The 226144-nt window shown below is 34.9% G+C and overlaps 17 protein-coding genes, 3 long non-coding RNA genes and 9 pseudogenes across 26 annotated transcripts; 19 read left to right on the forward strand and 10 right to left on the reverse strand.

The window, feature by feature from the left end:
* The first annotated feature begins 5247 nt into the window (after positions 1-5247).
* Positions 5248-7492, forward strand: LOC120181633 (annotated as a pseudogene).
* Positions 7493-8430: 938 nt separating this feature from the next.
* Positions 8431-9091, forward strand: LOC120181679 (annotated as a pseudogene).
* Positions 9092-9268: 177 nt separating this feature from the next.
* On the reverse strand, positions 9269-11574 carry LOC120181652. 2 transcript variants are annotated; one of them, XM_039186739.1, is made up of 5 exons: positions 11363-11496; positions 11000-11105; positions 10511-10778; positions 10044-10188; positions 9269-9387 (listed from the first exon to the last, which is right to left on the reverse strand). In XM_039186739.1, coding segments are annotated over exons 2-5 (498 nt in total). In that variant the 5' UTR covers positions 11084-11105; positions 11363-11496; the 3' UTR covers positions 9269-9386. The 2 variants fall into 2 exon arrangements, with proteins under 2 accessions (XP_039042670.1, XP_039042669.1); XM_039186738.1 differs by having other exon boundaries at positions 9270-9387; positions 11000-11111; positions 11363-11574.
* Positions 11575-12893: 1319 nt separating this feature from the next.
* On the forward strand, positions 12894-46475 carry LOC120181722 (annotated as a pseudogene).
* Positions 46476-48052: 1577 nt separating this feature from the next.
* Positions 48053-49668, reverse strand: LOC120181723 (cell number regulator 6-like). The gene is made up of 4 exons (XM_039186809.1): positions 49447-49668; positions 49221-49335; positions 48367-48632; positions 48053-48271 (listed from the first exon to the last, which is right to left on the reverse strand). Exons 1-4 carry the CDS (start codon positions 49555-49557, stop codon positions 48053-48055), a joined length of 711 nt encoding a protein of 236 aa, XP_039042740.1. The 5' UTR covers positions 49558-49668.
* A 963-nt stretch (positions 49669-50631) lies between these two features.
* LOC120181695 lies at positions 50632-55103 on the forward strand. 2 transcript variants are annotated; one of them, XM_039186779.1, is made up of 9 exons: positions 50632-50718; positions 51052-51114; positions 51524-51671; positions 51922-52189; positions 52620-52748; positions 52836-52885; positions 53639-53736; positions 53811-54098; positions 54290-55103. In XM_039186779.1, exons 1-9 carry the CDS (start codon positions 50692-50694, stop codon positions 54776-54778), a joined length of 1560 nt encoding a protein of 519 aa, XP_039042710.1. In that variant the 5' UTR covers positions 50632-50691; the 3' UTR covers positions 54779-55103. The 2 variants fall into 2 exon arrangements, with proteins under 2 accessions (XP_039042710.1, XP_039042711.1); XM_039186780.1 differs by having other exon boundaries at positions 51539-51671.
* Positions 55104-57412: 2309 nt separating this feature from the next.
* On the reverse strand, positions 57413-58227 carry LOC120181651 (ethylene-responsive transcription factor ERF034-like). The gene has a single exon (XM_039186737.1). The coding sequence runs from the start codon at positions 58127-58129 to the stop codon at positions 57413-57415; it is 717 nt and encodes a 238-aa protein (XP_039042668.1). The 5' UTR covers positions 58130-58227.
* Positions 58228-65240: 7013 nt separating this feature from the next.
* LOC120181683 lies at positions 65241-66303 on the forward strand. Its single transcript, XR_005521775.1, has 4 exons — positions 65241-65371; positions 65704-65751; positions 65874-66002; positions 66220-66303. It is a non-coding gene; the product is annotated as an uncharacterized LOC120181683 (long non-coding RNA).
* A 2159-nt stretch (positions 66304-68462) lies between these two features.
* Positions 68463-69629, forward strand: LOC120181661. The gene is made up of 4 exons (XM_039186748.1): positions 68463-68795; positions 68867-69025; positions 69098-69206; positions 69308-69629. Exons 1-4 carry the CDS (start codon positions 68472-68474, stop codon positions 69496-69498), a joined length of 783 nt encoding a protein of 260 aa, XP_039042679.1. The 5' UTR covers positions 68463-68471; the 3' UTR covers positions 69499-69629.
* An 18455-nt stretch (positions 69630-88084) lies between these two features.
* LOC120181613 lies at positions 88085-89345 on the forward strand (annotated as a pseudogene).
* A 1605-nt stretch (positions 89346-90950) lies between these two features.
* On the forward strand, positions 90951-92709 carry LOC120181611. Its single transcript, XM_039186702.1, has one exon. It carries the CDS (start codon positions 91077-91079, stop codon positions 92682-92684), a length of 1608 nt encoding a protein of 535 aa, XP_039042633.1. The 5' UTR covers positions 90951-91076; the 3' UTR covers positions 92685-92709.
* Positions 92710-94315: 1606 nt separating this feature from the next.
* Positions 94316-95984, forward strand: LOC120181612 (phosphatidylglycerophosphate phosphatase PTPMT1-like). Of its 2 annotated transcripts, none has more exons than XM_039186703.1 (3): positions 94316-94981; positions 95237-95392; positions 95493-95984. In XM_039186703.1, the coding sequence occupies exons 1-3, from the start codon at positions 94781-94783 to the stop codon at positions 95844-95846; spliced, it is 711 nt and encodes a 236-aa protein (XP_039042634.1). In that variant the 5' UTR covers positions 94316-94780; the 3' UTR covers positions 95847-95984. The 2 variants fall into 2 exon arrangements, with proteins under 2 accessions (XP_039042634.1, XP_039042635.1); XM_039186704.1 differs by having other exon boundaries at positions 95237-95335.
* A 1285-nt stretch (positions 95985-97269) lies between these two features.
* On the reverse strand, positions 97270-98465 carry LOC120181724. Its single transcript, XM_039186810.1, has 3 exons — positions 98037-98465; positions 97649-97936; positions 97270-97561 (listed from the first exon to the last, which is right to left on the reverse strand). Exons 1-3 carry the CDS (start codon positions 98378-98380, stop codon positions 97270-97272), a joined length of 924 nt encoding a protein of 307 aa, XP_039042741.1. The 5' UTR covers positions 98381-98465.
* A 1505-nt stretch (positions 98466-99970) lies between these two features.
* Positions 99971-101258, forward strand: LOC120181725 (annotated as a pseudogene).
* LOC120181627 (COP9 signalosome complex subunit 7-like) lies at positions 101163-105562 on the reverse strand. Of its 3 annotated transcripts, none has more exons than XM_039186716.1 (9): positions 105267-105562; positions 104960-105035; positions 103657-103745; positions 103278-103367; positions 102786-102830; positions 102626-102696; positions 102271-102409; positions 101750-101841; positions 101163-101424 (listed from the first exon to the last, which is right to left on the reverse strand). In XM_039186716.1, the coding sequence occupies exons 1-9, from the start codon at positions 105423-105425 to the stop codon at positions 101403-101405; spliced, it is 783 nt and encodes a 260-aa protein (XP_039042647.1). In that variant the 5' UTR covers positions 105426-105562; the 3' UTR covers positions 101163-101402. The 3 variants fall into 3 exon arrangements, with proteins under 3 accessions (XP_039042647.1, XP_039042649.1, XP_039042648.1); XM_039186718.1 differs by having other exon boundaries at positions 101164-101424; positions 101750-101858; positions 105267-105561; XM_039186717.1 differs by having other exon boundaries at positions 101166-101424; positions 101750-101838; positions 105267-105560.
* Positions 105563-119591: 14029 nt separating this feature from the next.
* LOC120181727 (nitrate regulatory gene2 protein-like) lies at positions 119592-120206 on the forward strand. The gene has a single exon (XM_039186811.1). It carries the CDS (start codon positions 119592-119594, stop codon positions 120204-120206), a length of 615 nt encoding a protein of 204 aa, XP_039042742.1.
* A 94-nt stretch (positions 120207-120300) lies between these two features.
* LOC120181708 lies at positions 120301-134238 on the forward strand. The gene is made up of 3 exons (XR_005521777.1): positions 120301-120463; positions 123193-123200; positions 134228-134238. It is a non-coding gene; the product is annotated as an uncharacterized LOC120181708 (long non-coding RNA).
* LOC120181707 (serine/threonine-protein kinase D6PKL1-like) lies at positions 123196-126468 on the reverse strand. Its single transcript, XM_039186792.1, has 2 exons — positions 124876-126468; positions 123196-124168 (listed from the first exon to the last, which is right to left on the reverse strand). The coding sequence occupies exons 1-2, from the start codon at positions 126168-126170 to the stop codon at positions 123262-123264; spliced, it is 2202 nt and encodes a 733-aa protein (XP_039042723.1). The 5' UTR covers positions 126171-126468; the 3' UTR covers positions 123196-123261.
* A 1845-nt stretch (positions 134239-136083) lies between the features above and the next one.
* On the forward strand, positions 136084-138616 carry LOC120181585 (annotated as a pseudogene).
* Positions 138617-140622: 2006 nt separating this feature from the next.
* LOC120181728 lies at positions 140623-162259 on the forward strand (annotated as a pseudogene).
* Positions 162260-163362: 1103 nt separating this feature from the next.
* On the forward strand, positions 163363-164377 carry LOC120181694 (uclacyanin-3-like). Its single transcript, XM_039186778.1, has 2 exons — positions 163363-163538; positions 163848-164377. Exons 1-2 carry the CDS (start codon positions 163363-163365, stop codon positions 164203-164205), a joined length of 534 nt encoding a protein of 177 aa, XP_039042709.1. The 3' UTR covers positions 164206-164377.
* Positions 164378-165980: 1603 nt separating this feature from the next.
* Positions 165981-167300, forward strand: LOC120181702 (cyclin-U4-1-like). Of its 2 annotated transcripts, XM_039186789.1 has the most exons (3): positions 165981-166463; positions 166555-166829; positions 167190-167300. In XM_039186789.1, the coding sequence occupies exons 1-2, from the start codon at positions 166129-166131 to the stop codon at positions 166826-166828; spliced, it is 609 nt and encodes a 202-aa protein (XP_039042720.1). In that variant the 5' UTR covers positions 165981-166128; the 3' UTR covers position 166829; positions 167190-167300. The 2 variants fall into 2 exon arrangements, with proteins under 2 accessions (XP_039042720.1, XP_039042719.1); XM_039186788.1 differs by lacking the exon at positions 167190-167300 and having other exon boundaries at positions 166555-167121.
* Positions 167301-169671: 2371 nt separating this feature from the next.
* Positions 169672-173209, reverse strand: LOC120181729 (annotated as a pseudogene).
* Positions 172937-176806, forward strand: LOC120181670 (putative casein kinase II subunit beta-4). The gene is made up of 5 exons (XM_039186757.1): positions 172937-173527; positions 174877-175095; positions 175442-175551; positions 175640-175805; positions 176486-176806. Exons 1-5 carry the CDS (start codon positions 173284-173286, stop codon positions 176614-176616), a joined length of 870 nt encoding a protein of 289 aa, XP_039042688.1. The 5' UTR covers positions 172937-173283; the 3' UTR covers positions 176617-176806.
* A 4274-nt stretch (positions 176807-181080) lies between these two features.
* Positions 181081-199814, forward strand: LOC120181710 (annotated as a pseudogene).
* Positions 199815-201190: 1376 nt separating this feature from the next.
* Positions 201191-201602, reverse strand: LOC120181711. The gene is made up of 3 exons (XR_005521778.1): positions 201536-201602; positions 201363-201445; positions 201191-201272 (listed from the first exon to the last, which is right to left on the reverse strand). It is a non-coding gene; the product is annotated as an uncharacterized LOC120181711 (long non-coding RNA).
* Positions 201603-201832: 230 nt separating this feature from the next.
* Positions 201833-208180, forward strand: LOC120181730 (probable serine/threonine-protein kinase PBL19). Its single transcript, XM_039186813.1, has 5 exons — positions 201833-202046; positions 206640-206992; positions 207079-207339; positions 207419-207541; positions 207618-208180. The coding sequence occupies exons 1-5, from the start codon at positions 201833-201835 to the stop codon at positions 208176-208178; spliced, it is 1512 nt and encodes a 503-aa protein (XP_039042744.1). The 3' UTR covers positions 208179-208180.
* A 276-nt stretch (positions 208181-208456) lies between these two features.
* Positions 208457-208957, reverse strand: LOC120181648 (FCS-Like Zinc finger 3-like). The gene is made up of 2 exons (XM_039186734.1): positions 208767-208957; positions 208457-208634 (listed from the first exon to the last, which is right to left on the reverse strand). Exons 1-2 carry the CDS (start codon positions 208880-208882, stop codon positions 208472-208474), a joined length of 279 nt encoding a protein of 92 aa, XP_039042665.1. The 5' UTR covers positions 208883-208957; the 3' UTR covers positions 208457-208471.
* A 5573-nt stretch (positions 208958-214530) lies between these two features.
* On the reverse strand, positions 214531-216509 carry LOC120181632. Its single transcript, XM_039186723.1, has 2 exons — positions 216312-216509; positions 214531-215211 (listed from the first exon to the last, which is right to left on the reverse strand). The coding sequence occupies exons 1-2, from the start codon at positions 216403-216405 to the stop codon at positions 214625-214627; spliced, it is 681 nt and encodes a 226-aa protein (XP_039042654.1). The 5' UTR covers positions 216406-216509; the 3' UTR covers positions 214531-214624.
* Positions 216510-226144: the final 9635 nt, after the last annotated feature.

Raw genomic sequence — 226144 nt, forward strand, 5'->3', positions numbered from 1 at the left:
TTAAAAAAACTGGCCTTTTGGAGTCTCATCAGTCATTTCTCTGTCACAGTCCCTCCCCTCTTTATGAAACCGGCGTTATTAAATGATAAAATCCTCATTTATTATTTTATTAAAAAACAATCTTAAACAATCTTAATCAAAAAAAATACCTCCTAAACTTTTTATGTATGAGTATCTCGTGTTCTATAAAATATCTTTAATTGACCTTATGTTTTATTAAGTTCGAGATTTTTTAACATTTTAGATAAACTCATTTATTTTTTGGATAAGTGATCAAAAAAATGCATAAAACTCACTTTTTGTTAGGGGAGCAATATTGGGTATCCGCTTATATTTTGGGAATCAGAATCGAAACCTGTTGTATCGGTTCTTGAAAAATGGGAACCGGAGCCGGAACCTGTAGATACCGGTACTGGTTCCCTGTACTCTGTTATTTTGACAGCTTTCTTATTTAATCTGTTAATTGTTACACCTTAAGTGGGATGATATGCCTCTTCCACGTTAAAATTGACGATTTTATAACTTGTTAATTTATTAAACTAAAATGCTACTACTTATCACAAGTTTAACTCTTTTCTATACAAAATTTATCCACCATTTTATACTTTAATAGTAATAAAAACCCTAATCCAAAGTACATATTACGAAAACGTAAAGTTAGAAATCAATTCAACAAGTTTAATCCAAATTCAAAAAAGTATAAGTCACAAAACGCAAAAAGTCTAAACCAAGTACGTTTCAGGGTACTCGGTATTGGAACCGCTTTTAGTCGGGTACCCAATTGGTTCTGGTTTCAAAATTTTTGAAAACCGAAACCGAAGTCAACAAGGTCCTTATTTTGTTACCCGAAATTGCTGGGATCAGTTTCGGTTTCAAAACAGGGTTCTCCGTTCTTTTACTCACCCCTACTTTTTGTGGAACGTGAGGTATGACTTCGTTTTTCATAGAACGTGAGGTCATCTTATGTATGTAGCTTAGGAGTATTTTTTCCAAGTAATATTATTTGATATTATTTTTTCAGTAAAATAATAAAGGGTAAACTACACGAGTGACCACTCAACTATGGTCAATAATCATTTTGACCATCAATATTTCAATTTGATCAATCATACAACCAAACTTTCTAAATGCTTCAATCAAACCACCCTCTGTAAACATTTAACTGAGAAGGTGACGTGGCAGTTAGAATATTTTAGTATAATTATACAACTGGTCCCTGATATTCATATATTCTTTTAATTTAATCATAATTTTAAAAAATTAAAATAAATTTAACCATCGAAATCAGTAGGTGTCCTTGGTGACACCTATCATTGTTAAATTGGTGGACTAAATTTACACTAATTTATTTTTAATTTAATAGATTTATTTTTCTCCAATTAGAGGATAACATGTGCCACTCTCTTAAAAGAAAAATAAACATGCACAATAATTGTGGGGATGGGGAATAAATACCTGGTGTCTTGATTGGACTCAGTGTTTTGAAAACTGGACCGGACCGACCGATTCAACCGGTTCAACCGGGAACCGTTGTCTAGTCTGGTTCAAACTACACTAGTTGAACCACTAGTAGTGAACCGGCCGGAACCGCTGAACCGTTCGAACCGGACCGACTGAAAACCTAGAAAACCCGCCAATTTTATTTTTTTTAAAAAAAAAATTAAACCAAACGAAGTCGTTTGTTAAACGAGCCAAGTCGAACTCGAGTATTGCTGAGCTCGACTCAAATTTTAAAAGTAAGCTCAACTCGACTCAAACTCACGAACTAAAAATTATCAAGTTCAACTCGAACTCAAAATATATATTGAAACTTGAACTCGAAAAGGCTTGAACTAAAAAAAATATTAAAACCTCGATTGAAGCCTAAAATTCAAGCTTGATTGAAGTGAAAGAATAGTTCACTCTATGCTCACCAAAAGGCTCTATGATTTTGAATGTCAAATTACCTCTATTATTTATAAAGTTAGTTGGGATGCTCTTCTATGTTTCTTAGCCATGTGAGATTGTTTTTTTCTCATATTTTTACTCTTTAGACTTTTGAGATGCTGTTCTATGTTTATTAGCCATGTGTGATTGTTTAAAAAAAAATTAAACCAAACAATACATTCTGTTATGATTTTTTAGCTTTAAATTTATTTTTTAATTATAGTTATATAATTATATTTATTATTTAATATGTTTTACCTTAAATATTATGTTGTAGTTAATTTGAAATCATTTTGTTTCACTTGATTTTATGATTTTTAACTTATATATGTTATGACTTGCTTTAAATATGACTTGTGATATACAAAATTATTTTTTATTAAATATTTTTGGTATTTTTATTTAATTTTTTAAATAATTATAACGTCGTCCGGTTCTTCTGACCGGTCAGATCGGTTCGATCGGTTGAACCAGTGAACCGGTAGCATGACCGATTCGTTAACCGGTCGATTCTGAAAACCATGATTGGACTAGCAAGAGCAAAAACCATTAAGCCAAAGTACCTAATTGGTATACTTTATACAACAAATGGTATATATATTATGTTAATATAAATACTTTACTCAAAATTAATTTTCAAAGTTTACCATTAAGGAAAAATGTTTTGTTCCTTTTCAAAGGAGTAGCCCTTTTTAAGTCAACATTGTTTCGTGGAATAAGGGTAAAATCTTCCGACTGTTGTTCCTGCCTTACAATGTGTTCCATCGATATAAAATTACCACGTGAACTATATTTTTTTTCATGTTAAGCAGAGTTTACCATTAAGGGAAAAACTCTAACTATAATTACATACTCTGATACTCTTTCAAAATTTGCCAAGATACAAATTTAAAGTTTTGCTTAATTAAAGTAAGAGTTTCAATCAAAAAAATATTCTTTTATTTAGTTAGATCTATCCTAATATTGGTTTTCTTTTTTCTAATTTTATTTTAGCTCAATCATTTGACTCTAGCTAATCCATTCAAGAGACCAAAGATCGATTATTGTGTCATGAAGTGATACGTGTTATCCTTTAATTGAAAGAAAATAAACCTATTAAATTAAAAATAAATTAATGTAAATTGAGTGAATTAATTGAATGATGACATGTGTTATGACAAATGTCATCAATGACATATGTTACCTCATGATATAAGAATTAAATTTATTTTAATTTTTTAAAATTAAAACTAAATTGAATGAATATATAAATATCATATACCAATTGTATAATTCTACCAAAATATTTTAATTACCAAGTCACTTCATCCGTTAAATGTTAACTACGGGTGATTTGATTAAAGAATTTATATAATTAGATGTTCTGATTGATCAAATTAAAATATATATGATCAAAATAATTTTTGATAATATTTGAATGATCACCTGTATAATTTACCAATTAATAAATGGAGTTTTTCTAATTAACGCCCGTAAAAACTATTGTTTTCAGAACCGGACCGGTTAGTGAACCGGTCATGCTACCGGTTCACTGGTTCAACCGGTTGAACATGTCCGACCGATCGAAAAAACCGAAAGACGTCATAAATATTTAAAAAATTAAATAAAATTAATAAAAATATTTAATAAAAAATAATTTTTTATACCACAAGTCATATTTAAAGCAAGTCATAACATATATAAGTTAAAAATCATGAAATCAAGTGAAACAAAATGATTCAAATTAACTATAACATAATATTTAAGGTATAATAAATTAAATAATAAATATAATTATATAACTATAATAAAAAAATAAATTCAAAGCTAAAAAAATCATAACATAATGTATTGTTTGGTTTAATTTTTTTTAAAAACAATCTCACATGGCTAAGAAACATAGAAGAGCATCCCAGAAGTCTAAAGAGTAAAAATATGATAACAAAACAATCACACATGGCTAAAAAACATAGAAGAACATCCCAACTTCTATAAATAATAGAGGTAATCTGACATTCAAAATCATGGAGCCTTTCGGTGAGCATAGAGTGAACTATTTTTTCACTTCAATCAACTCGAATTTTAGACTTCAATCGAGCTTCTAATTTTTTTTTGAGTTCGAGCCTTTTCGAATTCAAGTTTCAATATTATATTTCGAGTTCGAGTTGAACTTGATAATTTTTAACTCGTGTTTGAGTCGAGTTGAGCTTACTTTTAAACTTTTCAAGTTCGAGTCGAGCTTAGCAATACTCGAGTTTGACTCGGCTCTTTTAACAAACGACGTCGTTTGGTTTATTTTTTTTTAAAAAAAATTGACGGTTCAATCGGTTCATGGTTCGGTCCGATTCTAACGATTCAACGGTTTCGTCCGATTCACTAGTAACGATTTAACTGGATTACAATGAATCTGACCAGATAGCAGTTCCTGGTTGAACCAACCGGTTCGATTTTCAAAACACTAGTAAAAATCATGGTTTTTAGAACCGGACCGGTTAGCGAACCGGCCGTGCTACCAGTTTACTGGTTCAACCGGTCGAACCGGTCCGACCGATCGGAAGAACCGGACGACGTCATAATTATTTAAAAATTAAATAAAAATACCAAAAATATTTAATAAAAAATAATTTTTTATATCACAATTCATATTCAAAGAAAGTCATAACATATATAAGTTAAAAACCATAAAATCAAATGAAATAAAATGATTCAAATTAACTACAATATAATTTAAGTTAAAACATATTAAATAATAAATATAATTATATAACTATAATTAAAAAATAAATTTGGACTAAAAATCATAACAAAATGATATTGTTTGGTTTAATTTTTTTTTAAAATAATCCCACATGGCTAAGAAACATAGAAGATCATCCCAACTAACTTTTATAAATAATAGAGGTAATTTAGGATTCAAAATCATAGAGCCTTTTGATAGCATTGAGTGAACTATTCTTTCACTTCAATCAAGTTCGAATTTTAGGCTTCAATCGAGTTTTTAATTTTTTTTTGAGTTCAAGGCTTTTCGAGTTCAAGCTTATTTTTAAATTTTTCAAGTTCGAGTCTAGCTCAACAATACTCGAGTTCGTCTTGGCTCGTTTAACAAACGATGTCGTTTGATTTAATTTAAAAAAAAAACAAAATTGGTGGTTTTTTTTGGGTTTTCCCGATTTTCAACCTGTCGATTTGAACGGTTTAACGATTTTGACCGGTTTACTTGTAACAGTTTAACCAGTCTAGATTAAACCAAATTAGACAACGATTCCCGATTAAACTGACAGTTCAATATGATTTTCAAAACAATGATAAAAACATGCCAAGTTGCAGCTTTTCTCTTTCTAAAGCTCCATCATTCATCTCCCCCACCATTCTACTTTAGACTACAATTCAATAACCAATAAACCTAACCCTCTTCCATTTATAACTCTCCATTCCTTTTAACCTCAACAGAATAAAATAAAATTTCTTCTTTGTGTGAAACAGCCAGACGATGCATCAGTCCTCTCTTCGTACGCAATCCCAGCAAAAGTAAACAAAAAAAAAAAAAAAGTACCCCAAAGCTATTGACAGTTGCATCTTAATCATAAAATATTCTTACACAGAGGACAGTGCTAGCTGCAAACGCAAGTTAAGGACAGGGATTATGGAAAATGGAGGGAACATGTTCCCGGGGAACCATGGCCAAGCTGGTTACAGCAACATTAATCTGACCTGGGACATACGGGAGCTTAATCGTACTGCGAGCAAGAGATTCGAATGGGGAGGCAACAATAATATCAACGCCTTTAATTTGTACGCCACCAGTAGCAGCAGCGGCAGCACCGCCGCCACCTGGCGGAGATTGTCTCATCACCCTCCTCGACACTTCCTGAGTTAAATACTGCCCCATCGTTTATGTTCCTTCCTCACCATGTCGATACGTCGCTCGCTCAACACTTGAACCAGGAACACTCGATTTATACTGGAAACGGGTCTCGTATGCACCCCGACCCTCACCTCGTTTGCTTGAATCTAGGAAAGAGGCACTACTTCGAGGATTCCGCATCTCTGACTGAGCGACACCTGATCGGTGGTGGTGGGTTATCCGTAAAAAAGAAAGGTAAAGCGTATTACCATATTGATGGTGGTGGCAGCGGCGGTGCAAATGATGGTGTTGAGCCTGATTCGTCGTCTATAGCCGTCATGGGGACTCCGGCGACGGTACCACGATGTCTTGTCGAAGGTTGCGATGTTGAGCTGTTGAATGCGAAAGAGTATCACCGGAGGCATAAAGTTTGTGAGATGCACTCGAAGGCACCCAAGGTGATTGTGTTAGGGTTAGAGCAGCGTTTCTGTCAACAGTGTAGCAGGTGATCCTTTTTAATTCTCCCGTTCATTTCTCTCTTTTCCATTATACGGCTAAAAGTATGAATAAAAAAGTACATTACTCTTCACATTTCCCATTTTATCTAAGAAACAATTTTTTTTGCCTTGCTGCATTTGTATTCGTTCCTTTGCTTTATTGTACTAGGGTTTTACATATTTGCATACTGGCATGAAAGTAGTAAGAAATGTGGTAATTTATAAAGAGGTGATGGATGTATGTGGAAATGGGTGGGTTTCATGTGGTGTCAGAATTTGACGACTCGAAGAGGAGTTGCAGACGGAGATTGGCTGGCCACAATGAGCGTAGGAGGAAAACAGCTCATGATTCTTCTTCTAGGAACTGCTCAAGGTACTCTCTTTTTGCTTTTTCTAGTCGATTCTTTAATGTATATGATAATGTTGTTTACGGTTAGTTTTCCTTTTTTTTGCAGTATTTTCATGTTGAATCTGAACTTACTAGTTGGAAAGTGCATTTTGTTATGATTTATGAATCTTCTCCATTAGGGCTTTGTTTTTTTCTTTCATTTATTTGCTTTTGATCTGGTCAAGATTTCCATCTGCTGAGGTGGTCACAGTTGAATCCTTGTAGTTTGAACAGGCAGGTCTGAGCACGTGCTGTGCTGATATTCAATTTAGTACAGTTGACTAAACACATGAACGGACTATTGTCAAAACATCGGAACTGTACTTGGTGATGAAAGTAGTGTAGAAGTTAATTATGTGATTTATGAACTCAGGCTGAAAGTATGTTCTTCAGCAGAAATAAATTGATGACCGGGAGATTTCCATACCACCTATCGTCTTCAAAAGGACGTGCTCTCTCTCTTCTGTCATCTACAGCTGATTCTTGGATCTCCCGTCTGATCTCTCAGCAAGATCTAGTGCTGCCTTACGCGAGCTGATCGCTGAAAATCGTGCTGCTGTGCTGTCCCGGCAGCTTGTGCTCGATCGAGACTGGCACTTGAACCATGGGATAGAACATCTTGGAGATGCCCATCCTCGTTCTGACGTTCAGCAGCATCCTTTGTTTCCTCAGGGATGGGACGAGTTCCAGGAAACCGGTGCTGAGTTGACATTGAATCTTATGCAAGCTTCAAGCTCGGCGTCCGGAATGTTGTCTGTGAGGGCCAAATCCCAGGACGAGGAAGAGTGTTCGGAGTTGTGGAATTCCTTGGAGGGAACACATGTAGTTTGAATTGCATCTCCCATTTTTTATTTGGCTTCTAATATTTATCAGTATACCTACTTGATTTTATCACTTTCTTTGTAGCAGCAACTTCTTACGTTTGTTTAGTTGTTTTCATCTAACATTGTGCATCTCATAGCCGTCTCCCTCTCCCTCTCCCTCTCCCTCTCCCTCCCTCTCTCGTTTTCAATCTTAATTTCTCTCATTATTTTTGTACCATCTTTTTTCTTTGTTTTGTTTAGTCGATGGCGATACCAATAATCTAAATTTTAGTTGCCAACCTCCGGGATTATTAATTCTCTTATTTTTATAGTCTTATTTTTTGTAGTCTTTTTAATTTTGAATAAAATTATGTACTTGTGACACGTGTTTTCCTGTTCTTGTAATATAATTCTTATGATTTTGTGTGTTTTTGCATGCCTTTTTTTATAGTTTGATTCTTGAACAAAAATCATAACTATATTTATTTTTGATTGGTTTGTCGGTAGTCACTTATAGTCAGATTCTCTTTATTTGTCGATGTGATCAGAATTGTGTAACGAAGCAACCTGTTAGATTGTTTGGTTCTCTTTCACTCCTTTAATATTTCGTAAAACATCTCATTTGACAAACACAAGTTTCTATGAATGTTATTGGGTTTTTATTCTCAAAAAAAGTTTTATTTTTCTGCATATTTTTAGATTTAATATTTTACTTTTGTATGAGTTTTTATGATACGATATAATTTTGATTCCTTTTAATGTTAATTAAATCCAGTTGTCATTATTAAAAAAACATTATATATCTCATCTGTTTGGTTTCATTATAAAGTGATCATTTATGTTAAATTAATGGGTAATATCTTATTTCATCTTTAAACTAAAATTTATTTTAATATCTTTTCAATCTTTCTAAACAATAATTCCAAAATAAATTCAAAAAAATTCCGAATATGTTAAAACTCCACCTTGCAGGAGAGATTCGATATACTAAGAATGATCATACTGTTTCGATCCATAGTAGAAGACCTACTGTTTCGATCCATAGGCAAAGATTGTCGGTTTCTCTCAAACTTCGGCAATGAATTAAATCGATGTCCTAAAATTGTGGAGGTTGATACAGGCAGGCCGAAATCTAGATCTTGGAGAACCAATGCTCTATCAGATTTTGATGATGACTAGTCATATTCTGCTTCCGTGTCGAGTTCCAGCTGGTTTATCGATACCAGATAGTTGCCACTTTTGAGACACTGATAGGAGATTAACCGGAGAGGAATGCAAGTGCTCGGCACAAAGTATGCCTCAATTTTTCAATTTTTACGTCGGTAATGCAGCAGGATCAGGAGTGCATGTGCTGCCGAAAACTATTTTGGACGGTACATGGATTTCCCCAATTATATGGCAAATACAATCTTTCAAGGCCAAATTGAGGTCACAAAGTGCTCCCAAGCAAAAGCCAGAGGCGTAGCCGGAAAAATGACTTCCGCTCAAAGAAATGCCAGAGCCTAGATGTAGTTTAAGTGGAGTTGAGATGCAGAGATCATGTTCACAAGTTTAGGAAGCCATTAATTTCAAGAATGCAATGATGCGTAAGCTCGAAAGATTCTCAAAGTACAACAGAAATCCAGAAAGAAACTATTTGCAGAGGAAGTGGTGAATGTGGCGTGCAAATAATTAAAGATGCAGCATATGAACTTTGCCTCTATGGCTCTCTTGTACGTTAGTGAATAAACAAAGATAGGTAAGACCAAAAACACATAACGTGCAGATTCAAAGACACAGTTCTTTGACAAAACCAATGTTAACAAAGCTGTCAACAAAGCAAAGATTGATTGATAAATTTTGTCCATGTTCCCCTATCTATCAGATAATTCTGTTCAAATATGATTCCCACTAATTTCATTGCCACCTCCCTGTAAAGAGCAATGTTCGTATCAGACAGATCTCACAAATCTGCAAATAAGAACAATGGTAGTTTCAAATTAGGCGATTTTAAACATAAATCATCCATAGAAAATAATAGTGTGCAAGATGATGTTTGAGCTAAAAACATGAGAAGCAGCCTTTGTTTATGTCAGTGGTGGCTTGCGAGTGGGAGGAGGGGGGCAGGGAACCAAGTGAAAACAAGATTAGTGCATTAAGCATAAATCTGAATGGTCTCGGAATATGATATTCACCTTCCTGACATTCAGCTAAAGTAGGAAGGGAGAAACTACCAAAGAGAAGGAACTAAATGTTATTTGCAGTAACACATTTGCAAAATGGAAATGGCAGCCTCACATAACTCTCAAGGGATAAAAAAAGCACATGCAGAATTCAGCCTTTGTGATGCTGAATGCACTAGTGAAGAACTAGCATGTTTGCATTCAATAAATCACTACAATGCGAGAAATGGACCATGCTAAGAAACGCATCATGTAGCCTGCTTCCTAAGTTACTGAAAAAAAAAGAAAAAAGTGATTGAATAAAATTTCCATTTAGTAGCTTCTTCATCTTACAAATCCATCCTATATGATTATCATGACAATCTGTCCATAAGCAGTTGGCATAAATATCATTTGTTACCACGAAGGATAGAGATAGACTGATATCTAATCAATTTTACTTACCATGGTTTATCTTTTAACGCCACCAAGGATCTAAGCACGGCAGGACTAATCTTGTCAGCGAGGACACCTTTTTCTGATATCAAAAAGGATTTCTCCTTCACATAGCTTTGAAGTTTCTGAGCTTCAAGATCCAGTTTTGTTTTATCTGAATAACAGCAAGGACAAGAATTAAACTTCAAAGTTCAAGCACATGAATCATGAACAAGCTAGGAAAAAAATTCTAGCGACTATTAATGAGAATTCTGAATCATGCTCTATGCCCCAAATTACCACAAAAATGTTACTGTCTTAGCGAAAACAATAACACCAACAACATTTGATTGAGGTGACCAACAAAATCCAATCAGTTCTTCAACTACACAACAAAGCTCTATACAGAATTTTTAGTGAAGAATAAGTCCATTTAATTTTCTAAATATATTAAACATCGGAGTCTTAAAAATAAATTAACTTGTTGCAAATCAAACCTGTCTCCAAAATAGTGTGAGCAGCATGAAATGGTATCTTCGCAAAAACATCAGTTCCTGGGAACATCATCCATGTCCGCTCATTTGAGTCATGGTTGCCACAAGTAGCACAAACCTCCTTTACCAAAGGTCTTGATTCAGGGTTTCCAATATCCTTCATCACTGACTCAAAAGGGGATGGAACGCTAGTTTTTGTCGTCCGAGCCCTCTTCCTCAGTGCAGTAAGCGCTTCCCTGTTCCCATTCCTCTCTTTATCATTTTCAACCAGCTGCATTTACAAATTAATATGACTTTAAAACATTCAATTATTTGAAAATGGGAGAAAAAAAAACTTTAACATGCACCAAGGGGTAGTTATATTAACTACTTTAATAAAGAATGGAAGAAGCTTTAATTTGTTGTCTTGGATGAATAATTTTATTGGCCTACTCAACCTGGTGCAGTTGTCTGTTCTAGGAACTGAGAGTCTGAATATAAACTAAGGCTTACCTGATGTTTGGCTAATAGCAAGTGTTCAGCTTCAGTTTCAAGCTCAATCAAACTTTGCTGCAATAGCTTCATATTCTCATCCATTCCAAATCCCTTAAAATGAACCCTTTACCTGAAATTGAACAACGTTCATGCAAAACTGAAAATGGAAAAAAATCTATAACTTCAAAATTTAAGGCAAAACAAAGCTAGTACTTTTAATCAAGCCTTAAGAGTAAGATGGAAAATGAGAGGAATAAAAGGAACTTGCTTAGATTGAATAGTCTCCGATTTGCTAATTCTATAAAACAGCCGTAGATCATTTTGAAAAAACAGCGATAAATCAGGAATAAATCGAAAGCAAGAAAAATCAAAATAACTTACTCTAATCCAGTAAAAGGGTTTATACGGGAAAGATACCAGCGATAGAAACTGTAGCAAACTCCGCACTGCTCTCCGCTTTGTCGCAAAGCCTTCCGCAATTTCTCCAGGTAATATAAGAGTTGTTTTACAAGAAATAGATTCCCAGATGATTATCCGAGTATACGAATTTTTTTATACCATTCAGGGGAAAAGAGAAAAAGAACAATAAAAACCTTGATGAAATAAAGCATTACCAATCAATTTGAGGAGAAACCCTGTTACCCATAAACGAAAATAGGATGAAGTTATCACCAGTAGAAAATAGGATAAAGTTAATAATAGTCACTAAACTATCTTGAAATAATGTTTTTGATCACTGAACTTTTACAAATTATACAATAGAGATTAATCTTTTGATTTTATTACAAAATAGGCACCATCGTGGCACATTAAAATTGCATTAATCCAAGGGAAAAAAACCCATATCAATGGGCCTAAAACGCTATTAGACTGTTACACAAAGGCTTAATGTCTAAATAAGTGCCTAAACTATATATTTTGTGTTAAATAAGTACCTATATTTTTTTAATTCATTGGGTGTCTAATATTACAAATATTAGGACTTTAGCCTTTAGATGCTCAGACCGTCAACGGTATTAATTTTTCATGTTAAGTGACACGTGTCACAACTTGTTAATTTTAAAATTTTTATATAAAATTTAAATTTAAAATTATATTTTTTAAAAAGAAAACACATAAATTTTGAAATAACCCCTGAACTTTGAAAACCTTCATTTCAACCAGTCATCGAAGAAGCTCCACCCGACCTCCCTTCTTCCTGGTTACCAGAACCCCTATGGAATTGTGATCGGTTGACAATTGATCAACGACAAATTGACGTTTTAAATCCACGAACCTTAGGATGAAAACCGCGATCTCACGCAATTCTAATGGTGAATCGCAACAACTACGACAACATATAACTAGGATGATGGCAAGGACTACGTAAGAAGTAGTGGTCGTGGCTGAAGAGGGCAACCTCGAAGAATTAAAATTAGGATTTGAGATTATTTTATAATAAAAAAAATTAGAGATTTTTTAATAAATATAATAATACTTTTAATAGTTAAAAAAATTTAAATTTACCAGATTATTACGTTTATCATTTAACGGAAAAACCAAATAGGGGGAAAAATGTAGACATTTAGAACAGAAGACATAGTTTTTGCACTTATTTAGGCATTAAGCCTTACGCGAAATCCAAAGTCCAAAACCCAGTTCGGCTATTTCCGCTAGGGAATATGGTAGCTTACACGACATTTTGGCTCCTCGTCTCAACGGTTACTGAACACTTGAGCTGAGGCTTCGAGTTAAAATCCGAAATGCAGATTTATTGTGTAATGTATATGTTTAATCATGGATTTATTGTGTTAATAAAACTTATCTTCCTTCCAATTTGTTATTTTTCTAAGTTTAATGTTGTTAGAATATTCCTCTAGCATGAATATCATGCCTGATTTTATTTATATATGCACTAATATCTTAGACAAACATGTTTGCAGGAGTGTACTTGGGTCTGACAGGAGAAAAACTCAGTGGAGCTGAAATGATTTCTTGTGGTGTTGCAACACACTTCTCACACACTGAGGTTGGTACTGATGAAGAGCATGGCTGTTTCTTCCTCATAATTTATTGATCTTTCCCGGTTATGTAAGATTGGTGTATTTTGTTCCTATAACAGAAACTTCCGCTGGTTTAAGAAGACCTTGAAAATTTGGTAACCGATGATCCTTCTATCATTGACTCTACTTTGGAGAAATATAGTAATGTCGCCTATCCTGAAAAGATCAGTGCGTTGCTCAGGTTTGTTTTCTCATATAGGAGACCATATTTCGGTAACTGGTTGTAACAGCTAGCATTTCAGTGCTCTCTGGTGTCTAGCCCTTCCTTTTTTTCTGTCATAATCTACGATCGTTATTTTTAGTATATTCTAGTTATGAGTATTACATTACATATATAGGATTGAAGTGCTTGATAAATGTTTTGGACATGACACAGTTGATGAAATTATCGATGCTATGGTAAGCATTTTCTTTCTGTTTAAACTTTTTTCAGACTGTTGTACCCATAATGGCAGATTTCAAATCCTTGACCAATGCTTGATTCGAGAGTATCGGATGTCCTGTCAAGGGATATCTAAACAAATCTCTAACGACTTCTGTGAGGTACAAAATTTTTTAAGGTGTGTTTGGTTCGCAGAATGTAAGATTAACGGTGAGAATAAAAGATTACCAGGGAATAAGATTACTGGAATGTTACATTACTGTGTTTGGTTGGTTTGGTAGGAATGTAAGATTACAGTGTTTGGTTGAATGAATAAAATATTACTAGAATGTATATTTTAACAAATTGTCCTTGTTCTATATTTTTTAACAAATGAAATTCTAAATGTTTAAATAAAAATTATTTATATGAAAATTTTATTTGTTGATAATATATTACTTGAGTATTTAAATATATCATGTATTATTTTAATTTTAATTAATATCAAATTATACATAATTTATGTAAAAATATATTAAAATCTTACATCATGTAACTAAATGTTTACATTGTGAAAATTCTTCATAGATATTCATAATAATAAAAAGATATAAATTATTATTTTTATATAAGATATAATATTTATTATATCTTCTATATACAATAATTTATTTATTTATCTTTTATATTTATACTTAATTCTGCATACTTTATTATTTATCTCATGAATTTATATTACAAAAACATAATTCAAATAAGTAAGAAACTATAACACTAAAAATCATATTGTCTATAATTTTATATTTTACCATCATTCATCATTATCTTTGCTAATATTTTATCAAAGGAATGATAAAACCAATGGCCTTAAAAAATACAGCCAATACTTTATCTCGGTGAGACCTGATACCCTTCCACAATGGTTTTAAAACTGAGTCAAAGCTTTCAATACCATAGGGAGCAGCAGCCTCAGCAAGAGCAGCCAGAGACAAAGCAGTAATTGTCATCACCTTTTGATTCTCATCATTCAAACCATGTTCTATGATTTCTACTAGGGACTTTAAGTGAGGAAGAACCGCACAACCAATCAAAATAGCAATCTGCTGAACAATCTTGATCCCAGTGTAAAATCTCAGGGGATTCTTCGTTTCTATCTTTCAACTTTTGTTTTTGTTGCATGTTGTGGGTGGTTTTAAGTTGCTAGCTTAATAAAAAAAATCACATTTTTGTCTTTGGCTACTGGATTTTGGCAAGTTTTGGTTTCTTAATTGTAGGTTGTGTTAGGTTTTAGCTTTAGTAGCATGTAACATCCCAAACTACGAGTTAGTGACTAAATTATAAAATTTAAGAATTTGATGATTAAAGTGGAAAAGATGAATAGTTCAATGACTTATTTTAAAATAATTCCTTAAGGGTTATTAGTAATTATTAAAAGAATGAGAGGGCAGAATTATCATTTGATAGGAAAGATATTTTTTTCCTATATATGAATGAATCACGTGGGGAAAGGAGGAAGTTATCTTCTTCTTCTCCATCGTGAGCAAGAGAGCAAAGGTAAGATTTCTTAGTTTTTGATTATTAGTTGAATTTTAAGTTGGGTTTTGATCATTAGATGATAACTAAGCTTAAGGAGAGCTTAAGTTGTCTTATAATCAAAAGATGAGGAAGTTATAAGAGATTAAAGAAAATGAGTTTTTAATTGAATTTATGGAAAAGAGTCGACAAGTTAAATTTGAAGTTAAATTTGACTTGTCATCATGCTAATTAAGGAATATGAAGTGTTAGAATTGTATTTATAACATATTGAAATTTGAGTATGATTCTTGAATTACATATGAGGGATAGGATTTTGAGGTTAAAGATGGTTTTCATGAATATAAGTTGGTTTAAATAATGGTGGTTGGGTTTAATGACATGACAGGGGTTTAAAAAAGAAGAATTGAGTGAAGAATTGATGATTTTCGGGCTTAAAATACAATTTCTGGGCATAAGGAATCGGTACCCTATGAAGGGGTATCGATACCCCCTCTTGAACGAAAATTTTCAGTATGTGCAGGGGGAACAGATTCCCCCCTGAGGAGTATCGATTCCCCGGGAACAGATTCCCCCCTGGGGGGGTATCGATTCTCCCCTAAATGAAAAAAATGAAATTTGGTTCATAAAACCAGTTTAAGTTATTAACATCAAGTTTGAAGTTTATGCTTCTGATAAGTGTTTTGAAATGTTATAATTATGTAGATATTGAGCCTAAACAAGTTCCGGAATAATCAAAGGATTATGATCGAATCAAAGCAAGGCTAAGGTGAGTGCAATTTAATTGTACTGATGCTATCGAAAAATATTGGCTTGCGATGAGCCAGTGACGGAGTTACTATGGTAAGAAGTGACTCCTAAAATGTTATATGATTGATATTATTTTTATGAGTGCATTTTAGTTTATAATATTATAAGAAATTGGACTTGTGATAAGTCTATTTCCAATAGTTATAGTGTATGGAGTATTGATTATAAGGATGTGAATGACATGAAATGTATACTTGATTATATAATCTGATATGTGCTTATATGTGCTATATGATATATGTGATTCATGTGAAGCATATGAGAACAATTGATGACATGATTTGTATGATATATGAATTTATGAGTAAAGGCATATGTGAATATAATTTGTATGCATTATATGTCATGTGAACATAAGAGAATAAAAACATGTTATATGATATGAGGTTAGGTGATGAAACATAGATAAAATATATATGATGATATAAGAATAAGACATGAATCAAATGATATATATGTTTATGTGAATCCATGCAAAGTGATACGAGCTATGTGACATATGAATATGAATTTGTTGAAAACATTTTGATATTTCGATATAACAAATTAAGTTAAATGAATTTTAAGATTTTCCAAAATGATTTTCCAAGTATATTCGATATAATTATTCGAATATCAAAACATTACTCAAAATATTTCAAAAATCATTTTTAATCCTTACTTAAGTGTAAAATTAAGTTTTAATCTTAAAATAATTTCAAAATAATCTTTCAAAGTATTTCGAACCATTTCAAAGCCAAAAATTCCAGATTGCTCAGAGGGAACCGATTCCCCCCCAAGGGGTACCGATTCCCCCTGAATGGTTTGGCTCCGAGATTTCCAGAATGCTCGGAGGGAACCGATTCCCCCATAGGGGGTACCGATTCCCCCCTGTTCAACGGTCGAAATATTTGAATTTTACACTTAGGGAACCGATTCCCTATGAGGAGGAACCGATTCCCCCCACGCTCCAAGTTGTTTTATTAATTGTTTTCACACTAAAACGGCTATATTATCTTCATTAATTATCCCCAACGTTCAGAAGTGATTCAAGGTATATTTAAACAAGTTCTGAAGCCCTTGATCAATAAGAAATCATAGAGAAACAAGAGAGAAAGCATCAAACACCAAGTTTGTGCAAATCAAGCCAATTTTCCTTTCAATATTCATTTTGCTTTCAAGAACACCATTTGTGCTCATTTGTAATTATCTTTGAGTGTTCTTTTCTTGTTCTAGAATTGTGCAAACATCTTACCTTGTGAGGTTTTCTTGTAAGTTTGCAAATTTGTAATCTTCTCTTTGGGAAAAAGAGTGTTCTCAAGAGTTGGGGTATACTATTGAGGGATTTTGTAAGGTTATCTCTTTGGCCTCAAAAGAAAGAACAAATTAGTGAATTTGTTGGAAAATCCTTAGTGTGGATAGCTAAGGTAGTGGACGTAGACTTTGTTTGAGAAAGTCGAACCACTGTAAATCGGTGTGTAATTACTTTCAATTTTTCTGCAAAAGCTTCCACGAAATTTTTAATTGCCAATTCACCCCCTCTTGGCCGATTCCATCGATCGATTAACTCAACAATTGGCATCAGAGCCTAACTCATTTGAAGGTTTAATCGCCTCTTGAGTCGATTCGGGAAGAGTTATATCGATTATTAAAGTCATCAATGGCCTCCGCTTCAAACTTCGACTCCGGTCTCGATTCGATGCCCGTCAACAAGCCTCATTTCTTCAATGGAGCTAACTATGCCTATTGGAAGAATAGAATGATGTACTTCATTCAAGCAAGTGACATGGGAGCATGGAATGCTGTAGAAGAAGGATACATCAAACCTCTCACTCATCCAAGGTTGTGGAGTGAAGGAGAGACAAGAATGTTCCAGCTCAACTCCAAAGCCATCCATATTATTTTTTGTGCTCTTAGACCAGATGAATACGGAAGAGTTTCATCGTGTACAACCGCCAAAGAAATATGGGACAAGCTTCAAGTCACACATGAAGGTACAAATGAGGTAAAGAAATCAAAAATTAGTATTCTAACGCATAGCTATGAAAATTTCAAGATGAAACCAAATGAAGACATCAAAGCTATGACGGATAGATTTTCAACGATTGTCAATGGTCTCAAATCATATGGAGAGATCATCTCAAATGAAAAGCTTGTGAGGAAGTTAGTCTACTCCCTCCCAAAATCATGGCAATCAAAGAAGATGGCAATCATCGAGTCTAAGGACCTATCGTCCTTAACTCTTGAAGAACTTATCGGTTCACTCCTCACTCATGAGATGATGCTTGAAGATGAGGTGGACCTTGATAAAGTTGAAGAGACATCAAAGGAAAAGGAGAAGAAGAAAAATTTTGGAGTTGCTCTCAAATCCACAAAAGATGAGAGTGATTCTAATAATGATGATGATGACGAGGAAATGGCATTGTTTGCCAAACGGTTCAGAAAAATGATGAGACCTTACCAAGGAAGAAAATTCAAACGAAACGAAGGTCTCAAAAATGAACCAAAAGAGAAGGACCCAATTATTTGCTATGAATGCAAAAAGCCGGGGCATGTCAAATATGATTGCCCACAATTGAAGAAAAAGGGCCAATCAAAGAATAAGCACAAGGCTCATGTGGCTACATGGAGCGATGAAAGTTCCGATGAAGAGGAACAAGAAGTAGCAAACTTGTGCTTGATGGCATTCGGGGAAGATTCGAAGGTAACCTCTAACTCATCCGATTTTGATGATTTATCTTATGATGAGTTATTTGAGGAGTACAATGGGTTGGCTTCGGATTATGAGAAATTGTTTTTAAAATATAAAAATGATGTTTCAAAATTGAAAAATGAAAACAAACTCATATCCAAAACCAACAACGATCTTGAAAGTAAAATCAAAGATTTGCAAATCAAACTAGAAGAGTTTGAAAAGAAAAATTTAGATTTGCAAAATTTACTTTCAAAGATCAATGATGATCATCAAAAGAAAATTGATGATCTTAAAACTTCTTTTGATAAAGTTGGAACAAAATATTTTGAAAAAGGTGGAAATTCAAAATCCAACTTTGTTAGAAAAAGTTTTAGAAACTACAATCATAGAGGTCCCCAAAGAACCTCTAATGGAAAAATCATTAGAAGTATATGGGTTCCTAAAGAACTCATTACTACTAAAGATAAAAATATCCTACACAAATGGATACCTAAGGGGACTAGGATTTTGGAAACTAATGAATATGGACCCAAAAGAATTTGGGTACCAAAAATCAAAAATTAATCTATGTTTGTAGGGAAAGGAGCATTGCTACAAGGCACGGGAAACAAATTCAAATTCATGGTACCTTGATAGTGGATGCTCAAGACATATGACCGGAGACAAAAGCCGGTTCATTGAGCTTAACGCCAAAAATGGAGGAGAAGTGACTTTTGGAGACAATTCAAAAGGTCACATTGAAGGTATTGGTACAATAGGTAATACCTCTTCCATACAAATTAAGAATGTTTTATATGTGAATGGATTAAAGCATAATCTATTGAGTATTAGTCAATTATGCGATAAAGGATTCAATGTCTTATTTGAAATTAATGGTTGTAAAGTCATTGACATTGCATCTAATCGGATTATGCTTGTTGGTCATAGAATAGGAAACATTTACATGGTGCATTTAGATTCTATTGATATGACTAATTTATGCCTAGTTGCTAAGGATGAGCATGATAGTTGGTTATGGCATAGGAGACTAAGTCATGCCAGTATGAGTGTTTTGCAACGGTTAATTCAAGGAGACTTAGTAAGAGGGTTGCCTAAGCTTAAATTTGATAATGATAAAATCTGTGATGCTTGTGCTAAAGGAAAACAAAAACGAGTTTCTTTTAAATCTATTAATGATGTATCAACTAGTAGAGTATTACAATTGATCCATTTAGATCTTTTTGGGCCAACTAGAACTACTAGCTTGGGAGGAAAACAATATGCATTTGTCTTGGTAGATGACTATTCTAGATACACTTGGGTTCTATTCTTAAGTACTAAAGATGAAGCATTAGAAAATTTCATCACATTTTCAAAAATAATCCAAAATGAAAAAGGTTACTCTATCACTAGTGTTAGAAGTGATCATGGAACTGAGTTTGAAAATCTTGGATTTATTGAGTTTTGTAATTCTAATGGTATTAGCCATAATTTTTCAGCACCTCCCCTCAACAAAATGGAGTTGTTGAGAGGAAAAATCGAACTTTAGAAGAAATGGCTAGAACCATGCTTTGTGAAAATAATTTGCCAAAATATTTTTGGGCGGAAGCCACAAATACCGCTTGTTATGTTGTAAATCGAGTAATGATTAGGCCAATTTTAAAGAAAACTCCATATGAAATTCTCAAAAATAAAAAGCCTAACATTAGCTATTTTCATCCTTTTGGATGTAAATGTTTTGTTTTAAACAACGGTAAAGAAAACCTTGGCAAATTTGATGCTAAAAGTGATGAAGGAATTTTTCTAGGTTATTCCTTAAATTCTAAAGCTTATCGTGTATTTAATAAAAGAACTTTAGTTGTAGAAGAGTCTATACATGTTGTTTTCGATGATAATCCCCTTCCGAGAAAGGATTCTTCTGTTAATGATGATGTAGGTATTGTACAAGCAAATGACGTTAGACATGACGTTGGAGAATCATCATCAAAGGAAGAAACAAAAGATGAGGAAACTCATGATCCCCTCGAGAATCCAACCAGTGAAGAAAGGGAAGTATCTTTTCCAAGAGAGTACAACTATGTCAAGGATGGTGAAATTATAGGTGATCCATCAAAAGGGGTAACTACTCGATATTCTCTTAGAAATATCTGTAATTATGTTGCATTTATTTCATGCATAGAGCCTAAGAACATCAAAGAAGCATTAAAAGATGAACATTGGATTATGGCTATGCAAGAAGAATTAAATCAATTTGAGAGAAGTAAAGTATGGACATTAGTTGAAAGGCCTAGTAATAAATCTACTGTAGGTACTAGATGGGTTTTTAGAAATAAACTTGATGAAAGTGGTAATATAGTGAGGAACAAGGCTAGACTTGTTGCTCAAGGCTATACTCAAGAAAAGGGCATAGACTATGATGAAACATACGCTCCCGTAGCTAGGATGGAAGCAATTAGAATGTTATTAGCATTTGCATGTTTCAATGAATTTAAATTATATCAAATGGATGTTAAAAGTGCATTTTTAAATGGTTTTATAAAAGAAGAAGTGTACGTGGAACAACCTCCAGGTTTTGAAGATTCAAATTTACCGGATCATGTTTTAAAATTGACAAAAGCTCTTTATGGTTTAAAACAAGCTCCTAGAGCTTGGTATGAAAGATTGTCAAATTTTTTAATTGAAAAAGGTTTTTTAAAAGGAAAGGTTGACATTACATTGTTTTTAAAGAGAAAAGGTAAAGATTTATTAGTAGTTCAAATTTACGTTGATGATATAATATTTGGTTCTACTAATGATGTTCTTTGCCAAGAATTTTCTAAGCTAATGAAAAGTGAGTTTGAGATGAGCATGATGGGGGAGCTCTCATTTTTCTTGGGACTCCAAATCAAGCAAAGAAAAGATGGCATCTTCATTAATCAAGCTAAGTACGTCAAAGATATGCTCAAGAAGTTTGGACTGGAAAATGGGAAACCTCATAACACTCCAATGAGCTCTTCAACAAAGCTTGACTTAGATGAAGGAGGTAAATGTGTAGATGTTAAATTATATAGGTCAATGATTGGCTCTTTGCTTTATCTAACCGCAAGTAGACCGGATATTATGTTTAGTGTTTGCTTGTGTGCTAGGTTTCAATCATGTCCTAAAGAATCACATTTACTAGCTGTTAAGAGAATCTTTAGATACCTTAAGGACACTCCTAGTTTAGGACTTTGGTATCCTAGAGACACTAGCTTTAGCTTGCATGCCTTTTCTGATGCGGATTATGGAGGATGCAAATTAGATAGGAAAAGCACCTCCAGTACTTGCCAATTCCTTGGAAATATGTTGTTTTCAAAGAAACAAAATTGTGTGGCATTATCTACCACTGAAGCGGAATACATTTCAGCCGGTAGTTGTTGTGCACAAGTTTTATGGATGAAACAACAACTTTTTGATTATGGAATTGAAGTAGGTACCATTCCTATCAAGTGTGACAATACTAGTGCTATTTGTCTCACTAAAAATCCCATCCAACACTCTAGAACTAAGCACATTGAAATAAGACATCACTTCATTAGAGACCATGTCACTAAGGAAGATGTAGTTCTAGAATATGTTGATACTTTGCATCAATTAGCGGATATCTTTACAAAACCCTTAGACAAGGAAAGGTTTTGGACACTTAGAAGAGAATTAGGTTTAACTAACCTATCTTCACTTAGTGTTTAAAATAATTTAGCACTTTTAATAAATACTGAAAAATGCTTATAATAATAATTTTTGATTGCATTCTTGCTATTAGTTAGGGAGAGTTTATGATTCTTAGTGAAAATTAATTTTATGTTCAAATAATGTTTAAAGATTAATTTAATTGTTTGAACATGATTATTTTTCAATATATGAGTTGCCTATACCACTAGAAAAGATTAATTTAGCATTTTATGTGCTTAAAAGTCGGATTTTAGGATTTTGGTGCAGAGAAAATCGATCCCCCCATGAGGGAACCGATTCCCCCTTTGAAGGGGAACCGATTCCCCCCACAGGGGAATCGATACCCCCTGGGGTTCTGTTAAATCGGGCAGAACAACCCTAAAAACCCCAAAACCCTCATTTTCTTCTTCTTCCGCCGTTCTTCACCTCTAAATCTCTCAAATCTCCACTTTTGCCTCAAATCAACGATATCAATCAGAATTTGCTTCAAATATCATCTTCTAAACCTGTTGGAATCATTAAAATCGTGCAAACAACATCAAAATCCCCTCAATCTTCATCTTTCAAGGTAAATTTTTCTAAACTCTCTATTACATTGATTTTGAACATAGGATTAGTTTTAATTAGTTCTAGGTTAAAATAGTGATCGGGCATTGATTGTTTAGTGATTAAAAACTAGATGTTACAACTAATTTCATCAAAAACACAAGAATTTTCCAATTTTTTTTTAAATTTTCGAAATAAAAAAAATTTGTTAATTTTCAAATTATTGTGTTTTGATTAAATTATGTTGTTGTTATGAAAACTATACATATATTGTTTCTCAAAACCATATTTTTCAAAAGTTTTTCAAAAACTTTGCCCATTAGGATTGATTTAGAGAACCTTGAAATATTGAGGACTCAATTGAGTTTTGGGATTAATTGAATTGCATACATTTGTTTTTAAAATTGCAGGTTATCAATTCTATTCCGATTTCCTAAACCATGTCCAATCCTAAACGTGCTAGGTCTTCATCTAGTCGTTCTAGTCGTCAACCAAATCCTCCTCCTATTCCTCAAAATCCTATTCCAAATCTTGATCCTAACTTGACTATCCAAAATTCTTGTTTCAATCAACTGGGTCCTAAAGATTATCGTTATTGGTTTTACCAATATTTTGACTCATATAAGATTAGGGAAGAACGTATCCCATTTATTCAAACTATGGTTGATATTAACTTTAAATATCTCCCTATCTTGCACGAATGGAAATTTGATAAACTTTTCGAACTTGAACACATTGTCTATCACCAACTTGTTCGTATCTTCTACTGTAATGCCGTTTGTATCAAAAATCGTGACAAAACCAAAACCATAGGAGTACGTTCCTACCTCCTAGGTCAATATTTCCATCTTGATCCGGATTACATAGCCAATGCCTTAGGCTTGGATAATGAAGGTTTATCAAACGAAAAACAAGTTTTAGGCTCACGATATAAACGAAATGATAGTGCAAGTGTTCTAGATCTTCATGAGCGTTTTCTTCATCTCATGATCACTTGGTGGTTTCGACCATCCGGGGGTCGTTATTCTACTCTTAGAGCTTTAGACCTTTGGTGGTTGCATTGTTTTGAACACAACATAAAAATAAACCTTTCCGAGATTATCTTTGCTGAGATCGTTGAAACCGTTAACCTAGTGCCAAATAAGAAACTCTGTTCTTCACTAGTTTACGGTTGTATTCTTAGTAATCTCTTTTCTAAAGCCGAGCTTCGAGTTGGTCTAGATGCCGCTTTTCCTCTTAAGAAACAAATTAACCTTCTTTCCTTAACGAGAGCGGGATGGATTAAGGATAAGGAAACCGGGGAATGGGTTCGATCTTCTGCAACTACTCCGGGAGCTAGTTCTTCACGAGCTCCACCCGAAGCTGACGAAGATCTCGAGCTTGAGCAACTAATGCGAGACATTGATGAAGCTGAAGCTGAACCTGAGCAGGCCGAGGAGCAGCCCGAAGAGCAAGCACAACAATCGACTCAAATGCCTCCATATTTTCAATCTTTTATGGAGACATTTGATTACCGATATGCGACCATGGATTCACGCTTTATTTCTATAGAGTCCCATTTATCCACCATGGGAGCTCAACAATTAGAAATTCTTCGGGAAATGCGTGCAAATAATGAAGCAACCAACGCTCGTATTAATGAACTCACTCACGAAATGGCTGCTATACGAGCCCGTTTTCCTCCTACAGATCCGGATGCTTGATTTTGTGTTTAGCTTAAAAACTTTGAACAAAATGAATATTGTTTCAACATTTTGAATTGTTTGATTTTGTGGATTGTTGGATTTTGGATTTATAGATGGTGTGAACTTATATGTTTGGTGTGTTTTATTCGTTATTGCATCATTTACATCATTATTAACAATATGACCAATTTTGCCATATCACATTATTTATGAATATTGATTACGGAACTAATGGCTAACGTTTCTCTTAATTGTGATCTTAGCAGCTTATGCATACATATACCTAATCAATTGGCTTAATATTCTTCACGTTTATTTGAATCTTTTTGATTTAACAAAAAGGGGGAGAAGTGTGTTTTAAGTTTTAAGTGCGTTTTTAAAATGATAAATGGGAGAAGTGTTAAAGTAAGGGGGAGTAATTTCAAAACTTGATTTCAAAATCTTAAAATTACTAAAATGTTTTGTTATATCAAAAAGGGGGAGATTGTTGAAAACATTTTGATATTTCGATATAACAAATTAAGTTAAATGAATTTTAAGATTTTCCAAAATGATTTTCCAAGTATATTCGATATAATTATTCGAATATCAAAACATTACTCAAAATATTTCAGAAATCATTTTTAATCCTTACTTAAGTGTAAAATTAAGTTTTAATCTTAAAACAATTTCAAAATAATCTTTCAAAGTATTTCGAACCATTTCAAAGCCAAAAATTCCAGATTGCTCAGATGGAACCGATTCCCCCCCAAGGGGGTACCGATTCCCCCCTGAATGGTTTGGCTCTGAGATTTCCAGAATGCTCGGAGGGAACCGATTCCCCCATAGGGGGTACCGATTCCTCCCTGTTCAACGGTCGAAATATTTGAATTTTACACTTAGGGAACCGATTCCCTATGAGGAGGAACCGATTCCCCCCACGCTCCAAGCTGTTTTATTAATTGTTTTCACACTAAAACGGCTATATTATCTTCATTAATTATCCCCAACGTTCAGAAGTGATTCAAGGTATATTTAAACAAGTTCTGAAGCCCTTGATCAATAAGAAATCATAGAGAAACAAGAGAGAAAGCATCAAACACCAAGTTTGTGCAAATCAAAAATTTTCCTTTCAATATTCATTTTGCTTTCAAGAACACCATTTGTGCTCATTTGTAATTATCTTTGAGTGTTCTTTTCTTGTTCTAGAATTGTGCAAACATCTTACCTTGTGAGGTTTTCTTGTAAGTTTGCAAATTTGTAATCTTCTCTTTGGGAAAAAGAGTGTTCTCAAGAGTTGGGGTATACTCTTGAGGGATTTTGTAAGGTTATCTCTTTGGCCTCAAAAGAAAGAACAAATTAGTGAATTTGTTGGAAAATCCTTAGTGTGGATAGCTAAGGTAGTGGACGTAGACTTTGTTTGAGAAAGTCGAACCACTGTAAATCGCTGTGCAATTACTTTCAATTTTTCTGCAAAAGCTTCCACGAAATTTTTAATTGCCAATTCACCCCCTCTTGGCCGATTCCATCGATCGATTAACTCAACAGAATTCATATGAAAAGTGACATGAAAGTAAACTACGTGATTATATGCACATGTGATATGTGATCATAATAGCAATAATATGAGTACATGAATATATGAAGCATAAGAATAATGCCCATGTTATATGATACGAGAGCTATAGGTATAGTTGGCATGCCAAGAGTAGAGGGTCTATGCGGTCCTTCGTGACAAATTCTACGTGGTCTTTCGGGACGTATATGTATTCTTTGGAGCATGTATGAGGTCTTTTGAGACACTTACTTGATCCTTGGTATATGTATATAATTCTTGAGGAATTTATATGTGGTCCTTATGGACAATCTTATATGGCACTACGGTGCAATTCTACGTGGCACTTCGGTGCATTTCTACATGGTCCTTCGGGACAAATTCTACGTGGCACATCAGTGCAATTTATATGAGCTGTGGTGACAGCATTTGTGCACAACCTCAGTGTACTCACATACCTTCAGTTCTCACCAGTGTACCATGGGCTAATAAAGAGACAATAACAAATATAATATATAAGATGCATATGCTTGTGGTGATATGAACGATATTGCATGGATTATAGGATGTTATGTGTTCTAAGATATGTATAGAAATGTTCAACACATGCTTATATGATCACAAGGAATTAGTTACAATAATATGAGTATTGAAAAGCATGTTAATGATATATGTTTTTATATGATATGATAGTATTTGCATATGTATACCTTTTGTTTATATGAAATGATATATGGGTATAGTTTATGTTTAATATGCCTCACTAAGTCAAAGACTTAGCGTGTGATTGTTTCACACGTAGGTTCCGAGAAGAGGAAGATTGGTAAAAGTTATGCAAGACATGTCACTTTCTCATTTCCAAAGATCAGATCAGAAAATAAATGTATAGTATATATTTTGTAAAAATGATAGTGGTTGGCATGTAAATAAAGGTTTAAATCTGATATGTTTTAATCGGTTTTGTAAAATCATATGATTAAGTTTTGTAATGTTTATATGTAAATAGAGATTTTATACGAATTTATAAGTATTTTGCTGAAAGTACTGTAGCAGGTATTGTTCACACGGTACTGTTTATACGTATTTTACTGTTCATAAATATGTTTTTAATTGGAAATTTTATATGAAACACAATTTAATAGAATATTGTGGTATTTTCCTAAAATGAGTTCAAATGTTTTAATATTTTGTAAGAAAAAGGTTTTGAAAAGTCAATGTGACATCTCAGACTCGTATTCGGGTCGGATACGGGTTGGGGTGTTACATAGCCTGTGTGAAAGTTAATCTCCTTGTAGCAAGTTTTGCAAAATCATGCTTATTCCAGCTTAGTTAAGCCTTTTAACTTCAAATTTTCATGTACCAGGGCTTGAAAACTTGGTGATGTTGGGTTCTAATTTGGTTGTCAAGCTTTCTGTTCATGGAATTGTTTTGATTTCTACTTATTATTATTTTTGGATAACTTGATATGCAAAAAGTTGCTTTCTTTGCTTTGCCAGATTCATTTTCTTGGTGCTATCACGGATTCCTATAGTCAATTGTCTCACCATTCAAGAACTCTGTTGTTGCTGAGCCTGATAATCAGAAACCCAAATTTTTCGGTACCAAAACTGGTGGTTTATCGTCGAATGGGTCCGGCGTTAACCGAAAGGAAGAGAATACCGACGTTAACTCGAATTTATCTGTGATGTCCTTTCCGGTTGAGCACCTCATGTCCCTAAAAAAAGTCCATAACCCATTATTGAGCTGATCTTAGGTCTTGTTGAATGTCCCCAGTCTTGTTTCGGTTACGGTTTACTCGTCTCATTGCTGCAGTTCCAGCGGCTCCAGTAGCGACTGCTCCTGCTACTCCATACATGAGTGAATAGTCGGCGAGATGGGCAACTTCCCTGCTCAAATCTTGTTTAAGGTTTCCCATACCGGTTGCTAAATGCGCTCCGATTTTGAGAGCAAATGTTACCAGTTTCATGGACTTGGTCATGTATGGAGCTAAGCATTTTACTGCAGTGTTATCGACGTGCATTACTTCACAACCAATCTGATCTTCAACAACTTGCATTTCTCTCCTGTATTCACATAACATGTGAAACCGAAGAGCAGTCATTCCGGATATAACAGTGGTTACCAATCTCCTCGAATAGTTTTCAGTTTACACAAAATAGAACATGTTGGGTACTTTCTACCCTTCGACTTGAACATTGAAGTTCACAATGTGCTCGTAATATCTCATTCCATGAATCTCATGTTTCAAATCTCTTATTTCTTGTTCAATTATCTTTAATCTATGCAATACTGTTTCCACTCCCTTGGTTATTCCACTAAAACATGGATAAACTTTATCGCCGTCAACAACATTGGATAAAGAGTTCTCTTCTTTATCTGGATTATTTTATGGTGGAACTTGCAGTTCCACGACAAGGTTGTACATGTCATGATATCTTCGGTGTAATATTTCCCAGAAATCATCATCCGATAAGAGGTCTCTAGCTAAATCAAACCCAGCTCTAAGAACTACTTTACCCGAATTGGACACTGAATCCCATGTTCTATGATTTCTACTAGGGACTTTAAGTGAGGAAGAACCGCACAACCAATCAAAATAACAATATGCTGAACAATCTTGATCCCAGTGTGCCTAGCTTGCCATGACTTCTTACTCTGACACACAACTTTAAAAAATGGCAGAAGTGCAAGAATCCCAAGTACAGAAGCAACAACACTAAAAGCTCTAGTAGTTGTATTCCTAACATATTAGCAGAAGTACATGAATCCCAAGTACTGAATTCATGTAATGCAAAAGTTCATGAGCAACCAAAATATTATCAAAAATTTCCAACCTGACAAGAAAGTCGCCTGAGTGTCGCTAATACAAGTGGCCATGATCAGTTTTAAACGATTCACTGGAACCTTAGAAATAACTTTGTACACCACTGAACACAGACTAATAGGTCTAAGCTACCTTATGTATTGCGGATCATTAACTAATCACACCAAGGAATGAACCACCAATTTCAAGGAACATTAATGCATCAGATGTTAAACATCTCATCAAATTTAAATTCATGCAAAATCCATGTTCCAATTTTCATATCAAATCTCTATATACCTCTAATACAGAACCCTATTAATCATGGACGCTAAGTTCAGCCCCACAATTAGAAGGTATGTCAATGATACAGACAAGCAATATAATCAACAAAAGTTCATCCCCACAATTAGAAATAGGTGGCATGTTAAACCATATATTAACAATGCTTACACTGAAATACCCATTTTAGCTAATATGTCTATGCATCACTGCCATTAGCCAGTGTTCAGAAGCATAAAAAATATATAACAATAGGGATTCCCTTCATAAATTACAATGTCAACACATATTAAAAACTTTAATCACACTTAACAATTTTCCATATAACAAAATATAAACATTAATGTCAGGATACCAAAGCCAATACCCAGGCATCCCATTGTAAACTTACAAAAGTTTGTACAATGTTCAAACTTACAAAAGATAATAGCCATGACATTCTAAACTTAATCATGTATGTTGGCTATATTATATACAAAAAAAATTATTCAAGTCAAAAGATTGGCATATACTTGGCTAAGTTACACAAAAAAGTTGGGACCATATTCTAAAGCCATAATAAAAAAGAGATCGACATAATTGTAGAAGGACAACAGTCAAAATGATGGTCTAAGTTGACGACATTAAACTAATTCCTTAATCACATAATCTTGCTTGAATTCTTTTGGCAAAGAAAAGAAAAAATCTACCTTGTGCGCATCTTTGCTAATATACTCTCCTGCAGTAAACATTTCATCAGTGGACAGACCTTCAATTTTCATGATTTCAGTGAAAATCGACATTCTTCGATCATTTCCTTCTGCCTCTTTTTTCAATAAAGCAGTAATATCCTTAATTTCTTTGGCAATTTCTCGGTATGCAACACCGAACTTACTTATCTCCTGTACAAGCTCGGTTAACCCATCATCACTTTGGGACCTTTTCTTGCTAGCTACGTTTTTCATTGTATGGGTAGATGCAATAGCATCAGATGTTTGACAAGTTTAAACACCAACATCCTCTCTTGATTTAGAATCTCTTACTCCCTCTTCTTCAAGTAATGCATCTATAAATGCATTGTCCTCAACATCAATATGTTCCACTGCATCAACTGCTGTCTCAGTTTCTGTTCCTATAGCTCTTTCTTTTCCAAATATATGAACAAAGTTATCAAAGAATGGAAATTACTTGTTTCTCAATCCAGCAGCAATTGGATGACTCTACAATATAATAAAATCGCATATTTAATAAATCTTACAAACCTAAGTAGATAACAAAGAGTACAGAAAGAAGATAAATTCAATTAAAATACTTACTCTAACCCAATCATCAAACACATCCTTTGGCGCAATTAAACATTTTTCTTCTTCATTCCAACCGAATCCACTTCCAATATTCAACATTTCAGATAAACCATTGTATTGTCTTTTGAGTAGCTTCACTCTATATTCAATATGTGGAAGGGCCCTAATTTGTGATGTCGGAAGCTTGATTTCTAACATCTTTTCAAGATTAGATAGATAACCTGATCTAAATGTTCCATTATCAGCTTTCCAATGTGGGTCTTCAGCCAAAATATGTAAACATTAAACAAGTGCAACATCCTCCTCTTTAGTCCATGTCCTTTTAGTTACTAAAGACTTAACCTTTTTAGATGTTTGTTTTTCCCCTTTGAGATTCCATATTTGATGTTGACATATTGCTCTTCGAAACAATATGAGAAAATGTATATAAAAAATGTATAACATAACATAAACATGTCATCATTGTCAATACTAATAATAAATGTAATTTAAAATAGTAACATAATAGAAATCAAATGTAGTGAATGACATAAGTAATGAATGTCCATAACAAATAAAATTCGAATTTAATAGAAGAGAAATACATAAAATTTAATAAAGTTTATGCCATAAAATATAAAGATGTCAAATACATGAAAGTAATGACCACTAACATTAGATAAAATAGAAGGTGAAAGTCCATACATAACATAAAATAACATCTATCCTAAAGTACGTGACACCAACTAACTAGTAAACATATCTTTTGCTAATTTGTCTCTCCACTCAGTCCAAGCACTGCTTGGCTCACAATGTCTGATCATTTCTACCTCATTAATCTCTTCAACATGCCTACGATCTTCAGTATAGTTAGATTCAATTGGATCGATTGACATCTCAGATCTTATGAAATTATAGAGAAGACAACAAGAGGAAATGAGTCTACATTTTGTTTTCACTGGATAAAATGATTTTCCCTTAAAATTGCCCATCTCGCTTTCAATATGCCAAAGCATCTCTCAATGCAATTCCTATCTTGAGAATGTTTCATATTAAAATATTCTTGAGGGGTGGTAGGTTGGTGTCATTCTCTCCAATCATTCAAGTGGTATCTTTGACCTCTATATGGTGCAAGAAATCCCTCTCCATTCGTGTATCCAGCATCACATAAGTAGTAACACCCTATATTATTTTAATTTAAAAAGTTAATTAATATACAAAACTTTTAAGAATTTTACATTCATATATATATATATATATATATTAATGACCTAATAATTTACCTTGTGGAACATTTAAACTATTTCTTCTACTAATGGCATCTCTGAGTATTCTAGCATCAGCTGCAGAACCTTCCCACCCAGGTAAAACATAAATGAATTGCATGTTTGGTGTGCAAACACCAAGTACATTTGTCGCAATTTCATTTTTTCTTGTTCCGTATCTAGGTTTATCGCTTGAAGCTACATTGACCTTAATATACGTTCCATCTAGAGCACCCAAACATCCCTATATTCATCGAATAAAGTTAAATTACATTATTACTATCCATTCATGTATTAAGTATTACTAATTAACTTAAAAGAAAGTTTAGAATTATGATACAATGCCTTAAACCATTTCCATCTATCGTCTGTTGAATTATCTTGTATCAGTTCTGGTTTTCTAAAAAGATTCGGAAGCAGTTTCAAGACTGAAGCTAACACTGTATGGAGAACTCTACTAATTGTTTCACCAGATCTTACTGTTTGACGTTTTAGAACTCTATTCTTAATATGGTGGGATATAATATTAAGGAAAGTAATAACCATTTCTTCTATAAACATAGATCGACTCTCTTTTAACCCACATTGACTTTGTAAGAGGTGACACAATTTGAGAAATGCTCTCCTATCCATTCGACAATTATCAACACTTTGTCTATCACTTTCAAATATAATTTTATGTAAATTAAGTGATCTAATATTATGTCTATGAATTCTTTCATGTACATAACTTATTTTAGGTCTATTTTTATATTTTCACAGAATAATTGAAATAACCATAATCATATAACACACAATCTCCATCATTTGCAGTTGTAAAATAAGAATTGTGGCGACATGAATCTTCTTTCACATTGGTAAACGAGTCATAACTGTTATTATGAACAAACATTTTAATATTAGAACATAATAATATTGAACAAGAACATGTTAAAATAAATAAACTCTAATTTAACAGTTCTAGAGTAATTAAAAATAGAAATCAAGAGTTTAACATAAGCTTTGAAAATTATAGAAAATCTAAGAGCAAATCTTGGAAGCAATGCAGAAGTCTAAACATATGTCATGTCCCCGAAAAAAAAAAGCAAGCTACAAGTTTAAAATCTCACACTATAACATTCTCGGACAGAGCTTAGTAGTGGAGGATTGTGTTTCGCCTGGAGAAGTTCAGTTCAAGTAATACTAAGATATTTCTCAAGATCTCACATAGATGTAATCATAAATAAAGATACTGAAGGAAAGAGATGGCGTTGTACTGGGTTGTTGAAAACATTTTGATATTTTGATATAACAAATTAAGATAAATGAATTTTAAGATTTTCCAAAAAGATTTTCTAAGTATATTCGATATTATTATTCGAATATCAAAATATTACTCCAAATCTTTCAAAAGTCATTTTTAATCCTTACTCAAGTGTAAAATTAAGTTTTAATCTTAAAATTATTTCAAAATAATTTTACAAAGTATTTCGAACCGTTTCAAAGCCAAAAAATCTAGAATGTCCAGAGGGAACTGATTCCCCCAAAGGGGGTATCGATTCCCCCCTAAATGGTTTTGCTCCAAGAAATTCCAGTATGCTCGGAGGGAACCGATTTCCCCCACTGTTGAACGATCGAATATTTTGAATTTTACACTTAGGGAACCGATTCCCCAGGAGGGGTACCGATTCCCCCCATGCTCTAAGTTGTTTTATTAAGGTTTTCACACTTAAACGGCTCCATTGACTCCACTAATCATCCTCAACGTTCAGAATCAATTGAGGGAGTATTTAAACAAGTTCTGAAGCCTTTGATCAATAAGAAATCATAGAGAAACAAGAAAGAAAGCATCAAACACCAAGTTCGTGCAAATCAAGTCAATTTTCCTTTCAATATTCATTTTGGTTTCAAGAACACCATTTGTGCTCATTTGTAATTATTTTTTAGTGTTCTTTTCTTATTCTAGAATTGTGCAAACATCTTACCTTGTGAGGTTTTCCTTGTAAGTTTGCAAATTTGTGTATTTCTCTTTGAAAAATAGTGTGCTCAAGAATTTGGGGTATAATTCTTGAGGGAGTTGTAAGGTTACTCTTTGTCCTCAAAAGAAAGAAAAAATTAGTGAATTTGTTGGAAAATCCTTAGTGTGGATAGCTAAGGTAGTGGACGTAGACTTTGGTTGAGAAAGTCGAACCACTCTAAATCGTTGTGCAAATATTTTCAATTTTCTGCAAAAGCTTCCACTAAAATTTTAATTACCAATTCACCCCCTCTTGGCCATTTTCATCAATCGATTAACTCAACAATTGGTATCAGAGCCTAACTCATTTGAAGTTTTAATCGCCTCTTGAGTCGATTTGAGAAGAGTTACATCGATAATCAAAGTCATCAATGGTCTCTACTTCAAACTTCGACTTCGGTCTCAATTCGATGCCCGTCAATCCTTTCTTTAATGGGGCTAACTATGCCTATTGGAAAAATAGGATGATGTACTTCATTCAAGCAAGTGACATGGGAGCATGGAATGTCGTAGAACAAGGATACATCAAGCTTCTCACTCATCCAAGATTGTGGAGTGAAGGAGAGACAAAAATGTTCCAGCTCAACTCCAAAGCCATCCATATCATATTTTGTGCTCTTGGACCAGATGAATACGAAAGAGTTTCATCTTGTACAACCGCCAAAGAAATATGGGACAAACTTCAAGTCACTCATGAAGGTACCAATGAGGTAAAGAAATCTAAAATTAGTATTCTAACGCATATCTATGAAAATTTCAAGGTGAAACCAAATGAAGATATCAAAGCTATGACGGATAGATTCTCAACGATTGTCAATGGTCTCAAATCATATTGAGAGTTCATTTTAAATGAAAAGCTTGTGAGGAAGTTAGTTTACTCTCTTCCAAAATCATGGCAATCAAATATGACAGCAATCATCGAGTCTAAGGACCTAACGTCCTTAACTCTTGAAGAACTAATCGGTTCCCTCCTCACTCATGAAATGATGCTTGAAGATGAGGTGAACCTCGATAAGATTGACGAGACGCCAAAGAAGAAGGAGGAGAAGAAAAACATTGGAGTTGCTCTCAAATCCACAAAAGATGAGAGTGATTCGAATGAAGATGACGATGATGAGGAAATGACATTGTTTGCCAAACGGTTCAGAAAAATGGTGAGACCTTACCAAGGAAGAAAATTCAAAAGAAATGAAGGCCTAAAAATGAAACAAAAGAGAAGGACCCGATCATTTGCTATGAATGCAAAAAGTCGGGGCATGTAAAATATGATTGCCCACAATTGAAGAGAAAGGGTCAATCAAAGAATAAGCACAAGGCTTATGTGGCTACATGGAGCGATGAAGAAGGTTCTGATGAAGAGGAACAAGAAGTATCAAACTTGTGCTTGATGGCATTCGGGGAAGATTCTAAGGTAACCTCTAACTCATCTGATTTTGATGATTTATCTTATGATGAGCTATTAGAGGAATATAATGGGTTGGCTTCGGATTATGAGAAATTATTTTTAAAACATAAAAATGATATTTCAAAATTGAAAAATGAAAATAAACTCATATCCAAAACCAACAACGATCTTGAAAGTAAAATCAAAGATTTGCAAATCAAACTAGAAGAGTTTGAAAAGAAAAATTCGGATTTGCAAAATTTACTTTTAAAGGTCAATGATGATCATCAAAAGAAAATTGATGATCTTAAAGCTTCTTTTGATAAAGTTGGAACAAAACGTTTTGAAAAAGGAGAAAATTCAAAATCCAACTTTGTTAGAAAAAGTCTTAAAAACTTCAATCATAGAGGTCCCTGAAGAACCTCTAATAGAAAAATCGTTAGAAGTATGTGGGTTCCTAAAGAACTCATTACTACTAAAGATAAGGATGTCCTTCATAAATGGATACCAAAGGGGACAAGGAGTTTAGAAACTAATGAATATGGACTCAAAAGAATTTGGGTACCAAAAATTAGAAATTAATCTATGTTTGTAGGAAAAGGAACATTGCTACAAGGCATATGAAACAAATCCAAATTCATGGTACCTTGATAGTGGATGCTCGAGACACATGACCGGAGACAAAAACCAGTTCATAGAACTTAACGCCAAAATTGGAGGAGAATTGACTTTTGGTGATAATTCAAAAGGTCACATTGAAGGTATAGGTACAATAGGAAATACCTCTTCCATACAAATTAAAAATGTGTTATATGTGAATGGATTAAAGCATAATCTCTTGAGTATTAGTCAATTATGTGATAAGGGATTCAATGTCATATTTGAAACTAATGGTTGTAAAGTCATTGACATTGCATCTAATAGTATTATGCTTGTTGGTCATAGAATAGGAAACATATACATGGTGCATTTAGACTCTATAGAAATGACTAATTTATGCCTAGTTGCTAAGGATGAGCATGATAGTTGGTTATGGCATAGGAGACTAGGACATGCTAGCATGAGTGTTTTGTAACGGTTAGTTCAAGGAGAATTGGTTCGAGGGCTGCCTAAACTAAAATTTGATAATGATAAAATTTGTGATGCTTGTGCTAAAGGAAAACAAAAGCGAGTTTCTTTTAAATCCATTAATGATGTGTCAACTAGTAGAGTATTACAATTGATCCATATAGATCTTTTTGGGCCAACTGGGACTACTAGCTTGGGTGGAAAACATTATGCATTTGTCTTGGTAGATGACTATTCTAGATATACTTGGGTTCTATTCTTAAGTACTAAAGATGAAGCATTAGAAAATTTCATCACATTTTCAAAATTAATCCAAAACGAAAAAGGTCACTCTATCACTAGTGTTAGAAGTGATCGTGGCACTGAATTTAAAAATCTTGGATTTAATGAGTTTTGTAATTCTAATGGTATTAGCCATAATTTTTCAGCACCTAGAACCCCTCAACAAAATGGAGTTGTTGAGAGGAAAAATCGAACTTTAGAAGAAATGGCTAGAACCATGCTTTGTGAAAACAATTTGCCAAAATATTTTTGGGCGGAAGCCACAAATACCGCTTGTTATGTTGTAAATCGAGTAATGATTAGGCAAATTTTAAAGAAAATTCCATATGAAATTTTCAAAAATAAAAAGCCTAACATTATCTATTTTCATCCTTTTGGATGTAAATGTTTTGTTTTAAACAACGGTAAAGAAAACCTTGGCAAATTTGATGCTAAAAGTGATGAAGAAATTTTTCTGGGTTATTCCTTAAATTCTAAAGCTTATCGAATATTTAATAAAATAACTTTAGTTGTAGAAGAGTCTATACATGTTGTTTTCGATGATAATCTCCTTTCGAGGAAGGATTCTTGTGTTAATGATGATGTAGGTATTATAAATACAAATGACGTTAGAAATGACGTTGGAGAATCATCATCAAAAGAAGAAACAAAAGATGAGGAAACTCATGATCCTCTCAAGAATCCAACCATTGAAGAAAGGGAAGTATCTTATCCAAGAGAGTACAACTATGTCAAGGATGGTGAAATTATAGGTGATCCATCCAAAGGGGTAACAACTCGATTTTCTCTTAGATATATTTGTAATTATGTTGCATTTATTTCATGCATAGAGCCTAAGAACATTAAAGAAGCATTAAATGATGAACATTGGATTATGGCTATGCAAGAAGAATTAAATCAATTTGAGAGAAGTAAAGTATGGACATTAGTTGAAAGGCCTAGTAATAAATCTACTGTCGGAACTAGATGGGTATTTAGGAATAATCTTGATGAGAGTGGTAATATATATAGTGAGAAACAAGGCTAGACTTGTTGCTCAAGGGTATACTTAAGAAGAGGGCATAGACTATGATGAAACATACGCTCCCGTAGCTAGGATGGAAGCAATTAGAATGTTATTAGCATTTGCCTGTTTTCATGAATTTAAACTATATCAAATGGATGTTAAAGTGTATTTTTAAATGGTTTTATAAAAGAAGAAGTGTATGTGGAACAACCTCCAGGTTTTGAAGATTCAAAATTTCCGGATCATGTTCTTAAATTGACAAAAGAACTTTATGGTTTAAAACAAGCTCCTAGAGCTTGGTATGAAAGATTGTCAAATTTTTTAATTGAAAAAGGTTTTTCAAAAGGGAAGGTTGACACTACATTGTTTTTAAAGCATAAAGGTAAAGATTTATTAGTAGTTCAAATTTATATTGATGATATAATATTTGGTTCTACTAATGATGTTCTTTGCCAAGAATTTTCTAAGCTAATGCAAAGCGAATTCGAAATGAGCATGATATGGGAGCTCTCATTTTTCTTGGGACTCCAAATCAAGCAAAAAAAAGATGGCATCTTCATCAATCAAGCTAAGTACGTCAAATATATGCTCAAGAAGTTTAGAATGGAAAATGGGAAACCTCATGACACTCCAATGAGCTCTTCTACAAAGCTTGACTTGGATGAAGGAGGTAAATGTGTAGATGTTAAATTATATAGATCAATGATTGGTTCTTTTCTCTATTTAACTGCAAGTAGACCAGACATTATGTTTAGTGTTTGTTTATGTGCTAGATTTCAATCATGCCCTAAGGAATCACATTTTCTAGCTGTTAAGAGAATCTTTAGATACCTTAAGGACACTCCTAGTTTAGGACTTTGGTATCCTAGAGACTCTAGCTTTAACTTGCATACCTTTTCTGATGTGGATTATGGAGGATGCAAATTAGATAGGAAAAGCACCTCCGGTACTTGCCAATTCCTTGGAAATATGCTGATTTCTTGGTTTTCAAAGAAACAAAATTGTGTTGCATTATCTACCACTGAAGCCGAATATATTTCAGCCGGTAGTTGTTGTGAACAAGTTTTATGGATGAAACAACAACTTTTTTGATTATGGAATTGAAGTAGGTACCATTCCTATCAAGTGTGACAATACTAGTGCTATTTGTCTCACTAAAAATCCCATCCAACACTCTAGAACTAAGCACATTGAAATTAGACATCACTTTATTAGAGATCATGTCGCTAAGGCAGATGTAGTTCTAGAATTTTTTGATACTTTGTACCAATTAGCGGATATTTTTACAAAACCCTTAGATAAGGAAAAATTTTGGACACTTAGGAGGGAATTAGGTTTAACTGACCTATCTTCACTTAGTGTTTAAAAATAATTTTTAGCACTTTTAAGAATAAATGAAAAATGCTTAAAATAATATTTTTGATTGCATTATTGTTATTAGTTAGGGGGAGTTTATGATTATTAGTGAAAATTAATTGTTTGTTTAAATGATGTTTAATGACAAATTTGATTGTTTGAACATAGTTAATTTTCGAAATATGAGTTGCCAATACCACCAGGATTAATTAATTTAGCACTATTGGATGTTTAAAATGCAGATTTTTTAAATATTTGGCAGAGGGAATCGATACCCCCATAAGGGAACCGATTCCCCCTTTGAATGGGAAACGATTCCCTCATTGAGGGAATCAATACCCCCATGGGTTCTGGATATATCACGACCAGAAAACCCATTCTCTCAAAACCTCTCTTATTTCTTAAACGTCGTTCATCCTCTCTTTCTTTCTAAATCTCCGTTTTTGCCAAAATCATCAAATACAAGTCGAAATTAGATCGTTCTTCAACTTCTAATCCTTGCAAACAACATCACATTCTCATAAAATCCAAATTTTCAAGGTAATATTTCAAAATCCACTATTTCATTAATTTTTGAACTTAGGAATAATTTTGATTAGTTCTAAGATTAACATTACATCGGGCATTGGTTATATGATGATTTTACAACCAATTTCGTCAAAAACACTCAATTTTTCAAAACTTTTTTTCGAAATAAAAAAATCGAAAATTGTTGTTTTAATTGATGTTTTTGATTCAATTATGTTTTCATAAAAACTATAAGTATTATGATTTTCAAACATTATTTTCCAAATAGTTTTTCAAAACATTGCCCTTTAGGATTCGGTTTAGAGAACCTTGAAATATTGAGAACTCATTTGAGTTTTGGGTTTGATTATATTGCATACATGTGTTTAAATTTGTTGGTTACATATTCTATTCTGATTCTTAAACCATGTCAAATCCTAAATGACCTAAGACATTGTCTAGTAGCTCAAGTCAAAATCGACCTCTTATTCCTCCACCCAATCCAAATAACCCAAATATGACCATTATGAACTCTTGTTTCAACGTACCTGGTTGTGGACAAGATCTATACCATATGCACCATACTTGTTTTGAGTCATACAAAATCTAGGAAGAGCGTATCCCTTCGATCCAAGCTATAGAAGATATGAACTTCCAATATCTTCCTACTCTTAAATACTAGAAGTTTGATAAACTCTTTAAACTCAAACCTTTGGTTTATCATCAATTAGTCCGCATTTTTCTATTCCAATGTGGTATGTGTCCAAAATGAGCGCCGATCTAAAACTATAGGAATTCGATCCTATCTTTTAGGACAATTCATTTTTATTGACTCCGGCACAATCGCTACCCATTTTGGACTAGATAACTCAGGTTTAATGAAAAAGAGACTGTGGATTCACCCTATAAGTCTAAGGATAGTGAGAGTACCCTAAGAACTCATCGTGATAGATTCCTTCATTATTTGATTTCTTGGTGGTTTAGACCATTCGGAGATAGGTACTCCTCCCTTAGGAACATAGATATATGGTGGATATATTGTATCCAACATTAAAAGAAGATTAATCTGTCACATATCATCTTTAGTGAGTTTCCATAAACATTGTTCCTTCCAAGAATATAAAAACCTTGGTTTATGGTTGTCTCCTTAGTAATTTGTTTATCAAACTCGGTCTTTGGGTCAATGGTCCCGAACTCAGAACTTTTAATTGTGAAACATTTTGATGTTCATGGATTGTTTTATTTTGGTTGTTTGAATTTGTTGGATAATTGGATATTTGAACTTACATGCTTATATATTTGATTTGATTTTCACTTTCATTTTGAGCTTAATGTTTATTTTTGCATCATTTACATATTAGTTGCATTATGACCAATTTTTTGCCATTTCACATTGTTTATGAATATTGAATTATGGAACTAATGGCTAATCTTTCTCTTGATTATGATCTTAGCAGCTTACGCTATATTTAGATATCAATTGGCTAATTGTTTTTCAAAAACTTGTTTAAAATCTTTTAAAGGTCTTTTTGATTTAACAAAAAGGGGGGAGAAATATTGAAGTGTTTTTAAAGGGGAGAAGTGTTAGAGTAAGGGGGAGTAATTTCAAAACATGATTTCAAAATCTTAAAATTACTAAAATGTTTTGTTATATCAAAAAGGGGGAGATTGTTGAAAACATTTTGATATTTCGATATAACAAATTAAGATAAATGAATTTTAAGATTTTCCAAAAAGATTTTCTAAGTATATTCGATATAATTATTCGAATATCAAAATATTACTCCAAATCTTTCAAAAGTCATTTTTAATCCTTACTCAAGTGTAAAATTAAGTTTTAATCTTAAAATTATTTCAAAATAATTTTACAAAGTATTTCGAACCGTTTCAAAGCCAAAAAATTCAGAATGTCCAGAGGGAACCGATTCCCCCCAAGGGGTACCGATTCCCCCTGAATGGTTTTGCACCGAGAAATTTCAGTATGCTCGGAGGGAACCGAATCCCCCCAGGGGGTATCGATTCCCCCCACTGTTCAACGGTCGAATATTTGAATTTTACACTTAGGGAACCGATTCCCCAGGAGGGGTATCGATTCTCCCCACGCTCCAAGCTGTTTTATTAAGGTTTTCACACTTAAACGGCTCCATTGACTCCACTAATCATCCCCAACGTTAAAAATCAATTGAGGGAGTATTTAAACAAGTTCTGAAGCCTTTGATCAATAAGAAATCATAGAGAAACAAGAAAGAAAGTATCAAACACCAAGTTTGTGCAAATCAAGCCAATTTTCCTTTCAATATTCATTTTGCTTTCAAGAACACCATTTGTGCTCATTTGTAATTATTTTTTAGTGTTCTTTTCTTGTTCTAGAATTGTGCAAACATCTTACCTTGTGAGGTTTTCCTTGTAAGTTTGCAAATTTGTGTATTTCTCTTTGAAAAAGAGTGTGCTCAAGAATTTGGGGTATAATTCTTGAGGGAGTTGTAAGATTACTCTTTGTCCTCAAAAGAAAGAATAAATTAGTGAATTTGTTGGAAAATCCCTAGTGTGGATAACTAAGGTAGTGGACGTAGACTTTGGTTGAGAAAGTCGAACCACTCTAAATCGTTGTGCAAATATTTTCAATTTTCTGCAAAAGCTTTCACCAAAATTTTAATTGTTAATTCACCCCCTCTTGACAATTTTCATCAATCGATTAACTCAACATGGGTTTTACGAGGCTTCAGAGGAAAATAAAAGGAATGAAATATTACTTTCAACCGAAAAACAAGGAGGGTTACTTAGAAGTGAGAGACAGATGCAAGAATTTCGACAAGTTTTACAAGATTACGACCTCGACGACGTGGGATAAATGGGACCCTGGTTCACGTGGGAAAGAGGTCGAAGAGTGGAAAACAATATCAGAGAACGGCCAGACAGAGGAATAGCAAACGAAGTGTGAAAAGAACTTTTTCCGGTTTATGTGTTAACACATCTTCCTTACTCTTTCTCAGACCACTGTCCTCTGGTGGTGGACACAAAAGGAGACTTGAATGAAAATCGTCAGTGACAGTTTAGATTTGAAGCGACATGGCTACTGGACTTCTCAATCAGGTATGACTACAGTAAAACTGAATCGTATGATAGCATACTTGGAGACGTGGATCAAAAAAGTTTAAAAGGAGAAGGATATACAGAGAATTGCGTGTGAATATTTTACATATTTATTCAAGACGAAATTGGAAGGAATTGATGAGGAAATAACGACAGTAATGACACCTTGTATAACAAAAGAAATAAATGAAAATCTGTTGAAACCATTCACACAGGAAGAGGTTACAAGGGCAGTGAAAGCAATGAGTCCAATACGAGCAGCAGGTGAAGACGGACTAGGGGCCATTTTCTATAAACGCTTCTGGCATATTGTGGGAGCCAAAGTAAATGACTAGTACATAGGATTGCTCAATGACGAGCATAATATGGAGGACATAAACCGAATTCATATTGTGCTAATTCTGAAAGTTAAGACACCAAGTAGACTAACCCAGTTCAGACCGATTAGCTTATGCAACGTGGTGTACAAGATCATTTCAAATATGCTGGTTCATCTAATGCAAGACTATTTATATATATGCATAGACGAGGGTCAAAGTGCGTTTGTGCCAGGGAGACTGATATCAGATAACATCATCACAACCTATGAACTGTTACACTCATTCACACGAAAGAGGGAAGAGGGAAGAGGGAAGGAAAGAAAAGGCTACTTCACTCTAAAATTGGACATAAGCAAAGCGTATGACAGGGTAGAATGGGATTTTCTTTGGCACATGATGGACAGATTTGGGTTTGATGAAGAGTGGATCAGGAAAATCAAAAAATGCGTAACTACAGTCTTATATTCGGTGGCGATGAATGGTGAGGCATAAGATCCTTCCTACCCCCAAAGAGGATTGCGACAAGGCAATCCATTAAGTCCATATCTCTTTCTCATTTGCAGCGAAGGCCTCTTAATCTTATTCTGAAAAATAGTGAGCACTAACATGTTCCAGGGTGTAAAATTGAACGGGTATGCCCCTCAAAGCACTCACCTAATGTTTGCAGATGATTGTTTAATATTTGGGGAAGCCACAGCAAGTACAACAGGGAAGATAAAGAATTTGCTTCTCATATATGGGAAAAGCTCAGGCTAGGCCATAAACTTGGATAAATCTGGATTAGTTTTTAGCACAAACGTGATTGATACGAACAAAGGAGATGTGAGGAGAATACTGAAAGTATCAAGTATTTCCAATCTCGAACAGTATCTTGGCTCCCTAGTTTGGTAGGAAGAAGGAAGAAACAAGCTTTCCTAGTGTTGAAGGAGAGGAAATCGCAGATTCAAAAAAGATGCTCTACAAAAGACTGTGGGCAAGTGAATGTCACAGAAAACTAAAAATTTAAATATGAAAATTCTGTCAAGATTTCACCCCCACAAATCATATGCTCCATTACAGACGAATCATGAATAGTCTCAGATGTCAGTCATGTCCAAACCAAAGTGAGACAAGAATTCACATTATCAGGGATTGCACACCAGGAAGCAGCATTTGGGAAAAGCTACAGTATCGTTGGCCAGAACAAAGCACACAGTGGAATTTTAAAGAATGGTTGAGCTAGGTATTAGAGAATTATCCAAGCAATAAGCATGCATAAATTCTAGTATGCATCTGGGTGTTGTGGTATGTCCGAAACAAAAGGGTACATGAAGAAAAAATATTAACCAAAGACGAATTAATCATAACCATTTAAAGCCAGTGCAGAGATTTCAAAATGGCGAATACAAGACTTAACAACCAGAAGAAATCAAACCAAACACAGAGAAGTTCCAATTCAATAAACAATGCATCAGTTTCATAAACGAAGAAGAAAAGGTTCACATCTATGAAAACATACCTGATTTTTCAATGAAAGATGAATAATTCTTTAGATTTTGAATGGGTTTAACTGCTGCAACTCAAGTGAGCTCAAATCTGGGTGCATTGAAAAATAGTTGCATCTCAATTAGTCCCACGAACCCATAAAAATTAGAAAAATAATGGGCATATCAATATAGTAGTAGAGAAAATACAGAAACATGAGTGAAAACACAAACCCATAAAAATTGAACAATGAAACAAATTGAAATATCAACGCCAATAATTAAATAAAAATGGTGAAAATATCAACGTCAGAAGCAAATACCTAAAAGGGAGATGGGATATTAATACGCCAGAAGTAAATTGAACGCCAAATCGAAGAAGCAGAAGATTTTCTTTCAGCCAAAACCAAGCAGGGATATTTTAGACAACGGAACAGGGAATAAGCAAATACCTAAGAAAGACGGAGGATTGATATTCCCAAGAAAAGAGGAAAAAATACCACTGTTGGTATTCATTCTTTACCTGCACTTGGGAATGAAGCTCATCCAAACATGGGTATCGTTACCTGGGGAAAAAATTCCTCCCAGGAATGTTTTATGACGTGAACCAAACGGGCCTTAGTTTTTGTACTTCCCAAGTAGTGAATAAAATTTAGGGTAAAGTATACAAATAGTCACTAAACTTTTCAAATACTTGTATTTAGGTCCCCCAATTTTTAAAACTTGCAATACAGTCACCAAACATTTAGTTTGTTTGCAATATGGTCCTCGACGTAACGGTCATTTCACTACCATTAGTGTAAATTATATAAATGGTCATTGAACTTTTCAGGCGCTTGCATTTAGGCCCCCCAACTTTTAAAACTTGCAACACAATCATCAATTACACTCTAAACCACAAATTCCAAAATGCTTTAATTATATTCTAAACCTCAAATTCCAAAATAATTCAATTACATACCCAACCCCAAATTTATAATCCATTCTCAAAATCTGTCATAACAAATTGAACTTGAAGTAGCAACTCTAAACCCTTAAAACATATCCCTAAATGCTAAATTTCCCCACCAATTAACCCAACATAATCAACAACATTTAGTTCATTTTGGGTCCATAACAATAAGTGATAATGTTGGGTTTAGGATTTAAAAGTTAGATTTAATCAACTATTAGTGAACAATACTCTGTATGATATGTATACCACCAGTGATGGATCTAGAAATTAAAAAATGGGGATCCAAAATTTTAATACCCTATTCTAAAAAAATTTGGGTATACAAATTTTCTTATTTTTTTCTATTCCTATTAACAAATTAAACTAAATTTAACATTTTTCTCAAAATAATGGGTGTATAATGGCTCCCCTAGGGAGCCATGTACATCCGCCCCTGTATACCACATATGGAAAAAATCTCAAGAAATATATATACTGAATATGGTTAAAAAACTATTTAAATTAGAATAAAATAATATTATAGTATTATAAATATTTATAATTAAATTTAAACAGAAACACGAAAATTCAATTAATTTGACTTGATTTAAATTTCATAAACTCAAATCGAAAAAATTTCGAGTAAACTATTTTATAAACTAAACTGAATTATAATAAAATAATATTATAACATGATAAATATTTATAATTAAATTTAAACAGAAACTCGAAATTTCAATTCAATTCGACTTGATTTAAATTTTATAAACTCAAATCGAAAAAATTTTGAGTCAACTATTTTATAAAATGAATTGAGTATTTAGGTCCAACATAACCCTAAACCCAACATAATCACTTATTGTTCACTTATAGTTGGTTAATTTTTTCGAAACGGTTATGCCTTGAGGGTTTAGGGTTGCTGCTTCAAGTTCAGTTTGTTATTGCATATTTTGAGAATAGATTATGAATTTGGGGTTGGGCATGTAATTGAAGTATTTTGGAATACGAGGTTTAGAATGTAATTGAAGATTTTTGGAATTTGAGGTTTAGAATGTAATTGATTATTGTGTTGCAAGTTTTAAAAGTTGGGGGACTTAAATGCAAGTGTCTGAAAAGTTCAATGCCCATTTATATAATTTACCCTAACGGCAGTGAAACGACTGATACGTCGGGGACCATATTGCAAACCAATTAAAAGTTGGGGATCTAAATGCAAGCATTTGAAAAGTCCAGTGACCATTTGTATACTTTACCCTAAAATTTAATTGTGAAGACTTCGTCGAATCTGTTATTTTCTTATTTAGGGTGTTAGAGCACGAGTTGTGGACAAAGACTTTGCTCCAAAGGTACCATTCTTTTTACATTTCGGTCGCTTAATGATTTTTTGTGTAGTGTTACCAAACCTGAGTGTTATTTTAAATCTTGGGGGGATGTAGTGGGAACCTCCAAGCTTGGAACAGGTGTCCAATGATATGGTGGATCAGTACTTTGCACCCCTCAGTGAATCTGAGCCAAATCTGGAGCTCCCAACAAAAGAAAGAGAAGCATTTAACTAGTTTCAATGGCTGGTTATGCCAAAAGGTTAGAAATATACATAAAATCTGAATGCACGGGTTTTCACCCTGGAAATGTCGTCTTATGTACATTATCGAAAGCAAAGTAGCTATAATTCAGCTGGAAATTAGATGGTATAGCTTGTCCAACATTCATGTTCTCAAATTCAAACTTAATTGGAGATCCTGGTGAAAGTGGTTCAACGTACCTATCAATACAGGAGGTCCTTTACCATAGAGATTATATCAATTTTACTTCTTATATTATTGAATAAATTAATTTAATCTTTCCATTATGAAAATTGGTTTAATTTAGTCCCTCTAATATGTAGCATTATATAGAATGGTTCAAATTAGTCCCTCTGCTCTTAAACAAAACAAGGTGTGGTTGGTAATGCTGTCTAAAAGCAGTTTTAGTTAAAGGATTTGTTTTGACTGTAAAATCAACGTGAAACGGGTAAAAATTGAAAATAAAAATGTGGTAGAAATGGTGGTTTCAAACCAACCACAAAAGTTTTTATTTTTACAAATGCACGGACTCCATTCATTTGCGCTGGAAAAGATATTTGAAATTCAATTACTTTTATTAATTATATGTTCACATTTTATTTCAATAATTTAATCTTAACATCCTTAAAAAATAATTTATTGTTTAATAATTTATTTTAATTAGTTAAAAATAAATAAAATTTATGATTTATATATGAAAATGTTAATAATGAGTTATTATAAATATATTTTTAATTAGTACAAAAAATAAAATATATTTTTAATATAATTATATTTTCTATTTATATTTTTATTATAGTTTAAATTGATATATTTTATATATGATAATAATTTCTTTTAAATTTATTTATAATATATATCTTTTTATTTTTGAATGGTTAAAATGATAAATATATCATTTGATTATTTTATTTTAAATTTTAAATGATTGATTGTGATTAAATTGAAATAAGTAAAATACTATTGTAAATTTAAAATGTTAAAAAGTGTTGATAATGTATTTTTTCCTTAAAAAAATATTTCATATATAAAAATATTATTAATAAATTATTTTAAAATATTTTTTTATATTTTTATTATAGTTTAAGTTGATATATTTTATATCATAGTATTAAAAAATATAAATATAATTTAGATGTTATATTTTCAATTTACGACGTAATGTTTAAAAGTGACATTTTATCTTTTTAAAATCATGGAACAAATCTAAATAATTAAATTTTAAACTATTTTTTGAAAAGTTATTTTTAAAATAAATTTTCTATAATACTTTTAAAAATAATTTTTCAAATATAATGTCAAATTGACCCTTAATGTATTGATGAAAAAAGTTCAAATAAGGCTAATTCTTTTTACAAGGTTAATGTTTTCTACTTAGAAAATGACAATTATTGTTCAACAAAGACGATATTTTTATAATCTTTTAGCAAATGAAATTTTTATTTAAATTTGAAATGCGAATGAAAAAACTATAATATTGTTTTTAAACAAATAATGTTAAATTTGTTAAAAACAACAACTAGTAATTGATTTTTGCAATTATAACAAAGACGTAAATGTGTTCTCACTAGCTTTTTAAAAAAAATGTAAAAGAGAAAGAGAAAGGGAAAAATAAATTATTGATGAGAAAAATCCTATACAGGTGTTATCTCCAACTGTGGTGGTAAAGACGATGCCGCCTCCTCCTGTTTTTTATCCTCATCGGAGTTCATCTCTTGAACCGGCGGAGGCTTAGCAAGTGTCATTTGCAAATCAGCGTTATCCGACAGATGGTTCTTCATTTCCCTATGTTCTTGACACAACGCACACCAATGCATGCAGCAATGAACCATGCAAGGATCGCAGGGCGAGTTCTGTAAATCAAAACCAACACCACAGGTTATCCCATGGCTGGCTATAATAATCACAAGCTCGTATATATATAAACTGAAGCAATGTGCGTATGCACCTTGAGGTGATATTTCTTCTGCAGTGATTGTCGGAACAAACCGTTGTAGATGCCGCACAACCACCAGGCGAAAACCAGGGTCTCGCCGATGAGAAACGATGTTTTGGGGTCGATGCCGTGGAAGAATAAAGTTGTTGCCGCGACCAACATCCCCCCCTCCACGCATAAAGCGTGACAGAGGCATGCATCGTTCTTTGGGATGTCGTCTCTCAAGGTTTCCACATTTTGCCCGAACAAGAAACATGGGCAAAAGAGGCCCGTCAGGCCTGAAACATCAAGCAATTAGGGATGAAAATCAACCGGACTCAATCGAATAAGCTTGTGTGTTTGTTCTTTTGCTTATTTGTGAAGTTGTTCATTTTTTTTATGTATTCATTTAACTTTTTAGTATGTGGTTCGTGTTCACTTTATTTGACGTTTGTGAATATATTTATTTAATGCTCGTGAATATATTCATTTAATGTTGGTTCAATGTTTGATTTTTTTATCCACGAGCCAAAGAAAAATGATAAAATTATGCTACTAGTCCTTAAGGTCCTCATGTTTCATAGTTTAAACTCTAAAGTTCATCATGTGTTCAATTTAGTCTCTACCTTCACCAATATTGAAAATATAAAAAGGAAAAGGAGAACTAGATAAATGAGTTTGTTCATGAATATAAACGAATGGAACACGCTTTTATTTATGTCCGTTCGTCTATTAAATGAACTTAGAAATTGTGTTCATATTCGTTTATTTAATTTAATAAACGAGAGTTACATGAATGGTTCATCGAACATTTTGTTCGAGCAACATATCAATAGTTACGGTACTGTTAAAAAGTGATGGCAATAGGAGGATGATAGTAGTCTTACAGCTATCAAAATCTTCGAAACAGCCGCAGATTCCAGTAGTCCAGTCTTCATCAGCAGGTGGCTCATAGCTTTCGGGTAGGGGTTGCCCACATTCAAGGCATCTATGAACTATTAACTTCAAAAGGGTACAAACAATCCCCAGAACCGGATTATATACAGCAACAGAAATTCAAAAAGGTAAAGGGGGAAATGATCATTAAACAAATGGAAAATTAAAATACCAAACCTGAGGAACTTGAATAGGTTGATTGAGTTCTCCAGGTGTGATCTCTTCGAGAGGCTCCTTTTCCTTTGTAAGCCTCACGTAATGTGAAGGCCCGTTGCTTTCCTCCATCATCTCCGATTCAAAACATTAAAAATAAAAAACCAAAACACCGAGTCATCAGAGATACTTGAGTTTCTTGTAACAATGCAAGAGAAACACAAAGGTTGTGTGTTGGATGATCAAGGAAAAATAAAATAAAAATAAATGAATTCAAGAAATAAGGAGCTCCGAATGCGGGGATGCTTTATTCTTGACCTTGCATACGAATCAGTCCGTTTTGTTTTTACTGTTGCCTTATCCTACGGACAGGGACAACGCTAGCTTTTATTTTATGGTAAACAAGTGTTGGCATATTAATAACAATCAATTTGTTTCATAAAATTCATTGACCAACAAGGGTTATTATATATATCATTCAATTTATAAATAAGGACATATTTAAATAATATAAACATTATAATAAAAAAACTATTACAATTATAATCTTAACCTTACATATCCATCAAATTATGTGTTTCCACTTGAACCTTCATCATCATTTTCTTTCTCATGTCAACATGAAATTCGTAAAGAGATAGAGGCTATAGATGAAAATGAAAAGAAAACAAAAATTGAATATAAAAGTTTTAACATAGTGATCAGATGATGGCTGGTGAATGAGAAGAAAATAATAACCAAGGATTCTGTTATTTAAACCGATATGTTATATTAAACTCACGAGTTAAAATAAAATTATATAATTTTTAATGAGTCACATTAATTGAGGTAATAAAAATGAATAATATAGCGATCGAATTATAATAAAAATTGATAATATAATGATTGAGAATTAATTTTAAATTTTTATAATTAAATTTGAATGAAATTAAAATAAAATGATTAAACGTGTAATTTACCTTAAAATTTTATTATTTTTGTGCCAAAGAATTATTTGATTTTATGCAACGTGGCCAATGTTTTTTCAAGCGGTGAGACCAGATATGGGGGCCGACAGACAAAAAAAAATCCTTGAGATTCGATCCCCTTAACGGCCCAATACCTATAAGGCGAGTCCAAACGACATCGTCTAACTTCTTTCCTCATTCGCATTCGGTATTTTCGGTTTGCATTTGCTGTCTTCTATTCTTAAGAATTTGTTTGAATCTGCAATACTCATCGTCAATGCAATAATATTTCTATATTCCGATTTCTGCAAAAAATTCGTGGATGATTGATATCTCAAGAAGAATTTCCGTTAGTTTTTCAGGAATTAACTTATAATATATATATATATATATATATAATTATCGTTAATTATCTGATGGTTATTGCTTTCCCTCCTCCTTCAATCTTTCTTCTGCAATTTCTTTTTCTCATTTAATTTGAACACGTTACCCACGGAATAGTTCAATGTGAACGATCTATGATTTGAGATTCAATAGGATTAACATTTTGGAAGCAAATTTTTCTATAATGGGAATGCTCTGTCCCAAACGTAGATTAATAAGCTTGGATTGCTATTCGTATAGGCATTTGTTTTAAAGAAGCTAACTTGTTAATTTCATTTTTCCTTGAATTTGTTGTTAGAGGTTCATTCTAATGAGGGAAGCTGAAAGGTGCAGAAATGGAGACTCGATGGCAGGGTCGGTGGTAAGTATTTTAGCCTACGAGTGTTTGATATATATTTGGAGGATCGGAAATATGTGAGGAAAATGAAAAGTCCGAACGAGATTGATTTCAGCTTCTAAAGTAGATTTATTATTGTTTTCGAAATGTTCTTTATGGATCTGTATGATGCTTAGGTTTTAAATAGATAAATTTACCAACCTGTTCAGTCTGATTTGGACATCACTTTAAATTAGTAACATACACTTATTCTCTCTTATTCTTCATGTATGGCTTTCTGTGTTCTTTTCTTGATATCTTTTGCAACGATATTCAGTTTCTATAACTTAATATGTTGGTGTTATAGTTCTGTTTTTTCATTGGTACATTAATTTTATGCCTCTTTGTTAATCATATTAAGACCTCAACTTACTTGTGTTAAATGAAAAAACAGCAACCTTCTTTTCAGGCTGAAAATGATGGTCTGGGAAATGATGGGGTTATATCTCAATTATTTACCTCTTTACCAGCTTTAAATGAAGCTGCTGGTTATCTTGCACAAACCACTAATTACTTAGCTGGTTGTTTTTATAGTTATTCCGGTGAGTTTTCTCTTTTATCCTTGATTTTCCCCTTTTTTTTCTTTAATATTTATCTACAAAAGTTCCATTTTTAGTTCTTTTTTTTTGCTGGAAGCCTTTGAACAGTTTCTTATCTCATTTTCAGGCTGCTGGTTGATCAAACTAATTGTGTTTTTGTTTCTTTTTTCCTATTCTTCTTCATCATAGTGTGTTAATTGCTAATCTATGAATTACGGATCATTTAATTTCAATTCTTTTGGCCATGTTGCAGAGGAACCTGCTTTTAGAGATTCGAGGGATTCCATTGTACGTTTGCAATTAGCAACATCATCTTCTGGGCAAACTGAGAATCCTGTGATTAGTGATCATCAATTTTCAAGTGGGAGTAGCTCAGCATTGTCTACATCCTCTTGTCATGCAACTACCATGTCTGCCAATCATCATGCTACAGAGACCTCTGCTGGAGATTCATCTGAAATTAATGGTGCAATTGTACAATCAAATGATACCAGACAAAGTGGGATTTCCATTTTTCAAGGGTATTTATTCCTATATGCCTAAATGTGGATTTCTTTTATAGGGAAATTTATTGATTTTAAGATATTATCCTATACTTGAGATTTTAGACTATGGCAGTCATAACACGGGGATGCTAAATGGTCAAAATTTTTGCAACTTACAAGCGGTGAAGTTCCTCAGTTTGTCAGTTTTAATTATCCTTATGTGCACAACTGTGCAAAAGTGGGGAAAAGAGGGTTTGGAATAATTCATTTATGAAACATACGGGGTGGTAATCGTTGAGCATATTTGTAACTTAAAATTCATGGAATATTTTGAATAATTATTTTCCCCTTTATTTTCTTGTGTTGTCTATGTGAATTTCTTCTTAGTTAGTGCAGAAGTAATTTCAGTTTGGGTATTATAAGGAGTAATGGATTGTTCCAATCTTTCAAAAAAAAAAAAGCTCAGGCTTATTGAAAGAGTAAGTTGTACTGTTCGTGGGTCTGCAAATGATATAGGATGGCTGAAACGTGATCCAGAGATGCCATCAGTTGAAGATGGAACTGGGAGGTTTACAGAAATTCTTGAAGATATTAGGTAAATGGGGTGCCTACCATATTTTACGCTGGCAATATTTCCTGGCATGGTTATGCAGTTCTTGATTAGTTGGCCCTCTTTTGTCAGGCATGGTCTGCACAAACTGCCAAACTCGATGGTTTATTTATTGGTTCCAGGTATCTATGCAAATTTCACCCCTTAAAACAACAATATTTGTATTCTGGGCATTGGGAGAGATGAAAAAAATGGAGAAATGGGAAGAGAGGGGGGGGATTGATTCTGATGTACTCAAGTAAAGATAACAGTGTACTTATTATTCCTAACTGAACTCATTCTTTTGGGCAATACCGGTTCTTGATTAAAGGTTTGTATAAACAGGTTAAAACACCAAAAAATTGTTTCTTGAAAATTTCAGGGAACATGAAACCTTCTTGGAAACAGCATTACAAAATCCTTAGTTGAGTTTGACTTCCATACCTAGGATATGCACGGTCTATCTTCATATCAGCTCTGAAAGACATGATGTCTTTTAGAGGTGAAATAAAGAATGTAGGTTCGTTTATTATTGCCTTTATATAGCTATAGGCTATAGCAAGTGATTAAGATTCTACCTTGGATTTGAACTGGCTAAAAATCAGTTATGCAAGCTTGGGGCTACGAATATACTAAAATGTAACAAAGGCTGAAGTTGACTTGAAATTCACAATTTAACCTTGAACTTAATCTTTTGGATGGTGAAGTTGATGCATTATTGGTTATGACAAGGATAGTAGATGCGTTGTGGGATTGTTTCTATTATGTTATTTTAATTCTTTTTTATAAATTAAGATTCGTTTCTATTATGTTATTTTAATTCTTTTTTATAAGTTAAGATTCGGTATTTCTGTGTTGCTCAATTGCTTACCTCTGGTAATTGTCATATTTGGCAGGTCTTTTCAGCAACCATGGGCCTCTTTATTTTGTCAGTACAAAAACAAGTTTCTCAAAGATGGGTCTTACTTGTCATATTGCCAAGATTCACAGTGAGGTATATTCAATCACTATTCTCTTCTGCTGTTCTGTTCTTTAGCATACACTGAACATTGAACAATCACTAATCAGGCTTCAGTTGAGAAAAATGCTGGAGAGATAAAAGATTACATTGAGGAAATTTATTGGGGTTCTGGGAAACGTGTTTTGCTTCTTGGACATAGCAAGGGGGGAGTTGATGCAGCGGCTGCTCTATCTATGTATTGGCCTGATTTGAAAGATAAGGTTGCTGGGTTGGCATTAGCACAGAGTCCGTATGGTGGGAGTCCTATAGCTTCAGATATCCTAAGAGAAGGACAGCTTGGTGATTATGTTAATCTACGGAAGCTTATGGAGATTCTAATTTGTAAAGTGCTTAAGGTATGCAAGTTGTCTTTTATATGGTTTCTTTGCTCTCGAGTGTATAAATTATTGACAGCATAATCATAAAGGATGCGTCCAAAATGAGTCTACTTTCCAGTGAAGTCTAGTCGCATAATCTTTTAATAATTTGTAGCCCTTCCCAATTTATTTTTCTGACAATCTTCACATGAAACATTCCGACTGTAAAGGGTGACATACAATCTATGGAAGACTTGACTTACAAGAAGAGGAAAGAATTTTTAAAGAAACACCATTTACCAACGGAGCTTCCAGTTGTGTCTTTCCATACTGAAGCTAGCATCAGTCCTGCAGTACTGGCAACATTATCTCACGTTGCTCATGCTGAGCTACCTATGGTGGCTCCTCTGTCCACTGGCCAGCCTAAGAGACTGCCCGTGGTCATGCCCCTTGGAGCTGCAATGGCTGCATGTGCCCAGTTGTTGCAGGTCAGGTATAAGGAACAAAGTGACGGGCTTGTGGCACGTTGTGATGCAGAAGTCCCAGGATCTGTCGTGGTGCGCCCAACACGGAAGTTAGACCATGCCTGGATGGTTTATTCATCCTTGAAGGATGACCCTTCTGACGCAGATGCAGCCCAAGTGTGTGAAGCTCTTTTGACATTGCTTGTGGAAGTTGGGAAGGGAAAAGGAGATGAACACTCGATGAAAGATGAATGACTTAAAGCAGTTCATCTCGTTGCCACGCCCGGTTGTAACAGGTTAACTAACTCATCAATATAGGTTTTCAGTATTGTTTTTCCGTGCGATGTCAGTATTTCAATCGAAGTCTAACATTTTTAGACTTCGATGGTGTATATAGCTGAAAGTTAGCCAGATCCAAATGCATGATAATGATCAAAGAGTACGAGAGGAGTTGATTTTATATATAGCTCAGCTTCCCCAATTCTCGAGAAGTCGGTTTTTTAAGTAACCACAATTGCACTTCCGTTTGGTGTATAGATGAAACGGAACTCACCATGCATGTAAGACCAAATAAATATAAATCAACAGCAACAAGTTGATATTACATGGTTAAATTTTTGGTTTATACCTTCAAATCTTTTCAGTAATGGAACATTATTTTTTGAAATATATATTTTTTATGTAAATTTTGAAATTTTAGTATATACATGTTATGTATTTTGAGATATTGTGTATTTTGAATGCTTCTTTTTAATTTTATCATATTACAAATTTGCAATGTTGTAAGAACATGTGTATACTGTAATTGAAGAATCTATCTCCTTTCAAGTTGTTATGTATTAAATTTGCACATATTCATATAAATAGGGACGAACGCGAGATTTTATGTTAGAGGGGACGAATTTGAACTTATAAAATTTTAAGGTGCCGAATAAAATTTTATGAGGTGAAAACAGATTTTCAATTCAAAATACATAAAAAAAAACTAAAATATATAGTATTTTTAGATTTTTAGTGGGCGACCGCCCCTACCTACCCCGCTTAGGTCTATCCCTGCATATAAACTAGTTTCATACTAAATTTTCATATAGTATAGGTCAGAGTGTAATTTTTTTTCCGACAAAAGTAATTTTGTTAATATAGAATAAGATGAATTTAAATTATATGTTTCATTAAAAACCTTACAAATTTAGTTTTTTTTTCATTGGTGTGTCGTTCATTTCTTTTCTTTTTCATCTTTGTTGATCGGTGACGACACCAACTTTAATGTTGGTTGCCGACTGCCGGTATTCTTCATTTTCTTTTCTTTTTCTATATCACATCTTTAGTTTCTTTTGTTTTTTGACTTTTTATAAGGCTGCTTGTGTTGCACGTTTTTATATGCCTTTATAACACGTTTTCTTATGCTTTTTGGTATATTTTTCAGTTCTTTGGTCGTTTTTTATTTATCTTTTTTCTAAGGGTCGATTTGACATCGCCATGCTGCTCAAGATGTCGCTTATTTGATATCTTGTGATCTTCCCTGCTTTGGATCCTCAGATAAGATTTAGATACTCGATTTTTGTTCGTTGATAGCTTTTCATGTCGCTCGAGTCTGATTTGCAGTTTGCCATTGGTCTTTCAATAGCTTGATCCCCTTTTATGGTTTGTTTTCTGATGCGATTAGATCTGTTTGTATTTATCTTTGTTCGAGTATGATTTGTTCTAGTTTTGTTTCAATGATTATAGGAAATTTTCCTAATTATGTGCTTAATTTACTATTGTGAATGTAAATCTTTATTGTAATTTGAGATATTTCCTATTTTGAATAAAATTAGTTGCTTCTATTAAAAAACATATAATATTAGTTAATGTTTAAAGGATAAAATTTGATATTTATATAGTTAAAAGATATCGAAATATTAATAAATGTATATGATTGAAATGTCAACTTCGACATTTTTCAACTGAATTTTATTTTTATAATTTTTTTTTATAAAAAAAATCAAAGTTTCTCCTTGGATCAAACTCCATCTCAAAATAATTTTGACAAAAATATTATTAAAATTATATAAAAAATTATCGAAAATTTTACATTAAAAAATCCCTAAAATAACAAGAAAATATTATTAGCTTGTTATTCTTACATTTTCCATGCAGTCTTCGTTGCATGTGAGACACAAAGTGTGAGATAAGGAGGGTGATGTCATTTGCCACTAGGAAGGGTTAAACCAATAGAAAGATAGTGCTTGCATGACTTTTGGGATATGGGGAAATGAGTTTCTTTAGTAAGATAATGGTGTCGCCTTGTCTGGGCTCTCCTACTTGTGAATACACACATCTTGGGAATCTCTAATGTTTTCCTTTTGAAACCTGATTCCTCCAAAAATCACAAAAGTTGGTGTTGGCCAAAAGTAAAACTATTCATTCCCTCCCATCGCCTTCATTTCTATGCCTCCAATTCCCTTCAAGACAAACAACTTTGCCATGGAATCATTGTTTTCGTTCTTTGGGAGTCTTTTTTCCAACCCTAGACTGACATATAACTAGCAAGAGTTTACCTTTTATTTTGCATGGTAATTGCTTTAGCTATAGCTATGTAGTTTCTTTAGAGATCACTTTAAATTAACTCTTCATTGCTGTCTAATAGAGGTTATTAGGTTAATATTTTTTGTTTTCGGTGTTCAATATTCACAAAAGTCTCGATTAAATTTAGAGTTGAGTTAGATCAGATCTTATTTTAGACTACTAGTTTTTTTTTTCATCCAAAAACTAAATTTAAGAAACTGATAAAGAATTTTAAAAGTTAGAGTCAATTATTGTGTGAACTTGGGAAGAATTATGAAAAAATTATTCCATATATATATATATATATAGATGATGAATACACTCTTTAATTTCCTAGTAGTACTAGTAGTCCAAGGAGAATGGCTCCTCAATCCGGAAACCAGCATCGATTGCACATATTTGCCATGTTGAAGAATAAAACCCGAATCCATTGCTTCGATCCGTGACATCGATCGTGAGATCAGGCAGATCAAACAAGGTGTCGTCATCATCGATCGAGGGTGAACTTGAAAGAGGAACTTGATCATCTTGGCTTGCTCCAACTTCGGCTTCTGCTTCATGTCCGGCTTTGATATTGCACCACCCTGTCTCGAGAAATGTCGAGGCAGCTGCGAGCGAAGCAGCTGCTTGGATCTCCTTGGGGGACGTACTGGCGGGTCGTGGAAGTTGTTTTGCTAGTTGAGGGAAATTAAGGTAAGCTGAGCGGCCCTTGATGGCCAGTGCGGCTACATCATGAGCTCGAGCAGCCATTTCGGCCGTGTGGTATGTTCCGAGCCATATTCTCGATTTCTTCCTCGGTTCTCGGATTTCAGACACCCATTTTCCCCAGCTCCGCATTCGCACTCCGCGATATGTCGGGTGCTTCTTGCCATCACCAATATCACTTGTCCTTAGTCTTTTCTTCTTCTCATTATCATTTTCCTTTGACCTCTTAGGATCTATACTATATTTTGAAGTGGAGGAGGATATGGCGGCAGCGGCGGAGGCAGCGGAGATAACGGGAGAAGAGGTAAGCATGTTATGATGAGCATCATTCTCAATGTTGATATCTCTTTCCATGACTGATAAGAGGCGTAGTTGTTGAAGGAACTTTGTGTGGTTGGCATATAACACAGTGGTATATAGAGCTTATACGATTCTTCCATGAGTTTTAAAAGGAAAAAGAAATGCATAAGAAATCAATAAAGAACAAAGAATTAAAGAAGGTTGGGTCCATGGCATAAAGCAAGTACAGTTCGGCCCTTTCAGCTAATTTTGCTACACGCTTAGAGGCAGAGCTAGTGAGAGATATTTTTTTAATATAATTATCGGCGATTAATTCAAACCAGATATTACAGATGTTTATTTTCTTATAATTTCTATACGCATTAGGAGATGGTAGGCCAGTGTACATATGAACGTTACCCTAGGGCCCTCCAAGTAGTCCTTCGAATTTCACATTTATGCTTTCTTTTTAACTTTTATTTTAACATTTTCTTCACGTTCTTCGATTGAACTGGTTCAAGTACTTTATCCAAAGTTAGCTCGTTGATATATCGCCTTCAGCTTGGGCCAACTATGTCTCGTACGTGACCTCCCTGCCCTCTCTGCCATAACTTTTCAAACTAGTTAGCCAATTCAATCAAAATGCCACTTCTGTTCTTCATTCAACATCAGTCATAAAAAAAAAACCCTCATGTACCACAAATGTTTTGATTAAACAAGTGCTGCCAGAAACGTACGAGTAGAACCCTCTGCAAGTCCTCCATTAAACCCTATTAGACCTTCCATTTTTCTCCTAACTCCCCAAAATTATCACCGACGAAACTTTCCACACTACATACTATATTAATATATAAATAGATATACATTATAGCCGTAATTAGGGGCACATGGACCACCTAGGTCTTGGAGATGTTTCTAATATTTGTCTTTGGGCACAGCCTTGCCCCATCAAACAAACTTCACATCTGTCCCTCCCTCGTGCAATAGTGCTGCATACTTTAACGTTTGCATTCCCAAGTTTATAATGTAATTTTTTAGCTTCGTCTCCTTCCACCACCATTAATAATATAACCAGAGGTTCTTGGAACTTCCATGGGTACAGTAGTACAGACTAATTTTTAAACAAAATAAATTTAAACTGAAACTTTGATATAATGATAATTAGAATCTAAGACCTCATCCGTAACTATGTCAACAAATTCATCATTGGCTTAGAAATAATTATATTCCCCTTAACATATATATCTTTGAATAAAAGGACAATTTATGGCACAATTATTGTGATTTGTGAGAGATTGGCCACCATTGTCTAATCCAAACCACCCCTAATTGCTTTACATCATTTCAATTAACAAGCTAGTTAAGTCTAATCAAGCTTGGGGCTGCTAAGCCATATGCCAGATGAGATAGATAGTAAGTTACTCGAGATTGACTCTGTCAAAACTTGATAAATACTCGACTCGAGTTTTTAACGAGCCGAAACGAGTTACTTAGTACTCGACTCGAAAAGTTCGTGAGCAACTCAAAAATATAATATGATTTTAATTTTTTCTAAAAAATAAATTATTAATAATATTAACATTTATGTGTTGATTTTTTTAAATGTAATATATGGTTTTCTTGTGTTTAAAGTTTATGTTTGAGTTTGAGTTTGAGGCATCAATTGAATTAAGTTTAAGATTTTTTTTTAATTTCAAGCTTTTAGGAGCTTCAGTTCATGATTTCGAGTTCTATTCGAACTTGAAAATTTTAAACTCGTGAATTTTCGAGTCGAGTGAAGCTCTATTTCAAAATTTTCGAGTTGAACTCAACAATACCCAAACTAAACTCGACTCAACTAGTTTACAGCAAGAGATTTCTTTGTCAATTAGTAATGGCGCAATTAGGTTGACGTTGATATATGGATGGACCATCCGTAGGTAATGATTATAAGAATCCAGGACTTGAAACAACATTCCAAATTTGTTAGGAACTGTGAACGAAAAAATAACTAAAATGATGTTAGTGTAAAATAACACACATTAAGAGATTATAAGTTAAGTATTCAATCTTTTTTAAATTCTATATATGAAAAGAATAATAATATATTATAAATTAGAGATCATAAAAAATATACATATTTAATCATTAAGAAGCCTAATTTTATAAAGCTTTATCTAAAATTAATATTTATTTATTAAATAAATTTAATTGTTAAATATATTTTTAACCACTAAAATGATAATAAAATATAATTTAATTATCAATTAAAATTTGAATCAATATCTAATAATTATAAAATATTTAATAGAAAATAGAGTAGACATGGAAATTAAGCCATTGAAGCTGGCTAGGAATTGTGGATTGAGATGGAGTGGATGCAACGACGGAGCCACAGTTTGCATAAAAATTTGATTTTTAAATAGTTATTTATTTTACTGATAATACTTATTTTAAAATTTTTTGTGTCCATCCTAAAATTTAAATTTTCTTCGATTAATTAATTGTTTTACAGACAATGTCCACCTTAAAATTTTATTTATATTTATCATATTTAAAAAATTTATATTATTAAAATATAACTGTTGTTTATTATAAATAATTTCCCCTCAATCTTCAAACGAAGCTTCTCTTTCCTTCTTTTTGTTTCATCTTCGTCTATTTTTTTTTTCTTTTCTTTTGGAGCTTAACATAGGCCATTATGCAATTTATGTTTTTAAGTGGTAACCAAACCTCACATGTTGTCTAGAGCTACAAATGAACTCAACTTTAATGCACAAATATATAATTCTATTTTTTGTTTACTTTTAAATTACTTGTATTTATAAATATTTTAAAAATATATTGTATTCATTTGTTTACACTTAAATATTTATATTTTTTCGTTTAATATTTAAATATATGTTTATTTAGGGTTCATGAACGTAATAAATGAACATATTTAATAACATTAACCGGATAGATTTGTGAACATATAATTAAAAATATATGTTCTTTTTTATTTTTGTGTTTGTGTATAGAGTAAATTGAGTTAAGAGGGTTGACCCCAGAATGGTAGGGGTGAGCGTTCGATCGAGTCGAGTAGAGTCAAAAAATTGAATTATTCAAGTTGACGAGTCCTATTTTACAACTCGGAGTTGACTTGAAATTTTTTCGAGTCGAGTTTATAAAATTAGAGTAGAGTCGAGTTGAGTCGATTTTTCGAGTTTCTGTTTAATTTTAATTGTAAATATTTTTAATATTATAATATTATTTGGTTCTAATTTAAGTGACTTTCTATAACCAATACGATACAAATATATTTCTTTTTATTTTTTTCATATGTAATATACATATCTCATACAAAGTCGAAGGACTCGGCTCAAACTTAAAAATAAATCCACCAAGTACTAAAAATTTTGAGTTATTTGAGTTGTATTTTACAACTTGATTTGAACTTGAAATTTTTTCGAGTCGAGTTTATGAAATTGCAACTCGATGTCAATTCGAGTCGAGTCAAGTTTTGCTCACCCCTACATAATGGGCATTTGTAAAATCCGACCTGGATTAGTCGATTAATAGATCGGATACCATCGATTAATTAAAAAAACGTATTTGTAGACTTCTTTTATAAAAAAAAATATTTTAAATTTCTTTTATAAAAAAATTAATAAATTTGTTTGTATATATAAATAAATCAAATATATTTATATTTAAACTCGTTTATTTAATAAATAAATATATTTTTTTTGTTGATATCGGTTAACATAAACAAGCGGTTACGAGTCTATTGTCAGAATGAAGAAGTTGAATTCAGATATTGAGAAATTTGATTAGTTTTGGATTGTTTATGATATAAATTTGACTATTCATAAATTAAGCTTAATATTGTTAATTATCATACACGTTGAAGGGCTATTTTAGAGATTAAATTTGATCAAGCTAATTTAATTTAAAAGGAAATTGAATTAACAAAGGTTGAAGATTCCTTTGAAGGTGGACAGAAACTGATATATTTATAAAATCAAAAATAGCATCTAAACAAAATAAATATATCCATGAAAAGTCACTGAGATAAAAATAGCACAAAATACTGGAAAAGAATGCATGTAAAAAATAACGACCCAAGATACTAAAGCGGTCAGTACCACACATAAGTTCCGGGCAATGTGGCATCTTACTGCTGATGTTGGTCCGAGTTCCGCCTCTTTACCTCCTCGGCACCGACATCAAGCTCGATGCTTATCTTCCGGCATTGCTCCGGTGAAAGTACTCCAGATTACGGGGAAATAACATTGAAACGGATTATTAGATTGCCCTTCACGGAAGGTCTCTTGTGATGGGGCATACCCTCATCATCAATAACCTTGTCTTGACCTAAGCAAGGGTAGAGAAGATGAGTGGATATGGTCTCGAATTCGAATGTTGTCGTAATCGATTTTCGGCGATACATTGTGTCTTGACTTGTTTCTGAAAATTTCAATTTTTTAAAAAGAAATATTTTGGAGTCGCCATCGACCTTTTGGATTAGGTATGTCGAATACCTATAAACCGTATTTTAAAATAGTTTTTAAGAAAACATCAGTTTAAAAGATGCACCAATCTACATATAACCAGAAATTCATTTACTTTTTGTAATAAAAAGGGTTTAGGGTCGATTTCGTGTGGGGAATGATAAACACCCCACAACGCCCAAAATTGGTATCCTATCGATTATAAATTGTCTTTAATAGTACAAATCTAAGAATTCAAATATAAATTTAAGTTACGATCATATTATTCCAAATTCCACCATACAATTTTATTACGATCATATTATTCCAAATTCAATCATACAATTTTTATTTAACAAAAAATTCTAAGGAGAAATAGAAAATATTCCAACATTTCCAATCGAAGAGAAAATAATCCCCAAAACACTTTAAGACGGATATTTCTCTTGCCAACTGAAATAAAAAATATATAATAATTTATCCAAGAATTCGAGATTAAATAATGTGATTCGATCAAAATAAGAAATTAAGCCAATTAACCCAAATTATAAATTTAATTAGAAAAGATAAAAGATGTTCAATTATTTAAAAGGATAAAAATTAGACGAATTGTCTCGACAAGTTTAAATAAAGGAACATTTCATTTTCCTTTTATTCTTGATTTAATTTATGCATACTCGATTTTTAATATTATTCTAATAGAGCATTTATTTATTTTAAAATATCAAAATAGGACATATGGTTACTTTAAGACAGTAATTTCTTAATATTTTAAAATAAATACTACCTTTAGTCCAATTATGAAATCAGTTGAGTTATGCTTATGAGGCTTTCATATATATTCAAAATGTCTAGATCTATATGCACAAACAAAGTTATATAAATAAAACAACGGCCAAACACCTGAGAAAAAAATGAAAATCATGTCAGAAAGACAGAGATAAACGTGACATAAACTATAAAGATAGAGATAAACATGTCACAAATATATAATTATTCTTATTAAAAAATAAAAAAATAAAAGAAAAAAAGAACCGATGGTCGGCAACCAACATCAAAACTAGTATAATCGTCGGCTAAATAAAATCGAAGAAGAAAAATTTGATTTACTTTATAAAAACGATACAAACTAAAAAAAAAGGGGAGGGGGAGAGCCGCTAGAGGAAGAGGAGAGCGACTAGGAATACATGTATTATTGTCGTTTGACATTTATGTAAGGATGAATATTTGATGCATAAAAATATATAATTTTAAATACATATATGCACCAAAGCCCTTTGATTCCTTATTGAACCCTAAAGCTTGAAGCTACAAAAATGGATCCCTCGAGGACAAAAATTTATCAGAACGTGTTGGTTATGAGGTAAGGTGAGCATTTCGATCCAACGTGGGAAAAAACAGCCGACAAGCCATGGGACTTGCCACTCGTTGAGAGCGGTTGAGCTAGGGCTTTTCGGATCGGTCGTGCGTTTCAAACCCTCCCGTTCCCAATTCATCGCGTCAAGATGGAAACATATGTGCTTTGATCGACAACGAATTATATCGAACACAAGATGAATTAATATTAAATATATTCATAGATTAAATACACCTATAAGGTTTAAAATATATTCACCTTCATCTTAACGAGTACGAGCATGAATGAAATTAAGTTTTGTAATTAGGGGTCGGAATGAATTTATAACTTTTCAAGAGATTGAAGTGCAATTTTTCGGTTGGACTAATTTATAATTACATAACTTCTTGAGAAACTAAGGGTCCATTTGTTTCACTGAAAAATAAATTACATTTCCTGAAAAACAGTTTACGAAAATCATTTTTTGGTGTTTGGATGATGTGTAAGATATTTTACACTGTTTGGTAAATTTTCCTGAAAACATTTTCCGAAATCTGTTTTTAGTTGAACAAGCACATTATAATTTATTTTTTTATTGAATTAATTTTATTACTATAAAATTATATTATGTAAAATTTTAAATGTATATTAATTTTTTGTAATGATAGAATATTTTAAAAAATTACAAATAGAATACTCAACAAGTTAATGAAGATAACTATAAATTTATTTTTCTCCATTATATGCAAACATGGTTTGAATTTATCTTTATAAAAAAAATATAATTAAATAATGAGAAATACAATGAATTTAAAATATACTATTTTTCTTTCTTTATTTCTTTTTTGGGATGAAATGTGAATTTCATTAACCAAAATGCAGTAATTCACTATAAAAATACAAGACAATAGCCTACCACAACACCACCAAACAATCAAGCAACACAACAAACGACAAACTGCAACAAAATAACTTGCAGTAATAAATCAACTACACAAAGCATCCCAATCCAACTATGCTTTACAATCAACAATACAAAATCAATCAATACTCTAATTTATACAAAGTATGATTTTTTTCAATAGTGAAATGTTTTGTGAAACAAAAAATGAACTACCATATTAATGTTTCAAACCATATATCAAGTTTTCCAATTTAACCGGGTCTTCTCTAAATGTTTATGATGAATATTGATATAATTTCTTTGAGAAGTAGTTTCATTTGACTTATCTGCTATATTATTTTGGATGGTTATTTTCACCCTTTGTTCTAAATGTTTACGATGAATATTGATATAATTTCTTTGAGAAGTAGTTTCATTTGACTTATCTGCTATATTATTTTGGATGGTTATTTTCACCCTTTGCGGCATAACCTTATCCTAGTTTCTGTTATACTGCTGGTCTTCATGTTTTATCTTCAGAATCTGCTAAAGTTCCTTGGTTTGATAGTGTTTTTGCCGATATTGGCGATGAGCATTCCTTGTCTCAATCATTATCTACATTCTCTGGACACTTGAAACAAATTAGTGTAAGAATGATATACTTTGTATAACTTTTCCTGCTTGTTTGAGATGAGCCAATAAAATAGCCAGGTAGAGCACAAACAAGTTTCTTGGACACTTCAAAATGTATGACTGGCTGTAGTGTAAATGTTCAACATTTTACAACAACAAAGTCATCTTCATAGACTTCAAAGCAGTTGGACATCATTCCTAAGATTAATAGCTTGGAGACTTTGATTCATTCCTTGAAGTTCAGGATTTTAGTTGCAAACTACGAATACTCAAGTTTTGGGGATTAAATACTACACAGACACAGTGCTCTGGTTAATAATTTCTTGACACATTTTTCATGTTGCAGGAAATCCAATCAAAGTCGACAAGCCAATCACTCGTGCTATTAGATGAAGTATGTTTCAATTAAGCATCTTGTAATTACTTACCTCAATTAAAAGTGAGGTTGAAAAGAAGAAAAATACTTAAGTTACAAACAAATCTAAAACGGATTTTCCCCCATTCCGTATCTGTCAGGTCGGTGCTGGAACTAATCCCCTTGAAGGAGCAGCACTAGGGATGTCTGCTAGAATCTTTTGCTAAAAGTGGCGCATTGTTGACAATAGCTACAACGCATCATGGCGAACTTAAAACTTTGAAATACAGGTATATAGTTGCTTGCTAAAGATGTACTGCTTACTGCAGTCTATTCACAATTCTACTTTTTGAAGGATATGCAATCTTTATCAGGTCATGTTTTATGATTATTGAAGTTTCAACTCACTCATATAAGAAAGATCAGCTGGTACCTATCTTTTGGCTCTTGCATCTATAATAAGGATTGTGCTACTGAACCAAATTCTTGATATATTATGTTTGGCAGTAATGATACTTTTGAAAATGCTTGCATGGAGTTTGATGAAGAGAATTTGAAGTCAACTTACAAAATTCTCTGGGGAGTACCAAGTATTCAGTCTTAATTATGTGACTACTGACTAAATTTGAGAGTTGTTCCTCATAGAGTCATGATATCAGACAATAACCCAAAAATCGTCTTCATTCATGGATTCTTTGACAGTACATCACTAGCTACTAAAAAACAATTTGAAAACTTCAATTTTTTGTGAAAATAAAAGTAAACCCATGAACAATTATTACGTAATTTAAACAGGAAATAAAAATCGACGTTGATCAAACATCGACAAGTGAAAAAGTCATAAGAATCCAAAGACATTTCAGAAAAATAAGATGAAGAACTAAAGGATTGGGAGAAACAGAAAGAACCTGTAAAAAGCTTTAGAGTGACGACAGTGAACCCGTGAAAAATTGATGAGAGGAAGAGAACCAGAGAGGGGAAGAAAGCCGATGAGAAGAGCAGATGATGATTGACGATGGTGAACTGTGTAGGCTAGAGTCTGAGATGGAGAATTTGGAGAAGCAGAAAGAACCTGGAAGAGGCTTTGGAAAATGACTTACCGAGAAATTTTCAGTAGGTTGTTTTCCGCGTTTCATTCCCTTTTTCCCCTTTGACTGTAATTTCTTTTCCTTTGACCACAATTCATTTTCCCAACCAAACATCAGAAAATGGGGAAAGTCTATAAAATACCTCAAACAAACAGACCCTAAAAGGCAATTTCATTGTTTTAGGAGTAAAAGCCATCATTGTATGTCCCTCTAGCTTCGTTCCATAGTACGAGGAGCATATATGAAGAAACTATCAATGCTCTAGCGATAAATATCCATAAAAAAATAATAATAATAACTTGGAGCATACATTGAAACCTCTCATTTCTTTCTCTACATTGACCTCAGTTGTTTATCTTGCTAAGGCCAAAGTCCCTTTTTATTATTATATTAAAACTCATGTGTATGGCGGTTTCATACTTACGTAACCACTTTTTGTTCTCCTTTTATTTGGTAAATTTAACAAAGATCTTCAATGTTTTGTCATAATTCCACTCCAGTCCATCAATTTTTGAAGAAGTAAAAACACATTTCTTCCCAAAAATATAATTGACGAACACAGTCCCCGTTATAATTTTTTATACATTTTTGGTGATATATTTATATATCAAATAAAACATTACAAATATTATGGATTTATTTTTATTAAAACTACTGGGAAATACTTCAAATATTTAAGTATCAAAAAACAATGCAAAAATTACTTCACAGTGAAGAAGCGAGAGATTAGAAGTTTAGAATTCTAGGCTAACTTCATAAAATCATACGACTCAGCTGAAAAGAAGGTTTTCGTTTATGGATGAGATATACATATTATAAAAACTAATGCACTAGAGTTTCGATTATTGCAAAGTCTTGGTATCCATGGCGAAATTTTCCCTTTCTCTTTTATTATTTATTCCAAAGTCTTTTTCTTCTCTTTTTTAGTTATTTAAAAACTACCCATAAGATGCAAAGCTAAACGTTCGTCTTTTTTTAATACATTTGTTTTTGTCATTTGATATTTAGGTAAGGATGAATGTTGATGCGTTAATAATATATAATTTTAAACATACATTAATAAATTAATTAGTAAAATATTATTAAAAATAAATTTAATTTTAAAATAGTATAATAATATTATCATTGAAGACGCATAAAATTATAAACTTGAATACACGAATATTACCTTCATTTTCGATATATAAACTACACTTAAAGATTGAACTTTCCCGGAACATGTTCTAATGAAGCACGAAAAGGTAATGTTTTTTGTTTTTAATTGCAATACAATAAAATACGAAAAGCATTCCTTTTTTCCCAAACAAGTTTTTTTTTGAATTAATCACTGATATCTGATCTATTAACCGCCTAATCCAGATCGGGTACTGCAGAGTCGAGGGCGACCCTCCCAACCCAGTTTACTATATTCACAAACGTCAGGATTCAAACCCATAACATTACTCAAAAAACCTAATATATCATCTCACTAGATCGATTGGTTGTTGGTACACACAAGATTCTCTTAATTCATCACCTAATACAATAAAATATAGAGCAGGGATTAAAATATGGAACATTATGCAACTGCTTGGTAGTTTCTTGGCAAACCCCGGTTTCCACTCGTATAAAACTTGACACCACCAAAGCCCTTTGAACCCTTGTAGAAACCTAAAGCTTGAAGCTGCAGCAATGGATCCCTCGCAGGTAAAAACTTATCAGAACGTGTTGGTTTTGAGGCACGGTGACCGTATGGACCTCTTCGATCCCACGTGGGCGAAAACGGCGGACAGGCCATGGGACTCACCGCTCGTAGAGAGCGGTTTCGCCAGGGCTTTTCGGACCGGCCGTGCGTTTCAAACCCTCCCGTTCCCAATCCACCGCGTCTTGGTCTCTCCCCTCCTCCGCTGCGTCCAGACCGCCTCGGAAGTTGTCACTGCCCTTTGCGCCGTTGATGACGATCCTAATACCAAGTCATCACGCGACGTAGTGTCCATCGATCCATCCAAAGTCAAGGTCAGAATCAGAACCTTCTTTTTCTTCCCTTTAAATGGTTGAGGAGCTCACTTCATAATTGTATTTTACAGGTTTCAGTTGAGTACGGGTTGTGTAACAAGTTAAATACAGCCGCAACTAAGCTTGGTATTGTGCCTAAATATGGAATCTTTCATTTCGATGTTTCAAAGCTTGAGACTTTGTTTCCAAGTGGAACATTAGATCGTACAGTGGAACCAGTTTATACAGAGGTAGTGTTTGACTGAGAGTAGCCGGGCGTTGTTTTATCAGCTTGATTCAGCTTCTTTGTCTGAAAATTACAGATGCCGCCGTGGGATGAGACATGGAAGGATACGAATAGTAGAAATGAACAAATGATTCGGGTACTGGCTGATAAATACCCATCAGAAAACCTGCTATTAGTAGCACATTGTAAGCTACATTCTTCGATTATTAGACAAGGTTATGTTGAACAATTTACCTTTTTGTTTCATTGATTTTGAATTATTGTCTATATACATTTCATGTGCAAGGGACTGGAGTTGAAGTTTCAGTTCATGCGTTCAAGGAGGACACTCGTGTTACTAAAGTAGCTTATTGCGGGTATTCAGAACTGAGACGGCCAGTTTGTTGGGAAAACCTGACATTTACTGCTGGAAACTTTGAGGTTCTCACAGAAAGTGGCCGGACTGGCGTTACTTACAAGGCAAAGTTGCAACTTTAGCGATTAAACCACGATGAAGATGACTCGGATTTCATTCGAAGCATAGCTCGGCCTTCCTCTTGATGTGTCTATTTTTCGGTTATCTTTCCTTGTGTTTTTAAGTTTAAACTTCGTGTCAGTTGTTGATGTTCATCAAATATCAGTTTTACGCATATGTTCAACTCGTTGTTGCTTTACAATATTCATCATTTAAGATGAAAAGGAAACAAAAATAAATGACCAGCAGTCAACTTGAAACTTTCTTTTATTTATTTTATTTTTGACATAAATCTGCCGTTTGGGTACTTTATTAAAACAAATAGAAAACAACTAACATTACCAAAAAAAAAAAAAGTAGGAAAGCTAGCAGCCACTTATCCACACAACAGAAAGCAAAAAAACAACAACATCGAAGCAAAGAGAAAAAACAGGAACAAAAACGGAATAACAATCTGGAAAAACAAAACCCCAAGAGGAGACGACGAAACTCTTTTGCTCTCACAAGCAAGTGAAACCACTAAAGAATCGAGCAAGAAGAAAAAGAGATGGGTTCCAAAAGAAATTAGCAATAGGGACCCCTCAGAAAACAAGCATAACCAACATCAAGTTGGGTCAAGGTGACGTTGTTCAACTTCGACGAGAGCAAGGACGGAATGAAGAGCATCTTCCACCAAAAATAGGTCAATCATTTTATTCAAACCTTCTGATGCGAGAGCGTGGGCCACTTTGTTTGCAGATCTCGTGGTGAAACAGAAGTGGCACTCACTAATCTGAGCTCTTTTCGCTTCTATATCATCTATATAGGATTTGATTTCAGAAAGGCCCATTTCAGCTGATCTGCATCTCTCCACAATAGTCTGAGCATCACCTTCGACCACCAGACGATGGAAACCCAATTCCTGTGAAAGCGATTGCCTCAGCAGAAAAGGTCAATTCAACATTGTAAGAGATTCTATAACAAGAACCCAAAATTTGTCCATCATGATCTCTTATAACACACCCAGATCTGGCTATCTGTGAATTTTCAGGTAAGCTGCATCCACGTTAACTTTCACTAAAGGATCCAAAGGGGGATCCACAAAGACGATGAGTTCGGATCCGGGTGGCTAAGAGAGCTTATCAAGGACTTAAGCTCATTCAGGTAATCCTTCACAAAAGTAAACACTTCTTCATGACTTGGATATTTACCCTCATAAACGAGTATGTTCCTTGAGAACCCAAGAGCCCATCTTGTGATTGCCTGTTTTAATTTTTGTTTTTTTTTCAAATTAATTGTTACCCATTCGAACCACTTTATATAGTTTAAGGCTAACACATTACTAGGCCAAGTGAAACCAAGATAATGCCACACGTTTTGAGCGAAAGGGCAACCGCGAGCCACATGAATAACAAATTCAGTATGATAATGAAACCTCGGGCAAAAAGGGTTTTGGGCTATTCTCTTAGTAAAAAGATTCTGGAAAGTAGGCACAAAATTATTGAAAATTTTCCATAGAATAATACGCACCTTACCCGGACAGTCAATAATCTTCTACAACTTGTTTAAAGTGGCTTTGACGTTTGAATACACCAAATGATCCTCAAAGAGCATCTTATATCCGCTGCGAACGATATAGCCTCGTTCGTTCCCCACTCCAGGAGTGTGAATCCCTGATGATCGAGGAAGGTATACGAATCATGTTAATCCTGTCGACCTCCTCCCTCGAGAAATTAGATTCTAGAAGACACGAATTCCAAGATCTTTCACTTTAATTTATCATATCAGCTACAACATTTAATCTATCAATTGGTTCCGTAGAAATATTCATCTTGTCATTTCCTGTAGGCCAGTAGTCGTTCCAAATAGACACCAAATCTCCTGTGTCTATTCTCCAACAAATGCCAGCATCAAGAAGCCCCTAGAGCTCTACACACTTCGCCAAATCAGAGAGGGATTGGAGCCCAAACGAGCTTTAGAGAAGGTAGAAGATGGGTAATATTTGGCTCAAAAAACACGCGCCACAAGGGAATCCGAATTATGAAGAAGCCTCCAGTCTTGCTTAGCTAACAAAGCAATGTTAAATTTTCCTATATCTCTAAAGCCCATCCCACATTCATCCTTCAAAGCGCTTAAACTAGACCATGTACACCAATGAACCCCTCTTTTAGTATTAGTATGGGACTACCAGAAGTGAACCATGATAGATTCAAACTTATTGCAGAGAGTCTTAGGGAGCAGAAATAGGACATGGCAAAGAGGGGAAAAGCTTGGAGGGCAGACTTAATAAAGACCCTTTTACTACCCATGGTGAGATACCGAGAGCTCTAACTATTTATCTTACCTTCGAATTTATCCACCAAAACTGCGAAAGCACGACGCTTATTTTGCCCAACAACAACAGGAAGACCCAAATATTTTTTCGGGCAATCAGAAATATTCACCTCTAAAATTTGTCTTACATCTTCCTTGATAGAGGTGTCCACGTTCGATCCAAAAAACACCCCTGATTTGTCAAAGTTTACAAGTTGCCCAGAACTCTGCATGTAGATCTGCAAGAGATTTTTAATGTTCAAAGCTTTTACAATAGGAGCCTCCCCAAAAATTAAATAGTCGTCTGTAAGCAAAAGATGGGTGAGAAGGGGCGCACTCCGAGAGACACGGATGCCAATTAGACTGCCCTGAGAAACAACATTATTAAGGAGAGTTGTTAAACCTTTCGTGCAAATAAGGAATAAATAAGGGTTTATGGGGTCGCCTTGTCTCAACCCATGTGATGGATGGAATGTATCTCCCATAATACCATTGATCGACACTAAAATGACTGAATTAATGTGAACCAAGCACTGGAAACGGCTGCATTCAAGGAGGAATGTGGGTTGTCCTCGCCCAATATCACCGTTTCTAGCAATAGTGGGAAGAGAAATGAGAGACATGTTGAGGGTGATGAAATCGAAGCTGAACGACGGTCGAGCTCTCCTTCCAGTGATGATGAAGATGGAGGTGGCGGCGGCGGCCGCGGTGACGAAGCATCGAGAAAGAAACTTAAGCTTTCAAAGGAATAATCTTTGGTGTTTATTGGCATGATGAATCTGCATCATGCACGTGATGCTGCTCAGTTTGGTTGGTATTAGTTAAGTTGTTAGCTAAGGTTGTTAGTCAGGTAGTTTTGTTGTTAAAAGCAGTTGTTAAGTCTGTTAAGCAAATACTTGCACCTTGAAGCTGTATATAAACATTAGCTTCCTAGTATCTCGATGTAGCTCTTTTATTCACAAAGAATTCAAGTATAATTCATAATTTCTTTGAGTTCCTAACATGGTATCAATCGTTATCGATCGTGGGATCACTTGTTCTTGCTTCCGCCTGTAATCGACAGTGGTCTGAAGTTCTGCCTGCTTATGGATTTTTCATCTGGTGCTTCTCGTGGCTTCACCAACAAGAAGGTGAATGTGGTTCTTGATGAAACCAACTTCTTGTTATGGAAACAGTAGATTCTACTGACAGTTAGAAGCCATCGATTGGAACGACTGCTGACTGGTGGTGTCTCCACTCCACCAATGACGATTCTTGATGACAATGGTGAGGCTTAAGTGAATGAGGCTTATGAAGAATTCATTGCCCAGGACAGTGCTCTGGCTTCTTGGCTGTTATCGACTGTAAGTACGCATCTCCTCCCACAATTTGTTGGAGCTGAGTCAGCTACTGCAGTTTGGGAAACAGTACTAAAGATCTTTGCAAATCGCTCTACAATGTCGGTTATGAATCTCCACTATAAATTGCAGTCCATCAAGAAAGGCAATGACAATATGCGCATGTATCTTACACGTGTTAAAGAAATTTGTGACGCTCTTGCATCATGTGGGAGTGTTGTTCCCCCAGTTGAACAGATTGTTAGCATTTTGAGGGGTCTCCCTCGTGAATACAAGCCATTCATGGTTGTTGTCTCAACCATGAAAGAAACACTCTCCGTTGACAACATATATGCTATGTTGATGGATGCTGAAGTTCAACTTGCAGGGTTTGTCGAGGAACATGACAATCTGCCCATAAGTGCAAACTATGCTCGGAGTGATGCTGATTGTGTCCCTTCTAATCACCAGGATCACAGGTCTGGTCGCGTATCAGCTTCAGCAAGAAATGGTGGTCGAGGAAGGGGTCGATCACGCGTTCAATGCCAACTTTGTGGAAAGCTCGGCCATCTGGTCGATCGTTGTTGGCACCGCTTTGATGAAGATTTTTCCTGTGTGTCAACCAACACTTATACTTCCTCCAAGGATAACTCCACGAATGGTTCAAACTCTACTAGTAACCAATCCTGTGAATGTTGTTCTCGGAGTAGGTCAGACTCTCAAGTAAATATTACTTCAGCAAACTCTGATCGTTGGTTGGTGGATTCTGGTGTCACTCATCATGTCACTCCAGACAGAACAAATCTCACAAATGCATCCGAAATTCATGGCCCAGGTAAACTCACTGTTGGCAATGGTAACTTGTTAGACATTCAGATAGTTGGTAATTCAAGCTTACATTCTGCCTCTCGAATGTTGTTTTTACATGATTTATTGCATGTTCCTCATGTAACCAAGAACCTCCTTTCGGTCTCAAAGCTTGCTAGGGACAACAACATATTTTTTGAATTCCATGCTAGTAGCTGTTGTATACGAGATGAGATTACTCGACAGGTGCTTCTGACTGGTGAGCAAACTGGAGGGCTGTATTCTTTTGTAATGAACAAGTCTGCGAAGAAAGACATGTGCACACCTGGTGACATCAGTCTTGCTGCTAAAACTGTACATACTGAAATTGAGGAATTGTGGCATCGTCGACTTGGTCATCCTTCTAGTGATGTGCTAAAACAAATTACTAAAGAATTTGATGTAACAGTTGCTACTGATATTAATAAAACATGCACTGCCTGTCATATGGGCAAAAGCCACAAATTACCTTTTGTTCAGTCAAGTACAACGTATGATACTCCTTTTCAACTTATTTTTACTGACTTGTGGGGACCTCCTCATGTTTCATCTAATGGATTCAGGTTTTATGTATCATTTGTCGATGTATGTACTCGACATACATGGGTTTACCTACTGAAATTCAAGTCTCAGGCCACTGAAGTTTTCTTGTTATTTCAAAGAACGGTATTGATAGGGAAGTGGTGACGAGTTGATGAATGTTGCTCTTGTTGAGGAATCAAACCTAGAAAAGCTCTAGACTCGATAAAGAATAATAAGAGATGAATGGGGAAGGTGGCGGCAATAGCTAGGGTTCTTTGGGGTTTCTTTAAGTGTTGAAAAAAAGGTAAGAAACAAGATTAGAACAAGATAAACAAAATATAAAGAAATTGAAAATAAAATATGATAACCAAGAAATCAAAAGATCTCCCTTATGAAGGTGAACGGTAAAGATGATGATGGTGAGGATGGATTTGTGGAAAATAGATGAATAAGTGTCCTATCGAACCCTCCTAGTCGCAATGAAAAGGCAAACACGATAATACGACTCTAACCAACCCTCCTAGTCGCAATGAAAAGGCAAATTGGAGTGTGAAGATTAATCTCCCTCACAAGAACTTGAAAGAACTCCAGGAGAAGAAGCTTCGAAGGCACAATGCAATCAGCACTTGCAAAAACGAACTCTCGTTGTATTATTAATCAAAGAAATCTTCCATTACAAAGTTTAATGAAGCCTCCTTTATATAGGGGCTGAGTTCTAAAGGTCCTAAATAACTAATGAATAAAATAATAATAAACTAAACATATCTTAACTCTAATTCTTAATAAAATAATAATAACTAAAGATAATATTTTTAACCCAATCTTAATTCCTAATAAAATAATAAATCTAATCCTAAAAGATAATGCATCATCCTATATTAAGTTATATTACAAATAATCAATAAAAATATTGAAAATTCGTAATATTTACAAAATCCCATATAGGATTTTCTGCATGCACCGTCTTCAGTAAAATAGCCATATCTTGAGTTCCCGATATCGGATTGATGCGATTCAAGAACCGTTAGAAAGATAAGAGACGGACGGTCGTATCTCCAGAAGACATCTTGACTAAATAAGATCAGGATCCCATTCAAAAAGGCGTCGTAAGTCTGCTTCTGTTCTGATATTCTTTTCCAATGCTTGGACGAGTGGATCATTTGGAAGAGTTATTACTTCTTCCTTTGATGTGAGCCTTGTGATGCATGTATCATCCTCCCTTTCTTCAAAAAGATTCGACCTCGAATCTGAAACACTAAAGGGAGCAACATTAGAATCGTTTAATGATTCATTCACATTATACTTACCGAATAGATATGCTTTGAATCTTCGAGACTTTGTTCTTCTAATAGGTTCGAGTAGAAACATTAGTCCAAAGAAGCATGTACTATGGACTCTGGTGCATGTATCATTCCCCCACTCCTCAAAAGGATTCGTCCTCGAATCTGAAAATCCAAAACAAAGAGAATTAGATATGTTGAAAGGAAAACTTGTGAAACATTTACCAGGATTAATGTGATGTGTCTTTATGCATTTTAGTCGAGGTTTCTTCTTTGTAGGAACTGATTTCTTGTAGTCTTGAAATCCTCTTTTGCATACAAGTCTTGTAATATGATGTTTTGGTTGAAATTCAACATGGTGCCGACCACTGTTGGCTTTCTGTATGATTGCTTCAGATAATTTCTCCATGGTTTTATTCGTGTGTGTAGAGAATGAGTGTTTAAAAACCATGTCAACTGGTTTGTTAAAGTAATCCCTTAAGTCTCCTAAGTGTGGTTCATTAATTAAGAATTCTCGGGAGGAGATTTGTGGATTGTAGAACCTGTTTAGTTGACAAGGAAACTCATATACAAGATAAAGTTCATTAAAAGCACTTTTAAAAGTATGGGTAGAAATATCAGAAATATCCGAGTTATTGTGATATACATCTTTAATATGTTCAATTCTCGGAATAGTAGTATGCATTTTATAGGTAAGAGTATACCTTCGTGGTAGTGCATCGTCTACTGTGTTTTGCTTACCTCGGTCTGTTATGCACTTAAAGGAGTTGTGCTTAGTGTGGATGACAACTTCACGAGCCTTACCTTGTAAAAAGGAGAAGAAGTACGTTACAATATCATTAAAATGAGTAATAAAATACTTACCTCTAGACTCTAGTAACTGGTGGCTCTTCATTGATATGGCATAGTGATTAGGGCTTTCAGGTGGTAACCCATCAGGAGGGTCACCTAGCACTATTCGACAACTCTTAGCGATGGAAAATGGTGTGGGCCAGTCTCGTGTTGTTTTTACTTTCTCATCATTTACATGGATTCCCGGTGCACGAACTATAAAGCCTTTGGAGTTGTTCGAATCTTGTTTTGTCATTAAGATGACATCACAACTAAGGCTTTCCTGGATGTAGCCTTTTCGTAACAAATCTAACTCTTTGGTTTCTTCGATATTGTATGTTTGACGAGGTATGATGGAACCTTGAATTAGATTGGTTTGGTGTTGTTTTCCTCTTTCCGGTGGTAATTCGTTAGGTGGATCACCTAACACTTCTTGAAAATCCTGTAATAAAGATGAAAACACACTAGACAAATCCTTGTTAATGTTAGAAATCGAAACAATTGATTCTCTAAAGTTAACAAGGATGGAAGGTTGTTTGTAAATAAGGTTCTCTCTCAATTCTTTTGTGCTCACACATTGATTTTGAGTCACTCTTTTCTTCTCACAATTAGGTTCACTCACCTCCCATGGGTCATTATTCTTTTGGCTTTTGTAACTAGTGACATCATTTGCTTTTGCCTCTTTCTCAGCTTTTTCTTTTTTTGCTTTCCCTACCTCCTCACAAATTATCATTTGATCTTTAGGGACTGGAAGTGTGTCATTCTTTGCTGGTTGTTCTTTCTCCTTGTCATGTTTTTCATCTCTTGGCTTTTTTAGAGAAGATGGAGTAGAAGATGAGGAAGGATTTGAAGGATTACCTTGGTAAGAGGATGAAGTACCTTGGTAATGTTCACTGAATCGAGATTTCCTTTGGATTTGTGCTTCGATTGTCATTGCTTTCTTTAGCACGTCTTCAAGGTTTTCGTACCCTTGTAGATCAAGAAGATCAATGATGTTTGAGTTTAAGCCGACGATGAATCTTGACACGGTGACTTCTTCTTTTTCGGTTATGTTAGCCCTATTGAGTAAGGACTGCATCTCCTTATAGTACTCTTCAACTGAACTTCTACCTTGTCGAAGTCGGTCTAGTCGTAGTTTAACTTCACGTGTATAATGTATCGGTAGGAATCGCTTCCTCATGGTTTGTTTAAGGTCGGTCCAAGAAGTGATTGTTGGAATTTAGAAGTTCTGGATCTTTTTCCTTGTTTGCATCCACCACGTTCGAGTATATCCTTCGAATTGTGTGGTGATGAGGTGAACTTGTTTAGCTTGGGGGCAGTCATGATATGCGAACATGAGATCAAATTTTCCTTCCCATTCGATATACCTGTCTGGATCATTGTCTCCTTTGAAAGACGGGATCGTGAACTTTGGTTTTGCAAAGAGTTCGGGTGCTTGAAAACGTGGTTGTTCTCGCCCGGGTACAAAAAGTTCAGCATTGTTTGGTCTTGGATTCTGGTTTGGTAGATCCAGTTGTGGTTTTTGTCGTTCTCTCACAATTTCATCAAATCTTTCAACTTGAGTCGTGAGTCGGGTAAGTGTGGCTAAGATAGCCGTAAGTGTCTTGTTGTTATTGTCGCCCATCCTGAAATCATAACACTCAAAAGAAAATTTTAAAGTAAAATAAAAATAAAAGGAAGAAAATTCAACAAAGCAAGAAACCTCACAAGTCACTCCAAGAAAGTAACACAACGAGAGGCAAGTAAGCCGATCTTGTACTCTTTAAAACTCACTTTACCAAGTAGTCTTCCACAGTTCGTATCGGAGTTTGATTCAAAGGCGATAAGAAAAAACTTAAAAGTTCTAAGAGGCCAAACAAAGGTTAGACTCCAAGAGAACGAGAATGCAAAGAAGTAAGTAGTATGCAAACTCTTTAGTCCTACTAACACAAGGAAGATAATGTGTTAGATAATGCAAAAGAACAATAACAGGGAAAAAACAAAAGAACCTAAAGCACTAAGAGTCAAAGAAAAAAGGACTAAACCAGAAAACCTAGAAAACGCTGGATCACCTTGAGCAACGTTTTTGAGGGGGTTATCGGTATCCAAAAATTCTGAAAAAATTCTTGAATTTCTTTCGATGCGTCAAGAAACCACCTGTAAAAATTTCAGAACCAAATACCTTCAGTAGTATCCAGTAGACTCTGTTGAACGGTGAGTCCTCAAACAATCTGTTTTTCTTGATCGCTTTGTTCGAAGTTTTTCTTGATCTCCAAAAATTCTGATTTTTGTGTGTGAATGATCTCCAATATATAGAATTTCAATCTGGAAATTTTCACAACAAAATTCCTCCTGTAGAATTTTCAAGAAATTCGACAATATTCTAGACCGAATCTGCCGATAAAACTTGAATGATGTATTTGAAGGCTCTAATGAACTCTGATTGAAGTGAATTTTGGACTGGAAATTAAACTTAATATGAATATGATATATGGAGAAAATAAGCCCTAAATACCTTCGTTTGCATTTTTTTTTGAAATTTTGGCTTTTTTTTGCCTTTTTTTTTGCCTTTTTTTGTTTTTTTTTTTGAAAAAATAGCAAACTAACAAGAAGGATTTGAATCTAAATTAAAATTAAATAAAAAGAACCTGAAATGATGAATCTTTTGTGAACTAGCTCCGTTGGGGTACCTTGACGGATTTGTGTGCAAGAACAAGCAAGATTGATTGCTTCTTTCCAAGAGTCGGCCCAACTCTGATACCAATTGATAGGGAAGCGGTGGCGGGTTGATGAATGTTGCTCTTGTTGAGGAATCAAACCTAGAAAAAGCTCTAGACTCGATGAAGAATAATAAGAGATGAATGGGGAAGGTGGCGACAATAGCTAGGGTTCTTTGGGGTTTCTTTAAGTGCTGAAAACAAGGTAAGAAACAAGATTAGAACAAGATAAACAAAATATAAAGAAATTGAAAATAAAATATGATAACCAAGAAATCAAAAGATCTCCCTTATGAAGGTGAACGGTAAAGATGATGATGGTGATGATGGATTTGTGGAAAATAGATGGATAAGTGTTCTATCGAACCCTCCTAGTCGCAATGTAAAGGCAAACATGATAATACGGCTCTAACCAACCCTCCTAGTCGCAATGAAAAGGCAAATTGGAGTGTGAAGATTAATCTCCCTCACAAGAACTTGAAAGAACTCCAGGAGAAGAAGCTTCGAAGGCATAAGGCAATAAGCACTTGCAAAAACGAACTCTCGTTGTATTATTAATCAAAGAAATCTTCCATTACAAAGTTTAATGAAACCTCCTTTATATAGGGGCTGAGTTCTAAAGGTCCTAAATAACTAATGAATAAAATAATAATAAACTAAACATATCTTAACTCTAATTCCTATTAAAATAATAATAACTAAAGATAATATTTTTAACCCAATCTTAATTCCTAATAAAATAATAAATCTAATCCTAAAAGATAATGCATCATCCTATATTAAGTTATATTACAAATAATCAATAAAAATATTAAAAATTCGTAATATTTACAAAATCGCGTATAGGATTTTCTGCATGCACCGTCTTCAGTAAAATAGCCATATCTTGAGTTCCCGATATCGGATTGATGCGATTCAAGAACCGTTAGAAAGATAAGAGACAGACGGTCGTATCTCCAGAAGACATCTTGACTAAATAAGATCAGGATCCCATTCAAAAAGGCGTCGTAAGTCTGCTTCTGTTCTGATATTCTTTTCCAATGCTTGGACGAGTGGATCATTTGGAAGAGTTATTACTTCTTCCTTTGATGTGAGCCTTGTGATGCATGTATCATCCTCCCTTTCTTCAAAAAGATTCGACCTCGAATCTGAAACATTAAAGGGAGCAACATTAGAATCGTTTAATAATTCATTCACATTATACTTACCGAATAGATATACTTTGAATCTTCGAGACTTTGTTCTTCTAATAGGTTCGAGTAGAAACATTAGTCCAAAGAAGCACGTACTTTGGACTCTGGTGCATGTATCAGGTATCAACCCAATTTAATGCTTCCATTAAATCTGTCCAGGGCGATTGGGGTGGAGAGTTTCGCAGTCTCTCACCCCAACTAATCAAAGTTGGTATTGTGCACAGACTTTCTTGCCCCTATACGTCCGAGCAGAACGACATAATTGACAGAAAGCACAGACACCTTGTTGAGATGACACTTGTCTTACTAGCACAAGCCTCCTTACCAATGGAATATTGGTCTTATGCTATAATTGCTGTTGTGCAGTTGATCAATAAGCTTCCAACTAAAGTTCTACAAGGGATCTCTCCAAGTGAAAAACTGTTGGGAAAGAAACCGAACTACAATGAACTGAAAGTATTCGGTTGTCAGTGTTTTCCCCATCTTCAACCCTTTCAATCACACAAGCTAGCATTTCGTTCACAGCCATGCACTTATCTTGGCATCAGTCCTCAACATAAAGGGTTTCAGTGTCTTGCAGCTGATGGGAAAGTTTACATCTCTCGTCATGTAATTTTTAATGAGAACTTGTTCCCTTTTGCAGGTCGTACAACTGCAGTTCAGCCTCGTGTTCTTAAGAGTCAACAATCACAATCTCTTGAAATTGTGACTAAAATACCACGCGCACATAGTCAGCAAATGCCTCATGAAAATGCTCCTGACAGCACTGAACCAAATTCTCCAGTACCTCATGATATGGAAAATATGGACATGGAAGAAGATGCTGATGAATCCTTGAGTGTGAATACCTCCACTGAACCTAGTCTTGAACATGGAATTGATGAAGCCGTGAATTCTCCCCCTAGCATGGTTGCGTCAAGTAATGATAAGCCTGTTAATGAGTCACCAACCATTGTTGATTCTGAAGCCCCCTTGGGGCTGTTGTGCCACCTATTAACACTCACCCTATGCTTATAAGAGGTAAACGTGGAATCTTTAAACCGAAAGCATATTCTAGCTACTTTGATGAGGATGTACCATCGACCATTAGTGAAGCCTTGAAGTCACCAAAATGGGCTGCAGCAGTTCAGGATGAATTCAATGCCCTTCAAAGGAATGGAACCTGAAAACTTGTTGAGCTTCCTCCTGGACGAACAGCAGTAGGTTGCAAATGGTTGTTCAAAGTGAAAAGGAATCCAGACGGCTCAGTGCACAGACACAAAGCACGACTGGTTGCAAAAGGTTTTTCCCAAGTGTCTGGTCAAGATTATCTTGACACGTTTAGTCCAGTTGTAAAATTCACAACTCTCAATGTCGTTTTGTCCATTGATGTAGCAAATAACTGGGAACTAAGGCATATTGATATCAATAATGCATTTCTTAATGGAGACTTACAAGAAGTTGTCTTTATGAAGCAACCACCAGGGTTTGAGCAGTCTACTGCTGATGGCACTCCTCTTGTTTGCCAGTTACAAAAAGCGTTATATGGACTGAAGCAAACCCCTCGCAACTGGCATGCCAAACTAAAAGATGCACTGCTACAGATTAGATTTCAGGTGTCTCAAGCTGACACTTCCTTATTTTTTATGTGCACGGGGACAGAGTTTGTTTACCTTCTGGTTTACGTGGATGACATAGTCATTATAGGAGCTTCTACGCCTACGATTTCCAATATCATATGCATGTTACAAAATAAGTTTTCCCTTAAAGACTTGGGATCCCTCAGCTACTTTCTGGGAGTTGAGGTGAAACGAAGTAATGGAACTCTAATACTTAGTAAAAAGAAGTTTATCTTGGAGCTTCTGGAAAAGGCTGGCATGAGCAATGCTTCACCGTGTGCCACACCCATGATCATTTCCTCTAAGTTGTCTGAGGATGGAGAGTTATTGGCTGATTCTACTATGTATCGGTCCATTGTAGGATCTTTACTGTACGTCTGCCATACCAGACCTGAGCTTGCCTTCAGCGTTGGGAAGGTAGCCCAATTTATGCATAAACCTCGAGAAATACATCTAGTAACTATAAAATGCATTCTAAGGTATCTTGCAGGATCTGTGGAATATGGCTTGGCCTTTTTGCCTGCTAGATCAAAATTTTCAGTGTCAGCATTTGCTGATGCTGATTGGGGTGCAAATATTATTGATTGTCGATCGATTTCAGGGTATGGAGTGTTCCTTAACAATCATCTGGTTGCTTGGGGTTCAAAGAAGCAAAAGTCAGTCTCTCGCTCAACAATGGAGGCTGAATATAAAAGCCTGGCTGATGCTACAGCTGAAGTTACATGGGTAAGTACTTTGCTAACCGAGCTTGGTCTGAAACAACGTGTGAAACCTGTGATTTGGTGTGATAATACAGGAGCTGTTGCTATGAGTGCTAACCCGGTCTACCATGCACAATCGAAGCATGTTGACCTTGATGTGCATTTTGTTCGTGAGAAGGTGGCTGCTCAACAAATGTGTGTCAACTACATTCCTGCAGCTCATCAAGTGGCTGACGGCTTTACAAAGCCACTGTCTAGAGGTGCATTTGAAACATTTCGCACGAAGCTTGGAGTTCAAGAATGTGCCAAGTCAGAAGAAAAGAAGAGGAAGAAGTAGAGGGAATATTGGCATGATGAATCTGCATCATGCACGTGATGCTGCTCAATTTGGTTGGTATTAGTTAAGTTGTTAGCTAAGGTTGTTAGTCAGGTAGTTTTGTTGTTAAAAGCAGTTGTTAAGTCTGTTAAGCAAATACTTGCACCTTGAAGTTGTATATAAACATTAGCTTCCTAGTATCTCGATGTAGCTCTTTTATTCACAGAGAATTCAAGTATAATTCATCATTTCTTTGAGTTCCTAACAGTGCTTAAAGAAACCTTCAAGGAACATAGCTCCCTTAATCCGGTTAGTTACTATGATCTGTCTTTGGTAACTGTAGGCATAGTCTAAGAAGTTGATGTCCGAAAAGAAAATGTGTGGTGTTCTATAAAACAGAAGCAAAAATTGGCACTGGCGATGCAATTGAACCTGAGGCCTAGGCAAGTGGAGGTTTGGTTCCAGAATAGAAGAGCAAGGACCAAGTTGAAGCAGACGGAAGTTGACTGCGAGTATCTAAAACGATGTTGCGACAATCTAAAAGAGGAAAACATGAGGCTGTTAAAGGAAGTGCAAGAGCTCGGGGCATTAAAACTCTCACTGCAAGTCAACATGCATGTCAACCCTGTGCCCTTCTTGTGAACGTGTGGCGGTTGCTTCATCCTCTACTGCCACTTCCACCGCGAAGCAGGGCCACTCGAGTTCCTGCCTTCAGCGGGCAGTGCCGATTAGTCCTTGGGCTGCATTGTCATTGCCCATTACTCATTACTCATCGGCTCTTCAGTGCCCCTACTTCTAGATCATAGTTTGAATATTTTTAGGAGGATATATAAATCGTCAAACGATTAACGATTGTGGTTAGGATACGATTTTTCATTCATTTTTTTGAAAAAGAAAGAGAAAGTAAAGTGAGAAGTAGTGATTCCATGCAAAATTTCTAAATGGCTAAATTGAATTCCTATAATGATTTATTCCTTTTATTCAATCTATTGAACAGTTTCCAAAGAAAATTGCCATTAATAAAAATTTATTGAGTAGTTTCTATGTATTTATGTTTGTTTGGCTTTATATATTTTCTTTAAATTATATGTATTTATGTTTGTTTGGTTAGTGTTAGTGACTATTCTTATTTAATGTTCATAAATATATTTACAAGAAAATATTAGACACAATTATAAAACTTTAAAAATAAATGTTGGTTAATTTAAAATTAAAAAAAATTAAAGATTAAATTGAATAAAATATAAAATTTGAGTGACCTGAAATTTATTTATTATTTTAAGATATAATATTCTAATTAAAAACGTTACTTGGTGCGTTTTAATTGATCAATGTTGTTAATTAATGAAGGTTAATAATTTGAGATGAAATTATAATAAAATTAAGGGTAAATTATGTGTTTAGTATCTAAACTATCAATTTTGGTATGTGAACTTTCAATTTTTTTAAAAAAATCTTATCTAAAGTTTACTTTTGTTTCATTTTAGTACTCGTTTCAAAAATTAAAGTTAAGTTTTGAAAATTTTGAAAGTTTAGTTGCTAAAACTGATAGTTTATGTACTAAAAGCGTTAAGTTTTTAACGACGGACTATTAAAATGAAACAAAAACTAAACGTTAGGTATTATTACTACATGGATACCAGCGCGACATCTCACATGACGACAGATGCAGGTATTCTCTCGTCTTATTTCATTTCAAGCACTAAAAATCATAACATTATTGTTGGTAGTGGTCATTTAATTCCGGTTGTCGGTCACGGTAGCACTAATTTACCCCCACCTCATCCTCTTTTTGTTCTTCAAAATATGTTACATGCTCCCAAACTTATTAAAAATTTGATCTCTGTTCGTAAATTTACCACTAACAATATGGTTTCTATTTCTTTTGACCCGTTTGATTTTTTGGTCAATGATTTATAGACGGGGACCAAACTTATGAGATGTAACATTATTGGGGACTTATATCCACTCTTCTCAAATTATCAAGCCACATCACCCAAACATTCAGCTTTTACTACTGTCTCATGATATTTGGCATAATCGTTTAGGTCATCCTGGCGATAATATTATCAATTATCTTCGTATTAATAAATTTATTGAATGTAATAAGGCTTGTAAGACTTTTTGCTCATCTTGTCCTCTTGGGAAACATGTTAAACTTCCTTTTTATGATTCTTTATCGTACACTTTTCTACCGTTTAATATTATTCATAGTGATCTTTGGACTTCTCCAATTGCTAGCTCTTCCGGGCACCTTTATTATGTTCTTTTTCTTGATGACTATAGAAAATTTCTTTGGACTTTTCCTATTGCAAAGAAATCACAGGTCAAACAGTTATTCATGTCTTTCCATACTTTAGTCAAAACTCAATTTAAACGTAATATAAAGATTTTCAATGTGACAATGACACAGAATATATTAATGGCACTCTTGAGCAGTTCTTTGATCGTCATGGCTTAATCTTTCGTCTTTCTTGTCCTCACACATCGTTCCAAAATGGTAAAGTCGAAAGACACATCAAATCCATCAATAATATCATTCGGACCATTCTAGCTCATGCTTCTATGCCACCGTCCTTTTGGCATCATGCTCTATCTATGGCGACATACTTCTAAATATCCTTCCTTCTAAGGTCTTAGATTATTTGTCACTCGCACAAATCCTTTATCAAAGTGACCCTTCTTACTCAGATTTGCGTGTTTTTAGTTGTTTATGTTTCCATTGCTTCCCTCAACTACTATAAACAAATTACAGGAACGATCTTCCCCTTGTGCCTATCTTGGTCCGGCTCCAAACCATCGTGGCTCAAAATGCTATGATATGTGTAGTGGAAAAATAATAATTTGTCGTCATGTGCATTTTGTTGAAAGCAAATTTCCATTTTCGAAACTCCACAAAACCACTCCTACAAATTATGATTTTCTAAGTGATAATATTGATCCATCAATCATGAATGTTATTTCTCAGAATTTAACATCACAAAATCCACAGCCTGACCCAACCCAACGGCCCAACTCTCCACATATTCCTCATACTGGGCCGCGGTCTCACACGGGCCCAGCCACTCCCACTTCTTCTGCTACTCAGTCCCGACCCACTCCTCATGTAGCTCAGACGCTACAGCAGCCCCCCTCTAACATTTTCTCCTATCTCGGACTCGCCCACCTCATGTGGCCCAATCCCTAGCCTAAATTCGTCACCTTCATCCATGTCAGCACCACACTCCTCTCCTAGGGCCAATAACCCCATGCTCCACCGCATGACAACTCTTGCTATCAATGGTATTTTTAAGCCAAATTCTAAGTACTCTATCAATTGTCATGCGACCACCACTAAGGCTATTTCTTCTATTCCAAAAAAATCCTAAATATATTCTAACAGTGCCAAATTAGCTCGCACGCCTTCACTGGCCCTGGGACAGCATGCAGGCAAAAAGCCTCATCGATGGACAGCCGGAGATTGCACTGAACATATTTACTTTCATATCAAATCACATCCCATGGATTTTAAAAGATCGTGGTTCCAGCGTGCGGGGGAATTGCACCAACTTTTCGTGTCCCATCTTTCCCCGGTCAACCAGCAAGAAAGCTGCTTTATAACCCAAATTCATTACCAAGAAACCTAAACCTCCAAAGACCAGGCCTTTATCATTACGATTTACGCCTTCTTCAACGTGTGGCTAGCGAGCCTACTTTTCTGAAACCACGGTTTAGAGCTGAAGCCTTGTGTTAATTCATTCAATTGCAAGCTGAGTCAAGAAATATAAAAGCCACATAAAATCATGATTAAGCCAATATGATCACCAACAAAAGTCATGAAACCTCTAGCATATTTACCGAAAAATCATTAGATTTTTTTTATTTACGTGTCAAACATTATTAGAAAAAATATTACGGATTTAGTACCTTTTACAGAAAGATTCGCACCTTACATTGACGTGGCGTCGCGTTAGTAAATCATCATCCGCGTCTTTCTAGGATGGATGTTAAATCCGTAAAATTTTTTGAAACGATGCCTGATAGGTAATTAATTTCTATTATGATAATTTTTGTGTAAAAACGTGAAGTAGCTAATCAATTATTGTATAATAAAATTAAGTATTATGACCATAAATTATTAAAATAATAACTTAGTTATCAAAATAAAACGGATTAAAAATATAATAATAAAAAATATTTTTTTTAAAAAAATCAATGTTGAAAATAAAACATATTAAAATATTTGGTACAATTATAACTCGTGTATTTTCAATTATTATATTAAAAATTAATTATAAATTATGATAAAATGTTGTGTTTCTAAAAATAATAATTAATAAATAATAATTCATTTGATTTCTCAATTGTAATTAAAATTTTATTTTAATATTTTTTTATATTTTTAAACAATTAATTTTAAGAGTTAAGAAGTTTTTTTTTTTTAAAATATATGAAATTTATAATTTTTTAAATTATAAAATATTTCTTTTTATTATTATCATCATCATCATTTTGAAAAATAAATACTAGTTATAAAACTTTTATAAAATTATTCATATTTTAAATTACTTACTCTCAAAGTTTTCCTAGACTAAACTATATGTATATAAGTTGAAAGGGTGTATATAAGTTGAAAGGGTCAAAAAGACATTAGAAAGTGTCAAATGGTAATTGGTATACATAATTTTATTCTGTAATTTCATGCAAAAATCAAAATTTGTCGAGTTATAAAATAATTTACAAAAACATATTTAAAGATTTTAATGCAGAAAGTTTTTTGAAAAAAAATGAAAGAAAATCATTTTTACACAAATATCACCTATTAATTATCTATTCAACACCGTTTCAGAATTTAATTTTACAGAAATTAATTATCTTTATTTAAAGTGTTAGATCCGTAATATTTTCTCAAATTACACATAAATATAAAAAAAATCAGTAATTTTTCGCTAAATACACCCCGTCTCTCTTTATTTCTCTAGCTCTGTTTTATCTCTATATATGTAGTCCCATCCTTTCACTGTTGTGCTTCACCAAAACCAAAAGGCTGTTCACACCTCTGGCTGTTAAATCTCAAGCCATTTTCTCATAAACCAAACACATTAGGGATAAAACCCAGAAAGGAGGAAAGAAACAAAGACACAAAGAGGAAGAAATGGGAGATAAAGTTGATGGTTTGGGGTTAAGTCTGAGCTTGGGATGTGTGCAGAATCAGTCTTCTTCGAAGTTAAATTTCATATCTTTAGCTTCACCCTGCATGCAGAACCTTCAACAGATAAATGTTTGGAATGAACTGTTTCAGTCTTCTGACATGTCTTTTTATATATTTTTTCTGTTTTTTTTTTCTAGTAACATGAAATCTTAATACGCTAAGATCTGAGGTCTTATTGAACTGTAAAGAAAGAAGCTCAGATGATATGTAGCCCATGGGGTTCGTCATACCACATATTTAGCCATTTGTGGTTATCATATGTGTGTAGATCGACAGTCGGATACAAGATCATTACGTGCTGGAATTGACGTGAACCGAGCACTGGAAACGGCTGAATGCGAGGAGGAAGGTGGGCTGTCCTCGCCCAACATCACCGTTTCTAGCAATAGTGGGAAGAGAAATTAGAGAGACGTTGTGGGTGATGAAACCGAGGCTGAACGACGGTCGAGCTCTCCTTCCAGTGATGATGAAGATGGCGGCGGCGGTGAAAGCATGGAGAAAGAAACTTAGGCTTTCAAAGGAATAATCTTTGGTGCTTGAAGAAACCTTCAAGGAACATAGCTCCCTTAATCCGGTTAGTTACTATGATCTGTCTTTGGTAACTGTAGGCATAGTCTAAGAAGTTGATGTCTGAAAAGAAAATATGTTTTGTGTTTTTATAAAACAGAAGCAAAAGTTGGCACTGGCGATGCAATTGAACCTGAGGCCTAGGCAAGTGGAGGTTTGGTTCCAGAACAGAATAGCAAGGACCAAGTTGAAGCAGACGGAAGTTGACTGCAAGTATCTAAAACGATGTTGCGACTATCTAAAAGAGGAAAACATGAGGCTGTTAAAGGAAGTGCAAGAGCTCAGGGCATTAAAACTCTCACCGCAAGTCATGTACGTTATCCCTCCCACAACTCTCGCCATGTGCCCTTCTTATGAACGTGTGGCTGTCGCTTCATCCTCCGCTGCCACTTCCACCACGAAGCAGGGCCACTCGAGTTCCTGCCACCCGCGTCCCGTGCCGATTAGTCCTTGGGCTGCATTGCCGTTGCCCATTACTCATTACTCATCGTCTCTTCAGTGCCCCTGCTTCTAGATCATAGTTTGAATATTTTTAGGAGGATATATAGATCATCAAAAGAGACAGCAAAGTGAGAAGCAGTGTTTTCCATGCAAATTTTCTGGATGGCTAAATTGAATTCCTATAATGACTTATTCCTGTTATTCAATCTCTTGAATGTTTTATAAAGAAAATTGCCATTAATATAATTTATTGAGTAGTTTCAAATTAAAAGAAACACCTAACACCGAGATAGAAACCACGCCTTAAAGGATGACACAACATAACCGTAGTGTTGAAGTTGAGTAGTATTTACGAACTACTTGAATTTCAATTACCTGTATTAACATTTATTGGCTTTATATATTTTCTTTAAATTATATGTGTTTATGTTTGTATGGTTAGTATTAGTGACTATTCTTATTTAATGTTCATAAATATATTTACGAGAACATATTAGACACAATTATAAAACTTTAAAATAAATGGTGGTTAATTTAAAATTAAATAAAAATTTTAAAGATTGAATTGAATAAAATATAAAATTTGAGTGACCTGAAATTTTATTTATTATTTTAAGATATAGTATTCTAATTAAAAACGTTACTTGGTGCGTTTTAGTTGATCAATTTTGTTAATTAATGAAGGTTAATAATTTGAGATGAAATTATAATAAAACTAAGGGTAAATTATGTGTGTAGTATCTAAATTATTAATTTTGGTATGTAAACTTTCAATTTTTTAAAAATCATACATAAAATTTAGCTTTTGTTTCATTTTAGTACCCCGTTTCAAAAATTAATGTTAAATTTTGAAAGTTTAGTTACTAAAATGGATTAAAATTGATAGTTTATTGTCATGGTGGGAGGAGAAAGGCGAGAACACGAAGAGGGTAAGAGAGAATTGGGGGAAATGAGACGAGGGTTAGGGATTGAGAATGAGGGATTGGGGATTCTGGCACGTGAAGGAAATAAAGATAATTTACCTCTGGAGCAGATCAGCAGGAGTAGATTGGATATGAAGAAGCTAGAGCGGCCCAAGGGAATTAAAATAGCTGAGCCCAATAGTCCATATCTGCCAAACAAATGAAGAATGAATGAATTTGTTAGATTCAGTTACAAAGGACAGCCAGCTGGCATCCTTAAGATTCTGATTGTAACTAAATAAAACGAGCTGGATGTTGTATTTTCCTTATGCTATGAATGAACAAGCAATTCTTCTCTGAAATCTCTAAAATTTCTCTCTATTCCTATTACCTATTTCTCAAATTTAGTTTTTGTTTCATTTTAGTACCCCGTTTCAAAAATTAATGTTAAATTTTGAAAGTTTAGTTACTAAAACAGATTAAAATTGATAGTTTATGTACTAAAAGCGTTAAGTTTTTAACCGCAGACTACTAAAATGAAACAAAAACTAAACGTTATGGATTATTTTGAAAAAATTGAAAGTTTAGGTACTAAAACGGACTAAATTGATAGTTTAGGTACTAAATATGTATTTTACCTAAAATTAAAACATAAAAAATTTAATTTTTTTGTAAATAATTACATAAATTAAGTATGATTCAAGGGACAGATAATTAAATAAGCCTTTGTTTTAATTAACTTTACTCTGTTCGGAACCAAACTGTTATTTCCTTGGTTTCAAAGTCTTCCTTTCTTCAATCAATCAAAGTGTGATTCAATGTCCTTTTTTATCCCCGTTTTCAATTCACCAACAAAAGCAAGAAACCCAACAAAACAAGCTGAAGCAGAGGAGCTTTTGTCGTTTAATAATGGCGGATTCATACCCTCCCTTCACGACCAGACCCTCCACAAAGGCCAACACCATAAACAGAAACGACAGTTGTAATAACTACACGCGCCGCTTTCTTGGTAAGTTTATGTTTTTCACTTTCTTTCTCATCGCAATCACATTGTTCCCTTCCCAAGCTCCGAAGTTCATCAACCAAACAGTGCTAAACCAGTTTTGGGAACTCCTCCATCTTTTGTTCATTGGCATTGCAGTTTCTTATGGCTTGTTTGGTCGTAGAAATGTTGATGATGTTACTCATGATGATTCTCAGTCGAATGCTCCTGCAATTTCTAATTTTTCGTCTGTTTTTGAAGATGGTTTTTACGATTATTCGATGTACTGTAGTGGACAGGGTAAAGCCGGGATTTTTAATGTTAAAAATGGTAGCTTTGAGAACCCTCACGAGGAAAACGTTGTTCAAGCTTGGAGTTCAAAGTATGTTCAAGGGGAACCCATGGTTGTGTTGGCTGAACCACATTGTGAATTGAGTTCGTTTATTGATCATAACCCTTTGGGGTTGCCTGTTAGGAGCTTAAAATCATGGGTTGAAAGTGGGGTTAGTTCTGAATTTGGCAATGGAGTAAGCGAGTCTTCTGGTAAAAGTGTGATGGATTCGTCGGATAATTCAGATAAGATTGAAAGTTTGGGGTTTAGTCATTTAGGGTCTGAAAATTTTGAGGGGAAGTATGAGGAGAGTGATTTAAGGTCTTTAAGGACGAGACAGAGAGTTGGTGGTGGTGCCATCCTGCCTACTCATTTTAGGCCACTCTCAGTTGATGAAACTCAATTTCGATCACTCAAATCACAGTCTTTACATTCCCAACTTAGTTCATATTCACCGAGTAGCCTGTCCGCCTCACATTCGAGTTCATCCGAATCACCGAATTCCAAAACGACTGAATCCCTCAATGAAGGGAGTTCCCATCAGTCGTTTCCCCATAGGTCGGTGAATGCATCGCATTCTCGGCATTATAGTGATGGCTCATTGTTGGGGACACGCACTAGGAAATGCTTCGAGGATGAGCTGAAGGGATTCTGTGACAGCAAAAAGGATGATTCACCAAGTAGTAGTGGTACTAAAGGGTGGATTTCAAGTTATCCTTTAAAATTTGATGCAAAGCCTGTAGCTCCCTCTAAAGCTTCCCTGAGAGGGAAGTCTGTTAGGATGTTTCGGACCTTTAGAGGTAGTGGCAGTGCCAGAGGGCCCAGGGAAAATCATCCCAACAAACTATCCTCTAAAGGTGAAAGTGAACCAAAATTTGGACATTATAATCTCTCAGTCGGGTTCAAAAGGCTGAATCTTGGAGGTAACTCTGACATTCAAAACTCAACATTCTCTAAAAACCATAACCGAGAACAACGAGAGTGGTCGGAGAGCGAGGATGAAGGTTTTCGAGTGAGCTCGGGTGAAGAAACCATATCCGGGAGTTTGAGTGTAGCAGGAAATGATAGTTATGAGGTTGATAGGAAGGCTGGTGAGTTCATAGCCAAGTTCAGACAACAGATTAAGCTTCAAAGAACAGCATCAATAGATTCACTGAAAGGGCTCAACACATCTGGTAACTTTTTCAAGCTCGCTTTGAATTGAGGATTCTTCGTCCTCGTGTCCTAGTATGGTGACATAATTATTTATTATTCTATCTTGTATTAACGGTTATATAGTTGAAAATAAGATTTGATCAAGTTTTATGCAGAACCATCTAATTCAACTGTTGCAACGTGTTTTGAATAATTCATTGTGTTTTTCAAGTTCATCAAGCTGTTGAGATTTTGCTTTGATTTATTTGTGAGATTGATTAATATTATACTTATGTCGAAGGCTATTTTTCTATCAATAATATATAAAGTATTAAATACAATAATAAAATATATAATATTTTTAAAAATCTATTTAAATTTTATAAATAAATTATTAAAGAAAAACATCGGCTTCTAAAACCATATTCTACTTATTGTTATTTTCACTCTTCCCACAGTCCGACTACGTAGTATTTTATAAAAGAAAATATATTTAATGTAAATAAATATTATCTTATGTAGTGAGTAAGAAAATTTAAATTTTATAAATAAACTATGGAATCAAATATTCATGAACTGAATATAAAACAAAAATAATTATTAAGCTTATTTGTGTTTAAATTTTGAGAATATATGCGTAGAAAAATTAGAAAATAGGATAATTGAAAATTATTTTAGGATTTAATTCAAGTGATGAATTTCATGAAATATATTAAAAAATAAAAATTGTCATACGAAGTGAATCAAAATTGTATGAAATTCATCATCTCTACGCAACAAATTTTAAAATTATCATCACCTAAATAAGTTTAACGTATTATAACAAATGATCTAAATATTAAAATAATTTTCAAAATACTTTTTTTTCGAGAAAAAAAAATTCCCGTCTATATTGTTTACCTGAAGAACCCATTATGTTAAATAAAATGGCCTACCAAAAAATCATATTTTATTTTCGTGGACTGAATTATATTATTAATACATACGGCAGCCATTTTGTCAGCAATCCGATTATTTCCCAAGTTTAAGATTATATTTTAATGAAAAAAATAAAAACAAATACTAGTTTCATGCGTCATTATATTTAGGGTTAACGTTCGATCGATAATAGAGTTACGTCAAAAAATTTTGAGTATTTGAGTCAAAAGTCTTATTTTATAACTTAAAATTGACTTAAAATTTTTTCAAGTTTATTAAATTCGATCGAGGCAAATCAAATATTTGAGTTTCGGTTTAAATTTAATTATAAATATTTATAATAATATGATATTATTTGATTCTAGTCTAAATAATTTTTTTTATAAGTATATACAACACACATATATTTTTTCATACATGATATACATATATCATACAAATTTAGGGACTTGACTCAACCTAAAAAGTAATCAAATAATTACTAAAATTTTTAAATTATTCGAGTTGTATTTTACAACTCGATTAGAACTTAAAATTTTTTATTCGAGAAAAATTTATGAAATTACAAATTGAAGTCAATTCAAATCGAGTTCTCGAGTCGAGTCGAGTTGAGCCAAAAATATCGGTTTTTCTCGAGTCGAGTCTAGTTTTACTCACGCTTAATTACACTGTCTAAAAACGCCGTCGTTTCAAGAAGATACCCTCTGTGGCGTTAGGTTTTCGAGTTTCCTTAATCAAGGAGATTAGAAATTAATTACACTTTAATCGAAATCGAAATTACTGGGAGTTTGTTGATGAAAAGGAAAGGGGGAAAAAGAGTAACTGACTCAGCAAGAAAAGGGCCAAAATTAATGCTTTGTCTTTTAAATCCTTTAATTTCGAATTCGTTTTCCTTGGCATCTCCTCCTCTTTATTTTTTTCGTTGTCCTCTGAAAATTCCTCTCTTTTATCTTACTTTTCAATATCATATACAACTCTAGGTCAAACATGTTTTCATCTTTTCAAAGTTTGATTTTGCCTAAAGATCTTAATTTCTGTTGTCTGATTAAAATTTTCATCTGTTCGAGTTGATGTTCATGTTATCCTCTTTGTAGATTCCGGTTATTGGCAATTAAGATTGAAGGGTACTTTTTTTCCTTGTTAATTTGAGTGTTCTGTGTGTAATTTAAGGGTGGTAATTCTCCTTTTTTTATATAAGAAAAAAATGTCTGTATCTTTGTGAATTAATCGAGAGGAAAAAAAAAAGAGATGCATATTGAAGAATTGAAGGAAGGAGAGCAACAGGATCAAGATCAGAGTCAATTTTGCTGGGATAGCCTGGTTGTTTGGGATGCAAAGAGGGTTTTGGTGGGAGCTGGAGCACGTGCTCTTTTTTATCCAACCTTATTGTACAATGTTCTCAGGAATAAGATCCAGTCTGAATTTAGGTGGTGGGATCGAGTTGATGAGGTATAGTTTATCCTTTTTTTATGAAATACCTTTGCTGATTATGCGTCTATACCACGAATTATCGATGTATTTTTGTTGCACTTTGTGTAGCTATTGGGCAAGGGAAAGGGGGAGTAGAAATTATTATTATTTGTTGATTGTAGCTTAGTTTTCCTGGAATCCTAGTTGTTTAGTTTGCCAACGCACATAGATAGGCTGAAATTTATCTTGTCTGTTTAATTATGCTGATGATGGTTGATGCTGCCTCGAATTCAGTTTATTTTGTTAGGTGCCGTGCCTTTCCCTGCCGATGTTCCTCGGTTGAAGGATCTTGGTGTCTCCGGAGTTGTGACCTTACCGACATCGTTATATCATGTGAGTTCTCTTATGCTGTCAGCACCTATACTGATTCTGGCGCCTGCACAGCTGCAGGTATTGCCTATCTGGTTTATCAATTTTGTTTTGCACTTATTTAAGTGGCTGATAACTTGTTGGGCTTGTGTGGTACGTATTATTGCTCTGTTAAATGTAGGCTGTTCAAGATTACTATCTTCACAAGGTGAAAAATAATGGAATGCCTGTAAACTCTTGCCGCGTAATCAGAAAGAAAACCCCAACTGTACCAGAACAACAGGATGCAGCAGCCTTTGATGATGACTCCATAGTTGTGGTAGCAGAGTCGGACCTTGATGGATATGACGCTAGCTTTGACACAGATGTGCTTGATGAAGAGATGCCGGGCGAGGGAAGTCTTGCCGGCAGGTTGCAGTGCGCTAGTCACACAGCCATGACAAAACTTTCATGCCTATGGCCACGTTGCCGTGCGGATGAAAAGTCTTCTAGGAAGCTGTTGAGCAGTCTTGGTATCGACATTCGGGTTTATTGAGTTGTCGGCATCATCAACTCGATATGTTATGTCGAGTCTCTTTTGTGTAAACTTTTCAAGTTTTGTTTTTACATGCAATGTGCTTGTTTTTGTATTATTTTCATTTTCGGTTTGGTTATACGGAAAATGGAGTATATATACGAGGCGTAGAGATTGTGGAATCATGTTTGGTGACATTGGTTGGCAGTGTGTTCCATAAAAATGCTTCAATTTTACTGCAAAAGTTTAGCTGTGTAATATTCGGAAAATGTTCCATCTGTAATTTTTTTTTATCTCGTGAAAAGATGCTTTAATATTTAAAAGAAAATGTCATCAACTTTCGAGGTGTTTTGGGGTGCAACAACCTAATATAAGACTAAGAAAAAATGCGACCTAAAATATTATAAACAACACAATATTTTAGGTTGCATGTAACCTAAAATATTATATTTTTTTAACATTTTCGGTTGTAACTTTAAATATTATAAAAATGAAAACATTTTTAATTGCAACATAAAGTATGTTTGCAACAAAAAAAATTAATAAAAATTTAACATTTTAAGTTGCGCGCAACTTAAAATATTACGTTGTTTTATAATATTTTAGGTCCACCTTTTATATTAATGTTATAATAAGTGGTTGTACCATAGAATTCTCCTCAAATTTCTATTTCACTACACCTTTCAGTTTGGATAGAGCCTTGTGAATAAAATATTATGTTTGACTAAAATTCATGTATGTGATTTGTCATTGATATTTTTCAAATTAGATTTAAGTATATTTAATCCATTGAAAGTCAAACTAAGCAAAACCAACTTGGATTTGTTATTTTAAGTCTAATCTATTGGGTCATAGGATAAGTTGAACCTATAATTTTAGTAGAAACTATTACTGCATACGAGTATATTTTGATTAAACATAAAATATTTTTATTAATATATATATAATTTTTTATTAATATTGTAATACCTATCGATAGGGATAGAAACCCACAATTAGTTAATTTAGTGAAAGGATATACTAACTTCTTTAAATAAGAATAAGAATTTGAATCTTGATATTCATGAATGAAGTAAATTGGATAGAGAGAGTCCTCTCGTAATAATTTTTTTGTTAATATCCCTATTAATTAGTATGACATATTTTATTACGAATACAAAGGATTGTATACACGTTGTATAAACTCTAAATTTATACAACGTGCATGGTACATCATTTGATGTATTAGAACACAACACAAGTAGGATATATAAGTACTCGAAGAGGCGAAGATGACGCCTACTGGTCTTCATTGGCCTTATTTATTTGTCTCCATGACCTCCATCTTAATGGATGCTGAGAAATTACAAGGGGGACAAAAATAAATTGAGTTTAGGTTAATACCTATTAAGCATTCTTTAGTGTTGAGGTTTACGAAAATGTAAAGGAAGCGAAGATGAAGAGCTCACGTGCTGCAGTCGGTGTTCTTGGAGATGGGAAAATTAAATTGAACGTTGCACTTGGTCGGGAGAGATGCAGCAGCCTCTTCCTTGATGCAGGGCATACTAGCGGCGGTCTCTTTGACGCAGTTGCAGGCCGCCTGCTTGTCCGCGGTGGTTGAGGCGATGGTTTGGAGTCTCGACACGCTGCTACAACAGTCAGCCGTAGGAACCGCTTGGTTACCGGTAAGGAAAGGAATGCAGTGCACCAATGTGCCTCTAACTTGGTCGCAACTCACAGTGGCCGGCTCTTGGATACTGACAAGGAAACATTTAGTCATTAGCCGTTCTATTATAATGTTAAGGTTTATACAAATGTAAAAGAAGCGAAGATGATGAACTCACTTTTTGCAATCGGTCTTCCTGGAGATGGGGAAACTAACTTGAACGTTGCACTTGGCCGGCAGAGATGCCGCGGCATCTTCCTTGATGGATGGCATAGTAGCGGCGGTGTCCTTAACACAGTTGCAAGCCGCCTGCTTGTCCGCGGTGGTTGTGGCAATGGTTTGGAGTCTCGACACGCCGCTGCAACAGTCAGCCGTAGGAACCGCTTGAGTGCCGGTAAGGAAAGGAACGCAGTGCACCAATGTACCTCTAACTTGGTCACAGTTTACGGTGGTCTGCTCTTGGATACTGACAAGTTACAAACAAAGCCAAGGAAACATTAGTTATTAATCGTTCTATAATGTTAAGATCAATAAAAATACAAAAGAAGCGAAGATGATGAACTCACTTCTTGCAATCGGTGTTTCTGGAGATGGGGAAAATAAATTGAACGTTGCATTTGGCCGGGAGAGATGCGGCGGCATCTTCCTTGATGGACGGCATACTGGCGGCGGCGTCTTTAACGCAGTTGCAAGCCGCCTGTTTGTCCGCGGTTATAGTGGCGATGGTCCGGAGTTTCAACACGCCACTACAACAACCAGCCGCGGGAACCGCTTGAGCACCGGTAAGGAAAGGAACGCACTTGGCCAATGAGCTTCTAACTTGGTCACAACTTACGGTGGCGTCTCCTTGCTTTACCATGAATTGAAACATGACTAGCATCACGAAAACTGAGATAGTAGCACCCTTCATCGTTTTTGGTAGTAGGAAGACTCGGTGTTTGTGTAAATGTCTAAGTGATCTCCGATGAATGGTAAGCCCAGACGCATGAGGTATATATAGCAAAGCTTGGGACTATTGAGAATTATGAAATGACAATAGCCGTTATAAGAACTTGGCAGCTTCTTCGCATTCAAATGTCATTTAGCTATCTTGAGAAAAGTAAAGAGGTTAAGCTTTGTTGCGTCATCTCTGCGGTTTCACTAGTTCCTTTAGCCGCTCTAATGCATGCATGTCTCGTTTTCTACCCCACGCACGCCAACATGAACATCGTTTTATGTCCCTTTTAAGATTTATATTTAGGGTTCATGGTTATCTTATAATAATATTATCTTTAAAGTTTAAATACATTATTTCGATCGAAATATTGCGGGTTTTAACTAAAAGTGTAAATGAACAAAATGTTTGAAGAACTTTTCGTTTATTATGATATATAAACAATTACTGACAAATTTTTATGTTCATTTAATAAATAGATAAACATGAAAAAAATGTGTTCAGATCATTTATGTTCACAAACAAACTCATTTACAAATTTGTTTATCAATTTATTTATATGCTCGTTTATCCGATTTTACTTTTAATTTTATTTTTTGCATTTTAAATATTAGTGAAGATAGAGACTTAATTAAACACGTGATGAACTTTGGAATTCAAATTGTGGAATTTAAAGAATTTCACCATTTTTTTTAAGCTTGCTAATAAAATGGTTAAAAGTGAGAGCTGGTTGTCAAGGGGATTAGAGCCATACAAAAGAACATACTAACGAATGCTAGACAAACATATAAAATAAATATGTTTATGAATGTTAAACAAATTGAACACAAATATTTTAAAAAATAAACAAACCAAACATAAAGAATTTTTTTTAAAAAAAATACGAACATAACTTTATTTGTTCAAACCATGATAATTTATACTCCTACTCTGTCTAATGTGGACAAGAATGAAGAAGATGACAGTTTCGGTGCATTGGAATCATGTTTATTGAAGATTTGCTTTATCAAAGCCACCGCCTTGGACGTCTCTTAGGTGTCTGCCCAAACTCTTAAGAGTACAAAGGTTTAAGCTATCTAGTAATTAATAATTTTTAATAGATCATAATAATTGTTGTAGATAAAAGTTCAATAATTAATTTTCTTAGAAATAATTTCTTTTTAAAAATATATAACTTTTTAGATAAAATACAAAATTTACGACATTGATATTGTTGTAGATAAACTCTACAAAGATGAATGATTCTGGGCATGTGTTGATTGATTTACACTGCTTACAGTGATGCGGCAAACTCCCCCTGGAGTGCACGGCTGTCGGAGATGTTGGAAAAGGGTTAAGGTGGAGGTGGAGACGGCGGTGCCGCCGTGGGGGACGAGTTAGGAGGTCATTTCGTCAAGTATCTTAATAAAATAGCATTGTCTTACATTTTGAAAAATGAAGTCCAAAGAATCCGTGAAGGATGTCATTTTGTGAAAAACAATTGACGAGATAACATTCTGTGAATTAGGATTATCATCGTATTAACTATCGTGACATGACAACATTGTCTTGATTTAATTTTAAAAAATGAAGGAAACAGATTATGATTCTGGGACTCAAATTCCAGCAAAGTTTCCCGAAAACGTTGCAAATATTCAAGTGCCGATCCCATCGGATCCAGTACTGCTTCCGTTGCTATCAATGTTGATCAGTGGATGTTGAATATCTAGTGAAGAAACACAGAATACAAGTATATTGAATAGAGAATGAATACCACATCTGGTTTACAACTCCTCTGCTGTTTATATACAGCTCTTCATAGTTGTTATAGTCTTAACAGACTTTGTAACTAACCATTAACAACCTCAACTAAACATTAACAGCCTTGACTGCTAACAAACTTCTAGAATCACTAAACAACATGCACTAACTCATTATGCTAACAGTGGATAACGTTTGATGAATTATTTGACGCACCGGAGTCTGCTGCTGTTGATGTTCCAGTTCCCAACTGTGCAGTGACTCCTAGGGCGACCACTGCGATCCACAAGCAGCCGAAGAAGCTGCGTTATAAGGGTGTAAGGAGAAGGCCATGGGGGACGTACGCAGCAGAGATAAAGGATCCTAAGAGAAATGGTGCCTGGATCTGGCTTGGCACTTACGAGACGCCGGAAGATGCTGCACTGGCTTATGACAAAGCAGCTTTTAAAATGTGCGGCGCAAAAGCCAAGCTGAAAGTGACTCCTAGGGCGACCACTGCGATTCACAAGCAGCCGAAGAAGCTGCGTTATAAGGGTGTAAGGAGAAGGCCATGGGGGACGTACGCAGCAGAGATAAAGGATCCTAAGAGAAATGGTGCCTGGATCTGGCTTGGTACTTACGAGACGCCGGCAGATGCTGCACTGGCTTATGACAAAGCAGCTTTTAAAATGTGCAGCGCAAAAGCCAAGCTGAATTTTCCTCATCTTGTTGGCTCAGCTCAGGTGGAGCCGGTGAGCGAAGATCTCCGGAGCCTGGCTCATCTTGGCCATCGGCTCAGGTGCCTTCCTCTAGGACTCCCAAGTAGAAACGGAGGATTAGCCAGATTAATTCGATATTTGAAACTGGGTTAGGAATTGAATTAAAACTAAACTTATATCAATCAATGTCAACTGAATTTCAACAGATAATTATCCGTTAATGGAAAGATCATTTGAATTGCAAAACTTTATTCGATTTTGGTAAACATTTTAGCTCATTTAACTTCTGTATTTATAAAAGGATTCTTCATGGTGTATCTGACTAATTAAAATGTTTCAGCCACACCACCAGACCAGGTGCTGTTCTTCCCGACTCAGAAAGGAATAAACAAAGGCTTCAATACAAGTTGGTGTAATTCTAGAATTTTAAAGCAACAATCACAAAAGCAGGCATGCAGCAGTATCCATGTCCCAAAAGCAGATTCATCTGTAGCTGAGATGTGAACAAAAATCTGGCTATTCAACTAAACATTGGTTCAATCGGTTGCTTTTCTCTATCTTCACGGTCTTGGATGCCGTCTTCTGTATTATCCACACCATTAGACATCAGTGAAATGCAGTTGGTTCAAGGAATAGACTCTGATCCAAAGTTTTCTCAATCCAATTAAGAAGCATAATTTTTAGAAGTTGAAATAACCAAATATTTACTGAATTCAAGATGGTATTGAAATAGGTATCAATATCAGGCCACTGATTTCTAAGAACAGAAAACCATTGGACGCCATGAAAACCACACTGACTCTTCAGTAAACAGAGAGAGAGAGAGAGAGAGAGAGAGAGAGCGAGAAGGAGAACATGTTTAAGGATATATAATGGAAGTTAAAAAAAAAACTAGAGAAGGAAATACCTCTTTGGTCGGCTTCGGTCTTCTTCATAGTCCATCACTCCACCAGGTTCAAAGTAGATCTCTTCGATCCCACAGAAGTCAACTTCAGCCTGCTTACAGTTGGTAACCTCTGCCACAATGTAAGTAAGCCACATCGACCAACATATCTTGATATTGATTGAGTGAAGTTGTGGCATGCTAAATATAGATCCTAACCTCCTTTGCATCTTAACTAGGAAGTTGCAGCTTTAAGATCCAATGTTATTTGTTTGGGCATTTTTTGCAAGAATTAAAGGACTCATTCCGACCATCACCCCCCACCAAAAGAATTAAAAGTGTGAATGTACATCAACAACTACCATAGATGTAATTAGTTTTGTATTCTTCAATGCTTATATAAAATTAGTTTAAAAACTAAAAGACAAAGAAAGTAATGAGAACACTTTCAGCCCACATTAACGTTCTCGTGTTTTTTTAATGGTTCAATACCGAATTATAGCAAAAGGGCAATCGATATAAAACTCAAACTAGATTCAACTGACCTTGGCAGAGATGGACTTCTTTACTTCTTCCACCCTATCTTCAACCTCCTTTCGATGTTTTTTGTCCAACTCACTCATATTATCTGCCCATTTTATCTTCTCTTGAATTGAGATTAGTAAGTTGTCTGATGTTTCCAACCTAGGTTTAAAATTCAAATCCATAGACAGATTTATTAATATTATATATATATATGCCGATTTATCAAATTTAACTTTTTATTCTGTCAGGTCTACTTGGACAAAATAGCTCTAATGAAAAAATCGAAAATGTAATAGAAAATCACACGGTAGCAACTATAACTGCAGCATGGACAGAGGTCTTAATGAAATGCTCTATTTGAACTACAGATGTTACCAGTTTGACAGTGTTTCTATCATACTCCCAAGTTGTCCTGGCCTCAAATCCCTCCCAGCAGCAAATTGGATCTTCCAGAACAAATATTAAAGATTTTAACAAGCAAGGAAAGATAAATGTAAAGGAGAATTCTTGAGAGGAAAGGCCAGTGAACTCATACCTCAAAACATCTTCGCAGCTGATCCAGCTTTCCTCTGACTATACCCTAACAAAAAGGTTGGGAAAAATGAACAAAAATCAGCACACTTTCAGTATATTTGCACCTCTGGTAGAACTCACTTCCCTTAAAATTTAACAAAACACCCAATGGGAAGGCAAGTGCCCTGCCATCCCCTTCTTTCTCAAATCTTTGTGAAAGCAGAGCCCAGAGTATGATCTAAGGTATTGAGTTTGACCACCAAAAGAAAGATCAAATAGCTGTAGAAATAACTGTGAACAATGCAGGGCCACTCTAAAAGTTAACCGTCCCAAAAAGACAAACATGAATGCAGAATTCTTTCACATGCAACACATTGCATAAAAAACATCCATTGGCAACCAAAAGATCATGTTCACAGGGCCTCTCAAGGCCGTTCCAGTAACTAAAGCATGTCATAATGGAGTAAATCCTAGGATAAAAATTAATAGAGAATTAAGCCAGGAGTCTACCCACCGCATACATGCACTCATTGATAAGAAAATCTTCAAGTTCACGAACATTGGTGACATCTAACTCCAGCATTAGTTGATCATATGGTAATACCTGGTCAAGATATTTAAATGGTAAATGAACTTGATGCAACCAACATTTAAAACCTATAGTGCCCTTGTCAGACAAAGGGTATATCCAATTCAGTTAGAAAGTGGAAGAAAACAATTCAGAAAGGCATTAAATTTTTCAAGTGATTCTAAAGACTTGGTTTCATCATGTTACGAAGTCAAAGTGGCACGGTCAATGAATATCAAAATAACTATAACCACTACAATGGAACGAGGCTGGCAACTATAGCATATTTAGATGAGCAAATGCCCTCATAACTCAATTACAATACCTTGTTTGTCTCAGCAAATGTAAGGACAGTGAGCTGCTTTAACTTGAGAACTTGATCAGGGACCAGTTGAGGAACGATGCCACTATTGCCTAATCAAATAGTTTAAGCAGCCAGTGTTAGTAACGTTATGATGTGAAGAATAACTATAACAACAATCAAAGACAGAGAAATACATCAAGTGGATTAATTAAGTGAAGGGTGACATTTAGAAGAGTAAAACTGGTAATCTTGAAGAGATTTACACGGTAGTGACAAATGTTTACTACTAATGATCTTCAAATTGTCTCAAATAGAAAACAAACGGTACAAATGAATGTACTGCGACAATTAAGCTGCTTTGCAAATAGCAACAAATCCGGTTTATCTTGAGAGGACAAAACCCATTGAGATATATTGCCATTTTGTACGAGAGAAAATTCAAAAAGGGGTTGTTCAAACGAAGCATGTACCCACCAAAGATCTACAGGCTGACATTTTGACAAAAGGGTTAGGAACTAAACAACATGAACATTTGATGTACAAGTTGGGAATGCTAGATATATACCATTCTCCAACTTAAGGGGGAGTGATGAAAGGTAGGTTAACTGGTTAGTAAGGGGGTTAGTTACAATTAAGAGAGTAATTATTGTATATAAACTGTAATGCTTTTACAAATAATCGTAGAGTATAGAAGAAGTATTCTTTTCCTCATATCGATCATCTTCTGTGTATCATTCTCTTCATGTTTCCTCTTTTTAATTTTAGTCGGTGAAAACTGTATATGAAGACTGTTCAAATATGTATTTACTTATTTATTTATACATGCATTGCATTTTATCTTTATTTTTAATTTTCTGACTGCCGGAGGTCTTCCACGGAAGCTGCTCTCAACCATGCGTTGGGGGCAGCCTACTACCCTACCTCCCCTTACACCATTGCATATGGAAATAGGGTTTTGTTGTTGTTGTTGTTGTAGAATAAAACTAAAATCCTTAAAGCACCCTATAGAAATACCCTTACAATCAACCAATCCCCTCCTTAGCTAATTTATCGGCCTCCCAATTACAGCCCCTAGGAATCAATCTAATAATAACCACCCTCTCTAAAACTAAGGGCACAATATCCAAAACAAGGGAACTGAAGAAAATAGGAACAGAATTAGGCAACAAAATCTAGTCTACTGCAGATTTGCAGTCACTTTCTAAGATCAGTCTTCCCTTCATTACTCTTTTTCTTATCGTAGATTACTCTGATCACCCTATGAACGTTGACAAAAACATTGGAAACTTGACATAAACAATAAAACACAGGTTTTCCAGCTTACTCTTGTAATCGCTCCATGTGCCATGGGCAAATAACCGAAGAACCTCCAGGTACACCGAGTTTTCAGTTCCGTCAAGCTGCAAAGGTATATAGGTTTCTTATAAATTACAATTAAACTAAAGCACAAACCAAAAGTGAAGCAATGAATAAAACTAAAACAGCAGACTATTGACAGAAAAAGAAACAAGGAAAAAATTTTTATTAAGCTATGTGCAGCAAAAAAATAACTAGTGACGACTTCTATTTCTTAGATTGAGGAAAGTAGAGGAAAGAAGAGAAAAGAAACTGATAATGGAATAGGACTTTACCTCAGCGACAGTGGGCACGGCAAGAATCTCGGAGAAGGCGAAGAGTGAAGGATGCGAAGTCGCTTCGACAATAACGGAAACAAGGGCCGTCCCCTTCTGAGCCGACGCTTGCTTAACGAAGTGATCGATGAACTCGGCTTGCTTTTGCTCGATATCCATCTTAAAAACTCGTACCCCCGACCACAAACCAGGAGGGCGAAAAAGAAAAAGGAAATGGAAATAAGTTGAAGAATGTTACTGAAAACAAAAAACACGGAGAGAGAAGCTTTCAGGAAAAAAAAAAGGGAGCAAGTTAGGGTTTTGGCGTTGGAGACGACGGAAAAAATTTAGGTATGAAAATTTAGGAACTCAATGAGGCAGCCTCAGAAGCTCCTCAATACACACATTCCGATTTAACCAAATTTCTGGGGCTTTTACGGTTTTATAGTTTCTGTGAGAATGAAAATGAGGAATCTGATACAACCTCTCTTTTTTTCACCGACAGGAATTTGTTATAATTTTTTTTTAAATATAATGAATTATTAAAAATATACGAAAACAGTATATAATTATAAAAAATCTCACTTTATTTACAAATATACAGAAATATAAAAACGGTATTATTACAATACCAATTTATAAAGTTCTATGCGGTTGAATTAAAAAAAACATTTTTCACTGTTTTTTTCAGTAGTTTTAGAATGTATTTGATAAAATATTAATTTTTTAATAATTTTGAGTGAATACAAATTAATATTTATTTTAAAAAATCAATCATTTAACTGGTGTCTTTGTGAAGCGGGCCCCTTTGACTATATAGTTTGGGCTTAAGACTTCAATGGCTTGCTTATGCGTTCTTATACATTAATGGATTTGATCCAAAAAGTCTAAAATTAAAATATACTTTATGTTTGTGATAAAATAAATTTGGTTATAGCAAATCATCATTCTTTAAGAATTTTTATAAGAACAAATCATCAAATAGCCTTCAATCACTGAAATTACAATAAAACATAAATTAATTTATCGACAGAATTTAAGTTAATATCAATCTAGTCATTTCATCCAATAAAGTTAATGGTTTTAGCTGCTAAAAAAACAACCCTTGGGTTTTACAAAAGGAAATGGTCTTCCTTCTTCATGACAGGTAAATAAGATTTCTCCAACTCCCAACTCCCAACTCCCAACTCCCAACTCCAACTCCAACTCCAACTCCAACTCGTAAAGCCTTCGGATCTAAGAAGTCTCGAAATGGTGTGATTGAGTTGCTGACCATAGGTGTGTATGGGCTGTAGGTAAGTAGACGAGTCTTGGTATTTGTGTTGATCCGAGTGGAGCAAAGCAAACAGGTCCCTTATTTTCGTGCTAGCTGTTTGGCAAAGAACACGTGGAGGGACCCAAACATCACCCCCATGTGTCCCCCATTGATACCCGCTTGGCTCTTGCCATTGTGGGGTCCGAGTCATGTGGACTGATGACGATACACATTCATCAGCAATCTCGCTTGAACAAAATGCCTTCCGGATAAGATGGCAGAAACGGCTATTTGACATAATTGACACCGTTTTTTTTTAAAAAAAAAAATTTGACACCGTTTGATCAATATTTTTAGAAGTAGCACCCTTTCTGTTGAGTTGACAAAGGCGCGTCCCAGGGGACGCGTTTTACCCGTGTTTTTCGTTGAGTTGGATGTCACGTGTGGAAGGCGCATCCCCGGAGACGCGCCTTTGCCAACTCAGCAGACACGTGTGGAAGGCGCATCCCCGGGGATGCGCCTTCCATTAAATGTCATAAATGCCCCCATCCGTTTTTCCTAACTACCCCTCCTCCTCCCCTATATAAACCCCCTCAACCCTCCCTCATTCTTCACACCAAAATCATATTCTCATCTCTTATATAACTCAAATTCTCTAACTATTTGAGTTTTAAATTTGTTATTAGTGGTAAGAAATTTATTTTTATGTTAGTATTTTTTTAAATAGTTATTATTTTTTATATTAATATATTTATGTAAATATTATTTTTTTATTAAAATAATATTTATATAATTATTATTTATTTAGAATTATTAATTTTTTTTACTAATTGTATTGTTTTGTCTACAGTTATAATGGAAAACGAAATGCTGTTGCGATTGGATATTGATCATATCTCCAGATATTTTAGCGATATGGTAATATTTTTTATAATTAATGTTAATATTTAAATTTATTTTTATTTTAAAGTTATTATGAATTTATATTAATTTTTATTTTTTATAATGTATATTATTTAGGATGCTGATCGTATTTTAGAGACTTTTATTAAAAATCCACGTATACCGACACCGGAACGTATTTTGCCATATTTGGCTTCTACCGGGTTCGGGTATATTGCAACAATTATAGGCGGTTGCAAACTCGAACCTGTCCTAATTTCTGCACTGATTGAGAGGTGGAGGCCCGAGACACACACTTTTCACCTTCCATGTGGAGAGGCGACAATTACATTGGAGGATGTCTCTATGCATCTGGGGCTTCCCGTCGACGGAAATATGATGTGTGGTATGGCGGATGGTGATTGGCAATCAATGTGCATTAATTATCTTGGAGCTGCTCCGCCAGAGTTTAATGGAGGTAGAATAGCTTTATCTTGGTTGAAAGCTAATTTTGAGGTTTTAAATGAAAATGCTTCAGAGGATCAAGCAAAGGTATGTGCTCGGGCATATATTCTACGAATAATTGGAGGAATATTGATGCCCGACAAATCTCGCAACCAGGTGCATTGTATGTGGTTGCGGCATCTGATCGATTTTGATGAAGCTGGAAGATATAGTTGGGGTGCTGCAGTTTTGGCATTTTTCTTTAGAGAAATGTGTCGGGCGACGAATTATAAGAAAACTGCTATCGGTGGATGTCTTCTGCTTCTACAATCATGGGCGTGGTTCCGCATACCTTTCTTATGCCCGATCGTGAATGAACCATACTTATTCCCTTTATTGTTGAGGTAATTTTCGAACTAAATTTTGATTTAAATATTTTCAATTAAATAGGGTGATATTTAGTTTATATTATATTTCATAGGTGGTCGATGAAAAGAAAGGACCATAAAAGTATACCTACTGGGTTAGAGGAAATTCGTTTACTTATTGATACGAAAGCTGGGTCTGAGGTATGTTTTTAAATTTGTTTAATTATTAATATTTTAATTTAAAATGTTAGATATAATTAGAATATTTTATTTATTTGAATTGTATATTTATATTTCAGTTTCAGTGGATACCTTATACGAGCGATGAAGTGAAAGCTTGCATCCCACCCACCTTAGTGGGTCATTAGAGGTATGGCTATCGGTTATACCTCTTATATGTTATGCTATTATTGAGTGGCATCCAGTTGATCGTGTGCTCCGTCAGTATGGTTGTACGCAATATATTCCTGGAGCTCCTAGGAATTTAGACGACGTGCATAACATAGATAGACGAGGAAAGAAAGATGTTAACTGGGTGGTGAGACACAGAGATTGGATTACGCTTTGGGAGAACCGATATACACTGGTGGCCCCTCGACAATATTACGCTGAAACTGGTCATATGGTTACGGATAACTATATGGACTGGTTTAATGAAAATGGGAAGCCGTTTCTACTTTCGGCGGAAGCACGAGGGGTTAACATTGCTAGGCGCCGAGAAAGACGTCAACTGTCTCAATATCATCGTCCCCCGACGCGTGGACGGAGAGAAGGCGCTACCGGTTCTGCATCAGTCCCACCACAACATCCTTATTCGTCGATGCCGCAGGGGTACATGCCCAGCCCTCCACTTCATATGCCAAGCCCACCAGTTTATATGCCATCTCCGCAGGGTTACATTCCTAGCCCGCCAGGTTACATGCCTAGCCCGCAGGGTTTTATACCATATGGAGGTGCATATACGACTATGTTTAATGATCCAGCATATGGTTCATATGCATCTTATTTGGCTGGTGGTGGTTCTCCGCAGACACCTCAATCTCCATCTGGATCACAGACATCGATGCCAATGTTTCCACAGTTTTCACAGTTCCCGGGGAGCGGTGGGATTGTTACTAGCACTCCTCTAGGGTCGTTATTTTATACATACCCTTCAGCCCCTTCAGCGTCATCTACACCAAATGAAGAAAATGTTGCTGATGATGATAGTGAAGATGAGGAGACTGAAGAACAAGTTCCACGAAGAAATCCTCCACGAAATAGACAACCACCGCCATGTGGAACTCATTCGAGAAGACGACATCGGTGATCCAGTTATATTTAATGTTATTTAAATAATTATATTTCAGAATTTTATGTAATTTGGTTATGTTATTTAAATGTTTCATGGTTGTTACATACATATTTTTTAATGTTATTTTTTATTCACATTTAACATTAAATGTTTGATAAATGTTTTTAAAATACAAATTATATTATTCAAAATTTAAAATAAAAATAAAAATAATATTATTCAAATTTAAATTTAAAATATAAATTATAGTATTCGAAATTTAACATTAAATTTCAACTTAATATTCCAATTGTATTCGAAATTAAAAGTTATATTCCAATTATAGTTCACAATACTTAAATTGAAATTAAATTTATCCATACATATGATTTTATCATTAACATATATATTAAAACGTATACATTAAAATCAACTTATGTTGAGTTCATCGATCGACGGAATCGGCCAAGAGGGGGGTGAATTGGCAATTTATTCAATGTCACATTTCAATGCTCATTCCATACAATTTCAATGTCACAATCAACTTATCACTTCACATTTATTCAATTTATCCATAACATTTTATCTAATTTATTCAAACTTCACATAACTTTTAAATTTAAGTTATTCTTAACTTGCTGAACTTTCAAAAGAAGTTAAATTTTGGTTATAATTTACCTGATTTACTGATATATCTAGTGTCCCCGATGGACATGAGTGACATAATAGGGCAATGATAACATATTCTATGACAAAATAATAGAAGGCGCGCCCCCGGGAACGCTCCTTCATGTCCCCTGAGAAATAATAGGTACTGATATATCTAGTGTCCCCGAGGGACATGAGTGACATAATAGGGCAATGATAACATATTCTCTAACGAAATAATGGAAGGCGCGCCCCCGGGAACGCGCCTTCATGTGAATAGTGAAATAATAGGTACTGATATATCTATTGTCCCCGAGGGACATGAGTGACATAATAGGGCAATGATAACATATTCTCTTACGAAATAATGGAAGGCGCGCCCCCGGGAACGCGCCTTCATGTGAATAGTGAAATAATAGGTACTGATATATCTAGTGTCCCCAAGGGACATGAGTGACATAATAGGGCAATGATAACATATTCTCTGACGAAATAATGGAAGGCGCGCCCCCGGGAACGCGCCTTCATGTGAATAGTGAAATAATAGGTACTGATATATCTAGTGTCCCCGAGGGACATGAGTGACATAATAGGGCAATGATAACATATTCTCTGACGAAATAATGGAAGGCGCGCCCCGGGAATGCGCCTTCATGTGAATAGTACTTCGATTATAGACACTATTATATGCAACGTATTATAAACTTTCAAAACAAACTTCAGTTCACAATCTTTCAAATTCTCAAATTCCCAAACTCTAAATTCTCAAATTCTCTGAAAATGAGTCGTCTTTCTGCTGTTGTTTTGTATGATGGAGAAATTAAGGAAGCTGAAGAGGGGGTTGTTTTTGAGTCAGATCATTATATCCCCTTAACCTTGAAGAGAAACATCACAATTGAGGAGTTAATCACAAAAATTTCGTTAAAGATTCGTGTAGCAGGCCAGAGAAGACTATCTTCACTTCAGTATAGATTTCCTACTGAACTTTTTCCGCTCACGTATACATCATTTCAGCTTTCAAACGATGATGATGTTTCTATGATGGTTGATGCTCATATGGGGAGTTCACAATCTCTTATTGAAATGTATGCCACTTTTATTGAGGTTCGTGCAACTCGTGGTCTCTCATATTCCTCTCACTTTGGCATTGCATATCAAACTGATCAAGTTGATAGCCTGACACAACTGATCTGTAATGATTTCACATCATTAATGGCGGATCCAACGCCATATACCATGCCATCAAGTTCAATAGGAAGGCATTCATCTGCAACTGCTTATGATCTCAACCCACGTGGCTTCACCAATAATCCATATGGCAACATCTCATCTACTTCAAGGGGCAGACATTCATCTGCCAATGTTTTTGACTTACATATGGAAATGCCAACGAGACGACAGTCTATTCACATCCCACATGATACAATGGCCTCAAGTTCAAGGGGAGGACACGCAAGCGGAAACTTATTTGACCTCAACATTGGATTATCGGAGGAACCCTCATCTCCACCAGAAGAACCTCTTCGGGAGCCAGGTGCAGATGGTGCTGAAACGGGATTATTCGTTGAACCTGACTCACCACAGTTTAACGTACATTCTGATGATGATGAGGATGACGTTCCGATAAATACAACACCAGCCGAACTTCCTGCACATATGTATGAGGCTGATTATGATGCAATGTATGAGCCTGAATTTCCAGATCTTCCTGATGTTGGCAACTATGGACTTCAATCATCAGTCAATGACGGTAATTTACATATTGGAATGGAGTTCACATCGAAGGAGGAAACAATGATGGCAATAAAGAGTTACAATATTCGTAACTCAGTTCAGTCCCGAGTTGATCGATCTAACACGGAGAAATATGTCTGCTACTGCGTCCAACGTGACAACGGATGTCAATGGATGGTCCGTGTATCAAAGAGGAAGAACAACTTATGGGAACTAACCAGATACAACGGTCCTCATACATGTTGTGCAACAGGTATAAACCATGATCATCCCAACTTGGACTCCAACATTATTTGTCAAGCAATCATGCCCATTGTGAAGCAAAGCTCTCATATAGCTGTTGCAGTGTTGATTTCTGCTATACAGTCACAATATGGGTACACTGTCTCATATAAAAAAGCGTGGTTGGCAAAACAGAATGCCATTTGCAAACTTCATGGCGAATGGGATTCCTCTTACAACGAGCTGCCCAGTTGGTTTCATGTTGTGCAAAGACTTAATCCCGGGACAATTGTTGAGTTCGAAACTCAACATCATTACGTGAATGATCGAATGGTTCGCGATCGCTGCCAATTTTACCGAGTCTTTTGGACTTACCCTTAGTGTATTAATGCAGTCAAGTACTGTAAACCAATTGTCCAAATTGATGGTACTTTCTTGTATGGGAAATACAAGCAAGTTTTATTATTGGTTGTGGTCCAAGATGGAAACCGCAATATTCTTCCTGTTGCGTTTACCCTCGTTCAAGGAGAAGACACTGAGTCTTGGGCATTTTTCCTTAAAAATTTATGTTTACATGTTGTCACCAGGGAACGAGTATGCATTATTTCAGACCGAGGAGCCGGGATAAAAGCAGCAATGGACTCTTTGGGTACAATGTATAGACCTCCACATGTTCAACATCGTTATTATGTCCATTATATTGCTGCAAACTATTACGGAAAATACAAGAAGAACGATGAACGTCAGTTAGTCATGCGGATGGGTATGTTACTTTTTCCCAATTTTTCTATCAATTTCTTATTACTTATTTATACTTCATATAAACTATTACATATTCCTAATGGCTTAGGTTACGAACTCTTACCTCAAAGGTTTGAGTTGATGCTACAAGAGTTGTTTGGCAAAAATAAGAAGGGGTGCGAGTACATTATGGACATCAGCAAAGAAATGTGGACAAATGCATATGACGGGGGGTATCGCTATGGTCATATGACAACAAACTTGGCTGAAGTAATAAATTCAACCTTAAAGGGGGCGCGTCATTTACCAGTCACGGCGTTGGTTAAAACAACTTATTTTCGTTTGGGTCAACTCTTTGCAAAGCTCGGTGGACAAACTCTTACTTGGATGCAAAACGGACATATTTACCACCCAAGACTAGTAGTTGATTTACAGAAAAAAGTGGCTGCATCAAATGGGATGTTAGTTACAAATTTTTCTCGCACCCATGAATTGTTTCGTGTAACCGAAATGCCACGTCCCCTGCAAGGGATTGAAGCTAACTCTTTCAGAGTTAATCTGCAAGAGAGGTGGTGCGATTGTGGTTTCTTTCAAGCACTCAAATATCCATGCTCTCATGTCATTGCTGCTTGCTCACATTCGCATTTGGACTACAAAAATTATGTTGATCTCGTATACCAACTTTCACAAGTATTCAAGGTATATGAATTTGAGTTTCCGCCCATAGGAAACGAAAGAGACCCAAATGAGATTCAAACTTGGCTTACAATTGTACCAGATCCATTGCTATTGAGGGACTCAGGTCGTCCAAAATCTACTAGAATACATTGTGATATGGATATTCGGGAGAAGTCAACATAACAAAAACGATGTGGGCATTGTAGAAACATCGGGCACAATAGAAAAAAATGTCCAGCTCTGTTATCATCATATAACCGTTAACTCTTATGTAATTAATATTGTATTTAAATGAATGTTTTTGTTTCTAATAATTTAATGTTATTGCATTTATATAATTTGTCAATGTATGTACACCTAAATAATTTTTTTAACTTTTAAATACATAAATATATTTAATATATTTATTTAATATAATAATTAATATTATTACTTATAATTTTTTTTAAAATATAATAATAATTCCACCTTCTAAGTAGAGAAAAATATTAAATTAAACAAATTAAAAGTTATTAAAAAATTTATGTATACGATGACACATTTCATGTTCTGATTGGAGGATTAAATTTATTAAATTAAATTTTCAATAAGACTAATTTTATAAAATATGTAAGTCTTGAAGATTAAATATGTAATTATACTAATTTATTAACTTATACATCAATATTTTCGTTAAATATTGATATGAGATGACTAGATTGATAACATTTAAATAATTAATTGATAAAATTAATAGATCGATAATCAAAATCAAAAATAATAATATAACCATATGTGTAATATTATAATTTCATACATTTTTCCTATAACTACAATAAAGTCAAAACTGGTTTTCATATATTGTTATATCATATTAATGTAGATAATTCACTCCACCTTTAACACACATTAACAAAATACATTTGATAATTCTTACATTATAATCGAAACATTTTACATAATATATTATTAATTTATAATAATAATAATAATAAACTATTTATTATTAAACAAAATATGTGTCTGCTGAGTTGGCCAAGGCGCGTCCCCGGGGATGCGCCTTCCACACGTGGCATCCAACTCAGCGAAAAACACGGGTAAAGCGCGTCCCCGGGGACGCGCCTTTGCCAACTCAGCAGAAAGGGTGCTACTTCTGGAAATATTGGTCAAACGGTGCCAGAAAGGGAAAATTAAAAAAAAAACGGTGTCAGTTATGTCAAATAGCCGTTGAGAAACCAATGTGACATCACCAACACCATTCACGGCATCAAAACAGGTTTTTAGTGGAGCTTTTTTAGTTATATAACGACGTTTTTAAACGTCGTTAAAATTCTTTTGGCTTAAAAAAATTCCGCTAAAACAAACACCGTAAAAATTTGTGGCGTTTGTGAACGTCAATCACTGCTAAAGGTTAAGGCGCTTTTTTACAAACGTTGCTATTTATCTTTTCTTTAGTGGTGTTTGTTCCCAAAAATGTCACTAAATGTTCTGACATATAGTGGCGTTTGTGAATGGAAAAAGCTGCTATTGACTATGTATATAGTGGCGTTTTCTATATAAGCGCCGCAAAAGATCTCGAACTTTAGTGGTGTTTTGTTTTACAAACGCCTGTATTGACTATGTATTTAGTGACGTTTTCTATATAAGCGATGCAAAAGATCTCAAACTTTAGTGGCGTTTTGTTTTACAAACACTAGTATTGATTGTATTTAGTGGTGTTTTATTATACAAACGCTGCTAATTAAAATTGATTTTTCAAATGTTGTTTTCTGCTTTTTATTACCCAAATTTAAAATTTTAACATGTAGAATTATCCAATAAACTTGAAATCCATAACAACAAACTTGAAATCCATAATAATAAATCAAAGTTTACATTAAAGTGAAATATAATATAGTTCAACGTTGTTAACTAGAATAAACAAAGCATATATCTAAAATAACACCTAAGATGGTGGGCTCTGGGGTTGATTTTGTCGTATCATTTGCATCATAGCTTGAAGTTGATTTCGAAAGTCTTCATATTTTTTCTTCTATGTTGCTTCCCTCGCTTTAGTTTTGACTTTCATTTGAGCAAAATTTTCATCCATTTGAACCAAATGTTGTATACAAATGTCTACCAAACCAATACCTACATAAACAATACTTGAAAATGTATTATCCACAAATAATAATAATTGAAGTGTATGTTTAGAGATGATGGGACCAATCTCGGTATGTATATAAAACCTAAATATGTTCTTCACGTAAATGTGAGCCATGGACTTACCAATTACCAAATCGTATTATTTCAGATCATTTGAGTCATCTGATGTTAATAAACAAATCTTCGAGAGTGTGGTTCCAGTACTGGAAGGCGAAAACTTATCCCTCAAGGTATTGGTCAGTAAAGTTACTTGTTTCATGCTCCTAGTTGTATATTGTTTTGGAGAGCAACGAACATGAAAATGTTATTTTTTTTTCAGGTGGACCATTTAATTATCGAAAGCTTTGCTTAAGGTGGAAGGACAATGATAACATCTAGGGTTTATCCGACAAAAGCAATCTATGGAGTTGTTAAAATGTTCCTATTCAACAATGCGACCTAGTGGGTGTTAGTGCTTCACTTAGGATTTGGCAAATGAACTCTACATTCATTCGACCCTATCCAACTCTCGATAACAAGCCCCAATAGGATGTGTTAACCATTGATTCATTCATGTTTCTTGTGTCATTCAAAGGCAAAATGAAGTTTCTTGTACTTGTAATACACATGTTTTTTTCTTTCCTTTTTTTGTAAGACTAGTAAGAATATTATTACAAATCGAATAGTTTAGCTTAAAACATAAAAAGTAGGGAAATCAAATCATCAAATGACATCTCCAAATGCATAAGAGATTTGAATTTAACTAAAAAAATTGTTTTAAAAGTGGAATTTAAGTCTAAAAACTGACCAGAAAATTGAAAACGTATCTCCATTGATGAACAACACAAACTTGCATTTTTTTAATCTTTTTTTTTTGTCTATAAAATTTTAAATTAATCTGAAACATGAAAGAACTGACTTTAAATGACTTAAAGGGATGAGTAAGTTATACATCCTAAAATAGGAGAAACATGAAAGAACCAACTTTAAATTTGTTCACAAATTATTATTATTTGAAATTTAAGAGAGAAATTGAAATTGAATTCACAAATAATAACAAAAGAAGAGACTTCCCACTAAGCAAAAGCAAACACAAATTCAAAATTCAAAATCTCTTAATGTGAGTTCACAAAAAAACCTTAAAATTTAAACAAACGAAGTAAAATTATCTTTGTATTTGCTAGATAAAGTTAGGAGCAACAACCAAACCCTTAGTTTATTCCAAAACCCCATTAAGGAAATATCAATAAATAAACCAAATCAAACCCATATACGAAAATAATCAAACATGAAAAAAAAAAACTAAGTTTTAAGAATCGAAATCAAAAGAAAATGGCTTACAAAGAAATGGGAGAGATGAACAATGGTCCAAGCGGTTCCAGAAGAAGTACCCAAGAGAGAGAATAATGAGTCATGAAAAGAAATAGACGGTGCTAGAGGCAAGGGTGGTTGGGCTAATTCGGAACAGTGAGGAGATCTTAATAGGTGTGACGGTGAAGGCCACGACGGCGTCGAACAGCGACAACAACTTCATGGGTTTGGGTAAACTGTAGAAACTTTTGAGAAATGTAAAGAAAAAAAATGAAAAGGAGTTAAAAGTTTTGGGATGATAAAAGACTCAAAACTTGCAACGTTTCTATTTAAAAACGCCACTAATGCATTGACTTATTGCAGCGTTTGTATATAAAAACGCCACTAATGCACCAACATATTGTGACATTTGTTTATAAAATGCCCAAAAGATGAGTATATAGAGGTGTTACTGGGAAAATGCAGCTAATGTTACTATTTTGTGGCGTTTGTATTTAAAAACGTCAGTAATGCACTCACCTATTGCGGCATTTGTTTAAAAAATGTCACAAAAGATGAGGCTATAGCGGCGTTTCTAGAAAAATGCCGCTAATGTTACCATTTTGTGGCGTTTGGGATTTAAATGCTGTTATATGTATAAATTTTGCAGTGTTTGCTCTCAAAACGCTGCTACAAACCTTTTTTTTTGTAGTGATTCCATCTATTCTTTAGATTGCCTCCCACCATTTGCTCTTCCTCTTGTCTCTCCGCCAAGGGACGGATGCATTATTTTATGTTAGGGGACGAATTAAGATTTCAAGGGAGACGGAAAAGATTTTCAACAGAAAATACATAGAAAATATTTAAAATATATGGTAATTTTATATTTTCAGAGGGTGACTGTGCCCACACGCTCCTCTCGATCCATCCCTGTCTCCACTTGTTTGGCTTCTTTCTTGGACGCTTGCAAGTTGCAACACCAGAGCTAAATGTTTCTAAATCTTGAAATTATCTCGTTGAGATCAATAGCATCCGAAGCAGTTTTTGATCAATCACATCTCCAACAGTCATACAAGGTCCTTCACAGGGATCTCTAATCTCGTTTAATGATAGGTAGACTCGCTTATTAATCGTCTTACCATGTTTTAGGTGACTCAAAATACATTATTGTACCACTCTTATTGATCTAGGAGAGGACCAACTACCCTTCATTCCATCTCTTTCTTATATTCCAAATACCCTATTCTTCGTATTGTCCTAAACAAGATAAGCTTATTATCTTTACCGCCCGTTCAATCTCATATCCACAATGATATAGATACAAGAAATATTATTAATATTTATTAGATCATATAATAAATAAATTAATATCTTTTAAATAAGATTTTAAGTTCGAATCTAACAATACCGTCTAATTTAATTAATTGAAGATTAACGAATGATTTAAAATTTTAATTAAAAGAATCATCATCCTTTTGTATTATTATTTCTTTGCATTTAAAATTATTGTTTTGCATTTAGTCACCTTTAATCTCTAAAGATGTAATGATTCAACTGTAACTGTTAAATATTAATTTGATTCAGTGTATTCAGATTTGTCATCTTCATTTTATATTTCTTTTCAAAAACAATCTTTAAAATGTCATAACAACAAGGCTAAAAGTAAATTTGATAGTTGTAATCTATTTTAAAAATTACCTATGTAGTAAATTCTATTTTTTTATACTTTTATATTTTTTGTCTTTAAACTAATTTAATTGCATCAATCTTTTTATTAATTAGTATTTATTTAATTATCTTTAAAAAAAATTTCCATGATAAATATGGTGATTTGGCACTTTATGTTATTAACATGATAGTCTATTATTTAAATACTAATAATACTTTATGATATTAACATGAGATTAAATTGTTTTATTTTTTGTTTAAAATATGAATTTAATTAGATAGTATGTAGTTTAAATTTAATAAAAATAAATTTAAAATAAAAGTTTCTAAAATGTTTATGTTGTGGTTTTGATGGCTATAATATACTTTAAATATTGTTATTTGCATAACAATAACATTTAAGTGAGTTGGTTTGGTGGTTAGGCATTGAGACCTTCATTCACTAGACCAAGTTTAAATCCTTTTGGGTGCATGTTTTGGAGGTTTAACCCCTCCTTTCCTAATTTAATTGTAAAAAAAATCTAATGTGTCACGTTGCAATATACAATATATGATTGCTTGTTAATAATTTAATAAAAATATTTATTGATGTGACATCACAAGTGGACATATCATGCCTGCAATTAATCCACATCATCATGTACCATGAATTGGATAAGTTATTTCCGTAAATATTTCGCATTAATTGTTATACCAAAATATAATTCAACAGTCATAATACTTAAGTTATGAGTCGTTTGAGGCCCGTATTATTAGGGTGGATGAGATAATTTATGGTGAACATACCTGCAAGCTTTATGTTATGAGTCGTTTGAGGCCCGTATTATTAGGGTGGATGAGATAATTTATGGGGAACATACCTGCAAGCTTTATGTTGGTGCTTGTACTCATATTTGACTGCCAGATTTTGTATAGGATGAAAACCTTGTTCTGAATTACTTATTTTAGTTCTTTGGATTATTATATTAGGGTATGGTAACTTTTGTTTTCCATTTGAATGCTACATTAATTTCAACTTCAATATTATCTTTACAAATCGAATGGATTTGAATGCAGGTTCAGATATATGTGGGGGTCAATGCATCAATATCAGAAGTTCAGAACAATATTGTGCAGCAAGTCCGTGGCCTTATAAACAGTTCAGGAAAGGTGATTCAACTTCCGAACTGCACCGGCAGGCAACGCGTGATCTTGAGTCAGCTGTCTCTGCCTGGCACTCTAGTTTCTGCCGTTTAATAAAATTTCAACGGGATTTCATCCGCTCCCTCCATGGCTGGTTCAAGCTCACCCTTCTTCCTGTCAGCAATGACTATGTTGATGGCAATGGCCACGCACAGGTCTCTGATGCATATGCATTTTGTGACGAGTGGAAGCTTGCTCTTGACCGAGTCCCTGACACAGTAGCTTCTGAAGCTATCAAAAATTTTATCAATGTTGTCCATGTTATATCCGTTAAACAATCAGAAGAGATTAAGATTAAGAAGCGGTCCGAAACTGCATCGAAGGATCTTGAGAAAAAGACATCATCTCTCCGGAACATAGAGAGGAAATTCTACCACTCGTACTCTATGGTTGGTATCGACCTTCCTGATTCTGGGCCTGATCATGGGGCAGGTACTGGATGCTCGGGACCCCCTTGCCGAGAAAAAATCTGAGCTTGCAGCCTGTCAAAGGCGGGTGGAAGATGAGATGTTGAGGCATGCCAAAGCAGTAGAGGTGTCGAGAGCAATGACTCTAACATTCAAACAGGCTTGCCAGGCGTTTTTCAAGCATTGACAACTTTTCTGCCTTATTTACCGAGACACTCAACTCGGTATGCTCCCAATCCTATCGTATCAAGTAGATGAATACAATTTTCTTCCACACATGAAGAATTTTCGAGGTAAGTTGAAATCTGTAAGAGTTGGGGTGGGTTCTGGCTGTTGGCTCTCATAGTAATCGCTTATTTTCTGGGGGAAGTGTAAATACATGGGAGGTGGTCTTTCTGTGGTTTTGTCAATTATCGATTGTCAAGCAAAGGCAAGTCTGTACAGGAAATTGCCCCTCATTCTTGTATCCCAATAGAAAAAGGAAATTGCAATTTTAGCAAATGAATAAAAACACAAATTCTGCCCCTTTTTTGTTTAGTTTTTTTTTTTCCTGGTCTATTCTGGGGGTGGTGGGGCTATTTGTAATTGTGGTGAGTAGACCAAACAATGCATTATTGATGGGAGGGGGGCACTGGCTATTGTGCTTGTCATGTTAAAAGCTTCATTTATCAATCATCCTTGGCTTTGCCATGGCCACGGCTTCTCAAGGTTACAGTAAGTTGTTCTTCTTTGGCAAATTCTTCATTGCTTTTGTTTTAGTAATTTGGATTTCCCCTAAAGCCAGCCAGAGCCACTTCTTGTTGTTGGACAACTGTCTTGATTTGTTAGTATTATTTTATGGGATAATTTAGTGTTATTATGAAGGATGGTTATAGAATCCAAGATCCAGAAGATAAAAAAAAGGTGTTATCAGGAATCATGCAGTTAGCCAGCATCCAGAGGGCTCGGTTGACCTGACCGGCTGCAAAGTAGGATCTTCACTGGACATTTCTGGTATTTTTTATATATTTTAAAACCTGCAATTTGTAGATAGAGTTTTCTTACATTGGCTTGATACCATTTAGATTTGGTCTAATCTTTGGATCCCAAGCCTGTAACTGTTGACATTTGTTTAATTACTTTTACCAATACACTGACGACTCATCAATTGCGTGAGGACCAGGCAGAAGAACGTACAACATTACACAGTTTGAACAATAGAAAAAAGATTTGAAAGTGAGAGTAAAAGTTGAATATTGTGGTGCCAGTCTGGTGGGACTTATTGCCGGGTAATTATAATGCCCGATAATTTTAATATTAAGAAAATACATAATTAAAAGAAAAAATAATCTCAGTGATAAAAAATATCTTATAATATACGATTTATTCCAAATTCGTTGCGATAGTCGAAGTTCGCGTCGCGATTTATTCCAAGTTCGTTGCGATAGTCGAAGTTCGCGTTGCGATAGTCTAAAATCGCAACGACTGGTGGTATTGCATTTGTTTCTTAAGAATTTTCTCTAAAAATATAGTATTCGCGCGGACGTGTCGAAGACACGTATTACCACGACCACGACCACGACCACGAGACGAGACGAGACGAGACGAGACGACGGCGCGCGAGAGTCCTCCTTGTTCTCTATCACTCAACAAGGAAGTAGGAAAGCCAAGCCTTAAATACCATTCCCAATAGTATTTCCAATACTATGTGGGATTGAGCATTACCAACACTTGTTCCCAATACTATGTGGGATTGAGCCTTAAATAGTGATATTATTTTTGAATGTTTTGCTTAAAATTGAAATAATCGCGATTGATTGTAGATTGACTTTTAATTATGACATATTTAATCGTATAATACTAATGCAATTGGTTGCCGATTCAGTTGTTTTAAGGTGCATGTTTGTTAATTGTTTCCTGAATAATCACATTGTATTGGAAACAAGTGTTGGTAATGCTCAATCTCACATAGTATTGGAACACTGTTGAGAATTGTATTTAAGGATTGGCTTTCTCACTTCCTTGTTGAGTGATAGAGAACAAGGGGGACTCTCGCGCGCCGCCGCCGTCCGTCTCGTCTCATCTCGGGTCGTGGTCGTGGTCGTGCGTGTCTTCGACACGTCCACGCGAATACTATCTTTTTAGAGAAAATTCTTAAGAAACAAATACAATACCACCAGTCGTTGCGATTTTGGACTATCGCAACGAATTTGGAATAAATCGCAACACAAACATGGACTATCGCAACGAATTTAGAATAAATCGCAACGCGAACTTCGACTATCGCAACGAATTTGGAAAATCGCAACGCGAACTTGGACTATCGCAACGCGAACTTAGACTATCGCAACGCGAACTTGGACTATCGCAATGCGAATATGTAAATCGCATTGCGATAGTCCAAGTTTGCGTTGCGATAGTCTAAGTTCGCATTGCGAATCTGGAAACTGATTTGCGATACCGGAGATCGCGTTGTGAATTATCGATCGCATTGCGATTTAGTTGGTCATTTTAGCAAATCCAAAAAAAAATTGGTTAAAATCGTATATTATAAGACATTTTTTGTCACTGAGGTTATTTTCTCTAATTAAAAATATTAGCATAATTAAAAATATATTTTTAATATTTTTAATAAAATATTACATAAAACATTATTTTTTTTATTAAAAAAGTTAATTTTACTAATTAATTTTCGGTAAAACTCAAATTTAATATTTCTAGTATAAATAATAATATTTTAAGTAACGTTTTACCGGAAATGTTAAACATTTTATGTAACGTCCAATATTAATATTTTTGGTAAAAAAATAATACTTTAGGTAATATTTTACCAAAAATATAAAAAAAAATATTTCTGATAACATATTTTTTTAACCGTATATTAAAATACCTGATACATTCCCTCATTGCCTAATGCTAACAAATAAAAGAGAAAGAACCCTTTATGTCGGATCCTTTTAAGATTTAGCTTATGAATGTAGTGTTCAAGCCACTGTGTGTCTGCAATGAACATGAATTTTCATTGATTTTTAGTACTGATTGAGCTGAAGTATATAGAATCATGAGAACAGAGCACTTACTGTCACAGCAAACTCTTGAAATGATTTTTGAGTGATACAACACATCATCCTCTAAATCAAAACTAGAAGAACTCAAAGTCCAGATATTTACCCCCGGATTTCATGTCTTTCCCTGGCCCTATCCCTACTATCCTTTTACTGTTGCTACCAACCCCAAGTGGCTCCACCGGCCCAGGTTTCATGGGCACCCCAGGCGGCAACTCACTCTCCATGGATCTTGGGACCTCCGGTGGGGTGCTGCATCGTATTAGGGCCCAGTTCACACCTTCGAAGAAAGGGTGTTGCTTGATCTCGGTTGCACCCCTCTTCACCCCTAGCCGGTGCTGCGGTTCCTTCACCAGCAAGCCCCGGATCAAATCACGGCTGGCATAACTTGTTGCTGGAGAATCAGGGAATCTCAACTGTTGCCCCACGACATTGAACAATGTAGCACGGTTTCCTGAACCTTTAAAAGGGGTTTTGCCGTAGAGCAATTCATGCAAGAAGATTCCAAAGGTCCACCAATCAACAGCACTTCCATGGCCTTCTCCTTTAATTATTTCAGGGGCTAGGTATTCGTGGGTTCCAACAAAGGACATAGACCGCGCTGCTGTAGGCTCTGCTACGAGCTCTGGGAGGGTACTAGAAGGCAACCCAAACTCAACTCGAGGTTTCCGGTTTTTCTTCTTGTTCTTTTGTGGGAATAGCCGAGGGAGAAAGCAAGCAGGCTGGATGCAAACTGATGTAGGCTCAATACAGGCAGGCTGAACACAGAATGCACCACCAGCTCCACGTTTTGAAGGATCGGAATCAAATGCTGAGGTTTTTATCAGGGTGGGAGAAACGGCACATCTTAAGGAAAGATCAAAGTCCGAGAGCATTATGTGGCCATCATCACGAACTAGAACATTTTCAGGTTTCAAATCCCTATAGACAACACCAAGCATGTGGAGATACTCGAGTGCTAATAGAACCTCTGCCGCATAAAATCTGCATTAAGGACAAGGGTTTACAAATTTTTTCACACGAAATTTACTGATCTCTTTGACACACACCCCTGGAAAAAAAAAGCTTATGACATCAATATGATGACACTCGTCTTTAGCAATGTCTTTATACCAGCTATACAAAATCATAATTAACATCAAAGATGAATGGATACATAACAAGCATAGAACATTGGCAAAGGAATTAAGTTTCCAGATACTACAGCTTTTCTAGTCCAGGAATTACTGGGTATTATTTCTTCACAAAAAAATCAGACAAAGATTTCATTCCATGGCATATGTACTAATAAAAACACCCCTAAAGGTTCCAAGATGAGGAATGATATGAAAGACATAAAATAATGTTCACTACGTATGCACAACATTTTGGCAACATCTTGCAACATAAAAGAGGAAACCAATGCAAGTGCACACCAATCAATTACTAGGAACCAATTTTCCCATAATCCTAATATAGAAATGTTAAAACCAGGAGTAGGAGTCATGGCCAACAGAAAACTAAAATAAAAGTTCAGCAAACTCTAAGATACAAGAGGAAAATATCTTGAAAGCCGATATGAAAAAGAGGATCAAGGAAGGGGAGCTAAATAAAAATAAACCTTACTGCAGAAAGCATTTTTCTTTTCCGGTTTACAGTTCTAGGCAACCCCCGGGACAATAAACGATACCTTTAGAGTAAATAAACGATACCTTGCAGCATACTCAGAGAAATGCCTTCCAGGTTGCCGTTGCCTCAAAGTGTGTAGATCACCCCCGGGACAATATTCCATGACTAGACATGAGAACCTGTCAGTTTCAAAATGTGAATACAAAGTAGGTAGAAATGGATGGTCTAGTAGCTGCAGAATCTCCCTTTCTGTTTGAGCCCTACTCAACTTCTTACGGCTTGCAAGGGATGCCTTGTCCATTACTTTCATCGCAAAATAACATCGAGTACCACTCAGCTCCGAGAGATAAACACTGCCAATGTCACCACAACCAAGACGTTTGAGCAATCTAAAATGACTCATTCCTAATATTCCATCTCGAGCCCGAATAGCAAGGATGGCCTTCCATCTAGGATCATTTCCTTTATGAGGTTTATTAGCACTTCCGGTGATGTTACTCCAGTTACTGTCATCGCTAAGGCCACTGCTATCACTTGCTCGGCTAACACTAGTCTTTGCACTCTCGCAGTTCCTATCCATGCTGAACATGCCATCACTAGTAACAGCATCACTCCTATACGTACTGGCACAGCTATTGACAATGCTCATTGCAGTCACCATCCCGGTACTGTCAATGCTGCTATGTGGACTTACATTACCACTTGGAGGCAAAGAAGCATCCCAAACACATTCCTTTTCATCTGAATCCGGAGGAAGGAGAGAGTTCTCCGTGTTTTGTGATGGCCGTGGAACTGAAAACGGAAAAGAGATTGCACCAGGATCATTGGGTTCTTCAACAAAACCATCTGCTGGCAACGGAACAGTAGGACTTGGTTTTTTAGGAGGAACTCTAATCGAAAGATCTTCTAGAAAAGGTCCCTTCACCGACATGCTCTTCATCAAACACCCCGGATCTGACTTCTTCTGACCAATTGGTACATAAACAGGTTTTATCAGATCTGTGTCAACAGGTTCAGGAGGGTGACTAGCTCCCGAAAAAGAAATAGGTCCGCTTTCCTCCAAAGAATCACTGCAGCCCTTACAAGTAATAACAACAGGTATGAATTCTTCGTGTTCAAGCAAAGAATCTTTCCCTTTCCATGTCCTCACAGGTTCAGTCAACTCGAAATCCAGTGAGTTTCCCGAATTGGCTCGACCCGTTTCATCTCTAACATACACGGCTTGCAAATTCGGCACAAGACCTGCTTCTCTCCCAAAGACGGAAAGCGTATTCGATACTGAGCTCAACGCAGGCAACCTTCTAGGAAGTAACTTTGATTCAGTAGCCCTTTCCATTCCAGACAATCTTGAATCTTTACATGGAACTATCTTAATCATACAGCAGACAAATCCTGCAAAAGGAGGATGAAACCGAGCTCAATCATTCCTCTAGTTTTCTGGTTGGACTTTAAAAGGCAATCCACTAAACCATTTACTATTACAATATTCTTTTAAACATACAAATCAACAATTCCATTTTCATATCTTAGCCAACTCTATTGGCAAACCCAAAAAAGAGGCATTAATCAATTGAAAACAAACATCAAAATCGACACGCTGCCAAACCATCTTATCTACATTTAGTTCACAAATTATACTTTCAAAATAGAGAACTTAATTTATCATATATTCCCTCTTCCTGCATTTTCTATCTAAACAAGTAGACTTTTTCTAAAACAAGTTTTAGTAACAAAAGAATATGAAACTCACAAGAATATACCAACCAAAGCTCTCTGACTAAACCTCTAATTTTAGCGCCAAATATTGAAAAAGAAAATCAACTTGCTGCTGAAACGAAAGCAAATCAATGGAATAAGCTGGTGAGATGCTTAACTTGAGGTGCAATCAACTGAAATGCCAAAAAATATGACACCATTAAGAGAAACCCTAGTTTTTTCTTCTTTTAAAAATGAAAAAAAAAACCTTGGATGCTACATCTAAACACTTTCAACCTCTCCCCCTTTCCAAAAAAAAAAAACAAACGAAAAAGAAGAGAACACGAAGAATGTTCTCTAATTCCAAGTCAGCAAATATACAGAGAGATCCTCATAATCCCATCAGAGAAAAGGCAAAGGGAATCGAAATACAGAACATTCAAGACAAAAATAAGAAACCCAAACCCCCTCCAAAAAATTACACAGCCTCAGAAGAACAGTAACCTGTACGGGAACTTCAAAAGGAAAACCGGCAAAGGATTAAGAAATAGAGGTTTGTATCAGTCCAAAGACTTGAATTTCTCTCTGTGAGCAAAATTTCCAAAAAAAAAATGCTAAATTAACAGGTGTTGATGGAGAGCCCGAGCGATGGGGGCCCGAGCTCTTTCTCTCTCTATTTTTCTTTAAGCTCTGCTACTAAAAAGAGGTTTAGCTATTGTGTGATGGTTTAGAATTGGCAGGCTAGCTTTTGCTTCTGCTTCTGCTTCTGCTTCTGCTTCTGCATTTTTCTTTATTTTCTGAGACTCAGTGGGCGAGTTTTCCTCTGCTTTTTGTATGTGATCAGTGAGTGAGGCGTTAGGACGGGAGGGAGGGCAGCCAGCGAGAAATGAAAGGAATTTGAAAAATATAATTTTAATAATAATTTGATTTTAAAATATGTTTGGCTATTTATGGTTAGTTTATAGGAATAATACGTAGATTATATTTATTTATTTAAATAATATTTTTAAGTAAAATAGTATTCTTTCTGTAGTAGTATATCATGTGAGAAATATTTTTCAAAAGTTGTATTTTTATTGATATAATATATTTTTAAATGATTAAATTAAAAAATGATAATAATATGTCAAAATCTTGAAAAAAATATATATAATTTTTATTCAAATTAATATGTTAAAAGTAATTTTTGAATAATTTAAATTTTTTAATATATTATTTTATTAAAATAAAATTTTAAAATAAAAGTTTATTATTGATATAAATTTTTTGAAATCGGATAGAATTGAAACTACTGACGGTAAAAAAAATTCATGAGTAAAATTTAGATCAAACTGAACTAAACCGATTGCATCCTAACTATAGAGAGGATTCGTTTAGGGTCCGCGGGCCCACTTCTGCTCCATCTTTAAACTACATTGCTTTTTCAAATGTTGCGGTAATGGTCAACGTTCGATCGATTCGAGTATAATAAAATCAAAAAATTTAAATTTTTAAATCGAGTCGAGTTTTGATTTATACCAAATTCGAACTATTTTTTAGATTTTCTTCCCCTACCGTAATCCGTTCAGGCGCTTAAGGTAGCGCGTGCTCTTTACTTTCTTGAATCATTACATTGTTGATTCTTTAACCAGGTGAATTACACCATATTTGCCAATCAATTATCAGTAAGATTACAAATGGCTTATTGAATTTAAAAATTTAAGAAAATATCACTCAATTAATTTATTATAACAAATATGTCATTTTATTGTTAAAAATGAAATAGATATTATTTTTTAAATTATAATCATATTAATTATAATAATCATGAAGTCAAATTTTAACTAAAAAGCTACCACATATATTACTTGTTTTACGGAAAAATGATATATTCGTCATACTCGATAAATAAAATGATTCACTTTTTGAAATATAATGATACATTTGTAATCCTATTAATAATTGAATGACACGTGATGTAATTTAAAATCTTAATTTTTAAACTTAAATTTTTAATCATTGATTTTAATTCCGTTAATTGCATTTAACATTCAAAATAATGATGAACAATAGCAATGTAACTGCTTTTAAAACAATAATTAAAACACCAAGTCACTAATGTGATGAAATGCTTTCAAAAGGAATAAATGACACATTTTTCTCTCTTTCTAGAAAAAGGGAATACCAAGCCGAATTTGTTGACCAAGAAAATCACACTGGTCATAAAGATTTATCTACCGATTCGTTAAGAGAGAGATTAGCGCGAGAACTTGGGAACCTAATCCTGTAAACTTTGAGGAAAGAAGGAATGTGAACATGTGATGTGAGGCAGGAACAATGGAAGGGTCAATTCGGAAGATTGGTGAAAATGACATATGCGCGTGCATGGTCTATCAATGTCTAGAACTTGCGTGGCAATCAATAATGTGTCACTGAAGAATTTAAAGGACGGTCTGGTGATTAGGCCAAAACACCACAATATGAAGCCGAGACCCAGACAGAGTGATCGGGACTCAACCTTCGTATTCCTGCTTTAAGCCCCCCATGGTTTCATCGGGGTTGTCAAAATTCTAATATGCGCGTGCATGGTTTCGTCTACTTACGGTACGAGATGGGATTGCTAGGAGCACCCTTTAGGATGTTGTCCTTTTGGGGTTTGATGTTCAATTTCCTCGTCGGGTGTGTATCTCTTACGCAAAAAATGTCTCGTTTTTAATATCGGGTTTAAATGAATAAACGGAATTCTAACTTTGAAATGCATACATAAAAAATGTTAGGTTCTACGAATAAGATTTATAGTTCTAAATCTAAAGTTTGGCGTTGGAATTATAAATACGTTTCACCTAACAAATTCAGACAAGGATGCGAGATGCGACAACTAAGACTTATTGACGACAGTGGATGTCTAAAAAAAATTCCAAGCCGTAAAATTAGTGCGATCGTTTTTTAGTGCGCGCGTTTCTACGGACTGCGGTGAATTATTCTGACCTAATTGCATGTGTTGTTGCTGTTAACTACCGCAACCGTTGGCTTCCCAATTTCGACCCGTTTAGGGTTTTACTGCCAATTTTTACACGGGCAAGGGGCGACCGTACATTCAGTCGGTATCGATTGTTGTTTCAATGTCCGAGCATAATGGAGTCAAGCTTTCGGACACGTCGCCGTCACGTACCACGCAAATTGCAAACACTCTATTCCACTGGGAATCGACAATGACTCTTCACCAAAAGCTTTCTTCTATAAGACTAAAACAGATAGGGGCGTTTGATAAACAACTTATACTTGATTTTAGTAGTTGATTTGATTAATTGAATTAATTAGTTGATTTTCGAAACTAATTTGATTAATTGTTTATAAAGAAATGTTTGGTAAAATTTAGTATATATCTAATAGCTAATATGAGTAAAATGACAAATAAGGATATGATACATTTAGTTGTTAAGTACCTATATGTTTTATAATAATTTAGTCTCGGTTGGGGTGAAATTATTATGATAAAATGCTTTTGACAATGAATTAAAAATTCCTTAAGAAAAATCATGAATATTTTTGAAAATTTTGAATATATTTTTAAAATTTAATATTTACAAATATTAACCTTTATGAAATTGATACATATTATTAACCTTGTATAAAATATCAACATTACATATTTTTGTACTTTCATGTTTTGCTATATTTTCTTAACTAAAATATATCTTTAAATCTACAACTAAAAAATATAATAATAAAATAAAATTTCACTAAAAGATATTAGGATGGAGACTATTCGATTAGATTAGGTTTTATGGTAATGATGTAATTATGGAAATAATAAGGTTTTTAACCTTGAGGTCGTGAATCGAGTCTCACGGAGGACATTTCATAATTCGGAGGTCTTCTACGGAAGTTGTTCTCAACCTGGTGTGGGGGCAGCCTACTATCTTACATCTCCCTTACCCTATTACATATGGGAACAAGGGACAGCCAGCCAGCATGTAATTATGGAAATAATAATGTTAAATATGTCATTTAGCATCTTATTTTACAATTAGTTTTTCGAAACCGTTGATTTTTCCAGCGTTTTTATTTTCAACTTATTTTGCAACTAAAAATGAAAGATTTGACTACCAATAAATTATTTATGCTCAAATAAGTAAAAAAATCTTTAAAAAAAAATATTTGCCAAACACCCTGTACTCATAGCGGCGACTCTTTCTTCTTTGTATATGTTCAATCAGGTTGGATTAAAAAAATAGTTTGGGTAAATTATACTATAAATCGCTTATAAATATGTTATTAGATCATTAAATGTCGAGTAACTTTATGATATGAAATATTTTATTTATTAAAAAATATTAACTTCCAAATATCGTTGTCGGCTGTTGCATACAGTAGTTGACGAATCTTAAATTTATCGTAAGATTCATCATAATATCAACATTCAATTCATCGAACTATATTCTTAAAAATCTCTCTCAAAATTAATAAACTCAATCCGTCACCATCCCTTCCCTATAAGTAAGTCAATAGATATTCACGATATAACCGATACCTAGCGGAGAGACTGTTTAAGTCAAAAGCACTGATTTTTCCATTTGGGACAAGAAAAGGTGTTTTAATTTATTATTTTGCTTACCGAATTGAAAAGAGAGAAAAAAAACCAAATCTGAATGGCCAATCCTCTACAAGACGACAAGAATTTAGTCAAAACATAGTTTGAAGATAGGAAATGAAAGGGGTGAAGTGGTGAGAAGAGGATGATTGGAGAACACTTTTGCTTTAGATGTGGAGGGTGAGGATGAATGGATTAGACAAGTTGTCATGTGAGGAGAGCACCGATCCCATGAAAGTCGAGCATAGTGATTAGAATGATTAGGTTAATATTTTCAGGGTTGGGGGATCAGAAAAGCTTAAATTTCATGCCCACACACAATAGGGTTTGGTGACCTAGTGTGGGCCTTGTAGCCTTTGCTTTTTGAAAAGAGGGTGGTGGTTTGTTTCAAAGTGTGGGACTTTGTGGATTTGTGTGTGTTGGAATTAGGAAAAGGTGGTGTGGGGTTACTTCATTCTTTCTTTCTTTTTCTTAGTTCCCACACTCCAAAGGCCTTTTTTCAGTGCAAAATATTTAATCTACATCTAAATTCTGCACTAAACGAGGAGTATTAGCATTTGTACGCCTTTCACTATAATTAATTCTTATTTGATTGATCGATTAATTTAAATTTAGATATTATATAAATTTATTATAAATATGTATTTTTAATTTAATTTATTTTAACAATAACATTTGTATTTAAAAATTAAACACTGTTCAAGTGATTTCTCATTAGAGGTGGCAATCGGGTAATTTAGCTCAAATCATTTCGAGTCTAGATTACATTCAAAAGATGTTCAATTTGGATGGAATTTAACTTGGATTTAATTTTAATCTATGGCAAGTCGTGACGAGTTAGTTGTCAAATTGAGTAAAATATTGTATCCATCAATTTCGGGTCAATTCAATATTGGATCATACAATTTTTTTATTCAATTTAATATCATATTGATCAATTTTTATGTAGAATCAATATCAAATAGGTTATTTTTTAGTTATTTAATTTCAAATTGAGTTAATATCAAATCGATTAATTTGTAGGTTGGATTAACTTTTAGATCTTCGAGTCAATTCAAACTGGTAGTATAATGATACTAAACTATTAAACTACCGCCAAGTGTTGTGGTTAATTATTAGTATAATATAAAAATAAATGGTAAACTAATTGTTTAGTACTTAAACTAGTTGTTTTAGTCTGATTTAGTACTTAAACTATCACTTTTCTCAAAGTCATACATAATGTTTGTTTTTTGTTTCATTTTAGTACATCATCGTTAAAAAAATAGGTAGGCTCGTCGGTCATCGCGTTATAGTTGTCAGTTGTAGTAAATGTCGATCGATGAAGCCCAAAATTTCCAACTCGTAGCTTTTTCGATCTCTTGAATACGATTCCGGACTCCATTTCATCGGTAAATGCCTTAATCTCCCCAAATTGACGATGAACTATTCGATTTCTTTATCCTCTGATCTTCATGGTTCATCGTTCAATGGCTTGAAATTGAACTATGTTGGTCAACTCGTCATTCTCTCATGGTCTAACATTCGAATTGGTTGTCCATCCACCGAAGTTATGCCTCATCAGCCCGTTTGTTAAGTTTTTAACGCGGGGTACTAAAACGAAATATAAACTAAATGTTATGTATGGGTTTGAAAAAAAATGAAAGTTGATGTATTAATACGAATCAAAACTGATAATTTAAGTATTAAAAACATAGTTTATTAAAAAAAACAAAATAAAACATACATCATTTTAGTATTTATCATATTGCTAAAAAATACATAATAATAAAAACAAATTATTTATTCATTTTGACTCAATCAAAATTGAATTGATGTTATGTTCAAATTAGATTTTGATAAATTAAATTTATTTTGTTTTCGATTCGGGTTCCTCCCGATTTTATTTAATTTCAGCTCAAATTACTTTTAGTTTGAGTTACTTTTGATTCAGGTCAAAATAATTCTCTCTATATATATTGATCTAGGTAAAATTTGTGTCTATTTTAATTTTAATTTATATTAGATCTTAAATCGAATAAATCTATTTAGATAACTGAGTTCGGATCAAGTTTGGATAAAATGGGAGTTGAATCGAAAATATAACTGAACTTTGGGTTGATATAAAGCCTAGTAACTTGAAAACATGACCTCCGAATAATCAGGACAGACAGGCCATATAAAATCGTTGAGATTTAAGTTACAAATTACATGTCGGGGGGCAGTGGCCCATTTGGGTATGAGGCTATGGTAGTCCAAATGACCCTGCAAGGTGAACGATTGTACATTATGACGAGAGTGGACGATAGTAAATATACATAGGTTTGGGCTTATACCTTTCAAGCAGAACCCAACCAACTAACTTTGAACCCAACAACACATGGATATAAATCAACTTATCTTAGTAGGTTAAATAAATTATTGTTGTTCTTAAAGATTATGAGTTCGAATACTAGTAATTGCAACATGGTGATATTACTTTGTAATTATCTTAACTTAACCAATAAATAAATTATATACTTTTATTTATAATTATTTTCCTATTTAATGTTTCATAATATAAATATTTTACATAAAATATTTTCATTTAATAAATTAGATAATCTAATCTATATGATCTTTTGGTTATCATTTTATTTGTGTCCATATTAATTAATGTAAAAAGCGTGTCTATATTGTTGCATAATAGTAAATCTCACAAAAATTTTAGGTGGCGTTTGATTGACATGAATCCCTTGGAATTAGGGGGAATTGGAATACAATTCCACCACTTTCCCATGTTTGGTTCAAGTTTTCTAAGGGAATTGAAATATCTCATGGCTTCAACTTTCCATCAAATAAGGGAAAGTGAATTCCATCCAAGAATGGATGAAATTCAATTCCCTTGTTGGAGGGAATTGAAATTTGACCATACTACCCTCATCAATCTTTTGGTAACTTATTCATTTATTGAATAATTTTTTTTTATTTCGGGTTGGGTCGGGTTTCTAATTCATATATTCGGGTTGTGTCGGGTGAAACTTTATTTTGGTCGGGTCGGGTCGGTTTTTTTAAGTGTGATATTCGGGTCGGGTCGAGTTCGGGTTTAGGGTGAAAAATACCTGACCTGAAAATATATATAATTTTACCTTGTATATTTAGGAACAATTACAATAATACCCCTCTATATATAATTTTTTTCAATTAAGTCATTGTTTTTATTGAATAAAAATAATTTTTTTATTATTTCGGGTCGGGTCGGATTTCTAATTCATATATTCGGGTCGGCTCGGTGAAACTTTATTTTGGTCGGGTCGGTTCAGGTTTTTTTAAGTGTGATATTCGGGTCGATCGGGTCGGGTTCGGGTTTAGGGTGAAAAATACCCGACCCGACCCAAAAAATATAGAATTTTACCTTATATATTTAGGAATAATTACAATAATACACCTCTCTATATATTTTTTCCAATTAAGTCATTATTTTTATTGAATAAAAATAGTTTTTTTTATTATTTCGGGTCGGGTCGGGTCTCGGATGGAGGTTCCCTTGTACTCGGGTCGGGTCTGGTGGACCAAAAACCCGACCCAACCCGACCCATGATCATCCCTAGGATGATTTTAACTTATAATGTTTATTAGTATGATTTTTATAATTTATTAAAAATGAATAATCAATCAAAAAAAATTAAATTTTAATTTTTTTTAAATTTTTTATAATATATTGCTACATGTAATTTATAAAACAAACTAAAATTGAGCAAAAACAATAAGAAGGGCAATCATGTCATTTTATATTACTGAAATGAAATTTATATGACATGTCTGCGAACCAAACAGAATATGAAATTGAATTCCAATTCAATTTTCTACGAACCAGATAGAATATAGAATTGGATTTCAATTCCTTACAGATTTCAATTCCTTCACAGATTCCAATTCCTTCAGAAATATTCCAACGAACCAAACGTCACATTATTCCTGAAAAATGAAAACCCCACTAACTCACGGCCACAATCCGCTACCAACTATGAAAATAAAATGGTAAATTACATCAGTGGTCTGGTCACTAAAGTATTACATTTTAGTTATTAACAAATCACATTGTTACTGTCAATTCTATCATGTCTCATATGATTGTAAATGAGACGAGACGAGTCATGAGTTTTTTCGAGTTCAATTTGATCAATGATCAAATTGAATAGATTCGACTCAAATTTTTAATGAATTAAAATATTATACTTAATTCAAAAAACTTGTGAACAATTTAAAAAAATATATTAATTTTTTATTTTTAAATTAAATTATTAATAATATTAATATGTATATGTTATTTCTAGAAAAGTGTAACATAAGATTTTTATGTATTTAAGGTTTAGATTCAAGTTTGAATTAAGCTTGAGTTCAAGTTTCAATCGAGCTAAGTCTGAAAATATTCCGAGTTCAAGTTTTTTCGAGTTCGAGCTTCAATTTTTTATTTTGAATTCGAATGAAACTTGATAATTTTAAACTTGTGAACTTTCGAGTCGGGGAAAATCCAACTTTAAATTTTTCGAGTCGAGTTAAACTCAACATACTCAAACTTGACTCAACTCGTTTACAATCCTAATATCTCCTACCATTATAACCTTTATATCAAATATCATGTATTTATTTATAGTTAAAGAAAATATTGGAGTGATATTGAGAAGTGAGAATTGATAAAGTTAATGATAAGTTAATTAATGAAAATGAAGATTTTAATAATTTTATAAAATGAAATCCTTTATTAAGAATTGAATTAAAATTTTAATTATAGTTTTAAAATTATATTAAATACTAATTTTTTATTAATGTGTTAGGTCATCAAACTATGAAAAATTAACGAAGATTATTTTATGATTTATCAATAATTTTAATGATCAAAACAAAACAAACTAAACATTTAATAACCAAAATAAAAATACACTGAAACTTTAGTGATATGAGGTGTAATTTACCCTTTAATAAAAGAAGAAATGGGCAAAAAACCTTTAAGGTTCAGATCAGGTTCCATCTATCCCTTCTCCCCTCTTTTGGCGGTTAGGGTTTCTCTCTCTCTAAATTCTTTCCATTTTCCCTTTCTTTGTTCTTTTCTCACTTCACTTTCTTGCAGATATATTATTGGAAGGTTAGTTTGATTGTAAAGTATAATATAATTATCAATGGATGTTTTGTGTAATTTTTTTATATATATCTTTGGAGGGGGTTAGTTTGGGTGTTTTTGATTGAAGTAATGGCGAGCTCGAACCCTTTTGATTTGTTGGGAGATGATGATACCGGGGAGCTTTGAGTACTGATCGCTGCACAGCAAAAGCCTGTCTCAACCGCCACCGCCGTTCCAAAGAAGTGCCCGGCTCAGTCTCAGGCTAAGCCGCAGCCTACTCAGACTAAACAAGCTAAGCTTCCCTCCAAGCCTCTCCCTCCTGCTCAGGCCGGTAAGCTTAACCTATAAAAGTTACTCGTTGTTTTCATCTGCTTATATTATTTGGTTCTTCAGTGTTTTCTTCTTAATCAACAGAAATAATGTTTTAATATAAAAAATTTAGTGTTTTATGTACTGTCCTGAGATTAGTGGTTTGTTAAGCTTACGTTACCCTTTTTTTAAGGTTGAGTTGTGAGGATTTTGAAGTGGGTTCACGATATTTTGCCATAGCTTCGTTTGTTGTACAGAGAATGTTTCAGTTATACTCTCTTCCCGTGTAGTACAAAATCATGACAAGTTTGAAAGTTATTATTCTGAGGATCTTTTTACTTATATTTCTTTAGTTATGTTTAAATTAATACTACTAACCTCTGAAGTGAGGGAGGCAAAGACTGAAGGTACTCGTGGCGGAGGCCGTGGATATGGACGTGGTCGTAGTGGAAATGCTGGATACAGAGGTGATACTGCCAATGATGAGAACTCATTCAGCAATATTGTTATTCCTGGTGGTCAAGGTGCACTTGAAGAGGGAGAGAGTGGAAAGTCTTCTGAAAGGCGTGGATATGGTGGTTCGCGGCCTTATCGTGGTGGTGGCTTTGGTAATGGCGAAGCTAGAGATGGGGAGCGACCTCGCAGGGTGTTTGAGCGCCATAGTGGGACTGAGCGTGGGTAAAAGATTATTTTTTTGACTGTTTATCTTGATATTCTCTGGTTTCAGCGATTTATCCAAGTCTCAGAAAGTGATGCTTTTTGTTTGTTGTTTATGTCTGCAGAAATGAGTTCAAACGTGAAGGCTCTGGTCGTGGGAATTGGGGAAATCAGACTGATGAACTATATCAGTGAGTTGTCTTTGGTTCTTAGAATTCAAGCCTTGTAAAATCAAATAAAACCATCACTTTGTATTGTTCTTATTTCATCATTGTAATCATTGAGGGACATGAGATTTTGTCTTTGCTTCTTTCAGGGTCACCAATGATGCCAACGAAATGAATAACAATTTAGCTGATGAGAAGCCAGCAGGAGAAGAGGATAGAGGAGATGCTAGAAAGGAGAACCCTACAGATGAAACATAAGAAAAAGAACCTGAGGATAAGGTAGAATCACTTGACAATTTATCCACATGAGATGATTATTAATCTTTGTAGCCTTTTGTAATTGTAGATCTACGCTACAAACTAGGGCTATTACTGTGTGTGACCTTTGATATTGAAATAGGAGATGACTCTTGAGGAGTATGAGAAGGTGCTGGAAGAGAAAAGGAAGGCTTTGCAGGCACTCAAGACTGAGGGAAGAAAAGTTGATGCCAAGGAGTTTGAGTCTATGAAGCAGCTTTCAAACAAGAAGAACAATGATGCTGAGGTTTTCATCAAGTTGGTGAGACCCATTGATTCACTTTAGAAGAGACTATCATGAACTATTTGTCTTATTTGTTGTCAAATATGCAGTAATCATCTGCCCTTCTGGTTTTCTTGTATAGGGCTCTGATAAGGATAGGAGAAAAGACGCTTATGAGAAGGAAGAGAGAGCCAAAAAGGTATTTTCTTATGTTTTTGTGATCTTTTTTTCCAGTTTACCTGAGCCTTCATTGATTAATATTAACTTGATTTAAATTTTTATCTATAATCCTTTCTCTTCCCTGAGCCCGAGGCTTAATTTGCAAAGCATGTGGATGTGTGTTCCTTCCATGTTTCCATCTTGATCATGAATAAAGTTTGTGGCATGTATTGATCCTTATACTTGTGGTGGTAGGCTCTGAGCATTAATGAATTTCTGAAGCCTGCTGAAGGGGAGAGGTACTACAACCCAAGTGGACGTGGGCGTGGTCGCGGGCGTGGTTCAAGAGGATTTGGAGGTGGCAGTGAAGCAAGTAATGTGGCAGCACACCTTCCATTGAAGACCCCGGGCAGTTCCCAACTTTGGGAGGCAAGTGAGGTTTCTCTAGAGCCCCACATGCCATCTCCAGTTTCATTTTCTTGGATTTTTGGGTTCTTCATGTTTTAGGTAGGCTCTGAACTCAAATAACCTGGTTCCCTGTTGCCCAAGGATGTTAAAGTTTAATGTTTTAAAATGTATATTGTGTTTTCTTCTCCCTAACAATTGTTATGATGTGATTCGACTCTCCCCCCAAATAAGAATTGGAAACTGGAGCCCCTGTTAAAACTATTGTTGCTGTTTTGAAATAGATGGAACAATTTTGCTTCTTGTTTAGCCACAACTATAATGTGTTTTACGCACTTGACCCAACCAAACTCTCACCAACTTGCTGGTACAATATTTTTATCTCCGATTGCCTTTGAAATTAAGGCCCACTTAATTGTTATCTATGAGATTTGTCTTTCAACACATTTGTAAAAGTTAAAAGCAACGTCTTTTGTTTTTTTTTAAAAGTCTTAGATTATTATTTATTCTTAATATTTTGTAATTGATTATATTTTTCAATATAAGTTTAAAACAAATATTTTAATTTCTTATATATCAAACATCTAAATTAACAAAGCGTACTTTTAAAGAAAAAATTTTATTGTGTTAAATAAGCTAAAAATATCCAACAGTTGGAAGGGTTGATTGTAAAATAAGATGTTAAATGATACATTTAAACTTTTTTTTTCATAATTACATCTTTATCATAAAACATAATATAATGAAATATCATTCATCCTAATATATTTAAATTGAAATTTTATTTTATTATTTTATTGTTTAGTTGTAAATTCTCAAATATATTTTAGTTAAGAAAATATAGTAAAACAGTAAAAAATATAATGTTGATATTTTATACAAAGTTAATAGTATGTATCAATCTTACAAGGTTGATATTTATAAATATTAAATTTAAAAAATATATGTAATTTTTTTTTAAAATATTCATTAATTTTCTTAAGGAATTTTTAATTCATTGTCAAAAGCATTTTATCCAAATAATTTCACCCTAATAAAGACTAAAGTATTATAAAACATATACGTACTTAACAACTAAATGTATCATACATTTATTTGTCATTTTACCCATATCAGTTATCAGCTAAATTTTACCAAACAATTCTAAATAAACAGCTAGTCAAAGCAGTTTATGAAATCAACTAATCAAATCAATTGGTCAAACCAGCTATAAGTTGTTTGCCAAACACCCCCAATATAATTTGATTGTCAAAATGTTATGTGAATAAAATATATTAATTTAAAAATATTTTTATTGTAATTCTAACTATTTTCCTTTAATAAAATTAGCAGATTCTATAAATATATCAGTTTTTAAAATATTTTTAACTTTAATTATTAAAATAATCTAAAAAATATATGTACCGAATTAAAAGTTATCAAATTCTAAGGACATATTGATATATTAAGTCAAAACTCTACTCTCATCTTCAATACACCATATGAATTCGGCTGACATAAGCAAAATAGTCATTCAAACCATATGAATTCTTTTTTTTTTTTTAAGTTTGAGATTAAGATGATCAAAGTAGAAATTATATAAATTGATTTTTAAAATAATTTATTTGAGATATATTTTTAAAAGTAAGTAGATAAAGACTATTTATTATAACATTGATATTTTCTGTTAATATAATACACGTCTAATTATGTTTGGATATCATCTGAAAATCTTATATAATTTTAAATATTTTTAAATTTTAATAAAATTTTAATATTTTTAAATTTTAATAAAATTTAAATATTTTTATCATATTTTAAATTAAACTTTTATTTTCATTTGAATTTATTAAAAAAATAATAGTAAAAAAATATTATTATTCTTAAAAGATTGGACTCGAACAATTACTCTTTAGAGTATAATGGATCGTTAATTGGCTAAAGTTTTTAAACAAATAATATCTTATAAATCATCGAATTCTATTAATAAAAAAAACTTTGATTTTCATCGTGAATATACTTTTTTTAAAAATCAATATATATTTTTTTATTAAACATTTTTATGTTTCAACCTATAATTAAGATATTATTATAAATAATAATAAAAATTAGAATTAAAATATAAATATAAATTAATTTTGTATAATAAGTGGATTTACATGTTTTCTCCGTAATAGAAAGATCAAAGTAAACTTTTTTTTGAAGATGATCTTACTTTAACAAAGTTTAAGCGTCTCTGACTCTCTGATCCATTCATTCATCGTCGTACTCTCTCTTACGTCTCGTATTTTCGGTATCCGCTTTTTGCTTTATATTCCCTTCCTTCCTCTTACCTCCGCTGGTTTTTCTTTTCGGTCAACCGGTGCGAGATTCCTCCGGTCTGTCGCCGGAACTTTCACTTAGATTCCGGTGATCCCATCCTTCGCGCCTTTATTTGTTAATCTTCAAGCTACAATGATTCCCGAATAGTAAGTTTTCCCTCTATTCGTATTTATAGTAATATTTTTATTTGGTATGCTGTGTTATTATGATTTATAGTAATATTTTTATTTGGAATGCTGTGTTATTATGATTTAACCTGTATTTCTTCCTTTCTTTTCTAACCTGGTAGTAGTATTCTCTTGTTGGTTTGATGACGTTTGGAATTTTCATGATTTCTTGTGTGTTTAAAACTTAACCATACAATTATGATATTTTGTTTCAGATCTGTTGATGAAATTGAGATGTTCTCTTCTATTCTGTTTTTATTATGGTCTCGTTTGCAGTTGGAATTTTAACTTGAGGCTGAATCGATTATGAGTGATGCTCGCTTGCTCTAATTTGAATGAAATTGAAATTCATTTTGAGTCTCGCATTCTTGATGCACCAGCCAAATTAAGATCCAACTTATAATGGCTTGGTATTCTTGAAGATACTAATTTTTTTACCCATTTTATTTATTTATTTATTATAATAATAATAATAATAATTATTATTATTATTATTATAATAATAATAATAATTATTATAATAATAATTATTATTATATATATTGTAACACCCCAATTTAGGGGCTAAATTTAAGAAAATATAAATTGGTGGATTTAATTTGATATTTTGAAAGAAATAAGGGATTAAATTGTAAAATTTTAAAGTTGACAGACCGTTTTATGAAGTGCAGGAAGTTCAGTGGCTAAACTCTTGGTTTAACCATTTTTAAATATGAGATGTTATAAACCACAATCCCCGTATGTTTTCTGGAAATTTTTCCAGTTTTCCCTCTCCCTCAACCCAACTTTGAACTCCGATCTACTCGCCGTCCGACCTCCAAACAATGAGCCGAAACCACCATCGTGTTCGTTGTCAACCGAGGAACAAAACCCCTCAAACATTTCGTCGTGAATCATCGCCGTTCGTCGTGAATTTCATTCGGAAGTATCATCGGTAATAACTCGGTTTTAGTTGGTTTTTCATCGATTCACGACGATCGGGTCATCCGTTTACGACACCTCCCGCACCATCGTGTTCCTTGTGCCGTTCCGAGTCCATCGGTGTTCTCCTTTTTCTCCGGCGGCGGCGGCGCGTTGGGAGGTGAACCGGTCAAACTTCCCGATTTGTTGAAATCGAGCTCTCCGCCGTTCAAAATTGTGAACCGAGCTTTGTAAGTATCTCGAAATCGCTCAAAATAATTTTTAGAAATTTTTCCGGGATTTTATCATTGTTCACGCGCCCCCACGCGCCGCCACTGCGCGTGGGGAAGGAAAAAGTGACCGGTTTGACCGGTTTTGGAACTGTTTTGACCGGTTTGACCGGTCACAACCCGACCCGACCCGTTGACCCGACCCGACCTGTTTACCCGACCCGTTGACCCGACCCGTTGACCGTTGACCCGTTGACCGTTAACCGGAGTTGACCACTGTTGACCAAAATTTGACCGGCTTTGACCGGGCATTAAACGACCTTTGACTTCGACCGAGTATACCTATCCTGACATTTTTCGACATTCCAAATCCGATTCCGCTGTCCGTTTTTCAAAATTCGAACCCGAAGGCCTCGAAATTGTCAGTCAAACCCGTTGACTCTGATTTTGACCGAAAATTCCAAATTTCCGAAAAGTCATATTTTATGCTTTCGACGTCCTGAATCCGAATCCGAAGTCCGTTTCTCCAAATTCGAACTCGGTAAGCCATCTTCCACTAATTTATCACCCGATTCGATCCGTTTATCGTAATTAAGCTCCGTTTCTGATATAATTTATGTTGATATGTATCTGAGGAATTATTGGAAGTTGAATTGAAGATCAAAGGCGTTCGAATGGAATTTTTATGGTCGATCAGTATTGCACGGAAATCGAGGTAATACTTTACTACCTCTTTATGCTTTATAAGACATGTTGGTATTGGTAAATGCATGAATGGAAATGTTTGGTCTCATATGTGTAATTAATGAAGTTCTACACTCGATCTGAATACGGTAAAAAGGTTCAGTAATTGATTATGGTTCAGATGACTTTTATAAGAAATTAAGGGATTGCTAGAATTAAATTACAAGTTGTGCTTAGTGGTAAAGAAATCAACCTGGATCTGTAAATTATAATTTATTTCATCAAAGGTTAAATGTTAAAGGCATTTGGATGTGAATTTATGAAAATACTCCGGTAGGGTAAAATTACGAAAATACCCTTGTGTTATAAAAAGACAAGATTGGAATATGGAAGTTAGATAAGAGGATTTTACAGACATATTGATCTGATAAAAATATTGATGTGCATAAGAAATGATAGTTATATGTAGACATTATGGATAACCGGTTTTTAACCCCAAGAGGGTTTATGCAAGATACTAGAAGTGTGTTAAGGGAATTATTTCAAGATCAGAGATTGTTCAAGAAAGTAATTAATCATAAGATCTCTAAATTATATTATTTTCGTTAAGAGCTAATATCGAACTTATCTGGTTAAGAAATTACGGAAATGCCCTTAAGAGATAGAATAGTCTGAGATGACTCTGACTGAGAAAATACTTAGAGGATTCGTACTTAACTCGATTAAGTACGGATTTAATTGTTAAGATCCCGACTTAGTGCAGGAAAATTTCTGATATTCCGTTTGTAAAGTCTGAGAAGACACTTGACCTGAAAATATTCGAATAATGATTAAATACTTGAAGAGTAATTTATCGGGGGTATTCTGCTGTCAGAATTGTTCGAAAGGACTGAAGTAAATGATAAGATTGAATTAAATAATAAGATCGGATGGAAGGAAAAGATTGAAATACCGTAGATCTGTAAAATGACCAAAATACCCCTGTAATGAAAATGACCCAAGATTATCACCAAGCTCAGGAATGATTGGATATCCTCGAGCTCTGAAATGAATGGAATAAAACTGAACACCAAAATACCGTCATGACCTATACTAAGTAAATGTCTTGGATTAATTAAGGAATCCAAGTAAGCATAGGTATTGGACTACCTTTAAAGGTAATGGAAAATAATTTAAGTGAATAGATAAACCCTAAAGCTATGTCAATACCTGAATAACATAGATATTACTGGAATACGTGTTCGTCTTCTTAAGTTTGGCTTGATGATAATTTTTGGAAGTATTAAACTCAACTCAACCCTAGATCGCATTCAGTATTAGGAATTGGATGTTTGTTCGACAAATCAACCACGAAGACCAAATTGAATGGAATGAAAGTACAACGTGTATCTGAAATTCAGGAACGTTTGAATTACTCTGGAAAATCCTGAAGTAACTGGAATGGACATGACTGCTAAATGAACTAGGTAACCTCAATGACTGAGGATTTAATAAGTGATTTGGATAAGTCTGGAAACTCTGATGAGTTTACGTATGGTACAATTACAATGGGTTATGAACAAATTAATCAAGTACGTCAGCATTTCATGAGATTGTGGAAGCGTGGAAATGAAATAAAGACATTGGAAGATTTATTCAGCGATGATTCCGAAAATGGTCTACGGACAAGAATTTGTGGTATTAAAGAGTAAATACCCTAGAAGGAAAATGAATTGACCAGTCGACATAGATTGTTAAGGTTATGAATCTTCGTTCTCAAGTTGTTCGATTATCCGATCAATTGACATGGATGTAAAGGATTCTGAATACCCTTCTGATTACGTACAACTTCTGAAAACTATCCGAATAAGATAATATCCTGATAATTCACATTCTGAATAACTGATGATTCTGTCAGTTAATGCACTCTTCCAATAGTGATTCTAAATTCCAACATTCTATCGACATACTGAAGAACTGTGTTTCTCTGCCTGATACAGTACCTTTGAATATTATTTGTAAACTCTGGTGTGTTCCCTACTTATATGAATATTTTATCTGGTTTCTGATTTGAATTCTGTTTTGACATCTGATCTGAAATCTGTTCTGATTCCTAACCTGGATTCTGTTCTGATATCTGATCTGAATTATGTTTTGATTTCTGATATCTCCATTTACCGACGGAGAAATGTTTTATCTGGGGGTTTATTGTTGGAGGAAGATTATCTGCAGACTCCTCGGCTTTGTGCTCAGGGTCTAAATGGCATGTGCGGTTGGGTGTATGGTTCTGGGGAACCTACACATTTATGATGTGAACGGATGGGGGTATATATATATATATGTTTAAAAAAAAAGATCTGAAAAGTTACATGGTTTTTGGGAACACACTAGATAACCTATTCTGATCTCTTGAACTCAGTCATCCGAAATATTTCTCTGAACTGAAAGCTCATTGTCTGTTACCACCTGAAATATCAGTAGGATCTCTGCTCAACATAAAAATATGTAAATGTTCGGAACAATAAGGAAATAAATATTTATCTGTATCTGCACGTTCATCAGCATCATCTGGTAGTTTTGTATTACTGAGCTTTCCAAAGCTCACTCTATTACTCACCTTTTCAGGTTAAAAGAATTGTATCAGTGCATCTATCGACTTCAGTAAGGGAGTTCTTCCGATGCTGTTGCAGAGTATGGTACATGTGATTAGGGGGCATGTAATGGTATTTTGTTTTATATACGAGTCTGGAAATCTGTTTTATTTTTAAGTAGTGGCAAATGATTTTATAAGTTTTCATGTTCTGATAAAAAGTTTTAAATTTTCCGTCATTTTTACAGTGGGTCGCTCCGGTGGCCCTAATGTGACTTCTCGGATCGGATCGGGCTAACCGCATCGGTCTGGGGGGTTACATATATTATTATTATTTTAAAAAAATAATTACAAACTGGCCCAGACCCAAAAGGAAACCCTAAACCAATTTAGGGTTTCAGCTAGGGTTTCCAAACCCTAGCTCCCAGCCGCCGCTTCCAGTGAGTTCCAGCCGCCCCACGTCTACACTGCCGACGCCTCCACTTCCAGATGTCTAAGCCCGCCGTTGCCATGATGCCACACCTCGAAGAAGCCTCCAGAAGCACCACGAAGCCACACACGTTGAAGCCCTATGGTGAGTCACCACCATAGCTATGGTGACTCACCGAAGCTTCCCTCTTTGGACTGGTCCGATCCGAGCACTGTGGTGGCTATAAAAAGCCACCACCAAACCTTAAAAAAGAGGACGGAGAGGGAGAATCGGAGAAAAACGGGGAGCAAGAACAAAGAGAGAGATACGAACATCAACCAAAAAGCCAAAGACCAACGGCAAGCAACCACCCAAAGCAGTCAAATATTGAAAGAAAAGAAAGGAGAGAAACTTACTGAGGAAGCCACGACCATCGAATCCCTCCAAACCGTCATCGAACAGTGAAAATACCGAAGGTATTTTCTTAGATCTAGAAAATTCCGGGGATTTTTAGGACAATCGGAGGTCATTTTCGGCTTTAGAAGGTCGAGATCTATACTCTAGGGTAGTTTAGGAGTTCTGGTCATCGTGAGCGGTGGCCGGCGGTGGCAATCGGCGTCGAAAACGGAGGTCGGTTTTCTCTTCCGGTGAGAGAAAACGAGAGCTTCTCTCTCAAAAGAGAGAGAAGCAAAATCAGAGAAATGAAATAATGTCCCTTGGGGGCCGGCTTAAATGGGTATAAATACCCTCATCAAAACGATGACGTTTTGGTGAGGGTATCTGTGTAATTTCACATATGGGTAAACCCCATCCGCAGTCCATCAATTTTATAACTTTATATTTTAGTCACTAAATCAATTTTTAAATTCTTTTAATTCGGGTTTTGAATTTCACATATATGTATTTTAGTCCTTAACAGTAATTTTATATATATTTAGAATAAATATCATATTTAGTCCCTCATATTTTTATATTTAATATTTCAATCCCTAATAATTAATATAGGTTAAATCACACTATTAGCACTCAAGTTTTATAATATTTCGAATTAGGACTCTAGTTTTATAATTTTACATTTTAATCATTAATTTTTATTTTTGACTATGATTTTTTTTAATACTATATTTTTATTTCCTTTTATTTTAATCATTATTTGCAATATTATTTTATTATTATTATTGCTTTTAATTATTATTGCATTATTATTATTTTTATTATATATATATATATATATATATATATATATATAATAAATAATATTTTTTTATTTGTTAAAATCCTATATTTCATAAATCACTTTTAATAATCATATTTTAATATATATTTATTTTTAAGAAAAGGACAGTCTTAAAGCACTTAGAAGTCCGTTTTCTGATATTTTTACTAAATATCCTATTTTATAATTAATTATTTATTAATATCAAAGAAAAAAAACTGTCTTAAGACACCTAGAAGTCATTTTCTGATATTTCTAAATAAATAAATATTTTATTTATAAATATATATAAATTAATATTTTTTCATAATTATAATTTTGAAATAATAGGTTTATAAATTAAATATATCTTTGAATTCTTAAATTTCTAATAATAGAGACAATATATAATTAAAAAGTATCAATTTTGGGCGTTGTAGGGGTACTAATCATTCCCTAAACGTAACAGACCACGGATCCTTTTTTATTATTAAAAAGAATGAATTTTTGGTTAAAACGTAGATCAATTTATCTTTTAATAGATGTTTTGTTAAAAACTCTTTTAAATGATGATTTTTAGGTACTCGACCTACCTGATCCAAAAGGCCGATGGCGACTCCCAAATTATTTTTAAAAAAAAAACCATTTATTCACATCACTTTTCCCACCAAATAAATATTTCGTGCCCGGACGAAAACCGGTTACGACAGCTTGGCGACTCCACTGGGGACTGGTCATGCTTTGAAATTAATTATAAATTGTATCTATTAATTAGAAAAAAAATTCATATATTTAATTTTTAATTCTTTCTTTTCAAAATTTTTATATATATACTTATTATTTTCATAATATTTATATGTTATTTTAATTAATGCTTTATTTTCAAATATTAAATTTTATTATTTATTTGTTAGAGGTTTGAACATTTCTCCTCACACACAACACTTGCATTCCATAACATAAGCTTTATAATCAAGCTTGTCCCTTTTAAGTGGGAGTGAAAGCGACGTCTTCGTGAGAATTTATTCTCCGTGTCAGACCTAGCAAGTAACTTTCGGGGTTCATATGCTCTATATCTTTATGATAATTTATTCTCCGTGTCAGGCATAGAAAAATGTGTCCCCTCGAATTGAACTCGATCTGCTTAAGTCTGTAATGGACTAGGATTGAGGTTTGATAGCCCAAAGGGGCATCAACAAGGACAATTCGAGTACCTTTACTCCTAGAACTAAAAACCTGCATATAATAAACCCTAGAAATTCTCATAATCTAAGACAATACTGAAACCATGGCCATAGGTGTACACAAAGGAGAAATAAGCTCTAGTTTTTAATTTATTTAATTTATTATTTTCCTCTCTGAATAAATGCATGTGAACTAGAAATCATGCAGTTAGGTTAATTTTTCCAAACAAAGCATGGAACTAGAAAGCATGAGATTAAGATTTATACCTTGATAGATAGACTTTTCTTTCCATTAATTGATACTAACCAATTTCTTTTTTCACTTCTCATTTTTTTCATACATATTGTTTGCTCTAAACTTGTTTATATTGATTTCTTTTGTTTGCATTGCATGATCATGGCATAACCAAAAGGTGTTTATTGGAAAGACTGTTCATCATATTGGAAAGAAATCGTAAATGGACAAAAAGTTTTATGATCAAACAAAATATGATGCGGCCAAGGAAAGACATCCTGAGGAAACTTCGAGGATAGAAGCAAGCAATGCACACAGAGAACCGGTTATATTAATACCAAAAGTATTACACAAAGATCCTACCAGATTGATACCAAAAGCAGTCTATGGTAAGAGCATCAGTCAGGGCATTCAGAGTAGTGGAGGTTTTTATGAAGATCAAGCATGTTATTTGAAGGACTTGAAGGATCAAAACAAGAAATTGAGCACAAAAATGGAAGCCATGCATGAAGATTTCCAGAAGATCAGTCAAGCCTTTCGAAATGCTGGCATAGGAAACACCCCAGAATAGTGGATCACATGGGTCACCAAGCTGAAAAAGAACTGCAACATATATGAAGATCTTGTTCAAGAACTTCTTGGACAGAAAGGTTCTCTTACAAGGGAAAATGAGCAACTCCGAGAAATGACACAGAAGATGAAAGAGAATGTCATGGAAGAAGTTGCAGTCCAGACAAATAATATGGTTTTTAAGTAATAGATTTAGCTGATTTTACAAGGAGATGAAGCAGACTGAAGACTCAACTTTTTGAGCATGAATGGAAACTAACTGGGCTTTGGAGAAGTTAGGAGTGAAAGATATCCTTATATGTAAAGTTTTGTTTGATGTACCGAAACTTTTGTGTTCAATGAAATCTGTTCTAAGATGATCACTCTTGAGTAAACACCTTTTCATACATGCATTTGCATTTTGCATCTTTGCATTTTTCATTGTGCATTTATACTTTTATATTTGCTTTTGTACTATACAATTTGCATTTTTATTGTTACATTCACATATTTACATTTGCATTTACATTTGCATTTTTTACGTTTGTATTTACATTTTCATTTTTACATAATTACATTTGGTTTTAAACTATTTTACATACATTTAAACATGAAAACATGAGAGTAATTCGTGGAGGATTCCATGACATAATTTCTGAAATCAAAGTGGAGCTAACTTGGTCTTCCTAAACAAGGATAAGAACCATGAATGAGATTTTAGCAAGGGTTGGTAGAATTGAGAAACTACAAGAGCAACTTATCAAGACTCAACAAGAGATGATTGATCAAGTAAAAAATTCCCATAATGATTCAAAAGAGCAAATGACAAAACTGATGGACCTGATAAATGTTGTACTCCATGGAGAGAAACCCTTAAAGGATCCCACTGTGAAAGCTGTGAATAAGGTTCTGAATGATAATGATGAGTTTGATATGATAGTGTCTGATGATCAAGAACCTATTAGAGAGCATGGTAATTCAAGACAGATTCAAGATTTGGTCCTAAGGGGCAATCTAAGGAGTCTGGTGAACACTACCCCAATTATAGCTGAAATGAGCACCCAGAACTCCCTCGATAACATGAGAGCATTCAGTCGTTCAGAATGATCAAAGAAGGTGATAACCTCGCGAGCGAGAAAAACTCTGAAGGTGTTTCAAGAATCTATCTCAGACCTGTACCCTTATTTGGTTAAAGGTCAATATATTACACCAAGATTGGTGAAGGTGTCACCAAAGCCTTATGCCCATTGCTATGATCAAAATAGCTTCTTTAATTTTCACTTGGGGGTATCTGGACATTCAACAGGGAATTGTTGGTCACTGTTAAAGGAAATAGAGACGCTCGTCGACAAGGGAGTCTTGACACAAGAAATGATCAATAAATGAGGGGGCAAATAAGGATAAAAATCTTGGGCTAAGTACATACCCAACATTAGAGGAGTAATGATGTAGAAACAAGTGGAAGTGTTATCTACCACTGTAGTACTTTCTATTTTCAGCATCTTGTTTGAACTTGTTTTTTGTTTCTTTTCTCCGCTTTTGTGCAATAAATAAATGTGTGTTGCTTTTATGGTTATGAGCAAGGAATCAATTTTTAATCTTGAGATTATTGAGTATCAAGTAGATTAAATATTCTTTTAATTTTTCAAGAATTATATATCTTTGGCAAGTGATAAAATTATACCTTCCATCCAATGCCAATTACTTGATCCTTACTAAAACCAAATTTTGACCGTACATTTATCTGAGACTCTGAAGAAATGTCTCTACCTGTTTTTGAGACACCAACTCTAGATGTTTACCTTCTCGGATAGAGTTGGTTGGTTTATGATATTACCCCTTCCACTATATATATGACCTCAAAAGTCACACATTTAACCTTCCAAATACAATGCCATCATAAAAAAAACCTCAAAAGAACCAAATTTTTAGTTATCCGTGAATTTTCCTGCAAGAAGAGATGAGATGAGGCATCATGGACCAACTTATCGAAGATGATTTCAAGTGATTGGGACATACTCAAAGAAGAGGTGATTGATTGAAATAAATATATCATGCATTAATTACATTGTTTTCATGTAAATAAAGTTAATCTTGAATATTCATCCTCCCTGGAGATACCTCTTTTTACAAAGGTTTCTGTGTATGAGATGATGAACGACATTGTTTCATTTATCCTTTTAAATATATATATATATATATATCATTTGTTGTCCCCCCTTGAGCCTGAATGATTTTTCTTCTGATTCAACCCTAACCAAGGATCACCCTCTACATTGGGGGTAAAGTGAAGGATATTTTCTCACAAGAATAAAGATTGTCAATACAGTTTTATTACGAAGACAAGTTTCCATGAAGTCAAGAAAGTTTTGAATTACAAGGTATGTCAAATACAGAGTGCTTGAAGATCAATCCAATCAAGAATAATGGAAAATCTCCAAAATGCAAAAGGAAAATGAGGTGCTCAAAACAATTGAAGTATTATACTCATCCAGCAAAGAAAGAAGAAGAAAAAAAAAGTAGAAGAAAAAAAAAACAAAAATAAAAAAAAACAAAAAGGAAAAAAAAGAAGGAAAATTGAATCAAGATGGGTGACTTATTGAGCCTCAAGTTACAAGGTTGATCAAGTACAAACAAGAAGATCAATAAATGCTGGAGATATGAGAAAATGGAAATGAATCCAAAATTTGGCAGTCTAGAGGGATCCAGATGATGGAAAAATCCCCAGCAAGGCAGATCCAAGTCAAACAAAACAAGATTGATGGCATCAGAATGAATTGATCCTTGGTTTGATTACCCTTAAACACTTATTTGGGCCTTTTTATCCCTTTCTTTCATAACCATAAGCCATGACCTACGTTACGTACCTGAAAAGTCCATTTTAATCATACATGGATTTCTAAGTAAAAGAGAATATCTTCAAAATTCATTTCGCCTCTCAAGATTGATTTTTATTTGCAAAAATTGTTTTTTAAAATCTTTAAGGCATGATATGAAAAATGATAAAAGGAGGGTTCAAGATATAAATTTTTAAATAACATCTTAGAACCAAAGGAGGATTCGAGTTGAAAACCTGAAAAGGCGGCTCGAATATTGAATGGTGCAACAAACGACATAAGAGATGATCTTAAGCTCTTAAATGAAGCACCGCACATCCCAAAGACATTCCTGAGATTCTGGAATCAAGAAGTATCTCTACAAGATGAGCATAACAACCATTTCTTCAAGTTAGTGGAAGCCCGAAGCAACATACTGAACCAACTTGAAAGAACCTACTTTACCAGAACCAACCTATACCTTAAATCAGTCAATATTTTTGACACTTGCTATAGGACTATAATTTTTGAATGATTTAAAAGTGTAGTTGATTTATTTGATATTCATTAAACTCATTATTTATGATTTGATTATATTGTGAACTTGAGAAGTGCATTACTTTACAAAATTCTTTCATTCTTCGATAAAGAAAGGAGAAGAAAAAAACATTTTCAAACAGGACAGTCTCAAATGAGAAAGGTCCTTGAAGCAAGTTGATGCATGTTCTACCTCTGTTATAGAAAAAGAATGAACGAGGCCATAATAATGAAGCACTTCACATTTTTAAAGGCAAGTGGTCCAAGAAGCCAGAAAGTCTGGAGAATTGAACTTGTGACACTCTCCTATGACATTATTAGCAGCTCATCAAGAAAGATTATCGTTTATCCCATGCTGAGGTCGATAAGCATCACCAGACAAATTATTTTCCCCAACCATCAATTCATGTTCTCTAGAAGATTACATCATAGAGCCATGAATAAGTCACTACCTGCACTCTGGTTATACCATGATGCTGGCTCAAGTCTTGATACAACATTGCTGCCTTTTCCATACTGATCAATTTCCTTGACAAGATTATATCCATTATGTCCTTCAGAAGATTGCTGAATTCGAATTTGAGGACTTATGGCACAGAATAAGACATTGGAACAGAATCTACCCTTATAGGCCTTTTATATAGGGTAAAATTGGTTACAGGATTCCAAAAGTTGAAGATGACCAGTTTTACTGTTAACTAAACTGTTCCATGATTTGAAAATAGTAGGATATATTGGAGCAGCAGAAGATATAGTTGTCGTAACAGTCATTTCAAGAAAATGTACCAATAAAAATCTTTTAGTCCATCCTGATGATGTTTATTTCTTCCAGTAAGGTTGTTACGCTGGATGCCACTGACAACAAGGTCGAATCCACCAAATCTACTCATCAATTACTCCAATCGATCATCATTCAGTTCTTGCACATCTGTTTTCAAAGATATGCCAAGACAGTAGAATGCGACCTCTGCATCACTGATTCCAGAGAAAAGAGACAGGACATTGATATCATTGGGGAACTTGTCTCTAGCAGCTCCTCATGTATAGTTTTTAGGGAAACCTATAAGCATTTCCACCTCATTAGGTTCAAGTGGAGTAACTTTATTCCTTCCAACCCATACTAGATTCCATTTTCAGCACTCATCAAGAACATACTTCTGGACACTCGAAGGTAGCTCATCGTCATAAGCTTCAAGAGCCTTACAGATCCTTTCTGTCAATTTGGCACTTCCTGTACATGTTTATAAACAGTTCAACTTTGTTCTTGGATCCCAGGAAGGCCATCATTTCTTTGTCAATGGAAAAATATCATGTATAAGTGCGTGGAGAAAACAAGATAAGAAGAAATCTGTTCTCAATTGGCAGATTATGAATATAGCCCCTTTTCAGTGTAGCAGCATGAAAATGCTTCGAATTTACAAATTCTGGCTCTACATCAAATAAGTACTGTGATATTCCAGTCCAAACATTAACTAGAGCAAGTGCCATGTTCTTGTAGTAGAAATAAGGAGCCCCAATAGTATCTTTTGGAAGTGTTCTTTGAGTTATCTGATCTGGTTTGGTATGAACCCCAAAACCAATCATTAGATTTAAAAGATGAATTTGCTCATAGTAGAAATAAGGAGATCCAATTGCATCTTCTGGAAGTGTTCTTTGAGTTATCTGATCTGGTTCGGTAGGAACCCCAAAACCAATCATTGGATTTGAAAGATGAACATGATCGTCTTCATTAAAAAGCTTCTTTTCAAGCTTCCTCTGCTTCTTCCTTTTACACAAATCATACCTCAAGTCTCGCCTTTGCTTGTAATTGGGGTCATTGCATAATGAATTCCTATCTTCTACCATAAGAAGTGCATCAATAGCCTTAGCCATTTGAGCAGCACATATAAAATCTGTCAACTCTGCAATTGATGAATTCATACCACATATCTCCATGGTTATTGAAGCCTTAGCCTCTGAGTATCCCATTTTTGTCAAGTATAACAGTTTATTCTCCTCAACAGAATCAGAATTCATGATTTCCTCGATATCAGAAGAACTATCAATATCTGTGAAATCATCCTGAAAGATTGCTTCATAATCAGATAAGTTGTTATCAGAATCAACATGTTGCATGGGTGCGGATTTTTGATGAGCCTGTACCATTGTATATGTAGTCTTGCCATTGCATCAGATTACTGTTCGCGTAAATTGGTTTCTCTCCCACAGAAAAGTATATTTCAGAGATAGCCTTCACTGAAAGATGATAAGCCACTATGTAAGCCTGGAATGGATTACCAAGTGATTTATACCGCTCTGTCTGACTAAATCCCTCCAGATCCAGAAAACAGTCACCTCATTCAGAAGACACAAATCTCAGACGTTTCTGTCAGAATGATTGAATACTTCTTAAGTTTGTGACAACATGAAGAGAATTTCTCCAGTTACTTGACAACACTACTGTTCAGCAACACCAGAATGAGAGTATTCAAGATAAACATATTTGGGGCACGAATAAAGCTACAAGTACCTACAACAGTTCATTATCAAAATTGGACCTCGTGGGGATCATGACATTTCAGTTAAACAAACATTGAGAGTGAATCAGACAGATCTAGATGGACATCTTGAGGTCCCATTTCAACCAAAAATAGAATATTGGGGCATTTTGAAGGTTCACAGCAATATGAATATTTGGGCATTTTGAAGGCTCATCTCAACAAGAAGTAATGTTGAACATACTTTTAACATCTGTATCAGCAAATGTTGGGGCATTTTGAAGGTTACTTCAGACAGATCCATGTGGGGAATTTTGAAGGCTCAGATTAACAAGAAGAAAATGTTGGGGCATGTTGAAAACCCTTTTCAATCAGAATCAGGAATATTGAAGTATTCTGAATATTTATATCAGTAAAATCCTAGGGCATGCTGAAAGCCCCTTTTAATCAGAATCAGGACTGTTGGCGCATTTTGAACACTTGTATTAACTAATGTTGGGGCATGCTGAAGGCCCATATCATCCCGTGTCAAGATCATTGACTTGAACAAATATGTCCAATGAGACATAAAAATATGAAGAATGAAAATGGTGAAACAGTAACAGTCGAGCTAACCATACATAATTGCTTCGTTCATCAGGCAGTTGCATTAGGGTCCTGTTGTTGAACAAATATCTATTCAGCAAGTATGGTTTCAAATACCCAATCTTCTTAAACCATGTGTCACATGAAAGTGTGTTCTTTGTTAAGCTACATCATGGTTGCATGAATAAAGATGGTCCCTTTGTAGACCATTCGATCCAAGGATCAGTTCCTCGAGACCTCGAAATCTGAATTTGGCCTTTTGTGTGTCGGTGATAATTGAAAATATTTCTTTAAGATTCTTGTCAGTTAGTTTCAACCATACTGTTGAGGTTACGAAGTTGTTTTTTCCCATCAGTTTTGTTTACTTGATGACATTGAAGAGAGAAGCTCATGTATATTGCTCTTTCCCGATGTTACTGGGGTTATCATTGCCAGCTAGACTGAACCGAGTTTTCATCTATTTGGTTTATCATGTGCGTTTCATCCCCAGCTGCAAGAATTCCACGGATATCTTTCTGTACATTGATCCTATAGCTGAAGTGTTTCTACTTTCTACAATGCTCATTATGAAAGAAAGCATGATCAGTATCACATTTGCCTTTTCCAGAGATGATATCAAGATTTGTTGGTATCTCCTATTCAATTCGATACCAGCACATTTTGTAAATTTGACCAACTTTTTGGTCATACCAACATTACACTTGAATCCCCACTGAGTTTTGTTCTCAAATAGTCTTGTGACATCATTCAAAATCTTTAAACACTAGGCAAAGAGCTTCAATGATTGAGAAATCTTGGTAGAAGCCATAGAAAAGGATGAATGTGTTGTCAAACGCTTTACGAATGTCTGAACTAAAACCACATGAGATGAAGAATGTGTTGTCAATTGTTTTACGAACCAGTTATTTTGATGTTGAACCAATGTTGTGATCATATTTTTTCCATTTTTGATCCAAGATGAAGTTTGTCTTCTTCAACTTCAAGATTATAAGATGAGATATGATGAAGATTTCTTTCCACAGAAGGAGAGCTAAAATTTTAACCACAAGAAACTAGTTGAACGACAGGTTGTGGTTAAGTATCTCGACATGATATGGTCCAAGTTGTTGTATTCGAGATTGAATTAAATGTGGAGACATGAAAGGAATTGAGATAAATTCTCCTTATGATGTGTTTCAAGAGTCAAATCAGAACAGACTCTACTCTCCTAATTAATCCCTGTTGAGTCAGGCATATCTACATCTACACTCTTCAAAGATGATAGATTCTTTTTTTAAAGATGACAGATTCTCTTTTCAAAGATGAAAGCTTTATGGGATTTATAGACAAATCCAAGCAAATAAAGTTAGTTTTATCCAAGACAAAATGGGGCATCAAGGTCATAGTTCTGACTACGACAAGAGTTCCACAAATGAAACAATTCTTCTGAGACATTCATGAAGCAAAGAAGACATAAAGATACAAGTTGATCAGATGGTTCTTCAGAAATTCAAGCTTGATAGCATAAGTTGCTACACTGATATCCAGAGGTGACCCTGGCAATAAATGATGAAGTGGAGGAAAACCGAGTTCACCATTTTGAAGTCAAATGAAGATTGCATCAACATTCATGCATCATATTTAGACATTTGCAAAAATAGGTGCATTTTCATTCATTTTATCCATGTTGAATTTTGAAGGAATTTCAAAGATTTTAGCAAAGATTCAAATCCATCACTTGATGGATCAGCTTTTCTAGAAAAAGTTCATAATGAGAAGAACTCATCTGAAGAAGGAAGAAGAAATTCATAATGAGAAGAATTTGTTCAACCTTTTGCTCAAATCCATCATTTGATGGATCAACTTTTCCAGAAAAAAGTTAATAATGAGAAGAACTCATCTGAAGAAGGAAGAAGAAATTCATAATGAGAAGAATTTGTTCAACCTTTTGCTCAAATCCATCATTTGATGGATCAACTTTTCCATAAAAAGTTCATAATGAGAAGAACTCATCTGAAGAAGGAAGAAGAAATTCATAATGAGAAGAATTTGTTCAACCTTTTGCTCAAATCCATCACTTGATAAATCAGCTTTTCCAGAGAAAGTTCATAATGAGAAGAATTTGTTCAATCTTTTGTTTGAATTCATCATTTGATGGATCATCATTGCCAGGTAGAGTTCATAATGAGAAGAACTCATCTGAAGAAAGAAGAAGAAGTTCATAATGAGAAGAACTTATCTGAAGAGGAAGAAGAAGTTCATAATGAGAAAATTTTGTTCAACCTTTTTCATGACTCTATCATAAAAGGAGATAAATCAGCATCAACTTTTCCAGAGAAAGTTCATAATGAGAAGAACTCATCTGAAGAAAGAAGAAGAAGTTCATAATGAGAAGAGCTTGTTCGACCTTTTGCATGACTCTATCACAGAAGGAGATATATCATTATCAGCATTTCCAGAAGAAGTTCACAATGAGAAGAACTCATCTGAAGAAGAAGAAGTTCACAATGAGAAGAGCTTGTTCAACCTTTGCTAGATTACATCACAGAATGAGATAAATTGTCATCCCCAGTGGAAAAGTTCATAATTAGAAGAATTAATCCCAAAGAAGAAATTATTCAACATTACCATTATAATCAAGTGAAGTCAAATGGATAAAAAAATTTATTATCTTTTCGTCTTTGCCCTATTCTTGTTAACACAAGAATGAGCAAAGAGGGGCAGCTGAAGATACTAATTTTTTACCCATTTTATTTATTTATTTATTTATTATTATTATTATTATTATATATATTATTATTATTATTAAAAAAATAATTACAAACCGGCCCAGACCCAAAAGGAAACCCTAAACCAATTTAAGGTTTCAACTAGGGTTTCCAAACCCTAGCTCCCAGCCGCCGCTTCCAGTGAGTTCCAGCCACCCCACGTCTACACTGCTGACGCCTCCACTTCCAGATGTCTAATCCCGCCGTTTCCATGATGCCACGCCTCGAAGAAGCCTCCAGAAGCACCACGAAGCCACACACGTTTAAGCCCTATGGTGAGTCACCACCATAGCTATGGTGACTCACTGAATCTTCCCTCTTTGGACTGGTCCGATCCGAGCACTGTGGTGGCTATAAAAAGCCTCCACCAAACCTTAAAAAAGAGGACGGAGAGGGAGAATTGGAGAAAAACGGGGAGCAAGAACAAAGAGAGAGATACGAACATCAACCAAAAAGCCAGAGACCAACGGCAAACAACCACCCAAAGCAGTCAAATATTGAAAGAAAAGAAAGGAGAGAAACTTACCGAGGAAGCCACGACCATCGGATCCCTCCAAACCGTTGTCGAACAGTGAAAATACCAAAGGTATTTTCTTAGATCTAGAAAATTCCTGGGATTTTTAGGACAAACGGAGGCCATATTCGGCTTTAGAAGGTCGAGATCTATGCTCTAGGGTAGTTTAGGAGTTCCGGTCACCGTGAGCGGTGGCCGGCGGTGGCAATCGGCGCCGGAAACGGAGGTCGGTTTTCTCTTCCGGTGAGAGAAAACGAGAGCTTCTCTCTCTAAAGAGAGAGAAGCAAAATCAGAGAAATGAAATAATGGCCCTTGGGGCCCGGCTTAAATGGGTATAAATACCCTCATCAAAACGATGACGTTTTGGTGAGGGTATCTGTGTAATTTCACATATGGGTAAACCCCATCCGCAGTCCATCAGTTTTATAACTTTATATTTTAGTCACTAAATCAATTTTTAAATTCTTTTAATTCGGGTTTTGAATTTCACATATATGTATTTTAGTCCTTAACAGTAATTTTATATATATTTAGAATAAATATCATATTTAGTCCCTCATATTTTTATATTTAATATTTCAATCCCTAATAATTAATATAGGTTAAATCACACTATTAGCACTCAAGTTTTATAATATTTCGAATTAGGACTCTAGTTTTATAATTTTACATTTTAATCATTAATTTTTATTTTTGACTATGATATTTTTTAATAATATATTTTTATTTCCTTTTATTTTAATCATTATTTGCAATATTATTTTATTATTATTATTGTTTTTAATTATTATTTCATTATTTTTATTTATATAAATATATATATATATATATATATATATATAATAAATAACATTTGTTTATTTGTTAAAATCCTATATTTCATAAATCACTTTTAATAATCATATTTTAATATATATTTATTTTTAAGAAAAGGACTGTCTTAAAGCACCTAGAAGTCTGTTTTCTGATATTTTTACTAAATATCCTATTTTATAATTAATTATTTATTAATATCAAAGAAAAGAGCTGTCTTAAGGCACCTAGAAATCCTTTTCTGGTATTTCTGAATAAATAAATATTTTATTTATAAATATATATAAATTAATATTTTTTCATAATTATAATTTTGAAATAATAGGATTATAAATTAAATATATCTTTGAATTCATAAATTTCTAATAATATAGACAATATATAATTAAAAAGTATCAATTTTGGGCGTTGTAGGGTGCTAATCATTCCCTAAACGTAACCGACCACGGATCCTTTTTTATTATTAAAAAGAATGAAATTTTTGTTAAAACGCAGTTCAGTTTATCTTTTAATCGATGTTTTGTTAAAAACTCTTTTAAAGGATGATTTTTAGGTACTCGACCTACCTGATCCAAAAGGCCGATGGCGACTCCGAAATTATTTTTAAAAAAAAACCATTTATTCACATCACTTTTCCCGCCAAATAAATATTTCGTGCCCGGACAAAAACCGGTTACTACAATTCTAAGGGTTCATATTTTGGCGGTTAATTTGGTTTTCCGACATTTTCTGAGCTGGAGATATTATGTTCTTGCATCATTGAAACAGGTGTTGATATTATCTGGTTGCTATCTTTTGCAGTGACTCTCTCTTCAAGCTTCTGCTTATAGGAGATTCTGGTGTTGGAAAATCTTGTCTTCTTTTGAGATTTGCTGTAAGTTTCTTGACTTAAGTTGAAATTTGAATGTAAATGTCTAACTTGTAGAAATTCATTTGCCTTGTCACACGTTCTTACATGCTTATATGGTTGCCTTGAATGTTTATATTCATGTGTTTCGTTGGATTGTGATAATGATTGGTTAAAAAGTTCCACTGCATAAGGGCATATGACGTGTTGAGAAAGTAAAATTTGTATTTCATGAGTTGGGACGTAGGCAGTTTTGGATTTGGAATCTTGTCACTGTTTTCGGTTGTATATTTGAGGTATAAAGCAAAGTGGAATTGTGGATATTTCCATATGGTTATGCAGATCTAAATCTCAAACCGGATTTTTTTCTTTTAATGCAGGATGATTCATATGTAGAAAGTTACATAAGCACCATTGGGGTCGATTTTGTAAGTAATCAGTCCTTGGTGTTAACTTGACCTTTAAATGACTAAAATTATAGCAATTATTCTATTTTCTTGTTGATTCATTTTTCTTTTTTTTGGTAGAAAATACGTACTGTGGAGCAGGACGGGAAAACCATCTAACTTCAAATCGTACGTTCTTACATTCTTTTTTCTGTAATTAGTTGCTTTGAAAATTTTCTTGGTGGATTCTTGGTGGTCATATTCCAATATTTGCGTGTTGGACACGGATACTTGATGAGAAATGAAGTGTCGAGTAAAGAGAGAATGAGCTTTTTTTTATCATCTTCTTTGGCTGCTACCTTTTCCATTTATATATTTTCATTTTATAATTTAATCCTACTAAGTTACTTGTAAATCTTGACTCTTGATTTCTTGTCATTTTGGTTTTTTTGATGATAACTAATTAGTTTGTTTGTTTGTTCTTGGTTCAATGAGCAGTGGGACACTGCCGGACAAGAAAGATTCAGGACAATCACTAGTAGCTACTATCGTGGGGCCCATGGCATCATAGTGAGTGATATTCTCTTTTCTAGACTTTCTCCATTTATTTTTTCCTTTTTATGCTACTTATAAACCTTTTTTAATATAATATTTTTCTTTCCTTTTCACTGCCGGCTCCTCTGTAAGATCGTTTCTGACGTGACAGACCTAGAAAGCTTCAACAATGTCAAGCAGTGGCTGAGTGAAATTGATCGCAACGCTAGTGATAATGTTAACAAAATACTGGTTGGAAACAAGTGTGATCTTACAGAAAATAGAGTTGTGTCCTACGAAACAGCCAAGGTATTTTCCAATTTGAAATATATAGCATAAAGTTGTCTCCTTTGTGTAGAACCTTGCAGGTTATCAGGGAAGAGCTGTGTGATTATCAAATTGTGATTGTTGGCGTTTTATTGCTTTCTTCGTTCTATTCCTGATTCCCTTCTTAAATATTGCTGCTTTCTTCTTTTAGGCGTTTGCAGATGAAATCGGCATACCTTTTTTGGAAACCAGTGCAAAAGATGCCACTAATGTCGAACAAGCTTTCATGGGCATGGCTGCCTCCATTAAGGATAGGTACCTTACAGCCTTTTTCTTCAATTAGGTTTAGCCGTAGCACGTACTATGAAAATAATGCCAAAAAAGTCGCTGGTGGCAACCGAAAAGTTACGCAGTTCTAAAATTATGTATAGTTGACTGGCGGCATGTCCAATTACGCAATCTTATAGGGGAAAAAAAAACTTCAGGCCAACAACACAAACTCATTGCAACGAAATTTATGACAGAATCATGGTTACTATTGATTGTCAGTTAATTTAGTGTGTTCAGCTCACTCTTTGACGTGGCCTGCCTCTTAATGCAGAATGACAAGCCAACCTGCTGCGACCAATGCAAGGCCTCCAACGGTACAGATCCGAAGTCAGCCTGTTACACAGCAGAGCGGCTTGTCACTGCTCTTCCTAAAGACGAGGTCAATTATGAATTTGCGAGCTCATTCATATGCAGTATTCTGCCTTTGGTGGCGTGTAAGATTTGTGTTTCTTAACTCGATAGTTTTATTAGAACCTATTTGCTCGGGACCAACCTCATTAGAGGAACTAATTCATTTCTACATACTCGTTAATGCGAATGGCTTGTACAATGTATTTTTGTTAGTTAATATAATAGTGTTCTCTCTCAAATCTGGATTTTTTACTCTCTTTTTTTGGGGAACATAACCTTCCATTAAACGAAGGAAACATTTACAGCAGAGATAGCGATCCAGCAGGCTGGATCAAAACCCAGCCCCCTGGGAGAACTGTTGCTCTAGCAACCCAATCGGCTACCCTATTACCCGATCACCGAAAGAAGTAAAAAGAACAAGATTCAAAGCTCTCAATCATTCCTCTGTCGAAGACAGGGACGATGTATTTTGTATGCCCTGTGCTAGGGCATTGTTCTTCAGGCATGAAGCTAGCCGTCAATGTTGTTGCGACCATCCCATTTGCTTTTGTTCTTGCAATTAAGAGTTAGGGAAGAGGCAGTGGTCTTGTTATTGGCTTATTTGCTTTTGTTCTTAAATCTGTCTATATTTTTTCCCATTTAATGAACTAGGGATATATATCATGTCTATCTTAGAATTAACAACATCAAATTCTTTGTTTGTTAAGCTTATCTTTCGCAGAGTCCATTCTTTTATGTGTATCTCCATCACAAGAAATATTTTGAGTATATATATATATATATATATAACTTTTTTTTTGTATGGAATGAATACAAATAAAATAATAAGTTGAGTACCATTCGATGCCTTGAGTTTGATAAAATTTCCTTCTAATGATGTCTCTTAAGCTTGTACTCATAACTCGAGTCTCTCTGTGTTTGACCATTTCTTCCTTCGATCACCATCTCGAATCAGTGTCTTACTCAAATATTTTCCCGAATATCAACTAATAACAGAATTTAATTATTAACCAAATAAAATTAACGTTGTAAATAAACGGAACCACACCTGAAGTTACTGCCAAACCTGGTCGAATCTCACCAACACTTGACAAAATAATATCTTAAACACTCAAGTAAGTAGTGTATTGTTTTATTTTGTGTTTGTTGCTACATCATTGTCACCTAAACTCAATATAATGATGGGTTTAATAGAAGCCGATAATATGTTTTTTTTTTACTTAAAAGAGGAATAGGTTATATCTGCAGCCAAGAAGGCTACTCGCTTTGCACATAATTGACTTTTGCCTGGCCGATCCTTTCAAGTGCTTTGTATATAACACTGAAGCGTGCTAACAACTCGATTGCCATCCTCCCATAAGTAAATAAAGCTCTATAAATGGCTGTAGCAACTGCTTTCCTCCTCCTCCTCCTGCTGGTTACTCCGGCAGCTTACACTGTACAATACACCGTCGGAGACAACAGTGGCTGGACCCTAGGTCCAAACTACACTACTTGGGTTCAAGGGAAAATATTCACTCTAGGCGATACACTCTGTAAGTTGCTATACACTCTGTAAGTTGCTATTAATTACCAGAGCTATATGTATGTATACTCGTACGTACACATGTATGTTTCATTTTCAGAACAACAATAAGAAAATACAAACGTAATAGGAACATACGGATGATTTTAGTTTGGAAGGTGAATTTATAAAATTTTAAGAGGTTAAAAATAGTATATTAATGAAAAATATAAAAATATATATCTAAATTATATAAAAGTTTTAAAATTTTTAGAGGTAGGACGGTCCGCATCTCTCTCGAACCATCCTTGATCTCTATTTTTTGTATGTTATATATACAGTGTTTAGCTACGTAGCAGCGTCCACCGGGTGGACGAAGTAACCCAAAGTGGCTACGATCGTTGCAGCAGTGCAAATGCTCTCCACAGTTACAGTGATGGAAACACCATCATTACTCCGACCAGGACCGGGTCGATGTATTTTCTATGCTCCGTATCGGGGCATTGCACTTCAGGCATGAAGCTAGCCATCAATGTTGTTGCAGCCAATGTCACTTCGTCACCTCCATCTGGTTCGACAACTCCTTCAGGTACACCACCGAGGGGATCCGCGTCATCCCCACCGCTGCATCACAGCGGAGCAGCACCTACGACCATCTTGATGCTTGGCTTTTCACTTGTGTTGGCGGGTGTTCTTGCAATCATGAGCTTGGCCTAGGGAAGAGGCAGTGCCATCATCACCATTATCATTAAATCTGTGCGATGCTTTCCCCATTTGATGAACTGCATGTGTACTTGATTTATTTTATGGCCTACTAGATAGTTTACCTTAATTGTTTTGTTGTCGAAGCCCCTCTCATTTCTTGCCACCGAGATAGGCCATAATATCATCAAAGTACCTGCTAATTTTACACCAAAACAAAATTTATACCACGGACACCCTCCGTTAATCAATTCCGGCTAAATACATCTACTCAATAAGAAAGAATTCGTTGGGATCTGTTCAATGGAGACCATCCACAGAAAATTCTGAACTCAAGGGACTACTTTCATCTTCTATAATTTATATATTGTTTTAACCTTGGAGTTGCAATTTTGTATGATCTGCCTTCCTCTCTCACGGTCATGATTTAAAGAAAGAATTCCTTGCTTTATAATCAAAATTTGTCCTTCTTGAGTTGGATTTCCTTGCTTATCACCTAAACTCATCAAACTAGAGCTATGGGTTCTCTCACTTTCTCTTTGACATACTTCCACGGTATTATTCTATTGATCGGCTCACAGTCCCACATGCTTCGCATCTGCCTTTTCTTGCCTAATTAGCCATCAACCTACGACTAGAAGAATCCCAGCACTATCAGTTTATCGTAGTGACTATACATAAACCAAATGCTGAATACAAATGCAGCCCCGTCGGTGATAACAGTATTGTCCCTATAAATTCTCGAGGAAACGAAAATGCAGCCGGCCCCCCTTGCATGTGCTTCTGCTTTAGTTAACTTTTCAGTACAATTTTGGCTTGTACATAGATGGAACATATAGCTAAAATCTTTTGCTTCTCGATGCCTTATTAATTGAAAGCTCAGTGCAAAAGATCCAAGAAAGGGTCATAATATTTGTTAGGATCATGCGCTTGATAGCATGCAGGCTGGCCTTATTTTTCTTGGATTCTGTTGATGGTAAATATTTGGACTTTAGCGGTTATAATAGACAGTTTATTCCTTTTGATTTGGACAAAAAATCACAATCGGTTAATTATGGTGGAGTTACATGCGTTTTAAGGCGGTCTGATTTTCTAAGAGTCTAAAAATTAGTTTTAGAAGAAGTCTCTTCCTTCAATTGACTTAAAGTTTTATAGTGACAATTAGTGTCAGTGTTAGGTCTAAGATCATCATAACTATTTGTAAACTAACAGATTGAGTGAATATAATCAACTGACAATATATTTGATTTTAATCGATTGTGTAAACTTATCGATAATCATGTCAAAAATCTTACCAAAAGATTCATTTTCCTATGTAAAGGACGATTAGATGATATTTGAGTCATTAATCAATTAATACACATTAAATATTGTAAAGGACGATTTTATATTCATAAGGTAAGAGTTGTATTAATATATTTGTGGTACCAGCATTATGTGGGACTTGCAATGTATGAGAGGGCTCACATGGACAGCTCATGGGTTGGGACAACACCTAAAACAGCCAGCCAGTCTCTGGAGTCTAATCCCACAGGCAATGCTAAATTAAGAATTTGACAGTTAAACAGACAACCCTACAAAAAAAAAAAACAAGCTTCCAGCTCTGTAGATTTTTACAACGCATGGAAATAAAGATCTCCAAACAATAGGACCCACAAATTTACAAACAACAATTTTCCCACATGTACTAACATGATGGACATGGGAAATTCTATCATCATGCACCACCACAACAGTAGCCATCCTCAAGTTTTTTAATAACAGGAAACGTCAGGAAGATGACACTAATCCCCACAAAATGAACCACCTTTACTTTATATTTGTTCCCAATTGGCTTTCGAAAGGTAAAGTTCGGAACTTTAGTAATCCCACACTTCTTTGTGTTAGGACAAAAACCTTATAAAACCATAGTTTTGGTCCGAAATTCTTTTTTCAGCTATGGCAGAGCTAGAGAACCCAAATGTGATGCCAAATCTCATAACCTTTCTGTCTTCTCTTCTTCAAAAAGTGGCTGAATCCAATGATGTAAACTGTGTGGTTGAGGCCCAGAAAATTTCAGTGTTCCATGGCCTAAGTCGGCCAACCATCTCGATTCAAAACTACCTCGACAGAATTTACAAGTATGCAAACTGCAGCCCCTCCTGTTTCATTGTTGCATATGTTTATCTCGATCGGTTTTCTCAAAGACAACCATCTTTTCCGATCAATTCCTTCAACGTTCATCGGTTGCTTATTACGAGTGTGATGGTCGCTGCAAAGTTCATGGACGACATGTAAGTTCTTTTACATAGTCCTTCAGGTTTTCTTCCCTTTTTTACATGTAATGCTAAACTGACCCTAAATCAACTTTATCTCGGGCTTCAGGTACTACAACAATGCTTACTATGCAAAAGTAGGAGGGATCAACACAATGGAAATGAACTTCTTGGAAGTAGATTTTCTATTTGGATTGGGTTTCAAGTTACATGTAACCCCAAATACCTTTCATACTTACTACTCCTACCTGCAAAGAGAGATGATGCTGCAACATCCTCAAAGTGTTGCAGAATCCACTTTAAGCCTTGGAAGGTCACTGAAAGTACAGTTATGTCTGAATGAAGAAGATTCCTCCCATCAAAAGCAACAATTAGCTGCTTAAGGTGTCTGATTTAATGTGTTAGTTCTGAATTGTAGGTAGATACAAAGATAATGATAGTGACTTCACTTGTGTAGCCATTCTGTGCTGGTAGAATGAACCCAGCACATTCTCTCTCTTTTCTCTCTTTTGGGTTGTTGTGGCTAATTTGCTTTTAGTTTGGGGTTTAGGATCAACGATTGTTTATGTATTATGTACAGATGGGAGTTTCTTCTTTACAGTCTGGCTACCAATGTCTCCCGTTTCTTTAGGTTCATGATTGTGGCTTTTAGTGCTGAGGAATATTCTGATTCCAACTACCTGTAATATATATATATATATATATATATATATATATATTGACAGCACAATGATTTATTGACAGCAGCTCAAGGATATAGGAAACAGAGTGTGGAGCACAATCAGGCAAGAGCTGGAAATCATGAATCACAACGAAGAAAAGAATGTGCATTACGGATACAAAGCAAAACCCAACTGAAAATGCTGAACAATACAATAAAATTTAGAGTAAACTATGTATTTAGTACCTAAATTTTTAATTTTTCAAAACCGTACCTAAAGTTTAGTTTTTGTTTTATTTTAGTACCTCGCCGTCAAATACTTAACTCGTTTAGTACCTTAAGTATCAGTTTTGGTCTGTTTTAGTGCCTAAACTTTCATTTTTTTTTCAAAAATTAACCTTAAATTTTGATCAAGGGGTATTAAAATGAAACAAAAACTAAACTTCAAGTGTGATTTTGAAAAATTAAAAGTTTAGGTACTAAAACGAGTCAAAACTAATACTTTGGGTTCTAAACACTGGGATAATTAGGCTATTCATTGCGGTATTCAACAATATGATTGATTACATTACGAATCCAAGAACAAATAAACTTCAAAAACTAGCACCAACATTGGGTCTGCGCTGCGCTGCTAAACAAGTGCCTGCCCTGCTTCGGAAACATGTCAAGGGCACTCCTTGCTTCTGAAAACTTAAGATTATTTCCAACAAACTCGTGAAGCATAAGCATAAAGCTATGCAGTTATCTTCCTCCATCACCAGCTTAAGTAAGATGGGAAAACAAAAAATCAAGATTTTAACTGTGAAGGCAGACTCAGACAACCAATTGCCTCTTAAACTACTGTCAATTTTGCTCCTACTCTAATAACCAGTTAATAGAACAAACCACCTATGGAACAAAATCACTAAACACCACAAGTCCAAGCAGATATGACTTTAACGTCTTGCAAAGACCATACACGCTTTTCTTGCATAAACTTGGAATTGTAACTTATTTTTGTGTTGCTATAATACTTTGTCGGAAAGAAACGCAAGTCATTCTCACACATTCTCAAGTGTAGCTAGTAAAAGTCGACGATTTCTACACGTTGTAGCACAGTGTAGTTCCAACCAAGGGTTGTGGTCCAGTATGCTTTCTTAAAAGAACAATCTCTAAATCACCAGCACACATACCCACAGCTTTATTGATTTCTGAACCAATTAGAATTCAGCATTTCCAGAATCATTCTCTTCTAAGACTAATTAGTAAAACACCGCCTCCTTCCAACTGGCTATAAGGGTTTCATCCACCAATAACTTCCCCGAGATCCATATATTAAGTATTTGATGATGTATTCATTCATAAGAAACAGAAGATTTCCCCGAGATCCATATAACTCAAGTTGAGGAGCACAATTGCGTGAGGAGTACCTTTCTTTTTTGTTCGAACGAGTAGCTTTCTCAAACAATAACTACAGAAAAGGAAAAGCAGATGCTGTAATATTAGGAAGTGGTCCTTCAGTCAGAAGCATGTACTTTCCTGCTGATCCTTAAGTTCAAATCTTTTCCTACCATACTCCACCAGGCCAAGGACTTCCCAAAACCTGAAATATGAGGAATTACACACTGTAAATTCTCAAGAATGATATCATCCAAAAAAAACTAAAAATGCAACACTGACCAAACAATCAGACATGTCAGGCATTAAAGAACCATATCCATTACTAAAATCAATTCCACGCATCTTAGTCAGGAATTCCCAAAGAAAAACAAAGCCGAAGTAAAAGTTCAAAGTATGTGTCTACAATGTAAGAGCTTTTAGAGGTAAGATTAAGCAAATCCTTCAATTTCCTCCTGGCTTGCATATGGCTAGCACCATTTTCAGAAAATGCAACATGCTTATACAAGTAAGCATACACGAGCAACCACCGCGGATTTCATACAACCTTCAGTTATATCTACCATTTGATCTCATTGTGCTTATCACCATTAAGTAAAGATATTAATGCCTTTTTCCTACCTTATCAAACTTACCTGATGAGTTCAGCACGTCAAGCCTCCAAAATCCATAACCAAATGTTAATTAATAGCTTGAACCTCCCTCAAAAACTCAAGCTCGGTAGAGTATGTGATAAATGCTTCCAAATAATCCATTGGTAGGATTCTCAAATACAAAACAAATAATGTTGTTTGTACACAGCATATTCTAAGCACTGGCTGTTTCATCTCTAAATGAGTTTAGGTTTCCTTACACCATAAAACTTGAATACGCACAACAAATAACCTGTTTGTGAAACTAGAAACAGCACCAGCACACTTCCTCTTTCACATAAAGCCTCAAAACCTAATACTACAACGTACGGAAGCTATAGAATTTGAATGATTCTATCCAATGCCATGGGTACAAAATCCAAAAAACTTTATATTCTCCACATCCTACAGCTGCCTCATTGTCTCTGAAATCTGCTCCATAGACAAATTCACCTTTCTAATATACCTCTCAGAAGAACGGACAACCAACTTCAGGAAGCCCTATTCTCCATTAGAAACACACTACTGCTAAAGATTTTTATTACACACCGTGAGTACAACATGAAAAGGAATAGGATAAAAACAATTCGATTTACATCAGTAGTATGAAACAGAACCACCCCTACCACCCATGTAACTGCTACCGCCCATACCATGACTAGGGTACATGGATGAGTAAGAGCTACCATCAACCTGTCATGGAAGAAGAAACAGAACATAAATATAGGCTAGTATGTTAAAATATTAAACAAATGAAGGGAAAAGGGCATACATCTGATTCCCTAGACATGTAATCACCACCATAACCGGTGGATGAGTACATTCCTCCAATATCACTGCTTCTGAAAAAACCTGAAAACCATATCAAAATTTAAGTTATTAAACCAGAAAACATGAGTAGACACTTGACCACTCATCCAAGAGGAACCCTTTTTTCTTCTTTAATAAATCTGCAGCAACTTAGAACACACCTCCACCATAGCCCATGCCCTGACGACTGCCATACAGACCATGTGAATCCTGACCAGACATAGAACTCCTGCTGCCACCATATCCTAGATTAGATCTCCCAAGCCTATCACAATAAGACTAATTATAAATAAAGCTCCTGAAAGAAGAAAATAAACACAAGAAAGCTTCAAAAAAACAAACCTATCACCATATGCATCTGCGTATGGAGGAGCACCCCGAGGAAGTACATAATCTAAGCAATCCCTTCAATGCCTTGCACCCACATCAACATCTTGGGGAGGGACATCTTGGAAATTTGTTAAATCATGTGCTAAAGCCAATTATCACTTGAAAGGGCAATAAGACCAACCATAACAGCATATGGTCTTTTTGAAGTAGACATAGTGTCATAACCACGGCCACGCCCCTCACGGTAACTAGGTCTTTCAAACCTTTGATCATATGCTTCATCTGCATAGGGTCTTCTTGCTGCAGTACGATATGTGCTTCTAGGAATATCGAAGAAACCAGAGTTGCGAGAAGAATATTATTCTCTGTACGAGGAACGTCTATCAGGGACAACCCTAGAATCATAATCTGTAACACCTCTGCTCCTTGGAGGAGGAAGCTCATCACATCGACCTTATTCCCTCTTTAAACTACTCTTTTGGTAAGGGATACCTATAAAAAATTGAAGTTTGAAATTTGAAATCTATAAAGCCAATTAAAGAATTTAGGTAGACATGAAGCAGAATAGTGTGATAACAGGTGATCTTCTGTCATAGGATCAATAAGAGGGAGGTGTCAAATGTCTGCCTCTAGATGGTGTAGACATGAGAGGACGTCTGTCTCTTAGTCCAACAGGCCTCTTTAGATTAGGTGGAGGGGCACGACTACTAATTCCTCTTGCCCGACTCGGAGAGAAACCATGTGGATCAGGACGACTCCATGAACCTCAAACACTCGTCCAGATCCACTCCCAGACCTGAAACCATCACGGCTAATGTGCTTACCTCAACCTCTCTGAAGTGGTCTTGATAACCTGGCTCTGACTTTAGCCTAAAATAAAAGAATAACCTTAAAAAGGTAATAATTTTACATGCAAACACCATAGTACACCAAGAACATTGACTAACCTTGATGTCACCTTCACCCAACTCGGTGTTATTAATGCTCTTAGCACAAGTTACAGCAGCATCATGAGTATCAAATGTGACAAAACCATAATCCTTCCTGCCAGCAGATGGCATGTTCCGGGCAAGTTCTACCTTTTCAATCTCCCCATACTTCTTCAGTAGCTGTCGAACGTGATCCTCATCCCAAGAAGGAGGCAGGCAATCGATAAATATGGTCCTAACCTGAATATGGAAATAATAGTCATCAAACTCTTATGATAAAATACATCTATGTGTCCAATAAGCCCAATAGTTGATATCACCTAAAGCAGAAAAGAGAACTGTTTCATTGCAAACAACCTCTTGTGTTAGTGGCAAAAGGTTTGTGAGGCACAATAACTAATTACCTGTGCCATGATTTCATCACGTGTTAACAAAGGAATCCGCAAAAGAAACCTTTGCAGGCCTATCAACCCCAAATAAAACTTCTCTCCGTTGAAGACGCTTAAAAGCATCCTTCGCATCTGAACGGGATGCAAATTCCAAGAAAGCAAAGCCTCGATTCATTCCTTTATTGTTGCAATCTTCGACCAATGGTCAGTCCTCAACATTGTCAACTCCATAATGTTTCAACTTCAATTTCAACTGGAACAGTCAATGACGAACATAAGACACATATTATCTATTTATAATCAATTACAAAGATGGCCCATGTCCATGTTCTTACTGCTTCCTTTGTCCATGTCCTGCATATGTTACCCAGAAAACTGCTTCCTTTGTCCATGTCCTGCATATGTTACCCAGAAAAAGGGCGTCTTTGTCTTGACTAGGGGTAACACCACATTGTTTCCCATTAATCTGGAATTGTAGTAAAAAATAAAACAATTTGGTTTTGAGGTCAAGCCATTTTGAAATTCAAAAAGGTAATATTATTGAAGAACATAATAATTACCGCAGGATTCTTCAATTCCGTACATACATAAAATCTTACGTATTTTTTTTTATGTATTTTCTATTGAAAATCAATTTTCGCCCCTTGAAATTTTATAAGTTTAAATTCGCCCCTACTTAAAATCTTACGTCCGTCCCTGGTCCCTACATTTGATTGTTTATGTTAAAGTTATTTAAGAAAACTTGGAACTTTAATCAGCTTCAAATTTGAACTGTTTTGAAATATGAATGTAAACATCATTTGTTCGAATAAACTTTCAGTCGAGGTAAGAGTGCTACATTATAGAGTACCCAAATTTTAAAATATGTATATTAAATTCATAAATATTTTAAAGATGAATATCTTATACACTTAATATTTTGTTTGATAATGCTTCGTCGAATGAGTTTTTCAAAAGTAAAAGTATCATTTTTTTCAGCTTCTTAATTTGAGTCAATAATCACTTTTCAAACGTCAAATTTTAATTAAAAATAAGCGGTTTGAAATTGATTTTACGTTTCAAACGAATTTTTAGACTAAAAACACTTCCATAAGCATTCCTAAACAGCTCCTAAATATACGTATCACAGTTGAATATTGAGATATCGAGTTTAATAGATATAAATTTAAGAAAAACTATTTCAATATCAAGTAACAATATCCAAACAAGATTGAAGTACCAATTTGAAAGAAATTATTAAGCTCAATTACTAATTTATACAACAAATAAATTCAAGGGCCTGGTATTGGAATTGACGCCTTCTCATCCAAGAAAATGATTTTTAAGCAACAAAAATGATCTCGAAGGAAGAGGGATTGAAAAATTCATCGAAGGCAGCAGCACCACCAAGCAAAAGGGCAAGAGAACAAGAGGGACACAAAGAAAGCACATTGAGGACCTCGTGTTTCTCCCTTTCTTATTCGAAAACCCTAGTTTTTCATATTCATCTATCGCTTTAGCTCTACCCTCTTCCTTTTAGCCGTCCTCCCTTTTCAAATTCTATAAGAAAACGGCCGCCATTTCCTCGTCCCACCATTAATAATATATATGTCTCAATTCCGGGGTTTCCTCTCCTAAAAGCCTGAATTTTCCCCATTGTCAGGGAAAAAAATTCGGAGGTTTTGGGATTTGGGTGGTGAAAAATAATTGCAACAACAACAACAGTAAGATATGTACAGTCATAGGGATCGAGGAGGAGGGTCGTCGAAATCGGAGCTGGTAGGAGGATCGTTGGATCGGAAGCGCTTAAACGATGCGCTGGACAAGCAGCTAGATAAGTCGTCCCCGTCCACTTCGAGAGACTTCAACAGAGAAGACAAAGAAAGGTCCCCTGTTCCTTCAACTTCCATTGGTAAATCCCAGCTTGATCATCGTGATTCACGCCCCGCAGCTCTCTCCAAAGCCAAATGTGATGGTTAGTTACTTATCTGTCACTTTCCCTCTTCGTTTCTGCTTTCTCTTTTAACCCCGGTGATTAACATGTGACGAATCGTGCATTTGCTGATGCATTCGATTAATTTTCGAGCCAATTTGATTTGGTAGGATCTGGGTTTGTCAGCGTTCGTCGGCAGCTCTGAGCTGATGCATTTGTGTATTTGTATGTGAAAAGTGTTTAATAATTTTAACTTCTTTATTAGCTATGATTATTTGCACAATTTCGTACTTAGCCTTTTCCATTTCCAGTGTGCATTTTTTGAAAGTCAAATTCTTGAGAGCGTGGCTTGCTGAAAGTAGGTTGTTGGTAGGTTTTATTCAATTATACTTGTGTTTCCATGTATGGATGTTTGGAAATTTGATTCATTGCCTAGATTTTGTTCGTTTCTTATTGGCTTAATTCTCAAATAAGTGCCCAAACTATCCCTTTGTGCCAAATAATTGTCTACGGTTTTTCCCCATCCGTGCCTAGCATTACAATTGAACCCTTTTAGGTGTCTAGGTTGTCAAGGCCGTTAGTTTTCCCGTTAGGTGACTCGTGTCAACACCGGGTAATTTTAAAAGTTTATATAAAATTTTAAAAAATAAAATTATATATTTTAAAATTGAAAAAATATAAATTTCAAAATAACCCCTAAACTTTAAAAACTTTCATTTCAACCCCTAAACCCACGTCGCCACCCTTTACCGTCGAAGAAGCTCCACGCGGCCGCCCCTACCCTCTGTGACCATAACCCCTATGAAATCGTGACCAGTTGACGATCAATCGACCACAAATCAACGTTTTAAATCTCACGAACCATAGGATGAAAATCGTGATCTCACGTGATTTTGACAGTGAATCGATGACAACTAAGGCATATAGCTAGGATGATATCAAGGACTATGTCGGTGAAGGCGGTGGTGGCTGGAGAAGGAGCCGGCAGCGGATTAAGGTTAGGATTTAGTATTTTGGGTTATTTTATAATATAAGAAAAGTTAAGGTTTTTTTATAAACATAATAATATTTTTTATAAAAAAAATAAATTTCAAAATTATCAGGTGTTGACACGTGGCACTTAACAGGGAAAACTAACGGCGTTGACGACCTGAACACCTAAAAGGGAAACGTTTGTAACGTTAGGTACCCGGATGGGTAAAAAAACCGTAGGCACTTATTTGGCAAAAAAGGCATAGTTTGGGCACTTATTTAGGCATTAAGCCTTTCTTATTTGATATCATAATAAGTTTCATGTGCTGTGATATGTCCTTGGTAAGCTAGCATTGGGTTTTTAACTATTAAATGTGAAGTTCTTCTTATTTATCTGTTAATATTGTCCTGGATTGCAGAGGAGTCTGAAATAGAGAGTGAAGAATCAGATGCTAGTGGTTCTGATGGAGATGACACGTCTTGGATCTCGTGGTTTTGCAATTTGCGAGGCAATGAGTTTTTCTGTGAAGTTGACGATGACTACATCCAGGATGATTTTAATCTTTGTGGTTTGAGCAGTCAAGTTCCATATTACGACTATGCGCTCGATTTAATATTGGATGTTGAATCTTCCCATGGTAAGCACTTTCTCATTGCAGTATACAAAATTTGATGAGTTGATATTCACTCATGGTGCTGCTATTACTTCCAAATTCTGACCAGTTTTGAAGAGAGGTTTTCAAAGTCTCTGTATTTCATTTAGCGTATCTGAACATGTAGTTTTCTATTTTAATGCTATATATTTACCTATTTTTTCTGTTTTTTTTAATTATTTGCATCATCCCTGTGGTGTGTGCCAGTTTGCTTTGAATATCATTTTTTTATTGTTTTAAAGTAGGGCTCCTACTTTTGTTTCTATCAACTCATCAGCCATCCATGCACGTTCATTCTTACTATTAAGTAGACGTCTTTTGGATTTTATAGGTGATATGTTCACTGAAGAGCAGAATGAATTGGTTGAATCGGCAGCTGAGATGTTGTACGGTCTTATACATGTCCGTTACATATTAACCAGCAAGGGAATGTCTGCCATGGTAAAATTGCTGTAATTGTTCACTCTTTTGCTCTCCGTTGACTTTTTCACACCTTGTATTCAAAATTCTACTTGCAATCCTATTTCAGTTGGAGAAATACAAAAAATATGACTTCGGGAGATGCCCGAGAGTCTACTGCTCTGGACAACATTGTCTTCCTGTTGGTCAGTCAGATATCCCTCGTTCAAGTACCGTGAAAATCTTCTGTCCAAAATGCGAAGATATTTACTATCCTCGATCCAAATATCAAGGCAGTATCCTTTTTATTTCATCCACTACTTCACTGTCTATTTATGGAGAATTAAAATACCTATACTTTGACTTCTATACTATATTGCCCTTGTGGCATCTGACTCACATTCTACTTACTTCTTACTTAAATTAATCATATACTTGCCTTTTGAACTCCCTTCCTTTTGTATATTAAAATTGTCCCCGAGTAAGCCACATGAAATTACTTATAATTTGATATCAATAAAAAAAGAAGAAATTACTTGGAATTTTTATTTATTTTTTAAGTAAGTTACTTATAGTTTGATCTACTTTAGAGGGAGACACCCTATTAGTTTCCGTCATTGCTATGTTGCCATTTTCTGTCTGCAGTGTGAATATATCCCCTGTCACGTCCAAAAAGTTATGATACCTGTAGGATTTTGTAGATTCTTAAAGTTTTTAAGGATTTTTTCTGATGAACAACATTATGAAATTAGCAGATGATAGAGTGCCACGCTCATGAATTTATCTTCCTTGGGTCAATTTTTGGGAGAAGTTACATGTTTCCAAATGCCCTTTAACAACGTCTCTGGGTTTGCAGGTCTTGTATCTTTTTTGTCTGGGTAGGCAGAACCAAACATTGGTATGTATGACTTGTTGGTTCTCCCTATTTCCTTTTACCAAATCATGGATGCATGCTTAATTTTCTTGACTTGACTAGATATTGATGGAGCCTATTTCGGGACTACATTTCCACATCTATTTCTAATGACATATGGACACTTGAAGCCACAAAAGTTGACTCAAAATTACGTCCCGAGAGTTTTTGGCTTCAAGATCCATAAGCCCTGATGACTCGAGATCTCCTAATTGTCAGACGGTGGTGATTTCCACTTGCCCTGGTGCTTCTTTCACTGCAGTGGATAATGCCCTGCATACAAAGTGATGAAGTGCACAAAAAAGGAACAATTGTTGGGGTGTTTTAAAAAAAAAATGAAATTATGAGCTGTTAGTTGAGCTCAACATATGTATTAATTCATGAATTGAACATAGTTTGTAAGCAAATTTGCTTTCTATTATGTCGTCGCTGGCTTTGCTTTCTGCATCCTGGATGCTTCCATCTGCAGCTTGTTCCTGCGCAGAGGTCAAAGCGGAAACGTTCCATAGAGTCATAATCAAAAGACATTGAAGGAGCTCGAATTTGGGTTTGAATTAATCCATGATTTGCAAATAATATGGATTAGTTGGAATATTTTCTTTAATCCTTTCATTTTCAATAAGCTGAAACCAAGTAAGAGGGGAATATGGGCAGTTGCAAATTATGGTGTTCTTTCTAAATGATTTCCTCTCTATTAACCTATTGAGAAATTACCAAGTTTTCTTCAAAGGGTGGTCAATGACATGATGATGAGCAATTGAGCAGGTAGGAGTAGCTTTGGGATAATCATGTTGACAACCACGTAATGTCACTTGCTACGAAGAAAGAAAGGATCGCATAATTTTATATTTATGATGTAAATTTATAAAATTTTAATAGATAAAAAATAATTTATCGATAATTTTTTTAATTATATAAGAAACGATCACTCTAGCACACTTTTCAATCCATCTCGAAGTAGTTCAGGTAGGGTAGGCATGTCATTGTCAAATGCGTCCTAAACATGTTTTTTTTTTTTACTTAAATTTCTAGGGTCTCAAAAGGACAGCCATTGTACCTGGAACTTTGATGAAATCAAGGCTTTAGGCTGATTCAAACCCCCCTTTTTTTAATGTGAAGATGATATTTTAAAAAACAACGGGCATTCTAGTCTTCAAATATGAAACTCAACCGCGGATTCCATAATCGGGGCTTGGATTGGGCCCTATTTGAGACCTAACTGAGTAGAAAGAAAATTGCGATTTTTTTTAAGGTTTTAAGAGAGGATATTTCATGAGTGGAGCAGTTTGAACTCGATAAAAGTTTGATTTAAATTCAAGTTCGACTTGAGATTTTAATGAGCTGAGTCGAATAAAGTCTAACTCGACTCGATATTTTTTTATAATCTTTTACTACTTATCTTAAAAAATTATTTCCTTAAAAAATACTAATTTATTAATAGATAATAAATGATTAATTTATTAAATTTCTAATAAAAGTACTAAATTATTAATTAATAATTATTATTTCACTACACCGAAAATTAAACCATAATAATTACTTAATGTATTTTGGATTTTTTTTGGAGTTTAGACTTTAAATTCGTTTCATACACTTTTTTTCATAATTTTTAGTTAAATTTATCAATTTACGTTTATATTAAGCTATATATAGTATTAGTAGATTTTACTCATAGTTAAAAAAATAAGATAAAAAATTTTGCGAGCTTAATGAGCAACGAAACGAGTAACAAGCTTAATGAGCAACGAAACGAGTAACAAGCTTAATGAGCAACGAGTTTAAAAAATACGAGTCGGGCAAAATTTTAATAAACTTATCAAGCAACGAGTTAAATCGAACTACAAATTTTTTTTTAACTAACATGAGTTGAACACTACCTAACTCGCGATCGACTGGTTTTAAAGTAATTAAATACATGAGATGGGGGTATAAATGGCGCTGAATTTCTTACCAATCAAGTGGGGCCACGTGGGTTTATATTATTGGTTGCTTTGAACGGCCACTTTTTGAACAAGTACATATCGGCGATTTGACCAAACTGTCATTATTTAATTGAATATTTACCTTTTTAGCACCGTTTGATATATATTTCCCGAAGTGACACCCTTTCGGCTGAACTGGCGAAAGGCGCATCCCCGGGGATGCGCTTTACTCGGGTTTTCGCTGAGTTGGATGCCACGCGTGGAAGGCGCATCCCCGGGGACGCGCCTTCACGGGATTCTGATGACTCGACTACCACGTGTGGAAGGCGCAACCCCGGGGACGTGCCTTCCATTAAATGCCATAAATGCCCCCATCCGTTTTCCCTAACTACCCCTCCTCCTACCCTATATAAACCCCCTCAACCCTCCCTCATTCTTCACACCAAAATCATATTCTCCTCTCTTATATAACTCAAATTCTCTAACTATTTGAGTTTTAAATTTGTTATTAGTGGTAAGAAATTTATTTTTATGTTAGTATTTTTTTAAATAGTTATTATATTTTATATTAATATATTTATATAAATATAATTTTTTATTAAAATAATACTTATATAATTATTATTTATTTAGAATTATTAATTTTTTGTGCTAATTATATTGTTTTGTCTACAGTTATAATGGAAAACGAAATGCTGCTGCGATTGGATATTGATCATAACTCCAGACATTTTAGCGATATGGTAATATTTTTTATAATTAATGTTAATATTTAAATTTATTTTTATTTTAAAGTTATTATGAATTTATATTAATTTTAATTTTTTATAATGTATATTATTTAGGATACTGTCGTATTTTAGAAACTTTTATTAAAAATCCACGTATACCGACACCGGAACGTATTTTGCCATATTTGGCTTCTGCCGGGTTCGGGTATATTGCAACAATTATTGGCGGTTGCAAACTCGAACCTATCCTAATTTCTGCACTGATTGAGAGGTGGAGGCCCGAAACACACACTTTTCACCTTCCATGTGGAGAGGCCACAATTACATTGGAGGATGTCTCTATACATCTGGGGCTTCCCGTCGACGGAAATATGATGTGTGGTATGGCGGATTGTGATTGGCAGTCAATGTGCATTGATTATCTTGGAGCTGCTCCGCCAGAGTTTAATGGAGGTAGAACAACTTTATCTTTGTTGAAAGCTAATTTTGAGGTTTTAAATGAAAATGCTTCAGAGGATCAAGCAAAGGCATGTGCTCGGGCATATATTCTACGAATAATTGGAGGAATATTGATCCCCGACAAATCTCGCAACCAGGTGCATTGTATGTGGTTGCGGCATCTGATCGATTTTGATAAAGCTGGAAGATATAGTTGGGGCGCTGCAGTTTTGGCATTTCTCTTTAGAGAAATGTGTGGGGCGACGAATTATAAGAAAACTGCTATCGGTGGATGTCTCCTGCTTCTACAATCATGGGCGTGGTTCTGCATGCCTTTTTTATGCCCGGTCGTGAATGAACCATACGTATTCCCCTTATTGTTGAGGTAATTTTCAAACTAAATTTTGATTTAAATATTTTTAATTAAATAGGGTGATATTTAGTTTATATTATATTTCATAGGTGGTCGATGAAAAGAAAGAACCATAAAAGTATACCTACTCGGTTAGAGGAAATTCGTTTACTTATTGATACGAAAGCTGGGTCTGAGGTATGTTTTTAAATCTGTTTAAATATTAATATTTTAATTTAAAATGCTAGATATAATTAGAATATTTTATTTATTTGAATTGTATATTTATATTTCAGTTTCAGTAGATACCTTATGCGAGCGATGAAGTGAAGGCTTGCAACCCACCCCACCTTAGTGGGTCATTAGAGGTATGGATATCGGTTATACCTCTTATATGTTATGCTATTATTGAGTGGCATCCAGTTGATCGTGTGCTCCGTAAGTATGGTTGTACGCAATATATTCCTGGAGCACCTAGGAATTTAGACGACGTGCATAACATAGATAGACGAGGAAAGAAAGAGGTTAACTGGGTGGTGAGACACAGAGATTGGATTGCGCTTTGGGAGAACCGATATACACTGTTGGCCCCTCTACAATATTACGCTGAAATTGGTCATATGGTTACGGATAACTATATGGACTGGTTTAATGAAAATGGGAAGTTGTTTCTACTTTCGGCGGAAGCACGAGGGGTTAACATTCCTAGGCACCGAGAAAGACGTCAACCGTCTCAATATCATCGTCCCCCGACGCGTGGACGGAGAGAAGGCGCTACCGGTTCTGCATCAGTCCCACCACAACATCCTTATCCATCGATGCCGTAGGGGTATATGCCCAGCCCTCCACTTCATATGCCAAGCCCACCAGTTCATATGCCATCTTCACAGGGTTACATTCCGAGCCCGTAGGGTTACATTCCTAGCCCGCCAGGTTACATTCCGAGCCCGCAGGGTTACATTCCTAGCCCGCTGTCAACACACATTTTTCGTCCTACTAGGATTCAAACTCCTAAAAATAGGATAGAATTTTAGGATTCAAACTCCTAAAAATAGGATAAAATTTTGCTAGGATTCAAACTCCTAAAAATAGGATAGAGTTCTACTATTATTTAAATTCCTAAAGATAGGATCCACAAGCACTATAAATAGCCATTGTAACTCACCATTGTAAGACATGATTTACACACAAAACACAGAGGAAAGCACGGAAAATACAAAGGCAAAGTTGTTGTAAACGATTCGAAAAGGAAATAAAAGGTAGCATCTTTTTTTTTACATTGGTTCGTTCATTTCTCGCATGTGCACGTTATTTTTCTTGAGATTTGGTTCGAATAACCCAAAACGTGGGTTGCGCCGATGACTAAAAAGGGGTGGGATTTCGAAGTTTCGAACCTAGATCCACCCCCGAGGCGTGTTCATTTTTTTAAAATATTTAATTCTCCCCCCTAAATCATTTTTTTTCCTACTTTATTATTCTTGTTATATATGCATATTACTTTCTATTAATTTTATTATATATGTATATATGTTTTTTTATTAGTGTTATTATATATATATATTTATATATTTCCTATTTTGCATGTATATATACGTATATTACTTTTGATTTTCTTTTTTTATTATTATTTACTTATATATATATGCTTTTACGTTTTTATATATTTACTCATTTATTTATCTATTTTTATATTTATCCTATATTTTATGTTTTTATATTCTTTTACTTGTTTTATTTATTTATTTGCATTATCATTTTATTTTTATTTAGTTGTTTGTTGTGCATATATTAGTGTTATTGTTTTTTATTTTATATATTCTATTCATTTTATATTTACTTTATTTCTTACTTAATCTCCTTATTTTATTTGTTTTACTTTATTTATCATTTATTCATCTCTTCTAACCCATATTTTGACTTTTAAAGGGTATATTTGTAAATCTGTCAAAGGTAAGTAATTTTGGATCATTATTTTATCTTTTAATTTAACTTGTTATTTTTCTTAATTAAGACAACTGGAAATTACGTAGTACCGAAAGGGCGGTTCAAGGGTGTTAATCCTTCCTTGACCGTAACCGACTCCCGAGCCCGACATATTTCTGGTAAGACGCAGATCAGGTAAGAAATAGGGTATCCGATCAACCCATTTATCTTTAAATAAATGATCGGTGGCGACTCCAATCCACATTTTTCAAGTCGAAGCCCAATTCCGGGGCCCAACCGAAACACGGTTGCGACAGCTTGGCGACTCCGCTGGGGACACAGGTAAGTGAGTCAGGCTAAGGTAATTTCCAGTTGTCTTTTTAACGAAAAGGGTAAGTTTAAATTTTAAGGTAATATTTCGATCCTTTTTACTCACTTTTGAATTTCGAGTAAATAGTTGGACTAATCGTTTTCTCATGATTTCAGCCTTCAAAGTTTTTTTTCATCTAAGGCTCTATACCCGAGCTCCAAACCCTATTTTAAGTGGGGGTGAAAGCGACGCCTTCGTGTGAATTTATTCACCGTGCGGGCCTAGCAAGTAGCCTTCGGGATTCATATACCTTATGTCTTCGTGTGAATTTATTCACCGTGCGGGCATAAGGGAATGTGTCCTCTCGAGTTTAACTTAGTCCATACAAGCCTGTGATGGGTTTAGGACTAAGGGTCTGGCAAGCCCAAGGGGGCACCGGCAAGGAGAACTCGGGTACCGTTTTTTTAGAACCTAAACCGGGAGATGATGGAGAATTAGAGCCCACCCCAAAACCTCATTCCAAACCTTAGGCTGCTTTGATTTTATTTCCTGCCTTACTTTATGTTCAAAGCATGCGAACTAGACAAATATGCGATTAGGATTTATTTGAGATTAGCATGCGTGATTGAGATCATGTCCGGGTAGGAATAATAAGCATGTGGGGTAGATATCATGTGGGGTAGGATTTTTCATTTTCATGATCGTTTTTTATTATTTTTCACCTCACTAACTCTTTTCATCTTTCTTTTCTTTTCTTTTATTTTCATCACTTGCATCATTTAAAAGAGGTATTGATCCACTAAAACGTGTTTGTTAAAACTCGAATAATCTGAATCCATGAACAAAGGTGTTGTAATACAAGAGATGAAAATACAAAGGATAGTCTACAAGGCGACTATGTGTCACATTCAATCCAGAAGACGTGGTGCCCACAATTGAAGAGTATATCACTCTGCTGCATTATAAAGGACTCAGAATGAACCGGGTCTACATCAAGCACAATGAAAGCTTATCTTTGAAGAACTGACTGGAAGAGGTTGCAGGGGCAGGATGAAGGTTATGTATCTTGGAAGTCCCTTTGAACACGACAATGGCAAAATGATAGCTGAAATTGGAGACCATTGCTGGCGAATTCAAGAAACAGATTATTGAACTTCACATAGTTCCTATCAATTAAGGGCTCCAATGACGAATTCGTTGGGAACAGGCTCAACAAAAGTAGGTGCTCGAGATGCGATCATTCGAGACTTCTTGGACCAATACGAAAAATAACTCAACATTTTCACGGTTCATCCAGAGAGGCCGGAGCGGTTCGACAGGTTATTCAACCGGTGAAAGACGAAAGCAGAAGACTAGTCAACATGTCAGAAGCTGTCAGGATATTTTTGTCTCTTAAAAGATAAAACATTTTTGTCCCCAATAAGGATTATTCATAATAACAGGCACATTTCTTGGATCAATACCTCGAACATTTCATGTATTCTTGCATTTTTTTCATCTTCATCTACATTTTTAAGCATTTTCATAAACATGAAATTTCTTCCTAGATGATTCGATGAAGTGGATTTAACCACATGGAAGCAAGATTGTAACCTTAAAGAAAAAAACTGAAAACAATACAGTAGGAGCCTGATCAGCTGATTGTAGGACAAAGCCTGCCATGAAGATCTAAAGAATCTCCATATCCTAAGGGCTACGATGTTGAAGCTGTTAGCTTTTACCACATAAGAAACCCCAAACATTCCTCTAAAAACTGTAAGACATTTGTCGAAGGGGGCATGTCATATACCATTTGCACTTAGATGATTGTTTTGTTTGAACACGTCTTTGATCTTTCATGTTTACTTAATCTTTTAAAGGATTGAATTTATGCTACTTTCTAAAGTGGAGCAATTGAACAAATTTTAATCTTTAGTTCTTCGAATATTAAATGAATTAAGGATTCTTTTAATTCTTCAAGAATTATAGATTTTTGACATATGACAAGATTAGACCTTTCTTACCCTATCTCAAACCCCAAAATAAAATACCTCGATTTTTTTTACCCAAAATAACTCATGACCATTACCAAAAAACGAAATTTTGACATTACCTCCCTTTGAAATTCTTGAACATTGCATTTATCTTTTTGATACACATGTACCTTTCTTTGAGTCAATAAGATCACACCATTGTCCTTTTAGACTCAAAATTAACCTTTTCTTACCATTAAAACCCAAGGCATTGAGTTGTTCATTTGAATATGAGCATTCTTCTAAAGACACAACTTGGGGCATCTCGCGGGGAGCCTGAACATTGAGACATGTTGGGAGCAAGGAGCAACAAAAAACAATTCATTCGAAGTAATCCTATCATGCATTAATTACACTGTTTTCATGTGAATAGAATTAATCCTGCAAATCTATCCCCCTGGGGATACCTCTTTTGTGAGGACTTCCATGTATGAAATGATGAACGGCTTTCTTTCTTTATCCTTTCACAACATGAGAAAAAATATATCCATTGTGTCCCCTTTTGAGCCTATAATATTTTTCTTCTGATTCAACCCTAACCAAGGATCACCCTCCACACTGGGGGGCAAGGTGGAGAAAATCTGCTCACATGAGTGAAGACATTGATTCAGATGAGATACCGAAAGGTGAACCAAATGCCAAGTGCGATGATTCAATCAGAACAAAAAGGGCAAAAAGAAAAAAGAAAATAAGCAAAAAAGGAAAAAACAAGAACAAAAAAGAAAGAACAAAAATAAAAAAAAGGGGACAAAAAGCACATGCAAAATTCCCTAAAGACAAATGGTGCATCAAGCTTCAATGAGATTGATCAAGCACAATCATTCCCGAATCACTGAATCACTTCACTCGAAGATCATGGAACATCCAGAGAAAATCCAGAGAAACACATATGAGCAGATCCAAATTGAGCAAGACAGGATTGAAGGCATCAGAATGAATTGATCCTTGGTTCAACACCCTGAAACACTTGTTTGGGCCTATTTATCCTTTTATTTCATAACCATGAGCCTTGGCCTACATTACGTGCCTTAAAAGTCCCTTCTAATCATACATGGATTTCTAAACAGAAGAGACTATCTTCAGATTTCATCCCGCCCATCAGGATTAATCTTTGTTTGCAAAAAAACAATGTAATTAATGCATGGTAGAAAAAATAACAAAGGGGGGTTCAAGACGTAAATCCTGAATAACGTCTTGAAACCAAAGGAGGGTTCGAGTTGAAAACCTAAAAAGGCGGCTCGAATATAAAAATTGTGCAACTGAGGCGATCACGTAAATTCCTTGATAAGGCATCGCACAATCCGAGTGTGACAACAAAGGTTGGGAGTCAGGGAACACTTCCAGCAGAGGAGCATGCAAGCTACCCCATCAATCTTTTGAGCATCCAATGTCAAACCTTTGAGCATCAAATGTCAAACCTTTGACCAAACACAATAACCTGAGACTTTTTATCCTTTCCTTACTTGACTATCTCCCAAAGATAGCTTGGATCATGGCAGTTGTCAAATAGCTATAATTTATTGAAGGATTAACATTGTAATTAATTCTTTGATATCCGATGAACTCTAGTTTTATGATTCGTCTCAATTGTAAAACCGTGATAGGGGCAATATTTTTAAAACTTGAGATTAAACATTTTTTGAAACTCTTTTAATTGATATTTCATGACTTTGAAAATAAAAGAGAAAGAAAAACATTTTTTTTTCAAACAAGACAGTCTCTCTAGAGTGGATCTTGGTAAATGACATGTGACTCTCAAACACAAAGCTCATGCTTAGAATCAATGATGAAGCAAGAAATGAGGAACATTTGGGGTATCTTTGAAGATTCAACATCAAATATTGGGGCATTTTTGGATATTGAGGCATCTTTGGGGATTCAACATCCTAATGCGAATTATCAGACCTTTTTCAGGAGATAAAATATAACCAATTCATGTTACATGCATCTTATGCATACATTTTAGAGCGTCATATCTATCATTTTCTTTCCACGTACATAATTTTTACAGCTTTAGAGTCAAGTTCGACTTCAAGACGAAGGATACTCGATTCAAAAGCACCTTTACAGATTGATGTCGGTTGCTTAGCTCAGCAGCAAGAAGCTACACTTCAACCAACTCGACAGATAGAAAGATCGACATTCATTTTCAGATTCGACATTTCCAATATAAATTCTGTCTCGCTTGAGACAGTCTCATTTAATGCAGATGATTATCTCACTTGAGATTGCTTTTTTAAAACAGACTTTGTCTCACTTGGGACTGTTTTACTCGAAAGAAGATTTATTTCACTCATGATTGTTTTTCTTAAAACAAGATTTGTCTCGCTTGAGACCGTTTTCACTATAAGAGTTTTGTCTCTCTTGAGACAGTTTCCCTTGAAACAAATTTTGTCTCTCTTGAGACAGTTTCTCTTGAAACAAATTTCGTCTATCTTGAGACAGTTTCCCTTGAAATAAATTTTGTCTCTCTTGAGACAGTTTCCCTTGAAACAAAATATTTGAATATGTTTTCTTTGAAACAAATTCCGTCTCCCTTGAGACAGTTTCTTTTGGAACTAAGTTTTGTCTCTCTTGAGACAGTTTCTCTTGAAACAATTTTCGTTTATCTTGAGACAGTTTCCCTTGAAACAAAACCTTTGAATTTATTTCCCCTAAAACAAATTTTGTCTCCCTTGAGACAGTTACTCTTGAAACACAAAATCTTCAAATTTATTTCCCTTAAAACATAATTTTGTTTCCCTTGAGACCGTTTCTCATGAAACAACATATATCTTTGAGATTGTTTCCCTTGAAACGAATTCTATCTCTTTCAAGACAACTTCTTTTGAAGCATCATCTGAACCGTTACACTCAGCTCGGGCACATACTTGAGATGGTCGAGAAGCATTTCTCAAATCAAAAATAGAATGTGCACATCAGATTTGAACATTTGAAGAATTCAAGATCAGGGATCAAAATTTGAAGATTCAAGAATCAAGATTCCAGACAGGCAACTGGAGATTGAGATTTCTCTCCAGAGCCCCAAGATAACATATGTTACATATGCATTTTAGGCACACCTAAGAGCATTGCATCCATAGCATCACATATATGCATAACTTTTTCAGGTTTTAGCTAGAGTCAATTTCAACTTCACGGCGAAGGATATTGAACTCAAAGCGACACGATTTGCTCGAGAGTGGATTTCAACTTCACGACGAATGATATCTAGCTCGAAGCCAAACTTCACAATAAAGGGGCCATCTGCGATTTCAACTCCACGAAGGAGGATATCGTGGCACTCGAGGCAACACAAGTTCAACTTCACAACGAAGGGACGGCTGGTTGTCAACAAACAACTTCTCAATTTCAGAGTCAATTTCAACTTCACAACGAAGGATATTGGACTCCAGACAACGCAAGTTCAACTTCACGACGAAGGGACCGCTGCCTGTCAACAACAAATTCTCAATTTCAGAGCCAATTTCAACTTCACAATGAAGGATATTGGACTTCAAACAACGCAAGTTCAACTTCATGACGAAGGGACCGCTGCTGCTTGTCAACAACAACTTCTCAATTTCAGAGCCAATTTCAACTTCAAAACGAAGGATATTGGACTCCAGACAACGCAAGTTCAACTTCATGACGAAGGGACCGCTGCTTGTCAACAACTACTTCTCAATTTCATAGCCAATTTCAACTTCACAACGAAGGATATTGGACTTCAGACAACGCAAGTTCAACTTCACGACGAAGGGACCGCTGCTTGTCAACAACAACTTCCCAATCTCAGAGCCAATTTCAACTTCACAACGAAGAATATTGGACTCCAGACAACGCAAGTTCAACTTCATGGCGAAGGGACCGCTGCCTGTCAACAACAACTTCTCAATTTCAGAGCCAATTTCAACTTCACAACGAAGGATATTGGACTCCAGACAACGCAAGTTCAACTTCACGACGAAGGAACCGCTGCTTGTCAACAACAACTTCTCAATTTCATAGCCAATTTCAACTTCACAACGAAGGATATTGGACTTCAGACAACGCAAGTTCAACTTCACGACGAAGGGACCGCTGCTTGTCAACAACAACTTCCCAATCTCAGAGCTAATTTCAACTTCACAACGAAGGATATTGGACTCCAGACAATGCAAGTTCAACTTCACGACGAAGGGACCGCTGCTTGTCAACAACAACTTCCCAATCTAAGAGCCAATTTCAACTTCACAACGAAGGATATTGGACTCCAGACAACGCAAGTTCAACTTCACGACGAAGGGACCGCTGCTTGTCAACACAATTTCATTCAGATTCAATTTCAACTTCACAACGAAGGATATTGGACTCGAGACAACACAAGTTCAACTTCACAACGAAGGGACGGCTGGTTGTCAACAAACAATTTCCCGGTTCCAGAGCCAATTTCAACTTCACGACGGAGGATATTGGACTTGGAACAATGCTACTTACTTGGATTTCAACTTCACGACGAAGGATATCCAACTCAAAGAAGGATTATCTGCCATCAAAATTGTCGAGTTCGACTCCATTCAGCTCGATGACACATCAATCGTACTACTTTCCGGTTGCAGTCGAGGTTTTCAAGTCGAGAAGAGGACCTGGGTTAGCCGTACCTTAGTGACAAGCAACCATTTTCAAACAGCATAGCTTAAGTCAAGAAAAAGCTATCTGTCAATGAAGATTTCTGAGTTTGATTCCGATCCAAGGTCTTTAAACCGAGAAGAAGACCGAAGGGTAACGGGAAGCCACGTGCCGATTCAAATTCCGAACTACGGCTTTAATTTCATATCATTTCAAGATGAACTCGACTTCACGATGGAGGAGTCATCCGTAACTCAATTCGACAGGGAGTTATTGAAACATCAGAGTTAATTTTCAACTCCACTGAACGAAAATTGTGTCTTTTAATCTTTGCCCTATCCCCGTTACACGACTATGGGCAAAGAGGGGCAGCTGTCAACACACATTTTTCGTCCTACTAGGATTCAAACTCCTAAAAATAGGATAGAATTTTAGGATTCAAACTCCTAAAATAGGATAAAATTTTGCTAGGATTCAAACTCCTAAAAATAAGATAGAGTTCTACTATTTTTTAAATTCCTAAAGATAGGATCCACAAGCACTATAAATAGCCATTGTAACTCACCATTGTAAGACACGATTTACACACAAAACACAGAGGAAAGCACGGAAAATACAAAGGCAAAGTTGTTGTAAACGATTCGAAAAGGAAATAAAAGGTAGCATCTTTTTTTTTACATTGGTTCGTTCATTTCTCGCATGTGCACGTTATTTTTCTTGAGATTTGGTTCGAATAACCCAAAACGTGGGTTGCGCCGATGACTAAAAAGGGGTGGGATTTCAAAGTTTCGAACCTAGATCCACCCCCGAGGCGTGTTCATTTTTTTAAAATATTTAATTCTCCCCCCTAAATCATTTTTTTCCTACTTTATTATTCTTGTTATATATGCATATTACTTTCTATTAATTTTATTATATATGTATATATGTTTTTTTATTAGTGTTATTATATATATATTTATATATTTCCTATTTTGCATGTATATATACGTATATTACTTTTGATTTTCTTTTTTTATTATTATTATTTTACTTATATATATATATATGCTTTTACGTTTTTATATATTTTACTCATTTATTTATCTATTTTTATATTTATCCTATATTTTATGTTTTTATATTCTTTTACTTGTTTTATTTATTTATTTGCATTATCATTTTATTTTTATTTAGTTGTTTGTTGTGCATATATTAGTGTTATTGTTTTTATTTTATATATTCTATTCATTTTATATTTACTTTATTTCTTACTTAATCTCCTTATTTTATTTGTTTTACTTTATTTATCATTTATTCATCTCTTCTAACCCATATTTTGACTTTTAAAGGGTATATTTGTAAATCCGTCAAAGGTAAGTAATTTTGGATCATTATTTTATCTTTTAATTTAACTTGTTATTTTTCTTAATTAAGACAACTGGAAATTACGTAGTACCGAAAGGGCGGTTCAAGGGTGCTAATCCTTCCTTGACCGTAACCGACTCCCGAGCCCGACATATTTCTGGTAAGACGCAGATCAGGTAAGAAATAGGGTATCCGATCAACCCATTTATCTTTAAATAAATGATCGGTGGCGACTCCAATCCACATTTTTCAAGTCAAAGCCCAATTCCGGGGCCCAACCGAAACACGGTTGCGACACCCGCCAGGTTACATGCCTAGCCCGCAGGGTTTTTTACCATATGGAGGTGCATATACGACTATGTTTAATGATCCAAAATATGGTTCATATGCATCTTATTTGGCTGGTAGTGCTTCTCCGCATACACCTCAATCTCCATCTAGATCACAGACATCGATGCCAATGTTTCCACAGTTTTCACAGTTCTCGGGGAGCGGTGGGATTGTTACTAGCACTCCTCCAGGGTCGTTATTTTATACAGGCCCTTCAGCCCCTTCAGCGTCATCTACACCAAATGAAGAAAATACTGCTGATGATGATAGTGAAGATGAGGAAATTGAAGAACAAGTTCCACGAAGAAATCCTCAACGAAATAGACAACCACCGCCATGTGGAACTCATTCGAGAAGACGACATCGGTGATCCAGTTGTATTTTAATGTTATTTAAATAGTTATATTTCAGAATTTTATGTAATTTGGTTATGTTATTTAAATGTTTCATGGTTGTTACATACATATTTTTAATGTTATTTTTATTCACATTTAACATTAAATGTTTGATAAATGTTTTTAAAATACAAATTATATTATTCAAAATTTAAAATAAAAATAATATTATTCGAAATTTAAAATTAAAATATAAATTATAGTATTCGAAATTTAACATTAAATTTTAACTTAATATTCCAATTGTATTCGAAATTAAAAGTTATATTCCAATTATAGTTCACAATACTTAAATTGAAATTAAATTTATCCATATATATGATTTTATCATTAACATATATATTAAAACGTATACATTAAAATCAACTTATCACTTCACATTTATTCGTAAAAACATCTCGATGCTCATTCCATACAATTTCAATGTCACAATCAACTTATCACTTCACATTTATTCAATTTATCCATAACATTTTATCTAATTTATTCAAACTTCACATAACGTTTTAATTTAAGTTATGGACTTAAATTAATCTATATGTATAATTTATTCTTAACTTGTTGAACTTTCAAAAGAAGTTAAATTTTGGTTATAAATTACCTGATTTCACAATCCATCTAGTGTCCCCGAGGGACATGAGTGACATAATAGGGCAATGATAACATATTCTCTGACAAAATAATAGAAGGCGCGCCCCCGGGAATGCGTCTTCAAGTCCCCTGAGAAATAATAGGTACTGATATGAATAGTGTCCCCGAGGGACATAAGTGACATAATAGAGCAATGATAACATATTCTCTGACAAAATAATGGAAGGCGCGCCCCCGGGAACGCGCCTTCATGTGAATAATACTCCGATTATAGACACTATTATATGTAACGTATTATAAACTTTCAAAACAAACTTCAGTTCACAAGCTTTCAAATTCTCAAATTCCCAAACTCTAAATTCTCAAATTCTCTGAAAATGAGTCATCTTTATGCTGTTGTTTTGTATGATTGAGAAATTAAGGAAACTGAAGAGGGGGTTGTTTTTGAGTCAGATCATTATATCCCCTTAACCTTGAAGAGAAACATCACAATTGAGGAGTTAATAAAAAAAATTCGTTAAAGATTCGTGTAGCAGGCCAGAGAAGACTATATTCACTTCAGTACAGATTTCCTACTGAACTTTTTCCGCTCACGTATACATCATTTCAGGTTTCAAATGATGATGATGTTTCTATGATGGTTGATGCTCTTATGGGGAGTTCACAATCTCTTATTGAAATGTATACCACTTTTATTGAGGTTTATGCAACTCGTGGTCTCTCATATTCCTCTCACTTTGACATTGCATATCAAGCTGATCAAGTTGATAGCCCGATACAACTGATCTGTAATGATTTCACATCATTAATGGCGGATCCAACGCCAGATGCCATGCCATCAAGTTCAATAGGAAGGCATTCATCTGTAACTACTTATGATCTCAACCCACGTGGCTTCACCAATAATCCATATGGCAACATCTTTTCTACTTCAAGGGGCAGACATTCATCTGCCAATGTTTTCGACTTACATATGGAAATGCCAACGAGACGACAGTCTATTCACATCCCACATGATACAATGGCCTCAAGTTCAAGGGGAGGACACGCAAGCGGGAACTTATTTGACCTCAATATTGGATTATCGGAGGAACCCTCATCTCCACCAGAAGAACCTCTTCGGGAGCCAGGTGCAGATGGTGCTGAAACGGGATTATTCGTTGAACCTGACTCACCACAGTTTAACGTATATTCTGATGATGACGAGGATGACGTTCCGATAAATACAACACCAGTCGAACTTCCTGCACATATGTATGAGGCTGATTATGATGCAATGTATGAGCCTGAATTTCCAGATCTTCCTGATGTTGGCAACTATGGACTTCAATCATCAGTCAATGACGGTAATTTACATATTGGAATGGAGTTCGCATCGAAGGAGGAAGCAATGATGGCAATAAAGAGTTACAATATTCGAAACTCAGTTCAGTCCCGAGTTGATCGATCTAACACGGAGAAATATGTCTGCTACTGCGTCTAACGTGACAACGGATGTCAATGGATGGTCCGTGTATCAAAGAGGAAGAGGAAGAACAACTTATGGGAACTAACCAGATACAACAGTCCTCATACATGTTGTGCAAGAGGTATAAACCAAGATCATCCCAACTTGGACTCCAACATTATTTGCCAAGCAATCATGTCCATTGTGAAGCAAAACACTCATATAGTTGTTGCAGTGTTGATTTCTGCTATACAGTCACAATATGGGTACACTGTCTCATATAAAAAAAACGTGGTTGACAAAACATAATGCCATTTGCAAACTTCATGGCGAATGGGATTCCTCTTACAACGAGCTGCCCAGTTGGTTTCATGTTGTGCAAAGACTTAATCCCGGGACAATTGTTGAGTTTGAAACTCAACATCATTACGTGAATGATCGAATGGTTCGCGATCGCTGCCAATTTTACCGTGTCTTTTGGACTTACCCTCAGTGTATTAATGCAGTCAAGTACTGTAAACCAGTTGTCCAAATTGATAGTACTTTCTTGTATGAGAAATATAAGCAAGTTTTTTTATTGGCTGTGGTACAAGATGGAAACCGCAATATTCTTTTTGTTGCATTTGCCCTCGTTCAAGGAGAAGACACTGAGTCTTGGGCTTTTTTCCTTAAAAATTTACGTTTACATGTTATCACCAGGGAACGAGTATGCATTATTTCAGACTAAGGAGCTGGGATAAAAGCAACAATGGACTCTTTGGGTACAATGTATAGACCTCCACATGTTCAACATCGTTATTGTGTCCGTCATATTTCTGCAAACTATTACGGAAAATACAAGAAGAACGATGAACGTCAGTTAGTCGTTCGGATGGGTATGTTACTTTTTCCCAATTTTTCTATCAATTTCTTATTACTTATTTATACTTCATATTAACTATTACATATTCCTAATGGTTTAGGTTACGAACTCTTACCTCAAAGGTTTGAGTTGATGCTACAAGAGCTGTTTGGCAAAAATAAGAAGGGGTGCGAGTACATTATGGACATCAGCAAAGAAATGTGGACAAATGCATATGACGGGGGGTATCGCTATGGTCATATGACAACAAACTTGGCTGAAGCAATAAATTCAACCTTAAAGGGGCGCGTCATTTACCAGTCACGGCGTTGGTTAAAAAGACTTATTTTCGTTTGGGTCAACTCTTTGCAAAGCTCGGTGAACAAGCTCTTACTTGGATGCAAAACGACCATATTTACCACCCAAGACTAGTAGCTGATTTACAGAAAAAAGTGGTTGCATCAAATGAGATGTTAGTTACAAATTTTTCTCGCACCCGTTAATTGTTTCGTGTAACCGAAATGCCACGTCCGCTGCAAGGGATTGGAGCTAACTCTTTCAGAGTTAATCTGCAAGAGAGGTGGTGCGATTGTGGTTTCTTTCAAGCACTCAAATATCCATGCTCTCATGTCATTGCAGCTTGCTCACATTCGTATTTGGACTACAAAAATTATGTTAATCCTGTATACCAACTTTCACAAGTATTCAAGGTATATGAATTTGAGTTTCTGCCCATAGGAAACGAAAGAGACCCAAATGAGATTCAAACTTGGCTTACAATTGTACCAGATCCATTGCTATTGAGGGACTCAAGTCGTCCAAAATCTACTAGAATACATTGTGATATGGATATTCGAGAGAAGTCAACAGAACAAAAATGATGTGGGCATTGTAGAAACATCGGGCACAATAGAAAAAAATGTCCAGCTCTGTTATCATCATATAACCGTTAACTCTTATGTAATTAATATTGTATTTAAATGAATGTTTTTGTTTCTAATAATTTAATGTTATTGCATTTTATATAATTTGTCAATGTATGTACACCTAAATAATTTTTTTTAACTTTTAAATACATAAATATTTTCAATATATTTATTTAATATAATAATTAATATTATTAGTTATAAATTTTTTTAAAATATAATAATAATTCCACATTCTAAGTAGAGAAAAATATTAAATTAAACAAATTAAAAGTTATTAAAAAAATTATGTATACGATGACACATTTCATGTTCTGATTGGAGGATTAAATTTATTAAATTAAATTTTCAATAAGACTAATTTCATAAAATATGTAAGTCTTGAAGATTAAATATGTAATTATACTAATTTATTAACTTATGCATCAATATTTTCGTTAAATATTGATAAGAGATGACTAGATTGATAACATTTAAATAATTAACTGATAAAATTAATAGATCGATAATCAAAATAAATAATAATAATATAACCATATGTGTAATATTATAATTTCATACATTTTTCCTATAACTACAATAAAATCAAAACTGGTTTTCATATATTGTTCTATCATATTAATGTAGATAATTCACTCCACCTTTAACACACATTAACAAAATACATTTGATAATTCTTACATTATAATCGAAACACTTTACATAATATATTACTAATTTATAATAATAATAAAAATAAAATATTTATTATTAAACAAAATACCAGCGGGGCAGTCGAGTCATCAGAATCCCGTGAAGGCGCGTCCCCAGGGATGCGCCTTCCACACGTGGCATCCAATTCAGCGAAAACCCAGATAAAGCGCGTCTCCGGGGATGCGCCTTTCGCCAGCTCAGCCGAAAGGGTGCCACTTCGGGAAATATATATCAAACGGTGCTAAAAAGATAAATATTCGGTTAAATAATGTCAGTTTAGTCAAATCGTCGTACATATCCTCCCTTACGTTGTCCGCAAGTGAAGGCGGTCAAATCCAAAAGTCGTTATATTAAAAATAGATTTTAAATTATTTTTTAATATTGAAAGGATTTTTTATAAAAAAATATGTGTTTAATATTTTTTTGTTATATTTTTTTATATTTATCGTTAAAAATTATTAAATTACACATGTCACATATTTTTTTAATTTTTTTAAATAATTTTTTTTTAAAAAAAATCAACAATTCTATTCGTTTTCTCAAGTCGTTAAAAATTAACAACCTAATAAGGTTGTTGAAATTAAACAAAAAATTTAATTCTATACTTAAAATAATTATTTTTTCGATGATATAGACGATACACTATCCGATAATAATTGATAAAATTTGATATAAATCTCATAATTTCATAGATTTAGCATCACTCATAATGAGTGTTAAAATTAATTTAAATAAAAGTATCCAATACAATATTGGGCTATTTGATTTAAAGATTCTATATATAACTTAATTATTTGTTTAGTACCAAAACGTAATACCATGTATTTATCATTATATTAGAATATTAACATAATTAAAAATAATTATTGTATGTATTTTTATATTAGTATTAATAGTATCATCCTTCGTTGCTTATAATGATGTTTATTTGTATATATTATTTGTAAGAGTTGTTCGTTTTTGTTTTAAGGTAATTAGTTTATGTATTTAAATTATTTTTATAAAATATTCGACTTATGTAATTAGTGTACTATTATTATTTAATTCTTTTTTAATTTAAATAAAAAATTCATTTCTATTTAATTAAATAAACAGTTATTTTTAAATGAAAAAACTTTAAGTCGAAAAATACTAATTCAATTAGAATTTTATTAGTAGTGTAATTGTAGACTAAATATACATTATTAAAAAAAGTTGAAATTTTAAAAAAAATATCTTTGTATGAAATAATTTTATACTAAATAATATATTTATTATTAAAACAGAATAAAAAATAACTATTATAATATATTTTCACACAAAATTATAGACGATGGGCAAATTAAAAAAAAATATGAAGAATGTTCAACTAAGTATTTTTATTTATGCATGCATGCATTGCATTTGATCGTTTATTTTTAATTTTTTAACTGTTGGAGGTTTTTAACGAAAATTGTTCTCAACCTGACGTTTGAGACAGCCTACTCTCCTATCACTTTACCCCTTACCTCATTGCACATGGGAATATGATTTTGTTGTTGTTGTTATCAAAATTCAAAACACAAGAAATGAAAAAAAAAAAGGAAAATAAGCATATATAAATAAATATTAGAGAAAAGAAGTATATTATGGCCAACAAAAGCTTCTTGTAGATTGAAGAGCAGAGAAAATCACTCTTCTTCACACAAAGAGAAGGCAAGGGAAACATCAGAACAAGAAAGAATTTGAGTTTTTTTTCATTTTGATTGAAAGCAAGCGAAAGGGTTTCGTTTTTGGGGAGATTTTTTTCCACGTATTTAATGCATCAGAAGAAATCGGAAGTTCAGATCGGAAAAGAAAGCAGCGGCGTCTCTTCCGATTTTAATCCCAAGCCTTCAGCCGTTCATCAGAATCGTAATAATAATCCTCCGCCTTATCAACCGCAACATTTTAATTACCATCACAGTTTAAATCAACTTTCCGATACAATCGCGGCGGCCAATACGACGCCGATTTCGGTTTTCCCTCAGATAGTTATCCATAACCCTCCACAAGATGACGCAATTGCGCCGGAGCCTTCTTCTTCTTCTTCGTCTTCTCCGACTCCTTACAAGAGACCCCTTTTGACCCAGACTTCTTCTCTCCCCAGAACCCCAACTTTGTACCGTTTCACGAAGCCCTCTCATTTCACTTCCCCGAATACCACTTCCTTCTTTTCAATTTCCATTGCTACTAAATCTTTCGTTTCTCGATTAATTCGTCGTTTCAAGCACTTGCGTCGTCTTCGAGCTCACCTACGCTTAATCATCCTCCTCTCTCTCCCTTTTTTCTACTTCTTAGTTTCGCATCCGAGCAACTTCTTTTTACTCGACTTCCTATCCGCTCTCGCTTTCTCCGCTGCCCTTCTTTTTTCCCTTAACCTCGCTCTCCCTCGCCTTCCTTCTATTCGTTTGTTCTTATCCCGTTCCTTTTTAATTAAGCTCAAGTCGTCGTCTCCATTCTCAAGGTCTCATTTGCCAGTGTTTTTGTCAATTGGGTCTCGGTCCAAATCCGAAAAGCGAGTTAATTCGGGGTGTTGGGTTCAAGTTTATAGCAACGGAGACGTCTACGAAGGGGAGTTTCACAAGGGCAAGTGTTCGGGGAGCGGCGTTTATTATTATTATATGAGTGGACGGTACGAGGGGGATTGGGTGGACGGGAAGTATGATGGCTATGGGGTGGAAACGTGGGCTAGAGGAAGCCGGTATCGTGGGCAGTACCAGCAGGGTCTTAGGCATGGATTTGGGGTTTATAGGTTCTATACAGGGGATGTTTATGCTGGAGAGTGGTCTAATGGGCAGGGGCATGGCTGTGGAGTTCATACCTGTGAGGATGGAAGTCGATATGTCGGGGAATTCAAATGGGGAGTGAAGCATGGATTCGGACATTATCATTTTAGGTTTACTTCTTTTCTAGCTTATGCTATGAATTATTTTTGTGTTCGTTATTGTTGTTTTTGAGATGCACTGTTATTTAGCCTAAGTTCTCGCTGTCTGACTATGTTCCCCGACTTCTTATTCTTCTATGTTTCGAGGATTTGGGTGATAATGCTTTATTGTACTATTAATTGTTAGGGAAGTATCAGGGTGTAGGGATTATAAATTGGTGTAAGTGAATCAATCAATGTATGGAAAGTGTAGTATTTTTATGTTCAAATGAATATTTTTAATGTGAGGGCTGCCTTTTAATTCTATAGAATTAATTAGCTATATGCTTCATGATCATAGTTCTGTATTTTACTAATTCTGGTTTTGAATCTTTTGATTTTCTTATTTAGGAATGGAGATACATATGCTGGTGAATATTTTGCAGATAAGATGCATGGGTTTGGTGTCTATCGTTTTGCAAATGGCCATTGCTACGAAGGTGCTTGGCATGAGGGTAGGCGACAAGGGCTTGGAATGTATACGTTTAGAAATGGGGAAACACAATCTGGTCATTGGCAAAATGGAATTCTCAATGTCCCAAGCACACAGAGCTCCACATATGCCATGTTGCCAGTAGCTGTTTATCACTCAAAAGTACTAAATGTGGTTCAGGTACTTAAGACTTTTCTAGTTTAGATTTTTAATCATTTTTAAATATCATTGAAGAGATATTTGGTGCTTTAGGTGATATTTTTACACTTTGCCTATCAATCATTTTGATGATCCCATCCCATCTTACGGTCTTCTCAGTTGTTTAATTTGGTATGGCAGGAAAAATAATTGTATGGTCTTGTGCTATTTTGATGTTAAATGTGATCATCCAATGTGAGATAGTCATATGAATCACTTTTAGCAATTCAAAAGTTGGAACCCAGGTTTCCCAACGATGTAAATTGTGTGAAGGAGATGCCTAATGCTTATTAATAGTTATGCTCTGCAATGCAACACAATTATCTTTCAGCTTTTGCTTGGTATGAAGGATGATAAATTCGTAGGATGGAAATTTTGTAAATTGAATTGTTAAAACTCATAACTACTTTCTTACTCAGTACTTTAACCACTAGATTAACATTTTTTCTATCCTCACTTTTCCTTCCATCATACCAACTACCAAGCAAAGCCATAGTCATCATTTTTTTTCTGTGACAGCATAAGTCAGTGAACACTCTGTAATCTGATCAAGACTGATTTTATTTAGTTATTGGTGCTACTTGCAGGAGGCTCGAAGAGCAGCAGAGAAAGCTTATGAAGTGGCCAAGGTAGACGAGAGAGTGAACAAGGCAGTTGCTGCTGCTAATAAAGAAGCAAATGCAGCAAGAGTAATAGCAGTTAAAGCAGTTCAAAAGCAAATGCATCCATAATAATTACAGTGACAACATTCCCAGTCCTACCATGTGAGACTTCTACATCGGCTCATTTACCTTCTAAAATACATAAGAATTGAGTTAGCCCCAAGAGGATGGTGGTTTATGCGACTTACTTTCCAAATTAGGTTTATGTTTTTATACTATTATCTTCTTACAGCCCTCGGTCTTTCTTCAAGAGGCTGTAGCTTAACATGCCTGCATATTCCATGCCTTCCATGGACAAAGAGACAGCTAAAGAGTAATCTATCTTTTTTAATATTTTTCCTTAAAAAGAAGTTATTATCATACGTGCTGGGACGGGTTTCCTATCCGTAGAAAGGGGGTGGATAAAGGTTTGATGATGGTGATGACACCATCCATATATTTAATTAGTTGTAGCTGCTGCCTTATGTTGGTGCAGTTTTGTAAAGATGGGGTAGATTATTATGTAATAATATGTAAGTGGTAGTCGGAGAGGCAGGTGAAACCTCATCCAGCTAGTCAATGTTTGTTGTGATCTTGATTGTTTATGCAATGAAGAAAATCTCGCATCTTTTTGTTTTCTTGTGACGAGTTGGGTATTGACCAATGATATGTCGAGTTAAATTGCAGTGCCTTGGGGGTAATAGGTAGAAGTCATGCTACAGCTGCCCGACAATTTAGCCGAAGATTATGCTCTCGTCTTCAATGGATCACATGGCAGTAGAGATTAGAGAAGTAGGTTATGCTTGGATTTGAAACCATTTAAAACAAGAAAAGCCCATTATCATAGTAAAGAATGGCATGTTTTTTTAGATAATTTGAGTTAGAACAAAGTGTGTGAATTTACTTGTATTAAAACAGGTATAGCATGAAATGATAGCTAAAACTAGAACTAGAGAAATTGAAACCAAAGAAAATAAAAGCATCACGTTAATGAGTGCAAAACTATTACATGAAATGACAGCTAAAACTTTAGGGCAGGGAAACAGGCATTTCTAAAGGATGCTGCAATGTAACCAATCTAAACACCACCACATGAGAACTCAAAAGAGCTTCAACAATTCTAGAGTATGGCGCAGACTTCTGCCAAACTCCATTAAGGTCAATGTCGGCGGTGCCTATTGTGCTTCCAAAGGCATCACTGTTATTGGCATCGTCGCAAGAGATCATAATGGGTTAGTAGTTGGAGTTGTCTGTAAACAAATCCCTCCCCATTTCTCAGCTGAATCGGCCGAAGCTATTGCCTTCACCCAGGGTCTCCAATTCGCAATTGAAAACAGATGGCAAAATACGATCATTGAAGGGGACGCTATTTCCATTGTTAATAGACTTACTAATAGATAGGAGGATATTTCAACCATCGGATTGCTGCTCAACGAAACTCAAGGGATTCTTACTAACAAGAAGGATCTCAAGGTCTTCTACGTGAGTCGAGAGGCAAATAGAGTAACACGCCTCTTAGCGCAATGGGCTCTGTCGCGACGAATCCATATTGGTTTTATTATGGCGAACTTGAGCAATTGGAATCTAAATGAACCTTTCCACTTAAAAAAATAAACACCGAGACAGCTTCAATTGAGTCAAAATATCAAAATATCCCAAACAGCTAAAAAACATGTTCGTGTTGCACAGCAGTAAAGTTCCATACATCAAAAAAGAAAAGAGAAAAATAGAAACAAATTTAAATCTCGGTCTGCTCCCTAAGTCTCTGAATGGTACTCCTGACAGTAACAGCACTTGCAGCACAGTGCTGCACTCAAAAGAAAAGAGAAAATGTGATTAGATGGAGAAATGGCAATTCAAGCAGATAAGCTCGCAAAACATGGCCATACAAACTTACTTCATAGTGTAAGCGCCTCCAGCTTTCACTTTACCACAATCTTTGCATCCCCAAATGCCCACAGCTTTCCTCTTCACCGCATACTGCATCGGTTTAGATTACATAAGCAGCTATCGAGCAACCAACTCACCGTAAACAAGTAGGAAACCGATGTCGACAGCCGAGAAAACTACCTTTCCGCATAACTCACATACTTGCTATGCTGGCTGACCTCCAAGGAAGGTTGGGTGTTGAACCTGGAAGCCAAATCAACAACCTTGAGCTTGGCATTTCATTAAACTAATGGTTTTTAACCATCTTCCCATATTCTTCTCTCAACTTTTTATAAAATAAAAAAAGTCTGTCTTTAAATCTTCCTTCCAACTGGGTTCTTTATTTTCTCTGTAAATCTTCCATTTTTTTAACAATGGTGTTGGAATGAACTAAGAAAGTTTGAGTTTTTGTTGTTGATAGTGTAAGGAGAAATAAGAATGGAGAAGAAGATGAAGGGAGGAAGGTCTTTAGTAGAGACTCCAACTTATATTCTTGTCTCTTTGATTACAGTGTTGGTTTTCGTTTTCTATTTAGTTGAAAGCTCCATTTATACATTTGTAAAGGTGGGAATTGAGCTTAACTCTGGTTTTAGTTCTGGGAAAGTATGGGGTATGTTTGGTAACTCTGGTTTTAGTTCTGGGAAAGTATGGGGTATGTTTGGTTACTGAGAAAATGTCGAAAAGCATGAAGGATGAAAGAGATGAAGATTATTAGTATGTGTTTATAAAAATTTAAAATTCAATTTGTTATTTAACGTTTATAATAATTTTGTTAAGGTTATAATAAGTTCTTAAGTTAGTTTGGTGATTAGGTGTTTAGTTTTAGTTCCTAAATGTTTATGGTCAAATTTCATTGAAAGTATTTTTTTTTCATTAACTAAACGATATCGTTTTAGTGGGGGAGTCACGTCATCTCTGTCACGAAACGGAGATGTCATGTCACTATTTTGTTAATAGATTAATGGTAATATGATATAATTGTATTTAAACATAAACGTCAATGTTAAAATTGACGAAATTAAATCAGTAGTGGCATAAACGAGCCTAAACTTAAATATGAGTAGTATTTGAAATAGTTTGTCGTAATAAATTCTAGCATCAGGTGATTCTTTATTAGGGATGATAACGGGTCGGGTATTGATTCCCCGTCCCCGTTTAAAAAACTCGTACCCGTTCCCGCTTAAAAAATCACGGGGATTTAAACGGGGATCTCCATTGGTTAATCAGGGAAAATCGCGAGGAAACGGGTATCTCCGTTTAACACAAACAGTTATTTAAACTGGTATCGGGTCGGGTATATATATTTAAATTAAATATATAAATATTATATATATATATATTATTTAAATTAAATTTATTAATATTATATATATAAAAATAATTATTATTTTTAATATTTATCGGGCTGGGTAATCGAGACGGGGATTACTAAACCCGTCCTCATCCCTGTTTAACAAAAACGGTTTTCCTCGTCCCCGTCCTCATTTAGCATAAACGATTTTTTTTCGTCCCCGTTTAATTCGATTTTCCCCGTCGAGTTCGGATTTATTTGTCATCCCTATTCTTTATTAGTAGCCAACAACATAAGAAAAATGATTAATACAAAAATAAATGTCTAAACTATGTCTCGAAAAATATTTTAGTGCCTAAAGAATTTTTCGCTAAAAATAGGTGTCTTAACGTTTTTTCAGTTAAACTTTTAGACGCATATTGTTTATTTTTTAATTTTTTAATCATACAAATATTTTTAATTAAAAAAGTTTAATTTATTTATAACAAAACTCAATTTTTTACTGAAATTATAAAAAAAAACCCTAAAAATTAAAATATTCCATTTAAATCCCCATTACCAACTGTCAATGACCATCTCCGATCACCATCTTCATCGTCAAAAGATCATCCACTCGTCGCCATCCACTCATTGATCAATCGTAATCCTTACCATCCCCAAAATACCTAAATATAAAATTCCCAATATCTAAATCCCTAATTCTCATTTTTAATTTCTTAATTCAAACGGTCGCGGGCCACCATCGTCATTGTCGAACGGTTGAGTTTTGATAGAACGACTACGTCGGCTTAAAATCTGACGAAAGGTTGAACTCTTCTCCACCGTAAATAGTAGCATATTATGACGAAAGGTCAACGGGAGTTTAATCGAGGGTCAACGTCAATGACGATGACGGTAGCAGTGAAGGTCATCATTGACTGGCCGATGACTTTTGGAAGAGGAAATGGGAAAGAAGAATTGGAGGGGAGGGGGCTACACACGGGAGGAGGGCTGCTGATTTTTTTTACAGTTTTTTAATTTTAAATAAATTTTCAAAAATTATCAGAACGTAACATATGTCACTTTACAGATATTTTTAATGACGGTTAACGTCCAGACACTTAAAAGTGTAACGTTTAAAACATTAGACACTTATTTTTAACAAAAAAATTCTGTAAACACTAAAATATTTTTTGATACATAATTTAGATATTTATTTTTATATTGACCCCAATAAAAATAATGGTTAACATATACAACAACAAAAAAAAAACCCAATTCCCATATGCAATGGGGTAAGGGGAGGTAAGGTAATAGGCTGCCCCCAACGCCAGGTTGAGAGTAGTTTCCGTGGAAGATCTCCGACAGTCAGAAAATTAAAAATATAGATAAAATGCAATGCATGTATAAATAAATACATAAATACATAGTTGAACAGTATTCATATGCAGTCATTAATATCATTAATATCATATGCGCGTCTGTAATGGACAGTAATCCCTGCAAATAAATCCCTGCGAAAAAATCTCTGCATATAGACAAAAACATAAGACCCGACTAAACTTAAAAGTGAAAGAGAATGATACACAGAAGTCAACGATAGCAAGCCCAGTTCTAAGCATTCATAAATACCAATAACAAAAACGTATAAAAAGTAGAAATCATGGAAATTACTATAAAGGCATTAAAAGAAGACAGATATGATACAGATGATACACTCTAGAGATGTGACCCACGCTACTCGACTACCCTAGTCTTAAGTCTCCATACTTTCCTATCAGAGGTCATGTCCTCGGTAAGGGCTAAATCCATCAAATCAGATCTCAAACAGTCTTCCCACTTCTGCGTTGGTCGTCATCTCCTTCTGACACCGTCGACTGTAATCGACTCTACCATCCTGACCGCATCCGACGGTAGTCGCCTTAGGACATGCCCAAACCACCGTAGTCTTCCATCTCTCAATTTTTCGGAAACAAACACCACCCCAAGGACATCCTAATAGTAGAGTTTGTTGTCATATCCCACAAAGTCCTAACGCATGTCCATCGAAGCATTCTCATTTCTGCGGCCTCTATCCTCCTTACATGATCCTTATTGGTTGCCCAACATTCTGATCCATACAACAGCGCTGGTCTTATTGTCATTCTATAAAATTTTCTTTTAAGTTTTAGTAGCACCTTCTTATCACACAAAACTCCAATAGCGGCTCTCCACTTTAGCCATCCCACATTTATACGATGTGTAATGTCATCATCTACACCCCATCTTTATGTATCATAGACCCTAGGTACTTAAAACAATCATTTGTGAAAAAAACGTGTCATTTTATGCATATTTCTACATCTTCAACGTTTTAATCCCACTAAAATTTAAACATAAATACCCAATGATTAACATATCTATGTTAATAATAGCATAAATGACGAAGGATGATAAAGGTGCACACACTTTGCGATTCTCTATTAACTGTATTTTTATTATATTTAAGTTTTAAAATTGTCAAATATCTCAAGTGGGGCCCACGTGATCTCCCTCGTGTCTGCCGCTCGTGTGTCTTGTTAAGACGTGTCTCGTTAATTGCATCCATCGACCTATGTCCTGGGTTTTCCCCTTTATTTATTATAAATGTTGAAACACCCTAAAGGGATTTATGTCCCATAACTATTAACATTTTTTATCCCTGGAATTTTTATCTTCTTGTTGTGAAATTTAGGTTTACAACATAAATGATTCTCCGAATTCGATAATTTTGATCTGATTTTAATCTTTATTTTTTATTAAATCAATCCCTAAACTTAGAAAGTTAGGTCAAAATAATCACTATATAATCTCGATATAAGATTGTAATATATATTTTAAAAATTAATATATTAATCATATTAATTAATTTGTGTCACATTTTCAAATTTCAAAAAAGTATTTGATCGAACTTATTAAATTCAAGAGACAATTTAATAGAAAGAAAAAGTTTATATGCCAATTTGATCCAATTTGCTAAGTTAAATAATCTATTCGATGAATAAAAAGTACATGGGACAACTTCATAAAAATGCCAAGTTTAAGGATTGATTTGTATTTAAACCTAAAATATATTAACCTATCTATTCCATAAAGACATTAAATACTTATTGGGTAAAATATATAAATAGTTCCTTGACTATAGAATATTGTTTGATTAGGTCTCTCGACTATTAAAAGTTACAAAATAATTTTTTGATTATAAGGAGTTATTTTTTGAGTCATTTGACTATTAAAAGTTACAAAATGGTCACCCGACTATTCATTATGTTCTAAACACGTCATTTTTCGTTAAAAAATTGACGATAATTTGATATGTATGTTAACTTGTCGATTGAGATATGATAAAATATGATATCATAATCTCAAATAACTATCATATCTCATTCAGCATGCTAACGTCCAACTCTACTGTCCTTGTTTTTTTTAACGAAAATTGACGAGTTCAAAACATAATTAATAATCGAGTAATCACTTTATAACTTTTAATAGCAGAGAGATTCAATAAATCAACTTCTTATAATCAAAAAATTATTTTATAATTTTTAATAATAAATAAACTTAATAAAATAATATAATATAATCAGAATATCATTTGTATATTTTATTTGTATTTAATTAAACACACACTCCTAGAATCATAACCACAGCCATATTAATTGAATTGCTACTTAATTCGCAGAACCAGAACTGTAGCTGAATGGCATCTTAGGATCTGTGTAGCCTACATATCATAATCCAATGTCCTCTTTCAAAGAGACAAAAATATATATTAGTAACCTTAACTTCACGAATCCTCCAGAAGAGTGTTTCTGGGGATTATGAACTCGCTACACTCATCCATCGATGGGGGAGATTCGGTAGATATGCTCCTCCCCTCTATTTTCCTTTTATTTATCGAACTCTCTGCTTTTGAAGGTAGAGATTTTCCATCTGGGAAATCACATGGATGGTGAAAATCACTAGATTTTCCATCTAGTAGAAGCAAGGGGCAAAGATCGGCACCGGAGTTGAAACAAGAAAGGAAATCAGAGGGGTTTTCTGGGAATGATCGATTCACAAAGTCCACATGTTCAGTCTCACTAGCTTCTCCTCGCAGCATACCGGAGTTGTACGAAGCAAAAGCTCCCAATTTGAGGGTCTTCTCTTTCTCAGAGCTTAAACAAGCCACTCGTGATTTCAATCTGCAACTTAAGATCGGCGAAGGCGGCTTTGGGAGCGTCTACAAAGGAACCATCAAGCCTGCTGATGGAAATGGCGACGAGCCTTTGGTGGTTGCTATTAAGCAGCTTAACAAGAATGGTTTGCAGGTACTCCCTTTAGCTCTGTTTGGGGACTGAGAAAAGTTTCCTAAGACTTTCGTTTCATAGTTGTGTTTGAACTTCGATCTGTATAGGGACATAAGCAATGGGTGGCGGAGGTTCAATTTCTTGGTGTCGTTGAACACCCGAATCTCGTTAAACTTATCGGATATTGCGCCGCTGATGGAGAACGGGGGATCCAGCTTCTTCTGGTATACGAGTTTATGCAAAATAAGAGCTTGGAGGATCATCTTTTCCGTCGTGTATTCGCACCACTTTCCTGGGAAACAAGATTACAGATAATACTGGGAGCAGCACAAGGATTAGCTTATCTACACGAGGGCTTAGAAGTTCAGGTTCGTTTCTTAGACACTTTAACAACGCATTATCATCAGATTTTGGTTATCTAAATCTATGGTTTGATAATAATGCAAGATCATATATCGGGACCTCAAAGCCTCCAATGTGTTATTGGATGAGAAGTTCAACCCAAAACTTTCGGATTTCGGGCTGGCAAGGGAGGGGCCAATGGCTGGCCGTACCCATGTTTCAACAGCGGTTAGTATTTCTATTATGTACTGTTTGAAACTTTGAACAACATGAAACATCCTATTACTTGTTTCATTGTGATCAGGTTGTTGGGACATATGGTTATGCCGCTCCCGATTACATTGAAACGGGACATTTAACCGATAAGAGCGATGTATGGAGTTTCGGAGTGGTACTATACGAGATACTTTCAGGCAGGCGGTCATTAGAAAGAGGGCGTCCGAAAGCAGAGGAGAAACTGTTGGAATGGGTGAAACAGTTCCCCGCTGATAGTAAAAAGTTCAGCTTAATAATGGACCCTCGACTAGGAAACCAGTATTCTCTGGGTGCAGCTAGAGAAATTGCTAAGTTAGCAGATGCTTGTTTAGTGAAAGGTCAGAAGCAGCGGCCCAAGATGAGTGAGGTGGTGGAGAGACTAAAGCAGATAATCCAAGTTTCAGAGGGTGGAATCGCCAGCAAATCGGAGAGTCCTCTCGAGGCATCGGAAATTCAAGCAAGCGAGACGGAAGAGAACTCGAATAATCGAGCCTTGGAATCATGGAAGAGGCGGATGGCACACCTTGCGAAATTGGGAGAGCATGCAGATGGTGCAAGTAGGAGGAGATTGATAATGCTGCAGCGGGCCAAAGTGCCTGCTCTTCATTAATGTAGTATTCTTCTATTTAAAAGATTTGAATTTGAGTAATTACATTAGAATACTCAAATTCGAATAACTATACCATCATCATCGCAATAGGATAGATCTTTTTAACTTATTTTCATTAATGAAAAACGCATAATCCGACGCCCCTCCCCCTTCCAGACATCCGCGCCCTCGACCATCAACCTCGTGGGGGGGGGGGGACTAAATACAAAATTTTCTCAGTTTTGATTTGTTCACTCAAAATCGATACATCAAAATGCCTAGAAAAGAGCAAGACGTGATCAGTGATTACTGGATTAATTCACAGCAACCGTGCCGGTCCGTACAGTTTTGTTACCGGTAGAGTTCTGGGCATCTGATTTCCTAAAAGATCTACCGGATTTCCTGTTCTTGTCTCTCGATTCGTCCACCTCCAGCTGTTCTTGTCTACACTCTTTGCTGCAAAACGGTGTATTCCCTCTGCAATAATTTCCCACCAAGACCAAAATCAATCACAAACGCTCAAACAATAAAAAGTTCTCCGTTTGTACTAAATTCTCATAGCTAAACACGATCCTATGAATTAAAAGCGAATGATGAGAAAAAACTAACCTGTACATGAAAATGTCGGAATTGTGAAGCGATTTGCGGCAAAGAGAGCAGGCATCGAGGTAGTGGGCATCGTACTGATCTTGGCACCCGGAGTAATAATAATAATAACCCGACATGCTTCACTGCTATTTAACGATTTCTAACAAAACAACACAGAAAGGGAAGAAAAACAATGGTCGAAACTGCAAATTTGCAGTTTGAGAAGAAGAAGAGTGAGTGCAGTAGTTCAAGTACGGGAGCCTCGAGACTTTTAAAAAGGGAAAGCTTTGACTGGGGCAACCAAATACTACACGCTCTATTATATAAAAATTAAGTCTTGTTTGTTAAGGACACGTGTTATAATTTCGTTGGAGTGTTGTAAGCGTAAGTGGTTTTTTACGATGCTCTTCTGTATTATTATACAATGCTCATGAGGCATTACACTATCTCCCTTCCCGTTAAAAGTGTTATATATGGGTAAAGTGGACAAATGGTCCTTTGACTATAGTTGTTACTTTGTTGAGTCTCCTAACTTGTCAAATGATCATTATGATAAAATTATCCTGAGTTCTCGACTATTAAAAGTTGTAAAATGGCCATTTGACTATTTATATATTCTAAACTCGTCATTTTTTGTTAAAAAGGGACAACAATATGAGTTGGACGTTAACTTTACTGATTTTGATATTGTAAAATTTGATCTAAAAATCTCAAATGACTATCATATCACAGTCAACATGTTAGCGTTAAACTTAGACAATTGTTATTTTTTAACTGAAAAATGACGAATTTAGAAGACATGAATAATCAAATGATCATTTTGTAACTTTTAATAGTTGAGAGACTCAACAAACGTAACACCCTATAGTTGGGTGTATATATAAAAATACACAAATGGTTCTCTTGATTATATTTTAATGATAATAGTTTATGAACAATAATAAAATTCAGTATTCATTTTGCGAAAATTGCACCTAAGATTAATTAATTATGAGTGTGATAATAAACAGGTCATTCTTCTCCTAAAAAGTTATAAATAGGTCTTTTCGGCGTTAACATTTAGGCGCATGTCTAATGTGGCATGGTATAATAACTTGTCTAGTCTTTAAAACTTATACATTATATTAATTTTGTCCTAATTTAAAACAACTCAAAAATATATAAACGGTTGTCACTTGTCAGTAACTTTAGGGTTTCATTAGACATTTGTTAAAAAATGTTTAATCACGTTATCTTGAGTAGCGTTTTCAAGTAATACAAACGAAACATGCAGCAAATATTGGTGTCATTTACTCACTGCTTGTACTCATGCACGATAATCCATAGATTATATCGCAATTCCAGTACAAATCAGCCGCATTTATGGGAATATATATGTCATGGGGGTGTTGCTGGGCAATTATGGAGGAGAAGGGGAAGAATATAGAAACCTCAAAAATTATGATGTATTTTTTTAATGGGAAAAATTGGGTTGGCACTTTATGATTCTTCTGGAGGAGACGACTTGATAGGGTCCCCTAGGTTTTTTGAGTTGAGTAATACTGGGGTATTATCCGTAGGGTCCACGTTTTGTAATATAAAAAGACCCCATGAAACCGAGTGGACGTAGGCCCCACCAGCACAAACAAAAGCGTCGAATAGTGGGGCCCGCCTTACGCATGATCTATCTGGCTCTTTTTCCTAGGTCCTTATCTCTTGGGCCCACGCGATGCTGTCCGTGGGCTTTTTTACCCACCGTTTATTTTTATTTTTACTTTTCTAACACCGTTCGATCAATATTTCCAAAACTAACACCCTTTCTGCTGAGTTGGCAAAGGCGCGTCCCCGGGGACGCGCTTTACCCGTGTTTTCGCTGAGTTGGATGCCACGTGTGAAAGGCGCGTCCCCGGGGACGCGCCTTTGCCATATCAGCAGACACGTGTGGAAGGCGCATCCCCGGGGACGCGCCTTCCATTAAATGTCATAAATGCCCCCATCCGTTTTTCCTAACTACCCCTCCTCCTCCCCTATATAAACCTCATCAACCCTCACTCATTCTTCACACCAAAATCATCTTCTCCTCTCTTATATAACTCAAATTCTCCAACTATTTGAGTTTTAAATTTGTTATTAGTGGTAAGAAATTTATTTTTATGTTAGTATTTTTTTAAATAGTTATTATTTTTTATATTAATATATTTATGTAAATATTATTTTTTTATTAAAATAATATTTATATAATTATTATTTATTTAGAATTATTAATTTTTTTGCTAATTATATTGTTTTGTCTACAGTTATAATGGAAAACGAAATGCTGTTGCGATTGGATATTGATCATATCTCCAGACATTTTAGCGATATGGTAATATTTTTTATAATTAATGTTAATATTTATTTTAAAGTTATTATGAATTTATATTAATTTTTATTTTAAAGGTCCATTGCTATTGAGGGACTCAGGTCGTCCAAAATCTACTAGAATACATTGTGATATGGATATTCGGGAGAAGTCAACAGAACAAAAACGATGTGGGCATTGTAGAAACATCGGGCACAATAAAAAAAAATGTCCAGCTCTGTTATCATCATATAACCGTTAACTCTTATGTAATTAAAGTTTTTAAATGAATGTTTTTATTTCTAATAATTTAATGTTATTGCATTTATATAATTTGTCAATGTATGTACACCTAAATAATTTTTTTTAACTTTTAAATACATAAATATATTTAATATATTTATTTAATATAATATTTAATATTATTAGTTATAATTTTTTTTAAATATAATAATAATTCCACCTTCTAAGTAGAGAAAAATATTAAATTAAACAAATTAAAAGTTATTAAAAAATTTATGTATACGATGACACATTTCATGTTCTGATTGGAGGATTAAATTTATTAAATTAAATTTTCAATAAGACTAATTTTATAAAATATGTAAGTCTTGAAGATTAAATATGTAATTATACTAATTTATTAACTTATGCATCAATATTTTCGTTAAATATTGATATGAGATGACTAGATTGATAACATTTAAATAATTAACTGATAAAATTAATAGATCGATAATCAAAATCAAAAATACTCGAAACTTGATAATTCTTACATTATAATCGAAGCATTTTACATAATATATTATTAATTTATAATAATAATAAAAATAAACTATTTATTATAAAACAAAATACGTGTCTGCTGAGTTGGCAAAGGCGCGTCCCCGGGGACGCGCCTTTCACACGTGGCATCCAACTCAGCGAAAAAACCGGGTAAAGCGCGCCCCCGGGGACGCGCCTTTGCCAACTCAGCAGAAAGGGTGTTAGTTTTGGAAATATTGGTGGAACGGTGTTAGAAAAGTAAAAATAAAAACAAACGGTGTCAGTGGGGTAAAAAAGCCGCTGTCCGTGTACCCCGGGCAGCGCCTCCCAACGTCCCTCCCTCCTTTTTTTTTTTAATTGCCCGGGACACGTGCACCATGATCGGAAACGAGGGATCTCCAGCACAGCAAACATAGAAGGTATTTTTGGACGTGCTACGTGGCGGTTATGCGGAATGAGATTTTGAGAAATTATTTAATGTAATTTTCTCAATAAAAGCATATATTAAAAATTACAAAAATTTGCTTCCGGCGTTCTGTTGTACTGTTAAAAATTGCTTCTATTTCGTCTGCCGATGGACCCAATTACTTTTATTCACTTAAGATTTCATATTATTTCTATAATTTTATAAGAACATTTCGGTAACAAATGTGAAAAACATTTTTGAAAACAGCTTCTGGAAGCTGTCATCTGTCTGTCTCACGTCATTTCCTTTCCAACCCTTTTTCCTCCAACCCTAATCCCTCTCTAAAAAGCAACAAAATTGAAATCAGTCGAGAGAATTTACTAAGAAGTTTGTTTATAAGAACTTTTGTAAGGACAATAATTATAATTAATAATTATTAAATGAGGTACTTACTTGAGTGGAACTGAAAAGTGATTGTGATTTGAGCACTCAGTCACCCACTTGCGTCTGGACCACAACACCACTAGGCTGTTTTCTTCCCGAATAACATTGCCACTGCATTCCATCGTCAAATCAAAGGCTGTTGCCTCTGAATTACTTGTTAGCAATAACAACGTAAGATTTTATGTTTAGAAATAAATTTGAATATATACAATTTTAGGGATAAATTTAATCCTGTAAAATTTTAAGAGATCAAAATTTTTTTTAATAAAATAATTTAAAATATAAAATAATTTTAATTTTTTAGCCCCTCAATCCATTCCTGCTCGTTAGGTTCCGAGACTTCTTATTTTTGGGCTGCCTAACTATTTCAGACCTTGCTCCCTTCGAGTTTTCACGGGCCTGATTAAGGTATTGGGGTTGTTTAATACTCTCGATCGTTTGCAATGGATGTCCGATCTCTTTGTTGCAGTTATTAGTGTTTGAATACATGATCTCTAGGAACAACAACGATTCCTTAACTACTGAGGTAAGTTGGTTCGTACATGATTTATTTAGTTAATAGTGAAAAACAAAATTTATTAAATAATTCTTGTTTATTAAAAAATATAAAATTTTAATAAATTGATTATTGCCAATATACTGTATTTTATCAGTTATACAGATTAAATTTAAAATACTTGATTAAATTAATTTGAGAGTTAACTTATGAATCAATTATTTTAGCCCCGTTAATACTTTTTTAACTAATAAGCCGTTAGTTTTATTGAAAAAGAAAAACTCAAAATTACAATGATAATTTATAGGTATAAGTGTAAACTAAACATATGATTAGGACATTTCCTATAAAGATTAACACGAAGCTAGCCACTTAATATAATATAGTGATCATACAAGAAAAATGTTAAAAATCCATAAACTCAAACCACAACATGGGATAAAACAATTGAAAGATCACAGAAGGAGATTAACTAACTGAAAGATCATCGAAAATCACGAATCAGAGTCAAACACTGTGAGAAAACTATATTCGAAAACAAACTGCATATCCAAATTAATCTGAGAGTCCAAAATAGGACATATCAGTAGAGTAATAAATAAGCGACATCTTAATAAGTCGAGACGATGTCAAATCCAACCATGAAAAAATAAATAAAAAAACGACCAAACAATCTATAGAGAAAATCGAAAACTTACCAAAAGGTAAAGAAAACCGTGCCATAAAGAAAAAGAAAAATATGCCGTGACAGAGTTATAAAAAAACAAAAGAAGAATAAATATACGATATAAAAATAGATGAAAAATAAAGAATATCATTAACAAATATTTACGATATCCAATAATAAATATTTCATCTAATATGAAATCTACACTTCAAGTCGTTTGAGACTGATTTTCCAAACGAACCCTAAATATATTATTCTGGCCAATTTCAAAAGTTCATTCAGGCATTAAGTACGAGGAAAAAATCACAGAAAGTCTAACGTGCGACAGTCTTAATATACGGCTAAAGAAATGTGTTGTCGATTTTATTATTATTTTTTTAACAAAACTGGTAAAAAATTATCGGAAATATTATTATTTCTACCGGTTTTATTATTATTAAACGCTTTACTGGTTTTGTTAACATATCTGGTAAAACGCTATCGATTTTGTTATTTTTTCTATTGCTTTTGTTATTATTGGATACTTTACCGGAAATGTTAAAAAACATTAATGTTTTAGGTAAAAATAATAATGATTTAGGTAATTTTTTACTAATTTTATTAAAAAAATAATAACAAAACCGATAACATATTTTCTCAGCCGTGTCACGTATAACTCCCAAAAACAAAAGTCAAAAGTGTAGGGTATATTTGGGAAAATTGCATGAGCGTGGAAATATAACTTTCAGTTACAAAATCTCCAGCACAATCACTTGTCTCATTGACCAGTTCATGACATCAATTAGATCTTGTTTAACAACGAAATGATTAAACAACCCAAAGTAATAGTAATACAGTTAAACAACATAGCATTTCTGTGACCAGCATTGCAAGGGAATGCACTTCCACTATAGCACCCCTTATTCTGCTTTATTCCTTCACCACGATCTTCAAGAACGAAGCTAGAGTTCGTCCCACCATTGCTAAAAAGAACACACCAAAAGAAGGGACCCTTGTGGAACCCAATCAACCCGACTCCCACCTCGCTATGCGATTTGTTTCTCACAACTGATAAGCTCTTCTTGTCTTTAACTAGAACATTTGCAAAGGCTAGTGATGGCTCCGTATATTTGGATTGACAACCCACGATGAGGCCGGTAATCGTGCCGATTGTCGGTAGCTCTACACCACAATTGGGAGCAAATACTTCCGTGAAGTCATCCTCAGGTGGTTTACAGCTTACGGCGCTGTTCCCACTGCAGTTCCCCTTGCATAACTCAACATACTGAAGGGCCATGCACCCAAGACCAGGGCTGTCGTTTAGTCGGGAAAGTTTTTGAGCAGTTCTGTTCTGGTTGATGATGTCGACTAGATCATTTGCAGGGTTTCCTGAGGACAAGAACCAATTACAACCAAGGTTTAGAAAAGTTGAATATAACACAAAGAAAAGTATTTTCTGTAAGTAGGTAATGTGTATGATTGCAAACTGGATACACTGGGCTATGCCATTGCACCATGTTTCGTGCTTTCGGAGACAGAAGACCCTACTACACCAATGTTGTACATGGAATCTAACGCAGAATCATTATGTAACAGTATGTAACCAATGTACCAGAATCATTTAAATCCAATGAAGCCTTGCATGCCAAAAAGATGGCAGATGAAATGTCACAGAGGTGAGAAGCCATGGTTCAAATCTCTTCTCTATAGCATGAATAAGAGTGTCATAAAATTGAAAAAATGCAATGTTGATGAAATGACGAATATAGAAGTTATAATCCCATTAACAGGATGGCTCTGAAGTGTGACTTGTTGAATCCAACTGCTAGTGCTTTGGTGATAGATAAACGAGCCCTTTCAATCGGTTAACTTTAGTTGAATAAATGGATGCTGGCTGCAGGTAAAAGTTGAAGAGCCAAATGACTAGATTGTTATGGTGGCTCAAAATAGTAACTCCTTCATTCTCTAATATAACTTTTGATATATAAACAGTACTATCAGTTCAGAATCTTTCTTAGCTGCTCGAATCCGAGTAATTACTCCTTTAGAGAGAACAACATTCTCTTTTACAACTGAGTTTAGTCAATGAGTTCATTTATATTGTTTCGTTGATAGGTACAGTGAACTGCTTAAAGATGTGCATGCTTTGGCTAGAGCAAGACAATCAGGATAAGAAGATAACCCCAGACTTTGGTCATGGAGTTTGACACAAATTGTAATTGAATCTATCCAAATGGTTTTCATAATAAATAGGTGTAATGCATCAGTATCAACATTCTGTCCCAGCAATTTGGTAACCTTTCACACTACAATGGATCGCTTAAGAAATCTAGTGAATGCAAAAGCAGATTTACTCTACAGTTGCAAACATTCTCTCTCAATCTGGAGTTTCATAGTAAGCCACCTAAAAATCTACAGTTAGTGTTCAAAAAATGGATGAGCAGATGATGTATGAACAACAACAAAAGAGAAACGTGCAAGCATCTCACCATAGTGCTTGGAACAAACAAGGGCTGCCAGCAGGAGGTGACATAACAGTAGAATCCACTCACAGAAACAGTGTTTCTTCATCATCATCATCATCAATCCAGTTAACACCCAACAATTGAAAAAGGGAAACCCTGGCTCTAGTTGCAAAAGGGGGTCTTATTTTCGATAACAAGAGAGCTCCTTTAGCTCCAGTTGAAAAAATTTTGCGGGATAAAAAAGAAGGGGGATAAAGTGCAATGAAATCGCAGAGATTAAGGAGAAAAGTCGGGAAGGTGGTCCCAAGTGCACCAGTGACCGTTGATCTATACGGATGAAATGTGTTGGATTTTTTTAAAAGCAAGATAAATAAAGAGGACCCACCCACCAAATGGATGACAATTAAAATGGGAGGTGGCCGCGCCGCTCTTCTCTCGTCGCTTTGTTTTTAAACTGTTTTGAAAACCGGACCGGACCGGACCGGCCGGTTCAATCGGGAACAGTTGCTTAGTCCGGTTCAATCTAAATCGGTTGAATCGTTATTAGTGAACCGGCTAGAACCCTGAACCGTTCGAACCGGAACGATTGAAAACCGGAAAAAACCGGGGAAAACCGGGATTTTTATTTTTTTAAAAAAATTAAACCAAACAACGTCGTTTGTTAAACGAGCCAAGTCGAACTCGAGTATTGTTGAGCTCGACTCGAACTTGAAAACTTTAAAAGTAAGCTCAACTCAACTCTAACTTACAAGCTAAAAATTATCAAGTTCAACTCAAACTCGAAATATAATATTGAAATTTGAACTCAAAAAAGCTTGAACTCAAAAAAAAATTAGAAGCTCGATTGAAGCCTAAAATTCGAGCTTAATTGAAGTTAAATAATAGTTCACTCAATGCTCACCAAAAGGCTCCATGATTTTGAATGTCAAGTTACCTCTATTATTTAAAGAAGTTAGTTATGATGCGCTTCTATGTTTCTTAGCAATGTGAGATTGTTTTGTTCTCATATTTTTACTCTTTAGACTTTTGGGATGTTCTTCTATGTTTCTTAACCATGTGGGATTGTTTAAAAAAAATTAAACCAAACAATATCATTTTGTTATGATTTTTTTAACCCCAAATTTATTTTTTAATTATAGTTATATAATTATATTTATTATTTATTATGTTTTACCTTAAGTATTATGTTATAGTTAATTTGAATCATTTTGTTTCACTTGATTTTATGGTTTTTAACTTATATATGTTATGACTTGCTTTGAATATGACTTGTGATATAAAAAAATATTATTTATTAAATATTTTTATTTAATTTTTTAAATAATTATGATGTTGTCCGATCGGACCGGTTCGACCGGTTGAACCAGTGAACCGGTTCGCTAACCGGTCCGGTTCTGAAAACCATGTCTACTTTTTATTTTTCTTTGATGTTTTAATTGAATTTGACCCTCCTTGCTTTGGATACATAATATAATTATATTCTGGATAATCAAATTCTGATTAAGTTGAAAAAATATATATTTTAATGCCAATTTCATCAGCATATAAGCCGTGTTATTTGCTTCTTGGCTTATGAATTTAATATGGATCCAGTTATTATTCCCCAAAGAGCTACTTCCTACCGAAGATGAAGACCCCCTGGCGAGAGGTCCAGTTTTAGCATGACGAGCTTTTTAAGTATACACCCGACATCTCCTTCACCTACAATTGTGCCCCATCCTTTCTTGACAACTGATTTTGATGCCTTGGTTGAACGCCTATGCTTCCACGACTTCAAGGTCTGAAGCGTCACTTAATTTTCGTGCATGTCCAGCCACAAATCATATCTGTATGATCTGTAACTACCACACCTATAGCTGCTGCGTAGAGGTCAGCAATGCATGCACCGTCCGTCCACATTGCTTTTTATAACGACTGCTGGATGTTTAAACCACATGATGTCACAGCCTGGGCATTGAAGCTGTCAAGAAATCTTGCTGGAGAGTGAGAGCATTAGCCACTACCAACTGGACTGGGTTGGAGCCTACCTTCATGATGTCATACTTGACTGGAAAAGTAAATATATGTTATGACGCTGAAGAAAGATTTTACGCTTCAGCTCTGACTAGAGGCAGCAGGATTGGTATCTGGAAATGTTGTTATTATCTGGACTGGTGCACTCTTCGCTGGCATGCCGAACAACACCTCGGGGACATGTGGGTTCCATGGCAAGCACAAAAACAATTTTTATCTGTTTTGGTTGAATCTGTAATTAACACCGGAAATAATCCTGCCATGTGGACCAGTTCCCGTGGTTGAGACCCATGGTAAAATTGGATAAGAACCAAACCCACCAAATTACAGTCTCTGTAAAACCCATAGTTTTTGGTCAAGTTGTAGAGAGAGTTAAGAAGAAAGGTGGTTTTTGTCACAAGAAAAGAATAAGAAGGGGGTTAACGGGAGTTAATTATTTTTATTGAAAATAAATTAAAAATTTTATGACTGTATTATAAGTTTTAAAAATAGAGTAATCAAAATGTAAACATCCTAAAAATTTGGGAATTATTTTTATACTTTACTCTTATTGTAACCCCCCTAGACCCGGCCTATGCGTTTCGACTAAGTCTAGTAGATCACATTATGATTATTAAAGACATTTTTCGAAACCGTTATTCCATCAATATAAAATCACATTATAAATAACATGAAATTATAAACAAATTATACTATCAAAATCCAACTCGTAAATATAGTACCAATAAATAATAATTTAATTTAAAACATGTCTTCAAATTCAATATCACAATAAACCGAGCAGTATTAGCAAAAGAGTTATCATTATAAAATCCGATATTTTAAAATAAGGTCCATGTCACCAAAATAAAGTCAACTTGCCAGATAAAAACATTACAATCTGATTTACTTCAAGAGATATGTTGATCCTCCAAGTGCTCGAACCAAGGTATCTAACCAACAGTATCTGAAAGGGAAAAACATTTTCAAAAGGTGAGTTAGGCTTAGTGTGTCCCAACATTTCCATAAAATCACAATAGGTACAAATCATAGTCCAATAATCTCACAAATTCGTAAAAGAGTTTAACTTTTTGAAAATCATAGTTTAAACCCTTTTCTGGTACACCATCAGTAGTTCCCAAAATTATTTTCCATATAGCTTACTTTATGCACATAGCAAAAAGAAAGCCGACTTAAGGATAGGCTCTGAAGCTTGTATCCTTAAGCCCAAGTCAATAAGTCCATATAGCTTACCCTAAGCACACAGCAAAGGAAAGCCGACCTAATGAAACATCTTGGGGCCCTCAAGAATCACATTAGGCCCAGTTAGCTTGATTAGAGCTATTCCATCGTAATTCAATTCCAAAATTCAATTGCACCGTGACATAAATTCCATAAATCCAAAAACATGGTAATCATATACCATTTCAAAACAAAAATTAGATAGCAGTCATATTCCATAAATTGTCACATTAAATTGGTGCATCAATAAAACAATAACCAATGAATTCGGTGTACCATATATTAAAACCAATAAAACAGTTCAGTAATAAGTAGGGAACACACTTCGACAATAGATTCAAATAACAAATCTACTGATTGCTGGTTTCACCACGCTCTGCTACAGTTTTCGAACGGGTGAATACTGGTACACGTGGTTTAACTGATCTAGAAGAGCTGGGTCGAGCTGTCGAACGATCCGGAGAGTCTCTTGTACCTTCAAACAATAATATTTATCAGTCCCAAATCCTATTTAATTGTTCAAAGCTAAACTTCTTAAGTATATAAGCATTTTTCGGGTTTGACTATCAATTTGAGGTATTTCGAGTCTGAATTTGGCCAAACGGATTGCGGAATCGGAATCAGGGCGTCAAAAAAACATAAAGTATGACTTTCCGAAAATTCAAATTCTTGGTCAAAGTCAAAGCCAACCACTTTGACCATAGATTTGGAGACCTTCGGATTCGAATTTGACAAAACGGACCACGGAAACGGATTCGGCACGTCGAAAACTATCAGGATAGGTATACTTGGAAAAGATTAACGGTCGTTTAATGCTCGGTCAAAGCCATTTTAAGTTTTGGTCAAAGAAAGTCAACGGTCAACGGTCGGGTCGGGTCAACGGTCGGGTCGGGTCAACGGTCGGGTCGGGTCAGATCGGTCAAACCGGTTCAGACCGGTTCGAACCGGTTGAAATCGGTCAAACCGATTGAAAACCGGTTAAACCAGTTTCCAGCAGCCACTCGCCCTACGGCAGCGCGTGTGGCGCGTGAGGCGTCCTCCGGGGCCCTAAAAATCCCGGAAAAATTTCTAAAAATTATTTTGAGCGATTTCGAGATACTTACAACGATCGGTTCAAATTTTTGAACGGCGGAGAGCTCGATTTCAAATCGGCCGAATCTTTGACTGCACCACCTCCTCACGCGTCGCCGTCTACGGCGGACAAGGTTGACACCGGTGAACTCGGAACGGCACAAGGAACACGATGGTGCGGGAGGTGTCGTAAACGGAGCAACGATCAGCGGTGAATTTAAGATTTCCTCGGCGATAGAGCTAACAAAACCGTCGCTACTTTGACTGGAAATTCCCGACGTTTGGCCGCGTTTCGCTTCAATTAATTTGAAGGGTTTGTTCATCGCTCGATGATGAACACAACGGTGGTTTCAAAACAACGATCGGAATTCGGACGGCGTTTGGATCGGACTTGAAAGTGGAGGTGTGAGAGGAAGAAAATTAAAGAAATAGCATTTGTGATTTCTGATTGTAAATCAGAAATCACGGTTAAATCATCAAGCCTACCGACAGTTTTAGGGGAAATTCAGGGTTTGGTCCCTGAATTTCCTTTACTTCAAAAATGGCATACAAGTTTACATAAATTTTAATTTAGTCACTTAATTTCACCCATTTTCACAATTTACCTCCAATTTCAATTAATATTATTTTGTAAATATTCGGGTTGTTACAATTCTCCCCCTCTACAAGAAATTTCGTCCTCAAAATTTACTTTACGAGAATAGTTCAGGAAACTGAGCCTCCATTGACTCCAATGTCTCCCAAGTAGCTTCTGAGGGGCCTCGATTACTCCACTGAACTTTGACCATTGGAATTCGTCTATTCCGAAGAACTCGTTCATCTCTCTCTAAGATCTGAATGGGCTCCTCTTCATATGACAAATCAGGTCTCAGCTCTACTTCTTCAACCTGAATAATGTGACCTGGATCTGGACGGTATCTCCTCAACATTGATACATGAAAGACATCATGAATACGACTTAGCTCAGAAGGCAACTCAAGTTGATATGCAACAGGTCCTACCCTCTTCAAGATACGAAATGGTCCAATAAATCTTGGACTCAATTTACCCTTACGCCCGAATCTCAATACTTTCTTCTAGGGTGAAACTTTCAAAAAGACCCGATCTCCCACTTCAAGCTGTATATCCTTCCTTCTTTGATCTGCATAAGATTTCTGCCTATCAAATGCCTCTTTCAGACGGTCACGGATTAATCTGACTGTGTCCTCCGTCTCTCGCACTAACTCAGGTCCCAACGTTTTCCTATCACGTAACTCAGTCCAACAGATCGGAGTGCGACATTTACGCCCATAGAGCGCTTCATAGGGTGCCATACGAATGCTGGTCTGATAACTGTTATTGTAAGCAAATTCAGCCAACGGCAAAAAGTTCTCCCAACTACCATGAAAATCGATTACGCAACCCCGCAACATATCCTCCAGAATCTGAATTACTCTCTTAGATTGACCATCAGTTTGTGGATGAAAGGATGTACTATAATCCAATCTTGTTCCCAAAGCCGTATGTAACGCCTTCCAAAATCTCGAAGTAAATCTCGGATCTCGATCAGAAATAATAGACAATGGAACACCATGCAATCTGACAATCTCTGAAATATACAATCTTGCCAGCTTATCCAAAGTATAATTTACTCGCACAGGAATGAAGTGAGGTGACTTTGTAAGTCTGTCAACAATCACCCAAACTGAATCTTTTTTCGAAGGAGTCATAGGCAAGCCAGTAACAAAATCCATAGTAATACGCTCTCATTTCCATTCAGGAATCTTGATAGGCTGTAAAAAACCTGATGGATGTTGATGTTCTGCCTTAACTTGCTGACAAGTCAAACACCTAGCCACAAAGTTAGATATGTCTTTCTTCATACCAATCCAATAATACCTCTCTCTCAAATTTCGGTACATCTTATCTCCTCCGGGGTGCATAGCATATGGACTACTATGAGCCTCAGTAAGGATAGTCTGCCTCAACTCAGCATCATCAGGCACACAATATCTACCTTTAAAGCATAAAACTTCATCCTGATCAATTGCGTAATCTGAGTTTGTCCCCTGCTCTACTTGCTCAAAGATGGAAAGCAAGGAGCTATCAAGGGGCTGCTTAGCTTTGATCTCATCAACCAAGGTCGGCTTAACTTGCAATTCTGCTAACAAAGTGCCATCGTCGTATAAATTCATCTTGGCCATTAAAGACCTCAACTCCGATACCGTCTTTCGACTCAAAGCATCTGCTACAATGTTAGCTTTACCAGGGTGGTAATCAATCACGCAATCATAATCCTTTAGAAGCTCTAACCAGCGACGCTGTCTCAAATTAAGTTCCTTCTGGGTCAGAAGATACTTTAAGCTCTTATGATCTGTGAAAATGTAACACTTCTCTCCATAAAGACAGTGTCTCCAAATCTTCAAGGCAAAAATTACTGCTGCCAACTCTAAATCGTGAGTAGGATAGTTACTCTCATGCGGCCGCAGCTGACGGGATGCATAAGCCACCACCTTACTTTCCTGCATTAAAACACAACCAAGTCCTGAATGTGAAGCATCACTATACACTGTAAAATCCTTCCCGGACTCTGGTTGAATCAACAACGGTGCTTGAGTCAAAACCGCCTTTAATTTCTCAAAGCTCTCCTGTTGTGCCTCGCCCCAGTCAAACATCACATTCTTCCTTAACAAATTTGTCAAAGAAGAAGCAATGATCGAGAAGCCCTCAACAAAACGTCGATAATAACCAGCCAAGCCCAAGAAACTGCGGATTTCAGATACGTTCTTAGGTCGTTTCCAATTCATAATAGCCTCTATCTTGCTGGGATCAACCTGAACACCTCGCGCAGAAATAATATGCCCCAGAAATGACACTTCTTGAAGCCAAAACTCACATTTGCTTAGTTTGGCATATAGACGATGCTCTCTCAAAGTCCGCAGAACAATCTTCAAATGCTCGTCATGCTCTGCCTCAGTACGAGAATAGATCAGAATATCGTCAATGAAGACCACCACAAATTGATCCAAATATGGTCGGAACACCCGATTCATCAAATCCATAAAAGCTGCAGGAGCGTTCGTCAAACCAAAAGGCATCACTAAAAATTCATAATGACCATATCTAGTGCAAATGACCGTTTTTGCAACATCAGATCCTTTAACTTTCAATTGATAATACCCCGAACAAAGATCAATCTTAGAGAATACAGTAGCTCATCGCAATTGATCAAATAAGTCATCAATCCTGGGTAATGGGTATTTATTCTTGACCGTCATCTTGTTCAATTTCCGATAGTCAATACATAATCTTAGCGACCCATCCTTATTTTTCACGAATAGAACTGGAGCTCCCCATGGTGAAGTACTATGTCGGATAAATCCTCGATCGAATAATTCTTGCAATTGGACTTTCAACTCCTTAAGTTCCTTTGGAGCCATACGATAAGGTGCCATAGAAATAGGTGAAGATCCCGGATAAGTCTCAATCTCGAACTCTACCTCTCTATCAGGAGGTAACCCAGGCAACTCCTCCGGAAAAACATCAGGAAACTCGCTAACTGTACGAATCTCCTCGATCGTGGACAATGCACCTTTGGTGTTCAAAATACAAGCTATGAAGGTCTCATATCCCTTCCGGATCATATGATCAATTTCCATCGCTGAAACTATATTGGAGAGATAACTACGCCGTTCACCAATTAACACAACAGTCCGACCATCTGAAGTCTTCAGAGTAGCCCGCTTGTATTCGCAATCCAGCTTTACCTTGTGTTTATTCAACCAATCCATTCCAAGAATTAGATCGAACTCCCCTAAAGGAAGTTCCATAAGATCAGCGAGAAAAATTTCTCCCTGAACCTCGAGAGGACAACGCCGAAATAGTTTATTCACTAATACCGCTTGTCCTACTGGACTTGTAACTGTAACAGTATTTTCAGTGTTCTCGATCGGAATCTGAAGGTTTCGAGATAATGAGCTTGATACATAAGAGTGAGTGGAGCCATTGTCTAATAATGCAAAGTATGGGGTAGAATAAATAGTAAATGTACCTGCAATAACCTCAGGCTCATCTCTGTCATCCCGACGTCTAGTTGCATAAACTAAAGGTGGCTGTCTAGCCTCAGAAGCTGTTGGCCCTCTTTTTTGCTGAGGTCGGGCTCTACTGTCTGTCCTGGACGCTGATCCTCGAGTCTTTCCTTGACTACGATCTCTAATTGGGGTCTGTACTGTAGTTTGCGAACGCACAGGAGTTTGGGTAGTGGTCTGCTCAAACGAAACTAACTGAGGACAATCCCTCCGATAATGACCACTAGATCCACACTGATAGCAAAGACCCATCTTCTTACGACACTCTCCTGAGTGTTGTTTATCACAATACTCACAAAGGGGCCCATTATAATACGACGAGGAACCGCCTCGACTGACAGCTAAAGGTGAGGATGCTGCAGGCCTGAAACGTGTATTGCTTCTCTGAGGGGCTGAAGTACGAGTCCTCTTTCCGGACTGTGCTGATGACTCCATCGGGCCTGAAAATTTCTTAGATCGATCTTGATCAACACGCTCTCTACCAGAAGCTAAAACCTCCACCTCTTCCGCATATTTGGCTCTGCCCACCAGCACATCAAATATCTCATCCTGATGGGTTACAACTTGCCTACGCAGTTCGTATCTGAGTCAAAGGGCAAATTTACGACATCGATCTCTCTCCGTAGGTACCATACTGAATCCATACTTCAGCAACTTCAGGAACTCGATCTCATATTCAGAAACAGTCATGTCTCCCTGAACCAGGTCTTGAAACTGTTGTCGTCTCTGAGATAAGTAGCGCTCTCCCAGAAAACGGCTCCGAAAGCGATCCTTAAAGAAATTCCAGGTCAAACGATCGGTAGGAACACTACTGGTCACTGACTCCCACCAAGTGTAGGCATTGCCATCTAACATCGCCACAGCACCCTGATATCTATTAGTTGAGTCCAAACCCAACTGATCCATGCGTCTCTATGTATCCTGGAGCCAATCCTCAGCTTCAGTAGGAGCTCCACCTATTTGTCCCCCAAAAGTTCTAACTCCATTGGCAATCAAAGTCTGCGAAATAGGAACCTCAGCTACAACACCAGTAGCTCTGACTGCTCCATGTATTAACTGCAGAAATTGTCTACCAAAATTCTCATCCAAAGCAACTCCGGTAGACTCTGACTCAATATCGGTCGCTCCTATTATCGGTGTAGTCATGCCAATACCAGCGGCAGGAGGCAGATCCGTTGGGGTCGTAGGAGCATGATCACCTATCGGAGGTGGGGGATCTACCCGTATCTCATCGATCGGATCTGCGAATCTAGCCACTCGACCTCGTCCATGGCTAGTTCGACGACCACGTCTAGCACTCATTTTGATGGATCTCAAGTTTACTACAGAAGATAAACTTAGGGTTAGATAAGCACTTGGAGTCTCAAACATAGTTAAAATCTTAATAACTTTGTGACATGGCCTTAGTAACTCGTTTTGTAAAATATTTCAAAACCGTATTTTCAATGTGGACTCATACACAGTCCGAGGGTTAAAAACCAAAAG

This window comes from Hibiscus syriacus, unplaced genomic scaffold, assembly GCF_006381635.1.
Source record: "Hibiscus syriacus cultivar Baekdansim isolate YM2019G1 unplaced genomic scaffold, ASM638163v2 tig00112530_pilon, whole genome shotgun sequence".
Taxonomy (NCBI): Eukaryota; Viridiplantae; Streptophyta; class Magnoliopsida; order Malvales; family Malvaceae; genus Hibiscus; species Hibiscus syriacus.

Coding starts and splice junctions, on each gene's coding strand:
- LOC120181707 (XM_039186792.1), bottom strand. CDS start 126,170: ATGATTAAGATAGTTCCATGTAAAGATTCAAGATTGTCTGGAATGGAA. Junction 124,169..124,875: donor TTCTCTGAGTATGCTGCAAG/GTATCGTTTATT, acceptor TCCTTAATGCAG/ATTTTATGCGGCAGAGGTTC.
- LOC120181652 (XM_039186739.1), bottom strand. CDS start 11,083: ATGGATGAGAATATGAAGCTATTGCAGCAAAGTTTGATTGAGCTTGAA. Junction 10,779..10,999: donor TGCTATTAGCCAAACATCAG/GTAAGCCTTAGT, acceptor TTGTAAATGCAG/CTGGTTGAAAATGATAAAGA. Junction 10,189..10,510: donor TCACACTATTTTGGAGACAG/GTTTGATTTGCA, acceptor GCTGTTATTCAG/ATAAAACAAAACTGGATCTT.
- LOC120181723 (XM_039186809.1), bottom strand. CDS start 49,557: ATGATGGAGGAAAGCAACGGGCCTTCACATTACGTGAGGCTTACAAAG. Junction 49,336..49,446: donor AACCTATTCAAGTTCCTCAG/GTTTGGTATTTT, acceptor ACCCTTTTGAAG/TTAATAGTTCATAGATGCCT. Junction 48,633..49,220: donor TTTCGAAGATTTTGATAGCT/GTAAGACTACTA, acceptor TTGATGTTTCAG/GCCTGACGGGCCTCTTTTGC.
- LOC120181730 (XM_039186813.1), top strand. CDS start 201,833: ATGGAGAAGAAGATGAAGGGAGGAAGGTCTTTAGTAGAGACTCCAACT. Junction 202,047..206,639: donor TAGTTCTGGGAAAGTATGGG/GTATGTTTGGTT, acceptor ATGGATGGTGAA/AATCACTAGATTTTCCATCT. Junction 207,542..207,617: donor GTACCCATGTTTCAACAGCG/GTTAGTATTTCT, acceptor CATTGTGATCAG/GTTGTTGGGACATATGGTTA.
- LOC120181724 (XM_039186810.1), bottom strand. CDS start 98,380: ATGAAGGGTGCTACTATCTCAGTTTTCGTGATGCTAGTCATGTTTCAA. Junction 97,937..98,036: donor AGAAACACCGATTGCAAGAA/GTGAGTTCATCA, acceptor GTAACTTGTCAG/TATCCAAGAGCAGACCACCG. Junction 97,562..97,648: donor AGGAAGACCGATTGCAAAAA/GTGAGTTCATCA, acceptor TTTCCTTGTCAG/TATCCAAGAGCCGGCCACTG.
- LOC120181702 (XM_039186789.1), top strand. CDS start 166,129: ATGGCAGAGCTAGAGAACCCAAATGTGATGCCAAATCTCATAACCTTT. Junction 166,464..166,554: donor GCAAAGTTCATGGACGACAT/GTAAGTTCTTTT, acceptor CTCGGGCTTCAG/GTACTACAACAATGCTTACT.
- LOC120181651 (XM_039186737.1), bottom strand. CDS start 58,129: ATGGAAAGAGATATCAACATTGAGAATGATGCTCATCATAACATGCTT.
- LOC120181627 (XM_039186716.1), bottom strand. CDS start 105,425: ATGGATATCGAGCAAAAGCAAGCCGAGTTCATCGATCACTTCGTTAAG. Junction 103,746..104,959: donor CACATGGAGCGATTACAAGA/GTAAGCTGGAAA, acceptor CTATTTGATTAG/GCAATAGTGGCATCGTTCCT. Junction 102,410..102,625: donor ATAGAAACACTGTCAAACTG/GTAACATCTGTA, acceptor TTTTAAACCTAG/GTTGGAAACATCAGACAACT.
- LOC120181661 (XM_039186748.1), top strand. CDS start 68,472: ATGGATCCCTCGCAGGTAAAAACTTATCAGAACGTGTTGGTTTTGAGG. Junction 69,026..69,097: donor TGGAACCAGTTTATACAGAG/GTAGTGTTTGAC, acceptor TGAAAATTACAG/ATGCCGCCGTGGGATGAGAC. Junction 69,207..69,307: donor CCTGCTATTAGTAGCACATT/GTAAGCTACATT, acceptor TTCATGTGCAAG/GGACTGGAGTTGAAGTTTCA.
- LOC120181727 (XM_039186811.1), top strand. CDS start 119,592: ATGGATTTGAATGCAGGTTCAGATATATGTGGGGGTCAATGCATCAAT.
- LOC120181648 (XM_039186734.1), bottom strand. CDS start 208,882: ATGTCGGGTTATTATTATTATTACTCCGGGTGCCAAGATCAGTACGAT. Junction 208,635..208,766: donor TCCGACATTTTCATGTACAG/GTTAGTTTTTTC, acceptor AAATTATTGCAG/AGGGAATACACCGTTTTGCA.
- LOC120181632 (XM_039186723.1), bottom strand. CDS start 216,405: ATGATGATGATGATGAAGAAACACTGTTTCTGTGAGTGGATTCTACTG. Junction 215,212..216,311: donor TGTTTGTTCCAAGCACTATG/GTGAGATGCTTG, acceptor TCTTGTCCTCAG/GAAACCCTGCAAATGATCTA.
- LOC120181670 (XM_039186757.1), top strand. CDS start 173,284: ATGTACAGTCATAGGGATCGAGGAGGAGGGTCGTCGAAATCGGAGCTG. Junction 175,096..175,441: donor GGATGTTGAATCTTCCCATG/GTAAGCACTTTC, acceptor TGGATTTTATAG/GTGATATGTTCACTGAAGAG. Junction 175,552..175,639: donor GCAAGGGAATGTCTGCCATG/GTAAAATTGCTG, acceptor ATCCTATTTCAG/TTGGAGAAATACAAAAAATA.
- LOC120181611 (XM_039186702.1), top strand. CDS start 91,077: ATGGCGGATTCATACCCTCCCTTCACGACCAGACCCTCCACAAAGGCC.
- LOC120181612 (XM_039186703.1), top strand. CDS start 94,781: ATGCATATTGAAGAATTGAAGGAAGGAGAGCAACAGGATCAAGATCAG. Junction 94,982..95,236: donor GGTGGGATCGAGTTGATGAG/GTATAGTTTATC, acceptor CCTCGAATTCAG/TTTATTTTGTTAGGTGCCGT. Junction 95,393..95,492: donor TGGCGCCTGCACAGCTGCAG/GTATTGCCTATC, acceptor TGTTAAATGTAG/GCTGTTCAAGATTACTATCT.
- LOC120181694 (XM_039186778.1), top strand. CDS start 163,363: ATGGCTGTAGCAACTGCTTTCCTCCTCCTCCTCCTGCTGGTTACTCCG. Junction 163,539..163,847: donor TGTAAGTTGCTATACACTCT/GTAAGTTGCTAT, acceptor GCTACGTAGCAG/CGTCCACCGGGTGGACGAAG.
- LOC120181695 (XM_039186779.1), top strand. CDS start 50,692: ATGATTGATATCTCAAGAAGAATTTCC. Junction 51,672..51,921: donor TTGTTTTTATAGTTATTCCG/GTGAGTTTTCTC, acceptor GCCATGTTGCAG/AGGAACCTGCTTTTAGAGAT. Junction 52,190..52,619: donor GGGATTTCCATTTTTCAAGG/GTATTTATTCCT, acceptor AAAAAAGCTCAG/GCTTATTGAAAGAGTAAGTT.